The sequence below is a fragment of the Phacochoerus africanus genome, chromosome 11 (genome assembly GCF_016906955.1).
Source record: "Phacochoerus africanus isolate WHEZ1 chromosome 11, ROS_Pafr_v1, whole genome shotgun sequence".
Lineage (NCBI taxonomy): Eukaryota > Metazoa > Chordata > Mammalia > Artiodactyla > Suidae > Phacochoerus > Phacochoerus africanus.
In genome coordinates, this window is record NC_062554.1 from 107,854,477 (window position 1) to 108,098,269 (window position 243,793).

A 243,793-nucleotide genomic window follows, 5' to 3' on the forward strand; every position below is an offset into this window, starting at 1 on the left:
AAATTCAGATGAAAGTAGTGCCAACAGATAAGAATGATGAGACCAAGTTTTTTTGTGCAGTTATGTGTGTGGGTGTGTGTATGTACTATTCCACTTGGGTCTTATAATAATTGAAAAGAGTATTATCACCACTTCCCAAATGAGAAAATAGAGGCTGGCTGAGATGAACAGTTTGCTAAAAGTCAGAAAACCGAAGTCGTTAATTCTGTGCTCTTAAATATTAAATATTGCTGCTCCTACCAAATTATACTTCCTCTCTGATTTTAGATATTCTGCCACTCTTTTCCACTTCAATTTAATTAGCTATTTTTTTGTTAGTTTATAATAGAAAGGTAGGAAAAAAGATACCACAGAGATAAAAGAAAGCCTATACCCTTTAATAGCAGTATTATGATCCTCTGTCATGGCCAAAGATTTCACTACTGCTTCTTTAGGGGACTGGGGGAATGGGGCAGGTGAAAGGGAAATACAGTCCTTAAGATGGATTTGAACAATACCATCCAAACCTTTCCATATCATCATGGTCTCTTTGGGAGACTTGGGCCTCATCCTCTATTTCAAGGGACTTGGGAGTATCCTAGGCCTATGGGATATGCCTACATGTGACAAGTCAGACAAGCCAACAGTCTTCAGACATAGAAAGGTACTTTCCTGTTGGACAAACAGAAGCAATATGGGTACTTACAATGGGTGCTCACATGAGGGCAAGGAGTGGTTGGTTCAGGTCACAAAGGCCTTCTGGTGCTGCATGGTACTGACATAAAAGAAAATAAGAGCAGACTTTGGATACTGATACTGTTCCTCTTCTCCAGGTTCAGAAGATTTCTCACAATCCTCCATCCTACCTTCCTCCATCATTCTCTACCTCTCAGTCTACGTATTCTACCTATTGTTTATGATCTAATGTTATGTGCTTTCAGGCAACTTTAGGAGCATATTCTGGAAGTCAGTACTGAACCCTGTTTTCTATGAATGTTTCATCACAACTATCCTAATGGTTTCCCACGTAATGGATAGAATAGGGAAAGTTCATGAACAAGAAAAAACAAGGGAAAAATCACATTAGTATGTTTCAAAATATGATATTGCACTTAAGACTCCAGAGGATCTTACACAAGCTTTTTTTCTTAATGCATTTGAAGGATTTTTGAATAACATCACATTGCCATCATGTTTTCAAGTTTTGTTTTTCAAAAGTTGAAGTAGCCAAATGTTGAAATCAATAGAGTTTTGTTACACTAAACTTATAATATTTTTGTACTGTAATTTGCTGATTGTATACTCCACTGACCCATCCTAATATATCTGTATTTCAACAAGCCTTTTCACAAAACAAAGTCTTTCTGATAGAAAGTTCCTGTCATTGTGACCAGGGGTAACTGAGATTTATAGGTGAGAGGACCATTTTAATGAGTTTGATTCAGCTTGGAGAGGAATTTCTAGGGCTGCTTAATAGATATCAAAACCTGGATAAAGTTAGTAAAGATATGTTAATCCAACTCGGATGATGTGTTACTAGAATAGACAGTGACAGATGTCCATGAAATGGACAATGTTGAGGGGGAGCTGAGAAATATTTAAATGTGACTGGCTGCTGACAAGCATATATGTTCATTAAGCAGAGCTAAATGTAAGATCCTACACTGGTTGAAAAAGATCTGTATGAGATGTGGGATGTGGCTTAATAGCATCACACATAAATAAAACAACATAATGCTGAAAACTGCTCCTTTGAGTCAACATTAGAGTGACAACACAAATTCAGTGTAATGTTAGAATGATAGATTTATCAGACTAAGAGTTAAGCTGGTTAGTGTTGTAGCTACAGCTGTCAGTGACTAAAGTTTCCTTTACTGTCTTTTTTTTAATGCCCCCTGTTGTTTGAGTTTCCTTAGAGACTCTTTCTTAAGTAGGGTCTGACCTTTGCAGTTCTTTTAGCTGTAATTCACTCTTATTATGTGGGAGCTCTATTGATGTGGTGGTAAGATGTGAGAGAGAGAAACAGTTTTAGTCCTGTGATTAGATCTTAGTATTTTAGGGAACCTGAACTAACTTTCACAAGCACTTCCATAAGCTCCACCTCCCAGTCCTGTCCATAGGTGAGACAGGAAGATCAGGGGTGGCCGGAGTAGGGCATTTCCCTTCTCCTGGTCAGTTAAGCTCTGGGAAATGGTTTATCTTGAGGTCAGGCCTTTGCTAAGGAGGACAGAGAGCTCTAGGTGTATTTCAGAATGATTGCTTTCCTGTCTCCCTGCCAGAAGCCCTAAGGGGCAGGAGTGGTTTCCTCTATTCCTCTGATCTTCACCCTGAGAAACTGATGAGGCTCCAGGAGGTAAAACTTACAAAATGTGAAGTTTATCCACACAGAACCTCCACCTATTTGTCAATGATAGTTTAAGCGTTCCTACCAGTATTATCTCCATCTGCAGGCTTTTGTTCCTGGGCTTCAGCTCCCTTAATGTGTGATTCTCAGTATCTGCCTCTCTAGTTTTTGCAGTAGTGGTTTGCCATGTAACCTCAATTCTCAGATCTAGAAAGAGTTTTTGATTTTTCAGTTTGTTCAGTATTTTTCTTGTTTTGAGAACAAGAGTGATGGCTTCCAAGCTCTTTACATGTCAGGCCAGTAACTGAAGTCCAATGACAGATTTATGTTTTATCTAGAGAGAGAACAGTAGTCCTGATATAGTTTAGCCACATTCAAGGAATGAAGTTCAACTGTAGCAACCCTCACTTGAAAGAACATATCCAAAGAACAGTGAATGGAAAATAAAGCCATGAGCAAATAGGAATTATTAAAAATCTGAAAACTGGTCTGACTCAGCATTAGTACCACACTGGTTTCACCATTCAGAGAATTTATCCATGGTTGGTAAGCTATCCTAATGTCACTGCTTTCTAGATCTAGATGTATAAAGTATATAAACAACACTGACAATTTTTTTGTTACTTACTTCTCTAGTGATTTCTAGAGAAAAACCAGGAATTCTACCATAGAAATGGAAATGTTTGGTAATCTCAGCCACTGTTGGTAGAAATTCAGTAAGTACATTCTTTCTCATAGATAATAATGGTATAACATTTGGTAAAGTAAAAGTACTATGATTCACCTGCCATTGAATTAGTGTCTCAGAAAATACCAAGAAATGCATATTAGATGATTCAAAGTCAATAAAAGTTTTACCACAAAGCAAACATCAGACCCAAGACAACTTTACAGAGTAGTTCTACCACACATTCAAGGAAAAAAAAATAATTTCACTTTTTCACAAAACTCTTGCAACAGGATAGAGAAAGAGAATATACCCAATCTCATTTTATGAGTTCAGCATTTTGATGTTCAAACCTAATAAGAATGGTCAAATAAATAAAAATTATGTAACAACCACACTCTTGAACAGTCATGTAAAATATAAGTAATTAAATAAAAATTTTGGAAATTAGCACAAAGTAATATATAAGTTAATAAATCATGAGTAAGCTAAATTTATCCAAGTGTTGCAATGTTGGTTTAATAATAGAAAATTAACTAATATAATATTTCATATTAAAGGAAGAAAGGCATATGAATACCTTAATAGATACAGAAAAAGTATTTTTAAAAGTTCAATATTCATGTATGATTTAAAATAAATTTTAGTAAATTAGGAAAGCATGAAACTTCATTAATTTTTAAAAAGGCAAACAAAACCACTCAAACAAAAATGTACAGTAAACATCAAATCTAAAGATGTAATGTTGGAAAAAATAAAGATGTAATGTTGAAGATATTTTCTTTATGATCAGGAAAAAGATAAGGATGCCTATTACCATGACTTCTATTCAACCACAGACTGTGGGATTTAGTTAGTTCAACAAAGTAGGGAGAAAAGAAATAAAGGCAATAAGGAAGGATAAGAACCAAAGTCCCATTTTTTGGTAGGTGATATAATTTTCATCTTAATGTAGAAAATCTAAAAGAAATTCTAGAAAAATTAAGACATTTAATTAGAAAGTTTGGCAAGTTTTTGACATAAACATCAATATATAAAAGCCAGTTGTATTTCTACATCAGGAATAGCCATTATAAATCAGTTTTAAATAAGGACATTTTCAGTGGCAACTAAAAATATAAAATACTTAGGGATAATTCTAGCAAAAGGCATGTAAACTTTTATGAAATTATGAAATTTTGCTAAAAATCATTAAGGATGATCTAAACAAGCAGAGAGAAATAACCTGTTCTTATAAAGACTCAGTTTTGCATAGATTAAGCTATAGATTTAGTGACTTCAGGGACTTCCCATAAAAATCCCAAAATGATTTTAGAGGGTACTGTGGAGCTGCAGGGACTGGTAGTTTGTAGGAGGTAGTAGAGGACACAGGGAACTGGGAACGTGCTGGATCAAGTGGATCAAGTTGTAAAATTAGGTAAGAGAGACTTTTTTCATTTGGGAACACATTTCTACATTATATGATTTAATCCCTTAGTGAGGACTCCAGGAGACAATGTTAACACACTGCTAGGACAGTTCTTCGATGTCTGCAAAAACCAGTAGCACTGAATAAGTGAAGTATAAGCACCAGAATTGCCATGGCAGGGAGCAGAGGAAGGGATCAAAATATTCATAGAAGTGGACATTCAAAAATGGATACAGTATATAAGGCCAAAAAACCTATCTACTAACTATATTCTACACAAGGGCTGGGAGGATCCTCCATTTATTTAGAACAATAACGAATATGCTGGTGAGACAGGTACCAGCATCATTGAGAAGCTCTTCTCTTTAAGCGCGGAACTGTCATTACAAAACTGGGATTGCAGATAACGATGGGGGTGATCCCAAAGTACTAGGGACCAGGAGTTGTGGCTTAAACATTAGGACAGAGGGGAGCACAGTTTTCACAAAATATAACAAGTTAGAATGGTAATCATAAGCAGCCATGGAGATATTTAACAGAATACAGTCTTCCAAGAGGCCCAAGAGATGGACACTTTTCTGATCCAGACCCACTGGGCGTAGGCAGAGGCTGGGTGGCTCAGAGATAGTATCCTACAACATTATAGCATCACAGCACTTGGTGGTAATTTTCCTAGTCCTTTCTCAAAGGATATAAAGGCCATTTGCCAGCAGGAAGAGGAAAAATCCAAATACATTGAGGACTGCTGGACATAAGAACTGAGTTGGCCTAAAGTTGCAAATGGTCCCCTTTTCAGGATGAGGCAAGGTAGAAGTGAAGTAATAAAAGGAATTCTGACTCAGGACCAACTCTAAAGTGTGCAGGGGTGGTAATCTCTACCATATACACATTTACTTAACTTCTGTGGCCCCTACAGAAGCTAGACAGATCCTGCTGGGTGACAGTAGGCCACTGCAAACTAACCAAGGCCTACCCCTAGTCATAGTTTCTGTGCTGGATGAGGTATCTTTGCTAAAGCAAATTAACACACCTTTAAGTACATGGTATCTTTAATTCACAATAACATCCATCAATGAGTATTCACCACAAAAGAAATGTTATACAGCCAATAAATAGAATGGCATAAACAACTGATCTCATCCAGCCTCTGCCATTGGTTGCCTTAATGCTAATACAATGGGCTCAAAAATGAAGTAGCTGTGGCTATACCCAAGAAGAAGTGTTCCTACTCACCAAAGCCAATCTGGCTACTGCTGCTACTAGACACTCAGTCTTCTAGCAACAGAAGCCAATCCTAAGCTATCAATTTAGTATATTCCTCAAGGAGAGCCAGCAGCTATTTGGTGGTAAGTTGATTACATTAGACCTGTTGTCCATTGAATTGTGTCCCCAAAAAAGATATACTGAAGTCCTAGAATGTGGTATCTGTGAACATGATCTTGTTTGAAAATAAGGCCTTGAAGATGTATTCAAATAAGTTAAGGTGGAGTATAGTGGACCCTTAATCCAATATGATTGTTATGCTTAAAACAGGAGAAGAAACACAGAGACACAGAAAAGAATGACATGAGAAGACACAGACATGGAGGTAAGATAGGCCTGTGACCACAGAGGCAGAGATGGAAATTATGTAGCTGTAAACTAAAGAATGCAAAGGATTGCTAACAACACAAGAAGCTAGGAGAGAGAGAGAATTGCCCTGACATCACCTTTTTGCTAGACCTCTAGCCTGCAGAATTGTAAGAGAATAACTTTCTGTTATTTTAATCCATCCAGTTTGTGGTCATTCATTACTGTGGCCCTAAAAACTAATACAGGACACTTTACCCTTGGAAAGGGCAGTGATTTACTTTATCTAGGATTGACACATATGATGGGTATAGTTTGCCTTTCCAGGACAACTGAAAGCTTACAGTGATTCACCAACATAGAACACAGAATTCTACCTAACACTGCCTTGGACCAAGGGTCCCTCTTTACAGAAAAGGTGGTTCAGTGGTTGACACGTGTCCATGGGATCCATGGGTCCTATCACAAAATATACTACCCATAATATACTGGCCTAAAAGAGTGGCCTTTTGAAGGTACAGCTGACACATTAACTTGAAGAAGGGATGCCATCCTCCAGGATATATCTCTCCAACCTGTAAGTCCAGCACTCCTGGATCCCAGAGAGCAAGTGTTTTCACTAAGAAAACAGCTAGCGTTTTATTGAATTTTAAATTATGGCTACTGCCCAGTCCCTGAAGACCTCTTACATCAAGTGAACAGCAGACAAAGAAAATGTTTAATTGACTCTGCTCATCATTAGGAGGAGGCAGAGCTGCTACTATACCAGGCACGGAAGAATAAGTTTGGAACATAGGTGATCCATTGTATTATATATTGCCCAATTTTGACAATAAATTGACAAGTTTGGGAGTCATGTCTTGAGAAGGGCATAATCAGAGTCTCAAATCTTTAAGGATGAGGGTCTCGGCCATGGCTTGTGTAAGTCACCTCGACCAGTGGAGGTGCTGGTAAAGGATGAGGAGAATCTAGAAAGGGTGGTAGAGAAGGGGAATTAGAAGTTACACCCTTGAGTAACTTGAGTAATTAGTTACTTGCATAATTTGGCATGATGGGCAGTTAATTCTGCTAGCCTTCCTCTTGTAAATTTCCCCTCAAAATAGAACAAGCAGAATCCTGAAGGATCCTGACTGTAATAGGTACTATAGTGCATGACCTGAATCCACCAAGGCACTCATTCCCCAAGCTACCTGGACTGCTGACTGCTAACAGTTTATAACTGACTGTCTCTGTAAGAATTGCTTTTGGCTGAAGGGAGTTGCCTTACCCCAGTGTTTTATTCCCTTTGCAGAAGCAGTCCAGATGGAACATTTGAAAGATGTGGGGGTTAAGCAGTCTGGCCCATTTAATTTAATTAGGGACATCTCTGAAGAGTCCATGCAACTCCAGAGCTCCTCCTGATATCTACGGAAGCCTCTAATGAAATTGCATCACAGTTAAATGTCTCCCTCTGCTCCATTCTGCTTGTCTCACTCCTTCCCAGGTGCTGATTGCAAGGGCATAAACTCCTGCACCTGAATCCCCATGTGAATCTATTTCTCAGGGAACCCAAGCCAACACAAAGGTTTATTGTGGAATTTGAGAAGCTGATCCTAAGCTTTATATGAAAGAGCAATATTCAAGACAAGTCAAGAAGTTGCTAGAGAAGAAGAACAACTTTTGGGAAATAGGTAGTGGTGTTGGGAGAATCCTACACTATCACAAGTCAAGACTTATAAAGATGCAGGAAATAAGACAGTATAAATTTCCCTACAGAAGCAGATAAATAGCTAATGAAGCAGAATAGAAAAATGGATATAAACTCAAACATACATGAAAACTTGAATCATGAGAGCTCATTGAAAGAAGATAAACTATTGAATAAATATATGGTGAGAATTCACTGTCTCATACTATATGCAAAACTAAAATCCAATTGAATTAATGTCATATATGGAAGACAAAACTCTAAAACTTTTAGGTGGCAACACAGGAGAGTATCTTTTTGACATCCAGATAGAGGAGGATTTTCTAAACAAGAAATTAAACAGCATACCATAAAGGAAGAGGTTAATAAGTTTGACTATAATATTAAGAACTCCTTGTCATCAAAAGTCACCATAAACAAAATTAAAAAGTCATAAACTAGAAAAATATATTTGAAATTCATACAAGTACAAAAGAGTAGTATCTAGAATATATAAAGAAACCCTACAAATCAATTAAAAAACTAAAAGTTCTTTTTCCAAAACAAAAGACATAAGCAAATATCTTTTATGACATAAATACAAATATTTTAAAACATTTTATAATAAAATAAAATTGCCTAAAAGTTTATATCATCCATACATACACAAGTTTAGCCAGGAAAAGTATTTGTTGGTTTTCAGACTCTTAATGTAGACCACTCATGCCTTTTGTTCACCTATGTACATTTCTTTATACTTTTCCAGAGATTTTAATCCTCATGAAAATCTCACCTTAAAAATATTCTTAACCTATTATTTAACCTATTACTTAATAAACAAAAATTGGTTTCATATCAACTATATTTTCAAGCACAATTCTTGAAAACAATTAAAATTCTGCATCATGCTTAAGAAGCACGCATTGGAGTTCCCGTCGTGGAGCAGTGGAAGTGAATCCGACCAGGAACCATGAGGTTGTGGGTTTGATCCCTGGACTTGCTCAGTGAGTTAAGGATCTGGCGTTGCCATGAGCTGTGGTGTAGGTTGCAGATTCGGCTCCCATCTGGCATTGTTGTGGCTCTGGCGTAGGCAGGTGGCTACAGGTCTGATTAGACCCCTAGTCTGGAAACCTCCATATGCCACAGGTATGGCCCTAAAAGGACAAAAGACAAAAAAAAAAAAAAAAAAGCACACATACACTGCACATATACATATACAAACACACAGTAGCAATAGCTGTGAAGATGCATTTTATATTTTATACATTACAAACATTAGAATTTATTTCAAAATTTTCCAGGGGAATTTCTGTTTCAGTATATTTGAAGTACAGTATAAACTGCCCAGGGATTATCAACTAGAAATGGAGTATTTAACTATACCCCTCTCACTTCCTATTAGTCCAGAAATAACAACTATGTTACATATATTATGCTTTTCTTCCTATGCTTAATCTTTGGTGTTATCAGTAATATTTAGTGTCTTTTCCAGCAGGATAGTAATTTTCTATCTCAATTCTCTTCCACAAAATGCTCCAGGCAGCCACTATCAATTCTTCAGGGTTGGCCAAATAAATGAAACTTACTTGCCATCTCTTCTCTAGACCAAGAAGCATGATAAAATACTTCTTTTACCTTTTAGAAACATTCTTTTCTCACAAATAATAAAGAAAATGTATTTTGCCTCATTTATGAGCACCTTTATCTGCAATCTGAAGTACCAATCCCAGCAGAAGGACTTTGAATCAACACTGGTACATATGCCATCTTCTAATGCTGGAAGAGCTTGTTTTTGAAAAGCCAATCTTATTTTTAGTGCTAGTCACTTTAGTCACAGTAACCAAAATTATGTAAACCTTCTAAATAGACTAAATAGTCTAAAAATACAGTAAAACACCAGCCTCCACACCAACCAAGTCACAATATGGGTGTCTGGTCTAAACCCACAAAATGAGAATGATGGGAAGGTCATTTATCAAACTGCTGTGACCATAACACTCCCATCACTGTGTCAAAACAGGGCGATCAAATGGCTATTACTCAAAGTGATTCCATTATCTTTGGGAAAATATTTCATCCCTGCATACCTGTAAATTCTTATCATGCTAGATTTAGGATTTAAATTCAATGATTATTTCAATGATACTTTGGGAAATGGTGGAACTATTTCCAACTTTGTCACTATGTTTTCAGCCTACCTTTAAAAAATATGAATGTGGGCTGAGGAAAAAAGAGTTTATCTCAATCTATTTGTTACCATTTACAGTGCAGCCTTGGGTGTTTTGAATCCTAAATGAACTGCTTTGATTATTAGGAAGAATTGTGAAGATAAGTATATCAAACATTATGACTTTCTCATCTCTTCTTGCAACCCTGGCTAATGGATGTCCCAACACTGATACCTTTAAATTAATGAAGCATATTCAGTAAAATAGAGAAAGAGTGTTTTCCCTTTTGTTGTCACTTGCAACAGTGACAATGATTTTATAGAAAATCAGCAAAGCCAAGCTGCTGCCTTACACCTGCAACATGCCTGCATTTACTTTAAAATATTTCAGTTAGGACAATATGATGTGTGTATATAAGTAATCTTCAGTCTACAGGAGTTATTAACATTTAGGTTTTCTAACCCTGAATTCATACTCCACAGTGGGTTAGTTAGTCTTTGAGAGATCCTATCAGGATTCCATGCTCTAGAAGCAAATTTTAAAAGTACTTTAAATTGCGAGGTCTACATCTCCATTAATGCACATGTTAATTAGAAATGTTTTCATTGATGAAATGAGTGATGATAAAGACATGCAATTAGCAAGGAAGATTAGTGTGGGCACCTCCACTCTTTCAAAAATAGGTATAAGAAATCTAGTAAGCCCAACATTCTAACATTTTTGCAGCAAATAAAGCCTTAGGACCAAAACTCCATATCCCACTACAGCCCCACCCCTCCGCTGCAACCACTTAATGGAGGATTTCGTTGTTTTTACTGATTGAAAAACAAGTGATCTTCTTGTTGCCATTTTTTCTTGCATTTCCCTTTAGATAAAACTTTAAAGCAAGGTGCTTTCAGAGTATAGTAAGGGCAGAGTGTAAAATTATTGCAACATTGTTTAAAGTGTAAAAAAATAAAATGTAAGCAAGATGAATGCTGATCAAATGGAAAATGATCAAGTAAATTATTCATGGAATATTCTACAATAATAAAAACTATTATTAAAGAATAATTAAGCTATACAAAGTGACTTGGGACATGGGGAGATTCTAAAATGTATTAAATGAGGAAAATGACCTGTGGGGAAGAGTATTTAATATCCTATTTTTATAAAGTAAACAATGACAAAAGATGTATAGCATGTGTGTATAAATGTTGTGTGTGTGTATATACATAAAATTAGGAAAGATTTCATAACATGGGGCATAGAATGACAGAGATTGGTGGGGTGGGAAAGTGAGGCAAGCAGAAAATAAAAGCTGGGGAAAGACTACAAGATATATATAACATAAAATGTTATTTTGTATGATATTATATGTGCATATTTATGCTTACAGAAAGTGGAAGAACAGGGTAGATCTATATCTACTGACCTATGGGGATGTCCATGGTATACTAAATAGAAAAAAAAAAAAGTACCTTGTAATGAGTATCTTATGATGCTTTTCAGGATAATGGGAGTAAACCACACCTATACGCAGATATATCTATTGCTATGTATGTTTGCATGAGCAAAAATAGGTACACGAGAAGATCTCCAGGGTCTGATTTTGGGGTGGGACGAATTAATAGGAGGTGGGCTGCTGGGGTGTGTGATTGTTACTTTGTCCATTTTTGAACTGCATTACATTGTTTTACATATTCTGACACAAACGTGTTACTTTTGAAATTTGAAAACATGCAAATTACAGATTATGGATATTTGAATGGTTTTCTAACTTTGTTGAAAAGAAAAAACCTTTTAAAATAAGCTTATTGATTTAAATAATTTATCTTAAACCATTAACTTCATTAACTTCACCAATATATTGAATCGCTATTGGAAACCCTTAACTTAGCTCCCTATTTTAGCCAGAATGCTTAAAATTAACTCATTTGTAGTACTAAAATTTTTAAGCAACTAAAGATGTAAAGCTGTGAAAGTAAAATCCTCACTGCCATTTAATCATGTTCATTGCCATTTCTGCATAAGTGTAGTACTTCTGATTTTGTGTGCTGACTCATGAGAACTATCAAAGATAGCATTCATGGAGCTGTTACTACATACCAGGCATTATGCCTTTTTTTTTTTTTTGAACTAAAATTTACATTCAGTAAAATTTCCCCTTTTAAGCGTATGGTAATTGTAAGGAGTATTCCACGAAACACATACCAAGATGAGAATAAACAAGTATTATGTTGGCAAGTTATTGCTTGTTGATTTTAGTCATTGTAATAGGAGCTTAGTTGTTTCCCAGTGATATCATTTACACTGGACTATATAAACAACCCCATACAGCAGGCAGAATCTGTAGAGCAGACTATTTCAAATAGTTTGCCACGGCAACTCAGAGCTGGCCTGATCTTTTAAATGGTGCCTGTAACCACACATGATCTGTTGTCCCTAGGATTCTGAGTCTTCCTTAAGCGATGGTTGCTTGTGCATGTGGTTATTCAGAGGCAATGAGACGTGGAATATATTTCCTGGTTATTTCCCCAGTTCAAGGAGGTGATCAGTATCACAAAATCTCTTGAAAATTTTTGAAAATATGGAAAAGCAGAAAATAGAAATGAAAATCACCCCAACTCTATTTATTAAGCACATAGGTTTAAGTAGCAGTTGGTAGCAGCTGGGGAGGAAAATTATTGAAAGATAATAGTAATAGCAAGCTGGGTGAGGCTACTGTAAACTGAGTTAAATTTAAGTAAATTTTCTCATATATGCTTCATATGTAGCAATGACACATTAGTAAAAATCAATTTTTGTTTTTTAGGATTCTAACATAAAAAGTAGAAGAAATAAGAATATATAAATAATGTTCAATCTTCTATCTTTATGATTCATATTTTTGTGAAATTAGTGGAATGATTCTACTGAAAACTAACAATATTAATCATGATATGACTTCTAAGGAATTTATTTGATGGAAAGTGAGGTAGAAGGGAATTTAAACAAAACCTTTGTGGCGTTTTCCTTGATGTTGTTTTTGATCTTGTTGTGGCAGGGGTTAGAGTGCAGTTAGGGAAAGCAAAAAATGGTAGAGAAATGGGATTGTGTGATTTAGGGAGAAATAACAGTAATACAGCTCCAGTGATACCTAGGGGTTAGGGCTGGAGGGTGATTTGAGAAAATGTGAACTGAAAGCTAGGGTTTTTTTTATTTTTTGCTTTTTTAATCTAGGGTTACATCTGAAGCTGTATTTATCCCTGCAGAAGATTATCAGTAGAATACAGACACAAACAACACAGAAACTAGTCTTTATTTCAGACCCCTTGTGTGTGTATGTGTAAACTGCCAAGCTGTAAGCACAAATGAGCTTAGAAAAGGCATACCAGCTTCTATCTACCCCAAGCATCATCATTTATCTAGCTCTCCCATAATTAGAATCAGATGTCTGACAACAAGCAATGAGTGAGGCTTTGCTTACCTTAATAAGTGCTTGTAACCTATTTGGCCACTTAAGTGCCACTGGCTCTGTGAATTGAATCGGCAGAGAGAAAGAGAAGTATCAGTGTCAGAATCCACTTTAGGCCTTTAAGCTGATTCCACAATTTATAAAACCATTCATATAAACAAATTCCAATCTCAACTGTTTTTCTACACACCTCAGGTCCATCAAATTGCAACTTTACTACAAATTCTGGTTGATTTACTAAATCAACAGACCAAAACTGTGTAATCATTTGCTTAAAGTGCAAATGATTTGGGAAATTTCACCTAGATGTTTTTATTTGTGTCATGGAAAATTATGCATATTACCATCATTCAACATTTAATCATTAGCCACTTTCTAAACAGTTTGAAATGTCAAGTCAAATCTAAATTCTCTAAATTTTGAAGCGTTTAATTTCACTAAGAATAGCAAAACAGGATGAAATTATTCAAAGCTAACTTCTTAGACTATTGAAAGGAGAATATAAATTGCAACGTTTCCAATAGGTTTGAAATCAGAAGTTAATTTTATTTAACCAGACAAAGCAAATTCTTTTTTTTTTTTTCGTTTAAATGTCGATCTTTTGTTCATGGAATTACAAAATTGTATGCTAGAAAAGACTTAAAGAATTGACACAAATACTTAAAAAATCATTGGTAAAATACAAAATGAATGCATTCTAAATAAGTGATTCTATTCAATTACACATTTAATTGAGATACTTTAGATTCCCAAATATAAGCTTAATTTTTTCTTCCCAAGTTTGGTCACCTTTGATTTAACAAATGCTCCATGCAGGGTTATACCTTTTCACTCTACTGAAATAGATATATTAATAAAATTTTAGTATTATTTTTAATTATATAACACACTCTTATCTTACAATATCTTGTGTTTATGCATCAAGCTGGGAACTATTCACAAAACTTAATTCCTGGTTAAACAGATGGAAGCATTTCTTCAGAGGCATCTGATGTATGGTAACAAGCCTATGACCATTTGATAAATGTACACCAAAAGACTGCAAGATATGTACCCACGTAAGTCCAAGAAAACACAATGGTAGGAGGAATAGAAACTTAAGAAAGTGAAACTAGCTTATGTAAAAATAAGTGACTTTATTGAAGCAGTTTGTGTCACAATCTATTTTAAAGAGGAAACTATTTAGAATGATCATATGTTATGCCAGCCTTCTTTCAAGTTAGTGAACCCAGTTGATAATTTTTTTTTTTAAAAAAAAGGCTTTTTTTCCCCCTTTGTAAATGGCATGACCTGATTTTCCTGTGATTGGGGTCTGCACTGTAAATTTGTTAGTTCATTACTAATTATATTTTGTCAACATTAAAAAAAAAAAAAAGCTTAGTATGATTCCAAAAGTAAACGATTCATTTTTTGGGGGGGAATGGCACCCATGGCATATGGAATTTCCTGGGCCAGGGATCGAATCTGAGCCACAGCTGCAAACTATGCCAAAGTTGTGGCAATGCAGGATCTTTAACCTATTGCACTGAGCTGGGGATCGAACCTGTGCCACTGCAGAGACAACACCAGATCCTTAACGTACAGCACCACAGGGGGAACTCCAAATCATTCATCTTTATATGTCACTGAGGTTTTAAAATTAAACTAGAACAGAAGCTTCTGTTTTGTAAATAAAATGAAATAATTAATATAAGAACAGTAGTGTTTTTAACATCATAGATAGCCTTTTAGAATCAATCTGATGAAGTGTCCAGACTATCCCAGAAAAAAAAGCACATTCAAATTAAATCTGTATACAATTTCTCTGCAAGCTTGTACTTTGATACCAAAGTTTAAAACTTTTGAAGTAAAAGTTGGGACCAAGTTAAAGAATACATGCATACAATAAGGATCTCTGCATAATTATGTTTATTATTGCAAGACTGAGTACAATTTGTCTCAGATTCTTAGTAGCCAGGGGGAAATAGAACCCCTACTTATGATGACTTTCATCAAGAAAATGAAACATAGCTCTTAGGGAAAACAAAATTTTGGCTAGCAAAAAATCATAAGTAGTTTTTCCTGGGACTGTTTTGTAAACTTTACCTTGGAAAATGCATAATCTCAAACTGGATTGTAAATTTCAAGTAATTTCTTATTTTGGTCACTTAATAAAATAAGAGAACATAAGATTAGTGGGAAATAGGCAGCCTATTCGTTGTCTGAATCATAGAGGATATGCGTTCAACTTGCCTGGTTGTTAAACACTTCTATTCTTAGACTACGTTCTCTAAAATTTTACTTCTCCCTCCAAGTTGGGCCTTTTATAGGTGCAATTCAGATATCAGCCCTCTGGAAATCTCTGCTACATCTAGCCTTACAGAAGATAGAAAAAGAAGAAACAGGAGTTCCAGTTGTGGCTCAGTGGAAATGAACCTAACTAGTATCCATGAGGAAGTGGGTTCGATCCCTGGCCCCACTCAGTGGGTAAGGATCCGGTGTTGCTGCGAGGAGTGGTGTAGGTCGCAGATGTGGCTTGGACCTGCTATTGCTGTGGCTGTGGCTGGCAGCTGCAGCTCTGATTTGATTCTTAGCCCTGGAACTTCCATGTGCTGCACCTGCAGCCCTAAAAAAAAAAAAAAAAAAAAAAGCAAAACAAAACAAAAAAAACAGGGAAAAGAAGAAACAACACATATATAAAAAGTCTCCAATGAAGAAAACAAAACAAAAGAGATATTTTAAAAGTCAATAATTAAAGAAAACTTTCCTAAAATTAAGGATATAGATAGATAGATATTTTGAAAGTACATGTGAAAAGGCATACTATATTTTATATACACCTGGGAAAATAGGCTGAGAACGCTGAGAAAAATCTAATGAAATTATTGTTCATTCAAGAAAGTGAGTAAATTCTTTTGACATCTACACAAGTCAAAGTCACCTGTAAGCGAAAGAAAAATCAAATTGTTAAGAATTTTCAATAGCAAAATTTTATGCCTCTGGGATAAACCAAAAAATAAAATTTGAACCAAGTATTTTATATTCAGATGAAGCATTTTCCAAATATAAAGTTAAACTCTTTTTAATATCCCATGAGTAATTCCTGAGGTAGCTACTAGAGAATAATCTTTAGATAACTAAAATGACTGAAGATATATCAATTTAAGGACTGGTGATAAGAATTACCATGTAGTAATATGGCAATAAGGAAAGAAATATATAGTACATAATCTCTAAAACTGAAATTAAAATGAGATAAATGCATCTAAATGGGTAACTAGTTGCTGGCATAATCACACAGAAACTAGTCAAAGTAACTTAAAAGGCAGTTTTTGGCTATACTTCCATAACAGTATATGCTCTAAGGACAAAAATTGCTGGAAAAACTAAAACAATTTTCAGTAATTGTTTTGGTAGTGATGGTATTGCAATTAAAAACTGTGTATAAAGTATAATTCTGTGATATTATAATCCTATTATCCAATGTCTTTCACAAGCAAGTTTTTTTTGGCCAGAAAGAAAGGAAAAATGGATGTCAGAAAGGAGGCCGAATAAATACATTTTAATCCTGAATGTGAAGTATCAATATAAAGCAATGATATTTTCAGCTTGAAAAAAAATCTTTTCTATTTTTTTCAACTAAGTCCCATAAATACTTATGCATCCAGTAGCAATGAGTACTTCCAGCATCTTGAATTTGGTGTTGAAATCTAATTTCCTTCTGAAAGGATCCAGAACTCCTTGGAGAAATGACTAATTGTGAGTTGAGGACAGGAAACATACAGATCATATTGTAAAACTCTTGTCACATCCGATAATAAGGAAGCTAGCAAAGATTACTAGATTTAAGTCAAAGATTTGGAACTCAACTAGCAGAGACTGACAAAGACAAGACAGTAAGAAGATCTATGAGGGAAAAAAACTTTAATAGATTGAAATATATCAAAGAAGTTTAAATCTACGAGTTCCTAATGATACTTAAAAAAAATTGGTCAGCAATTGAAAGACACTAGTGAACCAACTCATTATTTTGAAAACTCATAAAGAGCAACTGGGTAGTTAAAAAGAAGTAGGGGTAAGATTTTCTTTACTGTGGTACTTCAGCAAATAAATGAAAAAGAGATCATAGAATTGGACTATCACTCTCTTGTAACCTAAGTAACGGATCTAGGTATTGAGTTTTTGCTAATATCAAAAAGAAAAAGATAACCAGACATTAGATGTTCCCTAATGGAAGAACAAAGCAGTACCTTAAAAAATAAATAAATAAAGTCTTCTCAGAAAATCAAGCCAGAATCTGGTCAATCCTTCAGATTTAATGACTAATTTACAAAAAAATTCAGAGGAAAGCAGTACTTGAAAACTATACTAGGGGGATGTAATCAGCAAAATCCTACAGTGCAAACAATCACATTTCTTCAGCAAGTAAATTACAGAGGAAAAAAAGATGGGGGCAGAACCAAAAGGTGAAAAGAAATTTAAAGGGAATATATTAACCAATAATTACATGTGGGCCTTGTTTGGATCCTGATTTAAACTAGAAAAATGTGTGACACTAAAGAGATAATTAGGAAGTTGAACAATGACTTAAAATTTGATGATATTCAGGAATTATTAATTTTAAAAAATGCAATCATGACATTGTGTTATATAAAAAGAAAAATAATCATTTTCCTTTAGAGTTACATACTGAAATGTTCATTCACAAAATAATCTGCTGCCTGGAATTTGCCCTCAAAATAATTTGGGAAGGTGGATATGGGAAAGGGTATACAAATCATTTTGTTGAAGCTGGATGATGTCACATGGGAAGTTTATTATATTGTTCTCTATACTTTGGGGAGAAATATTCAAAAATAAAACATTTAAAACAAAAACATGCATTGGCAGCGTTGTCTGTATGGCATTTTCACGCCCTGAAGGCATTTGAAATATTTGCAATATTCTCTGTTAAAGAGTCACTTCTTTTCCCCTGTGTCTGAGAAAAGCAGCCAGAGCTGCATGTGAGACCAGCAAGGGTTAAAAAGAACAGGCAGTTGATACATCTGGGGAGCATTAACTATATTAAGGACAAGCCAGCATGAAAAGGTAACCAGAAGAAGCAGCTGAGTACTCTCTGGTCAAGTCTTGAGGTCATCTGAATTAAGGGACTGTGGTTTACAGTCTAGCATAGGACATGTATCATTTCAGCACTTTGTTTCAAACCCCAGCACAAGAGTTCCTTTGGTTTGGAATTGGATCAAAACTGAGTAGATGTTTTTATCTTCAATAAGCAATTTTAAATGTTTTGTATCACAATACCTTTCAGGAAAGAATAGACAGGATTTACAGTATAGTAACAAAATTTATAGTAACAAAAAATGAATGTCTTTTGGATTTTCTCTATGTTACAAAAATTTCCATTAGATTTATATGTGAATATGATGATAAACACGTCTCTTGATTGCCATATCAATCAAGAATCTACAGTATTTAGTATATGATGGCTCTGTGAAAGTATGGTAGAATTATAGGGGTATTATAATTTCATGGAATAAAAAACTTAGAAATAAAACAAAAATTGTCTAAAATATTGACTCTGCCATTTCTCATCTTCTTGGTTTGGGTAGTCACTGTACTTTTGTTTTCTCATCTGAAAAACAGGATGTTTTTCAATGAGGTTTAAAGATAATGCAGAAGCACTTAGCCCAGAGCTTCAATATGGGGAGGAACTGTCATTTTCACATTTGCTTTCTTATAATCAGCAACTTATGCCACTTACCTTTGAGTAAAGGCATCTTTGAATATTTGACATCTTTCTCCTTATGCAAATATCACTACAAGGTGCTCTCCTAGACTACCAACTCAATGGCTTCTAAAGAAAAACCTGAAACGAGTCAGCACTCACAGATTAATTTTTCTAATATAGTAAAACAATTTTTGTTAAAAATTAGGGGCTTTTTGTATAACAATATGTTATAAAGACTCAAGCACTGGTTTTAATCTTCTAATACTCTGATCACTAATACTAAAAGAGATGCAAAAGTGCAATTGGAGAAAACACAACTCTGCCTTAGTTCCAATGGAAGCAATACTGAATATGCCACACTTCCGCCATTCATAATTTGAGCTGGAACACAGCTTTCCTTCCTGGTCTTTCATCTCTTACAGCTAAAACCAGCAGTGAATAATTAAAAAGTATAAGTCATTTTGATGCAATTATAAAGCATATAACTTCACGCCATGCTTATAACCAGCCACATGTAGACTGTAAATTTCATTTAATTACATGATAAAATGAGTCCATTTCACTTACAATAAAAGGTAAGGACAGCAAGGGTTTTCCATCAACCCTCATGTCATTTTGTGTAGGACCAAAGTTTGTAAAGGTGAGAGAGCTGGAAGTTTAAGTAACAGACCATGAAGTCACTCTACAATACCATAAATCTACTTTCATTCCTGCTAGGTTATCTCTTGACTAGAGGCTGGGACTCTGGGAAATATAATTTTTGCTGTACTCAGCATATTTATTATATAATATATACTCCGAGTCCATTGCAGAAGGATTAAAAGTAGTAAAGTAATGACTGGCCAATGGGGATCTGCTATATAGCATAGGGAATTCTACCCAATATTCTTTGATAATCCATATGGGAAAAGAATCTGAAAAAAAAATGAATGTGGGTATATGTTTAACTGAATCACTTTTTTTTTTGTACAGCAGAAATTATCACAACATTGTAAATCAACTATATTTCAATAGAACTTTAAAAAATGAAAAAAACTGCCTAAAACCTCACCATTCAGAGATAATCACCATTATTACATACTTATGTATCTCTATCCAGATTTTGCATGAACATAATAATACATATAATTTTACAAATACCTTACCAAGTAGGTGTGTTACATAACTTATTTTCCCCATAATAATTTTTTTTAATTTTTTTGATTTTTATTTTTCTATTATAGTTGATTTAAAATGTTCTGTCAATTTCTGCTGTACAGCAAAGTGACCCAAACACATATATATACATTATTTTTCTCACATTATCATCCATCATGTTCCATCACAAGTGACTAGATACAGTTCCCTGTGCTATACAGATCTCATTTCTTATCCGCTCCAAATGCAATAGTTTGCATCTGCTAACCCCAAACTCCCAGTCCATTCCACCCCCTTGGCAACCACAAGTCTGTTCTCCAAGTCCATGAGTTTGTTTCTTTTCTGTAGAGAGGTTCATTTGTCACATTTATTAGATTCCAGATATAAGTGATATCATATGGTACTTGTCTTTCTCTTTCTGATTTACTTAGTATGAGAATCTCTAGTTCCATCCATGTTGCTTCAGATGCACTATTTTGTTCTTTTTTATGTTTGAGTAGTATTCCATTGTGTATATGTAACACATTCTTCTTAATCCATTCATCTGCTGATGGACATTTAGGTTGTTTCCATGTCTTGGCTATTGTTAATAGTGCTGCAATACAGGGGTGCATGTATTTTTTCAATGAAAAAATTTTGTTTTGTCCAGATATATGCCCAGGAGTGGGATTGCTGGCCATATGGTAGTTCTTTAGTTTTCTGAGGTACCCCCAAACTATTTTCCATAGTGGTTGCACCGATTTACATTTCCACCAACAGTGGAGGAGGGTACCCTTTTTCCACACCCTCCCTAGCATTTGTTATTTGTTGACTTTTTAATGATGGCCATTCTGACTGTTATGAGGTGGTACCTCGTAGTAGTTTTGATTTGCATTTCTCTAATAATTAGTGATGTAGAGCATATTTTCATGTGCCTGTTGTCCATATGTATATAGTCTTTGAATGAATGTCTATTCAAGTCTTCTGCCCTCTTTTCAATTGGGTTGTTGTTTTTTTGTTTTTGTTTTTTGCTGTTGATTTGTATAAGTTGTTTGTATAATTTAGATATTAAGCCGTTGGCAGTTGCATCATTTGAAACTGTCTTCTCCAATTCTGTAGGTTGTCTTTTTTTTTTTATGGTTTCCTTTGCTGTTAAAAATCTTGCAAGTTTGATTAGATCCCATTGGTTTAATTTTGCTTGTGTTTCTGTTGCTTTGGAAGACTGACCTGAGAAAACATTTGTAAGGTTGATATTAGAGAATGTTTTGCATATGTTCTCTTCCAGGAGTTTGATGGTATCTTGTCTTACATTTAAGTCTTTGAGCCATTTTGAGTTTATTTTTGTGCACAGTGTGAGGGTGTGTTCCAGTTTCATTGATTTACATGCAGCTGTCCAGTTTTCCCAGCATTACTTGCTGAAAAGACTGTCTTTTCCCCATTTTATATTCTTGCTTCCTTTGTTGAAGATTAATTGGCCATAGACGGTCTGGGTTTACTTCTGGATTCTCTATTCTGTTTTATTGGTCTGTGTGTCTGTTTTGGTACCAGTACCACACCGTCTTGATGACTGTGGCTTTGTAATATTGCCTGAAGTCTGGGAGAATCATGTCTCAGGCTTGGTTTTTGTTCCTCAGAATTGCTTTGGCAATTCTTGGTCTTTTATGGTTCAATATAAATTTTTGGATTTTTTTGTTAAATATTTTCAATATTTAGTATATACATACATTAAAAATTATAATACAGGAGTTCCCGTCATGGTGCAGTGGTTAACGAATTCGACTAGGAACCATGAGGTTGTGGGTGCAGTCCCTGCCCCTGCTCAGTGGGTTAACAATCCGGCGTTGCCGTGAGCTGTGGTGTAGGTTGCAGACGCGGCTCGGATCCCGCGTTGCTGTGGCTCTGGAGTAGGCCAATGGCTACAGCTCCGATTCGACCCCTAGCCTGGGAACCTCCATATGCCGTGGGAGCGGCCCAAAGAAATAGCAAAAAGACAAAAAAAATTATAATACAGCATTCTGTTACATAGAGAACTTACATAACAAATTTCCTGTTGCATATTTGTTTGTGTTTTTTTTTTTCTCTTACAAATGTGTCTTGCATCTAGATCTTTACACTAAGGAAATATGATGTGTGCATATTCCCAGAAGTGGAAAATTCTTAGTATGTTTTAAGTTCTCCTCCCTAGTCACCCAGTCTGTTTTCCTTAACAAAGGTATTTTATTCACTTTCCATGGCAGACTTTTCTATGTTAGCCACGCAGCATGTTAATGGAAAAAGGCCACAGGAGGAGACTGGCAATATGTTCTTCTTTTGTCCACTATCTCTCTTGAACACTCTTTCCGTCAAATGAGAAAAAATTTCCTCAGATATATGATGTGGCCTTTGGTGATCAAGACAGGGCATTGAGAGAAGATGGATGTGATCTGGAACAGTTGGTCCCACAGGTGCATCTAGAACTATCTCTGTGTTTGATAATAAATCCATTTGAACAGTTATTTTTAGAAAGATTTTTAGAAACCAAAAGTTTATCTCAGATATAGTTTACTTCCTTACAAAGCCAACACTGTAATACTTCTATATATAAAATTTGATATATCAAAATATTGTGATGAGTGCTTCGTACACTATGGTTCTTCTTCAGAAGCGTCTTTCTATTTCTATTCTATCAAAGTCAGCCATTTCCCATGAACAAAACCCAAATAAAATGTCCTGTTTCAAATGCAGACTCAGGTTACATTTCTGGTTTCAATGATTATGCATAAAAAATACATTTTTGGTGACTGAAGCTCTGTAATTTTTAGTGACTAACTATAAAGAAAATATTTACAAAGTTTTAGTCAGTGTCTATGTAGCTTATACACACTGATATTCCCCAGGGTCCATGCTGTGCATGTTCTCATTTTATAATATGATGTTAGTACTCCCTACCTCAAGCATCTAATTTAGAAGCATTCTGCACACAAGAGGAGTCAGCTTGTGGCCAAAATTAGAATGAAGCCAACTTTCCCAATAAATGACTCTTATGGTCATCTCTGATCACAGATTGGATTTGTCTGCATTTGATAGAAGATGAATAGTGTCAACCCTAACAAGTGGGGAGGTGGAATAAGACTTGAAAATCCAGAGAATAGAAAATATTAACATAACAATAAGAACAAAAGAAGAAATTCAGAAACACACATGAACAAGGGTGATGTCGATGGAAATGCAATAAAGATCTGGTATCAGAACAGCTGCCTAGATAAATAATATTCTTTATAGAAAAAAAATGTTTTATCTGAATCTTCCCTGTTTTGTTATATCACACCTATGCTCAGGGAAAGTTTGATCAACCACTTGTTGACCATTTGTAAATTATGTTCAAATTGGTTTAAGTATGTCCCATTTGTTAGTTATGTTAAAATTGGCTGCATATGTCCCTCTGACAATTACTGCTAGGTCATAGAAGGAAAGAGGAAAGCATAACTAAAACAAAAACCAAAAAACAAAAGTTCAAAAAAGTAAGCTCCTTTTCCACCCTGATTTGGCAGTGCACTGGTGAACAGCTGGAGACATGGCATGCTTGGCTATGGGAGCATCTGGGTCTACAGGGGCACAGCTAGTAGGAGTTCCATCAGGAGAAGGAGTTAGAGGGAAATGAGGACTTTCATTAGGTCATGTCAGTTACCTGAGAAGGTTCTGCAACAGGGAGCTGCTGGTCACATTGCTGATGATGGCAGCTTTGCTTCTAGCTTAGGTAAGCAGCTACTCATGTCAAAGAAAAGGTTGGAAGAGATTTGATGTACAATGTAGGTAGTTGTGCTTGAAGGAGGGAAGTTGTCTCAATGCAGACATTGTCTCAGGTCCCTGAGTTGAGGGACCCAGGATCAAGCACATGTTGAACCCATTAGTGTGGGAAATCCCAGCTAGCTATGAGACTGGAAGTGGCAGCCCCTATAATTTGACAGGTTAACACCATCCTAGAATCTGCTACTAGCCTAGAAAAGGCCGGTTTTGTAATTGGTACACAATACCATGTTGGCTCAAGAAAGAAGGTAGTTAAGGTCTGAAAGAAGCAGAAGTAGCAACTAGGTTAAAGCATGAGGGAAGGAATTTGAAATCGACAAGTAATTCAGGCAGTGCTCCTAAAATATGCAATGAACTGCAGTACCAAAACCATCAAGATCTACTGTGTCTTCAATCAGCCTTGATGCCAATTTTGGATCTTGAAATCCCCTGGGACCTCCAAGGAGAGAGTCTTATGCTTAGGTGACCACCTGCAGGAAGTAAGGGTGACTATACTGGAAGTCAGTTCAGCACAGCCTAAGAGAAGAAGCAGGGTGGAAATACATCCATGGAGCTTTAGACAGACCAAAACTAAGGCTGAAACACAGCTTGGAAATAGCACTAGCATCACTGTAGCATTACTTTCTTCAAACTAGGTAAAAATTCTAAACAAAATAATTGCAAACATAATCACAATCTATGTAAGAAGGATCATATATCACAACCAAGAAGGTTAATATTTGATAATCAAGAATGTAATTTATCAATTAACAGGAAAAAAAGGAGGAAAAATATAGCTATTTCAATAGAAGCAGAAAAAGCATTTGGTAAAATTCAACACTCATTCATGAAAATGACATAACACTAAAAACAGAAACATCTTCTTTATCTGATAATAGGCATCTCAAAAGAATACAAATGATACGTGTATAAACAAAAGTAATTTCAAAGTTAGAGGTAAAATATTGAAAGTTTTTATCATGGGGTTGGGAATGGGACATGGATGCTTGCTATCACTACTTACTATCTAGGGCAGGCATCATCAACCCAAATGTCTACAAGGGTCATGGCAATAGAGAGAGGTGGGGTCTATGGAATTTCAAAAAGAATATTCTGCCAAAAATCATTCAAATTAAATTACAAAACAAGACCAAACAAAACCAAGAAAAAAACTAAACAAAAATCACTGGTCCAGCCAAACAAAATATCTGCAGGCCAGATTTAGTCTGCAGTCTGCAGTCTGCAAATTGGTGAACTTGGTTAGGGTTATTTTGGGCCCAGCCTTTGAAGATCCTTTCATACAACCAGCTGATAGGACACTAAACATCACAACTTAAGTGAAAACAGTAATCAAGTATATTACTATCTGAAGGAGATTCTATATTTTAACATATGTCAAAGCCTAAGCTAAATTGTATTAATCGGAAAAGAGAGCTGAAAAGGCAAATAACATGATAGAAAGAATAAACAATACTAAGGATATAAATGGAAAGGGAGGCTTGGACTGTGGGGCATCAGAGCAGTGATATAAGGTAATGGTAAAACCACTTGCTTATGAATTATTCCAAGAAATCTCCAGCCACCTCTGACTGAATTTATCACATTGTACAAGTCTACAAGGGAAATGGATAAAAAATGCACTATTGAGTTGACTGTTTCCATCTGTTAAATACTTTCCTATGCTTTACCATTGGAAGTGCTTTGCATATAATCACTGGTGTAGTCTTTGAACTTGAGTTTTCTCTCCTGATGTCTGTTGTCTCCCACAGCAACTAGGAGTGATCCTCTATACCCCAGACTAGTGTACCAGCTTGCTCCTGTGCTCACAGATGCAAACATAGGAAAGCAGAAGGAAGGCTGCCCATTTTGCACAGGAAGAACCATTTCTTGGGTGGTCCATTTTGCACATGTATTAAGAACTAGCGTGACCCAGAACTGCCTCTCTCATTTCTGCAGGGAGAAGATCATGGAATCTTTGGTGCAGTGAATTTCTGAATTTAAACTGACCTTGGCTTTTGTATTTCTTTGGAAAACCTTCTCACAGCTTTGCAAGGGGATGAGCTTTTTGCCTGCTTCCCAGAATGAGGTGGAGATTGCATGCAGATGGCCAAAAGCGTAAACCCAATCTCCTCTGGTGCCTTTGGCACTAGGTGTGGGTTTCCCAGGTCAGCCAGTTAGGCAGATCTAAGAGTTCACCCAGAGTCCTTAGAGGAAATCTCCTCAAAGCAAGATGTATGTCAGTGCAGCCTGACAGAATTGACCACCCGTGCAGAAGTCAGTCTGGGCTGTCACCCACACGCCCAGGGCCAGGCCTAGTGCATGGATGTAACTGTTTTCAGAAATGCCAGTGTTTGCAGGAGTTCTTGACTGTGCTTGTATTTTTGTTCACAACTCTATGTTTTAGATGATGTGACACTTGGATTCTTCAAGTCGTCTTTAGGCTTTCTTGCCCGTCAGATAACTAAGCCCACATCCAAGAGCCTAAGCAGGTGACATCAGGGACAAAGGGGGAGAATTAAAAGCTATTTTCAACAAACTCCAACTTACCTTTGAACTTCATCCTTATAAACCACCTCCAATTGTCTCCAATTCATTAAGATTCCTTTTGCTTCTTCCTGAAAAAAGAGAGGCATAACAGGGAAAAAAAATGTTTTTCTCTTATTGTAAGTTTTTTCAAGAACAATGCCTGGCAATGCTACTTTGGTTAGAGTTTCTGACATGTACAATAGTTTTCAGGAGATTATTACATTCACTATTTTAATTGTTAAGTTGCAGAAACCTTGCCTGGGGGTCAGAGTTCACACACATGCTCTACTTGTTAAAACATGACTCAGGAGTTACCGTTGTGGCGCAGTGGTTAACGAATCCGACTAGGAACCATAAGGTTGCGGGTTCGGTCCCTGCCCTTGCTCAGTGGGTTAACGATCCGGCGTTGCCGTGAGCTGTGGTGTAGGTTGCAGACACGGCTCGGATCCCACGTTGCTGTGGCTCTGGCGTAGGCCGGTGGCTACAGCTCCGATTCAACCCCTAGCCTGGGAACCTCCATATGCCGCGGGAGCGGCCCAAGAAATAGCAACAACAACAACAACAACAAAAAGACAAAAAGACAAAAAAAAAAAAAAAGACTCAGTCTGCAGCTGACCTGTTAGTTGTTCACTATGAATGGTGTCGTTTGTATCAGACTACTCTCACTGGAGTGTGCCTTCAAAACAGCTTTAGTTAACAAGAAATACTGAATTTTTGTTGAAAAATTTAAATTTCTTACATGGGGGCAAATCTAAGCTCAGAGTAGAAAGAAAAGAGACAGATCTGAACAGGCGTAAATGAGATTCATTATGCTGGATATCGTGGACAGAGACCCTGATTTACTTGTTAATTAACAAACCTTGTACCTAAGTAGATCATAACTAGCAGGCCCATAATAAATGGATGTTGAATGACTGGGGAAGAGTTTACTTTTGAAATTAAGGTATGTCATTAAAAAAATGCTGAGGGACAGACGTGGCCCAAAATATGGAGTATTGACCCCAACTTTAAAATTCTCATATTAAGTACTTTATTAAATGGAAACACAATGACCTGAAAAACACCACTGGTTTTAAATCACTAAAATTTTCATGGAAAAAAATACGGCACACCACAGGTTCCATGGGCTTTACCCATCTGGAAGTGTGTATACCTGAAAAGGAGGGAGACTTCACTAGTGAAGACAACCCAACTGTCTTCTAAGAGCCAGGCAGGCATATTGGCAAGACTGGGGAACGTTAGAAGCATGACAAATATTTTCTAAGCAATAGATACTTATCACACCTCCACTTAGCGATTATTTTGCAGTGGAAAAAAATGTTCATCAGCACAGCACTCTTGCACAATTCTGTCTACGTGATTCAGATTAGACTGACCCCAGCCCCAATCACGCAGGCCTGGAAAACCAGAGCCAATTCAAAGACTTTTAATAATATAATCATAAAAGGGATGTATTTATTTTGCTAGAGTTGTGAATATGATAGAATAAAGACTTGAGTTATTTCTCTCCATCTTTACCACCAGGTGGGAAGAGTTTTTTAGAGAATGAAAATAAAAATGCAAGAAGCTCAGAAATGAATACAGTTAGTTTTCTGGTCATATTGTGAGAGCATCTGGATCCAGCTATACCTGACACTGGTATCTGTACTTCCTGTTTAATGGAAAACTTTTTAGGTCCATTGTTTTTCTCCAGAATATTTCTCTCCACTGCTTTTTCTCAGTTCTCATCCAACAAGGTAATATTTTCCTTAAGAAAACATGTACAAGATATTTTTATAATTTACTAATAAATTATCTATGTCTTTGTTAGGCATCCTTAATGCTCTACTTTAAAAGTATCTTTTCCAAGTAGAAAATTATTTGAGACCTTATCACCTCAACAAAATTTTTAAGAAAAAATCTCAAACATCTCAGAATACTGCATACAGTAATTCAGTGAGAGTCTGGTCTCTTTTCACAAGGCGAAAGAGCTATCTGTAAGAATAAAAAAGATTAACCTGCATATAAAGACAGAGTTTTTCTGAATTAACACAGTAGTATAGACACACAAAAATGTGCTTGGCTTATACTCGGCCCCTGTATTTTTAGCCCCTCCCACACAGAGAGTTGGGTCAGGGAAGCTCCATTCTCTCATCTTCCTGAATCCACACTTGTGGCATTTATTTAATTTCTAATTGAAAAGTCACCACTGTCAGTCTGGCAGGCACCTGAGAGAAGCTCAGACCTTCCTTCTTTCCTCAGTGTTATCTTGACAGGTTCCCAGAGGTAAGACTTTCACTTGTCATACCCTGCCTGCCTTTGCACTCTCAACTTCCTTAATCATCCTTACAACTTGGCTGGTTTATACTCCTAGCACTTGGCTACCAGGATTGGGAGCTACTGGGGATCTATCTACTGTTTGTTATCACATCGTTCCTCTTTATCCCCAAAGCTCTACCATTGGAAAATACGGGTTTAGAAGACAATTCAACTGATATGACTTGCCCATAAAAACTGCCCCCAACAGGAGTTCCTGCTGTGGCTCAGGGGTAACAAACCTGACTAGTATCCATGAGGATGCAGGTTTGATCCCTGGTCTTGCTCAGTGGGTCAGGGATCTGGTGTTGCCTTGAGCTGTGGTGTAGGTCACAGACGTGGCTCAGATCCTGTGTTGCTGTGGCTGTGGCATAGGCTGGCAGCTGTAGCTCTGATTCAACCCCTAGCCTGGAAACTTCCATATGCTGCAGGCTTGGCCCTAAAAAGTAAAAGAAAAAAAGATTGCTCCCAATGACCCAACATTGGGCGGTTGGGTCTAAACACAGAATACTCTGGTCCCCTTTCTCTCTTTAAGAATCTTGGCATTTGTCTCAATTCTAGTCAGGCTTGTCCTCATACCAAAAATATTTGAAACAGTCAGATGAGCTACAGAATTAAGCTTCTTGACAAAGGCTTTAAAGCTTAATGGGAGCAAGGTGGCCATACCAGGCAGAATTAAGTGCAGCATATCATAATATAACTTCCCTTGGCCCCCAGAGCCTATAATCAAGCATCTGCCCATGCAAAGTGGAGTCCAGCCAGATCTCAGAGCTTTGTTTCACAGAGGCAACTGTTCCCATATGTGGCGGATGATTCCTGATTTCTTTGGTTTATTTCAAATCTACATTGGTCTATTTGTCTATTCATGACCCATACTACACTGCCTTAATTATTGTAGCTTTATAATATTTTGGCATATGAGAATAAATCCTCTCATCTCATATTTCTTCTTCAAGAAAATCATGGCTCTCTTAAGTCCTTCACATTTCCTTGTAAACTTTACAATCAGCTCACCAAATTTTTAAAAATTGTTGAGTTTAGATTGCAGCATTTCATGGACAATTGATATAAGATTGAGTTTTCCAATCCATTTATATTTTATAACACAATTTAGATTTAGATTTTATTTAATATCTCTTAGTGATTGCAATTTTTGTATATAAGTCTAGCAGCATTTTATTCAGATTACTAGATATTTAATATTATGATGTAATTATAAAAGCATATGCTAAATTTAATTTCCTGACACTTTGTGATGTATAGAAATTGATTTTATTTTTATTTTCCCTTCCTTTATTTCTTTTATTTAATGATTTTTTTTCCATTATAGCTGGTTTACAGTGTTCTGTTAGTTTTCTACTATGCAGCAAGGTGACCCAGTCACACATACACATAAACATTCCTTTTTCTCACATTATCATGCTCCGCCATAAGTGACTAGACATAGTTCCCAGTGCTATACAGCAGGATATCATTGCTTATCCATCCAAAGGCAATAGTTTGCATCTATTATTAACCCCAAATTCCCAATCCATCCCACTCCCTCCCCTTCCCCCTAGGCAACCACAAGTCTATTCTCCAAGTCCATGATTTTCTTTTCTGTGGAAAGATTCATTTGTGCCTTATATTAGATTCCAGATATAAGTGATATCATATGGTATTTGTCTTTCTCTTTCTGACTTACTTCACTCAGGATGAAAGTCTCTATGTTGCTGCATATGGCATTTTTGTTCTTCTTTATGGCTGAGTAGTATTCCATTGTGATATATACCACATCTTCCTAGTCCAGTCATCTGTCGATGGACATTTGGGTTGTTTCTATGTGTTGGCTATTGTGAATAGTGCTGCAATGAACATACAGGTGCATGTGTCTTTTTCAAGAAAAGTTCTGTCTAGACATATGCCCAAGAGTGGGATATCTGGGTCATATGGTAGCTCTATGTATAGTTTTCTAAAGTACCTCCATACTGTTCTCCATACTGGTTGTAGCAATTTACATTCCCACCAACAGTGCAGAAGGATTCCCTTTTCTCCACACTCTCTCCAACATTTGTTATTTGTGGACTTATTAATGATGGCCATTCTGACTGGCATGAGGTGGTACACCTCATAGTAATTTTGATGTGCATTTCTCTAATAATCAGTGATGTTGAGCATTGTTTCAAGTGCTTGTTAGCCACCTGCATATCTGCTTTGGAGAAATGTCTGTTCAGGTCTTCTGCCCATTCTTCAATTGGGTTGTTGGTATCTTTGCTGTTGAGTTCTATAAGTTGTTTGAATATTTTAGAGATTAAGCCCTTGTCAGTTGCATCATTTTCAACTATTTTCTCCCATTATGTAAGTTGTCTTAGAAATTGATTTTAAAATTCTGATTTTTCGTACAGAAATCTTGCAAAACACTCTATAAGTTTCATGGTTTAACTGTGAATTATTTAAAAAATTTTAGATATAATCATAATATTTGCAAATAATAGAAGTTTACTTTCAGGAGTTTCCTTTGAGTCCCAGTGAACTTGACTAGTATCCATGAGGATGCAGGTTTGATCCCTGGTTTTGCTCAGTGGGTTAAGGATCCAGTGTTTCTGTGAACTGTGGTATAGGTTGCAAATGTGGCTCAGATCCCACATTGTTGTAGCTGTGGTGTAAGCCAGCAGCTGCAGCTCTGATTCAACCCCTAGCCTGGGAACTTCCGTATGCTGCAGGTGCGGCCCTAAAAAAAAAGATTTAGGAGTTCCCGGCGTGGTGCAGTGGTTAATGAATCCGACTAGGAACCATGAGGTTGCGGGTTCGGTCCCTGCCCTTGCTCAGTGGGTTAAGGATCCAGCGTTGCCGTGAGCTGTGGTGTAGGTTGCAGACACGGCTCGGATCCTGCATTGCTGTGGCTCTGGCGTAGGCCAATGGCTACAGCTCTGATTCGACCCCTAGCTGGGGAACCTCCATATGCCGCGGGAGCGGCCCAAAGAAATAGCAAAAAGACAAAAAAAAAATTTAGTTTTATATTTTCATTTCAAAACTTTATACAACTTCATGTCTTTTGTGTTGCCTGCTGCATTACTATGAACTTGAGCAACTGTTGAATAGGAGTGATAATATCCTTCCTTGTTCCCAATTTCAAAGGGAATAATCTCATTACCTCATCACTAAATATTTTGTCATTTTGCTTGTTGTAGACATCCATTATTAGATCATTGAATTTCTGTTTTAAACTGGTTTGCTAAGAGCATTTTTTTCATCATAAATGAATGTTGAATTTCATCATGTACATTTTCTGCATCTGTCAAGATTATCATGATTTTGCCCTTCAACTAATTACTGCAGCATGTTACAAAGAGTGGATACCACTCAGTGCTGAGGATTAAAAGTTAAAAAGTTCCATGAGGGACAGGGGCTCAATTTTGTCGAGGAAGGTCGCATTGTTTACTCTAATAGCAGCTATAAATAAGTACAGATAAATCAGAGCATAGGTTCCTCTTGAGAAGAAGAGATACAAAACCAAAAGCAATGGCATTTTAAAATGTTATGAAAGCAAAAAATAAAAATAAAAAATAAAATGTTATTAGAGCCTCAGCATTACTGCAACTCATTAAGCACTTACCACATGCAGTATCTAACTTATCCTCAAAAAACAAAAAACCAATCACTTCCACTAAAGAAAGAGGAAAGTTAAGCTCATCATGGTTAAATAATATGGCCAACGTTATACAGCTAATAAGTGCAGATGATGGGATTCCAAATGGCTCCAAGCCCAAATTCTTAAGTTTCTTTTGCAGAAGACAGCACAACAGAGTGGGTATGGATTTTAGAGTGTTTAGTTTTGATAAACAATATTTTAAAGTGATATTCTTAGAGATGAAATAAAATCAAAAAGTTGTACTTTCGACCACTTTATAGAGATTATTCATGTGAAGAATTATAAAGTCTAAAGTTCTTTTATTCTAGTTACTCTCACATGAGTTTCTTTAAATGAAAGAACTCAATTGTGTGTCTTTAGATCTGTGGGTTGAGCAAAGGGTTGAATGCTTGAATGTCTTGTGGTAAAATGAATTCTTCAGTTCCCTTCATTCCTTCCTACATGAGAACTCTGAATGTTCTTGCAATGTTCCCTAAGACAGTCATCTGTCACTTTTGACACTAAATACTCTAATACTTTGATGATGTTTTATGATAACATCACATTCTTCCATTTTCCTTCAGCATTTCTGTTCTTTTTTGTAGGTTGTTCCATCTGTCTCTTAAATGTTGATTTTCATGTTCAATTTTTGGAAACTCATATCTTGGAATCGTATCTTATATCTTATCTACCTAGTAGCTCATGCTAGAAAAATAAAAGTAAGTTATTTATACACCATTAATACTTAAGTATGCATACAGAATATCAGTATTATTATCAGTATTTTCTTTTTACTAATCAGGCTTGAATTTTAAAAGGCTTTTAAAAATTAAGACAATATTTTAGAGCAATTTTAGGTTTGTAGCAAAATTGAGGGCAAGGTACAGAGACTCTCATATACTCTTTGCCCATTCGCATGTATAGTCACTTTCATTATCAACATTCCTGACAGATTGGTCCATTTGTTACAATGGATGAGCCTACACTGGCAGATACATCATAATCACCCAAAGTCCACAGTTCACATAACGGTCACTCATGGTGTTGAACATTCTATGGATCTGAACAAATATATAATAACATGTATCCATTATTACAGTCATATGTAGAGTATTTTCACTGCTAAAAATCTTCTGTGCTCATCCCTCCAAGCCTGGTGAGCACTGATCTTTTTACTGTCTCCAGAGTTTTGCTTCTTCCAGCATGATATATAGTTGGAATCATACGTACAGTGTATATAGCCTTTTCAGATTGCTCTCTTTCACTTAATAATATACATTTAAGGTTCCTCCATGTCTTTTCAAGGCTTGATAGTGCATTTCTCTTTAGTGCTGGATAATATTCCATTGTCTGAATGTACCACATATATTTATCTGTTGACCTATAGAAAAGCATCTTGATTGTTTCCAATTTTCAACAACTATTTTAAAAAGCTCCCATTAACATCTGTGTGCAGGTTTTTGGGTGGACGTGAGTTTTCAACTCTTTTGGGTAAATACCAAGAAGTGTGATTATTGGATCCTATGGTAGGAATCTGTTTCGTTTTAAAAGAAACTACCAAACTGCCTATGCCATTTTGCAATCCCAGCAGCAATAAATGAGAGTTCCTGCTGCCTTACATCCTCACCAGAATGTGGTATTATCAATGTTTTGGAAACTGGCCATGGTATCTCATAGTTTTAATTTGCGTTTCCCTGTGACATATGATGTGGAGCATCTTTTCATGTGCTTATTTGCCATCTGTACATGTTCTTTGGTGAGGTGTCTGTAGGTGTCTTTGGCCCATTTTCAAATCAAGTTGTTTGTGCTTTTTTATTGTTGAGTTTTAGTAGTTCTTTGTATATTTCGAATACTAGTCCTTCATCAGATGTATTTTTGGCAAAGATTTTCTCCTAGACTGTGGCTGGTCTTCAGGACTATTTCTTTATAGTTTCATTATGTAGAATTCCAACACTGCAGAAAACATGAAGATGAAAACTACAAACAGAAAAAAAGCTTAAAAGTATGAAAAATAATAGTATACATACCCTTAGGGATAATTAAATATGATTTTAGAACATTAAAACATGGAAATGGTAAAGATCAAATAAGAACAATGGTTAACTCTGAGGAGGGAGACAGAAGTAGGATTAGTGAGGAGTGTATAGGGTTTTAAAATTCAGATTAAATATTTTTGATGAAAATTGGTAAAACTTTATATCAAGAATGTTGAATCATGTTCTCTTCCATTATTTTCTGTGTTTGAAATAAAATGTGTTCTATTGTTTGATACCTATGAGGTTGGTGAATCTATTACTTTAGTCTAATCTCTTTTTAGGGTTCAATTCCTTTAGAAAATTCCCTTCCATTCCAAAATTATGGGCATGCTTTTATGATGTTATTTTCACTCCTTTTCTAGGCACATCTTAATTTACAACATGAAACTTCAAATATTTGCTTAAGCAATACCTTCGGATTAGTTCGTTTACAAGGGGAATGTAAACCCATTGCTGCCTTAATGTTTATTGTGTTGAAACAAGTGCTCTCACTTGAAATTGGACTCTTCTAGCTGAGTAAATGAACTCAATAAATGGTCAGTAGCTTGTATGAACATCACTGGTCTAAATATAGGATGTGTTATACCATGTCTAGATTAGATCAACATCACAAAGAAATATGCGCTAAAGAATTTTTTTTTACTTCTTTTGGAAAAGCATATTTGCACTGAGCTCACAGATCAGCGTTTCCCATATGTAGCACATTTAATGTTTCTAAAATTTCAAAAAAATGTTTCCAAAATGATTTGAGGAGTTTCTATTGTGGTTCAGTAGGTTAAGAACATGACTAGTGTCTGAGGACACCGATTTCATCCCTGGCCTTGGCTCAGTAAGTTAAAGATCCAGTGTTGCCACAAACTGCAGCATAGGTCACAGATGTGGCTCAGATCTGGTGGTGCTGTTGCTGTGGTGTAGGCCAGCAGCTGCAGCTCTGATCTGACCCCTAGCTCGGGAAATTCCATAGGCTGCAGGTACAGCCCTAAAGAAAAAAAAAAAAAAGTACAAAATGATTTGCCAAATCGCAAACACCACATTTCTAAATGGTCCTTGGGGAGGACCAAAAACAAAACTTGGACTTTGAGGCTCTTGTTGACTGACGCCTCCAGCTGTACCCCAAAGCAGTTGGAGCAATGATCTGGGAGGAACTTTCCTCCCAACATGAAACAAACCGCTATCACCTACAGAAATCAACTCCTTTAAAAATATTCTTTGAAAGTGAAAGTTTATATAATAAACTGGGGCTTTAAATATTTGCATAGGCCCCAGATGTGAGGAATTGAAGAACTTTTGACCCTGCTCTGTTTCTCAGAGGACAGGCCAGAGTCAGGGCCTCCAAGTTCTGCTAGGTGGAACTTGCTTAGTGGAACTTGCTTTCCCACAGGGACATAAAGAAGAAACTGGTAAGATTTTATGGCTGCACCTGTGGCACATGGAAGTTCCTGGCCAGGCACTGAATCCAAACCACAGCTATGATCTATGCCACAGCTGCAGCAATGCCAGATCCTTTAACCCACTGTGCCGGGCCAGGGAGCAAACCCACCCCTCCATGTGACTGGAGCCACGCAGTCAGATTCTTAACCAATTGAGCCATGGCGGAAACTCTAGAACTGGTAAGACTCTTTTTTTGTTTTTGTTTTTTTGTCTTTTCTAGGGCCACACCCACGGCATATGGAGGTTCCTAGGCTAGGGGTCTAATCAGAGCTTCAGCCTCCAGCCTATGCCGCAGCCACAGCAATGTGGGATCCAAGCCGCGTCTGCAACCTACACCACAGCTCACAGCAACACCGGATCCTTAACCCACTGAGCGAGGCCAGGGATTGAACCTGCAACCTCATGGTTCCTAGTTGGATTCATTAACCACTGAGCCATGACGCGAACTCCAAGAACTGGTAAGACTCTTAATTGACTACATGAAGGAAGTCCTTGAGGTCACTTAGGCTGATTAAATGGGGAGTAAGAGAGAGGCGATAGCTTGAAAGTCAGAAGGATGCCTTTTACTCCACTCCCCATGTTCACATTCATTCCAACATGGATCTGAGATGGCTGATGTGTGGACTTCTAATTCTGTTCGCTCATCATCTAGGTAGGAATAAGTCCTTTTTGAAGTCTCTTTGCTTATTCTTTCAACTCATTCTTTACTTCTTATATTATCTAAATCTTTAAATGTTGACTCTATCAAATATTTGGAGTGCCAAGGCAATTTGGAGATTTGTGATGGGAGAAACTATATTACTTCTTTTGAATTGGGATTGGAAATAAGGACGGGCAAAGACATAACTTTAGGGCACTGAGATAGAGGTTGAGACACTTGGGTACATTATAATGAGGTTCTGGGCCCAGGGTCTCCAAGGACTCTTTTCTAGGGAGGCTGTGCCTGAACTTCTGATAGGAGGTTGTTTTTATCAGGTTCCTACTTGAAGGTCTCTTGATCTCAATGTATGTGTGCAAGGTAAGCTGTGTGAAAAGACCAAAAGCAGCACATGTTCTGATATATCTGGAGTTCTCTGGGGGAAATGTGGGCTTGGAGCTGGAAAACAGAAATGAAGATCAAGCATAAGTGTCAGTCAGCTGACTTGGCAGATGGCAAAGAAATCAAGTGTTGTTTTTTTTTTTCTAAGAGTATCATCAACATGAACTTTGAGAGTAAAAAGAACTAAACCCTGAAGGAATAAAGGACAAGGTTTATGACATTAATCAGAGCTTAGAAGGGAAATATATGAAAACTTGACCACCACCTCACCATAAAAGAAGATAGGATGGAAGGGGGGTGAGGGAAACATGACCTGAGAGGAGGATGGTGGAGACCTGCTTAGGGGATGCATCTGAACGGGACAAGATATACATGAGATGGGACCTGGCCTGGCCTCTGCCAAAGGGATCGCTGCCCATCTTGAGCTGAGCTAATAATTGCCGAGTTGATTACATTTGAGACAACTCTGCACACCTTTCCTTTAGAGGAGTAACTCGGTTACTCTCATGGTTGTCATATAGGGAAGGCTCCCATCTGGAGATGCCCACCTATCACCTGTTTATCTTTTTGAAGGAAGAACTGTCTGTGCCCCAAGACTGTGCACAGTCCTATCTGAACTGCCCCCAACAGAAACTTCCCTATTTCCAATGGCCCAAGACAGCTACAAGCCTTCTTTAAAAAGACGTTGGATCGTTGACGTCAAGAACAGCAGGGAGGTTGGAGGGGGAACACCTTTGTGACTGTACATGGGTGGTACTAAAGAGGGTGATCTCCAAGTGTCCACTTGAGCCAAGAGCGAGATGAAGCTCCGCCCTCCATCCGCGGAGGTTCTTTCATCCTGCCTCCAGACACCCACCCTCTCACCGTGATGCTTAACTCAAGCTCGTAATTCTTTAGACTTATCTACATGGACTGCCTCTGCTGTAAGTAGTTCACTGCATTTAGGTAAAACAAACCTGAGCATTTCTCTCTCCCTCGAGAATACTAGTATGTTTTTTATTCTTTCTCAGGAGTCTATAACTTTCTTCCCCAAAGTAGGTAATGTAAAAAAAAAAAAAAAAAATTCTGCCACATCCAGCTAATTGGTATTTTTAAGAAGTCTTATGATAATTATGAATATAGCCAGACTCTTTTTTTTAAAAGATGATTCTCTTTCTTAAAATATTATCAAGAAATAATTCAGCAATTCTTTCACCACCACCATTTTGCTTCCGCTGGTTCCTTCTTTTTTTCTCTTTCTTTTCTTCCTCCCTCCATCTCTTCCTCTCTTCCTTCCTTCCTCCATCACATTTCTGTTTTTGTTGTTTTTTTTGACTTTTCTTTCAGGTATTTGCTTTTCTTCTAGTCAGCCCTTAGAAACTTCAGTACTGACACTTGGTCTTGGACTTGGCTTGCCTTCTTAATCTTGCCCTGTCTTTCCAACTGGTCCTAATATGTGTCCTCTATCCCAACACTGACTCCTGGCAGACTCCCATTTTTGAGTTGCTGGTGTTTTGTGGCCAGTACATCAGCATAATTTTAGCAAAGGCAGAAAGGGGAAACATTGTGCAATGTTTTATTCTTCCTAATCTCTCCCCCAGGAGAAATAAATCTGGGGAAAATGATGGGGAGGTGCAATGGAAAAGGTCAGCAGAGATTGATGTGCTTCAGAGAAGAGTGAGGATTATACAAACAGCTGGACTGAGCTGGAGAAGTTGGCCCCTGAGTTAACTACGAAGAGCATACAATCCTTTCCTTGAGGCACCCTCCCCAGCCCACTCTCCTCAAGCTGCTACTTGTACTGACTGATAAGAATCAAAAGGATCCACTTAGGAACTCTGTGGCCCTAGTCAATCACATTCTATTACAGGACGCAGCATCAGCCCATACCTACAAAGCCTGAAAATATTTTAATAGCTTCTTACATTTCTTTGGGTGGTAATACATAGTTATTCATGGCTGGTTGATTAATTCTTATTTTAAATAAGTTAGTATAAACTTTGCATCTCATACAGGTATTGTCCACTGCTTCCTTTGTCCCTATACCTTCACCAAAATAACACTGGATATCCTCATCTCTGTAATTATTTCTATCTTCAAGCATATACCACGTCTAATAATAGCCAAATATATAGCAGTTATTATGGGCTAGGAGCTGTTCTAAGTGCATTATGTATATTAAGTCATCGAATACTCATAAGAGCCCTATGAAGAAGGTATTTTTTATCATTCTCATTTTACAGATCAGAAAACTGAGCAGAGAGGTTAAATAACTTCCCAATCCCTTGCCAATAAACAGTGGTGGAGCTGGGATTCAAATTGAGATACTCTAACTCTGAAGTCTAGATTTCCAATCACTAAATCATTAATTGTTTTTATACAGTCATTAGTGCCCAGCACAGCATTAAACAAATGAGTGTATAATAAAAATCTAGGTTTATTATTCTAATTGGAGACGTTAAACCAAGTGATTTAACATGAAAAATATTTTATTTGATACATTTTCCACTCACATTAGGAAACTAAGACTTACAGAGTTTAAGAGCCCTGACTTGCTGGGGCAGGGATTCAAAGTTATCTGCATCCATATTTGTATCTAACCTGCCAAGTGACCTTTTTACTCCACCCGTGGAACTTCAGAATCACTTGGTCCTCTTGGGGCTGCAAGGGCTATACTCTGAGGCTCTCACACAGAGGATATGCAAGAGATCTTACTGGACTCTTCTTGCATGATCAGGGATAAATGTGGAGGGAGACCTATGGTACACATGGCCTGAAATGGCCCTGCCAAAGACTCATTCAATACCTTGACTCTCAAAGGTGGGAGAGTGTGAATTTTGTTCCTGCCCCACCAATAATCCTGTGCTATTAAATCACTTCTCTCCTGCCTAAGAAAAGGGAGAGAAAAGTCACTGCTGGCTCTTCAGTCCCCAGACCTGTTTTCTAAGAACAGGGTGCTAAACTGCCCAAGTTCCTCAGGAAGGCTTGAGCACAGAAGGTGAGATGCTCTCTCTCCTCTCAGTATCCTCCTGTAGACCACGGAGGTAGCATCCATTTCAAATACTCCTTTTGCCTTTTGGCTTTAATCACAAATCTCTCCAGGCCTTGAATTAAAATATAACTTTAAGAAATGTTTTAAATACAGAGCTCGCTGAGAGTCCTCAAAAGATACAGCAGAGAGGGTTTTGGTTTATGAATAAAGGCACAAGGGTTCTAAGCTACCAGTTTCCATGGATTTTTGCAAAGTCATGTCACATAACTATTTCAATGAAACTAAAACTTACCCAGTGTATTGCATGGGGCTTTAAAGAAAATATGAGGTGATGTGTTTAGTTTGTTATCCTTTCACACAAACTCAGGTTTTCCCTCTCTCAATATTCTTTATTGCTTTTAGTAAAATGTTCCACTTTTTCCTTCATCCTATTCTCCTTAGGAAACAATAAAAGGTTAATTCACAATCTTTGGAAAGTAGAGAAAAAATAACTTTGGGGGGTTTTATGAGGTGGCTTTGCAATCCAGGCATAGGGCTCCCGTCTGAGTCTTTGTTTAGAGAGGAGTTTTTCACAGGCTGTTTCTCCACAGATGGCACTTTGGTCACTTTACAGTAACCAAACCTCTCTGGAACAGATTTCTGTGGGGAGACAATCATGTCCTGGCCAAGCAGTTACACTTCTGTTCTTGCCTTTGATTTCAGGGAATAAGACTTGTGTTATAGCTCAGTGTTTACTTTTCAATCTCAGCTTCTTATAGTACCATCACATGCAGTCTAATAATAAAAAGTTAGTTACTGAATTTCGATTATATAAGAGCCAGAAACTATGTAAGCATAAAAAGTTTATCATTCCAATTCTATCACAGATGGGATGCCCTGTCATACTGTTGTTGACTATCTCCTTAGATAGCTTTTTATGTAGTGTTTAGTGTATATATGTGTGTGTGTAGTGTTTATCTATATACATTAAAAGCAGTGTACATATATGTGTGTGTGTGTACATATATATGCATATATACACATATATATAAAACCAACAATATGAACCTCAGAGCTCCAAACCGTGATAGGTGTCTTGGAGATTTTAAATATCTATCTGTGTTTTTTCCAAACATGAAACTATATGGACTATCCTGTTTTGCAGTCTCTTTTTTTTTCTTTTAAGAACACATTACATGATCCCTATCTCGGGTGACTATAAACAAGAGAAGAGACAAATTTTGGTTCATTTATACAACAGAATAGTACTCAGCAAGAAAAATGAATGAACCAGGCATGTATACACATAAACATATGGGATGAATCTCAAAAAACCTTCTTTCTTTAGTAAAAGAAGATTTACTCAGAGTACATATTGTATGAGTTCATTCATATGAAGTTTTAAGCATGCGAAGCTCACCTATGATGAGAAAAATCAGAAAAGTGATTGCCTGGACAAAATGTGAGGCAGGAAGGAAGGAAGGAAGGGGCAAGAGTGAATTTCTGGTGTGATTGTAATGTTCTATCTCTTGAAAGGGAATGGGACGTATCGATATGTCAAAACTCATCTCATGGTTCCTTTAAGATTTGTACATTTCCTTATATGTAAATTTTATATAAGATTAGAATAACAAACATCAAATTCTAGTTAATGTGCATACTAAAGTTTTGGGGTTTTTTGTTTGTTTTTAGTCTTTTTAGGGCCACACCCATGGAATATGGAAGTTCCCAGCTTGGAGCTATAGCTGCTGACCTACACCACAGCCCACAGCAATGTGGGATCCGAGCCACATCTGCAACCTACACCACAGTTCACAGCAATGCTGGGTTCTTAACCCACTGAGCGAGCCCAGGGATTGAACCTGCTTCCACATGGATAACAGTCAGGTTGTTTCCACTGAGCCATGATGGGAACTCTGCATGCTAAAGTATTTGGGGTGAAGTGAACTGATTCTGCATCTTTGAAATGCATTTTAAAAGTTCAGTTGGAAACAGGGATGAATAGGTGAGTTATAAAGCGAGCATAGTAAAATGTTAATTATTGCGCTCGAGTAATAGTTATGTACATGTTCTCTGTACATTCAGCTTTTTTGTAGGTTTCAAATTTTTTTCAAATTAAAATGTTTGTGAGAAGAAAAAAAGCATAAAACATGTTTCCAAGTCAAATATGCTTCCTCATTTTCAAGGACTAAGTCAACGACATCTGTAGAATGGAATACTATTCAGTCACTATTAAACATTTAGACTGTTTAAAGCTGCAGAATAAGCTATATTACAATAATCATCCTTATACTTAGCTCTTTAGACACTTGTCTTATTAGGTCCTTAGGACAAATTCTTATGAGCATAATTGCTATGTCAATGAAGAATTAGGATTTGGGTTCCTGTTTTCATCCAGGATATTTGGGACAATTTTCTCTTACAAAATAAAAGAATTCTACTTCTGCACATTTCCTTATAAGGTTTCCATAAAGATTGAGTTTTTTTTATCTTTGCTAATCAGATTTATATAGTTAGTGAAATATTTTTATGATTTATTTTTTGGCTTTCTTCCTCAGTATGTCAGACAGCATCAAGGAAAAAAGAACTTTAAAAGAGAAGAGAAACTATTTAATGCTCAATGTTGAACTAACAATCTGAATCTCATAGATCCAAAAGGTAATTTGCCACAAGCCTATTTTCATGATTTGAAATGGAGTTAGTGTTTAATGAGAGATTTCTGACTGAAAGCAAAAATCAGTTTCCAGGTTTTCTATCTAGCCTTCTCTCTGTGAACACACAATCAACGTGGATTGAATATAAGACTATAGGAGCTGTTTACCCTTCATACCATAATATCACTATGTTTTGAAAAATCATAACTTGAGTCCTATGTGCTAGCACCTTTGGGTGACCGACAAGCTGTAGAAAAACCCAAAGAATGTGAAGGTTGGATCACTTATATTTAAATGGTGATTAAAAGCCCATGCAATCTGTGCAGCAATTCAGTGTGCCAGAAGAGGCAGCACATAAACAAAACACTCACTGGGCTGCTGGTCCCATCCCGCTCATTGTGGTATGGATTATAGTCCCGTTTTATCCCTCTCTCTTGGCTCTTTCAGCAGCAGATGAAACCACTGAAGCCACTCAGCAGACAAACATGACAGCTCACGAGCCAGAGGACAATTTCTCTTTCCCAGCAGCAGCTCAGGGTCCTTCCCTGGACTTTCCAGATGACCTTTATAGCAGCAGCTGACTTCTTGAATAGTTTTTATTTTAATGGCCTAGAGCAAAATAACAGTGCAACACAGCCTAGTGAAAAGCCTGGGATTCAAACTTTAGTTCTATCTCTTTTTTGGTTTTGACTCCAATTCAAGAGATTTTAAAAAGGCAACAACAGGGGATATGTATGTTTGTTTACTCCTTAAGGAGATTTAACCACTTTCTGAGCAACAGGTGAATCTTACAGTTTCCAAAAATGATACTGTGTCAAACAAGTTCTCTACAGTATTCCAATATCAACTTTCAAATGGGTCAGTTCATTTCATCCCTTTGAAAATCATGTGATACTGTTGAGGTCCTATTGGAATTCCATTCTGCCTTTTTTGATATTGCACTTCCTAGTTTCCCACCTACTGCCCTGAAAATCTCTTTTCTCTCTTTTTTTTTTGGGGGGGGGGCATACCCACGGCATATGGAAGTTGCTAGGCTAGGGGTTGCATCAGAGCTGGAGCTGCCGGCCTACACCACAGCCACAGCAATGCAGGATCTGAGCCATGTCTGTGACCCACACCACAGCTCATGGCAATGCCAGATCCTTATCCCACTGAGGAAGGCCAGGGATTGAACACATGTCCTCATGGACAGTCAAGTTTGTTACCACTGAATCATGAAGGGAACTCCTCTGTCTTTTTTCTCTCGACTGGCTTATTTAATTTACGTCAGACCCTATAAATAGTTGTTACTCAACTTCAGTCTTCAGCTTTATATTCTATCTCTACTTTTTCCTATAAGAGTAAGAGACAAAATCAGTTCCAAAATTTGGATGGATTCCTAAAAGCAGAATCAGAATTTTATAATCTGGTAATACGTATCTAAATTGATACAGCTGTTTGGTATAGCCTGTTGGTTCCTATCACCTGAAGATAGCAGCAATTTTCTTGCATACTTGTCAAACAGGTCCCTCCCATGCCTAGTGTTGGTAGATTGATGGATGAAAAAATGATATCTTATCCAGCCATTCCTATGAATGCTTATGTTCTTTGTTTTTAAATAGTAATAATCATCTTTTTCTTATTTATCTGTAAGAAATTGCCTATATGAATATTACAAATGTTTTCCAGTTTTATTTACATTTTAACTTTCAACATGTTGTTCTTCCTTATGAAGAATATTTATTATAGTCAACTCAACTCAGCATATATTTCCCATAAAGAAATGAATAAACATATGGCCATGTGTTAAAAAAAAAAAACCAAAAACTTAGGAGTTCCCCTTGTGGCTCAGTGGTTAATGAATCCGACTAGGAACCACGAGGTTGCAGGTTCGATCTCTGGCCTCGCTCAGTGGGTTAAGGATCTGGTGGTTGCCGTGAGCTGTGGTGTGGGTCGCAGACGCGGCTCAGATCTGGCGTTGCTGTGGCTCTGGCATAGGCCAGTGGCTACAGCTCCGATTCGACCCCTAGCCTGGGAACCTCCACATGCCGTGGGAGCGGCCCTAGAAATGGCAAAAAGACAAAAAAAAAAAAACTTAAAGGTGAGGGCATAAAATAATTACTGTGAGTATGAGAAGAGTTAACTAGATAAATGTGGAAGCAATGGCAGACAATATCGAGATCCCAGATGTCCACTGAGACCCTAAATTCATACACTAATCTATATGAATTATTTTCAACCAGGTAGAGCCATTAGTCTAGGTATATAGTTACCAACTGTAGACATTTGTGTTGATCTAGGGTACAGTTTTAGGAGGAAAAAGGAAGGATTAGTAAGTGAGGTAATTGAAGATGATTTATATAATAGGTTAGCAAGATGATTTATATAATAGGTTATGAAGTCTGGTATGTACTACTGATTTAGATGCTGTTTAAAATATAGAGCAATACAGGGTAAGTAGCAAAGGACTAGACTGTGACTGAAACAGATTGAAATCAGTTGACCATCACACTAGATAAATATCTTGACTCTTTTTCAGTGTACTGAAATTTTCCATTTCATTGAACTTCCTATTCAGAAATCTTTATATATTTACTGATAAATGACAATCAAGAGAATCAATGACAACAATGGTGAGAGGTAGAAAGTGTGCTGTAACAAGAGGCCAAAATCTCAGAGGATGGCTTTTTACAAAAAATTGGAAGAGCAATAGTTTCTACGTGTGATTGTGTAACTAGGGTCACCATGATATATTTTAGAATGTGGAATGAAATTATATTTGCTGAATCAAAGTTCTGAGGTGAGAGGAAGATTAAGTTAAGGCAAGGAAGGAATGAAGTAGTTAATGGAAGAGGTATATATAAATGTCAAGGACATGATATTTGAAGAAGTAATACCATATATCAAAAGTTGATTTTAAATTATTTTTAATCTCTGAAGTTCAGTTTTGCTTTAATATGATTCATCCAGTTGTGACTTATTTTAACTTGTCACATTTGAGACTCAGTAAGATATTTTATTCTGAAAATTCATGTCTTTATTCTGGTAATTTTCCCTTCATTAATTTTTGTATACGGGATATAGCGTTCTTTCTACTCTTTCTTCATGAAACTCCTTTTAGATCTGAATTGATGCCTCCTAACCTAGTATTTGTATTTATTCATCTCTTTTTTTGTATTTTCTACTGATCAACCCTCCAGTGAAAGGATAAAAAAAAAGATAGTTCATGCAAATAGTAACTAAAAGAGAGCAAAGGTGGCCATATTAGACAAAAATGACTTTAAACCAAAAAAAAAGTTTAAAAAAGAGACAAAAACAAAAAAGAGACAAAGAAGAATATTATATATCTAAAACCTTAAATACAGAAAGAAGATATTACAATTATAAACAACTATGCACCCAAAAATAGATTATCAAAATGTATAAAATAAAAATTGAAAGGACTAAAGGGAGAAATAAGCATTTCTATAATAATAACTGAAGACTTCAATAGTCTCCTCTCAATAATGGATATAACAACCAGACAGAGATAAGTAGGAAAGTAAATGATTTGAGCAACACAAGCCAATTAAATGTAAGAGATATATACCAAACTCTCTATTAACAACAATAGCATGCACATTCTTCTTAAGCCTACGTGGGACATATTCCAAGATAGAACACATATTAGAACACAAATTGAATCTCAATAGATTTTGAAAGAGAGATATCATACAAAGTATCTTCTCCAACTACAAAGGGATGCAGTTAGGAATCAAAAACAGAAGGAAAACTGGAAATTTCACAAATTTGTGGAAATAGAACAGTACACTCTGAAACAACCAAGATGAAACCTCAAAGGAAATTCAAAAATGCAAAGATATGAATAAGAATGAAAGCACAACATACCAAAACTTATAGAATGCAGTGAAAGCAGTACTAAGGGGGAAATTTATAACTATTAATGTTTACATTTTTAAAAAGAAGAAAGATCTTAAGTCAACAACCTATTTTAGATTGTGACATCACACAGTATTTGTCTTTCTCTTTCTGACTTACTTCACTTAGTATGAGAATCTCTAGTTCCAACCATGTTGCCACAAAAGGCATTGTTTTTTCCTTTTTATGGCTGAATAGTATTCCATTGTTTATAGGTACCACATCTTCTTAATCCATTCATCTGTTGATAGACATTTAGGTTGTTTCCATGTCTTAGCTATTGTGAATAGCACTGTGATGAACATAAGGGTACATTATCTTTTTGTATGAATGTTTTGTCCAGATATATGCCCACGAGTGGGATTACTGGATCATATGGTAGTTCTATATTTAGTTTTATGAGCTACCTCCATACTGTTTGCTATGATATCACTTATTTGTGGAATCTAAAATATGGCACAGATGATCCTACCTACAAAACAAAAACAGATCATGGCCAAGGAGAGCAGACTTGTGGTTGCTGGAGTGGGGGAGGTGGTGGGAGTGGGACGGACTGGGAGTTTGGGCTTGGTAGATGCAAACTTACATTTGGAATGGATGGGCAATGGGATCCTACTGTACAGCACAGGTAACTGTGTGTGATCACTTCACTGTACAACAGAAATTGGAGAAGCGTTGTAAGTCAACAATACTTTAAAAAAATCAACAACCTAAATGTACAAACTAAGGTAGTAGGAGGAAAAAAAGAACAAACCAAGCCCAAGTCTAGCAAGAAGGAAGGAAATAATAAAGATAAGAGCAGAGATAAAATAGAAAAACAACAGAGAAAACCAATGAAACCGAAAGTTGGTTCTTCAGAAAGATCAATAACATTGACAAACTTTTGTTAAGCTAAGGGAAAAAAAAGAAAATTCAATGTACTGTAATCAGAAATGCAAATGGGACTGATTCTACAGAAGTAAAAGGCATTATAAGAAATGGAACACCAAAAAATTAGATAACCTTGATGAAATGGACATTTTCCAAGAAACACAAATTCTATCAAGACTGAATCACTAAGAAATAGAAAATCTCAATAGATCTATAACTAGTAAGGAAACTGAGTCAGTAGTCAAAAAGCCTTCCAACGAAGAAAAACCCTAGAACTGATGGCTTCACTGGTGAATTCTACCATTTAAAGAACTAATACCAATCTTTCTTATACTTTTTCCCCAAGAAACTGAAGAGGATGGAACACTTCCCAATTCATTCTATGAGACCAGCATTACCTTGATGACAAAGCCAGTCAGAGACGCTACAAGGAAACTACATAACAATACGCCTTGTGAATACTGATGTTAAAATCCTCAACAAAATTATTGACAATATTCCCCATGCTATACATTACATTTCTGTGATTTATTTATTTTACAACTGGTAGTCTGTACTACCTAATCCTTTTTACTTATTTCACCCATCCTCCTACTCCTCTCTTCTCTGGAAACTACTAGTTTGTTCTCTGTTTCTGTGAGTTGCTTCTGTTTCATTACATTTATTCACGTGTTTTGTTTTTTCGATTCCACATATTAGTGAAGGAAGGTGCTTCGTAAACTATTTATATTCAATAAAGAGACAAAAATCAACCACATTACAACTGGTCTGAACAGTTAACACTATACAAATAAATCCCTTCCTGGTCAATATAATTGAAATAAAATTTTATCGGAAACAAAAAAAATCATCATCAAAATACTTGAAAATTGAATTCAGCAGAATATTAAAAGGATTGTACACCAGGGCCAATTCTATTTTCAAGTACATAAAAAGATGCTCAGTATCAATAATAACCAGGGAAATGTAAATCGTAACCACAATGTGATATCATCTCCACCCATTAATATGGCTACTATCAAAAGCCAGAAAATAAACAGTGTTGGCAAGTATGTGGAGAAACCAGAATATCTGAGCACTGTTTGTGGGAATGTAAAATGGTACAGCTGCTATGAAAAAGAATATAGTGTTTCTTTAAAAAAGTAAACATAGACTTACCATATGATCCAACAATTCAACTTCTGGGCATATACCCAAAAGAACTGAAAGTGTGGTCTCAAAGATATCCAAACACCCATGTACATGGCACCATTATTCATAATAGCTAAAATACAGAAGCCAAAAAAAGTATTTGTTCAGAGATGAATGTAAAAGCAAAATGTTATATATGCCCGTAACAGAATATTATTCAGCTTTAAAAAAGAAGGCAATTCTGGCATATGCTACAACATAGACGAACTTCAAGGACATTATTCTACTTGAAATAAACCAGTCACAAAAAACAAATACTGACTGATTCTACTAAAATGAGATACCTAGAGTAATCAAAATCATAGAGACCTAGAGTTGAATGGTGGTTGCCAAGGGCTGGTTGGAGGCAGGAATGGGAGTTATTCCTTAATGGGCACAGAGTTTCACTTTTGCAAGATGAAAATGTTCTGGAGATGGATAGTGGTGATGGTTGCACAACAATATGAATGTACTTGATATCATGGAATTGTTTACTTTAAAATGGATATGATGGTAAATTTTATATTAAGGGTATTTTGCAACAAAAAAACTAAAAAAACGGTTTCACTAAGAAATGCATATTTTCATTTTTGAAAAGTTTTGCTACATTTTTTCTGGTAATGATATAAGTAGTAGAAGGATGGAGAAGAAGACTTAATACATAAAGCCAGTCCCCCACTATGACAGGAATCATTACTTAGCCCCTCCAATTTTGTTTCATCTAACTTAGAACTCAGCAAAGCAGAGTTATTTAGAAAATTAAATTAAGAAATCCAAATACACTATCTGTCTGGAGAGAGTAAAGTAGCATTTCAGTAACTAGTAGAATTTTTTATTTCACGTATTTAAATAGAATGCTTATTAAATTTTTTCCTTGAGGAATATTCAACACAAGATAATTTCCTATTAATTATTCTTAATGGCTTAAAATGTTGGCATGATTTTAACTGTTATCTTCTGCAGTCCTCAGCAGAGGAACACATTACATAACTTCTCAAAGAAAAATGTCCCTATAGACAACTTTTGGGCTACCGCAAATCTTCAAATCCTCTTGCACAGAAATATGCCAACTCATCTACAAAACAGTACTGTTGTGAGAGTAAAAGGTTAAGAGCTTCATAGGATATGGTTGATCTGAGTTCATTATTAATGGCTGGTCACATGGCCTTTGGCAGGCCAAGTGGTAACATTGGCTTCCAGGAGAGAGGATGTTTTGGAAAATGATAATGTATGCGACTATCTGTTCCAGTCCACCCTGTGTTGGCAGAGCTTCCCATTTTACTGTCTGCTTCCTTTGGTTTGGTTTAACCTATTTTTCAGTATCATCAGTTTAAGTTTTTTCCTGGACTCTGGGAAGAGAGCTTCATTCTTGTTTAAGATCATATGAGATTTTATTGCAAAACCTCAAACCATATTAAATTTGATTATTCTGAAATATGCCATTGACTTTGAGTTCCAAGGATCTGCTTCAATATTGCCTCTCTGTCCAAACTTTTTCTTAAAGGAAGCAGATAACTTTTTAGCATCCAAAATTCCAGACTCAAGTGGGTAGACATTCATGAAGGGGCTGCTATTTAGAGTTCATTTTGTGACCTTAAGATTTCTGTTATTCAGAGATTGGTCTTTGAATACAACACTCCAACCACCAGAATGTAATCTGGAACCATAGGATAGATACCGCAATATTTATTAGACTTTGCAATAATTTCCATTTCCTCATTGCCAAAGCTCATAGAAGTTATGGAGGACAATCCATGAGGGCAATACTGGATTGATCATCTGTCCAATTTTCACTAACTTAATGACAACCTGTACTAGTACCATTAGCATAAAGAAATAAGAATCAGGAGTTCCCGTCGTGGCGCAGTGGTTAACGAATCCGACTAGGAACCATGAGGTGGCGGGTTCGGTCCCCGCCCTTGCTCAGTGGGTTAACGATCCGGCGTTGCCGTGAGCTGTGGTGTAGGTTGCAGACGCGGCTCGGATCCCGCGTTGCTGTGGCTCTGGAGCAGGCCGGTGGCTACAGCTCTGATTCAACCCCTAGCCTGGGAACCTCCATATGCCGCGGGAGCGGCCCAAGAAATAGCAGCAACAACAACAACAACAAAAAAGACAAAAGACAAAAAAAAAAGGAAAAAGAAATAAGAATCATACCTCGATTAAAGCCCAGTCACCTGGAGTTAACGATCTGGGTCCAGAAATAACTCATTTCCCCACAGCTGCCATCTAACTTCATTGTTAGTAATGACAAGGCATTTCCTATCCTCAGTCCCCTTGAGACAACATAAGCATATGTACAGTCACCTCCAGTATGACAAGGCCTAAGAGTGATTGAGCATGACATGCAAGGACTGTCATACACAGACAAGATTCTTTACCTCCATGGAATCTCATGTTCTTCAAATGCGATGGTGCCTATCATTCAAGCTTGTTAAAAAGAGGTGGAATATAGGAGTTCCCGTCGTGGCTCAGTGGTTAATGAATCCGATTAGGAACCATGAGGTTGTGGGTTCGATCCCTGGCCTTGCTCAGTGGGTTAAGGATCCGGCATTGCAAGAGCTGTGGTGTAGGTTGCAGAAGCGACTCAGATCCTGCGTTGCTGTGGCTGTGGCATAGGCTGGCGGCTACAGCTCCGATTTGACCCCTAGCCTGGGAACCTCCACACGTCGCGGAAGTGGCCCTAGAAATGGCAAAAAGAAGAAAAAAAAAGATGGAATAATAAATATGTGATATATGTGTGGGTGTGGGGCATCTCAGCTTGAGTCAGAGACTGACATATATGTTTGGGTGCTCCTGATGAATATGTGGGGTAGGAGCACAAGAAATCCATTGTAATGGGACAATAATGCCTTAAAAAAAAAGACTCTTAAAGAAGCTTCAAGAACAGTGAGCTTGATCCAGTAGGGCAGACTAGGAAACATTACAATTTTCAAATCTCTTAGAATCACTGAGACATAATTCCCACATTGAACTCATATTTAAGAAGCTCACTGAGATGGAGGAGAAATTAAAAATAAACTCTAAATGGCAATAGGACACAAGCTTCTCTGTTGACCCATGTATCTTCTAGAAGGTATGTGTATTCCACTACCAAAATACAGTGCAAATATAAAGCAGACTAATTGTGAGTGCACCTGGAATACTCTTAAGAGTCCCTAAATTACCTGCCAGAGAATTTGGATAGTACTAGGTCCTGTATTAGAGAGGTGAGGGCATTATCAGTGAAATATGGATTATTACTGTTTAATCTGATCTCATTTGTACCCATTAGCAAAAGTCTGGAGTAAGTTTTATTATATATATAGTAGATATGATGTAATACTTTGAACATAGCTCATGGTATTAAAATGTCATTTATAATTAACATAAAGTGTTTCACACATTAACTGAGAATATTCTGCTATGGGACACAAGAAAAACAAATGAGATGTATAAAACTTAAAGGCTATGTTAAGCATGGATAATAAATAAATACTTTCAAGATATAGGTGAGACCTAAAATATGTTCAATATAGATAATAAGTGATTAAATGGCTTCTATGACATGGACAGAAGTCCTTAAACATGTTAAAATAGATAAGCAAGTTATTAATCTATGAGGCATGTTAGACCATAAATAAAGGAAGTAGGGACTGAAGGACCAAAAAGCATCTAACATTTGTGATACACTAATACTTCAGTCACATTAAGCACTTAGTTATTCATGAGACCATGTGTTGATCACCTAGTGTTATCACTCTGGCCTCGCTAGGAAACCAAAGAAATACATATAAAATGTGTACCTGCTCATCAGGCTACTTGGTGAACTACAGCTATGATAAATACCTGTCCCTGTGTCTCTTTGCTAGACCAACTGTGCCTTCAGTTAACTCTGGGCACCTTCTATCTGCTTACCCCTTGCTTAACCTTAATTCTGGTCATGTAACTCCAAGATCAAGAAGGAATGCTAATGCAGTGGGGGAAGAGACAAGCCATGTAAACACTGAGGCCATTGAGCCCTGTGAAAAATGAGGACCTAGGTACTGTGGTCCTTCTGCTCTGCCTGCAATTATATTTAATGTGTTAACTCACCACTTCTTCTTCCTCTTTTTGTGTATTTTAAATTAACTTAGTAAAATGGATGATTTAAACATTTTAATTTAGTCTATGAGCCTCTTTAGGGTAATTTCATGGTAAAGTATACTTGGACATTACTATTGTATCAAGGCAATTTCCCAAATAAAAATTAAGTTTTCTGATGTGCTTATGTATTTACAAAGAGGGATTTAACTAATAAATTAGAGAACGAACTACAAGCAATGAAAATCATCACAAATCATTCTGAGACAGTACCTTTGGGGTTGAAAAAGAGACAATGCGTGTGGTCAAAATGGGGTCAAATATGTTTGTTTTGGTACACGTTGTTGGTCTGTGCTGGTAGAAGGGTCCCGGGAAAAGCTTGGAGTTCTCGTCTGGTTTTAGAAAAGGTTAGTAGCTCCAATACTTTGATTCTATTTCCTATTCACTCAATTCCCCTCAGTTCAAGGCAAGCATTATTTACATGTCTCTAATAGCATATTACAGCAATCTGAAAACATATTAGAATAGACAACGAAGACGAAAATCATTACTATACATTTTTACAATGAGGCCATTCCAGATATTGAATTTATTATTTTTGCAGGCCCCTAGTTGGTATTCTTACCTCTTATCAATAAAATAATTCATTTGGTTTTAAAAATTGAGGTGAAATTCAGATTTTAAAATTAATCACTTAAAAATGTACAATTCAGGAGTTCCCGTCGTGGCACAGTGGTTAACAAATCCGACTGGGAACCATGAGGTTGCGGGTTCGGTCCCTGCCCTTGCTCAGTGAGTTAACAATCCGGCGTTGCCGTGAGCTGTGGTGTAGGTTGCAGACGCGGCTTGGATCCCGCGTTGCTGTGGCTCTGGCGTAGGCCGGTGGCTACAACTCCACTTCGACCCCTAGCCTGGGAACCTCCATATGCCGCGGGACTGGCCCAAGAAATAGCTAAAAAGACCAAAAAAAAAATGTACAATTCAGTGTCATTTAACATAGGCACGATATTGTGCAACCTCCACCTCTATGTAGTCTGAATACATTTTCATCACCTCAAAAAAAAAAAAAAAACCCGTAGTCATTAAGCAATTACTAACTTTTTCCTCTTCCCCTAGCAACTTCACACTGTTTTCTGTCTACAGATTTACCTATTCTTGATACTTAATATAAATGGAATTATATAACATGTAACTTTTTTGTCTAGCTTCTTTCACTTAGCATAATATTTCTGACATTCATCCACATTGAAACATGTATCCATATTTCATTCTTTTTTATGGTTGAATAATATTCTATTGCACACATATACCACAATTTGCCTATATTCATCCATTGCTAGATACTTGGGTTGTTTCCCTTTTTTTTTTTTTTTGGCCATTGTGAATAGTGATGTTATGAATATTCATGTACAAGTATTTGTTTGAGTATCTGCTTTCAAGTTGGGGATATATACTAGGAAAGGAATTGTGAATTCATGTATTAATCCTACATTTAATCTTCTCAAGAAGCACAAAGCTGCCTTCCACAGTGAGGCTAACTTTTTACATCCCCACCAACAATGTACAAGGGTTCCATTTTTTCCCACCTCCTTGCCAACACTTATTCTTCTTTTTCTTAATTATTGCCAGCCGAGTGAGTCTGAGGAGGTACTTTATTATGGTTTTGATTTGAATTTCCCTAATGACTAATGATACTGAATACCTTTCCTGTGTTTGACCATATAAACATTTTTTTGAAGAAGTAATATCTCAAATCGTTTGCTTATCTTAAATTGGGTTGCTTATCTTTTTATTGCATTTTCAATTAAAATATAGTTGATTTACAATGTTCCTTCAATTTCTGCTGTATAGCAAATTGACCTAGCTATACATACATATATGTTCTTTTTTTTTCATACTATCTTCCATCATGTTCTAACCCAAGAAACTGGGCACAGTTCCCTGTGCTGTACAGTAGGACCCCATTCCTTATCCATTCTAAATGTCATAGTTTGCATCTACCAACCCCAAACTCTGTCTTTCCCCTTCTCTTCCTTCTCTCCCCCAGCAAATACAAGTCTGCTTTCCATATCTGTGATCTGTTTCTGTTCTATAGATAGATCATCTGTGCCATATTTTAGACTCCACATATAAGTGATATCATATGGTGTTTGTCTTTCTCTGTCTGGCTTATTTCACTTAGTATGAAAATCTCTAGTTCCATCCATGTTTCTGTTTTTGAGGTATGAGTTTTTAATTTACTCTGGATACTAGGCTGTTACCAGATAATATGATCTGTAATATTTTCTGCCATTCTGTAGGTTGTCTTTTCACTTATTAATGTTCTTTGATCCCCAAACCTTTCATTTTTCTATTTTTAAATCTATTGTTTAAGCTCTTAGTGTCATTTGTAAGAATCCACTGCCAAACTCAAGGTTTAAAATGATTTACCCCTAAATTTTCTCTTAAGGGTTTAACAGTTTTACCACTTATATTCACTGCTTATATATTTGATCATTTTACCACTTATATTTGGGTTGTTTCCTGCATTCTCAATTCTATTCCACTGGCCTGTGTGTCTGTATTTATTCCAGTACCATGTTGTCTTAATTACTGCAGCTTTGTAGCAAGTTTTGAAATTGTGAAATATAATCCTTTCTTTTTCAATATTGTCTTGGTTATTAAGGGCTTCCTAGAGATTACATATTAACTTGAGGATGGGCTTTTCCACTTCTGAACAAAAAAGACTACTGGAATTTTGATAAGGTTTGCTTTGACTTCGCAGGTGGCTTTGTGTATTATTGCCATTTTACCAATATTAATTCTTCCAATACATGAACAAGGAATGTCTGTTTTTTGTGTGTTTTTTGTTTCCTTCAGCAAAGTCATAATTTTCCATGTACAAGACTTTCACTCCTTGGTTACATTTATTCCTCAGAATGTATGCCCTTTGATGCCATTGTAAATGGAATTGCTTTACAATTTTTCAATACTAGTTTATAGAAATACAGCTGATTTTTTGGTTGATCTTTTATGCTGCAATATTATTGAATTCTTTAATTAGCTCTATTGTTCTTTGTGTGGATTCTTTGGGATTTTCTTCATAGGTTCAAGTCATTTACAAATATAGTTTTACTTCTTCCTTTCCAATTTGAATGCCATTTTTTTGTTGTTTTTTTTTTCTTGCCCAATTTCTCTGGCTAGAACATCCAGTACAGTGTTGAATACCAATAGTGAAAGCAGGCATCCTTGTCTTGTTCTTGATCTCCGGAAAAAGTTTTCATCATTAAGTATGATGTCAGCTGTGGGATTTTGGGAAATGTTCTTTGCTGCAGTAAGGAGTTTTCCTTTTATTCCTAGTTCTCTGAGTGCTTTTTTTTTAATCACAAAATGGTATTGAATTGTGTCAAATAATTTTTCCATATCAGAGCCACAGTAACCAAGACAGTGTGGTACTGGTACCAAAACAGACACACAGATCAATGGAACAGAATAGAGAACCCAGGGACAAACCCAGACACCTATGGTCAATTAATCTTCGACAAAGGAGGCAAGAATATAACATGGGGAAAAAAAAAAACAGTCTTTTCAGCAAGTGGTGCTGGGGAAACTGGACAGCCGCATGTAAATCAGTGGAACTGGAACACACCCTCACACCGTGCACAGAAATAAACTCAAAATGGCTTAAAGAGTTAAACATAAGACAAGACACCATCAAACTCCTAGAAGAGAACACAGGCAAAACATTCTCTGATATCAACCTTACAAATGTTTTCTCAGGTCTGTCTCCCAAGGAAACAGAAATAAAAGCAAAAATAAACCAATGGGACCTAATCAAACTGCCAAGATTTTTCACAGCAAAGGAAAAAAGAAAAAGAAAAAAAAAGACAACTTACAGAACAGGAGAAAATGGTTTCAAATGATGCAACTGACAAGGGCTTAATCTCTAAAATATTCAAACAACTTATAGAACTCAACAGCAAAAACTCAACAACCCAATTGAAAAATGGGCAAAAGACCTGAATAGACATTTCTCCAAAGAAGATATACAGGTGGCTAACAAGCGCATGAAAAAATGCTCAGCATCACTGATTATTAGAGAAATGCACATCAAAACTACTATGAGGTGTGCCACCTCACACCAGTCAGAATGGCCATCATTAATAAGTCCACAGATAACAAATGTTGGAGAGGGTGTGGAGAAAAGGGAACCCTCCTGCACTGTTGGTGGGAATGTAAATTGGTTCAACCACTATGGGAAACAGTATGGAATACCTCAGAAAACTAAATATAAAACTACCATATGACTCAGGTATCCCACCCTTGGGCATATATCCAGACAAAACCTTCATTCAAAAAGATACATGTACCCATATGTTCATTGCAGCACTATATCCAAGACATGGAAACAACCTAAATGTTCATTGACAGATGAGTGGATTAAGAAGATGTGGTACATATACACAATGGAATACTACTCAGCCATAAAAAAGAACAAAATAATGCCATTTGTAGCAACATAGGTGGAACTGGAGAGCCTTATACCAAATGAAGTAAGTCAGAAAGAGAAAGACAAATGTCATATGATTTCCACTTATATCTGGAATCTAATATGTGGCACAAATGACCCTTTCCACAGAAAAGAAAAATCATGGACATGGAGAACAGACTTGTGGAGGGAGTAGGAACTGGGAATTTGGAGTTAATAGATACAAACTATTGACTTTGGAATGGATAAGCAATGAGATCCTGCTGTATAGCACTGGGAGTATGTCTGGTCACTTGTGATGGAACATGATAATGTGAGAAAAAAAAATGTATACATGTATGCATGACTGGGTCACCTCATCGTGCAGTAGAAAATTGACTGTAGGAGTTCCCATTGTGGCTCAGTGGTTAACGAATCCGACCAGGAACCATGAGGTTGTGGGTTCGATCCCTGGCCTTGCTCATCGGGTGAAGGATCCGGTGTGGCTGTGGCTGTGGTGTAGGCCAATGGCTACAGCTCCAATTAGACCCCCAGCCTGGGAACTTCCATATACCACAGGAGCAGCCCTAGAAAAGGCAAAAAGACAAGAAAAAAAAAAGAAAGAAAGAAAGAAAATTGACTGTAAATCAGCTATAATGGAAAAAATTTAAAAATCATTATTAAAAAGAAAAAAAATTTCTGTATAATTGAGATGATCATTTAGCTTTTCCTCTTTGTTGTATTAATGTAATATGATTAATTTTCTTATACTGAAATACCTTTGCATTCCTGGAATAAATCCCACTTGATCATGGTGTACAGTCTTTTCAATATGCTGTTGGATTCAGTCTATTAACACAGTTTGAAAACTGTATTTCATTTTGGCATCTAATTCATAAGGACAATTCGTCTATAGTTTCTTTTTTGTGATATCTTTGTCTAGTTTGGTATTAGAATAATGTTGGCCTCTGAGAACAAATTAGGAAGTGCTTCTTTCTCTTCTCTTTTTTGGAAGAATTTGAGAAGGATTGGTGTTAATTCTATAAATGTTTGGTAGAATTGAAGCCAGATAGTCCAGACATTTACTTTGTTGCATTTTTTTGTCTTTTTAGGGCTACAACTGTGGTATATGGGGGTTCCCAGGCTAGGGGTTGAGTCGGAGCTGAAGCCACCAGCCAACACCACAGCCACAGTGATGCCAGATCCAAGCCATGTCTGCAACCTACACCACAGCTCACAGCAATGCTGGATCCTTAATCCACTGAGCAAGGCCAGGGATTGAACCTGTGTCCTCATGATACTAGTTGGGTTCATTAACCACTGATCCATGATGGGAACTCCACAAAATTTTAAGTTATCTTTCAAACTCTTTACTTGTTATCAATCCTTTCAGATTTTTATTTCTTTCCTAAGGAGTAAGTTTTGGTAATTGTACATTTCTATTATTTCTATGCTGTATTGAAAGTCCAGCAAGGAATATCCAACTAACATTGTACAAAAATGTCATTTTGCTTTATATATTTTGAGGCTCTATTGTTGGGCACATATGAGTTTATAATTATTATGTCTTGATGAATTGAACTTTTAATCAATAAATAATATCCTTCTTTATCTCTTGTATCAATTTTTACTTAGTCTATTTTTTTCTGTTATTAGCATAGCCACCAGAGCTTTCTTCTGAGCACTATTTGCATGGAATATATTTTTACATCCTTTCATTTTCAACTTGTGTCACTGGATCTAAAGTGAGTCTCTTGTGGATAGCACATAGTTGGATCACCAACCACAGAAACTATTTTTTAACCCATTATTCCAGTCTCTGTCTTTTAATTGATGAGTTTAATCTATTTTCCTTTAAAGTGATTATAGACAAAAGGACTTTCTTCTGTTAGCTTATTTGTATTGAATATGTCATATATTTTGTGTGATCTAACCTCCAATACTGCCTTCTTTTATGTTAGATCTTTTTTTTCTTAGTCTATTCTTTTGATTTGCTCATTTCTCTTTTTGTGTATTTTTTAGTTATTTTCTTCATTGTTACCCTGGGGGTTACAACTAACTTCCTAAAAGTTAGTCACTACAAAGTTTAATTGAAACAAGTCTCTCCTTTTGGAAATATTGGTTTTTTTGGTTTTCATTATATATTGCCTTTGGATTTATCTATTTTCTTTCACTTAAGGCAATTATTTTTTAATTGGAAATTTCATTCATAATAATAACAATAATAGAAAATTATCAATTAGGAATTATGTTAGACAATAACAAAGATCTGTCTACAATGACTTAAATACATAAGGGCTTACATTTATTTATTTTTTTTGTCTTTTTGTCTTTTTTTAGGGCCACATCCACAGCATATAGAGGTTCCCAGGCTAGGGGTCTAATCAGAGCTGTAGTTGCCAGCCTATGCCACAGCCACAGCAATGCCAGACGCAAGCCGCATCTACAACCTACACGGCGGCTCATGGCAATGCCGGATCCTCAGCCCACTGAGCCAGGCTAGGGATCAAACCACAACCTCATGGTTCCTAGTTGGATTCATTTCTGTTGTGCCACGATGGGAACTCCCAAGGACTTACATTTATTTGTATGTGTGTGTAATGAGAAGTTTCTTTTTCTTTTTCTTTTCTTTTTTTTTTTTTTTGTCTTTCGTCTTTTTTTTTTAGGGCCACACCTGGGGCATATGGAGGTTCCCAGACTAAGGGTCCAATTGAAGCTGTAGCAGCCGGTCTACACCAGGGCCACAGCAATGCCAGATCCAAGCCATGGCTGCAACCTACACCATGGCTCATGGCAACGCTGGATCCTTAACCCACTGAGCGAGGCCAGGGATCAAACCCGTAACCTCATGGTTCCCAGTCAATTTGTTTCCACTGCCCCACGAGGGGACTCTATGAGAAGTTTCTAGCAAGGTTTGCAATATTTTCTGGCGTCATTCAGTAACGCAAAGGTGTAAGAATAAAGGGCTCTGCTCTTCTTTTGACCTTTCCTTCATGACCCATGAGAGTTCCTGCAGCTCCAGTCATGATGACTTTATTCTATGAAAGGAGGTAGAGAAAAAAGAAAAAGAAGAAAAGCATTCCAACTAGCCAAATTAGCCCTTTTAAAGAACTTTTATAAGTTACATCAAACAACTTGAATTTATAGATTATTGGCCAGCCATATCTATAAGATTTGGAAATGTAGTTTTTCTTTTAGCTGGGAACACTAACACCCCAAACAACTGAAGGTTTTTTGTTACTTAAAAAGAGAAGGGCAAAATTAATATCAGTAAGAAAACTGAAACATAATTAGCTGTTAACATATATACAGAAGATATTATGTGCCACACACTATTCTAAATTCCCTATTTATATTAGCTCACTTAACCACAACAACCCTAGAGGATAGGTGATTTTATTATCTCCATTGTACAGATGAGAAAGCTGATTCAAATACAGAATGATAACTTTCTTAACTTCTCAGATTTACTAAACAGGAGAGCCAATTAGAACCTGGTTATCCTTCAGATCTCATTTTCTAAACAATTCTGCTGTATTAAATAGCAAACAGATCCAAAATCTATCCATCTCCTTTGCCTTTTTCCTTTTATAACCATATGTTCACATTTAGATGACACTTTAAATTCAATAGCATAACCAGCCTTTATAGCTGGCTCCCTAACTGACTTCCTACATCTGCAGTCTCCACTGACAGTCTCCATTACCATCAAGGATTGCTCCTCACAATGCCTGAAAGCAACAGGAAACCCATTTTCATAGAAAATGTGCAGGAAGTTTTGATTCACTGGTTCTTCATTGGCTATCTCTTTTGCAGTTGTATCTCTAGTGTCTATCGAGGATTTGATCACTGAAACAGCCTTCCACTGGGCATGCTCACCTCCATTCCCTGGTTCTGATGTTTAGAGAAGTCCGATTTATACAGATTAACTGGTGAGCAGTGGGAAGAAACATTAAATGCATGTCTGAACGTGAAAGAATTCAATTTTTCTAACATATTTTGAAAATCTGTCACATGAAGTGGCTCTTTATTGCTCAGTCAAAATTCCTTGAATTGAAATTCTAAATGAGGTTCAACATCATTACAACTTTATTTTCATGTCCTTCTTTATTTCCAATATATTTACAGTCACCTAGTCATTCCTAGCAAAAGTGAAAAGGTAGAAATGAATAATAACATCCTCCCCCGTCCGACACTTGCCACTTTCCAGCAAGTTATTTCCTGACCCTTTCAAGTCTTACCACTTCAGCTGGTGGCAAAACAACTTTGATAGAAATTACTAGAAAATCATACTTATGGAAAAGTTATTAACAATAGAAAGCAGAATGAATTTTCTTTACAATGAAAGGAATTTACTCTTTCTATATATCCTTATTAAGAAATATGTTTCATTAATTAAGTACTATATACATATTATTTAAATTTAAAACAGTTTCAATTAATTACTGCTGCATAATAAATACCCCCTCAAAAAACTCTGTGGGTTAAAAACATTCATTTGGTCATAATTCTTCAACTTGAGCAGGGCTTAGCAGTGACAGCTCTTCTTGGCTCCCTATAATTTTGACAATGGTAGCTCAGCTGTGACCTAGTTCACATGATTCCAACAGGGGTGGTCAGAAAGGCTTGGGTTAATCACTTCTCTTTTTCTTTTTGTAATATCTCTTTTTCCATGCCTTTCTCTGTCCATGTAGCTTCTGTCGCTTATAGGGTATCAGACCTTTTTATATCACAGCTGGTATCCAAGAGTGTAAAAATTGATGCTGTGAACTTAAGACCTTTGTTCATGAGTCATATAAAATAATTTCTGCCACATTTAGCTGATCAGAGTAAGTCAAAGAGCCAGACTAAAGTCAAAGGGAGGAGAAAGAGACTACACTTTTAATGGGATGGGAGTAATCACTGATAGGCAACTTTGTGCACAATCTACTACACAGGTTTCTGCTTCTGTTTTGCCTCAGACATAGACAAAGTGTTTGCCAACAAAAGTATGGTGTGGAAACTATTATCATTCTTCTTTTATTTTTCTACAGCTACATAGCAGCTTGATTGGAAAACTACATTCTACTCTGTGTTTCTTAAAATTCTAAATATGTGAAATTTTAGTGAATACAATCAGGTGGAAAGGATTCTTTCATGAGTTATGGCTTGTTGTGAGTTAAGTAATGGTCCCTAAAATTATGTGTCCAAACCATAACCCCCAGAATCCATGAATATGACCTTATTTGGAAAAAAAGGCCTTTGCAACTGTAATTAAGTGAAGGATGAGTTCATTTTAGATGAACTTAGTGGGCTCTAAATCTAATAAGTGTCCTTATAAGAAGAGAAGACTCAGACACACAGAGAGAGGAAAACCATGTGCAAACAGAAGCAGAGATTGAAGCTGCCACAAGCCGAAGAATGACTGGAGCCTCCAAAATTAGCTCTGGAACTCTTTAGAGAGTCTCCCCTAGAGTCTTGAGAGGGACGATGGCCCTACTGACACATTTATTTCAAACTTCTGCCTTTAATAACTGTGAGAAAATACACATCCATTGTTTTTAAACCAACCAGTTTTTTGTAATTTGTTATGGAACCCTAGGAAACTAATTCATAGTTCTGTATCAAATTCTTAATGTAAATATTGTGTACTACTATTTTTAAAACTTCCATGCCTAGTTCATCTGATTTCATATGATCTTCACATTGCAAAAGAAAATAAAAGGGCTGAAAGAAATTGCAGTTATTTCAAATTTAGTTAAGAGCTCTTCAACAACAAAATTTAAACTTTAATTCTTGAATTGTATATATTTCCCTCATTTGTTTTGTATCTACAGATATAGTATCCAAATCATCTCATCATTTATTTTGACTGGATACTTATACTGATCAATATATACCCTCAAAATACCTCTTTTTTAAAGAACAACATGGATGGAACTAGAGATTCTCATACAAGTGAAGTCAGAAAGAGAGAGACAAATACCTTATGATATCACTTATATCTGGAATCTAATAAATAGTACAAATGAACCTTTCCACAGAAAAGAACATCATGGACTTGGAGAAAAGACTTATGGTTGCCAAGGGGGAAGGGGAGGGAGTAGGATGGACTGGGAATTTGGAGTTAATAGATGCAAACTATTGCCTTTGGAATGGATAAGCAATAAGATCCTGCTGTGTAGCACTGGGAACTATGTCTGGTCACTTATGATGGAGCATGATAATGTGAGAAAAAAGTATGTGTGACTGGGTCACCTTGCTGTACAGTAGAAAATTGACAGAACACTGTAAACCAGCTATAATGGAAAAAAATTAAAAATCATTATAAAAAAATAAAATTCTGGGGTTAATAGATGCAAAAAAAAATACCTCTTTTTTCCATATAGCATCTTTGTGGTTTGAGATACTTACGACAAGAAATATTTAAAGTTAAATTAAAGTAAAATTTTAATCATTACCGTGGCTAAATCAATGGCTCTCAAGCAATGTCACCTTTATTAGCAGCATCAGCATCACTTGGAAATTTGTTAGACATGCAAATTCTTGAATCCTACCCCTGACCTACTGAATTAGAAGCAATCTGTGTTTGAACAAGTCCTTCGGGCAATTTTGATGCCACTAACATCTGAGAACTGCTGCGGATTTTGCTGCTTGCAAAGTATGTCTATTATCCCACTTATGCTTTCTAGAGTGAGGGAAATAACCACAGAATGAGTTCAGGGACCTATTGGACCCACTATGAGATGAATTTGAGCTAAAATTTCGTTAATAACCTGACCTCCATAACCTCTGATTGGTGGACCATAGCGACATTTTGTGTCTCCCTGAATTAATGTCAGTTCAGAGCCAGTTGTCAAGTAATCTTTAAAAAATCTAATTATTGGAGTTCCCGTCGTGGCGCAGTGGTTAACAAATCCGACTAGGAACCATGACGTTGCGGGTTCGGTCCCTGCCCTTGCTCAGTGGGTTAACTATCTGGCGTTGCCTTGAGCTGTGGTGTAGGTTGCAGACGCAGCTCAGATCCCATGTTGCTGTGGCTCTGGTGTAGGCCAGCAGCTACACCTCCGATTCAACCCCTAGGCTGGGAACCTCCATATGCCGCAGGAGCAGCCCTAGAAATGGCAAAAAGACAAAAAAAAAATCTAATTATTTCCTTTTCCCAATGTACAGTCATCCTGGGGCATGGCATTATATTGGGAATTGAGTGTTGGTTTCTGCTGAATGTTGGTTCAGCTTTGGCTATAGCAACGAGCCATGCTGCCCTTGATTAGAGACTTCAAATCTTTGAGGTATTAATATCTGGTAATTAATTAGATTTCTTATTTGTGGATAAGCTGAAGACATTTTATTCCAATTGATTCCTTCTTCAGCTTTCCTTCCCTTTTTAACCTGCCTAATCTAGCAATCTAGCAAGTGTTTTTACTAAGATGGCTGCCGTCCAACATCTGGGTCTGAAGGGAAACTACAGAAATCCATCAAAACACATTTCCTTGATTCCTGTGGGTTTTTGGGTGGGGAATAAATTTAAACTCTGTGTGAACCTAACGAGGATAAAATAAGCAAGGACAGAAGAAAGAAACATTGGGTTGGGACTGTAGCAAACCAAAACTATTATGTTTGTGCCCTGATACTTTCTTCTATGATGGCCATACTGCTGGGTCCAAAGGAACTGGTCTGCTACACAACCTCTCTAGCACTGCAAATATGGGTATTAATTATGTCATAAATATCCTGTAAGCATCACTGAACTCTTTCTTTTTGCCATTTAGCATAATTAGGAACAGATTTAATCCCATTCACAGGGCATAATATACAAAATAAATTCTCCTTCTTCTTCTCAACCCATGTTCACTACTCAAGGAATGAGACATAGAGCAGAAGTTAACATAAGCTAGAACTAAAAGCGTTGTATGGAAGTGTGATAAATTTACCAGAAAACTCCAGAACAGACTACCAATGATGTGAATTATAGAACTTTATTAGTCTATCAACACTATATTCTCAATCTAGCTGCTCTGCTTCTAAGAACATGTATACAGAAATCACTTACCTGAAGAAAGAAGAGGCTGGAGATAGCAGAATTCATCACTAAGCATTCGGTAAAATACTTACCTAGTCTTTTCCAATCATTAAATGTTAACTGATGTTTAGTAACATATGGTAACAGCCTCCACATCCATAGCAAAAAAGAAGCACTTCATATTTTTTTTATGAATCACATTTTATTGAATCTATGATGCTTTCTATTGTAAATTGCACCATTGTTTTTATATACTACTAGAAGGAAGAAAGTTGCCAATTAAATCATCTTATGCTTTTATTTTATATTTATTCAAAGAGCTCTTTTAGACACATTTAGGCCTAGACTTTTAGCATATATAACTCTCATGCTTCCATTAAAAGAAAAATGTTAGTAAAATAAGTGGCTTAACATTTCTAAAAGTCTTACCATTCAGAGATCAATTTTTCTGAATCAGAGGTGTTGATGTCCATGTTATCCTCTGTAATAGCACCTTGGGAGGCATCAGAAGATGTAATCTGCATCACGTATTAAAAAGAGTGCTCCACTCTTTCTCCAGGCTTTTCTTCCAAGCTCCTGATATGTACGCTTCGAGTTTTGGAGCTGACATTAAAAAGCCTACCAGAAGAAGTCAAAGGAAGATTTTCAAACCATTAGGTCTCACATGACTTTTTAACGAGGCTCAAAATATTTGTTGACTAAAATGTTCAAAGGTACAATTGTCAAGTCATGTCATCAGAAATAATCACAATGAACCTTTCCACAGAAAAGAAAATCATGGACTTAGACTTGTGGTTGCCTGGGGGGGGAGAGGGAGGGAGTGGGATGGATTGGGAGCTTGGGGTTAACGGATGCAAACTATTGCTTTTGGAATGGATTAACAATGAGATCCTGCTGTGTAGCACTGAGAACTATGTCTTGGAGCATGATAATGGGAGAAAAAAGTATATATACATGTATGTGTAACTGGGTCCCCATACTGTACAGTGGAAAAAAATAAAATAAAATAAAATAAAGATAAAAAACAAAGTCACTATACTTTTTGCTGAACTCTTCCTTTACTCTTCCAATGTCAGTCCACAAATTGAAATGAATAGTAGCATACTTTGTTAGTAATGTAGGGCTCCCTACCATTGATTTCATATTTGGTTGGAATTCCGCTTCACTTTCTCTTCTACCTTGTTTCATATTCCTCTGTTTTCCCCCTCAGTGGCAAGGCTTTTGACAGGTGATATATTGTTGAAGTGACAATGTGAATCACTATGCCCAGATTCACTAGCGTGCAGGCAATGACAACTACATCCCAACTGCATCTTGGCTATCAGTAACTGTAAGTGTGTTTAAGATGCCACCAGCCAGATGCTGGAATAACCAAAGGCTGCCAGTTCTAGATATCATATGTTAAAATGTACAGGAAAGTGAATTTGGGAATACATAAATAAAGGCAATTATTTTATCTTGAATATCCTCAAGGGCAGAATCATAGAGATAGATTTAGGTACTTCCATATCCTGGCACCTAATAGTGACCTATATTATTGAGAGATCAGTAAATGTTTGTTGAATACATAAAAGGCTCAACCATGGCCAGCAAAATGCTGATCATGTATATCAACAAAGCATAAACCTTTACATTCATATCCTCAAAATGAAGGTAGTTGCATAGAAGAAAATTATGTTATTAATATATAAAAACAATTTAGTTAAATTTGTCAAAACATCTCACTTATCCTGTGAACTTTTAAGTAAATTTGAAAGGGACAATTTTCTGTGGATGCTCTATGTTAACACTGGAAGAAAAGTCATATATAACAATGCATGCTTAAAAACTATTTGCCACAAGGTGGCTTTCCAAGTCTCTTATGTGAACATTCAGTAGTTCTCTTTACATTCTTTTTTTAAATTTTTTTACTTTTATTTTTTTAAAGTATAGTTGATTTACAATGTTTCTTCAATTTCTGTTACACAGCAACGCAATCCAATCACACACAGTTCCCTGTGCTGTACAGTAAGAATCCACTACCCACTCACTCCAAGTATAACAGTTTGCCTTCACCAACCCCAAACTCCACATCCATCCCACTCCCTCCCCCTTCCCCTCCTCCATGTTAATCACAGGTCTGCTCTCCTTGGCCTTGATCTATTTCTGTTTTGTAGATAGGAGAATTTTATGATTTTTTTTCTTTTGTCCTTTTAAGGGCTGCACCACGGCATATGGAGTTTCCCAGGCTAGGAGTCTAATCGGAGCTGTTTCTGCCAGCCTATGCCAGAGCCACAGCAATGCCAGATCTGAGCCAAGTCTGTGACCTAAATCACAACTCACAGCAATGCTGGCTCTTTAACCCACTGAGCTAGGCCAGGGATCAAACCCACAACCTCATGATTCCTAGTCGGATTAATTTCCGCTGTGCCATGGTGGGAACCCCTATGATGTTTTAGATTCCACAAATAAGTGCTATCATATGGTATTTGTCTTTCTCTTTCTGACTAATTTCACTTAGTATGAGAACCTCCAGTTCTATCCATGTTGCTGCAAGTGGCATTATTTTGTCCTTTTTATGGCTGAGTAGTATTCCATTGCACATATGTACCACATCTTCTTAATCCATTCATCTGTCAATGGACATTTAGGTTGTTTCTATGTTTTGGCTATTGTGAATAGTACTGCAATGAACACAGGGGTGCATGTATCTTTTTGAATTATAGTTTTGTTCAGATATATGCCCAGGAATAGGATTGTTAAATCATATGGTAGTTCTATGTATAATTTTTCCAAGGTACCTCTATACTGTTTTTCATAGTGGTTAAACCAGTTTACATAACCATCATCTGTGAAGGAGGGTACCTCTTTCTCCACACCCTCTCTAGCATTAGTTCTTTGTTAACTTGTAAATGATGGTCATTCTGACTGGTATGAGGTGGTACCTCATTACAGTTTTGTTTTGTTAAGTTTTTTAATTTTTAATGTATTTTTATTTTTATTTATTTATTTATTTTTATTCATGAACTTTCAAACTATATATATATTTTTCCCCCTGCTGTACAGCATGGGGATCAAGTTACTCTTACATGTATACATTTTTTTCCCACCCTTTGTTCTGTTGTACTATGAGTATCTAGACATAGTTCTCAATGCTACTCAGCAGGATTTGATATGCATTTCTCTAATAACTAGTGATGTTGAGCATTTTTTCATGTGCCTGTTGGCCATCCCTATGTCTTCTTTTTTTTAATAATGACTTTTATTTTTTTTAATTATAGCTAGTTTACAGTGTTCTGTCAATTTTCTACTATACAGAAAGGTGACCCAGTCACACATAAACATTCCTTTTTCTCACATTATCATGTTCCGCCATAAATGACCAGTCATATTCCCAGTGCTATACAGCAGGATCTCATTGCTTATCCATTCCAAAGTCAACAGTTTGCCTTTATTAACCCCAAATTCCTAGTCCATCCCACTCTCTCCTCCTCCCCTTTGGTAACCACAAGTCTGTTCTCCATGTCCATGATTTTTCTTTTCTGTGGAAAGGGTCATTTGTGCCACATATTAGATTCCAGATATAAGTGGAAATCATATGACATTTGTCTTTCTCTTTCTGACTTACTTCATTTGGTATAAGACTCTCCAGTTCCACCTATGTTGCTACAAATGGCATTATTTTGTTCTTTTTTATGGCTGAGTAGTATTCCATTGTGTATATGTACCACATCTTCTTAATCCACTCATCTGTCAATGAACATTTAGGTTGTTTCCATGTCTTGGATATAGTGCTGCAATGAACATATGGGTACATGTATCTTTTTGAATGAAGGTTTTGTCTGGATATATGCCCAAGGGTGGGATACCTGAGTCATATGGTAGTTTTATATTTAGTTTTCTGAGGTATTCCATACTGTTTCCCATAGTGGTTGAACCAATTTACATTCCCACCAACAGTGCAGGAGGGTTCCCTTTTCTCCACACCCTCTCCAACATTTGTTATCTGTGGACTTATTAATGATGGCCATTCTGACTGGTGTGAGGTGGCACACCTCATAGTAGTTTTGATGTGCATTTCTCTAATAATCAGTGATGCTGAGCATTTTTTCATGCGCTTGTTAGCCACCTGTATATCTTCTTTGGAGAAATGTCTATTCAGGTCTTTTGCCCATTTTTCAATTGGGTTGTTGACTTTTTGCTGTTGAGTTCTATAAGTTGTTTGAATATTTTAGAGATTAAGCCCTTGTCAGTTGCATCATTTGAAACCATTTTCTCCTGTTCTGTAAGTTGTCTTTTTTTTTCTTTTTCTTTTTTCCTTTGCTGTGAAAAATCTTGGCAGTTTGATTAGGTCCCATTGGTTTATTTTTGCTTTTATTTCTGTTTCCTTGGGAGACAGACCTGAGAAAACATTTGTAAGGTTGATATCAGAGAATGTTTTGCCTGTGTTCTCTTCTAGGAGTTTGATGGTGTCTTGTCTTATGTTTAACTCTTTAAGCCATTTTGAGTTTATTTCTGTGCACGGTGTGAGGGTGTGTTCCAGTTCCACTGATTTACATGCGGCTGTCCAGTTTCCCCAGCACCACTTGCTGAAAAGACTGTTTTTTTTTTCCCCATGTTATATTCTTGCCTCCTTTGTCGAAGATTAATTGACCATAGGTGTCTGGGTTTGTCCCTGGGTTCTCTATTCTGTTCCATTGATCTGTGTGTCTGTTTTGGTACCAGTACCACACTGTCTTGATTACTGTGGCTTTGTAATATTGCCTGAAGTCTGGGAGAGTCATGTCTCAGGCTTGGTTTTTGTTCCTCAAGATTGCTTTGGCAATTCTGGGTTTTTTGTGGTTTCAAATAAATTTTTGGATTGTTTGTTCTAGTTCTGTGAAAAATGTCATGGGTAATTTGATAGGGATTGCTCTGAATCTGTAGATTGCTTTGGGTAGTATGGCCACTTTTACAATATTAATTTTTCCAACCCAAGAGCATGGAATATCTTTCCATTTCTTTGAATCCTCTTTAATTTCCTTGATTAATGTTTTACAGTTCTCAGCATATAAGTCTTTCACCTCCTTGGTTAGGTTTATTCCCAGGTATTTGATTTTTGGGGGGTAAATTTATAAAGGTATTTTGTATTCCTTTTCTAATATTTCATTTTTATATACAGAAATGTGACTATTTCTGAATGTTGATTTTTTATCCTGCTACTTGTTGGTCAGTTCTAGTAATTTTTGGGTTGAGTCCTTAGGGTTTTCAATATATGGTATCATGTCATCTGCATACAGCAGCAATTTTACCTCTTATTTTCCAATTTGGATACCTTTTATCCATCTCTATGTCTTCTATGGAGAAATGTCTATTTAGGACTTCTGCCCACTTTTCTTTCTTTTTTCCTTTGTCTTTTTTCTTTTTAGGGCTGCATCTGCAGCATATGGAGGTTCCCAGGCCAGGGGTTGAGTCAAAGCTGTAGCTGCCAGCCTACACCACAGCCATAGCAACGTGGGATCTGAAATGCATCTGCGACCTAAACCACAGCTCACAGTAATGCCAGATCCTTAACCCACTGAGCGAGGCCAGGGATCAAACCTGCAACCTCATGGTTACTAGTCGGGTTCATTAACCACTGAGCCATGAAGGGAACTCCCCATTTTTCAATTGGGTTGTTTTGTTTTTTTGTTGTTGAGTTATATGAGTTGTTTGTATACTTTGGAGATTAAGCCCTTGTCTATTGCATCGTTGGCAAAGATTTTCTCCCATTCAGTGTGCTGTTTCTTGGTTTTTTAATGGTTTCCTTTGCTGTGAAAAAGCTCCTGAGTTTAATTCGGTCCCACTGATTTATTTTGTTTTTATTGACCTTATTCTAGGAGATGGATCAAACAAGATGTTGCTGCGATTTATGTCAAAGAGAATTCTTCCTACGTTTTCCTCTAGAAGTTTTCAAGTCTCTGGTCTTACATTAAGGTCTTTTTTTAATTATTTTATTTTATTTTTTCCCACTGTACAGCAAGGGGATCAAGTTATCCTTACATGTATACATTACAATTACATTTTTTCCCCACCCTTTGTTCTGTTGCAACATGAGTATCTAGACAAAGTTCTCAATGCTATTCAGCAGGATCTCCTTGTAAATCTATTCTAAGTTGTGTCTGATAAGCCCAAGCTCCCAATCCCTCTCACATTAAGGTCTTTAATCCATTTTGAGTTTACTCTTGTGTATGGTATTAGAGAGTGTTCTGATTTCATTCTTTTACACATAGCTGTCCAGTTTTCCCAGCACCACTTGCTGAAGTGATGATCTTTTTTCCACTGTGTGTTCTTGCCTCCTTTGTCATAGATTAATTGACCATAGGTGCTTGGGTTTATTTCTGGGCTTTCTATACTGCTCCATTGATCTACATTTATGTTTTTGTGCCAGCACCATATTGTTTTGATAACTGTAGCTTGGCAGTATTGTCTGAAGCCAGGGAGCCTGATTCCTCCATTTCTGTTTTTCTTTTTCATTGTTGCTTTAGCTATTCAGGGTCTTTTGTGTTTTCATGCAAATTTTAAAATATTTTGTTCTAGTTCTGTGAAGAATGTCCTTGGTAATTTGATAGAGATTGCACTGAATCTGTAGATTGCCTTGGGTAGAATAGTCATTTTGACAATATTGATTCTTCTAATCCAAGAGCATGATGTATCTTCCCATATGTTTGTGTCATTTTTTATTTCTTTCATTAGCATCTTATAGTTTTCAAAGTATAGATCTTTTGTCTCTTTATGTAGGTTTATTCCTAGATATTTTATTTTTTTGATGCTATGGTAAATGGGACAGTTTCCCTAGTTTCTCTTTTTGATCTTTCATTGTTAGTATATAGAAATGCAACCAAGTTCTGTTATTAATTTTGTAACTTGCAACTTTGCCAAATTCACTGATTAGGTTTAACAGTTTTCTGGTAGTATCTTTAGGATTTTTTAGGTATAGTACCATGTTTTTTTTTTCAAACAGGGATAGTTTTACTTCTTTCCAAATTTGGATTCCTTTTATTTCTTTTCCCTCTCTAATTGCCATTACTAGGACTTACAAAACTATCTTGAATAGTAGTGGTGAAAGTGGACATTCTTGTCCTGTTCCTGATCTTAGTGTAAATATTTTCAGTTTTTCACCACTGAGAATGATGTTAGCTGTGGGGTTTGTCATATATGGCTTTCATTCTTAGTGAGTTAGTCATCTTTATACTCAAATAAACCAATCTTTATCATTGAGTGTTGGGAGAAGTTAAACAAGTTATCCAAACTCTTTGGCCCTTCCTACTCTCAAAGAATTGGTCTCATCATTCACCCTTCTGTGATACATCCAGATTTTTAACTTATTCAAATTGCTATTTTCAAAGAAAACATTCTCAATTAGTGTAATAATCAAGGTACAGTAAGAAGGTAGAATTTGCAGCAGTAATTCCAACAGAAAATTTTTAACATAAAGAACTACTAATTAGTAATGAGATAAAGCACAAAGAGAAGTATTGAAGATGCTAAAAGATAAGCAGGTATAAGGGGAAGCAGGTTGTGCAAGAACACTGAAGAAAGGAACAAACTGGGAAAAGTACACTTGCCCAACCACCAACTAGACTTGCCAGGAAGCTACCCATTGGGGTCCACATCACTAGTCTCCAGCACACTGCTGGCAAGGAAGCTGCCCAAGTCCAAGAAGTACTCAGTCCCCTTCCCAACAAGGTGCATCTCTGCCAGATGCACCACAGATCAAGACGGAAAGTGCCAGCACAAGGAAAAGAAGCTCTTTCCTCTTACAATGTCCCTCCAGCATCCCCTCCTGACAAGTCCTAATGCTAGGACAACTGGCTAGGAGAAATGATTACAGGGTCCATCCCCAGTATCACAAAGCAGAGCAAGAAGGGTGGATTTGGAGCTGAGAGACAGTAAATTGTCAACTAGCATAGTTAACTTATCTCTTTGTTCTCCTACACCTGTTATGAAAACTCTTAACTTTAGAGACATCCAACACCCAGTGTATAAAGACTGATGGGGGAGAATGGGGAAAATCACAGCTTTATAGATCACTCTCACTTCAAATTAATAGTATCTCATTTCACCTGGGCCTTAGAGGCACAGCAATGCTGTCATGTTCATGACCATCTACTTTCCATTCCCTTACAATATCCATTTTTAGATTATTTCCTCATGTGTCTACTCTTTAGCTTTGCCCCTTATTCTTAGTAAATTATTTTGTTGCTTATTTTAAAGAGAATTAAAGAAAACTTCAGAATGAAACTTACTCATTTTTGTGTGCTTACTACGAACATATATGCATCTCATAGCAAACTTTGCTCCTTCCCTTTTGTAAGAGTGGGGTAAATATATTCTTCCTTCATATTTCTTATTCTACCACCTATTCTCTGGACCTCATCCACACTTATACCTATTTTTTATCAGTTTTACCCTTGCTTATTTCCCCCTTACAGCTGTATTTCTAAAACTGTGGTCTTTGCAATACCTACCTCACATTCACTGTGGGTACTTGGTTAAATACAGATTCCAGTGCTACACCTCAAAACTACTAAGTCAGCAGCTCTATAAAGCAGAACTCAAGAGTCTTCTTTTTTTTTTTTTTTTTGGTCTTTTTGCTATTTCTTAGTCCGCTCCCGTGGCATATGGAGGTTCCCAGGCTAGGGGTTGAATCGGAGCTGTAGCCACCGGCCTACGCCAGAGCCACAGCAACGCAGGATCCGAGCCGCATCTGCAACCTACACCGCAGCTCACGGCAACGCCGGATCGTTAACCCACTGAGCAAGGGCAGGGACCGAACCCGCAACCTCACGGTTCCTAGTTGGATTCGTTAACCACTGCGCCACGACGGGAACTCCAGGAGTCTTCTTTATCTGAGTGTCCGTAACAATATTTATGCATGATGAATTTTGAAAACCAGTGATACATGATCTTTTCTGCATGCTCACTTGTTGAAAATAATCTGTGGCTGTATCTTTCTCTGATTTTCATTCCATCTTTCTTTGCCCCTTCACAATGAAGTTCTTTGAAAGCCATGTTCATAGTGGATTGCAGAAGAGACTGGAAATCACCATCTAGCTTTCCTTTCTGAGATACTATGTTTTCCCAGGTCATCATGATATTTTAGTAAATTATTTTGCTGCTTATTTTAAAGAGAATTAAAATTCAAAATATTTCAAAATCTTTTCAATTATTCTGTAACTATATTTCTGTTGACTCTGATCTTTCCCTTACCTTGGCTTTTATTTTTTCTTTCTTAATTTTTTATTTCCTTATCCTATCCCTTAGCCTTCTGCTCAGACTTATTTTCCTATCTTTTAACTACTGATATATTCATGTTCTGTATTGGAAAATTTCTTTCTCTTTCTACACATTTCCTAAGTAATCTCTTAAGCCTCTGTCTTTACCTACCACTTACATAATAATGTAAGCCAAGATCTCTCTCCTAAACTTCATACCAATATTGGACAGTGTCATACTCATATTAAATCCAACTCAATACTGGACAGTTTTACCTGGATACCCACAACCACTGAGTCCAGTTTTAGGCATGGTTTTCTTCATTCAAGCTCCAATCTTTCTTCCTCTACCTTTATGAATAATACTGTAATTCCTTCAGACATTAAAGTAATCATTAATACTTTCCCTCAGCACACACACAAGTCACCACAAGCTATGGCTATCTTAACATCTACTTTTTTTCCCATAGCCACAATTTTATTTTAGGCACTATCACATGAGTTATGCAGAAGCCTGCTAAATTTTCTTGCTCTCCAAGCTTGATCCTATTCTAATACACTTCTAGTTGTCAACAAAGTTTTATTCTAAATATCAATATGATTATGTCCCACCCTCTTTAAAAAATTATGTTTCCATATACCAACAACAAATAGAAGATGAAACTTTTGAAAACATAAATTTGAAATATAATTAAAATATCAAATACCTAAAAGTATTCTGAATGATGTGCAATATCTCTACAGAGAAAAACACTATTTAGAGAAAATAGATAAGACCTAAATAAATTGATGTTTACCACATAAATGGATTGAAAAGTTCAATACTTTATAAATTTGTCATTTCTCCTCAAATCAATCCATATGTTCCTATAATCTAATCAATACTCCAAAGTTATTTTGTGAAATTTTACAAGGTGTTTCTAATATCGTGAAAATGCAAAAATCAAAAGCAGTCAAAGAAATCTTGAATAATATGATGAAATTAGTTGTTTTACTTTGATTCAAGACTTACATAGCTATGACAACAAGACACTGGAGTGTTAGTTAAAGGACAGATAGATATACAAAGACTGTTCTGTGGTGGAAACATTTTTATTCATTCTTGTTCTTAATATTTGTTGTAATTGGTAGGGAATTTTTGTAATTTCTTGGACATTGTTTTATAGAGCAGTCCGTGACCAGTTTTGGTAATTGTTTCAAATGCTCCTGAAAAGTGTATGCCATTGCACTGTATCATTGTTAGATGAAATGTTCTACATATGTCAGTTAATCAAAATGGTTAATCATAGTTTCAGGCATTTATATGATTAGAGTTTTTTTTAAGGTTTATCTATTGGCTATTGAAAGAGAGGTATTTAAGTTCATCACTATATGAATTTATCTTTTCTCTTTTAAATTATATCTATTTTGTTTCTAAAGCTATTAGTTATCAGACACATGCAAATTTTTGATTATTCTTTTTTTGTTGAATTTATCTGTTTAGCAAAATTAAATATCCCTCTTGACTGGAGGAATATTTCTTGCCATAAAGTCCACTTTTTTTTTTTTGGCTTTTTGCTAAAGGAGGAATATTTCTTGCCCTAAAGTCCACTTTTTCTTTTTTTTTTTTTTTTGGCTTTTTGCTATTTCTTGGGCCGCTCCTGCGGCATATGGAGGTTCTCAAGCTAGGGGTCCAATCCAAGCTGTAGCCACCGGCCTACGCCAGAGCCACAGCAACGCGGGATCCGAGCCGCGTCTGCAACCTACACCACAGCTCACGGCAACGCCGGATCCTTAACCCACTGAGCAAGGGCAGGGACCGAACCCGCAACCTCATGGTTCCCAGTCGGATTCGTTAACCACTGCGCCACAACGGGAACTCCCCTAAAGTCTGCTTTATCTGATATAGTAGAGCTAACACAATAAATTTTTTTTTCATCCTGTTGCAATCTTTTTATACCCCTCACATTTAAAATTTGCATTTTGTAAGGAGCATATAGTTTTGAGTTGTTTGCTTATTCGGTCTGAAAATCTTTGCATTTTTTTCTTGCTTCTTCTTCTTATTTTTTCTTTCTTTTCAGGGCCACACTTGTGGCATATGGAAGTTTCTGGGCTAGGGGTCTAATTGGAGCTGCAGCTGCCAGCCTACACACTCCATAGCCACAGAAGTACCAACACGGAATCTGAGCCATATCTGAGACCTACACCACAGCTCATGGCAATGCCAGATTCTTAACCTACTGAGTGAGGCCAGGGATCAAACCTACATCCTCATAGTTACTAGTTGGGTTCTTAACCCATTGAGCCACGATGGGAATTCCTGAAAATCTTCGTCTTTTAATTTGAATATTTAGTACATTAATGATGCAGTTATTAATATTATGCTTTATATCTACCACATTACTATCTCTTTTCTATTTGTACAACTTGTTTTATGTTCCATTAATCAAATATTTTATTATTCTAACCCTCCCCCATTAATGTGAGATATACAGATGTATATATTTTATATCTCTATATATCAAGTATATTAACATATAATATATATTTATACTATACATATATAGATATTTCTACTATCTTTATATATATATATAAAATTTCCCTAAAGATTACAATATTCATCCTCTGCACAACTGACTTATTATCATTTCACACAATAGTAGTTTCTAATTAACCATCCCATGATGAAGTTATGATTTTTTAACTTTGTTTAACCTTCTCTGACTTTTTATGTTATTGTTGCCATGAATTTTAATTCTACATACATGTAAACATTATAATTTATTTTTAACATTATTTTATATTTATACACATATTTACCAATACCATTAACATAATTCCATCTTGAATTTTTGTTTTTCTGTTAGGGATCATTTTCTTTCTATCTGAAGAACTCTTTGTTTCTGTTAATTCAGAAACACTTTATTTCACTTTCAAATTCTGAAGTATATTTTCATTTGGTAGAGAATTCTGGCAGTTATTTTCTTTTACAACTTAAGATGTCATTACCTTATCTTCTGCCTTTCATCATTTATGTCAGGGAATCAGCTGTCCATCTTATTGTTACTGGTTTAAAATAATGTTTTTTGGCATACTTTTAATATAATTTTTTTTCATTTTTAGCAGCTTGACTCTGATGTGCCAAGATGTGGTTGTTGTATTTAACCTGTTTGAACTTTTTACACTTCTTGAATCTATTACTTATTACCTTTGGACAGATGTGGAAAATTCCTGAAAAATTATTCTTTTCAAATATTACCTTTTCCCCATCCTGTCTCCTTCCCTTGTGGAACTACAATTTCTTATACAGTAGACCTTCACTGAGACATCTTCTAAAAAGATGTGCTTTCAGAAAATTAAATGCAACCTAAAGGAAGAAACACAAGGCAAGAAACAGTGGTAGATAAAGGAACTAACAAATATCAGGGTAAATATAAACAAGTATTTATTACCTTAAATATTATTATAATTATTATTTATAACTTGAAGAATATAAAAACAAGTTAGAACTAAAATAGAGAAACATTAGATCTGAGGAAATATGGTAAGCATTTAAGTGCTCTAAGGATTTGTATTTTTAGGTGAGGTATAAACATATTGACTAACATAGGACTTTTGAACACTTAAGACTATGCAATTAATGAAGAGAAATAAAATATAAAAATTTCAAAATATTATTAGAGCATAAGATTTTTAAATAAAACTTAATCCACTAAGAGCTTGAATGGCAGAAAAAAATGGAGTATGGGGGAAATAGGATAAACAAAAATCACAAAAATGGATGATGAATACATTGGTTTAACTGATTTTACAGTTAAATAAAAATTCAGGTAGGATTAACTAAAATGCAGCAATATCCTGTTTAAAAGAGACACAACACATTAACATGCAGAAAGATTACAAGCAAATGGACAGTAAAATATATACTACAAATGCAGTAATAAAAAATGCTCTATTTCAGAGGTCAGCAAAAGTTTTCTGCAGAGGGCCAGATAATAAATATTTTGGGCTGGATGTCCTAACTATGGAATTCTGTCATTAGAGTAAGAAACAATCATATGTAATATGTAAATAAATGAGCATACATATGTTCTTATAAAATTTTATTAACAAAAACAGTCGGCATGAGATATCCAACCAACAGCCCATAGTTTGCTGATTTTGGTCTATTGAAAGATCATAATCATGGGCCTAATAGATATGAAAGGAAGATTTTAATGATAATGGAATAAATTATGATCTCATGGTTTTGTAGGAAAAGTCAATCTCAGAAGCTGAAATAGGTACTCAAAAAAATAGAGAAGGGACTGGACAAAGATCATAGATAACCTGTATCCATCGTTAACCCAACACTTTTTCCCTTTCCCCTCACTCCCACCTTTTACTAGTTCTAGACAAGTTAAAAATTAAGACACAGTCTTTGGAGAGTGATTTCAGATAGCAGAGTTTATGATAATAGAGTTCCCAGAAACTGCAGGATGGAATGTAAATGCTATTATAGTTACATTATTGAAGCAGCCCTTCTAGAGTCACTTTTTCTATGAGAGTGAAATACTACATATGGCACTACTGCTTGTGATAAAATAGTTTTCTGAAATTAACTGCCCTCAGGAGCATTTATGAATAATTATTTAGGAAAAGATTAAATGACACCAATAACCCTTTTTAAAAATTATTATGAGAGAGTAGAGTTGACTTACAATGTTGTGCCAATTTCAATATACAGTCATATATATATATATATATATATATATATATATATATATATATATATGTGTGTGTGTGTGTGTGTGTGTGTACATTCCCTTAAATTATTTTCCATCATGGTCTGTCTCAAGAGACTGGATATAGTTTCCTCTGCTATACAGTAGAAGCTCTTTGCTTAGCCATCCTAAATGTAATAGTTTGCATCTACTAACTCCAAACTCTCATCAATCATCCTTTATACTTAGCATTATAATCATAAATTGTAAAACAGCATGTCAAGCAGTTACTTATTATCGCTTAATTATAATTCTTACCACTAGGTGGCACTCATCCTAAATTGCAGCCACACAGAGGGGTGACAGGTTGCAAACTGACGTGCTCTGGCCCACCTGTGTTTTGATTGGCCCGTCATGTTTTCAAAATTTCATATTACTGGTTAATGCATAAGACGAGAGAATTTCATATTATAAAACCGTATTTCTTGCTTCTCTTGAAAAATAGATCTGACAACATGGGCCTTTACCTGCTGGCAGCTGGCTGACTGACTCAACTGGGCCTTTTCTGTAGAGACAGCATGCGCTCTCACAGCAGGCACTGATTATTTTTCCCATCATATCTGTGGTAATCATTATAGTCCATCTAACCCTTATAGGTATTTAACTGTGATCTTTGCTTTACAGTTGCAACAGAAGGTCTCCAGTGATGGTTGTTTATTTAAAATGTACATATAGGAGTTCCCGTCGTGGCTCAGTGGTTAACCAATCCGACTAGGAACCATGAGGTTGTGGGTTCGGTCCCTGCCCTTGCTCAGTGGGTTAACGATCCGGCGTTGCCGTGAGCTGTGGTGTAGGTTGCAGACGCGGCTCGGATCCCGCGTTGCTGTGGCTCTGGCGTAGGCCGGTGGCTACAGCTCCGATTCGACCCCTAGCCTGGGAACCTCCATATGCCGTGGGAGCCGCCCAAGAAATAGCAACAACAACAACAACAACAACAATAACAACAACAACAAAGATAAAATGTACATATAAATATATATACATATAAAATTTAATACTGAAATATATTTCAGAAATATAGATGTGAATTTAAAAGAAAAGAAATAAGACAGGAATCAAGATTCTATTTCTACATCACAGAATGAATTTTGAATTAATGAAAGTAAAAGGGTTTTACAGCAAAATATGCAGTAAGAGAGTATAAAACAGTTAAAAAATAATAATGTCCAGCAAAGGTCAGCTGACTGGGTATAGCACTGGACTAAGCACTTTCTGTAGATTCACACAAAATTCTCAAAATCATTCTATGAGATGTGTGGTTTCCCTTCCATTATCCGAAATAAGAAAGGTGAGTCCCAAAGTTGAGTAGCTTTTCCAAAGTCATAGACAGTAAGTGGCAGGACTGGGTTTAACCCCAGGTAGGCTTTAAGCAATGCCCAAGCTTTTAGCTTCTACCCTAAGGCTCTTGCTGCAGAGAGATTATTTGGTGATTGGGTTGAGATGTAGTTTGGTCTGCCATTCATAACAAATCTTCCTGAGCCCTCAAATTGATTAGTCCTGACTTTCCCTGTTGAGTGAGAAGATAATTCCTTCAGGGAGACAATAGATTCATGCTTCTCTTTCTTCTCCATTGTGAAGAGGAGCGAAGCATTGATTTCCTCTCAGATAGTGGCATGGTCCAGATAGACTGCAGTCATGCTTGTTCTTCTCTCCCTAGGATTCTCCTCCTCTGAGGACCCCAGCACTCCCAGGGATGCTTACTCTATCAAGAGAGAACCAGAAAATCTGCTTGGTGGAGGCCATCCTTTTTCATAGTTGCTGCCACACGGTGTCACTGTTGAAATGCAGGAATACAGCCACCCAGGTAGGTAGGGTCCTTGCTGCACAGCTGAGCCCCAGGCAGTGCTGTGGCTGGTAACCACTACAGGGAGCCTCAGTGACCTACAAGCACCAATGCCATCCACTGCTCAACAGGTAGCAGTTTCTCCACAAGAAGACGAAACTCTCCTTAGTGTCAGTATCAACTATGGTCATTCTATCCAGGCCTGAGCCCCTCACTTGTCTTATTTAAGAGACTATTTGATTCTATACTTAAAGCTATTTTTACAAGACCCATACTGAATGCCTAGAGTAGATGAATTTGGAAGGATTTCCAGTTAATTGCTCAGAATTACCTCTCCTCCCACCCACCCACTTTAACCGACTTCCAACATGAGAGAACCTCCTCTCCATCTCTGATCCCATGATCATCCCCATTTTTATTCAAGGAAGAGAAACATTTCTTCATGGCAATGCCTAACCTTGTTGCAAAAGCAAGCTACAACCTTAATCCCTGAAAATCTTTCTATGCTCAGAGAATTATTCTGTATGGATTAACTCACTTTGTAGGATTCAAACAGTACATTTTGGTTTCAGAGACTTGGATGTGGACTGACTGTATGAAGCATCCTCAGCAGTTAATGTTAAGAGAATGATGCCCCAAATCCCTCTTGTTAATAAATCACTGGTGTCTTTATTAGGCTGCATGCATTTGAACGACAAATGACATCTAACTAAAGTTTCTAATTCAGTAAAAAAAAAAAAAAAAAAGCCTTTTTTTGGCATTTCACTTTATGCCAATGCTCTTTCTCATGGAATTATTTCTATATCTTTAAGTAGAGATTTGAGATGAAGAGTAAATGAGAAAATGCTGCTGATGGATTTGAGGATCATGACACGATAAGGCCAAAAATAACATTGATAAAATACCCACTTTGTTGTGGACATAAAATAATATAGGTATATAGTCAACTCTCAACTAATCAGTGAAGAGAGTTCACAAATAACCCAAAGTCAAAGCTTAAATAAACTTGCATCATCTTCTACTGCTTCCAAACTGCCTGCCTTTCACCAACGTGTAAGTAGCCTTCTCCAAGGTTTTATTCTGATTTTCCTAAACTATCATGCCTGCTCTGGCCCTCTAAGGGAGCAGAAAGGGTGTTCTGGTGAACATCAATAGCAATAAGTGATAGCCACTGCCTAATTTCTGATTCCTGCTACATAATTATCATAGCTCATTAGGGATCTGATTTACTCTATCCCAGTCTAATTGAGAAGTACCTGTATTCTAGTCCCTAAAAATCTTCCAGGAAGTAGAATTGCACATTATTTCTTGTCAATCAGTCTTAGAGGTAATTAGCCAGGAAATCAATTTAAAAAACAATCAGTACAGTATTGATGAATTTCCCTATGAACTAAGAAACAACATTTCCTGAGAAGTTATTTATATTTAAAGTGGAGGGTATTAAGTAAATAATATTTTTTCATCAGTGATGGAATCCCTTCCAAAGCAAAAAGGAAAAGTTCATAACTACAGACAGGTTACAGATCATGAGATTAAAGCTTCTGACTTTTCCACTTGCATCTAAAGAAACTCATTACATTCAACATTAATCTTCTCATCTGTTAAATGAAAGGCTCCAAGTGATTTGAATTCAATCGAAGAGTTAGATACTGGGGTGGGAAAAAAGCTAAAATCCTGTCTAAGGCACTTTCTATTACCCCATGCTGCATTAGCTAATCAGACACTGTCTTCTAAAACCAATTTCCCCCAAGAAACCAATGATATTCCACATTCTAATTCTAGGATACAGCTTTTAGAATACTTGGCTAGAGCTAAGAAGGAAAGTTGTTGGAATTGTGGCTATTCTCTTGTGGTTTAGAGGCAATCCAAATATCAGTTGTATGTTGTTATATTTCAATTCTCAAAGACTGTGATGGGATCCCATGTTATGGTATGCTTCAAATAAAAACAGAGAGACCTTCTTTCTGAACTGTGGGATGACACACAGTTTTGTGCCACTTCATCAGCATTTGGTTTTTTGACCAGAGCATTTATTACAAAGTGCAGTAAAGCAGAACAGAACCACAGAGAAACATTAGAGCTTTCCCTGCCTTTCTGAGTTAGTGTAGGAGAGGATTTTCCTTCAGAAATAACATGTCTGCCCCAGTGCTCACTATACTCGATGGCTCTATATCTATCTTACTGGATGAATTTCCCATGGGATTTTACAAAGAAAATATCTGAGTTTGGGACTTGGCAAACACATTTTACAGCCTCTTTCACTAAATGTGTTTCCTTCTTTGAATGGAAACTATATTATCAAGTTATCTTTGGTTGCGGGAATTGAGCAGGCAGAGAAATATTCAGATTTAGTTCCAATGAGTTCAAGTTGTGGGACAGGATATGTAAATGAAGATATTCTTGACAACAGGAAAAAATAAATTGAGCAAGCCTAAAATTTTGGAGTTAGAAAACTGAAATAAAGGAATTTATTGTAAGTGGACTTAACTAACATATGCAGACAGGGTTCTAAAAGTCTGTCTCCAGCTTTCCAATCAGTTCCTGTTACCACCCTATTGGTTTGGATTCATCTTGTTGCCACCCTGTTAGCTGCATCTCTTTCTTTCTGTGATCTTGAGATAGTTAAAGTGTCGAGAAGGATTTCAACTTGCCTTTTTATTTGCAATCTTTATTTTCCCTTATTCTTTAAAAAAAAAATCAGTTGGCTGGAACTTCTATTACATAGTTGCCTGAGGTCTTGATGGAATTGGAAAGTTGGAGAATAAATCAAAGCAAGCTGTGCTCTTGTGGTTTTGAATTATTAAACACTTACATTTGACTGGTCACGTGGTATCTTCCCCTAAATGTATATACTACTGATTGAGTGGCAGAGTTTGGTGTCAGTAATTTGGAGGATACTTCATTCTATTAGAAGGCATATTTTAGGCCTAATTCAGTTGAACTTTGCTGATAGGATAGACAATCTAAGTACAAGAGTCAATTATAAAAAAGCTTACACCCATAGAGTACATAAACACTCCAAACCAGAAAAGCAAAGAAAATGATGTTTATAATGCTAATTACTGAACTTCACCAGTCCAGTTCAAGATATATTAAAAAGTTGCTTACACTGGCGATGGATCTTATTTCAATTGTTAAGCTTTCACCTTATTTTCCCCCTAAGGTTGGAGCACCAGTCTTGAAGGAAGAGCCTAGAAAGTCCTAATAACATTATAAAGTGATCCAAGAATAAAAGAACACTAAGATAATTTCTACCCTTTTGAGATCCTAAGGTCACATGCTTTTGGGGTTGAAAAAAGTTCATGAAGCTTTCAAATATAACAGACATAAAACTAAAACAGAAATGGACACAGTGTACTCTAGTTTCTGGGTGAGCTGTAGGTTATAATATTTAAGGCTACAATGGAAAACAAAGGTGAACTCTAACAATCTGCTACGGAAGAAAAATCATTTATCTATTTTCTTGTTGCCATTTTCCAAAAATCTTTTTGTGAATATTCCACAATTTGCATACTTTGCAGATTGGGAAATACAGTGGTTATCCACAGAAGTTAATGAGACCAGCTCAAGATTTCCATTTTTTTCCATAGTGCTTCAAAACCTCTAAGCTAAGTCATCCTCTCTTTGACGTAGCTTTAAACATTGCACCTAGTATCAGATTATTCCATCACAGAGCATTTTGTTAAAACATACTGAAGCAAGTATATAATATGATATTTTCTGTGGTACACTAGTCCCACCTTGCAAATATTCCCACTAGTGATGGTTCATAATCACATTATGTTTGAGTGGTGATTGAGGGAATATCTTAATAGATTAATTAGCTCTCCCATTCTTTTGCATAGTCAGCTCTCCCTAGGCTCTCATTGATTGTTGCTTTTAATCAGATTTCCCTTAACTGACAAGATAAAAGGGATAGGAATCAGAAAAACTGTGAGTCAATAACCAGTGTACTGCTTTATCCCCCAGTATTGATCTGATGAAAAGACAGTTAAATGTGATAGAAATAATCTTTGGGGTTTCATCTTCTCTCCTTAAGCCCAAAGACCAGCTTCAATTTTGGCCCCCAGAGTGCATCTAGGCCTCAAAAACATAGATTCTAATATCCCATACTCTCACAACTTCCTGACCTTCCACGTCTTAGAGGATCTCATCTTTACCTCATGGACTTCTCCCCTTAGATCTTCATCTCCCCTGACCCAAGCTAATGTGTCCTCTCACCAGTAGCTTTATCACCTATGCTGAACCTCATGCTTGCTCTTCTCTCTACCCTCTCATCAGCACTTCAGTTTACCTGCCCTGTATCTTACCACACTCACTCTGCATATTACTTGACCTTTGGATAAAAGACAAGGAACAATCCAATTTTTCTCCTACTCTATCTAGGGGACTGAGCCTGCTGGAGCAAGCCACAGGACCCTGGAAATTGATGAAACCACACTTGGAGGCTCTGGTTTCATAAGCCATGGACACTTCCTATCTACACTTTTGTTGGCTATTTTAAGTTTTCCTTTTCATTCCACGCATTGACTCTTGTAATGCTAAACCATCACTTCTCTGCCATTAAACTCACAATCCAACTTCCAGTCTCCAAACTTAATGCAACTTTCTTAATACTTAATACTTCCTAATGCTACCTTCTACTTAGATTATGCTTAAAACTTTCAGTAGTTTGCTTATTTTTTTCTTTCTGAACTTTCCACTCTATCTAGAAATATATTTTCCACCAGTCCATTTTTACCTTCTTTCATCTAGTCTAAGTTCTCTCTATATGGAGTGACAGACAACCACCCAGTTCTTAAGCCCATGCTCTCCATTCAATCATCCACTGTCTCTCTTTTAAGCGCAACCTCCTCTGGTTTATTGTTTTTTTTACCCCCTTCCCTCTCAAAAAAAAAAAAAAAAAAAACCCACAAAATAAGAACAAATATCTTCCCCTGAATTGTGTTCCTCAAGAGTGACTTTTAAGAAGTTCAGATTAATAAGGGAAGAAAAAAGACCAGTCTAGACTTGTTTATCAAGCATTTGTATTTGATCTGCTAAATTATGGCTCCCACTCTCAGCATTCCACTGAAGTTACTCTTATTGAGGTCCATAATAATATTTTCACCAAATTTGAAAATATTTTTAGTTACTCTCTTACTAGAGCACACCACTTTATATAAATTGTTCATCCCATTCTTTAAAAAATGTGTTCCACCCTTGTTATCCAAGATGCTATTCTCTTACTTCAATTTCTATAAGTGGACAGAAATAAAATAATTCCTAGAATAGGGAAAATAGAGTAAGAATAATTTCTTCTCTTCCTGTTTCTGCAGGTGGAATCTATTTCACATATTATTTAATTTTGGATTCTTAGTTCTGTGCCTTAATCACAAAGAATGAAAATTATGTCATTTTAAACTATCATCAGTATGCTTTTGACTTCCAAGTCTATATTTTCAACTCAATCCCCTTCCTTTCCTGAGATCTGAGCAAATATTTTCACCAATTGGCTGAACTTAATATTTTTTGATAGGAACCTAAATTCAATATTTAAACTAATCTCTTCCCACTACCCTGCATCCCTTCCCCAAGCCCATCTAAGGACTTGTGATATTGTGATTTACAAAAAAAATATATTTGGCCATTCAGATGATCAAAATATATTTCTTAAATATATTTGGTCTTTTTCCACAGTTCCTGGCTCACAGCTCCCTTTCAAAACCATTGGAATTTCCTAAATTTCGAGTGATAAAGTGCTAGGTAAATGAGGTGATTTTTGGAAGGACCTAATGATGGGGGATGGTTTGGTTCAGCAATTTGGAGGATACTTCGATCTATCAGAAGAAGAGAACCAATCACGTGATTAGAAGGTCAGAACTTTCAGTCCCATTCCACCTCCCAACTCTGGAGGTTAAATCCATCATCAATGGTCAATGATTTAATCAATTGTACCTATATAATGAAGCCTCCATAAAACACCAAAAGGACAGAGTTTGAAGAGTTTCTAGGCTGGTGAACATTTGAAGACTGGGGAGAGTGGTATGCCTGGAGGGGACATGGAAGCTCCCCACCTTTTCCCCATGCTTTGCCCTATGCATTTCTTCCATTTAGCTGTTCCTGTGTTATACCATTTAATAAAACAGTGATCTAGGTTAAGTAAAATGTTTCTCTGAGTTCTGTGAAGAAAAATAGCAAATTAAATGAACCCAAGGAGGAAGTTTTAGGAACATAATTTATAGCCAGTCAGTCAGAAACCCAACCTTGCAATTAGTGTCTGAAGTGGGGAAAGTGGGGTGGAAGAGGGGTGGTCTAGAAGGACTGAACTCTTAACCTATGAAATCTGATGTTGCCTCTGGGTAGACAGAGTCAGAATTCAGTTGAATTATACGACATCTAGCTAGTGTCTGAGAATTGTTGGATGTATGGGGAAACCCCCTACTCACACATTGGAAACTGGTCTCAGAACACCAAAAAGAATATTTAATATCCATTGGCTATTCAAGCAGCCACCTGAACTAAAGCTTAGAATCTGGTGTCTCCTTTTAGCTCCCAGTGTTTTATATTATACCCCCAACTTATTGTTATATCTCAAATATTCTGGTCTCTGGAAACTTCTCCATATAAACCTTCAGATTTCAGGCTGCCATCATAACCATCTGGGAGACACAAAAGACAACATACTCTCTCTACCGTTGATTTTGTTCCTTCATATTCATTCTCCACAAAGCTTCCAATTACTCTTCTTAGATGAAGACTGACTATATCATGTTAATATTTATTACCTACCAATTACTGCTTACAGAATAATGCCTGGGCAACTTATTGTGATACTTCTTCATGATCTGACCCATGCCTACTCCTTCATCTATAAATTTCACAACTCCCTGTCTTAAACTTGACACTGCTACAGCCACATGGAATGGATGGTATTTCCCAGATTCTTGAAGTTGTTTCTCTGTTGCCTTTGCTCATGTGATAATTTTTTTCTTTTTCTTTTTCTTTTCTTTCTTTCTCTCTTTTTTTTGAAATGGAAGCTTTAAAAGGGGAGTATCTGGTAGAAATTGTGATTGTGGAAGCTTCCCATAAACAGAGGGAGTTAGAGGTAGATTTCTTCTGATAACCTTTCCTCCTTTTGTCCTCCAAAATTCAATTACATACAAACTCTGTTACTGTTATTCTTTTTCTATAAAATGAAGTTATTCAGCAAAAATTTACCTAACATTTTTTGTCAGAAAAAAAATTCTCCTGGGGGGATATATATATAATTTCTCCCAGTGGGAGATATATATATATATTATAAATATCGGGAGTTCCTGTCGTGGCGCAGTGGTTAACAAATCCGACTAGGAACCATGAGGTTGCAGGTTCGGTCCCTGACCTTGCTCAGTGGGTTAAGGATCCGGCGTTGCCGTGAGCTGTGGTGTAGGTTGCAGACGTGGCTCGGATCCCGTGTTGCTGTGGCTCTGGCGTAGGCCGGTGGCTGTGGCTCCAATTCGACCCCTAGCCTGGGAACCTCCATATGCCGCGGGAGCGGCCCAAGAAATAGCAACAACAACAAAAAGACAAAAAAAAAAAAAAAGAAGAAGAAGGCAAAAAAGGAAATAATAAAGATAAGCATGCAACCAGAAATCATCATACACTTGAGGAAAAACTCTAAAGTAATAGAGCTCTAAATAAAAAGGTAGAAAGTGTATAAATGGAGACATTTGCCTCGCAGAATAGATCAGGAAGATTTTATATACATAAAATCTAAAAGTCAAATAGATATCTACAAAATTTAAAAACTTATCATTAGATTTACCAACAAATACTCTAGAGGTTGATTAACAGTAAAATAAACAAATCTGACAGACAAATTAGTGAGCTGAAAGATCATGCTAAGGAGTTTTCCCTAAATGAATTCCAAATGAACCAAGTGGCAGAAAACATGCAAGAATGGATAAGAGACATAGCATGTACATCCAGAATTTCCAGAATAAGCAAAGTGAACAAAGAAAGGGATTGACACATAAATGAAAGAAAATGAGAGAAGAAAATGTTCTCTGAAAAGGGCTTGGTGCAAGAGTGAAAGAACCTGCTTAAGTGCTAAGCAGAGTAGGTTAAATAAATCATATAGAAAGCTCTACCCTTGGTACACACTAATGTGAAATATAAAAGCATCAATGAAAAATTCTAAAATGTAGAAAAAAGAAAATATAAAACATTACTTATAAAATAATAAGTATTAATTTGCCTAGCAAGAGGACTGTGGCTAATAGAAGATTTCTTATTCTTTTGAAAAGCATGCTAATATTAGGTATGAAATCTCAAAATGGCTGCAATATATTTTAAAACACATAAGCAAAAGGATATATACATATATAGCGAGGGTAATACCAAGAAAATATGGCTAAATGTTTATCTTGGTGGCAGGTACATTGGTATGTCCTATAACCCCAACTTTCCTGTTAGTTTGAATACTAACAGGAAATCTTATTGACTGGCAACTAACAACCAAAAATTATCTATAATCTAAAAGGTGTCAGACTGAAATTAGATACAAGTAACACGAGATACAAGAAGATAATGGGGTGCTATCTTCTAAGTCAGCCCTTAGAAAAAAAATCTTTTGACTTTCCCAGATCAATAAACTACTATTCAAACATAAAGGCAAACTAAGTAATTACAAGTCATAAAATTTACTACCTTCAAATTGCATTTAATATAATCACTAAAGGATATATTATAATAAAATTAAAATTACTAAATACAAGATAAAACTAAGTAAGCATTAAAAATATAGTCAGTCAATTATTCATCTAATCTCCCTCTTTAAAATCCCCTAAAAGACTTAAAAGATATAAACTGGCAAATACAAAGAGAGCATGAAAAGGGGATAGCAATAGAGGAGGAATCTTAATTTCCAGAAAACTGAACATGTATGGATTTTACAATGCAGAAGAAGCCTTAGCCACAAAGCCAGTCAGTGAATGAAGAATGATAGCTGACTTTCCAAGACTGGGAAAGTCTCAGGACTAGGACCTGAAAAGTATAGAGGAAAGTGATGAGGAGGCATACGGCAAAACTGACTTTTTGTAGATAGTACAAAAACTGTATACAACTACCTTCTCCACCCTCCTTCCTGCCTTATGCATGGAAGACTGATAGCTAAGCTCCTCCCATCTTTCATCTCAGACAAGAAACTGGCAGGAGATTCTGAAGATCTCAGTGGTCCTTAGGCTATAACACTACCAATGGTATTTGCTGAAATACATAAAACAGCCAACGAATGAGCAGTCCTCAAGGTAAACCACAGAGCTTCCAATCTGCTTTGGAGAGTCTCACTATGAAAGACTAATGGAAATTAAGCATTTGAGGCATTTGATAAAACTCTCTCGTATGAAAGAAAGATACCAAACTGTCAGGATAAAAAAAAAAAAAAACGGAGTTTTTTGAGGTTTTCTTCAAAACTACTTTCTCTTTAATATCCTCAGGACAATCAGAGAAGATGTTGCATCTATAAAACAAAAGCAGAGTTTTATGGAAAATTAATAACAATTGGAGAACAAAAGGGTTCTTAGAAATACAACATTTTAGGGTTAATGCAAAGATTGAAAAATTAAAATTAAGGAAATTTCCCTAAAAGCATGATCAAAAACCAACAATGAGTGGGAAAATGTGATAGAAAAGATTCAAGAGGTCCAATGTCTTACAGTCCATAAAAAGAGGAGTGAAAAGTGAAAAGGATGAAATTATAATACAGGTAACATATTTCCTGGAGAGATTTTACAAATCAGAATGGCATACAAAGTGTCTAGCATAACAGGTGGACTATTATTTAGCTTATATTTTCTATTCAACTAATACTTTAATTGATAAAAAGACAAAATATTAACTACATTCAATAAGCAAATTTGAATCACTCTTTGAAACAGAGATGTGCCTGTGTTTCAAATCTGAGGATTATGGCATTTCAATGTTTGAACATCAAAAGTTTCAGTAAGCAAATCTTTCAATAAAGTTCAAAAACTACAGCTACAGGCCAAATCCAACTCACAATCTGTTTTCGTACAGCCTGGAGCTAAGAAGGATTTTTACATTCTTAGAGTTACAAAAACCAAAACAAAATTAACATATGACAGGTGACAGAAACCATATGTGGCCCACAAAGCCTGAAATATTTGCTATCTGGGTTTGCTGACTATACTAAGCAAACAGTGAGTTATATGCTGTACCTCTATTATGCTAATCCTCATCTGGAGCATTAAAAAGTTTCTGAAAAACTCTTATCATTAAGAAACTGAGAAATGGAGAGATCTCAAATTTACAGAACAATTTTTGACAAGTGGTATCTTATTCCACAGGGAGTCCCAACTTGAACAATTTGGTACGAGGCTGGTCATTTATATTCATGTAAAAAACCAACCAGAGTTGTAAGATGCCCAGGGGCAGTGGAAAGGGCCACTGAGGAACTAGAGAGAGCACGTCTAACTAAAGACATTCATATTCAGAACACACAAAAAATATGCTGTTTGTATAAATTTGTGTGCTTTGTTCCAAAATCACTGCATTATGAATGAATGTTGGAAAATTTCTGCTGCTTCTGTAATTCTTCTTCCTATTTTCATACCTATCTAAGAAGCAAAATTTTACTTATATCGAGGCAATATCTCTCATAACACATTTGTGAATTTCTTGGCTTAATGTATTTGAAAACAAAGATTTTCTTGAGATGTAGGGGGAAAAAAAGAAATATTATGGCAAAGGAAAAAGGTCCTTGTGGGTTGAAGTCTATAAAGATCTCATGTGATAAACTCACTTCAAGATGACCCCCAACAATTACTTCTTCCTGGTACTCACAACCTATATAATGCTCTCCCCTTGAGAGTTGTACCTACTGACTTGAGTCTAACGACTAGAATACTTCCATTAATTAGTTTAATTGTGACTTCTGTCCGTTAACTGGCTCTTTTCTGAGCCTAAACATGTTTAAGAGGCCCACATGGCAATGAATTGGGGTTGACCTCTGGCCAACCGCCAGCAAAACTAAGGCCTTTAGTACAACAGCCAACAAAGAACTGAATCCCATGGTGAGCACCAAATAAATCTGGAGCAGATAAACCACTGCAGAATATTTAAATTCCATTATTCTGCATCTTGACATAAAAAAATTGAGAGTTTGTTTTTCAAGAAATTTTCCTACAGTTTGCTTTTGTATCATTTTGTGGGAAATTGTGTTGATTCATTATTTGTTTGGTATAGTTAAACTTACTCATCACCCGTAGAATTCAACCCACTGTCTGTGACTTCCCTGACGTTACTATAAACAACACAACTGCCAATACAAAAGCAGTATGCATTCTCTTGGAGTTAAAGTAAGCACTTGTAAGCTTTTTCTTTTCTATATAGATTATAGGAGATTTAATTCTGAAATACAACATGAATTCTTAACTTTTCATCTCTTTTAAGTTACTGATTTAGCTATCCTAATAAATTATCTGGGCTTGGAACCTTGTCCCACCACATACCCTATGGCTATGGGAAAGCTTCTTTGCTTTTCCAAGTCTGCCGTTCCATAAGTAAAATGGAAATCTTGCTCTAATTTGAAAACAGTTATATGGGATTGTGGCATAAAATTCTTGTAAGTGCTCAAAAAAAATTACCATTTCCTTACTTTGTTAAGAGGCAGGTTAGTTTTTATTTCTATAGAACTGTTTTATTTAAAAAACAAATAATAACAGTGTTTTATAAGCCGTTACTTAGAATTCTCATTTAGTTTAAGTGTGGTGATTAGGCAATTCATTATGATGATACTATTATAGAAGATGAGGCAAAGGGGAAAATTCAGGGTTATAAATCTGAAAAATCATTATCTTCAAACTCAGAAAAGATTTAAGATATCACCTGGATATTCCTTACTTTAAAAAAATGTATTTAGTAAATGGAATAGTTATTTCCAAATATATGTTGTGATTTTTATAAGTTGAGTGCTCTTTATTCTCCTTCTCAGAAATATTTCCTCACATTTGCAAAATGTTTCCAAACTTGCCTGATCATGAGGTTCTTCTTAAATTAAAAATAGATATTCAGAGGTGCTTCCCTGGTGAGGCTGATGCATTGGGGGTGGGGAAAAAAACTGTACATTTAACTGTTGCTCCAGGTGGTTCTTATGATAAAGTAAATACGGAAAAAAGTACATCAGCTAACCTACCCATTTTGCTGATTGGGAGAAAGTGTATACATGCAAGTCAACCACTAAAATTACATTTTTCCTAAGTCATAGCATGCTCAAATTCAATAATTTTTTCCTCAGAGTTAGCAGTTGGTTAGCAGCCTAGAGGGCCAAAAAGATAATTACAGTGAAGGTTGAGAAGGTGTTTCTGCCACACAGCCTTTTTGTGGCAAGGTTATATTTCAGCATTAATCTGTATCTTCCAAAGTTCCTTCCCTCTCTGCTTTCTCACTGATACAGTGAGGACCTCTATTCTTCCTTTCCACCTTTCTTCCAGCCAGCAAACATGAAAGCAGAAACAAAGACTGAAAGAACTGGAGCCTTAATCCATTCAGGCTGCTATAACAAAACACCATAGACTGGATGGATTTAAAACAACAGAAATTTCTCTCTCTCAGTTCTGGAGATTAGAAGCCCAAGATCAAGGCCCTGGCAGATTTGATGTCTGGTGAGGGTTGCTTCCTCATAGACAGCCATCTTCTCACTGTAAGCATACATGGCAGAAGGCACTAGGGAGGTATCCAGGGTGTCATACATAATCACATTCATGAGGGCCCCACCCTCATGATGAAAGCAGCTCCCAAAGGCTCCACTTCCTAATGACATCACATCAGGCACAGGTTTCAACAGGAATTTTGGAGAGTTCCCATTGTGGCTCAATGGTAATGAACCTAAGCATCCATGAAGATGTGGGTTCAATCCCTGGCCTCACTCAGTGGGTTAAGGATCTGGCATTGCCATGAGTTGTGGTGTAGGTTGCAGACACAGCTTGGATCCCGCATTGCTGTGGCTGTGGCATAGGCTGGCAGCTACCGCTCTAATTCGACCCTTAGCCTGGGACCTTGCATATGCCGCAGGTATTGTCCTAAAAAGCAAAAAAAGAAACAGGAATTTTGGGGAGGACACACACATTTAATGTATAGCAGAAGTCTACGGCTTCAGTGTCAGACAATAAGGTTGGAAGACAGGTTTGCCAAATCAGAACAACAAAGATGGAACAGAGGAGACAGAAACCAAAAGGGCACATGGAGAAAAGAAGCAGTAGGCTGAGGGACCCAGAACGTATATTCTCATTGTCAATATCAATTCATCCCTCCCCTCTATTCATTAAAATGTTTTATGTAACAATTATCAGTCTGATTGCTCTGTGTCAGTAACATTTGTGTAGACAGTAGGTTCTTGAACAATACAGGTTTGAACTATGCAGATCCTCTTATATGTGGATTTTTTTCATTAAATACATATCAGTACTACACAATCCATAGTTGGTTGAATCCACAGCTATAGACCCTTGGATATGGAGAGATGACTGTAATTATACATGGATATGTGGGGTTTTGACTGTACTGGGATTGGCATCACTAACCCTACATTATTCAAAGGTCAACTGTAAATGCCACTTGTGTGTCTTGACAAAATGTCAGACAGCCCTAAAGGACATTGTACATCTGCCATCACTGTATCTGTCCAGCTACTTGGCAGAAGACCTGGCACATAAAAGATGGTTTGAAAAACCTTAAATGGCTATTCAAAGTGATTCACATCACTAAATGTGAGATAAAAATGTTAGTGATAATCTGTGCCTATCTGGCTCCCAATTTCTATAATCTCCTCTCTCTGACTGACCCCAGTATTATAGTCCTATAAAAATCTAAGCCTTAGTCACAATTCCTTTTCTCTTTTGCTAATAATCTGCTTTGGCAGTAAGTTATTCTTGATCTCAGTTTCATTCTGATTTTCTGTTCCAATTCTTATAATTGGGCTTCTGTCTTACTCTTTGTCCTTTACATTTCTAAGGAATCTTACCATTACTACTCCAGTACCTCTAGAACTAGGTTTATTCATTTTTATAGATTGAATTGTGTACCTATAAAGACACATTGAAGTCATAACCACCGAATGCAACCTTATTGGAAATGGGGTTGCTGCAGAAGTAATTAGATAAGATTAGGTCATACTGGAGTAGGGCAGACCCTTACTCTTATAAGACTAGTGTCCTTATAAGAAAAGGAAGACAACTAAAGACACAAGAAGAATATCATGTGATAACAGAGGCCAAGAATGGAGTGATACAGCTTCAAGCCAAGGAATGCCAAGGAATGTAGCAACCACAAGAAGTTATATAAAGGTAAAGAAGGCTATGCCCTACAGCTTTCATAGGGAGTATAATATTGCTGGCACTTTGGTTTCAGACTCTTAACCTCCAGAACTGTGAGATAATACATTTCTCTTTTATTAAGCCACTTAGTGTGAGGCACTTGGTTATAGGAGCCTTAATAAACTAATGTAGTCTTGTTTCCAAATATTATAGACAATTTCTGAGCATCAGAAATCACTACACCTACCTCACTTACACACATCAGAACACCCATAACTAATGGAATTTGGGTGAAAAGTTCAAATTTGTAGGTATACTAGAAATCTACTGGTCAAAATATCATTTCTTCAACTTCCACATTTTCTGTCCTCCAAGTATGTGACAAATTCCATGGCAAAGAGGTCAAATTCTAAGTCCTAAAAAATATAAAGATACAGTCTAACCATGTATATCTAGCTAGCTAGCTAGCTAGCTATACTTTTACTTTGCTAACTGAACTAAATGCTTGAACCAAAAGATTCAGACTTGCTGAATGGATACAAAAACAAGACCCTTATATTCGCTGCCTAATAGAATTTCACTTCAGATCTAGACATGAACAGATTAAAAGTGATCGGATGGAAAAAGATATTCCATGCAAAAGGAAAACAAAAGAAATTTGGAGTTGCAATTCTTATATCACACAATAGATTTTAAAATAAAGACAGTTACAAGAGACAAAGAAGGATATTACTTAATGATCAAGTGATCAATCCAAGAAGATACTACATAATGATAAAATAATCGATCCAAGAAGAAGATAGGACAAATGTAAATATATATGTACCCAACATAGGAGCACTTCAATATATAAGTCAAATGTTAACAAACATAAAAGGAAAAATTGAAAATAACACAATAATAGTTGGGATCTTTATTTTTTTTTAATTTTTTTTGTCTTTTTGCCTTTTCTTGGGCCGCTCCCATGGCATATGGACTTTTCCAGGCTAGGGGTCTAATCGGAGCTGTAGCTGCCAGCCTATGCCAGAGCCACAGCAACTCAGGATCCGAGCTGCGTCTGCAACCTGCACCACAGCTCACGGCAACACCGGATCGTTAACCCACTGAGCAAGGCCAGGGACCGAACCCGCAACCTCATGGTTCCTAGTCAGATTCGTTAACCACTGCGCCACGACGGGAACTCCTAGTTGGGATCTTTAACATCCCACTTTCATCAATGGACAGATTATTCAGACAGAAAAATCAGTAAGGAAACACAGGCCTTAAATGACACATTAGACCAGATGGACTTACTTGCTATTTATAGAGCATTCCATCCAAAAGCAGCAGAATACACATTATTTTCAAGAGCACATGGAAGATTCTCCACAATAGATCATATGCAGGGCCACAGTGCAACACTGCTAAGTTTAAGAATACTAAAATTGTAACAAGCATCTTTTCTGACCACAATGCCACGAGACTAAAAATCAACTGCAAGAAAAAACCTGCAAAAAACCACAAATACAAGGAGGCTAGACAATATTCAACTACACAATCAACAGCTCACTGAAGAAATCAAAAAGAAATGAAAAAATACCTAGAGACTAGCGAAAAAGAAAACACAATGATCCAAAACCTATGCTATGCAGCAAAAGTAGTTCTAAGAGGAAAGTTTATAGTGATACCAGCTTACTCCAGGAAACAAGAAAAATACAAAATAACAACCTAATCTTACACCTAAAGCAACTAGAAAAATAAAAAAAAAAAAAAAAACTCAAAGTTAGTAGAAGGAAAAAAAGCATAAATATTAGAGCAGAAATAAATGAAATAGAGACTAAAAAAAAATAGAGTTCCCATTGTAGATCAGCAGGTTAAGAACCTGACATAATTTCCGTAAGAATGAGGGTTGGATATCTGGCATTGCTCAGTGGGTTAAGAATCTGACATTGCCACAAGCTGTGGCATAGCTTGCAGATGCAGCTTGGATCTGGTGTCACTGTGGCTGTGGCATAGGCCTGCAGCTGAAGCTCCAACTCAACCCCTAGCCTGGGAACTTCCATATGCTGCTGGTGTGGCCATAAAGACAAACAAACCAACTAACAACAACAACAACAACAGCAAAAAAAAAAAACAGTAAAAAAAGATCAATGAAACTAAAAGCTAGTTCTTTGAAAAGAAAAGCAAAATTGATAAACTCTTAGTCAGACATCAAGAAAAAGATGGAGAGGACCCAAACCGATAAAACCAGAAATGAAAAAGAAGTTACAACTGACACCACAAAAATACAAAGGATTATAAGAGACTACAATAAGCAATTGGAAGCTAGTAAAATAGACAACCTAGAAGAAATGGAAAATTTCTTAGAAAGGTACAATCTCCCCAGACTGAATCAGGAAGAAACAAAAAATATGAACAGACCAATGACCAGTACTTAAATTTAATCAGTAATTTAAAAATTCCCAAAAAGCAAAAGTCCAGGACCAGATGGCTTCACAAGTGAAGTCTACCAAACATTTAGAGAAGAGTTAACGCCTATCTTTCTAAGAATATTCCAAAAATCTACACAGGAAGGAAGAATCTAGAACTCATTCTCTAAGGCCACCATCACCCTGATACCAAAACCAGACAAAGATATCACACAAAAAAGAAAATTACAGGCCAATATCATTGATGAACATAGTGCAAAACACTAGCAAACTGACTCCAACAATACACTAAAAGGATTGTATTATGATCAACTGGGATTTATCCTAGGGATACAAGGATTTTTCAGTATCCACAAATCTATCAATGTGATACACCATGATAACAAACTGAAGAATAAAAACCATATGATCATTTCAATCGATGCAGAAAAAATTTCTGATAAAATTCAACACCCGTTTATGATTAAAATTCTTCAAAAAGTGGGCGAAGAGGAACTTAACTTCAACATAATAAAGGGAATATATGATAAATTCACAGATAATATCATACTCAATGATGAAAAGCTTAAAGCATTTCCTCTAAGATCAGGAACAATACAAGGATGCCCACTCTTGCCACTTTTATTTAACAAAGTTTTGGAAGTCCTAGCCACAGCAATCCTACAAGAAAAAGAAAAGGAATCCAAATTGGAAAAGAAATAAAACTATTATTGTTTGTAGACATGCTGCTATACATAGAAAAGTGTTAAAGACACTGCCAGAAAACAACTAGAGCTTTTCAATGAATTTAGGAAAGTTTCTTGATACAAAATTAATGCACAGAAATCTGTTGTATTTCTATACACTAGCACGGAAATATCAAAAATAGAAATTAAGAAAATAATCACAATAACCATTACATCATAAAGAATAAAATATCTAGGAATAAACCTACCTAAGGAGGCAAAAGACCTGACTCTAAAAACTCTAAGACACTAATAAAAGAAATTGAAGATGACACAAACAGATGGAAAGCTATACCATGTTCCTCATTTGGAAGAATTGATATTATTTAAAAGACCACACTACCCAAGGCATCTATAGGTTCAATGCAATCCCTATCAAATTACTAATGTTATTTTTCACAGAACTGCTGCAAATTTTTTTTAAATTAGTATGGAAATAAAAAAAGACTCTGGGTAGCCAAAACAGTCTTGAGAAAGAACAGAGCTGGACGAATCAGGCTCCCTGACTTCAGATTATACTACAAAGCTACAGTAAACAAACATTATGGTACTGGAGCAAAACAGACATATAGATCACTGGAACAGGATATAAAGCCCAGAAATAAACCCATGCACTATGGTCAATTAATCTACAACCAAGGGGGCAAGAATATACAATGGAGAGAAGACAGCCTCTTCAATACACAGTGCTGAGAAAACTGGACAGCTATACCTAAAAAAATGAAATAGGAACATTCTCTAACACCATATAAGAAATAAACTCGAAATTTATTAAAGACCTAAATGTAAGACTGGATACTATAAAACTTACAGAGGAAAACATAAGCAGCACACTCTTTGACATATATCACAGCAATATTTTTTGTATTCATCTCCTAGAGTACTAGAAATAAAAGCAAAAATAAACAAATGGGACCTAATTAAATATAAGTTAGACTTATAGAAGGTCTATAAGATGAAATGAGAAAGGAATCAAAGTATATTACTACAAAAAAATCCATGAAACACAAAAGAAGGTAGCAAGAGAGGAAAAGAGACAGAATAGCTGAAATACACGGAAAACTATTAACAAATGGCCATACCAAGTCTTCCCCTATCAGGTACTACTTTAAAAATGGAAATAGATCACCAAAAGATATAGATTGATTAGACAGATTAGAAAAAACACAAATAGATCCATCCATATGCTGTCTACAAGAGACTAACTTTAAATCTAAGGGCACACATAGGCTGAACATGAAAGAATGTAAAAAGATTCACCATGCAAATAGTAATCAAAATAGAGGAGGGATGCCCATAGTTAAAACAGACAAATTAGACTTTATGTCAAAAACTGTCACAAGAGTCAAAGATATTTTATAATGATAAAAGGGTCAATTAACCACAGAAATATAACAATTACAAATATATATGCCCCTGACAGAAACCCCAAATATATATAGTAAACAATGACAGAATTGGAGAAATACATAGCAACATGATAACAGTAGGAGACTTCACTAGCTCAGTTTTAATAATGAATAGAACAACCAGACAAAAAAATCAATAAGGGCCAGGAAGACTTGAATACTAATAGATTAATTAGACCTAACAGACACACAGAACATTTCACCCAACAGCAGCAGAATACACATTATTCTTAAGTGTACATGGAACATTCTCCAAGATAGACCACATGTTAGGCCACAAAATAAGTTTTAACAAATTTAAGAAGCCTGTAATCATACCAAGTATCTTTTCTGGCTGCAATGGGATGAAATTAGAAATCAATAGCAAAAGGAAAACTGGAAAATTCACAAATATGCAGAAATTAAACAACACACTCTGAAAGAATAAATTGGGTCAAAAAAGGGGAAAAATAAAATAACTTGAGACAAATAAAAATGAAAAAAACCCCACAACATAACAAAACTTATGGGATGCAGTGAAAGTAGTACTAAGAGAAAAGTTTATGGCAGTAAACACCTATATTAAAAAAAGAAGAACGATTTCAAGTCAATAACCTAACTTTACATCTCAAGTAATCAGAAAAGAAGAGCAAAGTAAGGATAAATTTAGAAGATGGAAGGAAATAATAAAGATTAAAGCAAAAATAACTGAAATAGAGAATAGAAAATAGAAAAAGTCAACAAAACTTAAGAAGTCAAAAGAGAAAGACAAATACCATATGATATCACTTATAACTGGAATCTAATATCCAGCACTTTTACGAACAGCATAATTTTATGGAGGAATGTTACATCAACATGGTGCTTAGGAGCTCCTGCTGTGGTGCAATGGGATTGCCAGCATCTTTAGCAAGCTGGGATGAGGGTACGATCCCCGACTGGCACTGTGGGTTAGGGATCTGGCGTTTGCTGCAGCTCTGGCTTAGTTCACAGCTGCAGTTCAGATCTGATCCCTGGCCTGGTAGCTCCACATGCCACAGGGCAGCCAAAAAAAAAATGGTGCTTCCAGAAGTTAAGAATTCCTAACAATACATTTACTTGAATTCCTTTTTTAACATAGAAAGAACCTCAGGTTATAAAGCTTACAAAAAAACTAAGAAAACCCTGAAAAGTCAAAAAAAGCTATGTGGAAAACTTACTTTGAAAATAATTAATGATTGGAGTCCCATCGTGGCTCAGTGGTTAACGAATCCAACTAGGAACCATGAGGTTGCAGGTTCAATCCCTCGTCTTGCTCAGTGGGTTAAGGATCCGGCATTGCTGTGAGCTGTGGTGTAGGTTGCAGACGCGGCTCAGATCCTGCGTTGCTGTGGCTCTGGCGAAGGCTGGCGGCTACAGCTCTGATTAGACTCCTAGCCTGGGAACCTCCATATGCCACAGGAGCAGCCCTAGAAAAGGCAAAAATATAAAAATAATAATAATAATTAATGATAATGACAAGCATTAATTTCCTGGATATTCTGCCATTATTTTAGCCCTTCCTCACATGTTACCAGTAGAATCTTAAAGAAGTTGCTATTTGCCAACATAAGCATTGTATGAAAACTTTACAAACATAGCTGGGAAGAATAGACCAATGACCTCTGTATGACTCTGTAGCAACTATGCAAGACGGAGGCCTAATTTGATATGTGGATTTGGTGGTTTGACCAGCCTTGACCAACATCAGGTCCACATGTAAGGGGGTGCTGTGGTTTCCTACTCTGGGGCACCAACTCAGTCTCATGTGCCATGAGTCACAGTGGTAGAAGAAAGCCTTCTTCCTGGCTGTCTTGACTCACTTGGGAATAGAAGAGGATGTACATTGGGGTTGTGGTCCTGTGTTACGTGAGGGACCATGGTGAGATAAACAGCTTCACCAAAATGCAACCAAATCCCTCAAATGAGGAGAGAACAGGATGAGAATGACCAAATTCAATGATGTTTTGGGTTGGCAAAATTCTATGAAGTGCTAACATTGGCTCTGTTTTCATGAGTCAGGTTTTACTTAAGTCTTTTCGACTCCTAATAGTTAAAGTGCTGCAGCTGAAGTTGTCTTTTCAAAAAATTCTACAGGAATTTATATTTTGTTTAAGAGTAAATTAACATTTAAAGTCTATCTTGGATCAGATCCAATATCCCAACTTAACCTCAGAACATGTCTCTTTAGACAGTACAGCTATCGCCTTTCTATCAGGTAGTCACTATTTCATTCTTCTCCAGGACTGATGTGTTTTTCTTTTTAAAAATGAAACCATCTGTCCTAGGTTTTTCACTTTTTAATTTATATAGTAGTATTATTTAATGGGCACTAAACTGCAATGTGCATTAGTTATTTTGAAGCCACGCAGGACCCTGCTGGGCCTTCCCAGGGACAGACCCCCACATGACCCTCATGTCTTATTTATAGAAAAACTCTAGCTTCCTAGGCCTTCTCCCAGTTCCAAAGAGAAAATTAAATCAGGTAAGTGAGAAATGAAGAAACAAACAAACAAAACCAGTCAAGCAAGACAAAATAATAATAGTTACCCATAAAACAAAATCAAAGACCTTTAATTCACCCAAAAGGGCTACAGACAATATCCTCAGTCATATCTTTGAGTTATTTTACAAATGCTGAAACCCCCATCAGGCAGAAGGTAACCGCATGCTGACCATCAACAAGTAGACCCTAAACTTGTTGGAACCAGAGGTTGATGATTTAGATTCCCAAAGATTTGTTACTTCACCATTAACCAATCAGAGAATCATTCATAAGTTGATCACACACCCTGTGACTGTCTCCCTCATGTGGTCTTCAAAAACCCTTCCCTTAAAGTCATTAGGGAGTTCAGGTTTTTTTAGCACAAGATACCCATTCTCCTTGTTTGGTGGACTGCAATAAATGCTGCACTTTCCTTCACTACAACCTAGTGTCAGTGGATTGGCTTTACTGCACACTGGGCAAAGAGACCCAAGTTTGGTTTGGTAACAATATGTCTAATTACCAAATTACTAAAAAGACTGTCCCCTTTAGACAAACTCTTAAGATTATTTTAGTTGCAACCTGGTAATAAAGGGAATATAAGAAAAAAATATGTAAATGTCTCTTTTCTTATGACCAAGTACAGGCTTCAGAATTTAAAATGATTTAATCAATTGAGTTAACTTATGACCCTATAGTTTCATGTACCATTTAATCATGGCTACTCTCAAGGTTACTCACACATTACTGCTGCCGTTTCTTATAATGCTTGTCCTCCATCTTACACTTGCTTTCTTACTGCTTTATATCACTTATATCCTTAAAGATCCAAATTATAATGTATCTCTTTAAATATTCTCATATTTTTTGAGACCACTGAGCATATGGGAGGGGGCTGGTCAAGGGCAAGTACAAACACCCAAAACCTTTCTACCATTGTAAAGTTGCCTTGCCTTGATTCAACACCTCGTTGGTTCTTTGAAACCTTTGTTTTCCTAACGTCTAGCAAAGTTGACTCTGACTGTTTCTGCTTAACTTATCAATATTTATGTGGAGGGATAGGCCATCAAAGTTACCTATTCTATTTTCTCAGGTCAGTCTCCCAAAGCAATAGAAATAAGAGCAAAAATAAACCCATGGGACCTAATCAAACTGAAAAGCTTTTGCACAGCAAAGGAAACCAAAAAGAAAACAAAAAGACAACTTACAGAATGGGAGAAAACAGTTTCAAATGATGCAACCGACAAGGGCTTAATCTCTAGAATATATAAACAACTTATACAACTCAACAGCAAAAAAGCCAATCAATCAATGGAAAAATGGGCAAAAGACCTGAATAGACATTTCTCCAAAGAAGATATACAGATGGCCAGCAAACACATGAAAAAATGCTCAACATCGCTGAGTATAAGAGAAATGCAAATCAAAACTACCATGAGATACCACCTCACACCAGTCAGAATGGCCATCATTAAGAAATCCACAAATAACAAGTGCTGGAGGGGCTGTGGCGAAAAGGGAACCCTCCTGCACTGCTGGTGGGAATGTAAACTGGTACAGCCACTATGGAGAACAGTTTGGAGATACCTTAGAAATCTATACATACAACTTCCATATGACCCCACAATCGCACTCTTGGGCATATATCTGGACAAAACTCTACTTAAAGAGACACATGCACCCACATGTTCATTGCAGCACTATTCACAATAGCCAAGACATGGAAACAACCCAAATGTCCATCGACAGATGATTGGATTCGGAAGATGTGGTATATATACACAATGGAATACTACTCAGCCATAAAAAATGACATAATGCCATTTGCAGCAACATGGATGGAACTAGAGACTGTCATCCTGAGTGAAATGAGCCAGAAAGACAAAGACAAATACCATATGATATCACTTATAACTGGAATCTAATATCCAGCACAAATGAACATCTCCTCAGAAAAGAAAATCATGGACTTGGAGAAGAGACTTGTGGCTGCCTGATGGGAGAGGGAGGGAGTGGGAGGGATCGGGAGCTTGGGCTTATCAGACACAACTTAGAATAGATTTACAAGGAGATCCTGCTGAGTAGCATTGAGAACTTTGTCTAGATACTCATGTTGCAACAGAACAAAGGGTGGGGGAAAAATGTAATTGTAATGAATACATGTAAGGATAACCTGACCCCCTTGCTGTACAGTGGGAAAAAAAAAAAAGTTACCTATTCTGTTATTTTCACCACTGACATTCCAAAACATTTTTCTCACAGTGCACAGCACTATTCTAGCCCAAGGCACAAAGAAAAAGACATATAATCTAATTTTAAAATGGGCAAAAAACTTGAATAGGCACTCCACAAGATAATATCCAAAAGATATAAAGACATATGAAAAGGTGCTAAACTCTTTCTTTTGTCATCCACAAAATACAAATTAAATCCACAATATGATAACCTATAGATACATCAGAATGTTTAACATTACCAAAAATCCTCCATTCTATTTTCCAAAGTGGATGCACCATTTTATATACCCACCAATAGTGTTCAAGAGTTCCAATTTCTCCACATGTTGCCAACACTTGTTATTTTGCTAAACATCCTAACTGATGAGAGGTGATATCTCAAAGTGGTTTGATTTGCATTTCTTTGATGACTAGTGACATTAAGCAGCTTTTCATATATCTATTAGCCATTTGTATGTCTTCAAAGAAATGTCTTTTCAAATCCTTTGACCATTTTTAAGTGGGATATTTGGGGGTTTGTTTTTTGTTTGTTTTTTGGTTTTTGCTAAAGAGTTGTAAGTATTCCTTATTTTTTCAGAAAGTAATGCCTTATTAAATGTGTGGTTTGGAAATACTTTCGTCTATTTACAGGTTGCCTCTTCAGTCTTTTGGGTTTTTTTTTTTTTCCTTTTCTGTGCAGAAGCTTGTTGGTTTAACGTAGTCCCATTTATCTATTTTTGCTTCTCTTGTCTGTGTTTCTGGTGTTGTATCCATGAAACCATTGCCAAGACTACTCTTATGAAACTTTTCTGATTTTCTTCTAGGAGTTTTATATTTTTAGGTATTATGTTTCAATCTTTGATCCATTTTGAATTGATTTTTGTGTATATTTTAAGTTTGGGGTCTATTTTCATACTTTTTACATGTGAACATTGTTTTCCTTACACTATGTTCTGAAGAGACTCCTTTCTGCATTGTGTATTCTTGGCAACCTTGTTGATGATCACTTGCCTATATATGTGTGGGTTTGTTTCTGGGCTCTCTATCTGTTCTATCCGTCTATATGTCTGTCTTTATTCCAGTATCATATTGCTTTAACTTTGGTAGCTTCGTAATATATTTTGAAATCAGGAAGCATGTTATCTCTAGGTTTGTTTTTCTTTCTCAAAGTCACTTTGGCTTGCTAGGTCTTTTGGTGTTCCATATAAATTTTATAATTATTTTCTATTTTTTGTAAAAAATTATCCGTAGAATTTTGATAGGAATAGCATTGAATACATAGATTTCCTTTGAGTAGTCTGAATATTTTAATAATATTAAGTTTTCCAACCCATGAACACAAGATGTTTTCCCATTTATTTGGATTTCCTTTAATGTCTTTCATCAATGTATAGTACTATCGAGTATATAAATATTTCACCTCCTAAAGGAGGTCATTTCACCACCTTTCACTTATTTCTAAATATTTTATTGATTTTGATTCTATTGCGAATGAGATTTTTTAATTTCTTTTTTGGGTAGTTCATTGTTGGTGGATGGAAATGCAACTAAATTTTGCATATTGATTTTGTATTCTGAAACTTTCCTGAATTTTTTATTAATTCTAACAGGTTTGTTTGTGCATATAATCTTTAAGATTTTCTATGTATAAGATCATGTCACCTGCAAATAGAGACAATTTTACCTCTTTTTAAATTTGGTTGCCTTTTATTTCTTTTTCTTGACTAATTGCTCTGGCTAGAACTGTCTGTGTTATATGTTGAACGTAAGTGGTAATAGTGGGCACCCTTGCCTTGTTCCTGATCTTAGAAGAAAAGCTTTCAACTTTTCACCCCTGTGTATCATGTTAGCTGTGGGCTTCTCATATTTGGTCTTTATTATGTTGAGGTACATTGGGTCTATACCTAACTTGTTAAGAGTATTTTTTTATCACGAAGAGATGCTGAATGTTGTCAGAAGTTTTTCTGCATCTATTGAGACAATCATATAATTTTTCACTCTTCATTTGTTAATATCATATTGATTGACTTATACATGGTGAGCCATCCTGGCATCCCCGGGATGAATTCCATTTGACCAAGGTGTACAACTCCCTTACTGCACTGTTGAATTCTATTCACTAAATTTTTGTTACAAACTTTTGCATCTACATTCATCAGTGATATGGAGCTGCAATTTTCTTCTCTTGTAATGTCTTTATCTAGTTTTGGTATCAGAGTAACACAGGCCTTGTACAATGAATTTGGAAATGTTGCCTCCTTTTAAATTTTTTGAAGAATTTTGAGAAAGATGGGTGCTAATTCTTCTTTAAATGTTTGGTAAAATTTACCAATGAAGCCACCTGGTCCTGGACTTTCCTTTGTTGGGAAGTTCTTGACTACTGATTCATTTTTCTTACTTGTTATAAGTCTGTTCATATTTTCTAATTCTTTTACCATCTAATCCAGTAATTTCATTTCTGGATATATCCAAAAGAATTGAAATCATATCTACATTGCCATGTTTATTGCATCATGATTCACAATAGTCAAGGTTTAGAAACACCCTGACTTTCCATCAACAGATGAATGGATAAAGAAAATGCATACAACAGGCTATTATTTGGCCTTAAAAGAGAAGAAAATCCTACCATTAGGGACATCATGGATGGACCTAGAAATAAATATTATCTAAACCTCTACATTTTTATCAAAATTCATTTTTCATTATAAATGTCCTTTTATCTAAGTAACAACTGCTTTGACTGAAGCAAAAGCTAAAGTGGTACTCCATGTATTTATTGCCTTTCAAATCCAGCTGGATTATTTGCCTTTCAAATAATGGCATTATCTAGTTCTACCTGCTTAAAGGGTCTTTGATGTAGATCAGTTGTACAAGAGACATCTTTTTACTCTGATATTGCTTCATTTGGTTCAATCATCACTTTTTCTTTACAGTATCTGTCTTTTTTAGATAATACCTAGAGATTTCTGGGATATACAGTTCAGGGCTAAAACCTCTCATGGGCTGCTTCAGCAGCTGTTGGGACCCAGAACCTGAACCTGGGGGAGTGTGAGGCGAGGGCTAAGTGGGACTCTACTTGGGGATGGGGAGAGGGTGACCTGCAGTTGTAGCAAAACCTCTTACCCGCTTGTGGCCCTCTTATGGCACCAATCATCTGAAGGGCAGACACCAAAATCCAGCCTAGTTCGTGGCTCTCACAAGGTTCAGAGGGAGGAGGTAGAGACACAGCATCACCATGGAAAACATTATGCCTGGAAATAAGTCAGTCATACAATAACAAATATTGCATGATTCCAATTAAATGAAGTATTTTTATATAGTCAAACTCATAGATAGAAAGAATAGACTTGGTGGTTGCCAGAGGATGAGGGGTGGATAAAACAGAGAATTTTTCAATGATTATAAAGTTACAGTTGTATACAAGGTTGTTGTTCACTTAATAACCTAAGATGGCATACCTCTTGCTATGTATTCTTACTACCAAAAAAAAAAAAAAAGCAAGAGGGGGTCACAAGAAATCTGTTGGTGGTAATGTATATATTTGTTATCTTGTTTGCAATGATGGCATCACAGATCCATGCATACATCCAAACTCATTAAAGTGTACACATTAAATATTTGCAACTTTTGTATATTGTTTGTCTCAATAAAGTTGAAAACAAAAAAGACGATGAACACAAAACTGAGAATATTAAGTATTGGCAAAGATGTGAATTGTAAATTGACAAAGCCAAAAAACTGTTTGTCAGTGTCTACTAATACTGAATATAGGTATATCCTCTGGCACAGAAATACTATTCTTAGATATATATATCAAAATCAAATGTGTAACTATGCACATCAACAAACAGGTTACAAGAATATTCATAGCGGCATCATTTGTAGTCATCCCTAATTTTAAACAACCCAATGTCAAACAATATTAGAATAAAGAAAATTTGAGATTATATACAAACATGAAAATGAAGAAATTTTATTCACTGTTCTTTAATATGGATCAACCTTACAAACATATTACTTAGTGAAAAGAGGCACACAGGAGTATACACTATGTATGGCCATTTATAACCATTCAAAAGCAGGAAAACTAATTTTGGTGATAAAATTCAGAATAGTGGCTATTTCTATGTAGGTTGCAACTACTAAGAAGGAACACTATACTGCTGGTAAATATCTAAAAATCTTGATCTAGGAGGTGGTAACACAAGTGTATTGACTTTGTTACCAAGATACACATTCAGAATTATCACACTTTTTTGTACACGTTATCTCAACAATTTGTCACACACATCAATTCAGAAAATTTTAAAAATTGTATTTCGTTACTTTTGGCGACAGGGCAGGGAAAGGGGTACTCATATTTAGGGTAAGAATATTAGTTGTAACAGCTACTTATTAGGAACAAATGGTAGGAATCTACGCTGAGATTTAAAATGTGCATATTCTATCCAGAACATTTTCATGTTAGTATCTCTACCCTAGAGAACACTTGGATACAGGTACAAAAAGACACAAACATATGTTGAAGGTAGCAAAGAAGAAGCAAACTACATGTCTGAGAGAAATGGAATCATAGATTAAATCTACTGGTTCTGAGGACTACCAAGCAAATTTTAAAAGAATATGGTAAATTTATACATAGAAATGGAAAGATCTCCAGGATATAATGTCAAATGGGAAAAAAAGTAACATCTACAGATCTATAAATGCGCAGGAACGAGGAGTCATCATATAGGGACCGGTTTGTAGTTACTGCCATTAGCGTAATTTGTGATGTTTAAATTTACAGTGAGGTGTAATTTAGAATTAATAATAGCACTTATAATGTCTTTGGAAGAATATCCAAGGTCAGCAACACCGACTGAGGCACTGACTCTAATAGGCAAACTGAATGCCTGAGCAACCGGAAGCGGAAGGAAAATGTTCATAATGTAACGTATTCCTTCATATATTTGAACAAGGTAACTGTAGCATCTAATGGGGGGAAAAGTTTACTTAAAATATAAACATAATTTGAATTAATAATTAAAGGATGCCAATTTTGTGGGAAAACATATACATACTGTGGGGAAAATATGACAATTAACTGTGACAATTAAGATAGTGGTGTTATGCAATAAGAGCACAGAAAAAGTATCCTAAGTGTCGAGGCCTGAAGAGAAATCAAAGCTGAGGTGACGCCTGAACAGAGAAATCCAATGTCCTACTTTTCATTCCTGGAGAGCTGAGGTGGCCAGGGCCCTGAAATCCAGTCCCATGATTATTTTCCCAGTGCTGTAGCCTAAATCCCCATCAAGAGAATGAAGGAAGGCGGAAGCGGAATCTACGAGGAGGGTTAGGCGCACTCGAGTAAATCGAACTAGCTCTGCGCCCTCAAAGCCAGATTTTTAGATTCCCACTCTTGACTCAGGGCAGGGCAGCCCGCTCCCTCCCGCCTTCCCGCGACCCTTACTGGGTAGTAGATGATTGACAGAGTTATTCACCAATCGCTGACTCTGATACAGGGGCCCAAGCCCCAGCCGGATCTTTGGTCCCTCGGGCAAGATGCGGCCTCTGTGCGTCGACGTCAGCGTGATGACGTCACGGGACGGGTACTCGAGAAGGTCTGGGGGCACCTTTCCACTGGCGGTGGGTTGTGTGTGGTCCGCAGGGCTAGATTCCCGGTCCCGCCCCGCCCAGCTCCGCCCCTCCGCCCGCAAGGACTCCTGCGGGCACAGTCCGGGAGCCGCTGTCGCCCGGCCAGCCTGAGGCGGCCAGCCGGGAACCACCCGATGAGGTAGGCTGGGTTTCTCGTCTCCCTATTTGACAGATTGGAAAACTGAGTCATCTGGGATCAGATGATTTGCCGGGGGCTTACTGAAGACCCGCTATCGGAGGTCCTAGCCAAGCGTTCGGTTCTGTGTGTTGAGCGTCGCCGAAATCAGAGGAGGCGGAGGAGGGGCTAGGCAGGCTCTGTTTATAAAGGATACAAAAGTGAAGTTTCAGATTTCAGAGGCCCTTGTCATCCAGGGTTTGGGCTGGGTTTCGGGGAGTGGATGCAGGTAGTGAGGTCTTCATTCCTTCACCCTGCGGACCCCGAGGAGTCTTTGGTGGGATCCAGCCCAGTGCTGGCCCCGTGGGCCCTCCAGAGTGACCAAGAGTGCAGAATAGTGCGTTGAAACAGAGGAGGTTTGTTACTGACCTCTTTTATTCATTAAGAAAAGCTGTTTTCAAAACAAAATTTAAAAATTAAAGCACAAGTCACGAATGTTCTGGTTCTGGTTTCAGTTCATTGCTTTGCTCACTCGTGGGTATCTGGCCATATTTTGAAATCTCAGGAGCATGCTTATTTTTGGCTTAGGTTTAGAAAGGGATTTTTTTTTCTCTCTCCTCTTTAGTTCAAACATGACTTAACACTATGCAACGTTTCTTATCATTCTCAGGGATAATGGGATTATCATTCTCTTAATGTGCCATTTGTTCACCATGTCATTTGTCTTCTGTTTCACAGATGGAATCACTGAATTCATCACTTGACTTAGTTTGAATAAGTTTAGCAAGGTAATAAAGTAACAGGTCAAACCTCTGACAAATACTGGAGTTAGTTCAATTTGTTCATCTCAGAGTTCTTTGTTCAAAAGGGTTCTGAAAACTAATTTATATATATTTATATATATATATATGAATTATCTATATATAGCCCGTCTACCCATACACTCACAAAACAAAACAACTTATGGTTCTGTTGGCTTTATTTATGGACTCTAATAAAGTGGGGCAGGATTCATGCTCATAAAGTGAAAATGCATATTGTGCAGTATATGCATCCATATATAATATTTTGTATTGTCATGAAGAATTCATTCTCTTTAAATCTTGCTGTCTCAAACATTGACCTTTTAAGACTGCATTATTGCATAAGATTGCATTATTGCATAAAATTGCATTAAAGAAATGAAATTAAACTGCTTCAGGGGACTTTGCCTTATGTTCACAGCAGGATGGTTATTATCATCTGAATTTATTCTTTGGAACAGTTTATCTGATGAGCGCTTCATCTATGCCATGCTTTGTTTTAGATGTGGGGGATTTAATACTGAAAAATGTAAAGATCCCGGCCTCAAAGACCTTCCATTTTGGTGGAGATACTGTAAATATGTAACAGAAATGACAGAGTTAGATAATAATAAATGCTAGGAAAAAATATTACAGAGTAAGGGGCTGGAATGTGTGTGGGGGAAAATTTATATATGGGTAGTCAGGGAAGACTTCCTTGAGGAAGTTTGAATGAGACCTGAATATTAGAATGAGTCAGCCACTGGGAAGAGCTGCTGGAAGTTTCCAAGCACAAGTAGCAGAGCAAAGGAGCTAAAGAAAAAAGGTGTTTGGCATGTTCCAGTGATAGAAGAAAAGCTGTGTGAGTGGAATGAACTGAGGGGAGAGTCAGGTGGGAGGACAGCAGGAGGTGACGACCCTTGAGAGGTGGGCAGGAGTGAGATCTTCTCAGCCCCACATAAGAATTGCCAACAGGCAAGGGGAGATAGGATTTATATATTGTCAAAGCTCTTCATTTTTTTTTTTTTTTAGTGACATTCATAGATGCTGACCTGTTCTCTGCTTCATACTTGTTATGAGATCATTGTAGAAAACCACTGTATTTTTTTTTTTTTTTCACCAGAGGACCTCTTTCCTTAATGGAAAAATGTCTTCTTCCCTCAAGAAGACTTGGTGTTTCTTTCTTGTTTATTGTTACCACCTGCAGGACTCCTAGCTTCTGCTTATCTTCAGCTCCCTGCTTTTATCCTTCCTACTCCCTATCGCAGGTCCCCTCCAGTACTAATGTGTAGACAGTCAGTCCCTGCTCTTTTCCAAGCCAAGCTCTAGGAAACTGCATTGTCAAGTGGATTACTGTTTTCTATTAGAACATTTGTTACTGACCAGGAACTTAATGTTTGCCTTTATTTAGTGTCTACAGTGTACCAAGTACATTCTGATCCTTTAACCTATTGCAGAGATAAATGTTACTCCTTCTTGGAAACTTCCACTTAAGGCCACCCCACTGGTGCTGAGAGCGCCTAAGTTTGAACTTGAGTTAGCCTGCCCCCAAAGCTTCCTCCATGCCATTCCACCTCATTGCTTTCCTGAGTATATAACACCAACTACAAATCTCCACTCTTTGAAATTTGGTATTTTATGAAATAACATTCTGAAGATCATTATTCAGTCCTCTTAATTTAAAAGTGGGGCTGTGGTGGCCCATTGATGTTCATTGCTTTTTAAGACATACCTGGGACTGAATTCCCAAATTCTCACTCTGCGGATACTCAGACTAGTGGTTTTGTTTTGTTTTGTTTTTTGTTTGTTTTTTTTTTCTTCTTCTTCCCCTGATATGCTTGCTTCTGGAAAATACCATCACAAGGGGTCTCTATATATGTATTTCAGCATCATGTATTTTCTGTCCATAAACTCATATAAGGTTAATTTTTAAAAGATGAAACAGCGCTGCTTCGTGGGCTAAAATAACCTTCTGCTTTATTTTACTTCTCTTTTTCAACAGAGATCAGGTATAAACTTTCTGATGAATCTTGGTTTTCTTAGTAGAAAGTGGTTTCAGAATGACTTTAAAATTTAAATTTTCATTGCACAATTTTTGTAAGGGAGTTTACGATTTATTGTTTTTCCAGCTTTAACCATGCTTACAAGTGTGGGAATATTGCTGAACTTTTTAACTGGCTCATAGTTTTGACTGATAAGTGGAATTTCTTCCTATAATTGAGGAAGCTGTTGGGTCAGCTCAGGAATACAACTTCTCTTTCTTAGTAATGTATTATCATTTTAAAAACTGAGTAAAAATCAGTTTCTAAATAATATGGCTGAAAAATGTACTATGTTTCTACAATTTAAAATTACCCATTCTTTATTTCTAAGGTTTGCTTGTTTTATTATTTATAATTGAGATATGGTGGGTGAATAATAGTAAATTAACAAATACCTAAATTTAGTTTCTGGTACCTCCTATAGCTTAATGGAGATTTTCTTTTCCATTGGTCACATCAGAATAATGTTAATGGAATTAGTAACACCTTTCTTGAATGTTGGAAGATATTTAAATTCAGCCAAAAGAGAGCTTTTGCTCCTGAAGCCGTCTCCTGGATATTTTGACCAAATTCTCTATCCTTTAAGATTGCTCATGCAATTGATGTACACCTTCTGAAGGTCCAGGCTGTCATGATTTGGCCTCAGGTCCTTCTGTCATGAATTCAGTGCCCCAAACTGGACTCCTGGCCTTTCCAGCTTTAAGACCATTGCCTGTGTTCTGCCTACAGCTTGGAATGCCTTGTAGATGGACAAATCCAGACCAAGTTTTACCTGTGTTTCTGCATCCATCTGTACTGCTTTCTCCATGAGCTCTTTCCTGAATGTCTTTAATGGAAGCCTCTTTCACTGCACTTTTGGTAGTCTTTCTCTGAGATGCAGTTGACCTATCTTGATATCTTTGGTGATGCGCTGTTTTATACATGGGTGTTCAAATATATGTGAGCTTGAGCTTAAAAAAGACTTAAGAATTCACATTAGACATGCAAGGTTTTTTGTAGATTATAGATCTGTTTAGTTTAGTTTAGCCCTTTAAATATGTAGAGTTTTATTACCTCATCTTTGTGAGAAGCACTGTTATGCTTTTCTTGGCTTTGATTCAACAGAACCTCTTTCCTGTTTCAGTTAAGGGTCTGACTTCTGCAGTTACCAAGGGGTCCCTCGAGGGAAACTCAAATCTTTGGGTTGTAAATATTGAAGGCACATTGTGGCATATAAAAATCAGTGTTCTCTGTGTTTGTGGTTTCAGAAAAATAACAGCAGTTCCACTTTTTTACAGCAGAGATGAGAAAACTGAGGCCGAGAGGCCTAGCCAGGGGACCCAGCAGTGCTGGGACAGGAGCCTGGTCAGTGCTCCTGGTTCAAGGCAGCAGGGCTTGTACAGGCCATCACTGGCTCTGATATCTGGCATCAGAACTTCTGGTAGCCTCTTAGGAGTGTATCAGCATAGCTTAGGCCTTTCTGGATTGTTTTACTAGCTTTGCTAGTGAGTGACCTGGATCTGGAAAATACCTCTTGTTGGGACTCAAGGTCAAGGCAGAATCTTTCACCAAGGATCCTTGACTGAGCTGTTTAAGCCCGTGGGATCTTCCTGGAAAAAATTGGCTGGCATCGAGTTTGGTAGGCTCTTTAGTTTAAAACCTCTTTCTTCTACTCCCCCTTTCATCATAGTTTTCCAGAAAATATCTTTGGACTGGTGGGCATCGTCTGTATTAAGTATGGAGTTTGGAGGAATTTGGGTTAGTACCTGCTAAATTGCAGTAATGACAGGGTTTTGTGTCCCATATTTTCCAGGACAGTATGCTCTTCACACACTGTACATTGTTGCTCACTAGAGCCTGCTCTTCTTTGCTTTCCATTTCAGGAAAATGTATTCTCATAATTCTTTTTTAAATTAATTGATCACTTGCTGAATTAATGACATAGAACCAGAGAATTTCAAGTACGTTTTCCTATTGGTATGGCATGTGAAATTCTTCAAAGATAACACAAGCACCTCTTGAAAAATTAGAAGTTTCTCCAGCTGAGGTGAGAGCACCAGCCAAGACTTGCTTTTGTTATTATTGGTCATAACTGACCCTTGGGGAGGGCTTCCTCTGTGTCAGGTGCTATTTTAAATACCCGGATTTCTCATCTTCAGCACTGATGGCATTTGGGATTGGGTAATTATTTGTGGTGGGGACTGTCTTGTGCATTGTAGTTAGCTGCATCCCTGGCCTGCACCCCCTAGAAGCCAGTGGTACCTCCCTTAGTTGTGACAACTAATTATGTCTCCAGATACTGCCAAATGTCTTGAGGAGAGTAGTGGGCAGAATCCTTCCCACCACAGCCCAAACCACTGCTTTATATAAGTGAATTTATTCCTCACAAAACCCCTCTGAGGTAGGTTATAATATTGTCTTTATTTTATGGAAGGAGAAGCTAAGGCATGGAGAGGTTAAGTAACTTGCCTGAGGTTACACAACCGATAAGCAGTCATACTGGATGTGAAACCAGACAGTGCTGTTTGTGAATCCTGGCCGAGCACTGCCAGCTCAGCCTGGGCACCAGCTGTTGGTGATCCAAAGACCCATGTAAACCAGGGGACAAAACAAAGGCCAGTGGAACCAGGCAGGGTCAAGAATGAGGAGACCGAACTGGGGAGTATTGCCAAAATTACCTGCTTTTCAAGAGAAGCTAGAAATCCAGATTTTACCTATGTGAAAAATGCTTACCTTTTAATACTGGCAATTCATTCATTGTTTACCAAACACTGTGCAAGCCAATAGACTGACAGTATCACCTTTATACAGATAGGATTTGGTCCCAGGCCATCAGTTTGCAGTCTTTTTTGGTGTAGACGTTGCATCAGTGTGACATTTTAGAGAATTGCATGTTCATTTGATGAGGGGAAAGGTATATTCATTGGATGTGTGGAAGACAAAAGTTTCTCTTCTTGGAAGGCTCTGGAATGAGGATAAGTGGGGTGGAGCTTCTCGACTAGAGGTGATTATCTTGCTTTCTTTTAAGAAAAAGAGTGTGAGAATTAAAACTGGCTATCCATCACACCTAGAGATTTTAATGCTCTGCTCCTCAGCACACAGACTCTGAAAGTGCTGTGCTTTTATCTCCTTCAGCAGCATCATTCATAGCTATGTCCTTCATGACCTCTGCTTGTCCTGGTGCTAAAATCCATATCTTATGTGACATTGAAAAAATGTAAATTCTAGAATGCATTGGCTATCTCCTGGAAAAGTGAATCATAACCACACCTCACTTTTTGGCCAGCCAGTAACCACTTGAGTCCATTTTAACTCTCTAGGTAAAGACCAGACTCTCTTCCTGGTTTAGTAGCAGATGCACATCTGTTGGCATTTGCTGCTTTTTCCTCGTTCTCAGGACCCTTGCATCTTTAATGGTGCCTGTGGGCCATCACGCCCTTGCTCTCATGCTGACTTTCCATGGCCTGGGGACCTGTCCCTGTCCTTTAGTCCAGCTGCACCTCCCGCTGCTCCCTTATGTGGGCCCCACCCAGGCTGTGGGCAGCTCCATCACCTGGACACGACATGCTCCTGCTCTTCCTTTGTTTTCATTTAGTCTGCCTTTTCCTTGCAATATGTCACCTTTTTTTTATTTTAATTTTTTTGAAGTCATACGTTTACTCTTAGGCAAGCTTCTTCATCAAGCCTTTTCTGCCCACAAGAACCAAAGTTCAGTCTTTTAGTGTGAGAACTATCTTAGGCTTTGATTTCTAATTATTTGTGTAACCACGCTACCTCCTTTATAAACTGTATTTGACTTGAGATTAGGGAATATATGTCTTTTCCATCTGACTTTTTCCCCACAGCATCTAGCATAGGGCTTTACACAGTTTAGGTACTTAATACATTTTAGCTTATTCATTAGGGTCCAGAAGATTCCCACTCATATAGTGATTTCTAAGTCCTCTTTTCCCGTATATTTGTATAAGTTTATATAGTGTGTTGTTAGAGTGACTTCATTAGGTAGAGTTCAAAATATGTAGGAAAAAGTGATGACCAAATTAATTTGGAGAGATTGGAGATTTTCATTAATTCCATTGTCAATTATAGTAATTAGAAATTAAATATTCTTGGGTTATTTAATATAATACATTGGCTCTCCAGACATCTGTTTAAAACTTGCCTAACTTTACATAGCTTGTACCCAGACACCACACTTTTATACAGTAATATTTGTAAGTCACGAATTTAGCAAACGAATTGAATGTCTAACATGTGACCAGACATTTCGCTAGGTGCTAAGAGTGCAGAGGGGTCTTCCAGGAGCTTTTGGTGTAGTACTGAGAACAAGACATGTGAACAATAAGTGAAACATATATAAAACAAGTGCTGTTAAAGAAAGATAATATGTCAGTGAGGTCCGAGAAGATTTCACTGAAGAAGTGATACTTAAGCTTCCTCGAACAATGAATAGGCTTTTGTTGCTGTTAATTGTTTGGTAGTTGGAGAAAAAGTCACTTCAGGCAGGAGTATTAGGACAAAGACATGGATAGTGCAGCCTCCGTGCATGCAAGGGAACCAGCAATAAGCTAGTATGCCTAGGACTAGAAAATGAAATTTTGAGTAGAGGGAGGAAATGGTTCATTCAGATTTTCATTTTAGAAAAACTAGCATGATACCAGTATGAAGAAAATTTTGGAGGTAAGTAAACCGAATTATTGGAGTAATGTGGATAAATGCTGATTGGGAAAACCATGGAAAAGACTGATGAGAGATATTAGGAGGAATGGCATGGTCACTAGTTAATGATGCAGTGTCTGGAGCGTGGAGCCAGCAGCAGAATCAAATTTAGCACATTATCTTAATAATAAAAACTATAAATAAGATCTCACTAATTATTATTGGTTAATATTTCTTAAACATTTTTGAAATATTTATAGGTAGGGCATATATATTATACATCAATGTTGGTATTTTTAAGTCGTTCTTAAACTGTTCTTCTTGATTTTATAATTGTTTATCCCTTGTTAAATTATTTGAGAGCAGATCATTTGCGAGCAGATTTTTTTGCGACCTGGTATTTTCAAACCTTTATTGAGAACCTTATGAGCTTAAAGAGGTCCTGCTTTAGCAGAGGACATCTCTGCCTCTGTAACATGGCCCCCCATTCTCATTATTAGGCTCTATTTCCGGGGTATATTACCCAGTAGTTGTGTAATTAGTAGTCTTTGTTTATGTGATTCTGTTTTCTGAATCACAAGCTAGGTTGATAGAGTCATCTGATTCATCTGATGCTGATCTCTTAAGGGTCTCTTTTCTTGTGTGGCCGCCTAAAAAGTCTGAAGAAGAAAGAGAAAAGGTTACTGGTGTTTTTAAAATCTTGGTATCAAAATTTGAGATAGACTTTCCTTATTTGTCACCAGGCACCAAGCTTGGTGTCAAAATTTGAGATAGACTTTCCTTATCTGTCACAGGCACCAATCCTTTGGAATGCTTTTAACTATCTGCTTGGAGTTTTACATTTTGTATAAGTTCAATGCTTATTAATTAATAAAACTGACAATTCTTAGTGGCTTTAAATAGCGCTTACCCCATAATTATTTTCTGTTCTACAAATAAATGCACTTTCTTTCTTTTTTATTCTCTCATCTTTTATGGAGAATAGGGAGAACCTTCTACTTTCTGTTCCATCTCATAGCTTTAACTTCTGTCTATATGCTGTTGACTGCCGAATTTCTGTTTCTCTCTCAGACTTCTCCCCTGAACTTCTGACTCATATCCATCCGTGTGCTTTATTTCCACTTAGATATTTATGTGCATCTTATACTTCACGAGTCCAAACTGAACCGATGTTCTTCCTCAAAATGCTCTCTTCTTCCCCCTCTATCTTCTTCATTTCAGTAAATAGCGACACCATCCCTCCATCTCTCTCGGCTGTAAATCTGGCCAGTCCTTTAGTCCCCTCTTTGTCCTATGCTCCAGGCCCAATCCGTCCCCTAATGCTTTACACCCTGTATTTGATACTTAACCAGCTCTCACCACCTCCACCACCACCCTCATCCACTAAGTCACTATGCCCTCTCTCTCCTGAGTTACTGCCATAGTCCCCTAAATGGGCTCCCTGTTTCCATGCTTCTCTCAGCCAGAGAGCCTCGTAAAGCAGAAGCTGCATCACATTTCTCTTCTCCGGAAAAGCTTCCAGTGTCTTCCCATCTCATTCAGAGTTAATGTTTTATAGCGACCTATGAGACCCCACAAGGCCCCCAGGAGTTGTTAACTTCTCTGTTGTCACCTCCTGCTTCTCACCCGCTCTGTCATCCAGCTCCTGCAGAGCTGACAGCTAATGACCCACCTGACCTCCTTCCTGGCCACCTCCACCTCCCCTCAGGCCTTGTCCTTCCTTTTCCCTCTCCCTGCAGTGCTCCTCCTCCTGATGCCTATATGGCACTTCTTCCTTATCTCCTGCTGGTCTTTCTTCCACCTTTACTTTACCTCTGATGACTTGCGTGAGGTCATCCTAACCACACAGTTTAAAATTACAGTTCTCCTTTCTTTATCACCTGTCCCTGTACCCCGGAAGGTAAGCTCTGTGAGAGGAGGAAGTTGGGTTTTTTTTGTTTTATTTTGTTTTGTTTTGTTTTTATTCACTGCCATGGAGTAAATGAAGTAGATGTGGTATATTCTTGGCAAACTTCATATTTTCAAAAATTACCAAAGGCAATTTTTAAATCTTGTTGTACACATCCAGTGGTATACATTTCTTAACAAATGTTTTAGATTTTCTGTATAAATTATGAAAACATCAATACAACTTACCCAGCTATCTTTAACTCTTAGTGTATCTATGTTATATGTCAAAGAAAAGTTTACTACTATTTTTAATATTGGTGTGGCAATAGATCACTTAGAAATTGTTACTGTAAGTATAGGTTTGAGCTTGGGAAATAAACTAGTGTCTGTGAGAGAAGTGACTTAAGAACACCATGACAGACTTGTTTTCTGCTTTAATTTTTCCAAGTGATTGATACTAATTTCTAGATAAATTTGAGTCTTGAAACATTGTCAGAAGGTTAAATTCTGCTTACACTCACACAATTACTTTTATCTTCTGGTATTAACAAAAATTAATAAATGAGATGAAACCACAGGAAATGACATAGAGTTTTAACAGAGAACTTTTAATGTATAGGGGGTGAGGGAGAGAAGGCAGAACACATAACAGCAGAGTGAGCAGACTTAGCAGGATGGAGTATAAAGGCTTTTGTTACCTCCCAACCAAACGGAAGTAATAGAAAATGTGACACTTGGAAGATAAACATTCAGACCAAAACCATGGAATTAATTTACAGAGATATTACTATGAACTTCTAAATTCTTGAAGAAAAATAGAGAAAGAAGGAAGTACAGTTGAAATGTAGGCACCAGTGGCTTAAGTCAGCTGCATACATGAATGAAACACTTGGTGCACCCAAGCCTTGGTGGAAGATCTGTCTTTCCCCAGCTGTCTGGGAAGACTGTGAGTGCTAACCTGTGGAGGAAATGATAGATGAATTCGGCTTTCAAAAGCTTACGTTAAAGTTGGGAGTTCCCGCTGTGGCTCAGCAGGTTATCAACCTGACTAGTATCCATGAGGGTGTGTGTTTGATCCCCAGCCCCCGCTCAGTGAGATAAGCCTCCGATGTTGCCTGAGTGATGTAGGTCGAAGGCGTGGCTCAGATCCTGCATTTCTGTGACTGTGGCGTAGGCCAGCAGCTGCAGCTCTCATTTGACCCCTAGCCTGGGAACTTTCATATGCCACAGGTACAATCCCAAAAAGCAAAAATATAATAAATAAGTAAATAAAAGCTTACAGTAAAGTGATATCTTGTGCACATTTTCACTAAAGACCTGAGCAAAACAGTTGCATAATGTGCACTGTTTTTTCATTTAAGCCCTGTGATGACAACAACAATAACAAAAAGACAATTATTAGGTATTTGGTATTGGCTCAAAATTCAGACAGAATGACTCCTGTCTGCAGTCACAAGCACTTTAGAAGCAGCTAGGTAATATGATAGTTTTATTAGGGGCAGAATGATTTGGATGCCCAGAAATCTTCTACTGTAGGTTTTTCCATTTAGTCTATCAGCGTGTCTCAAACTGCTGTGTACATAGAAATTATTATTCAAGGTTATGTGTACAAAATCTGCATGCATTCTCCTCTATAGAATGATTTAAGAATTCTGTAAGGATGATTCCAGTTCCATAGTCTGCTCTTAAAGGTAGCTCATACTTACAGTAGTTAACTGAATGATTTTTTGCAAAGGAAATTTACCTTTATTCATATTTTTGTATAAACACAGCATATGCACGTAAACAGTATATACATATTATGTTTAAATATATTTATCTGTGTTACAGATACATGTTTATATGTATTGAAACATCTCTATGTCCTTATATTTTTCTGAACTGTTCAGAAGTTGAGTATCTAAGAATAAGGGGAGTTCCCGTCGTGGCGCAGTGGTTAACGAATCCGACTAGGAACCATGAGGTTGCAGGTTCGGTCCCTGCCCTTGCTCAGTGGGTTAACGATCTGGCATTGCCGTGAGCTGTGGTGTAGGTTGCAGACGCGGCTCGGATCCCGCGTTGCTGTGGCTGTGGTGTAGGCCGGTGGCTACAGCTCCGATTCGACCCCTAGCCTGGGAACCTCCACATGCCGTGGGAGCGGCCCAAAGAAATAGCAAAAAGACCAAAAAAAAAAAAAAGTATCTAAGAATAAGGGCATTCTCCAACATACCGAGAATACTAAACTATAATCAGTTTTCCAGTTGTCTTTTGTAGCTTTACGTTTGGGGTTTTTTGTTTTAATTCAGGATTTTTAATTCAGAATTCAGTCATTGTGCATTGCCTTTGATGATTGTGGTTCATGTTTTTTTAAGTTTGAAGAATATCCACATCACTTTCCTATCTTTTGTTCTTTTTTTTTTTTTCTCCACATTGACTTCTCTCCAGATTCCAGGATAACTGTCTTGAATGTTTGTCCCACATACTGTATTTGTCTTATTGTTTCCTTATAGCTGAATTCAGGTTAAACATTTTCGGTGTATCATAATTGATGTTATGTATTGCTCCATTAGAAGGCATGTAAGTCAGCTTGTTCTAGTATTGGTAATACCGTTTGATTACCTGGTACAAGTGGAGACTGTCAGATCTATATACTGTAAAGGTATATTATTCCCAATGAAATTATTAAATAATCTGAGCAGTAACACTTTGAGGCTATGAATATCCTGTTCCCCAACAGTGTTTTAATAATTTTTAGTATCCAGTAAAGATCCTTGCCTGAATCATTTACTCTAACTGGGAATTTCAAACTGTTGATTTTTCTTTCTCTTTTCTTTTCTTTTCTTTTTTTTTTAAATGGCCGCACTTGCAGCATATGGAAGTTCCCAGGCCAGGGGATTGAATTTGAGCTACAGCTGCAACCTATGCCAGCTCCTTTAACCCACTGCACTGGGCTGGGGATTGAACCTGCACCTACGCAGTGGCGGACACCCCCCACCCCCCACAACCCAGAGCCACTGCAGATTCTTAACCCACTGCACCATAGCAGGAACTCCTTGATTTTTTAATTTTATTATTTCTTCTACATTTTCGTTTTTTTTTTTAATTTATTTTTTATTGTTATTTCCCCCAACACACTGGCTTTTTTTTCCCACTGTGCAGCATGGGAACCCAGTTACACATACATGCATACATAAATTTTTTCTCCCATTGTCGTGCTGCATTGTAAGTATCTAGACATAATTCTCAGTGCTACACAGCAGGATCTCATTGTTAATCCATTCCAAAAGCAATAGTTTTCATCATTAACCCCAAGCTCCCAACCCTTCCCACTCCCTCCCCCTCCCCCTTCCCCTCCCCCTGGGAAGCCACAAGTCTTCAACATTTTTAAATCTAACATTTGTGTTCTGTAAAGGAGAACTTTTTTCTACAATATTACTGTGGGCTCATAGAACCTCTTAATTTTTCCAACAGAAATTCAAACATTACAGTTGTTATTCAGTTTTATGTTCAGGTCATCCCAGTCTGGCCCGTGGAAACCCCTGATGACAGCGTACACAATTTTTTTTCAAGATTATGACTTTCTTTGTCTTCTCTTTAAGAAATCTTTGCCTACAAAATGTTTTTTAAAATATTCTCCTACATATTCTTATAACAGCTTTATATTTTTAGTTTTTATGTGTAGGCCTATGATCCATCTTTAATTATTTTTTGCATGGTATGAGTTAGGGTTTGAGATTTTTTTTTTTTTTTCAATTTGGTATCTGCTTGCCCTAGCATCATACTTGCTTTTCCTGTTGAAATGCTTTGACATCTTTTTTGAAAGTAAAATGATCATATAAGTACAGGTCTGTTTCTAGACTCTCCTTTATGTTCCATTGATCTATTTGCTGACCCTTAAGCTGGTGCCACAGTTTTCATTACCAAAGTGTTATACAAAGTCTTTCAGTTAAGTAGTGTTTCTTCCAATTTTGTTCTTTCTCGAGATTGCCCCGGATATTCTCATTTCTTTGCATTTCTGTATACAATTTAGAAGTTGCTTGTCAGTTCCTATCAGGAAACCTTGATGAGATTATGATTGAATGAGTTGAATCCATAGATCAATTTGAGGAAAATTAAAATCTAAACAATGTGAATTCTTCCAATCCATAAACATGGTAATCTGTTTATTTTTATCTCACTTGATTTCTCTCAGCAGTGTTTTGTAGTTTTCAGTGTTGGGACCTTGCATACATTTTAAGTTTACTCCGTAGTGTTTTGTGTTTTTGATGCTATTTTATTTTATTTTTTTCACTTGAGTCAGTTTTTTTTTTTCCCCCCCCACTGTACAGCAAGGGGATCAAGTTATCCTTACATGTATTCATTACAATTACATTTTTTTCCCCACCCTTTGTTCTGTTGCAACATGAGTATCTAGACAAAGTTCTCAATGCTATTCAGCAGGATCTCCTTGTAAATCTAGTCTAAGTTGTGTCTGATAAGCCCAAGCTCCTGATCCCTCCCACTCCCTCCCTCTCCCATCAGGCAGCCACAAGTCTCTTCTCCAAGTCCATGATTTTCTTTTCTGAGGAGATGTTCATTTGTGCTGGATATTAGATTCCAGTTATAAGTGATATCATATGGTATTTGTCTTTGTCTTTCTGGCTCATTTCACTCAGTATGAGATTCTCTAGTTCCATCCATCTTTCTGCAAATGGCATTATGTCATTCTTTTTTATGGCTGAGTAGTATTCCATTGTGTATATATACCACCTCACACCAGTCAGAATGGCCATCATTAATAAATCCACAAATAACAAGTGCTGAAGGGGCTGTGGAGAAAAGGGAACCAGCACTGTTGGTGGGAATGTAAATTGGTATAGCCACTAAGGAGAACAGTTTGGAGATACCTTAGAAATCTATATATAGAACTTCCACATGACCCTGCAATCCCACTCTTGGGCATATATCCGGACAAAACTCTACTTGAAAGAGACACATGCACCCGCATGTTCATTGCAGCACTATTCACAATAGCCAAGACATGGAAACAACCCAAATGTCCATCGACAGATGATTGGATTCGGAAGATGTGATATATATACACAATTGATGCTATTTTAAATACATCCTACCAGCTCCTCATTTCTTCCTACTGCCCAGAATGGAGGGATTGGTACATAGGTGAATTGCAATATTCAACCATTTTTTTGGTTGTTGGGTCAGGGAGTGGGCACGGTTGTTAGCCTTTGGTCTAAAGTAGATTGAAAATAATCCTAAGGCAGCATGATGATGTCTGTACGCACTGCTCTCTGATAGGGGAGAGAAGTGTGGGAGAGTGGGCAGAAGCAAAGCTCCCTTGCAAAAGTGACTTTTGACCTAAAGCTTATTAGGATGATTAAAAGCCATAGAGTTAAGGAGAGTGGCACTGCTGGGAGAAAAATACAAGCAGAGATTCGTGAAAATGTGATTCCTTTAGGGAACTGCTTGTGATTTCTAGTATGGTTGAGGTGGTTCTGGAGAAGTGGGCAGAAGTAGGCCATGTGTTAGGCTAGGCAAGAATAAGAAGTTTGAGCTCTACCTGAAGGTCCCAGAAAACTATTTAATAAATAACTCATTAATTTGCTCCTCTAAAAAAATTTACAGGTGTTGGATGAAAATTATAATAGTTTATCAATAAATTTATTTTTCTTGTGTGCTTTAACTTTTTTGGCCCATTTTTCTACTGAGTCTTAAGGTCTTCTTTATCTGTCTTTCAACACTTTAAGTTTTGCTTCTAATGTTTTTGAGGTAGAGAAACTTGATTTTTTTTGTATTCAGTTGTTTCCCAATGTAGATTTTCTTAGAACTTCATTGTCCTAAAATTATGTTATTTACCTATAATTTCTTCTATATAAACCATGCAAATGATTATGCTTTATTAGCTTCTTAATAAAATCTTCAATATATTTTTACACACAGATTTCTTTCTTTGTTTACTTGAATGACTAATTAATAGTTTCATTCTTTTGCAACTGAATTTTGATATTATTTTTATCATCTATAGTTACTTTATGGTGTACATAAGTTTTTCCTTGCAGAAAAGCTTAGGAAAGTACAAGCCACATGGTAGCTTATCAGTAATGAGTTTTTCTTCACTATTTTTTTTTGGCCACCCCCCAGCATGTGGAAGTTCCTGGGCCAGGGATCGAAACCACACCACAGCAGTGGCCAAAGCCACAGCAGTAACAATGCCAGACTCTTTACCCATTGCACCACCAGGGAACTCCCAAGCATTCATGTTTTTAATATGTTTTAAAAATTGAACTAATTCTTAATATATGGGAAATTTCCTATTATAGTTCATGTTTCTGGCTTCTACTGATAAATAACAGTGTGGCCTCTATATTCATATGTTTGACCCCTGAAAATTGGGCACATATTCCACTCCTGTTAGCCTCTTGTTCCTTGTCTCCTGACACTGATTATCAGTTGACCATTTTCCTTTACCTTACTCCATTTTTTTCTCATTATCACATGTATTTCCCTTTGTCTCTTTCAAAGCCTGGAGAATAATTGACTTGAGAGAGCCACATTTTAAGAAAAGTGGAAGACAGTGGATATCTCTTTGGAACTGAATAGAGTCCATAAAGTTTGAAATTATGCCAGTCCCCCAAAATTCAAAAACGGTGAAAATATGCATAATTTCCAAGCTTTTTAGCCGAAATGTGTGTGTGTGTGTGTGTGTGTTCATGCATGCTTTTGAAATGCAGTGGAAAATTGTAATGTATACACGGAAATATTTGCCTGTCAATTAGGTTTTGTTTTTTGTTTTTTTTTTAATAATTTTTGACTTATTTTTGTAATGTTTCAGGAATACCTTCAATATGTGGGTCCTATTTATGGGAGCTGTTATGAGGCTTTAATGACCTAATGTATGTTAAGTACTCAGCACTGGGCCTGACTCAGTGTAAGGAAGCTATTGATTTTATTATTGTAAGGGTATGCACTCTTACCTAATATAATAACATGTTATTAGGTGGGTAGGTTTATACTTGTGTTCTTTTGTTCTTGTCAGACAATGTTAGGATTAGATCAGCTTTATTTAATAAGCTTTTCTTTTTAATGTTTTGGAACAGTTTATAGGATTTTATCTTTCATTTCAAACTTTGAAATACCTGTCATATTCTCTGACTCCAGTTCTTTGCTTGGTAACTCTTTGTCTGCTCTTTCACTTTGCTTTTTGGCATGGTTCGTTCTGTTCAGGCCATCTAGGTCCTCTTGATGTCATATAGAGAGAGTACTGACTTCCTTAATGATTTTCAAATGTGATTAGTGTAAAGTATCACTTACACTTTGAAAAATCATCTCTCCTATTGTGGAGCTTGGCTCCATCTAAAGAGCTCCTCAGCTTCTTGGCTCTATTCTCATGGTAAAACCTATCCATTCTGCGTGTTTTAACTTTTCGAGAGAAGCTAGGCATCTGGAATTGTATGTGAAAGTTCATTATTTAAAATATTAGCACTACGTTCAGAATTGTTAGAAACAGTGAACAAGACCAAGCAAAACATGTCTGTAAGTCACATCTGCTCCCCAGGCCTTTGGATAAGGTGATGACTAAGTTCTTGCTGAATTAGATATGTTTAATGCTTGTTCTTCTCACACTCTTTGTCTTGAAGAGAGCATGCAGTGTCCTGGCTATGGCCAGAAGTGATATTAAGAAGGCTGAGTGATTGGGTTGAGACTTGGTTTTCCTGCCACCAGTAAGTGTCCAGAAGCCCCTCGGAGAAGTGTCCCCTTCTCCTCGGAGGGACCTTGGGACTTTGGTAAAACTCTAGTGACGGTGGTTCCTGTGCCCTAGCAGCTGCTGTGCACCATCTGGGAAGTATCAGTTAAAGTTTTGCTCAGCTTTGCAAGCAGCATGGGGGCCAGTGCAGTAGTAGCAGCCCAAAGATATAAGCTGTGCTTTCTGGAAGCTACAGGATTTCAGGTTTTTGTCTTTGTTTTTTCTGTGTGCAAAAGATATCATGATTTGGGAAGCTACTGGTGTGGATGAGATAGAATTTTTCTCCAGTTCTAATGTGATTAAGGGAAGAGTATAGGGCAGAGAGCAGCATGTTCAGGCTGAACTGCTGTCATGGCCTTCAGTTAAGCCAACAGTAAGACAAGACCACCTGTGCCTGAGCTGCTCTGGCGACCTGTGGAAAAATAAGAATGGATTTCAAGTTTTTGCTAATTGCAGAATCAGAGCATGCATTGGAGAAATTAATATCCATCAGCCAGCCTATTTTTGGCTGATTATAACCCAGTAACTAAATCTCACCTGGCTCTCCTTTGAGAGGCCGAGGTAAGCCACAGTCCCCCTTTCTAGAAAAATGCAGGTAGTAAGGGAAGTATTTTAGGCTTTGTGAACCATATGGCCTCTGTTGTGACCATTCACCTCTGCTCTCTCAGTGTGAAAGTGTCCATAGCAATGGACACCAACAATAGAAAAGGAGGTAGTATCCTAGTAAAACTCTATGTTCCTAAACAGGCTGCAGGCCATGTTTGACCTACAGGCTACAGTTTGTTGACTCCTGATTTTAGAACATCAATAGCTGTGGTAGACTGGAATCTTTATCAGCAAGTAGCCACTTAATTTCTCTTCTTTGGATGGAGTGTTCATCCCAGCTGCGTGCCCTTTGGGCTTAGCCTTGAGATATACTGTGGCCAATAGAATGTGAGTAGACATGTTGTGTACAGCGATTGCAGCGTGTTTACGTGGTCTAGCTTGTCTCCTGTGCTCTTGCCATTTGCCAAGAAGAGAACATGCCATGGGTAGCCCTGGTCCAAGGGGAAAGACAGACAGGGAGCAGACCAGACCCAACACAGTTTGAAGCCAAGCTCTGCTTGCTGTCCACTGTCTGAAGCCCAGACTAGACTGGCTGAACTTCAGGCAACCTGCAGACCTGTGAACTTGAAAATAAAGGTAGATTGTTTTAAGCCATCGAGTCTTGGGGTGGTTGTGAATACAGCATAACTATAGAATTAGCTGGCCAGTACAGAAGGAGGATAATTACTCATCTAGATAAAGCAATTAAGATAGGAATCTCTCTTTTGAAAAAAACCCAAAACAGCAAAAGAAGATTCTCATCTCCTTCCACAAATTCCAGAAAAAGATAAGGGGATATTTTTCTTCATTTTATAATTCTCCACCCCCCTCCTCCTCACCTCCCTCACCCCCATGCTTCTTCCATAGTTGTAATAAACCCAGCAATTTAGGTTCAGGTTCCTGTGTGTACAGCTAATCAGGACTTAACAACCTCTTTAGAGAGGCATAGTTTTATGTCAAGCCAACCCCAGAAAGGATCTCAGTACTGGATTTTTTTTTTTTTTTTTTTTTTGCCATGCCCGCAGCATGTGAAAGTTCCTGGGCCAGGATTTAGCTCAAGCCACAACAGTGACAAAGAGAACTTGATATTAATATTTTCAAAATTATGTCTGAGAAAATATCCAAGCTCTTCTTCAGAAATAAACAGTGTGGTCTCCTTAAATCAGCGGAGTTTTTTGAGAGCCTGTTCTGTGGTAGTCTCTGGGCTAGATGCGAGGCAGAATTTATTCAATCAATACTTGTTTTGTTCCTGCTACATGCTGCGTACTGAGGTAGTCCCTGGAGATATAGGAATATGTAAATCAAATTCAGGGCCTTCCAGGAGCACTCCAGCTAGCAGGAGAGACAGGCAGGTAAGTGGATAATTAAGGCACAGTGTGGAAAGCTTTCGCCTAAGTGGCGTATTCGTGGTCCTAGGAGAGCTTGGAGGGCATGCACTTGACCCTCCCTGGGGCTTGGAAGGTGGGGAGTATTTCAGGGAAGTCTTCCAGAAGGAATTGAATCTTTCTGAAGGATATGGTTAGGATGAAATCCTATAATTGTAGAGTAGAGAGAGGCTTTAAAAGTGCCTTCCGGAGTTCCCGTCATGGCGCAGTGGTTAACGAATCCGACTAGGAACCATGAGGTTGCAGGTTCGGTCCCTGCCCTTGCTCAGTGGGTTAACGATCCAGCGTTGCCGTGAGCTGTGGTGTAGGTTGCAGACGCGGCTCGGATCCCGCGTTGCTGTGGCTCTGGCGTAGGCCGGTGGCTACAGCTCCGATTCAACCCCTAGCCTGGGAACCTCCATATGCCTCGGGAGTGGCCCAAGAAATAGCAGGCTCTCAAAAAACTCCGCTGATTTAAGGAGACCACAACAACAACAACAACAACAACAACAACAACAAAAAGACAAAAGACACACACACACACAAAAAAAGTGTCTTCCTTTTTACACATTTAAAGGAAGCTCTCTCTCCCTTTTAAGACTTCCCTCTGTCCCAGACACAGATCAGTCTGATTAGAGTGAAGCTGCTCAGAGCAGTTTGTGCCCTGGGTAACTTTATTATTGAAGCTATTGCAAGCAACTGTACACTCTAGCTCATCAGCAGTTAAATACACATGCCTAAAAAATGTTGTAATGATTCTCATTTCCCAAGTCAGGTGTCTAGCATTGTATGATGTCAGTTTTTAATTGGAAATGGCCTCAAGATTTCTAGGGTTGGTGTTTTGCTTTGTTGTCCTTTTTTATTCATGAGGGGTAGGCTCAGCAAAGGAGACATAAGTGACACTAAGAAAATGACCTGATTACCTTGGAAATGGTTTTCTTCCTAAAAACGATCCAGAGTTTGAATTGTGATGAATTTGTTGAATTTTCTTTACAGTTCAGTGGACTTCAATCATTTATATGTCAATAGGTAGTCAAAAAGTGGGTAGCCATGTCGGCTCTACTTAGGCCAAGAAAGAACTTGACCAAGCTTACGTTCTCTAGTCAATCTTCCCTTCCTGTTGCTCAAAGGTAATCACTGAGCCAGCCACTAGAGACATGGATCAGTTTTTTCCTTAAAGGTCTGCACTTATGTTCCTTTAGATTTTCAGAAGTAGGGTTACTAGATCAAGAAGTATGAAGATTTTTTTAAAATTTGAATTTAAATTTTTTCTTTTTACAGCCGTTCCTGTGGCATATGGAAGTTCCCAGGCTAGGGGTCAAATCAGAGCTGCAGCTGCCGACTTACGCCACAGCCACAGCAATTCCAGATCCAAGCCGCGTCTGTGACCTACATACACTGCAGCTTTCAGCAGTGCTGGATCCTTAACCCCATGAGTGAGGCCAGGGATCGAACCTGCATCCTCACAGACACTATGTTGGGTTCTTAACCCACTGAGCCACGATGGGAACTCCTAAATATTTTTAAGTATCATAGTTCATGTAACCAAATTGCTTTCAAACATTTAATGTTTCAAACATTTAATGTTATGGCATTAAAGCACCACGTTGTATGAAAATATGGAAGGGACTTTTGTTCCCATGCGTGGGGAAGGAGAAAAATGAATGTCAAGTGTCGAGTCATAGTGTTCTGGACTCTGACAGGGCCAAATAGGATCATGTTACTTCAGGGAGATTCCAGCAATGTTTCAAAATTGTGTTTCACCCACCTTGAAAGCGTTCTTCTCTCTCTGGACATGGCCAGTCATTGCGGCAGAAAGGAGAGCATGGGAACCATGCTCTGGATCTTAAGATCTGGATGCAGGTAACACACATTGCATTGGCCACATCACATTGGCCAAAGAAAGGCACATGCGTTCAGTAGAGCCAGGGGTATATAATCCTCCCAGAGAGGGGTGGTATATTGGAAGGGAAACTGGAATATTTGTCAAAGAAAATTAATCCATCATACTCTCCATTTGATGACTTTGCCTGATCTGTGAGATCTGATCATTTACCTTATCAGTCTTTTACTTTTATCATAGAAGCACATGCTGGCCTAGCTGGCCTTGGTCCAGCATCTCCACATAGGACTGTGACTGCGGTAATTATCAGTGGGGGTGTTAGCATAATGCTGCACTTTTTGGGGGGTGCATACTTCTTATCCAAGAGGAGCCCCAGAAACATGCATATCCATTAAGAGGTAGTGAAAATGCTAGATTTGTTTTATTAGGTACCTGTGATAGAAAGCAATTCCTCCTTAGGAAACACATTTTTATAGCTTATTTACATGTCCTGAATACATACTGTCTGGGAAGCTATTCAGTAAATGTTTTCCTAGTCCATGGATAATGACACTGACAGAACAGTAGAGATTTTCTCCCTGGCACAGCCAGGAAGCTGGATTGGCTTGTTCACCCAGAAGCTTGCTCCAGGCACAGCACACCTTTTTGTTGTGGTTAATATCCTGTCTTTACCCTTTACTACTTCCTGTAAATTTTCATTCTTCTTTATTGACAGTCCTTTCTGTAACAGTGTTTTTTGGTTTTTGGGGGGGTTCTTGGTAGTACTGATAGATAACAGAATTTCAGAGTTCCGTTTGTGATTCAGTGGGTTAGAAACCCAACTAGTATCCATGAGGATGCAGGTTTGGGGAGTTCCCATTTTGTTTCTGTGGTAACAAACCCGACTGGTAACAATGAGGTTGCGGGTTCAATCCCGGGCCTCACTCAGTGGGTTAAGGATCTGGTGTTGCCATGAGCTGTGGTGTAGGTCGCAGACATGGCTCGGATCTGGCGTGGCTGTGGCTGTGGCTGTGGCCGGCAGCTGTAGCTCTGATTTGACCCATAGATGCAGAACCTCCATATGCAGCAGGTGCGGCCGTAAGAAGAAAATTAAAAAAAGAAAAAAAAAAAGAAAAAAAAAGAAATCGCTTCTCCTTTCACTTTCTGTATGTCTTCCTCAAGACAGAAAAATCTTCCGTTAAAGACACCCGTTGGTCAATGAGAGGAACAGTTGCATGACGTTGGGGTCTTGCTGTGATATCAGGCATACTCTGATTTAACATGGTATCTCTTTTCTTCCCCAAGGATCTCTTCCCTCTAGGGATGGTGAGGTCGGAGAGAGGCTCCTCTAAGCCTCCTGCAGGATGAACCCCCTGCCAGAAGACATGGAGAACACTCTCACGGGGAGTCAGAGCTCGCATGCATCCTTGCGTGATGTCCATTCCATCAACCCCACACAACTCATGGCCAGGATTGAGTCCTATGAAGGAAGGGAAAAGAAAGGCATATCTGATGTCAGGAGGACTTTCTGTTTGTTTGTCACCTTTGACCTCTTATTTGTAACCTTACTGTGGATAATAGAGTTAAATGTAAGTGGGGTTTTTTTTTGTTTTGTTTTTGTTTTGTTTTCCCTGAGCATTATACAAATTGTGTCCAGAGAGGCACCCTCCCCCCCAAAAAAAGAGTTTTCTTATCATTTCTGTCCCATTTTAGTGAATTCCATCCTTTTTCAAATGAGGCAACATAGGACTTCTCCAGCTGATTTGGAACTTTCTTGTTTTGTACTGTTACTGCTTAAAAGAAACCTGGTTAGTTTAAAATTCACTTTGTCTACGATTATGAAAGTTGAATTAATGCTCTCTAAAAGGAGTTGGCAAACTATAGTCTGAGGGCCAAATTCAGCTGGCCTGGTTTTATAAATAAAGTTTTATTGGAACACAGCCCTGCCCATCTGTTTACTGATTGTCTGTGACTGGCTTTTGTGCCAAGTAGTTGAGTTGAGTAGTTCTGACAGAGTCCATCTGGCCTACAAAGACAAAATGTTTTATTCCCTGGCCCTTTTCAGAAAAAAATTACTGAATCTTGCTTCAAAAAATGTAGCTTGCTTCTTGAATATGTTTTAAATGTTGCATCTACTTTCTAGTTTCTACATTCAAGATTTTACACACACTTATTCTCCCCCCGCCCCTTTTTTTAAGGACCAAACCTGCTGCATATGGAAGTTCCCAGGCTAGGGGTCAAATCTGAGCTGCAGCTGCCAGCCACAGCCATAGCCCAGCAACACCAGATCCAAGCCTCATCTGTGACCTACATCACAGTCATGGTAATGCTGGATCCTTAGTCCACTGAGCAAGGCCAGGGATCAAACCCTCATTCTCATGGATACTAGTCGGATTTGTTACCACTGAGCCACAGTGGGAACTCCAACATGCACTTATTCTTTATTTATTTATTTTTTTTGGAAAGAGGTTATTCAGTCATATTCTATCAAAAGGAAGGAAGGAAAAGAAGAAAGAGAGAAGGAAGGAGGGAAGGAAGGAAGGAAGGAAGGAAGGAAGGAAAAGAAATCCTAAAGGCATTTGGAGGTTTGTCTCTCTTTTCTTAGGTTTTTGCAGTTATACTGCCAAATAATTGGCTAGAACTCTATCCGGTAGAAATGTAATGCAAGCTTCATGTGGACTTTTAAGTTCACATTTAATAAAAGTTAAAATAAGCAGATGAAATTCATTTTGATAACATTTTATTTAACCCAATATATTTGTTTTCTCCAAAGCCTCAGCTTTCACTGTTTACATTCCTTGCCAACAAGTAGGTGAACCCTTCCAAAATGCTTCCTCCTGGGCAAAAAAAATTGTTTATTCCCTTTACTTTCACAAGTTCATTTATTTCTAAGAAATATTTGTAAGTCCTGGGTATCAGTAGTTATTAGCTATTATTGATTATTAAGAGGTTGCTCTTTGCTAGGCACAATGCTAGGTGTTTTATAAGAAATTTATTAAAATGGAAAAAATATGAAAAGATACTGAGATTCCTATTGAAAAAATGATTTTCAATTTCACTTTTGAGTAGAGTCAACGTCTTAATCTAAACTCTGGTTAATATTCTGATTCATTACAACAATTTTAATTCTAGATTCTAGAGTCTTAATAATTAGGATCATTGGACTCATTTAATTTCATCATGAATTCTGAAAGAGGAACAAATCTCTTTATGAAAGCAGACATGTACTTAAATTGGAAAATAAGATTTGTCCCAGAATCAAGGTCATATACGACATGAATCTACTGTGAATTTTGAGTTAACAGATTTTCTTCTGTTAATCTAGCACTGTGGATATGCCTTATTTTTGTTTAAAACCGAACAAGCTAGTGATATGACAACAGTATTTTAAAGTATCTCCTTTTATATTTGTTCCATATTTACACATTGAAGATAATATTTAAATTTACGTATATTTTTAAAGGAGTACTCTATTTTCAAAACTAGCAGCTGTGTAATGAGAGCCGAAAAAGAAATGCATCTTTTAACAGAAAAGCATAGCAGCAGTTTTAAGGAAGTGCACTTAAAATTATTGTAGTGACAGCACAAAATCAAGGCATTCATTGGTTTGCCACTAATACGACCACTGAGTGCAGTTAAGTAAGGGAAGCCACGGGATGGGGCTGTGATGGGTCACGAGGTTATACTTCTTACTTCCCTCCTTTCTCCCTGCGTCAAGGAAATTGAAATGGAAGTGAAGTAGGTGGGCTGTGCCCTCTTTTGTTCATCATGTGAGATCTGTGTGCATCTGCATGCAGTGTGTTATAAATGAAGTTATTTCCTAGCAATTAGGAAATCCGTTTTTAACCTCACTTTTCTCCTGACAGCCTGTTTCCCCATTTGTAAAAAGAAAAGAATATATAATCTTTAAGGTAGTATATCATGACTTTCTTATCAAAACTATCAAAAAAAAAAAACAACCCTCAATTTTCTAGTTTATTTGTCTTGAATTGTCAGTCCTGACCTGGGCTTTTCATTACACACTGTAATGCCTTTTCTTTTGTCATCTATCTCTATAAATCTCTAATAATCACTCAGAGTGCATAGTGTCTCTATGCACTCTAAAAATGTGCATATTTTTAGATATCTGCAGATTTACTGAGTGCCAAAACATAGGCTTCTGATTCAGGTGTTGCAAACTCCATGGAAAGCTATATGAGATATAAAGCTGAGGAGATATAATGAATATCTTATATTGCCTTGTAGTGTTGGTCTTTAAAAGAGGAAAGAAATGGCATAAGGGAGATTAGGCCTTCAAAAGAGTGTGAGAACCAGGTGTTCTATACAATTATAACAATGACTAAAATCTTTTGCTTTCATGTATAACTTCCAACTTAACCAGTTTCCCCCCTGGCTTCAGGGAGTTGACTGGTACCAACCCTGCCTGGAGTTTATTTTCCTGGGGTGGCTGATTCCTTTTTGACCAATTGAAAGGAGAGTTCTGGTTCTCCTGGTATACCCTTGAGTAAACTGATTGTTTATCCCTTGTTAAATGCTTTGAGAGCGGATTTTTTTTTTTTTTTTTTTTGAGACCTGGTGGTTTCAAACTGATTTGATAAGAAAGTCATGTTGTCTATTCAAGTTAAAAAATATCTCTTTATAGGAGGAGTTCCCATGATGGTGCAGTGGAAACGAATCCGACTAGGAACCATGAGGTTGTGGGTTCGATCCCTGGCCTTGCTCAGTAGGTTAAGGATCCGGCATTGCCATGAGCTGTGGTGTAGGTCACAGATGCAGCTTGGATCTGATGTTGCTGTAGCTGTGGTATAGGCTGGCAGCCGTAGCTCCATTTAGACACCTAGCCTGGGAACCTCCATGTGCTGTGGGTGCGGCCCTAAAAAGACAGAAAGACCGAAAAAAAAAAATCTCTATATAATATATAGACATGGATCAATAGGTACAGTGCAGAATTTTAAAATGCTGAGAGCAAATAAGACTAGCCAGGGGGACATTTTTACACTTCTGTCATGTGTCATGATAACTACTATCACTAATGTTTGCTAAGAGATCAGGGAGCCTCTTGACCTCCCAAGCCTTATAATAGTGGAGCATGATCAAAAAGTGAGGGGAGCCCTGAATAAATGTGAATTGTCTTCTTTAAAAATACACATTTGTGTGATTGAAGGCTTTATCTTACGAGAGAAAAAAAATAAAAAAACTAGTTTTCATATATAGCATTTTAGTGTGCCAAAATATGAACTACAAAAAAGGCATTGTTCTTCATTACATATTTATATTTGTTAAATGAATGAATTCAGAATCGAAGGAGGAAATGCTCTTTCTATTCATATCATGAGGGTACTTTTCCATATTTTAGCACTTCTGGCTTCTGAGAAGATAGGAGAATGCATACAAAACCTTATTGTATGTTCTCTTGTATTATTTTCACATTTAACTCTCTCCTTATTTTTTCCTCTTACTCTCCTTCCCAGGTGAATGGAGGTATTGAGAACACGTTAGAGAAGGAGGTGGTGCAGTATGACTACTACTCTTCTTATTTTGATATCTTTGTGAGTATTTTCCATCATTTCAGACACAGTGAAACTAGGCAGAGTGTCTCTCAGTAGACCTCAAATCCTATGCCATTCTTTTTTCCTCTTTTGAACATTGTCTTTCCTTTTCCCTTATTCCTGACCCATTCTCTGCTCTCTCTCTTTTTCTAAGAATTTTTCTGGTCATCTCAAGGAAAGAAAAGATTAATGAGAAATAAGGGAGCCCGCAGTGGAACCAGCCATTCTGGTTTTCCTTTATTCTTTAAAAGACTGATCAGAAGCCATTGGCAGACCCTGATCACTAAAACGGAAATTCACATATTTATATAACAACACAGGGGAAATGCCATTCCTTTTCTGTTTTGAGATAGATTTCTGAGTATATTTTTAATAGTGATTGTTTTGTTTTTCCGTAATAGGAGTTTTTGAAAAAGTGCTACTTTGATTATTTTGGGCAGCATTAGTCTGTCGTAGAATTACACAGATGCAGTTATCTGTAGATGAGGCATTCATTTTATTCAAAGGAACACTTGGAGTGTCTTTCTAGGATACACAGTGACTTGGATTGGGTTAGATGCCTATCCGTGCTGTCTATTTCTTTATAGGTGATAGCATAAGTCAGTCACATTCTAACACTGTCTCAGACACAGCACAGACAATGAAAATTCGTAAAGAATCTCCCTCAAATTCATTTTAACTACTTCATTTACTATCTTCAAGCAGCTGCATACACAATAGTTCAGACCCTTTAAAGTCAGAAACACCTGGGTTTGATTCAGAGCACTATTACTAATTGTATATTTTTGAATAGTATTAGGTCTAAACTCCAGTTTCCTCATATGTGAAATAAGATCATCATAGTTCTGAAAAGTAAATGAAATAACACGTGGAAGACAAGACACTTAGCCTAATGATACGTGTGTATGTCCTAGAAGCTCAGAGACCCACCATCGTAATCACTGTTAACCATCATTGTTCCTTTTGGTTGAGAGTATGAGTGATTATATTTTCTAGGGGTTCGTAATCACTGTTAACCATCATTGTTCCTTTTGGTTGAGAGTGTGAGTGATTATATTTTCTAGGGGTTTTTTTCTAGGAAAAGTCTTATCTTGTTTTTCCCACACACACTGCAGAAGTGTGTATGAGGAAAGAGGTGGCATTCCCAGGACAGAGATTAGGGTTCCTTGTCATCACCCCCTTGCAGTCTTAGTAATTGCATTTCTAGCTGTACAGTGTGTTAGAGTTCTATTAAGATTGTGTTGCAAAAGTGACTGGTATGGAGTATCTGCAAAACCAATGATATAATTTAATCCCCTTTTCCAAATGAAGGAATTGAGTCTCACAGTTCAGTGTCTTGACCTATCTTAGGTCACCAAACTTAGTGGCAGAGCATGTTAGACCCCAGAGCTCTTGCTAATTCTTTCTTGTGCGGCTGTTGACGTATAATAACAAAATTGACTTCTCTGTTTCCTTTTATTCCCCTGTTGAATTTATCCTAAACTAGTCTGAGCCAGGAATTGCCAGGAAGCCACGTTAATCCACTGGCCAGATCTCCAAGGGTTGTCTGAACTCTGCTTAGGGAGTTAATATTGCCAGGCAAATAAGTGGGGTCCATTAGCTCAGGTTAGAAAGACTTTCATACCTGGCCTAGGAAATGGACACAGACTCCAGGAAACCTTGGGATTTGGGAGACCCCAAGATAGAGAGATAAAGATATACTTTTGCCAAGTCCTCAATGCACAGACAGAGGTAGGATAAACAGAGAAACTAAACGGTTAGCAGATTATTGGAAAACACATTTTCAATGAAAACAGCAAATTAAAAACTAACAGAACTGCAAACTTCGTTTACGTAAAAGGATCTTAACCGAGGTCATTCAGTCAGTGGTAGCAAAGAAGCGGTTGGCATCCAGGCTTTCAGCAGTTTTGGTTAGAGGAACTTTTGGCAGACCCCTCTATCCTGCGGCATTGCTCAGGAGCCACCTGACTTCTCCCTACTCAGACTAAGCATATTTTCCAAATAAAAATTGGTAAAATTTTATCCTATGTTTATTCCTTAGTAGATGAGAATTTCTAAGACAGCTGTGGCAAAGTGGTTAAGAGTCTGGTCTTTGGAGTCAAGCTGCCTGGGTTCAAATCCTGGCTTCCTTACTCGGAGTTATGTGGCCTTGGACAGTTTTTCTGTCTGTCTTATGTTTGTGCCCAGAGTGGAAAAGTCAACTTTCAAAGCATTTTCTCCAACCTTAAAAGAATATCAGAATATATGTGGACGCAAAAAGAAAGGAAAAATAAACATCTAACTGTATGTTCTTTTGTTGGTAATGGGAAGTTAATTTGAATCCCTTTTTGGTTGGGATTCCATAAATTCTAGAGCAGAGGTCCCACCTGCCAGTCTGTGGCAGTCTTCAGCTAAGTCAGAGTGAATAATGAACACACTTTGGCGGGTTCTTTATTTAAACCAAATGACTTTACTTTTGTATATATTTCTTAAAAGTTATTTCATCTTTTTTTTTCTTTTAATATTAGCTTTTGGCAGTTTTTCGATTTAAAGTGTTAATACTTGCATACGCGGTGTGCAGACTGCGCCACTGGTGGGCCATAGCGGTGAGTATGCCTGGTGAGTGGTTCCTCGGCCCCAGGGCTGATGGCCAGGGTCTGCTCACAACAGGGCTGAGCTGGGGGCAGCTGTGCTTTCCATCTGGGTTGAGTTCCACTTGCTTCTCCTGAGTCCCCCTCCTCCACACCTCAGTAGGTTTAATTCTCTGAGGGCGTCTTTCCAGGAATAATGAGTAACTAGCTTTATTGCTATGGAGACTGTGACAAATGAGGAATCTAGGGGCCCAGGAGTGATCTGATCGTTGGCCAAGCACCAACCCACCCTCTACCTCGTTTTGCAAACGAGAGATGAGCTCGGTCCCTCTGTCCCAAAGCTATTTGGACAGTTTCCTCTGGTTGAAATTTCCTTGGCGACTTTTCAGAACTTGCTCTCTGTATATTTTGATAACTTCCCTCCTCACTATGTGACACCCCCCCCCCACCTCCACTCTAGCCTTAAAGGGAAAAGCTCCCTTTTTATTGTTGCCTTTAGGCTTCTTAAAGGCAGTGGCATTTTTACTCACCTGTTTCCTTGCATCCAGCCCAGAGCTTTGGCACAAGCTATTCACTCTCAATACATATTTTTTTTTTTTGGTCTTTTCTTTTAGGGCCACACCCGAGGCATATGGAAGTTCCCAGGCCAGGGGTAGAATTGGAGCTGCAGCTGCCAGCCTAGCCACAGCCAGATCTGAGCTGCCTCTGTGACCTACACCACAGCTCACAGCAATGCCGGGTCCTTAACCTACTGAGCCGGTGGCCAAGGATCAAACCCGCATCCTCATGGATACTAGTGGAGTTCCTTACTGCCGAGCCACAACGGGAACTCCTCAGTACATATTTATTGATTGAAAGAAAAATTATAAGCAGTTCTGCCTGGATTGTTTTTGTCATTGCCACAGACCTCTGAGCAGCCACTTTGTTGGGGTCTCTAATAAGGCAGGTGTATGGGGGGAGTGGCAAGCTCCTCAGGCCTGGGAGACATGGGCAAGGCCAGCCTGCCATCCTGCTTCTGGAGTATGAGCCCTCAGTCTGTGTCGGGGCCCTGGCTCATCCAGCTGGTCATAGAGTTGTGTTGCTGTCCTAACAGGGAGTCCGCCAGGGGCCATATGTGCCTGTACCATCTCTTCTGAGTAGCCCCAGAATCCCAGGGCTGCCCTCAGACCATCCATCAAGCCCCAAGTCCATGCTTCAGCCAGACTTGACTCCCTTGTCTGATATGCTGTTGCCAATACCCAGTGGCTGTGATGACTGTCCCTTGCCCATTTTCTACAGCTGTCCCTATTGAGAACATTCTATTCAAGTCTCCATAATGTGCGCCAGTATGTGTCAGACCATCTGTCTCAATGTTTATTTCAGAATAGTGGTTGGCATGCAATGAGAGTTTTAAAAAAGTTTCTTCAGTATCTACTTTCAAATTTTCAAAGGAACAGGTCAGAGGTAGCACATCCCTTTTATTGTTGCTGATTCTTGTTTTTAAACATATTTGCAGAGAAGGGCCAGGCAGCTGGAAGGAAAAGTCAGCTGGTACCTGAGGAGCACTTAGTGTCAGCCTGTAAAGTTAATTAGTATCAGAATGTAAGATGCCTCTTCTCCTAAGTAGCTCTCTCTAGGTATTTGTGTTTGTCTGTGTGGTGTGGTTGTGTTGTGTTTTGCTAACAAAACTGACTGCAGCTTTGGTAATACTCACTGAGCATGCTCCTCATCTCCACTCTGTCCCCTGGTCAGGCCTCATAATGCTACAAACCTTAGTGGGAGAGATTAGGCCCAAGTCCTGTGGGATTCTCTCTGGGCTTCCCAGCCCCGGGAGAGCTCTGCCTCTCTATGTCTCTGGTCCCTTCTTCTGCGCTGACAGCATCTCTGCATGTTGTGCCCCCTAGTGGACAAAATTAAGTTTCCCAACACACCAATCTATGGCTGAGGGGAAACCTAAGGCTGCCAGTCAGGCCTTGTGTGCCGCATGGAAGCCCGCTGTGCCCAGTCTGGTGTAGGGGATAGAAGCAGAAGGATGTGGGAAGGAGCCAGGTCGGGAGAGCCTTTTCAGGCTCTGATGGGTCTCTTGCGTGAAACAGGTGCCTCCACAATGTAAAATATCTAATTTGAATGGTGCCGGGTTATGTGTCTTTCAGTTGACGACAGCAGTGACCAGTGCCTTTTTACTAGCAAAAGTGATCCTCTCAAAGGTACGGCCTTCCGCTTTTTCTGTGCCGCCACCGTCTATACAGACGGAGCCTCGTTCTCCAGTGCGAGCTTGTGGTAACTGTTTCCCCTTCTCCGTCCCATTTGTTCTTTCCAGCTTTTCTCTCAAGGGGCTTTCGGCTACGTGCTGCCCATCATCTCCTTCATCCTTGCCTGGATTGAGACGTGGTTCCTGGATTTCAAGGTGTTACCCCAAGAGGCAGAAGAAGAAAACAGTACGTCTCTCTGAGAGTTGGCCTCCTGAGACTGGCCAGGCTGGGAGGAGGGGCGGCAGGCGGCGAGTCTGGCTTTGCATGAGCTCCAGGTGGAGTTAGGCACATGTGTCTCCACCGTACAGCAGTGCAGGAGACCTAGAGTAAGGGGGTGGATGGAAGGACAGGGGAAGGATATGGCTCCTCACTCCAGCCATTAGGCCAGGCTTCCTAGAAAGAAGTGTGAACCCTGGTGGAAAAGATATTCCAGCAGCTACGACTGTAGCCAACACCTCCTCCTCAGACAGGTTGACCTTCTCTCTGTTGATAATGGCTGTGGGGTGCTTAGCATCTTGTGTCCAGTTCTAAATAGAAGTCAGCATTCCCCGAAGTCTCACATCCCTGTCCACACAGCAGGTGGTGCCTTTGAATGGGCCACAGTGTGAAAAGCTGAGTGCCAAATGGGGACTGTTGATGGGGTGGATAGTGGCGATGGAGTTAGGGGAGGAGGTTAGCCGGCCAGAGAAAAGCTCGTCCAGCTCAGGCTCGCCTCGTCCTCCTCTGAGCAGCAGAGTGATAGCTGGCTTTGTGCTGTCGTGGGTCCTGTCAAAGCTCTTAGGATTTCCCTGTGTGGCTTGGAATATGACAGGATGTTAGCTGGGAAATCCAAATGATTGATGGCGCTTTAGGATTAATTATTGGGCTGGCATTCGCCACATGATGGCCTTCATGGAAGCCCACACACCTGCCCCCTGAGAGATGGTAGAACCCAAGCTCAGTGCAGAGACCCAGGCAGTTTCAAGACATGCTATTTTAATTTTTTTTTTTTTTTTTTTAATGAGAGTTGCCAGGTTTATTTCAGGGTTTTTTTGTTGTTGTTTTTTTGTTTTTCTCTTGTTTGCCACACAGGCAGTCAGGCAGTATGTGGGAATTCCTAGGCCAGGGATTGAACCTATACCACGCAGCAGCAACCAGAGCTACTGTGGTGAGAATGCAGGAGCCTCAACCCACTAGGCCATCAGAGAACTCCCAAGACATGCTGTTTTTATGCTCTCAGTCATCTGGCTGGATTTGTCCTGCCCTATTAATAAGGGGGGAAAACATCTTATGTCTTATAGGAAGTCAAACATGATTATAACCTCAAGAAACAGCAAAAGGAAAACTCACCCTGCAAGTGGTTTTATTTTTAAAAAGCTCACTTACAACGAAGAAATCTTTTTTAAAAGACTTATAATTCAAGAGTAGATTTTAAAACACATGAATCAGGCCAAGATCCATCTTCTGTCCTGGGCCTCTGTACCTTTATGAGAATATATTGTGGAAAAGGGACAAAATAAAGCTAATGCAAGTCACCTTTTTAAAAATGCATATAAATATCACACTGAACTTTCTTGAAAGTATATCAACTGCCTTGAGTGCTTATGTGATTAAACCAAATCCAAAGTAACTGGTAAAGCAGAACACATAATTAATGAGAAGAGTTAAAACAGCCTTTATTTTCACTGTAGCTTATTTTACATGTGTACCTGCCAGCTACTGCTTGGCCCAGTGCTCCCTCCAATTTTATCTTATTAATTATTATTATCTTGTTAATTGAGTTAACCAGTTTCAGCCCCAAGCACTCATCGTTGATGGCCTTCTCGTCCGCTGTGAGTGATTTTATGCTTTGTCTGCCATTTCTCTAACCAGATGCAGACTGTAGGCCATTTGTACAAGCTGACAAGGTTTTTGGTTCTGCCTCATGCTTTGGTTTTGATGTTGTTGCTTTATATCTGTAGGGAAGTAGGTATTTCCAAAGGGGAAGATGCTAAACCAGAGAATCTCATGCATAACAGGAAACAATGTTTTAAACCAGTTGGAATCTGTCCTCATAATACTGGTTTATGGTTTCTGAATAAAACTTAGTTTTTGGCTGAAAGATGTTCAAAGTACCCGTTCTTGCTGAGATTTTTAAACAAGTAATAACACCACCACTTTATTGTGGTTGACCTGGCCAGGAAGCCATCAGAACAGACATCATTTCCAGCATCTGAATTTCTTCTCTTCTAGGACTCCTGATAGTTCAAGACGCCTCAGAGAGGGCAGCCCTTATACCTGGTGGGCTTTCTGATGGTCAGTTTTATTCTCCTCCTGAATCTGAAGCAGGTAAAAAATTTGTCATTTGTGTATTTGTCCATCATTCAGAAGCTTGGCACACATACACCCCGCCCTCTCCCAACCCCCTCTTCTTCTCTGTTCACTTAGCAGATATCTGACGTATTTAATATATGGATATAACTAAGACATGGCATTTAATATATGAATATAACTAAGACATGGTCTTGATCTACGGCCCGTGATGGGGCACAGAGGTAGAAATAAATGTAACAGGGGGCCTTGGGCACTGGTATGTGGGCGGGCATAGGGTCTTGATACTCTCTGTTATCTGTCATCCCCTCCCTGGCTTTCCTCCAGGATTCTCACCGCCTGCCCAGTTGCCCAAGTTGGAAATCAGGGCTTCACTGAGGACTCTGTCCCTTTTCCACGGCACAGCCCATCATTCACCATGCCTTTTTGATCTTTTTTAATTCTACTTCCTTGCTTTCCTTTAAATTATACCACTTATTATCATCTCTCGCCTCAATTCAGCATTTCCTGTTTTAGTTTCTGCAACAGCCTTCTGTCTCCCTTCCTCACTTGCTTTTCCCAACCAGCAATCATAAAGCCATGTTAAACGTAACAGTTGCATTATGCTGAGGGTTCCTCAGAAGCTCTCTCTGAGGCAGAGTCTCATTATCCCTATTTTAGAGGAGCAAGTGGAGGTACAGAGAGGTGACATCCTTTGTCTAGCATTACACAGATGGTGAGAAGGTGGAGCTCGAATTTGAACCCCAGCTCCAGCAGTAGAGTCCATGATCATAGCTAATAAGTACACACCGCCTTTCAACATTAATGAAAATGCAGAATTGATGGTGTCATTCCCTTGTCTAAAAGCCTTTGGCGGCACAAAACATTGAGAAAGTCATTGGATCCTTAATCTGGCTGAAAGGACCTCTGTGTCCACCCTTACCCAGTTGTCCAAGCTCTCCTTTCATTATGCTCCTGTGTGCTGTTCTTTGCTTTCTGAAAACACCAGAACCCTTGAAGTCATTGTTTGTCTCGCTTGTTCTACCCTTGACATTACCCTCTGTGGTCTTAGTCTCCACTCACACATTCAATAGTCTTCTTCCAACCTATCCCTGGCTCCCAGCAGTCCTAGGTGGTAGTGGCAGTGAAGCGGGGTTTGCCCTGAGATCTCGCTCCAACAACTCTGTCATGCTGCAATGACTGTACTGCCTTAGACAGCGACTTGGCCTGTTTCTACTATTGGGATATAAACTTGAATTAGAGATGACATTATTTTATTCCCAGCATTACACTAAGTAAATATTTTAAATGCACACACACGCATATACATACAATATAGATTCCAGGCAGAAAGAGCAACAAGATCATCAAAGGCCTAGAAATGGGGCTTAGTGTATTAGGGGAATTCAAAGTAACTTGATATTCTGCACAACTGGTGTTAGATTGAAAAGCAGTATGAAGTACAAAAACATAATCAGATGAAATAAAGATATGAATTAGCAGAAAAGCGATTTCTCAGCCAGCAGAAACTAGAATAAGTATTAACTATTCATTATAAGGATGACTTCACTGAGATTTTTGTAAAGAAGTTCAGGACAACAGGATAATATGATTATGCCTTAGGCATTTTCTATCAAGCAAGTCATTGACTTCCGCCTTTGACTTTACTGCCATCTGGTGGCAGTTGGAAGCATTGCCATCTCATTGAATTATGATACTAAACAAGAACAACACTTTCTTGTTCCACTGGGTGGCTGCATTGTGTAAGATAAAGTCCAGATTAGTAGTGGGAAGAGGAGTGTTCACCGTGACTTCACTTTATTGTATTGTGTGTTCATCGTATGAATGTTTATTTAGGAAAGAATTAAGATGAAAAACTATTCTTGGAATTAATGCACCTCAAAAAGAAGATTTTACTCTAAAGTAAAGCTTTCTTATTAGGGCAGCAGACAAATATTAATCAGTCTTTCAGCTTTTGCCCTGATATAGTATGACTGGCCCCTAGTAAGTAAGAGGGCACGAGGTCTGTGTCTTATTTTCCTGTCTGTCTTTCTCTAGCACTTAATATAGTGCCTGGCACACAGTAAACATAGAATTGTTGGAGGAATGAATGAAGAGAGAAAGAAAGAAATTGGAGGCACCAACAGTTTAAATGTTAGTATTTTTCCTTGTAAAAGAATGACTTCTTGAATTTTGAAATCACAGAAATTTGGGAAATTAGCATAGTTTAGTAGGTGTACTTATGCAGTTTAAAAGAACCAAAGGAAGGGAGTGCCAGAGTCAGTGAGGCCCAGTCACATGCCAAGGTCTGCTGCCTTCCCGGATGCTTTCCTTGGTGCTCTTTTTCCTTCACCATCTTAAATCCCTCCTCTTCATTTTCTTTGTGAAGTTTTTGGAAGCACAAATTTTTAATTTTGATGAGGTGAAGTCTTCCAGAATTCTTTTGTGGATAATATGCCTAGGGTCATATCACTTTTCCTTAAACTTATGTCATGAAGATTTTCTTCATTGTTTTCTTTTAGAAGATTTTATACTTTTAGCTCTTTCAATTTAAGTTTATGGTGCATTTTTAAATAATTTTTGCATATAGAGGGAAGGAACTAAATCCACGGTTTGGATTTCTAATTTTCACATTGCTATTTGTCATAAAAACAATAACCCGTTGAAGGAATTCAGCAAGTTTCTCAAAAGCCAGTTTTTTTGGTTCTCTTCCACTGACCTGTGTTGCTCACCTTGCACCAGAACCGCACTGCCTTGATTCCCGTGATTTTACTTTTATGGAAACTTTGAACTCAGACACTGCAAGGACTTGCTTAAAAGGCCTGCCTTGCCCCCAGGGATCTCAATTTTATAAGTAATAAACCTTGCCATATCCTCCTGGTGTGTGTGTATGATACCATCAGTCTCAACATCCAAATCGAATTTTGCGTCCTCGCTGCCTCCACTGTTTTTGCAGGGTGACCATAACAAAATTATTTTGGCTATTCTAGGTCTTGTGTGTTTTCCTGTCAGTCTCAGGATGAACTTACTCATTTTCGCCCGCAAAGTGTGCTGCATTGAATTTATAGCTCAATTTGAAAAGAATTGATATCATGAGAATGTTGAATCTTCTAATCCATGAACTTGGACTCTCTGTACATTTATTTAGATATTCTTTAATTTTTCTCTACATTGTTTTGTTGTTCTCAGCATGCAAGTTTTGTTCCTCCATTGTTAAAGTAATTCCTAAGTATTTTATTCTTTTTGGTCTCATTGAAAATGTAATTGTTTTCTTACTTTCACTTTCAAATTGTTACTAGTATGTAGAAATACATTTGGTAGTTTGCATATTAAACTTATATTTTGTGGTCTTGCTCTACATGGTTCTAGTTTTGGTTTTGTGTGTGTGTGTGGATTCCATGGAATTTCTACTTGTAGAATAATGTCATCTGGGAGGGAAAAACAAAACAAAACACCTCTTTTCCCTTTTCAGTCTGCTGGATGTCTTTAATTTTGTTTTATTGTTGCACAGTCCAGAACCTCTAATATAATGTTGAAAAGAGGTGGCAAGAGCAGAGATTCATGTCTTGTTCCTGATCTTTGGGCAAAAGCATTCAGGCTTTCAGCATTAAGTGTGATGGTAGCTGTGGGTTTTCACAGATGTCTATTATCAGGTCTTAAGGTTCCATTTTATTCCTAGTGTTTTGGAGTTTCATCATGAATGCCCATTGGATTATTCGAATGATCTTATGCTTCTACTGAAATGATCATGTGTTGTTTGTCCTGCTTATTCAATTTATTTATTCATTCTCCTGCTTATTCATTTAATATAGTATACTCCATTAAGTAATTTATGAATGTGAAATCAGTTGTTTGCATTGGGTCAAATCCCCCTTGGTCACATTGTGTAAACCATTTTGCATGTTTCTGGATTTTACTTGCTAATGTTTTCTCGAGGATTTTTGTACCTGTGCTCAATAATTTTGTACCTATTTGCTTTTGGCTTTGATATCAGGGTAATGCTGGCCTCATAGAACACATTGGGAAGCGTTCCCAGTTCCTCTGTTTTCTGAATGAATCCTTCTTGTGAGGGATCAATATTATTCCTTCTTTAAATGTTTGATAGATGATGCAATGAAACCATCCTGGCCAGGGATTTTTTTGTGGGGAGATTTTAATTACTAATTCAATTCCTTGTTATTTATAGATCTATTCAGATCTTTATTCTTGGGTCAATTTTATCAATATGTGTCTTTCTAGGACTTCATGTATTTCTTCTAAATTATCCAGTTTGTTGACATAAATTATTTATAATATTCCACTCTACTCCTTTTTAGCTTCAGTAACATTAATGATGTTCTTCTTGTCCTTCTTGGTTTAGGTAATTTGTACGTTCTCGCCTTCTTTTTCATTCTAGCTTGAAGTTTGTCAAATTTATTGATATTTTCAAAGGACTGACCTTTGTTTTCATTGATGTTTCTCTCTTGCTATTCCGTTTTCCATTTCAATTATTTCCATTCCAGTTTTTATTATTTCCTTTATTTTGCTTGGGTTGAATTTAACTTACTTTTGTTTTTCAGCACTGATTTTACACCTTCCCTACTGATTATAGGCATTTAAAGCCATAAATGTTATAGCAACTGTTATAGCAAATGTTAAAGCCTGGCAATGTTATAGCAACATCTTATAAATTTTGATGTGTTTTCATGCATTCCTTGGTTTTCAGCAGTTTGCCTATGATGTATCTCCTTGCGGATTTCTTTGTATATATCTCTCAATCAGAATTAGATATGTAGATTAATTAAGGGAGTTTGGGCCATTACTTCTTGAAACGTTTTTACTTGTTTTTAAAAATTTCCTCTTCTCTTTCTCTGAGGTTGCTATTACATGTACATTGGTATGCTTGATGTTATCTTAGGTCTCTGAATTTTTTTTCAGTTTTTCTTCAGTCTTTTTCTCTGTTATTCAGATTAAATAACTTCTATTCCTCTATCTTCAAGTTTATGATTCTGTCTTCTGTCAACTCAAATATTCTCTTAATACTATCTATTTTTTAGTTCAGTTATTATACTTTTTACTCCAGATTTTTAAAATCCTTTTTTTTTTTTTTATTTCTGTCTCCCTCTTGAGAATCTCAATTTGTTGGTTTATTGTTGTCACACTCTTCTTTAATTCTTTAAACATGATTTTCTGTAGTTTTTTGAACATATGTATAATAGTTGCTTTGAAATCTTTGTTAACAAAATATTAGACACACTCAGAGACAATTTGTATTAGGTCATAATATTGCTTTCTTTTTTGCCTAATAATGGTCAAACTCTTCTGATTCTTTCCCTCTCTTGTAATTTTTTTTTACTGAAAAATATTTTGTTGAAAATACATTGTAGCAAGTCTAGATTCTGAATTTGCTGCAAAAGGTTCCTGTTATTGCTATTTGTTTGCTTATAAAATCGTGTGGTTAAATCTGTGAAATTATGTCCCCTGTGGTATGTGGTTGCTGCTGTGTCTTCTGAGTTGGTTTTTTTTTTTCTTTGTTTATTTGTTTGTTTTAATTCTTTTATTTTTAAACATGACTTCCTAGGGATCACCCTGGTGTCTGCATAGTTTGGTGGTAACCAGTAATTGGAACAGCCTTTGTGGTCAGTCTCCTTGATTAAGACTTTCATCCTTGGCCAAATGGATATTTCTGTTTATGGGATAGCACATTTAAATATCAGGTCTTTTTGAGTCTTCAGCTTGTACTTGTTGCTGAATTTTTTCACATCTCCTCTTCATATGCTTACAGACTCATGGTCACCCAGGCTAGTGTGGGTTCTTTTGGGTTTCCGTTGAGCATGCATACAGCTTTAGCCAAGCATATGTTTGTTGCAGCCATGACCGAAACCTCAAACCAGCAGAGGCTCTGGCTTTATGCTCACATACCTCTAAGTTTGTCATTTCCCCATTGTGTCACTTCTCACCCCAAATTAAATGAGCTCCTTCAGCTGTGTAAGTGTGCTTCCAGTCTTCATGGCCCACCATACTTTAGAACCTTCATGCCATGGAGCTGGGTGATAGGAGATGGGGGAGAAATGGGAGCAGCTACAGGAAAGAGTAGCATTGTTGTTCCTTGAATTCTGCAGTGTTTCAAGTATAAACACTTTTCACATAGTTGCAGGGCTTTGGTCATCTCACCAACACTCCATCATTTGTTTTGTTCATCTCTGGTTTTATAGTTGCTTTTCAAGGAGACTCCTCACTTGACACTCGCCAGAATGCCTTGCCACCTTCCACTTTTAAATTATGAAAAGCATACGCATCATTATGTTTTAATCTAAAATTTGGCTTTATTTACGGCTTCCAAATAGTTGCAGGCCATGTCATCTCATTGTGGTTTTTGAATGCCTAACGATGGAGCGTGAACCTGGAAACAGAAAGAATTGGTATCACCATTTTCCTTAGATTCTTTTCAAAGTGAGATGGCAGTTACACCACCCTGGTGTCTCTAAGATTTGTAACAGTTTAGTAAGTGAAGCCTCCCAACCCATCGTATCTTTATCTATTTGTTTTACCACAGACTTAACCTGAACTACATGATATTTATGAGGTTGAGATGTGGGACAGTCTTTTTTTGAGGTTCTCAGGCATTCGTTCTTCCGTGCCGGATTTGTTCTTGGCTGTAATCTAGGCAGACATTCTCAGAGAACAAGTGCTCTTTCAAAGTGTCTGATCTTGACAAGGGTAAAGCAACAGTGAGGCAGGTTGCTTTTGTAGGTGACTAGATAACATCTTAACCTGCTCCCTTTGTCTCCTCACCACTCCTTTCTTTAGTTCCCTCCCTGATAATGGGAGTAATGCATAATTCTTATGTAAATGAGAAAAGAACCAAAATAAAAGATAACTCTTCTTCAGACTATTTAGCAACGTTAATATTGACAGTTTAGTTTGTTTTCGGTCTACTTTTGTGTTTGTAATTTATAGAATTGTGGCCATACTTCTCTACATTATGCATACCCTGTTTTAAAAATTTTAGAGATTTTCCTCATGGCACAGCAAGCTAAGGATCTGGCATTGTCAGCAGCTTGGGTCACTGCTGTGGCTCAGGTTTAGTCCCTGGTGGCTTGGGTCACTACTGTGGCTTGGATTCAATCCCTGACCCAGGAACTTCCACATGCCACAGGTATAGCCCCCCCCCCCCAAAAAAAATTGTAAAGTCACGTCAAGTTTATTGTAGAAATTTTGGAATATCCAGAAATGTATTTATGTCACCCAGTCGTTTTTTTTTTTTCCTAGTCTTACTGATTTGTACATGTATATTAAGTTTATTTTTATCAAATATGATCTTACAGTGTATTTTTCATCATATAGTTACTTTACTTTATAGCATAGGCATTTCCCACGTTGTTACATATAAACAAAGTTTTTAAATGGATGGTAAAATATTTCATGGATATGTAAAAATTACTTCGCCTTTACTCTCAGACTTTTCCTTCTCATTTTTAGAGGGAAAATCTTCATAACGGAAAAAAAGTATAATTTTCTCAGGGATATATTCTAAAGATATCATCCTAAAGTGGAATGACTGGGTCAAATTCAAGCATAATGGAAGACTCGTGTTACATCGACCCAGGATGGTTTTCACAGCGGTCGCTGGCAGCAGCGCTCAATGGTGGCCACCAGCTTGGCCTTGACTTTAGGAAGCCCTTGCCACTCTCTCACTCACTGAGTGCAGCCACTTTTCAAAATATGTAGGTTAAATTGTTTATACCCAAAGATATTTGCACTTGAAAAACAGATACACTTTTCAGCAAAGAAGTAGAGGAGGAGGAGTTCTTGGTGTCTATATGAGTATTTTTAGAAGAACATACATGAAGTCCATTTTGACACATTCGTGCAAGTGCTTGGTCCTATCTTAAAGGCTTTCCTCCTATAAGAAATAACGTAAAAGTGTTTTTCAGTTTCACTAACCTAAATCTTGTGTGGATTAAACATATACCTTTCATTGAAAATTTATGCATGTGTGTTACAGTTTTAAAGAAATTGTTACTGTGATCAAATGTAGGACTTTTTCTCTTTCCTCCCCACTTCCATCTAGGATCAGAAAATGAAGCTGAAGAAAAGCAGGACAGTGAAAAACCACTTTTAGAACTATGAGTAAGACTCCGGTCAAAGTAAGTCTTTGAAAAATGAACCTGTAACAACAAAGTAGCTAAATATGGAAACTTTCTCTGAGTAGATTCAAAGTAAAATTCAAAAATTGAGTGTGATTATATAGTTATATTTCTCCTTTTTACATGAATTTTCAGACACATTTTATAATGTAAGATTTCTGAACGTTTTCTAGGTGTTAATTTGCAAAGGATGAAAAATTCCTCAGAGTCCCACATTTCTAAGGAAGGATGAGCTAGTTCATTTTGTTGACTTAGCTAGAATGTCTCCTTGATTACAACGCTACCTTCTGACTGTGATAAGGGGAACAGCCTCATGACATTGGTCCTGTATCGTCCCCATTTACATCTGAGGCAAATGGGACTAGAGGGTGAGTGGCTGGTCCAAGGTGGCACAGCTGGCAGGGGCAGAGCTGGGACTCAGGCCACCCCGTCTGGTACCAGGATCGCTCTGGCCCTGCAGCCGAGTGTCGACTGTCTCCGGGGTGTTTTGGAGTTTCTGCGATGAAAGACGTGATCCATTCACAGCGATAGGGCTTATGTGCCTCCAGGTGGGGCACACTGTTAAACGCCTTCAAATCATCACAGGAAAGCATTTCAACCTCAGAAATACAAGCCCATAAACATATTGTAGGTTGCAACAGCAGGAACTCTGCCTAATTATTTCAGCCAGAAGGAAAAGGAGAGTAGATCTTAAAAGAAAAAGAAATTATTATAACTATGTATAGTGAGGGATGTTAACTAAACTTTTCGTGGTGACCACTTCACAATATATACAAATATTATGTTGTGTAACTGAAACAAGTATATGTCAATATATCTTAATAAAAATAATAATAAATTTTAAAAAACAGAGTTCCCTGGTGGCACAGCGGGGATAAGGATCTGGTGTTATCACTGTAGTGGCTCAGGTCGCTGCTCTTGCACGAATTTGATCCCTGGCTTTGGAACTTCCACATACTGCAGGTGTAATTAAAAACAAAAATAAAATAAAAAGAAAGGAATGGTAGTGGGCAGATTTGAATAGCTGGGCAGCCAGCACAGGGGAGACCGCATCAGGAGCAGCCATGGCCGGGCAGTTGGACGCCAGGGCTGCAAGAGTGGATTGCAACACGGTTCAGCCCCTTTTTCTACAACAGTGTTCCAGACAGAAGACAAAAATGTGGGCAGGTGAGTAGTAGATCCTTTTCTCACATACTTTAAAATAAATTATTATGTGGCCTCACCTGTGCCCTTTCAAATGTCTATAATACAGCTTTTGTTTAGCACGTAGACTTTGTTATAAAGACATAAGGCGAAAGGTAGTTTTTTGCCTTTGTATACTACATCTTGAATATTTCTGTGTTCTCTCTTTCTCTAGGTGTGAAAAACTTTCATTGAAAGACACCTGAAGGAGAAAAGGGACCATTGAAAGGTGAAATGGTGACATCCACTACTGACATGATTGAACGGCTAGTAAAGAATTTATTTATTGTAATACCTCACAGACATTGTATCATATCCACATACATTTGATAGCCTGCCTGTGGCTGGTAAGATAATGTCATGATCCATCCTGTTTTCAATGAGACTGAGTCTGATCTGTTAATGAATAGTTGCAGAACGTCTCGTGCTGTATTCTTAATCAAAAGACTTCTAATATATTGGAATAACACTTTTTAGTAAGCAAAATATCTTTTTATTTTGATTTTTTTTGTCATGTCTCAGATTTGTTTTGTATTGCTTTTTTTAACACCCTACATTTCCCTTGTGTTTTTTAACTCATGCACATGCACTATTTGTACAATTTTAAAAGGTAATAAAATCCAACATGTCAAAATGGTTAGTTTCATTTTTTGTGGTTTGCATTATGTATTTGGCCCAAAGTGTTAGAATTACAAAAGGGGAGCATGAGGGATTGTGAATCCATGTAGAAGGTCACCAGAAATAGTATCTTTCTCTTAGAGGTATGATCTCAAACAGTCTGAGTACTCTCACTTTGAACCCACTCTTTGAAATCAATTGTCGTCACTTTCCCTTGTATTTAGATAGATTGAATTAAAATGAACTCAGTTATATTTTGAGCCTTTTTTTTTTTTTTTTTTCCTGGCAGGAATGGTTAACATAATGCTTCCAGGAAAGCCACATGGCTGTTAGTTTTCTCTCATTACTCAGTGTATCATTCAAGAAAAATTCAGCTGTGCGTAGTGGTTTAATGGTGCTGATTGGGGTGGAAACTGATCGTTTGTGGGGATCGAATCAGCTCCATCCGTGTTTGTTCTAAGAATGGGCCATATGACAGAAATGCAGTGGAGGCTGACTGGGAGGCTGGGGCCTAACCAGGGAGAGCTTCTTACTTGGAGAAAGAGGGAGGAAAAGCCCCAGGGTCTGGCCTTGGACTAAAACCTCCAGAATCCAGTGGTGGAGTTCCCATTGAGGCTCCATAGGTTAAGAACCTGACATAGTGTCTGTGAGGATGTGAATCCAATCCCTGGCTTCACTCAGTAGGTTAAGGATCCAGCATTACCACAAGCTGCAGCATAAGCCAGGCACATGCAGCTCGGATCCAGTGTTGCTGTGGCTGTGGTGTAGGCTGGCAGCTGCAGCTCCAATTTGGCCTCTAGCCTGGGAACTTCCATGTGCCACAGGTGCAGTGTAAAAAGAAAAGAAAAAAAAAAAAAGAATTCTAATAGTTTATTCACAGTGAGAATGTCCTGTCTCAGAAGTGGATGGGAGTCTATACCATGAGCTGGACATCAGTGTGTTACTTTAACCTAAGAAGAGCTCTCCCCTGATGCTGGGCTGGACCAGTGGGATGCGGCCCATCCTCCCAGGAGGGCCAGGCCCCTGGATGTGGGCTCTCAGAGCAGAGGCCAGAAGGCGTGCAGTGTGTGTGCACTTGAATGTGCCCTGAGGTCAGATGTGAGAGCTAGAGCCTGGACCTCAGCAATGGAGCTGTGCTTCCCTCTGGGACTGGACAGATGGGGTCCGGGAGGGGGAACCCACTCTGGCCCCTGCTGGCTGGGGTGGGGGTGGGACATGTGCTCTTCCTGCTCACGTGCTGACCAGCCTCTGCTATTTACCCTCACACTTTCATCCGGTTGACTGTTCTCTATGAAGCCTGCTCAGGTTGACTCTGAGGTCGTTTTGTCCCTGTAGGAGGACTTGTGTGATCTGTACATGACATTCGATTGCACAGTTGAGCCCAGGGCCTCTGTGTCTCTGTTCTTGTGAGGGATAAGTCACATCACGGTTGCCCACATCTGCAGTCTGTCCTTGTCACTGGGCTCAGGGGAAGGAGACTTGTGTCACCCCATCTACCCTGAGAAATGAAACCAAGAAGGAGCCTCCTGAGTCAGTCACACATGATGGAAGAGCACAGGTGGCTGATGGAAGGTCGGGGTTATCTTAGTGCTACAAGGAGTCGTGTCTGCTGTTTCCCTCAGAGCAGGGTCATGAGCGTGGATGAAGGTGCAGCATCTGAATGTCCTGCGTGTAAGGTTCCCACTCATGTGGGAACTAATTGGAGGGCCTTGTGTGTGTGAACAGCCGGAGCCCTGACCCCCAGTCTAGAGTATGTGTGGTGGCTCTCAAATGTGTGTGCAGAGGGATATCTTTCTATCCATTAGTTGTGCCCCTTTGAAGGTGAACAAAATTGGTGGTGGTTTAACTGTTCTTATTTCTTTATGACACCCTGGCTCCCTCTAGCAGAACCCCAACCAGTAAGGGCCTGTTTGACATTGAGCATTTTCCACGAATCAACCACATTTGACAGACACTTTAACAAAAGAAGCCTGAGAAAATGAAACATTATCAGCCACAGCAGCACCCCCCTGCCCCCACCACCTCTGCCTTTCCCCTTCTCTGCACCTCCCAGGCCAGGGCAGCCCAGGGCAAGATGGGGAAGGGAGTTGCTAAGGAGACCTTGCAGTGACCCAGGCAGTGAAATCAGCTGCACAAAACTTTCAGAAAATTCTTTACAACTCCTTGGAGAATGTCCTAAGGAAAAAAAGCAGTATATGCTTATTTCCTTGTGGTTTATTTTGTTTTTGTTTTTCCAAGTAGAAAGTGAGTCAAGGGAAAGTCACATGATACTAGGTAACAAAATATGGGGTTCTGAGTTCAGAGACACCTGGCTTTAAGTGACTATTATTTATGCAGTGGTGACCATGAGCAGAATACTTAACCTCTGCAATCTGTAAACTGTGGACTCTAATTGTACCTTTATCTAAGTGATCTCAGAGGATAGTGGGATATCTGCTGAAAGATTGAAACTGAGTCCTTGTTCCATCCGCATCTAATCTGTCTGTGGGGAAATGAGATTAGAGATGATTCTCAGTGCTTCTCTGTATGTGTGGAATCTACTGTTTCTACAGTAGAGCTGCCAGCAGTAGAAGCGAATGTTGAAGATTGTGGACCAAGCATCATTCACTCATCTAATCCGCATGGTCCGGGAGACAGGGCACTGTGACTTCACTGCACAGATGAGGAAATGACAGCACAGGGTTCACATAGCTGCCTGAGGTCCCACAGATACTATTATAGACCCAGGGCTCAAACCCGGGCCCTTGGGGGTCAGAGTCTGAGAGTCTGTGTGCTTAACCCTCCACCCGATGCCCCTGTGGTGTGGGTGGTGTTCTCATGGGTTAATGTGAGGATCAGGAATCAGAGCTTATGAGGCACGAGTACGGGTCTGAGCACACCCAGTGTAAGTCACGCTGGGTGTTACACTGTCACCATAGGAACATCCCAAACCAATGAGTCTGGTTCCAGTGACCTTTGGAAGAGAAGGAACCCTGCACCTTCATTTGGCCGTAGCTCCCCTTGGAGCCAGTGCCCCAAAGAAAGCACCGTGCCCACCGTCTCGGGAAAGATTAGAAACGTGGTGTGGACCATTATCACGAGCAAGGTGAATCTGATGGCTCGGTTGTCCCGCTCTTTCTACCTCGGTTCGATTTCATGCAATTAAGGTACACATAGACAAAAGTGGAGGTTGGATATCTTTTTAATTGATTGTGCCTATCATGAAAAATCAAAGGACAGAATTCAAGCGGCAAAGCTGGGGCTCCAGGGTGTGTACAGGGAAGCTCAGGGCCGTGGTCTGGTGGAAGCCCTGAGGGAGGAGACGAGGAACCATGTGCTGTGCTGTGTGTGCTCAGGAGGTGAAAGATTTAGTGGCTGGAGGAGCTGATGACACTGAGGGACAGTGGTGGGAAAGGCTCCCGTGGACCAGCCCTCAGCCCTGCCCTGAGTCACGGCAGGATTCCTTGTTATACAGTACAGTGGTCTGTTTGGCCATTGGATTGAAAAATCCTTACACTATAATGACCTAATAGAAAGCTGTACACATTCTCTGAAAGAAGCCAAACCCAGAAAGGAAGCCCTGCTAGATCCTCAGCAGACACTTGTAGAGACAATGATGCGGAAGCGAAGTTGAGCCCTTGGTGGCTTCATCTGTCAGGAGGTCTTCCCACTGCTGCAGACTGTTCTCCGAAACAGACAGGAGATGATGCTGGCGAAGTAGAGGGTACTCTTGAGGAGGAGGAGGAGGTAGGTGTAGTAGGCAGAGGTGTTCTCGAGCTGCAGCTGCAGGGTATCTAAGAGAAGTCATTTGATTAGTTATTTGTTCTGTTGAAAGGCTAGGTCATAGTGATGGTGTGTGTGTGTGTCACCATTATTTACTTCTCATGCCCCCACTCTACCAAACCCCAAAGAAACAATGACCAACACCCAGACCAACACCAGGACAACTCAGAATCTCACTTGAAGTTCAAGTCAATGAACAACCTCAGCTAAATTCACTGAGAACCTTCCAAAACACTACAAAGGAAGGTTATGTCTTTAATGAAGGAGTCTGATGGGAAAAAATACTTGTGATAATTAACATTTAGTCAATTGTTGCCCCCACTATGTCTCTGAGTAATAATAATGTAATATTCATTAGCCACTAATATCCTGAGAGCTTTGCATGCATGAGTCTAATCTTATTTTGTTTTTTGGTTTTGGTTCTTGCTTTTTTTCATGGCATATGAAGGTTCCCAGGCTAGGGGTCGAATTGGTGCTATAGCCACCAGCCTATACCACAGTCACAGCAACACCAGATCTGAGCCACGTCTGTGACCTATACCACAGCTCACAGCAACGCTGGATCCCTAACCCACTGAGCGAGGCCAGGGATCGAACCTGCATCCTCATGGATCCCAGTCAGATTCATTCCCACTGCCCCATGACAGGAACTCCTTATTTTGTTTTTAAAGTAACCTAGGGGATTACTATTTGCAACCCCATTTGACAAATAAACTGAGGACAGAGAGCAGTAATTTTCCTGATGTCATACATTTAGAAAGCACCGGAAAGCACATTGTAACCCAGCAACATGACTAAAGAACACATTCTTAGCTATTCTGTAAGCCAGCATCTCCAGGGGCAATAAATACCCCAAATAGCAAAGTTAAGCAAAAATAACAACTTGAATGCTGATGTGAATGCCTCTGAGCCCTTATTGTGCATCAGTGAGACTCTGAAGAAGAGTACAATCCATGGAAATCTCTCTTCACAGTGCCGTAGGTAGAGGGTTTTAGTATAGAGAGTGTTGTGCAAAGTGGAAGAGAGTGATTAATCCAAATTCCCTGAATCTTTAGGAGCTCATGCCTCAGTCGCCTGTCTGTCTTGAATGTCTCTCATTGTGGCCGAGATGTTATAGGATAACTGCACTTACTCTGCTTTGACATTTTATAAGAAACGTGGTGATGTCAAGAAATAATTACCAAAGAACGATGGCGGGCCTGACTTAGTTTCTTAGTGAATCAAAAACTTGAGTCTGTTCTGGAAACTTCCCTTTTCCATGCTTCGTCTTCATAAAGTCAGAACTCGAAAATCATTAGCACTTGGTGTGGAAGGGATCAGGAGGTGATTGCTCATAAGCCACTGCCCTTGATCAGGGAAGGTCTTTACTGAGTTCCAGGCCCCCCGATACTGGGCCTGAAGGAAGGATCAGCAGGACCAGAGCCAGTGCTTCTCAATTCATTTAGAATTCCCCATGCATGAGGAAAGGGCCACCACCTAGTGCTGATTCTGTGTCAGCTAAATGGATACCTTATACTAGATAATCCACAATCCACATATGTGACCTTTATCTCTTCCAGAACTAGTTGGGTGTGATTAATCTCAATTGGCAGATGAGAACCTTATTGCTCAGAAACGTCAGGAGTTTACCCATATTCATGCAGCTAATAATAAACGATGGGTTAAAGTGCGGTCTGTGGTAGTTGGAAGCCCATGCACTCACAGCCCTGCCCATGTGTCCATCATGTCTCGGGCCTTGGCTTTGGGATTCGTGCTCTATGTCTATATCTTAGAGGAGGGTTAGAGAATTGAGTAAGTGTATGAGCACCGATGCAGAAGGCAGGATTGAATCTCCAAATCCACCTGTGTGTCTTAATATAATTGACTTTATTTTTAGCTCAATGCCCTCATTGCAAACTGAAGGGAAAATATTGTACCATCTCATAGGCATATTATAAGAAGTAAACAGAATATGCATGCACAACAAGCACAACACCTACTGTTTATAAAGTTCTCCATGCAGTTCATGTGGTAGTTACTGGCAAGGACCAAAACTTTAAACTTGTCTAGAAACAACTTCACATTTCCCAAGCTGCACAATGAGTGAATTTCACTGTTGAAATAATTTAGAGCTTAGCACCTCTTATTTGGAGTCATCTCATACCCAATTCAGTATTTAATGTATTAAGATCACTCTTAGGAAATAATGCTCAGACTTAAAATATTACCCAGTCTTATCTGCAGCATCCTGACACTCCAATTTTCTACCTTAAACTATTACTTATTTTCTACCTTAACTTTATCCAGAGGAAAAATGTGCTCTAGCATGACATAAAGGCAAACACATATAAAACTTACTGCTTTCATCTTTCTGACAAACTTTTTTGGAATCAGTAACGGTGACTTCTAGAAGAAAGGAGAGGAGATATTAGTCAATTGTTCATACCAATTAATGGACAGGTTTATATGTATACATATCATGTGTGTATCTATATCTATGCCTGTGTTAATACATGTGTGTATATAATATAAAATCTGCCAGCACACCAAAGGGATACTAATGAAAGGTAGGAACCCTATAAATTAGGAATAATTGATTTTTCTACCATTACCAGGGAAGTTCAAAAGGAAATTTAATGAGAAGGAATACAAGTGTTGTAGGATGTTGTAAAGGCAAACATGCAAATACTTACCACTGTGATCTTTCTTACAAGCTTTTTCAGAATCAATACCAGTGGCTTCTAGAAGAAATGGGAACAAATATTAATCAATTGTCCCTGCCCAGGAGTTCCCGTAGTGGCTCAGTGGTAATGACCCTGACTACTACCCATGGGGATGCAGGTTCGATGCCTGGCCTCACTCACTGGGTTAAGGATTCAGTGTTGCCGTGAGCTGTGGTGTACGCTGCAGACACTGCTCGGATGCTGTGTTGCTGTGGCTGTGGCAAAAGCAGGCAGCTGTAGCTCTCATTCGACCCCTAGCTTGGGAACTTCCATGTGCAGCAGGTACACCGCACTCTCAAAAAAGAGCAAAAAAAAAAAAAAAATTGTCCATGCCTTTATTTCACAGTATGTGTGTATTTATCTGTACATACATGTGTCTCTCTGAGGGTATACATATATGTAGATATATGTGTATAATCTACAGAGAGAAATCAAGAACCCCACAATTCCTGATAATTGGTCTTTTTGACTTTAGGCCAAAGAAGTTCAAAAGGTAAATAGGTCAGAAAGAAAAAAAAAAAAGAAGACTGAAGCATGATATAAAAGCAAACATATGCAGAAACTTACTGCTTCCATCGTTCAAACAGTCATTTGGAGGCTCAGTAGTAGTGACAACTGAGGTGACAACTACAAGAAATGAGAGCAAGGATTAGTCAATTATTCATGCCCATTATTTGACTTGTTCATATATGTTTATATCTTTGGATGTGTGTACACACACGCACACATATTTATTGCCATTAGAATCCCTTGGATACCTTTGTTTAGATGTTGCGTCACACAAAACACATTATGAATTGTAATGTAAATGTCATAGGATAATCATCATAACGAAACTTAATAATACTCGTTTTTTTCTTGATCACTAGAAAAATTAAAGCCCAATAGTACACTTGAGGCCATGATTATATTAAACTGCCCTTTGCAAACTGGATTCCCCTTTATTTCTGCAAAAGTAGAAATGTAGGGGTGTTTTTTGTTATCTTACTTTTAATTAGTTTTAGGAAATGCTATAAATAGGTACAATGAATTTACAAATAAATACATCAGTGTCGTGTTTTCAAAACAAGCATTTTCACTGGTGTTATTGCATTAAGTCTTCATCACTGCTCCAGGCAAGTGTTCAGATCTGATTTCATCACTGGGCCAACTGAGGATCAGAAAAGACAAGTCTTATTTCAGAAATTCAGACCAGTACACAACAAAAGTCTCTACACAGTTTGTTATGCACTTGTTTCCCATGCTGAAAAGGGGCTGCTTAACCACAGGCAGAAGCACAAACTGATTCCCTCTGATGGGCACCTTTGCTCTGTCAATACTCAGGACATGAAGTACTGAGTCTAGTGAGTTACACTCAGCACTGCCAGGGCTAAGGCACACCCAGCCCCCCCCTGCCCACACTGAGTGGGTGTGTACAGCCTCTGCACCCAGGGCTCCTTTGGGACATCATGCCGGAATCACGTGACCCTGAGTCAACAGGAAAAGGGTGTATTCTCTTTACTGTAGTGCCAGCTCCTGGAACAGGAATTCACCCCAGGGTGTTCATCCCCATGTCCGCTCCAGACTTGGCACGGGCTAGGGCTGCCATAAAAGTTTCTTGAGAGATGAATGGGAGTAAGTCTGTACACTTCAGACTCACCCAATCTTACCTACAGAATTTTACCTTAAGGTGTTACATCAAATACAAAATCTCAAACCTAAGACCATGATAAAATCACAGCAGTCAAATTATTCTTTTTAATAAGCTGAAATCTGACTCCCTCTTCAGAACACCATTTTTTTTTTTAGGGCCACACCCTTGGCATATGGAGGTTCCCAGGCTAGGGGTCTAATCGGAGCTGTAGCTTCTGGCCTACACCACAGCCAGAGCAATGCGGGATCTGAGCCACATCTGCAACCTACATACAGCACAGCTCACTGCAATGCCAGGTCCTTAACCCACTGAGCGGGGCCAGGGATCAAACTTGCATCCTCATGGATACTAATCGGGTGGTTCGTTAACCACTGAGCCACTACGGGAACTCCCAGAACACCGTTTTGTCATTTAATAACTCTTTGTTTCTGAGTTATGCTTTCAGGAAGGCGGGACTGAAGTGAGAGTGGCTTTGCTTATTAAGTCAACATCCCTGAAAGAAGCATAATGGTTCCTAATTCCTCATCAACTTAGTCATCTAGAGTGGCATCACCTCTTCTGCATTTGTTTTATGCTAAGTTGCTAGATGCTTTCGTGTATGTCCTCTCATTTCAGCCATGCAACAACCCTAAGAAACATCACAAAGACATTTAAGATTTCGGAAGATGAAAATGACACTGAGAAAGGTTAAACATTTTTTTTTCTTTTTTCTGTGTCAAAGTCTACCCCATTTAATTCTATGCAGAAATAGGATATTTATGCCACCTTTAAATGAAACATAATACTATAAAGACTTAGACTTGTTTTTTTCATTAATGCTTGACAGAAAAGGGATTTTTTTTTCAAACATTGTTCTTGGAGGTTATATTTATATGTACATACCTTCATTCACTGAAGGAAAAATAATCTCTTGATCAACTCCCCCTCTATTTTTCTCGTGTTTGACGACACACTTGTGTTCTTTATCCATGGCTGTTTTGCTCACAGTCAACCAGCTGAATTTCATGTATGTGTTAGTCGTCCTCATGGTATTTCCCTGCTGGGATTCCAGGACTTTGTTGCCATTCTTTTCTTTCCAGTAAACCTTAATAACATTAGGGAAAAATTTCTCCAGAAGACAAAGGTATGTTCCAGCATTATGGAGCTTTATCTCAGCAATCGAAGGAAGAAACACTGTGGGCTTGGGGGAAACGTCTGAAGCAAGGTTTATATCTGTAGAGGAAAACAAAACAGTAATGAAAAAGAGTTATTTGGAAAAAAAAAGAGAGAGAGAGAGAGAAACATGAACATTGTGTGGTTTGGAAAAACCTAGTGAGTAGTAAGAGGAAGAAAGGCTTCCATTGAGTCCGTGCTCACCATGGATTTCAGCCCCGCTAGTTTGTCAGGTGCTTCTCATTGTTCTTATTTTCGAGGGGAGGAGAAGTTCAAGACTTTGTGTAACTTGCCCAGAGTCACAGCTAATAAGCAGCAAAGCGAGATTACACTTTGGCCTTCGTATTTTCTCCATATGCAGGGATGGGGTATGACTTTTAACTGCCCCATAGCAAGGCTTCTAACATTCATGAGCACATTTTAATTTCTTTTAATCTCTTTTGTTCTCTCATGGTGGAGTCTGTTTGAAAGAGGATGGGTGGGTGGTGGGGTCAGGATGGAGGAGGAGGTCAGGGAAATTTGACGGCTTCTCTGCAAGTGAGAATCTTTGATGGCTTCTAAACTACCTCCCTTTCTGATCCTGTGTTTTGTAACTTATGCTCTCTTTGGCCACATAACACATTCTCTTGTCCTGAAACTCTGTGGAAGCTCATTCTTCATTTAACTGGTTCTGAAATGAACAGTAAATATTTTAATTCTCCTTTTAGTACATGTCAGGAGGAACTTTGTCATATTTTTAAACAATCACCTTTGCAATGGGAATGAGCATCCATGCGAACTTGATGACCTATAAAGATGAACTTTTAGCTCTAAATGTGGGCCTGTTCTGAAGTGAGGGCATTCCCCTTATTTCTAATTTTATCTAACCTTTCAACTTTACATCTGAACCACTCCAGATTTTTGAGTAGAGCGAGAAATTATTTGTGATGTCTTGAATGTAGAAACAAAATGGCAATATTTTCAAAACCTCTATTAAAAATGTATTATTAATCCCAAACTCCTAATTTGGAAGTAACAGATACACACCACTGTATATAAAATAGGTAAAGAATAAGGATCAACCATATAACACGGGAACTATATTCCGTACCCATAATGGGAGAGAATCTAAAAAAGAATTTGTGCATGTGTACGGATATATGTATATGACTGAATCACTTTGCTCTATACCTGAAACTAACATAACGTCACCTATACTTCAATAAAAATGTATTATTTTCAGTAATGCTCTTCTACTAAACTTAGCAAGCAATACACCTATCAGAATATTGCCTCTCTTCGGAAAATGTTCATCAGAAGCACATCTTATTTTGGAATTTCACTTGAAGTTTTAGCTTGAGTAAGAATACTCCCTATTTTGACTCTCAGTGTCTCCACCATAATTTGAATCTACCCTATAAATCTGCTGAACTGCTTGAGAGGTCCACTTGTTACTTTTTTCACCTGCTGAATAAAGTATATGTACTTAGAGCAATATTAAAAGCTATGGTTGGAGTTCCCATCGTGGCTCAGTGGTTAACAAATGTGACTAAGAACCATGAGCTTGCGGGTTCAATCCCTGGCCTTGCTCAGCGGATTAAGGATCCGGCGTTGCCATGAGCGGTGGTGTAGGTCGCAGACACGGCTCGGATCCTGCGTTGCTGTGTCTCTGGCATAGGCCGGTGGCTACAGCTCCGATTCGACCCCTAGCCTGGAAACCTCCATATGCCATGGGATCGGCCCAAGAAATGGCAAAAAGACCAAAAAAAAAACAAAACAAAAAACAACAAAAAAAGGCTATGGTTCCTGAGTTTCTTGCAGATATAATGTCAAAATATATAACAAACCATCACATGTGTACAGAGGCATATCACTTGCATTCTGGAATGTTAACTTGATTATACATTTGTGGCTAATCTAAAAGGAAAATGATAAACTTTGGAACCCTACCCACTTTGATTTCCAAATGAAACACAAATACCTTATTAATATTCTCGTTAAGCTAGTGTGGAGTAGCTTTAATCATTAATGAGGTAATATTTTAAGAAGAGAAAAATTCAACTTCTCATTTAAGAAGAAAAAAAAAATTCTGGTCAGTTTCTTCCAGTGCAGCAAAATTCCTAATTTTTCTCCTAAATCAGTACACCGAGAGTGGTGAATTTTTATGCATGCTATGCATATAGTTGGGTTATAATGTGTTTGAATTTTAGACGTCTTGCTTTTTGTGCAAGTGGTACTTTACTGGTTGTAATAGCAAGACACTGTATTTCTCCAACCATGCTTTTTACTATGGTGATTTACGTGTTCCCCTTTTTTCCTTCTCATTTTTCTCCTGCCTATCGAATAATTAGAGTCAGTTCACATTTAAATAAGAATTTCAAACTCATGATGTTTCCATCTATATTTAAGTGACCTTACTTCTTGAATATTGTCTCAGCCTGCCTCCAAAAGCTAAAGTAATAAGAAATGGGATTTACTGATGTTCTATAGTCATTTCCGATAAGATTTTTATTTGCACTGCTGTTCGGGATGGGATGACAATGAATCATGTGCGTTTTGCCAGTTGTTGGGAGAAAGGAGTAGGGTGTTTATCTCAAACTACAGAGAAGAGAAATTAAGAAAATGATTTCTCAAGTAAGAGGCGATCCTCAAGAAAAGAAACTTGAACCGACAACTTTTATCAGCATAAGGACATAATATGATAATGCTGCAGGAATAATGAAACCATGAAATTGACATGGTCCTCAAGATATTTTAAGAGCCGGCCTGAGTCTGTGTGTGTGTGCATGTGTGTGTTCTAAATGAAGAATTTCAGTCTTCTTATAAGCAGGGATGAGAATCAACCTTTTACAAGGCGGTTTTGATTCCACGTACAGTGACCAATAGCTACAAAACTGGTGTTTATATGCTGAGACCAAGGATGGAGCTGTTCGATTGTAATTCTAAAAAGCATCTGTCCGTTCTTCATTACTGAAGGAAAATTAGAAAAAAAGTTACTTACCATAGGGAGCTACTATGAGCTCCAGTGCCTTTCCAAATATCTTCTTCCAGTTTATCACACTGGTTAAAGCTCCTACAAAAAACCCAGCTTCTCCTAGGTTCACAACATGAGTAACAGTTAGAAAACTTTGCTGGCAGTTTTATCTTCTGGGTTCCTTTGAAAGTCCTTGAATATAGCTTTCATGGCATCTGATGTTTTAAGTTTTCTTCAGATTGATGGGCCAAAATGTCTGTTTTCCACAGAGAAGCAGTCTTTGAAAACACCGATAAAAGATGACAGCATAAAAGCAGGAAAAGAAGAGTTCAGCACCAACTGGTTAACCACCTGCTTTTCTAAATTACCAGGAAGAGTATTCAAAGAATGAAGATTTTTATTTCCAGGTGTTCAGCTCTGTAAAACGGCTCAGGGTTTGCATCAAAGGGAAGAACCTTCTGTTCTCACAAACACCAGGGCTGCTCTGTTAGCCACTTGGAAACGCATTTCTGAAAGGAGGAAGCTCTTCAGGAACTGAAAATGCAAATATGCCAGCACAAGTGTACTTGAGAAATGTGAACAGAATTCTCCATTCAGTGGACAGTTCTTTACCACGGCAACCCCAAGGGTGAAAATAAGTTCTTACATGACGTATCATTTTTCCTAGAATTGAAGAAGAAATGTGTAGAATCTCTCTCTTTTGACATAACAGATTCCTCATTTAAACTAAACCTGAAAACAATATCCATTTCTCTGATATGCTGAACGAAGAAGCCTCTGGAATGCAGTTTTGTAATCTGAAACCACTTATCTTGAATCAGGGGAAAAGGAATGGCCAGAGACAGCTGAGGGCTCCTCTGAGGACAGATGAGCTGCCCATCTGCCAGGACCCAGAGAGGACAGGCCCTGCATCTCCCCAGCTCCACTCCAGATCCACCCAGTCCTGGCCTAAGTCCCAGGGACCATCATTGCCTTTTCTCCTGAGATGGGAAAGTAAGAGGAGTTTAAGGTGGGCACCTGTCCATTCCCAGCAGCTCTCAGCCCCCAACACAATGGGTGAGAGACCTGGATGAAATTCATATTTACAAGGGTTTTTTTAATTGAGAATTGTAAGCTACTAGTAGTTGGGGCTGTCATGTAGACTTTGCATCTATTGTAGGTGTGAACAATCTCACTCATTCCTTTCTGATAGCTTGTCCTCCGTTTCTCGTTATTCCAAGACCATGAGCCAAATTATCAAAACTTCAAGATACAAGAGGATTTATGTAGTAAAATGTAAAAGAGTAAATAAACAGTTATAAACTCTTTCAATACATTTACAAGGTAATACAAAACTATATCATGGAAACAGGATTGAATTTTACTAAAGGCTTATAAGAAAACTTGCATAAATGGAGACATTATATTCATGAGGGAAAAACTCAATATATACACACTCTTATCCTGGAGTTCCCACTGTGGCTCAGCAGGTTAGTGAACCCCACTAGTATCCATGAGGATGGAGGTTTGACCCTTGGCCTGACTCGGTCAGTTAAGGATCCAGAATTGTGAGCTGTGGTGTAGGTCCCAGAAGTGGCTTGGATCTGACATTGCTGTGGCTGTGGAATAGGCTGGCAGCTGCAGCTCTGATTTGCCCCCTGGCCTGGGAACTCCCGTACATCACGGGTATGGCCCTAAAAAGCAAAGTAAAAATGAAAATAAATAAATAAATCAACACACTCATCCTTCCTAAAGTCAGGTATATAAATGGACTGTAAGTCCAATCACAGTTAAGATAACATTTTATTTTTTTTGTTCCGTGACATAAGGATTGGGGATGAGCATTTTATGTTGATTTTAGTTTGATATGAAGAATACATATGAACTAATTAAAAATTATTTCTTAAAAAGTGATGAATGGGCATTTGGCATAGTAGATCTTGGCCCTCATTGCAAAGCTGCTGTCATAATATGATAACGGTGCAAGAATATTAAAATACAAATGAAACACAAATCCTCCAGAAAGTGTCCCAAGCTTGTGTTAGTGTAAAATATATTAAAACATTTTAAATTGTGGGGACATGTATGATTATTTTAAAACTAGATTTGAACTATTGATTACCGTCAGGATTACAAAAATAGCTCTCTATCAAGGACCACATAAAGGAAGTTTCTATTTAAACAGTGTAGCGATGTGAGCTAGAAAGAGCAGGTAGGAGACGACTTGGGTCCTTGGGTAGAGAAGCTTGAAATGGGAAGAAGGTAGGAGACATTTTGCTTAGTATTTAATTTTTAAGAAGGAGAAATGTGGACAACTTTCACTTTTTATAACCTTTTCAGATAAACAGTTTTTAAAAGAATAAATGATGAGGACTTACTGAAAGTTTTAGGGAGGGAAGTGACATGATCAGATATGTGCTTTAGGAAGATAATGTAAGAGCAAAAAGGTGGGTTGGTCAGGGATCAATCCTGCTGAAGCACATATGCCTCAAGAGATGGTCCCCATAAACCACTGAGAGGCATCTGAAGACCCAGGTTATTGCAGTGACAGTGCCGCTGGATGGAAGGGCTGGTGCAGTAAATATTAACAGACTTGGGAGAGTTTCTCAAGAATTCACAGGTGATAAATGAGATTTTACCTTGAAGGGGTGGAAACTGAGGCAAAAGACTTTTTTAAATTGAAGTATAGTTGCTTTGCAGTCTTGCGTTAGTTTCAGGTGTACAGCACAGTGACTCACTAATTCTGTATCTATATATTCAGATTCTTTTCCATTAGGTTATTGTAAGATATTGAGTATAGTTCAACAGGCTATACCAAAATCCTTGATTATTTTACATATAGTGGTATGTATATGTTAATCCCATACTCCCAATTTATCCCTCCCCCACTTTCATCTTTGGTAACCATAACATTGTTTTCTATGTGCATGAGTCTGTTTATGTTTTGTAAATAAGTACACTTGTATTAATATTTTAGAGTTGACGTGTAAGTGATAATATGTCGTATTTGTCTTTGTCTGACTTACTTCACCCAATACGATAAACTCTGGGTCCATACATGCTGTTGCAAATGCAATATTTCATACATTTTAATGTCTGAGATAGATAGATAGATAGATAGATAGATAGAATGATAGATATGTTTCTATATATATCACAGCTACTCTATCTATTCATCTATTAATGGACACGTAGGTTGTTTCCACATCTTGGCTATTGTAAATAATGCGGCAATAAACATAGGGGTGAAGATACCTTTCAAATTTGTGTTTTTATTTTCTTCAGATAAATGCTCAGTACTGGAAGTTCTTGTTTGTATGATACCTCTGTGTTCAGTTTTTTTGTTTGTTTGTTTGTTTGTTTAAGAATCCTCATACTGTTTTCCAAACTGAATGCACTAATTTACATTTCCACTAACAGTATAGGGGGGTTCACTTTTCTTTTTTGTTGTTGTTGTTGTTGTTGTTATTGTTTCTTTTTTTGGGGGGGTTCACATTTCTTAATGCCCTTTCCAGCATTTACTATTTGTAGATTTTTTTTTAAATTGATGATGATATGGTGGGAAGTGTTTTCTCTCTTTGATTTTTTTTTTGGATTATTTTGAGATGGAGAGATGTTAACTCTTTGTAGAAATATTGTTTAATTCATTTGAGGAACTGTCTGATCCTTGACTTTTGTTTTCTGGGAGGTCTTTGATTGCTAATACAGTTTTATTTCTAATAGTTTTTTCATTTTTTTCTATTTCTTCCTGATCCAGTTGAAAGATTCTACATTTCTAGGAATTTATCCATTTTTCTGGGTTTTCCATCTTCTCAGCATGTAATTAATTCTTATTATCATTTGTATTTTGGGGGGGTGACTTGTAACTTCTGTTTCCTGTCTAATATTATATCTTTGAGATCTCTCTCTTTTTTTGATGAGTTTACCTAATGGTTTACCAATTTGTTTGTCTTTTCATATAATCAGCTTTCAGTTTCATTGATTTTTTTATACTGTGTTTTTAGTCTCTATTTTATTTATATCTGCTCCGATCTTTATTATTTCTTTCCTTCTACTTACTTTTGCTTTTGTTTGTTCTTTTTTTCTAATTCCTTTAGATGCAACCTTAGGCTGTTTGGGATTTTTCTTGTTTCTTGAGGTAGGTTTGTAAGACTATAAACTTCACCTTATAACTGTTTTGCTGTATACTTTAGATTTTTTATTGCTTTTCTACTTTCATTGTTTTTAAGTTTTGAATTTTTTTCTTTTTTCTTTTAAGGGCTGCACTGGAGGCATATGGAAGTTACCAGGCTGAGTCAAATCAGAGTTGCAGCTGGCAGCCTATACCCAGCTGCAGCGATGCCAGATCTGAGCCACATCTGATACCTACATCACAGCTCATAGCAAGGCCAGATCCTTAACCGACTGAGCAAGGCCAGGGATTGAACCCACATCCTCATGGATACTAGTCAGGTTTGTTACCACTGAGCCACAATGGGAACCTCCACAGTCTTCAGGTATTTTTGATTTCTTCTTATTTTTTCAATCACCCAGGGGCAGTTTCATAGCACTCACTTTAGCCTACCTGCGTTTGTGTTTGTTGTGCATACACAGTGACTCCACCTCCAGCTGTGCCCTTAGAGAAACTGGCCCAAATATGCAGACACCTAGAGTAGAAAAAGAGAGAGAAGAAAATGGCTGTGTGAGCATATGGAAATGTAGTCATCACCAAATGGCAATGAAAAAGGGTGGGTGTAATGATGGATTAATCAGTAACTGGGGAGAAATTGGATCTCCACATTAAGATGGCCACTTTATACCCATACACAAAAATGAAGATCAAAGACATCAATGTACAGAACAAAGTCTTAACACCATTGGAAAAATATAAATGCAAAAATATTTATGCTTCAGGCTTTCTTAAAGCTGCAAATAATTAAAACATCTGGTTGCTGGTACAGAGGGACACGTTAGGGATGGTGCATTTACTATACAATTTCTTCTCGCCTGCCGTCCCATGAGAAGGAATTGAAGCTTTGACTTGTGGCTGTGGGATCATCCAGGAGAAATGTGATGACTTGGGACAGGAGGGGCTCTGGGTTAAGAGGAAGCCCATGAACACCATTCTAGAATGCTTCCCTCTGTCAGGCTGGGATCTGGCTCATTTCAGAGGGAGACATGTCACTGTATCTGTTACCTCTAGGACAGCAGTTCTTAACAATCAGTTGGAAGAAGAATCAGCTGTGGAGCTTATGGAAAAATGCATATTTTTAGCCTTCATTCCAAGATTCTGATTCCCATGCGACACACTATATGCACTCTACCCAATATCCTATATGGGAAAAGAGTTGTTTAAAAATAGATATGTGTACGTGCATAAATGAATCACTTTTTTGCACAGCAGAAATTATCAAAACATTTGTAAATCAACTATACTTCAATAAAACTTCAAAAAAAAAAAAAAGTACTGAACACTAATGGCTGTGGGCTGAGCTTCAAAAGAATCTAAGCAGAAGACAATGGTTGGCATACCCAAAACAATCATTCTTTGCTATACTTTCACTGTGTCAGTCATTCCCTGGTTGGTTATTTGAGGAAAGTATCAGTGTGACCAAAAGATAAATCAGATACCAGCTTGAGGTTCAGGCAGTCCAAAGTTTTTTCATTCCATCATTTCTCATTCTTCATATTCCTGAGGAATGAAGAACTTCCATCCCCAGCCATTTTCTCTGGATAATGATTAGAGAAATGATTCAATATTATCTATAGCCTTTCCATTTGTTCTCCCAAAATCTCCTCCAACAGAGCAACCCTAGGAGAACTGTCTGTTCTAAAGTGAAAATAACATGGCCTCCATCAGCTGCTAGGAGACCTGAGACCATGGTGCCTGCCAGGCTGTTTGCCTAAGGCCTGGAGATGAAGTTCTGTTTTTAAGAAAAAACCAGGACTGTTGAGGGGAGGGATGAGGTGACAGTGGGTTATAAAGGTTGTGGGATGGGCAGTGAGCCAGGATTTCTCTTTGCTCAGAGTCATGAGAATTGAGGGCAGGAAGTGAGGCAGGGGCTGATCTAACCTGTGTATTAGGTCTGTTTTTGACTGTCATAACCAAAATTTCCAGTGTGGTGGAAAGGAAGTATGAACCAACGTGCTTGTCCCAGAGAGCACAGTAGTATGTGCCGGAGTCACGTTCTTCCAGATAGTGCATGGTGAATGTATACCTCTTGCTTGTGCCTGCATGAACACGGTATTTCTCTGGACTATCTCCTGATTCCAACGTAAATTTTGAGTAGTAGACGTCGTAGTAGAAAAGGCGTTGGGGTGCTGTCCCCTCCTTTTTTGTGTACACATGGATATAGTTGGTGTTTTGTGTAAGAGCACAAGTAAATGAGACAGCTGTTCCAGGAGCCCTAGTGACTGACATCTTGTCCCCTTCCATGTTGGAAGATACCTGAGTGACTGCAATGGGAAAAGCAACAAAAAATAATAATAGTAATAATAATAATAATAATAATAGTATGACCCCTCTGCCAAAAAATACAGGAAAATCCCATGAGCATCTAAGCAACATACTTACCAGGAGCCAGGAAAACGAGAAGTACCCCCGGGAACCGCATCATGCTGGTGGCACTGAGTTACACTGGGGTTCGGAATAAATGTGACAGGCAGGGAAGTGAGCATCTCTCTTAAAGACCACCAAGCTGATGCCACAGGGGGTGGGTGCTGGGGGAGCCCTGGGGAGGAGCCCTGCCCCTCTGAACCAACCCATTTCTTGAGAGCCCCCCTGTGGCAGGCTGGGCTCAGGCTCTCTCCAGAAGAAGGGAAGCCAGGGGCACTGGGAGCTCAGAACTGCAAGCAGAGGGGCCAGATGGGGTGGGAATTAGATCTGGAGATTCAGCTTGCCTGTTGTCTGGTGGAGTGAGCGGTCCTGAACTGGGCTAAGCTCCCTGCAGTTCCGCAGCTCAGTGTTCATGCTGTTGCCATGGTCCTGTCCAGCAATACACCATCTTATATCATCTCCCTGCTCCACCTTCCTCTTTACATCTGTAGGTAAACTTTGAGGCAGTCAACACTAAACCCAATAAGCATTAATCCTGCTTTATTACAAGAAATTAAGATCAGATATATTGATCAGAATACAACTCTCCTCAAAGGGAAATGTGTGTGTGTGTGTGTGCGCGCGCAACTCCAGATCAATTTGATAGAGCAATTTCTTCATTATAAAGAAAGGGCCTTCACATAGGGTTGTCAGATGTAATGAACAAAAACAACAACAACAACAAACCCACATAGGCTATACGATACTTGGGGCGTACTTACACCAGAAAAATATATGATATTTATCTGCAGTTCAGGGAAGTGGAAATCAAAACAGCAATGAGATACCATCTCATTCCTGTCAGAACGGTTATTATCAACAAGACTGGAAACAAGTGTAGGTGAGGATGTGGAGAAAAGGGAACACTTGTGCGTCACCGGTGGCGATGTAAATTGGTGTAAATTGGTGCGGTGGCTATCGAAAACAGTATGGGATTTCCTTAAAAAAGTGTAAGCAAGAAGGGCCCTGTGAGGCTCCTGGTCACACAAGCCTTTCTGCGTCCTGCGTTTCTGCTTTTTCGGGAATAAGCCTCAGCCTCCAGGAACCTTCCCAGAGCTCCAAAGGGCAGTTGCTAAGCAGGGAAGGGAAGGGATGCAGACACCTGGGGGGAGCAGTCAAGAGAAAAATGGTGCAGCCTCAGGGCAGGGTCCTGGTCCCTCCTCAAGAAATATGCATAACAGTATCTCTGAGCCTTTCTGCCAAACTAAAACCCCCAACAGAGGGAAGAACTACTTGATGAAGCATTCTTCACTCCAGGAAGAAGAAGAACCACCAGAACCAGTCCTGGGGCCACTAAACACCAGCTTTGGAAGACAATGCAAGCTTGCCTCTTCCCTGATCCTTATCTTGGGGCCCATTTTCCCGCTCCCCAAACTATAAAACCACCTGCTAATCTCTCCCAAAGGGGGCACAGTCTTTAAGGCATTAGCCAGCCTGCTGTGGCCCCCTTTGCCTGGCAAAGCAATAAAGCTACCTTTTTCTCCTTTGCCCCAAACGCTATCTCTATTCAGCAGCAATGGCAGACAGAGGCCGAGTTTCAGCCACAAAAGTAAAAGTGGAACTACCATATGATCCAGCAATTCTGGGTATTTATCTGAAGAAAATGAAAACATTAATTCAAAAAAAAAAAATCTGCACCCCTTCAAGGTTCATTGCTGCCTTATTTGCAATAGTCAAAACATGGAAATAACCTAAGTGTCTATCAGTGCTGAATGGATGAAGTAGTGGTGGTTTATACTGCAACACAATATCACTCAGACACAAAAAAGTGTGGAATCCTGCCATTTGCAACAACATGGGTGGACCTTAAGAGTGAGAAAAAAAAAAAGAAAAAACAGGACAGAGAATGACAATTACCCTATAATTTCTTACAGGTGGAACATAGTTTTTCAATTTAAAAATGTAAAATAAAGCTCCTAGATTGGTGGTTGCCAGAGGCAAATCCTGGGAGACAGGAAAACACTTAGTTTGCTTGCTTCAATAAATTGAATTTGGTCTTTTTAGAGCCGAACCCACGGCTTATGAAGGTTCCCAGGATAGGGGTCGAAGCAGAGCTGGAGCCACCTGTCTATACCACAGCCACAGCAACATGGGATCCAAGCCACCTCTTCAACCTACACCACGGCTCACGGCAATGCTGGATCCTCAACCCACCGAGCAAGGCCAGGGAGCAAACCCGCGTCCTCATGGATGCTAGTCAGATTCATTTCTGCTGAGCCACGAGGAGAAATCCTGAATTTGTAAGAGAGAAATCATTTTTTAAGAATTAGACAAAATGAAAAATAAAGAACATGAACAGTTCCTGCAAAAAGGAGTAATAAACCTCATTTTTTACCCAGGAATAGCAACAATAAACCTCTTTAAAGGTGTTCAAACCCACGATGACTAAGTGTTTCCAGTATGAGGCGTAAATCCAACAGAAATGTGTGCTCAGAGTACCAGGACACGAACACGATCGTGTTTGTGGCAACGCTATTAAAATTTCCCGAAAAGGGACAAAGATCCATGTCGTTTAATAAGCCAAAGAAAAAAACATATGGTGTATGCATGACCTATGTAGCTGCATGACTTAATAAACTACAGCAACATAAGTAAATGTAGAAACAAAATATTACAAATGAGCTAAAAGGGAATACACACCGTGTGATTCTATTTGTGAGACCAAAAAAAATGAACTCAAATTTACTTGGGCATTCTGTATTTTATTCAGCAGACTTCCCCTCAGGAAGTAGATATATCTTTGATTTACTTGGATTCTGAGATGGACGGATGGATGGATAGGTGATCAAACAGGATGAGTAAAGTCATGGTGGAATTTAAGTGATATACAGACAGATTTTCACCCACTGCCTGTATCAATGTGCTTGGATATATGCGTAAACATGTTCAGAGAGGGGTGTAGAAAATGCCCCCCTGGGTCATTATTTTGGCATCTCTCTTTCAGCTGATTCATTTTCTAGGGTCCTAACAGAGAGCTGGGGAGAGAGGAAAGGACAGGACTCCAGCTGGCCTCCAACCTCCCCTCCCAATGCCTCAGGGACCACCTGTGCCGAGGATACAAGGGTCCCACTGGAGCAGCTCTGAAAGCAGAGTACTCCAGGTGGTTCTACAGGAAGCAAGCACGGGTGCCTTGGACCCAGGGAAATACTTGCCGGGACAGAAGCCTCGTGGTTTAAAAATAACAGTGGAGAAAACTGCCATCACACTAGTGGAAAGGAAATTCTAAAACAAAAAAGTAATAAGAAAAAAAGATATTCCACCAGAATGCAAGAAGAACTATACACCACAGTTATGACGAGGGCAAAATGAGCACTGAACATATTCAGGGAACACAGAGTTCCCAAAGAAAGAGAAAGATGAGGATGCGGGGAAAGAACCTGGAAGAAAAGAAGAAAAAAGAAAGAAAAAGAAGAATAAGAGAAAAAGTCATAATTTTCATGCCTTGGGCTTAGTGTTGGTAGCAGTCATTACAATGTTTACATTTTTATAAATTTATGTGTATACTGTTTGATATCAAGACTTCAGCATAAAGGAACTGCAAATCTAATTTTTAAAGAGTTTAGTAAAAAAGAAAAATACATGGTCTATAATTTGAATTGCTTTTCTCTAAACACCACCTCTCTTTTGTCATCCAGTGAAAAAGCTTGGGAGCAGTAACAAGGCAGAAGTCACGAGCCTTGCTAGAATAAGTATTCCATTTCTTACTAAACATCCCAGTGCTCCGTTGAGAAAGGGCTGAATCTAGGATGCGGCAGGAGAGGTAAGAAGACAAACCCATGTCATCCTGCCTTGGCTGAAAACAAAAAAATCTGTCAGAGACCACTGAGGTCATGTCAAAGGACACAGAGGCCAGCTTGCAGTGGCTCCCGCTGGCCATGGAGAGGACAACGTCAACCAAAGAATAGCACCCACACAAAAATTTAAAAACACGTAAAAAAAAAAAAAAAACCCACACAAATTCATTGGTAATACTTAAAAAAAAACAAAACAAAAAAACAAAAAAAAGGGACCTGTGGAGGTTGCTAAGGCATTATCTCATTATGGTTCAAGAGAAATTTCAAAAAATCAAACCTTTGTCTCGCCATTTCGGTGCAAACTGTATCTCAAGATACCACAGAACTCCAGCAGGAACGTTCTTTTTTTATGGGAGTGTCACAACCCATAAATGCAGGGGAAATATTACCATCAGCAAATTACCATTACCCAGCCCCTAACGATGTGTGGATGTAGACGGCCCTCATCACTGCTTTACAGCTCTGTCTCCTGCCCTGCCTTGCTTTCTCTCTCTGCTACTCTGCTTCTCCATCTCCCCACTGCTTTCCCCACCACCCTGTCTGCAGAGCGCTCTGTCTCTCCATCGCTAGGTGCACAGATCTCTGTTTCCTACGGCTGTCCACTCCTCTGTGCTTCTCTGTCTTTCCTTCCAGTTCGGTCTCCTTCGCCTTCTCTATTTCTCTTTACCTCCCCTCCTTCTCTCTCCCCGTCTCTATTTCTATCTCTTTATAGCTCTCCACCTGTCTGTCTCTACCACCCATCCTTCTTTACCGAATTCTCCATTTATACCTCTCTTACCTGCATTATTTCCTGTCTCTAGGTCTATCTCTCTTTTCATTGTCTTCCATGGGCATAAAACTACTTTAAGTTATCTGTTATTCCAATGTCTGTGATAGCTCAGGATTGAGCTCTGTGTACTTGGTGTTCTCATATCGAGATGTTGAGATCCTCCTTGCTCTCCACATGTCGGGTATTTTTGGGTTGTATCCTGCACATTTTGAATATTATGTTATGGGCTGTAGGCAGTGTTTCAATACCATGAAGAATGCTCAGTGTTGTTTTTGTTAGCAGGGAATTGACTCAGTTAGGGAATGCGAGTTCCCACTTATCTTTTAAATATATATATATAATTCCATATTTATGTTTTTATTTCCCCAATACTTTTTATTATTTTTTTTTCTACTGTACAGCATGGTGACCCAGTTAACAAATACATGTACGCATTCTTGTTTCTCACATTATCATGCTCCATCATAAGTGACTAGACATAGTTCCCAGTGCTGTACAGTGAAGTAAGTCAGAAAGAGAAAGGCAAATACCATATGATATCACTTCCATCTGGAATCTAATATATGGCCCAAATGAACCTTTCCTCAGAAAAGAAAACCATGGACTTGGAGAATAGACTTGTGGTTGCCAAGGGGGAGGGGGAGAGAGTGGGATGGCTTGGGAGCTTGGGGTTAATAGACGCAGACTTGCCCACTTGGCTTTGCTGGGCAGTTCTGCAGTTTTCAAAGCATTTGTGGTTCTATTCCCACAGCACCTTGTGCACCACCTAGTGGCCAGTCTGAGATCAGTTTGCAAAGTGCTTAGGGTCAGATTTATGCATGTGCAGCTAAGGGGTGAACCTAGTTGTCAAACACCGTCAAGTGAGATTTGTTCCTTAATCCCCTCTCTCTGCAATCTCTGCAACACTTTCCCACTCACAGGAATTCTCCCTCCAGTGGTCTGAGGAGGTGAGTGGGCTTCACACTTGCTGTGCTGGGCGTTTCCTGCAGCGCTGTCTGCATTTAACACCAAGCAGGGAGAGGAGAAAGAGAAAACCCAAGCCACCAAGATTCTCCATGTGCTCTTGGGACCACAGGTTCCCTCCCATGTGTGAGAGATGGCCCCCTTCCCTCAGAATTAGTCTCCCATGCAGCCACCTCTGATGTCACAGACACTGTGATTGCCTGGTGTGGGGGGTGGCGGGGTGGGGAGGGATGGGAAGGGACAAAAGAAACACAAACAAAAACAGAACAGCAGGGCTCTCTGACCCCTTTCCCTCAATCTGCACCTGGTGTACAGATGGACTTCAGGCTGTATTTGAGTCCATACCTGGGGGGGGGGGTGGGGGGGAGATAAAACTCACCGTTGGTTCTGCAGGGCTCAATTCATGGTTTCCTTTTCCAGTCTGCTTGCTGCCATTTATTTTACAGAGTGCTCGGATTCAGGGGTTAGAGTTGCATTCACCGAGAGGCAGGGAGCCAAATGTGCTCACTACACATTTTCCAGACTGCACTCACTCCTTGTAATGTGACCCCTTAGCTCCTCAATCAAGAGGGGCCAGTTTCCCCCCATGAGTTAGGGGGTTCCAGTTCCAGATCTAGACCCTGCCAGCTAAAACATGCTGCTCACCATCTGGCTCTACTAGGACTGAGTCATCAGCACTGCAGACACTGACGTTTAACACACCCCGAAAGCAATTCAGGGTGGACGTCAGGAATGGGGCACTCTGTGCTCTGGAAAAGCTAGTAAGATAAGCTTTTAGATAGTTAGATATTTTCAGGAAAAAAAAATTATGACAGCTTAACTCAAAATCACCTTAAAATGATGCTCAAACGGGGGAGAAAGTAACCTGCACCAGGGTGAGAAGACAATGTCAGAACTAGACAGTGTCCAAGATGCCAAACTTGACTCATATGATCATTATAGTCTTTTCTTTTCTTTTCTTTTCTTTTCTTTTCTTTTCTTTTCTTTTCTTTTCTTTTCTTTTCTTTTCTTTTCTTTTATGGCTGCACCTGTGACATATGGAAGTTCTCGGGCTAGGGGTCGAATTGGAGCTGCAGCCGCCAGCCTACACCACAGCCACAGCAACACCAGATCTGAGCTGCATCTGCAGCCTCTACCATAGCTTGTGGCATTGCCGGATCCTTAAACTAACTGGGCGAGACCAGGGATCAAACCCTCATTCTCATGGACACCATGTCTGGTTCTTAACCAGCTGAGACGCAACAGGAACTCTGATATAGTGTTGTCTTAATTTCTTGGACTTCTGCATGGAATTAAATGTTTTCTATTATGAGAATGAACCTATGCAGTTTTTAGAATTCGATCCAGTGGTTGAGTTTGTGTCTCATTACCAACCTCCAGTACTTTTGTTAACCTTGGTGGGTTTCTCCTCTCTAAGACTCTGACTGGATGGCCCTCAGTAAATTTATTGTAGAACAAAGAAATTATAGTTCTGTTCAGGCCACTATTGCTATGACTCGATGGGATGCCCTCACTTAGCTGATCCATAAACCTGCTCTGACACTGACCATAAATATGAATCTTCCTTAACTGCTACTTAAGCTCAACCAGAAAAAAAGAGTTTAATTTAGTCAAAACCCATAAACTTGCCACGTTATTAGGAGGAAACGTCCCCCAATTATGGGGTGGATTTATATGGTCAACACCAGGCTACGGTCATTTAAGTTGAAAAGGTCCCTTATGTTGGCAACAGTTAAACTATGCTAAGGATAATCAGCCTGATAACAGTAGATAATGGGGCTTGGCGCCTTGTGAAAAATGCCAATACATCATTATCCTTAGAGAGAGCAATACAGCTAGAGGCTAGATCACAAAACTGGAGATACGCTGAGTTGCTCCTAATGGAACTCAATGGATTTGAGGAACTAATGAAGGAACTTGGCTTCTTCCAGGAGGCACTGGAAGACGTGCCATAGGATTCCCGTGGACTCAAGGCCACGTTCATGGTATCAATTTAGGTATCAACCCAACAAATTGACCATCGGTATAAACCCAGTGGCCCAAGTGATCTGTATTTCAATGGTATGACACTTAGCCATTTTTGCACCTTCAGTAGCAGTGCAGGATGTAACCAGCCATATTGAAGCTTTATCAGAATTCATTCATTAGGCCATAAATGACAATACTTAGGCTATTATTCTACTGAATTCTGAGACCTCTGTGATGAGAAAAGTGGTATTACAAAAATCAAATGTTCCTCGATATCCTTACCATGTCTCAGGAGGCACCTGTGCCATCATTATTCAGACTGAATGCAGCTTTTTCACACCAGATAAATCCTTTAAGAGAACACATTTCATGACCCACATGAAAAATCAGGTTTCTTCCTTAAGTGATTAACTCTCCCAGTCCTGATGGCCCCTTAAAAAAAAGGAAAGAGGGAGTTCCCGTCGTGGTGCAGTGGTTAACGAATCCGACTAGGAACCATGAGGTTGCGGGTTCAGTCCCTGCCCTTGCTCAGTGGGTTAAGGGTCCGGGGTTGCCGTGAGCTGTGGTGTAGGTTGCAGACGTGGCTCGGATCCCTCGTTGCTGTGGGTCTGGCGTAGGCCGGTGGCTACAGCTCTGATTCGATCCCTATCCTGGGAACCTCCATATGCCGCGGGAGCGGCCCAAGAAATAGCAAAAAAAGACAAAAAAAAAATGGAAAGAAAAAAAGAAACTGATTCGATGCTAGAAGCTCTTGGCTTAAACATTTGGTTCACCCTACTAGCTATATGACCTATATTCTGCCTATTTGACAAGATTTGTTGCATCACCATATGTGTGACTGAACCCCTGATAAAATAATGATGACTAGGAGACTTAAAAGGATTAAGCTAATAATATAGTTCTTTATGAGATCAATGATTGTAATAGCGTACCTCTAGATGTGGGAAAAAGCAACCAAAGGGCATCTTTTCCTGGACCATATAACACACTAGTAAGACAGGTGACCTAGAGATTTTTGGCTACTGTTAATAGGGTCTAGTCCAGAAATACCACTGATTGGCCTATCCATGAAATCCTGACCTGACCTAGCAATGAGCCTTCCTGGCACCATTGGACAAAATGATCGTGAAGTGACCCCCAACCCTTGGTGCAATGCATGACCATGAGGGGGCACTGCCAACGAAAGAATGTCATTCACCTTCTGGCTCTGCTAAGGACTGAGTCATTAGCAATTGCAGTCCCTGATCTTTAGCACATCTTACCTCCTGAAGAGTTAAGGGTGGAGATGAGGAATGAGGGATGCCATGCTCTGGGAAAACCGGCAGAACAGAACATAGGGAGTTGGATATTTTCAGGAAAAAAATTTTGAACCCAAATTCTTGCATCTTCGCATATGCAGTAAAGCACTAAAGCCAGTCATTAAGATGTAGTTCTTGTGACTAGCAAAAACTCAGATGCGTGCTTGATTGCATGTAGCCCTTCACCAAAATCTCATAGATACTGACTTCTCCTTGTACCACCTCAAAGCAGTTTTCCTGAGCTCCGGAGGGCACGGCTCCCAGGCTCTGGTCCTGAGTAAGACATTGAATAACTCAACTCACAGCTCTCACGTTGTGGGTTTTTTTTTGGGGCGGGGGGAGGGTTGTTTGTTTGTTTTTTCCCCAGTGACAAGCTCAAGAGGCCTAATGCACTTCTGCTGGCTGTCCTGGACACCTACTGTTGTCATGAGAACAAGTCCCAGCTAGTCAGTGTGTGACTTGAATGTGCTGTGAGGTCAGACTGTGAGAGCTAAAGGGTTCATCTCAGCAGTAGAGCTGTGCTTCCCTCTGAGACTGGACAGATGGGGTCCAGGGCCTGGATGCTCCCTCTGGACCCTGCTGGGTGGGGTGGGGTGGGGTGGGACACCTGCTCTTCATATGCACATTGCTGAGCACGCCTCTGCTAGTTTACCCTCACCCTTTTATCTGATGTTAGAATCTTCCATTAAGCTTGGCTCAGGTTGACTCAAGTCCTTTGGACCCTTAGGGGAAACTTATGTGACTCAGTATGTGACATTTGATGACACAGTTGAGCCCAGAGCCTCTGTGTCTCTGTTCCTGTGAGGGCTAAGTCACATCACGGTTGCCCACATCTGCAGTCTGTCCTTGTCACTGGGCTCAGGGGAAGGAGACTTGTGTCACCCCATCTACCCTGAGAAATGAAACCAAGAAGGAGCCTCCTGAGTCAGTCACACATGATGGAAGAGCACAGGTGGCTGATGGAAGGCCGGGGTTATCTTAGTGCTACAAGGAGTCGTGTCTGCTCTTTCCCTCAGAGCAGGGTCATGAGTGTGGATGAAGGTGCAGCATCTGAACATCCTGGGTGTAAGGTTCCCACTCACGTGGGAACTAATCAGAGGACCTTTGTGTATGAACAGTGGGAGCCCTGACCCCCAGTCTAGGGTATGTGTGGTAGTTCCCACATGTGCCTGCAGTGGTGGTGGGGGGCGGGGGGCGGGGGGCGGGGTATGTTCTCCATTAGCTGTGGCCCTTTGAGCGTGAGCAAAGTTGGTTGTGGTTTAACTGTTCTCATTTCCTTCTGACACCCCAGCTCCCCCTTCCACAGCGCCAACCAGTGGTGGCCAGTTGGACTTTGGGCATTTTCCACGAATCAACCACATTTGACAGACACTTTAACAAAAGAAGCCTGAGAAAATGAAACACCATCATCCCCAGCAGCCCAGGAGTGCCCTCCTGCCCTCTCCCCCACCCCACCTCTGCCTCTCCCTCTCTGCACCTCCCAGGCCAGGGAAGCCCAGGGTGAGTTGGGGAAGGAAGTTGCTAAGAAGTTGGAAAGCACAGGAGACCCTGCCTAGCAGGGCCCTGGCAGGGAAATCAGCTGCACAAAACTTTCAGAGATCTGTAAGTTTCTCCCTTTGGCTTCCCCACTTGCCAAATTCATAAAGAGTTTTAAGACTTTAGGCCAGGCCTTTGCCCTAAAGACATTTGATCAAATGCATGAGAATCAAGGAGTCCATCTAAATTTGATTTTATCTTTCTTGTATGTGGTTGCTCTCATTTTCTTTCCAAAAGGAATCTTCTACTTCCCTTTTCTACTTCTTTTCGTATCTGCTCAAATCCCAGCTCTGTATCTTATCAGTTGTTTCACTATGGCGACCTTCTTATCCCCTTCTCCAGTTTTCCAATTGTAAAACATAGATAATTGCAAATATGCCTCATAGGCTACTTGTGAGAATTAAATAAGTTAACAGGCACTTAGGACTGGCTATTATTACTTCATGAGGATGTTAGTCATTAAGTTTGTAAATTGAAATTGCTCATAAAATCTCCCTTCGGGAGACAGGGCACTGTGACGTCATTGCACAGCTGAGGAAATGATGGTACAGGGTTCACATAGCTGCCTGAGGTCCCACAGATACTAATATTGACCCAGGGCTCAAACCCGGGCCCTCGGGGGTCAGAGTCTGAGAGTCTGTGTGCTTAACCCTCCACCCGATGCCCCTGTGGTGTGGGTGGTGTTCTCATGGGTTAATGTGAGGATCAGGAATCAGAGCTTATGAGACATGAGTACGGGTCTGAGCACACCCAGTGTAAGTCACGCTGGGTGTTACACTGTCACCATAGGAACATCCCAAACCAATGAGTCTGGTTCCAGTGACCTTTGGAAGAGAAGGACCCCTGCACCTTCATTTGGCCGTAGCTCCCCTTGGAGCCAGTGCCCCAAAGAAAGCACCGTGCCCACCGTCTCGGGAAAGATTAGAAACGTGGTGTGGACCATTATCACGAGCAAGGTGAATCTGATGGCTCGGTTGTCCCGCTCTTTCTACCTTGGTTAGATTTCATGCAATTAAGGTACACATAGACAAAAGTGGAGGTTGGATATCTTTTTATGTGATTATGCCTATTATGAAAATCAGAGAAGAGAATTGAAGCAGCAAAGCTGGGGGCTCCAGATGTGTACAGGGAAGGTCAGGGCTGTGATCTGGGTGGAGCCCTGAGGGAGGGGACGGGGAGCTGTGCGCTGTGCTGTGTGTGCTCGCGAGGCAAGAGGACTCAGGCAGCTGGAGGAGCTGATGACACTGAGGGACAGTGGTGGGAAAGGCTCCCGTGGACCAGCCCTCAGCCCTGCCCCGAGTCATGGCAGAATTCCTTGTTATGCAGTGCAAGGGTCTGTTTGCCCAGTGGTTTCAAAAAGCCTACGCAATGTTGACATAATAGAAAGCTGTACACATTCTCTGAAAGAAGCCAAACCCAGAAAGGAAGCCCTGCTAGATCCTCAGCAGACACTTGTAGAGACAATGATGCGGAAGCGAAGTTGAGCCCTTGGTGGCCTCATCTGTCAGGAGGTCTTCCCACTGCTGCAGACTGTTCTCCGAAACAGACAGGAGATGATGCTGGCGAAGTAGAGGGTACTCTTGAGGAGGAGGAGGAGGTAGGTGTAGTAGGCAGAGGTGTTCTCGAGCTGCAGCTGCAGTGAATCTGAGAGAAGTCATTTTGATGAGTTATCTGTTCTGTTGAAAGGCTAGGTGATAGTGATGGGGAGGGGTCGCAATTATTTACTCCTCATGCCCCACATTACTAAGCCCCAAAGCAAACTACTACCACCTCGACCAACCCAATCAGGACAACTCAGAATCCAGTTCAAAATTCAAGTCTTCAAAACAACTTCAGCTAAATTCAATAGAACCTTCTTGAAAATTCAATTCTAAATTCAATAGAACCTTCTTGAAAAGTAAGGTCGTGTTTTTAACGAATGAGTCCAGTTGCAAAAAACCACTTGTGTGTGAGAAGTTGCTTTTAGCATTTTCTTTACCCTTTCCACATGTTTAAGAAATAATAATAGGTAGTATTCACTAACCACTAACCAGTGCCACATACTCTTAGAATGTTGCAGGCAAAACATGAATCTTAATTTCTACAATAATGAATGAGATTTTTTTTTGGTCCTTTTTTTGTCGTCGTTGTTGTTGTTGCTATTTCTTGGGCCGCTCCCGCGGCATATGAAGGTTCCCAGGCTAGGGGTTGAATCGGAGCTGCAGCCACCGGCCTACGCCAGAGCCACAGCAATGCGGGATCCGAGCCGCGTCTGCAACCTACACCACAGCTCACGGCAACGCCGGATCGTTAACCCACTGAGCAAGGGCAGGGACCGAACCCGCAACCTCATGGTTCCTATTCGGATTCGTTAAACCACTGCACCATGACGGGAACTCCTGAATGAGATTTTTATTCTCGGTCCCATTTAACAAATAAACTGAGGACAGAGAGGAGGAATTGGCCCGATGTCACACACTTAGAAAGTGTGAGATACCACATTTCAATCCAGCATCCCAGCAATATGACTTTAAAAACACATTCTTAGCTTCCCCGCAGTCCTGCATCCCCGAGTGCAATACATACCCTGGACATCAAAAGTTAAATAAATAAAAAATGTAATTGGTGATTTGGAAGCACTTGAGCCATACACGTACTTCAGTGAGACTCTTGAGAAAGGTACGATTCATGAAATCTCCTGGTGTTGTTCACAGTGGGGTGGGAGCTTTTAATCAAGACAGCATTGTACACAATGGAAGAAAATTAATCCAAAATCCCTAGAACTTTAGGAGCTCATGCCTCAGTCACCTCTGTGTCTTGAATGTCTCTCATTGTGGCTGTGATGTTATAAGATGATTGCATTTACTCTCCTTTGAAATTTTATAAGAAACATATGTTTTCAAGAAATAATTCCAATAGTGATGGTGGGGCAGGTGTGGCTCCTGAATGAACGAACCACAAGGTTGAGTCTGTTCTCCCGGAAATGTCCCTTTTCCATGCTTCGTCTTCATAGAGTCAGAACTCCGGGATCATTAGCACTTGGTGTGGAATGGGATCAGGAGGTGATGTGCTCAGAACCCACTGCCCGTGGTCAGATGGTCACTGAGTTCCAGGCCCCCCGATACTGGGTCTGGAGGAAGGATCAGCAGGACCAGAGCCAGTGCTTCTCAGTTCGCTTAGAACGTCCCACACAGGCAGAAAGGGCCACCACCTAGTACTGACTCTGTGCCGGCAAAATGGATACCTTATTCTAGACAATTCATGATATACACATGTGAGCTTTTCTTCAAGAACAGACTTAAGTGTCTTTGTTCCCTGTTCTACCAGTATTGCTCAGAAATAGAAGTAATTTACCCATTTTCATGCAGGGAACAATAAGGGAACTGAGTTTGAAGTCCAGCCTGTGATAGTCAGAAGCTCGTATACTTACAACCCCACCCATGTGTTCCTCTTGTCTCGAGGCCATAGCATTGGGATTTCCAGCTCTGTATCAATGTCTTGATACAGACAATTGAGGAGAAATTCAAATGGCCCAGGCTGAAACCCCATATCTGGCTGTGTGGCTTGGTACCAGGGACTTAATTTTGGTTCATTGCCCTAATTTTTAAAATGGGGCAAAATTATATACATCTTCATAGGAGTATTATGAAAATCACACTGATGACATATAAGAAACACAGTACAAGGCTTTTGCATATAATGAAGAGCTTCACATACAGCGAAGCTCTCAGTAAGTGTCAATTTAGCTCACTAGCTGCTAGCAGTGTCCAAAGACTGAAGGAAATCCAGAGGCGACTTGGTATCATTTTTGCTCGGTCATTTGAAACCCAAGCCACCAAAATGAAGGCAGCTCGTTGATGAAATAATTCAGAGTCTGTCACTGCAACTCTGATTTACCGTCATCTCATGTGTATTTATTGTGTTAAGATTACTGCTAGGAAATGATGGATCGACTTTAAAATATTACCAGTCTATTCTTAAATATGCAGACATTCTTGCTTTTTACCTTAAACCAGGAATATTTAAAAGTTATGTTTATCCAGAGGAAGGCAGTGCTCTAGCATGACATAAAGACAGGCATGTATGAAACTTACTGCTTTCATCTTTCAGACAAGCTTTTGTAGAATTAGTGACTTCTAGAAGAAAGGAGAGCAAGCATTAGTCAATTGTTCATACCAATTTATTCGACAGTATGATATATATGTGTGTGTGTGTGTGTGTATATGTACACAACACACATATATGTCAAATCTGCCCACAGAGATGGGAGATACACTCATTAAATGTGTGAGCTCTACCGTTCCAGAAATAATTGCTTTTTTCCTACCACCAAATGGGAAAGTTTTAAAGGTAATTTGATCATGAGGAAGAACAATGCTAGGAGATGACATGAAGGCAAATATATGCAAAAACTTACCACTTTCATTTCTTACACAGGCCTTTCTAGAATCACTATCAGACACTTCTAGAAGAAATGAGAGCAAGTATTAATTAATTGCCTGTGGCTATTTTAATTTTATTTATTTATTTATTTGTTGCTTTTTAGGGCCACACCCATGGCATTTGGAAGTTCCCAAGCTAGAGGTTAAATCAGAGCTACTGCTGCCAGCCTACACCACAGCCACAGCAATGTGGCCTCCGAGCCACATCTGCGACCTACACACAGCTCATGGCAACGCTGGATCCTTAACCCACAGAGCGAGGCCAGAGATCAAACCTGCAACCTGATGGTTTCTAGTTGGGTTTGTTTCCACTGAGCCACAGTGGGAACTCTCCTCACGCCTATTATTGAGATTGTGTATATATGTATATATGTGTGTATAAGTATGAGCCGGTATGCACACAACTGGCTGACAGAGAGGCAGTAGCTAGTCATTAAAACTATGAAAATGGTTAGACTCACTATTCTAGATAATTAGTCTTTTCCACTTTATCTTTTTTTTTTTTTTTTTTGGTCTTTTTAGGGCCATGGAGGTTCCCAGGCTAGGGGTCTAATTGGAGCCGTTGCCACCGGCCTATGCCACAGCCACATCAACACCGGATCCGAGCTGCGTCTGTGACCTACACCACAGCTCACGGCAATGCTGGATCCTTGACCTGCTGAGTGAGGCCAGGGATTGAACCCCAACCTCATGGTTCCTAGGCAGATTCGTTTCTGCTGTGCCAAGACGGGAACTCCGTCTTTTCCACTTTAAGCCAGAGAAGTTCATAAGTTAATTGATCAGGAGGGAAAAAAATGACTAAAGCATAACATAAAAGCAAGCATGTACAAAAACTTACTACTTTCATCCTTCAAGCAATCATTTGGAGAATCAGTAGGCATGACAGCTGAGGAGACAACTACAAGAAATGAGAGCAAGTATTAGTCAGTTTTCATGCCCCTTCTTTGATAGTGTGCATAGATATTCATGAGTGTAACACATATGGATGTAGGCATGTGTGTAACACATATATATCATACATATAGTACGATCTGCCAGCAGAGAGACAATCATTAACAATAGGAGCGCCACAACTGCAGGAAACTTCATCCGATTCAATGTAGTTCAGTAGATCTAATCTACGTATTGTTTTCAGCACATGAAAATGATGAAGTTCCTCAAAGGTACATTTCTGTTCTTTTTTCTTAAATCACAACTAGAGGTAAATATTCAAGACCATCTTGTTTTCCTTCTGGGTTCATAGCTCCTGGCACAGTGCCTGTTGAAAAGTAGGTATTTGAGAAATACTTTGCAGAAAGATCAACAGAAAGAGCGGCTGCTCTAGAGTCTTCAGCACACACGTTGGAGATGAAGAGTTGCTAACAAATCAAATTCATCCAGTCCCAGAACCTACCACAGACTCTCACATTCCAAGGAGTCTGGTTCAGGCAGCTTCCCATCTAAGCAAAGGAAAGCAGCCATACCCTTCCAAATCACACATCTGCAGCACCCCACCTCCTGCACATGATTTTCTGCAGTTGTGTTTGCGGGCGTAATGAACACAGTATCAATAAGGCTAAGAGCTCCGGAGTGAATGGATCTGGGCCAGGCACTCCCTTAAGTCCTTCACACGCTCTGTCTTCTCTACTCCCCAGTGACCCTGGAGGGGGTTGTATATTGAGGGACTGCATGTTACCAAGGAGGAGTAAGGGGTGGAGGGTAAATAACGTTCATACCAGTGATGGCAGAGCCAGCATCAAACACTCCGTTGTAGGGGATTAAATGAGATAGATCACGTGGAAAGTGCTTTGTCAAATAACCCATAGAAAGAGAGAGAAAGAGTAATCTATAAAGAGAGAACATAATTCCACCACAGTGGATACTAAAAACATCTTATTTTCCAGATAGCTTAATTATTCTTAGCAGTAATCTTTTTATTATAGGAGCTCAGCACTTCAGTGCCATTCCTGGGTTAGAAAATTCCAGATATAGAAAAACAGGCCAAATCGCATTTATGGCTCTCTGACTCTTTGAAGCCTGAGGTGAGAGCTGTATTTATCTGCAGTGTAAAAAAGTAAAAAAGGCAAGCATACAAAGACAAGATTTTCTTTTTAAGATAAGGAATTGTTGGAGGCAGGAAAAATCAGAGCCATAATGGTTGTTTAATGTTTATCCTTTTTCTTCTGGATGTGTTCTTGTCAGTGTAGATGTGGTTCTGCTATGTCATTTTATGCCCTTGATCAGATCTTTTTTCAGTATAATCTAAAAATTGAGTTTGAGATCTAAAAACTTTGCAGTAAATGCCAAGAATGAAATGGTGTTTTGATGTTAAAATATCAAGAACTGATCCTAATGTGTCTTAAAAATCTGTTTGGCTTATAGTAACCATATTCATTAAAAGATAAATAAATCTCTTATTACTATGAATAGATTGAGGTAGAAACAATAAAGTGAAAATTCTGCGTTGTCAATGGTTGTGCATCCTAAGATGTCTTTCTTAGTCAGGATTGGTCAAAAACTTGGACCAGATTAGTTTTCTCTTGCTTCAAAAGTCACTTCCTGATTTGTGCTTCCATATCACATTCTTAGCTTTTATGGAAAACAGAAAACTTCTGGAGTTCCCGTGATGGCTCAGCGGTAAGGAAACCAACTAGTATGCATGAGAATGCAGGTTCGATCCCTGGCCTCACTCAGTGGGTTAAGGATCAGGCTTGCCATGAGCTGTGGTGTAGGTCACAGACGGCTCAGATCCCGCATCACTGTGGCAGTGGCATAGGCCAGCAGCCATAGCTCCGATTTGACCCCTGGCCTGGGAACTGCCACATGCCTCGGGTGTCACCAGAAAAAGTAAATAAATAAATAAGTAAACAAACACATCCACTAATGCTTTGGAAAGCAAGTGTTTTCACTGACATAATTGCATTAGCTCTTCACCTCAGCCCGAAGACAAAGCCAAGGCAAGCATTCAAATCTTATTTGATCATTGGACAAACTAAAGATCGGAGAAGATAAAGACTTATTTCAGAAATTCGCACTGATACACAGCAAAGTCTCTGCACATTTGTTACACGCTTGTTTCCCATACTTAAAAAGTGCATCTTAACACAAGGAGAAGCAAAAATGACTCTTTTTTTTTTTTGTCCTTTCTAGAGCGTATGGAGGTTCCCAGGCTGGGGAGGGGTCTAATTGGAGCTGTAGCCGCCAGCCTACACCACAGCCACAGCAACGCAGGATCCAAGCCACATATGAGACCTACACCACAGCTCACTGCAATGCCAGGTCCTTAACCCACTGAGCGAGGCCAGGGATTGAACCCCCAACCTCATGGTTCCTGGTCAGATTCATTAACTACTGAGCCACAACGGGAACTCCGAAAATGACTCCTTTTGATGGGCATCCTGGGGGCTTTCCTCTGTTAATTTAATACTCAGGACACCAAGTACTGAGTCTAGCGAGTTACAGTCACCACTGCCAGGGCCAAGGCACACCCAGCCCCCTGCCCTCCCTGAGTGGATGTGTACAGCCTCTGCACCCAGGGGCTCCTTTGGGACATCATGCCGGAATCGGGTGACCCTGAGTCAACAGGAAAAGAATGTATTCTCTTTACTGTAGTGCCAGCTCCTGGGACAGGAATTCACCCCAGGACGTGTTCATCCCCACGTCCCCTCCAGAACTGGCACGTGCTAAGGCTGCAATAAACGTTTCTTGAGAGGCATTCACCAATGGCAAGGAATACATTCATTATGTAGAATGGGGGTAAGCCTTACCCAATCTTACTTGCAAAATTTTACCTTAAGCTGGTATATAAAGTACAAAGGTCAAAAACCTAAGACCATAATAAAACCGCAGTGGTCAAATTACTCTACTTTTTATTGAGCGGTAATCTGACTCTCATCGGAACACAGTTTTGTAATTTAATACTCCTTTCTGAGTTATACTTTGAATAGAGCAAGATTGAAGTGAGTGTGGCTTTCCTTATTGAACAGACCCTTCCTGCAAGAAGTATAGTGGTTCTTATTTCCTCATCAACCAAGATCATCTATAATGGCATCTGCTTTTGCACATTGGTTGTGTGCTAATTTGCTAGATGTTTTCATGCATGTCCTTTCATTTCAGCCATATAACAACCCTAAGAAACATCACTGTGACTTTAATATTGTGGAAGATGAAACTGAGGCTGAGAAAGATTAAGTACATTTTATTTTCTTTTTGATGTTTCAAAGAATATCCTATTTTAGTTCTATGGGGAAATAACAGGACATTCATGCTACAATTAAATGAAACATCATTTTACAAAGACTTACTTGTTTATCACTAATGCTTAACAGAAAAGGTGGGATATTTTCCTTGAAACAGTGTTCTGGGAGATTACATATATATTTATATTCACATACCTTCATTAATTGAAGGAAAAAGAATCTCCTGAACAGGTTCTACTCTGTTTTTCTCATGTTTGACGAAACATATGTGTTCTTTACCCATGGACTCTTCACTCACAGTCAGCCAGCTGAATTTCATGTATGTGTCATCAGTCTTCACGGTGTTTCCTTGCATGGATTCCAGAACTGTGTTGTCATTCTTTTCTTTCCAATAAACCTGAATAACATTAGGGAAAAACTTCTCCAGAAGACAAAGGTATGTTCCAACCTTAGAGTGCTCTATCTCAGCAATTGAAGGAAGGAAAACTGTGGGCTTGGGGGTCATGTCTGTAGCAAGATTTCTGTCTGTGGGGGGGAAGTGAAACAATAATGAAAAAGAATTATTCGAGTAACATGAACATTGTGTGGTTTGGAAAAACTTAGCGAGTAGTAAGAGGAAGAAACCCTGCCATTGAGTTAGTGCTCACCATGGAGTTCAGCCACAGTAGAATATTAGTGCTTCTTATTGTTCTTATTTTCAAGGGGAAAAGAAGTTCAGTACTTTGTGTCACTTGCCCAGTGTCACAGCTAATAAGTAGCAAAGTTGGATTACGCCTTGGCCTTCGTATTTTCTCCATATGTAGGGATGGGTTATGACTTTTTTTTTTTTTTTTTGGTCTTTTTGTCATTTAGGGCCGCACTAGCGGCACATGGAGGTTCCCAGGCTAGGGGTTGAATCAGAGCTGCAGCCGCTGGCCTATACCACAGCCACAGCAATGCGGGATCTGAGCCTCATCTGCAGCCTACACCATAGCTCACGGCAACACCAGATCCTTAACCCACTGAGCAAGGCCAGGGATTGAACCCATGTCCTCATGGATGCTAGTCAGGTTTGCCAACCACCGAGCCATGACGGGAACTCTGGGGTATGACTTTGCCCCATAGCAAGGCTTCCAGCATTCATGAACACATTTATTTTTTAATCTCTTTTGTTCTCTAAAGGTGGAGTCTGTTTGAAAGTGGATGGGTGGGTGGTGGGATCAGGGATGGAGGAGGAGGTCAGGGGAATTTGATGGCTTCTCTATAGGTGAGAATCTTTGATGGCTTCTAAACTACCTCCCTTTCTGATCCTGTGTTTTATAACTTATGCTCTCTTTGGCCACATAACACATTCTCTTGTTCTGCAACTCTGTGGAAGCTCATTCTTCATTTAACTGGTTCTGAAATGAGCCATAATTATTTCTGTCCTCATACAAGTAAATATCAGGAGGAACTTTATCATATTTTTAAACAGCCACTTTTTGTAATGGGAAAAATATCCATGCGAAGTTGACAATTTGTGATGTTGAACTTTTAGCTCTAAATGTGGGTCCTACGGCCAGTTCTGAAGTGATACAATTCTTATAGATTTCTAATTTTATACAGCAGCTCAATTTCCCGTCTGAACCACTCCAGACTTTTGACTAGAGGAGTAAATCATTTACAGCATCTTGAATTTAGAAACTAAATAGCAAACTTTCCAAAACTTCTATTAAAAATGTGTAATTTTCTGATATGTTTTACATAAACTTTATCAAGTAAAGTGCTTATCAGACTTTTGTTTCACTTTAGAAAATGTTCACCAAAAGCACATTTTATTCTGGAATTTCACTTGAAGTTTAAGCATGACCAACATGCACTGTACTTTGTCTCTCATTGTCTTCCCCAAATTGGAATCTACCTTATAGGCTGCTGAACTGTTTAGAGCTCCAGTATTTACTTTGTTTTCCCTGCTGAATAAAGTGTATATATTTAAAGAAAGGTCAAATGCATGCTTCCTGAGACATATGGTCTTGCAGACATAATGTCAAAATATAAAAGAAAACATTACAGTTTATAAAGAAATGTCGTGTGAAGGCTGGAATGTTACTTGATTATCCATTTATAGCTAATCCAATGGTTGAAATTATAAGTGTTAGAACATTTCCAAATTGATTTTCTTTTCCTTTTTTTTTTTTTGCCTTTTCTAGGGCCACTCCCACGGCATGTGGAGGTTCCCAGGCTAGGGGTCTAATCGGAGCTGTAGCCACTGGCCTACACCACAGCCACGGCAACTCGGGATCCAAGCCAGTCTGCGACCTCCACCACAGCTCATGGCAATGCCGGATCCTCAGCCCACTGAGCAAGGCCAGGGATTGAACCCCCAACCTCATGGGTCCTAGTTGGATTCGTTAACCACTGAGCCACGAGGGGAACTCCTCCAACTTGATTTTTTAATGAGACACAAATACCATATTAATATTCTCTTTGGGCTAGTTTGGAATTTGTTTAATCATTGGGTGGGCCATTTCTTAAGAAAAGAAGAATTGGACTTATTTAAAAGGAAAAGAAAAAAATCCTTGAGAATTTTTGCCTCTGTAGCAAAGTTTCTGAGTTCTCTACTAAATCCATATGCAAACAGTGGTGATTTTTTTACTTATGCTGTAAATATAATTAGGTCATAATGTGCTTGACTTTATACATCTCACTTCAGTGTAAATAGTATTTTATGGATTATAATAGTAAGACACTATATTTCTCCAACCATATACTTAATGCTTATATTGAGTTAGAGTTCTGTATTTTTTCTTCTCATTTTCTTTTATAAATTAAATAAGTAATGCTATTTCATATTTAAATAAGAAAATCATATTATGACTTTAATCTCTATATTGAATTGCCTTTACATCTCAGTCATTGAATGTATGCATTAAAACTTTCTGGTAAATATGATTATGAAGCCAGAACTTACTGAATATATTTTAGAGCCAATAAATGTTGATGTTAGAGGTGATACCAATTAAATTAAAAGATTCGGCTTTAAAGCACATAGAACAACAAATATAAAAACAAACACATTTTAATATCATTTTTCTTGTCAAGTAGACTAAAGTCCTACCAATGCTGTGTGACTGTGAGTGGAACATAAGAGAACTTTCCATTTGAGTGGTTAGAAGTAAAGCTGTATCCTCTGAGGAATATCCGTTCTGTCAATATTTTTGGCTGCAAATAGCTCTCCTCTGAGACACAGTTTTCCCTTTCATTTGAATAGAGTGTAGATTCACCTATCCAACACTTTTGATGTGTTAGACAACATGCCAAGTAAACTCTTCACACTATTTCAATTTATTCTTATATGACCCGTGCTGGATACCTACTGTTATCCCATTTCACAGATTAGGAGACTGAGGCCCAAAAGGAATCAACCAAGTTCTCAGCAGCAGTAAATTATGGACCCAGAGTTCCAGGTCAGCCTGACTCCAAAGCCCGGTTTTTTGAAAACAACTTTTCACCATCAGAAAAGGACACGTATCGATTGACAAAACTCACCTGTCATAACGCACGTCAGCCTTAAGCCCAACACTTTCATGATGATTATAGGAGTTATCCATGAGCCCTCTTACATAAGCCCACATGCACACAAACCCAAATCCTACTATATCTGCACCATGTTGTCTCTGCTTTCCTTTACTCTAGGCATTTGTTTTAAAACCTCTCCTAAACTTCGACATCTAATCCCCATTCCCATTCCCATTTTTCCAAACATTTTTAACTATAATTCAAATTTGTTTCTTGCCTGCCCCCATCACCTTGAAAAGGCTGCATTCCTCATACCTACCTACGACGAAAAGTTTTGTTCCAGCACCGAAGATTTTGTTGTATGAAGTCCACAGTGATTCAACCCATATCAAAAACTTTAGACTAATTTAGCTTCTCTGAGTTCTTAAAATCCTAATGGAACTATGATGACTTGTGATTCAAGAGACCAGGGTTATGTTTCGGGCTCATTTTGCTCCTACCAAGTTCTGTGGTTGAGCAAATCAAGTAAATTAAAGATTTCAGGGCTTGTTTATTTGAAAACATAATGTTAGTGTAAGTTATTTCAACATCCCTATCAGTGCTGAATTGAGACCAATATGAAACAAGATCTGAAAAAGCAATTTTATTAAAAATCCTATGCAAAAGAGATTATAATAATAACTATGATTATTATCATTAGCATTATTATTAGCGATTTGTTTGAGCTGTTTTTGTTGCTCCAATATGATATTTTAATATCATGGGACCAAAGTTTGCCCTTACTAATGGAAATTTAGTACTTGGAGGTTGAAACTAGATCTGTGGCAATCAACCATGAAGACCCTTCCTTCATTTGCATTCCACTGTGCTCCAATATGCCTGGAATTCTCAAAGCCATCATCACAGGAAATATGCTTTTCACACACACAATTAAAGGCAATTTTATCTAGTTTTACCTGCTGCATTTCCAGGGTTAAGAAAATCAAAGGGAACACTGGCTAAAACCTAATGAAGGCAGTCCACATACAGAATTGCTCCACTTGTGTTGTTCAAAACAAATGGCTTTCCCCTGCCCCCATCCACAGCACAATCTATTGGCATTCCAAGTTTTTACTGGAAAGTTCACCCTCAGAGTGATTTCTCTCCAGCTCATGGACAGAGGTCAGCTTGCAGCTCCTGGCAGTGGGCCTTCAAGGAAGAATGACTGAAAAAAAAAAATGGCAGGATACCTGATCCTCAAATCCTATTACAGTCATGTTGGACCTCGAAAACCTTACCTGCTTGACCCTGTCTGCTGAGGGTCACCATCTGTGAATAATAAATGTCGGTGCCCATGGCATTGATGGCCTGAGAGTGTAAAAGGGTTTGTTTAAAGACCACTTCTTCTGTTTTATAAGATGATATTGAAGACAGTATCCTATCTTCACTTCCTTCCTAAACTTTCTGCACTGAAATCCTTTTCTAATGTTATGGTGTGAAAACACACCATCTTTGAAACTTTGGTGTGCTCATTTTACCAGTTAATAAAAAGTATGTACAACACCCCATTTTCATTTTTCTCTTCTTTTATATATTTATTTTTTCCCAAATATAACTTTAATAATTTTTCAACAATAAAGTGCTTATTCTTCTATCTAATTGCTATTATTTACTTTTTAAATTGAGATAGAACTGACACATAACTCTTCTACGTTTGAGCATGAAATTTTACCCTGTGCTTCCTGCTAGATCATCACAGGCCTTTTGCCTTCTGTTTTCCTTAGTGACTTTTATTTTTATTTCATGTTCTGCCTGTATGTGTGTTTTCTATCTTAGGTCTTAAATAGATCTTGGAAACAAGCAGTTTAAATAAATGATGAAGAGTCTGCACATTATATATTGTTTCTTATTCTGCCCCAAGGGTGGATATTTTAATACGGTCCAACTCCACTATGACATAAGGAACTGGAAATTATGTTTGACAGTTGCAGTTCTGTGAGATAGAAGCAAAACATTCAGAAATCAAACAGAACTGTGCCTGTTTTTATAATTGTGCTTATTCTTTCAATACTTATATAAATATACAAAAATTGGCCATGCTAACATTACACAGAGATGATGCTCGGCAAAACCACATTAAGTAAAAATGTGATCAAGAGTCAAAGAACTGACACCACCCTGACTGGGCAGCTCCGTCTGTTCTTGTCTCGCTTCAGCTACATTGGAGAGTTTGATTATATCTTTCCTCACCATGTTGCCTAAATCCTCTCAATCTCCTCTCTTAAAAGATTTTCATGTATAAAGTAAGTCTTTGCCAAGACTGTAATAGTTAATCATTCCTTAATTACCAAAGAGGAAAAAAAAAAAAAGGAACAATAGATTTGACTGTTTAAGACATGTATATTCACCATATTTTACAAGTATTTTGTGATTTATATGTTTTGAGATGGGCCCATCTGGAATGATTCTAAAGTAACTTCTTTCCAGAATCCAGTTGTCATTTCCTAGGCCAGATACGTTGTTGCAGAGTATGAATTCTTAGTGATGTTATCTTGAGCTATTCACTGCTGAAAAACTGCTCCTTTTTGATTTAAAAATATCCTTCTTATCTCTAGGGCACTGAAGTAAAATCCTGTGCTGCTCATCAGAGAATTCTGTTCAGTTTGGTATTTCTGCAGTATTTGGTTTGGTATTTTCCACTCCCATCATGAGTGCAAATGCAGCTGTGAGTCACACAATTCAATAATGCAATGAAGTGCAACTGCTATAGTTTTTAACAGCTTTAACATTTGTAGCTAATTTGATATCAATACAGAAAGGAAATTGTGGGCAATGGAGTCATTCTTGAGAGACACCCTAAGATTCATATTTTGAGTACTTAATAAATGCATAAACAATATGACTTACAGAGACTTTTAGGGGGAAGAGGTCATTTCAGAACCATGATTAGAATTAGAAACATTGTTTTCACACATGAGTAGTAATACACGTTATGAGTTATTACTAATTAGGAAATCAAATAATCCATTTAAAAGATCAGGCTACAGAAGGGTAAATATTCAGAATATAAGAAGTTAGACTTAATATTTCTAACATTACATAAGGGTCCAGATTATTCACTTTGTTTTATAGAGAAGAGAAAATTAGGAAAAGTGTTTCCCACTTAATAGATTGTTTACAGGGATAGGAACTTGAAACAGTAACTTATACCAACATAATGACATACCATGATAATATTGTAAGAATATTGAAGTATAAATGAAACATAGTCCTCAAAATATTTTAATACGTAACCTGTTTTGTTTTTTATTTTGTTTTGTTTTATTTTATTTTATTTTTGTCTTTTAAGGCCACATCCACGGTATATGGAGGTTTCCAGGCTAGTGGTTGAATCAGAGCTGCAGCCACTGGTCTACATCACAGCCACAGCAACTCAGGACCCAAGCTGCATCTGTGACCTGCATACACACAGGCAATGCTGGATCCTTAACCCACTGAGCAAGGCCAGGGATTGAACCTGCATCCTCATGGATGCTAGTCAAATTTGTTTCCGCTGAGCCATGACAGGAACTCTATTAGCCTGAGGTGTGTGTGTGTGTGTGTGTGTGTGTGTGTGTGTGTGTGTGTGTGTGTTCTAAGATGAATTTCAATGGCTTACAAGCAGGGAAGTAAATAGTTTTATTTCCATATACAGTGACTAGTAGCTGCAAAATTGCCATTCATATGCTGAGGTCAAGAATGTGGCAGTCAGATAAGGGGGATCCTAAATTGTTTTTATAAAAATCATCTGTCAGTTTTTCACTGCTAAAGGAAGACTGAAAAAAAAGTTACTTACCAGGGGGAGTTTCTATGAGTTTACTCCCTTCTCCAAATATCTTGATCCAGCCTGAGTTATCACTGCTTAGAGCGCCTACAAAAATTCCATCTTTCTCATAACTTCATGAGGTGACCAGCAGTTTAAAACCTTCGTTCTGGTTAGTTGATCTCCTGGGTTCTTTTGAAAGTCCTTGAAAGTAGATGCCATGGTGTCTGATATTTTCTAAGTTTTCCTGTGATAAATGGACCCAAATATCAGTTTTCCACAGAAAAATAGTCATTGAAAATACTGAAAGAAAGATGAAAGTCTAAAAGCAGGAAAAGAACTGATTGACACCAACTGTTAACTGCCTGCTTTTCTAAATTTCCAGGAATAGTATTCAAAGAATTAAGACTTTTATTTCCAGGTGTTCAGCTCTTCTGAAACGGCTCAGAGTTGCTTTCAAGGAAAGGCCTTTCTGTTCTCACAATCACCATGGCTGCTCTGTTAGCGATTTGGGGATGTATTTCTGAAAAGAGGAAGCTCTTCAGTAACTGAAAATACAAATACTCCAACACAAGTATAAATGAGAAATGTGAACAAAGTTCTCCATTTATTGGGCAACACTATTCTTTTTCAAATTGAAGTATAGTTGATTTACAATCTTGTGTTAGTTTTTGGTGTATAACAAAGTGATTCAGTTATACGTATATATACATTTTATTTTTCATATTCTTTTTCACTGTGGTTCATTATAGGATATTGACTACAGCTCTCTGTGTTATACAGTAAGACATGATTGTTTATCTATTTTATACATAGTAGTTTGTATTTGCTAATCCCATACTCTTCATTTAGTCCCCCATCCCCTTTTATAACCATAAGTTTGTTTTCTATGTCAGTGAGTCTGTTTCTGTTTCATAAATCAGTGATATCATATGGTATTTGTCTTTCTCACTTACTTTACTTAGTATGATGATCTCTAGATTCTATCCATGTTGCCTCAAGTGACACTATTTCATTCTTTTTTGGCTGAGTAGTATTACATTGTGTATATATACCACATCTTTATTTACTCCTCTGTCTATGGACATTTAGTTTGCTTCCATGTCTTGGTTATTGTAAATAGTACTGCTATGAACATTGGGGTGTATGAATCTTTTTGAATTATAGTTTTCCCCAGATATATACCCAGGAGTAGGATTGCTGCATCATAGGCAACTCTATTTTTAGTGTTTTAAGGAACTCCCATACAGTTTTTCACAGTGGTTGCACCGATTTACATTCCCACCAACAGTGTACGAGGGTTCCTTTTTCTCCACACCCTCTTCAGCATTTACTGTTTGTAGATTTTTTTGATGATGGCCATTCTGACTGGTGTGAGATGATACCTCCTTGTTGTTTTGCATTTCTCTGTTGTGGCAGGCAACACGACTCTTTACTAAAGTAATGCAAAGTGAGAAAATAAGTTCTAAGCTGACATCATTTTTGTAGACTAAAAAAGAAAAATTGTAGAATTCTATTTTCTTTGAAATATAGATTCCTTATTTGAACTAAAATTTGAAAACAAAATCTGGTTCTCTGATATGGCGAAAGAAGAACTGTCTTCTAGGCTATTACATAATCTTAAACCAGTCATCTTGGATTAGGAGAGAAGGAAATTACTAGAAGCAGCTGAGGGGTCCTCTGAGGACAGATGAGCTGTCCATCTGCCAGGACCCAGATAGGGGTCCCTGTGTCCACTCCAGAGCCATTCTGCCATTGTTAACTCCCCCTACTGCACCAAGCAAGCCTTCCCTATAGAGATAAATCTATGTGATGGATCCTACTGGTACACATGAAAGCTGTTAAAATAAAACTGTAATTCTTAACTTCAATAGTGTTTACACTTACCAAAACAGTGATACTTATTAGCTTGTATTATCTAAATGACGGCACTTTGAGGCAGGAAACAAGTCCCCACAGGGGTAGGGATGGAACTTGAGGCTGCTCAGGGAGTAGAGTTGAAACTTAGACTTATTTCTGTACAACCAAGACCACACAGTGTGCTACTGAAGGGAACATGAAGTCATTCAGTACTGCATATAATTCCAAATCTGCCCATGATTTTCTTGATGTATGTCCATCTAACACTCAGTGTCCCTAACTGTGAGAATGTAGTAAAAACATCCACATCTCAGCATCAGTATGAAGAGATGCATAGCACAACCTGGGCATAACACAGGAGGTCAGTAGATCCCATGACCTTCTTCTCCTTCCTCCCTCTCTGTCTCCTGGAAGAAGCAGGCAGATCACAAAGCTACTATCGGGGGCATAGTGTGGACTGGGGGGTACACCCTTTTCATGCGCTTAGTTCCCTGACTTGAATGCTATCACTGGCATCTCCTGACAGGAGAACTCCCCATCATGAGGACCTACAGGGTCTCAGCCCTGCCCCCCAGCACACACTCTGTGTGATGGAGCTTCATGGTCAAGGCTGTGGAGCAGCCACACCCACCCTTGTCTTTCAGAGAGAGCCCCACCCACCTCACAGCAAACATGGGCAAGGAAGGTGCTGGGTGCAAATGTTCTATTTTTCCTGTGCCAAAGTGATAGGGAAAATTCATGTCTAAATAGTTGGATTCAAGAATTTATAAAGATCTATTACTGTTCTACTCTGTCACTCTGCCTTTAATTAACATGACCCAGGGCATCAACAGAATACACAGCCAGGCCTTTCCCTGCTGAATACCTCACTTGAGAGAGACTGGCTAGAATTCTCCCCAAAGCAAATGACAATCAGAGTAAAAAAAACTTGGAGCCTTTTCTTAAGGAAAACAGTTTAGGATTCTGGCAGTGATTACCCTGAAAATGAGATCACCCAAGAATGATAAACTCTAGGTCTCTAAATATTTCTCAGTAGGATGTTCATGCAGAAAAGATCTAGTCTGTCACCCTAGAGGTTGAAACTACAATTAAGTGGCATAATTCCAAGAGAGAGAAGTTTTTGGCACTGTTGAATTCTGTTTTAGAGATGAGAAAACTGATACCTAGAAGTGTGGTGATCTTGCTCAAGCTCACAGAGCTAGCTCATCAGGGCAAAGCAGGAGCCAGCGAGGGTGGGGAGAGTAGGGTTCCCAGTAGGGCGGTGTCAAGGTTCACAGCACAGGCATTGGGCTGTCTCTTCTTGGGGACTGTGGACAATGCAATTGTATAAGGACGTGAGTGATGAGCTAATTTCTCCTGTTGGCCACACCCCTCACTGTCCCCAGTTCACAGAATTCTCTCCCCTGTGGAGCCAGGCACTGGGATGGATGCAAGAAGAGGAAAGAGTTTGATTAGGACAATGGAGAGGATGAAGTAAAGGAACAACACAAACCCAGAGCTGAAGTAAGTGTCTGCCCCATCTCTTCTCACACTTACCAGGGGATCTTAGCCTTGAATTAAGCCTCCACTAGAGGGTAGATTGTGGGGCTCTTCCAGAAGCAGAGGAGGTCTGAATGACACATCTCTAAGTTCAAAATCGAAGCTCAGAGATGTAGACAATGAGCTAAGGAATCTGTGGGACCGATATTTTTCAGAATCATAGACTTTCCTCATATTAATCATTTTATTGTTGCTATTAAGCTGTACATAAACCTTGAATTTTCAGTTGAAAAGGATTTCTATTCAGCTCAGACCTCAAAGAGCTTTTATTTCTCCCCCACATATAGCAGGTGAGGGATTTCCTGTTCAGGGCTGGAGAATAAGTGACACAGCTCTTTCTTTTCTCTTCTTTTCTTTTCAAGAAGTAGAACAGGTTTCATAAGAAGGTAGTGGACATAGTGATACCTGATTTGTATGATTTTGCTTGAATGCAGAAATCAGAGTCGTAATTTTCACAGTGCAACCACATCATTTTATAGAAGAGAGAATGTCGATTCTCTACCCCAAATTCCACGTATAGCGACGTTCAAGGAATGTGGGGCAGAGGGCTCCATGGCTCATCCCCAGAGAGATGAGTCATCCCCATAGTCATCCACTATGATGACCATTGTCTAACAACATGAGTTTGAGTGCCAGGCATGCCAGTGGATGAGGACACTGAGATATTACCAGTATTGTTTCCTGGGCTTCTAACTTCTGGCTTCTCCCCTGCAAAATGATAACAAGGGGTAAGGCAGCAACTCAGAGACTGAAATCATGAGTTCACTTCCAGGCTCCTCTTTCAAGCATTTTGTGCCAAATCTCCAGAGAGTCCTTCCCCCTTGAAATCATTTGCACAGCACTTCATGCGTGCATTCCTCAAGGGAGATGGGCAGATTCTTATATTGCCAGTCTCTTCCAGCACTGTCCAACAGGAATAAATGTGAGTCAATTCATGCCACAACTTTAAAATGTTTTGGCTTCTTGGGGAGGAGGGAGGGAGTGGGATGAACAGGGAGTTTGGGGTTCATAGATGCAAAGTATAACATTTAGAATGGGTAGGCAATGATATCCTGCTGTACAGCACAGGGAACTCTATCCAATCACTTGTGATAGAACATGATGGAAGACAGTATGAGAAGAAGAAAGTAAATGTGTGTGTATGGCTGCATCACTTTGCTGTACAGCAGAATTTGACAGAACATTGTAAATCAACTATAATTAAAAAAAATTAGGAGTTCCCATTGTAGATCAGCAGAAACAAACCTGACTAGTATCCTTGAGGATACAGGTTTGATCCATGGCCTTGCACAGTGGGTTAAGATTCCAGTGTTGCTGCAAGCTGTGGTATAGGTCGCTGATGTAGCTCAAATCTGGCATTGCTGTGGCATACACTGGCAGCTGCAGCTCCGATTTGACCCCTAGCCTGGGAACTTCCATATGCCATGGGTATGATCCTAAAATGAATAAAGATAATTTAAAAATTAAATGTTTTGTGAGTTCCTGTCATGGCTCAGTGGTTAACGAATCTGACTAGGAACCATGAGGTTGTGGGTTTGATCCTTGGCCTTGCTCAGTGGGTTAAGGATCTGGCATTCCTGTGAACTGTGGTGTAGGTCGCAGACACGGCTTGGATCCCGCGTTGCTGTGGCTCTGGCGTAGGCTGGAGGCTACAGCTCCGATTCGACCCCTAGCCTGGGAACCTCCACATGCCGCGGGAGCGGCCCTAAAAAAGGCAAAAAGACAAAAAAAAAAACTAAATGTTTTGGCTTCTGCATTAGAAAGGGGGACAAAGACAATTAAAATTAATATTAGGACTATTTTTACTTAGTCCAAGATAGCCATAATACCATTGCAACAAGCAGTCAATATGAAAATAGTTAAGGAGATAGTCCTTTTTTTTTTTTTTTTTTTGCTTCTGTCTTCAAAATATAGTTTGTGTTGTATACATACAGCTCGTCTCAGCTTCAACTCTCGGACTAACTACATGTCAAGGGCTCAATAGCCACATGTGACTAATGGCTGGTAGATTGAGCAGCTCAGATTCTCCTCCAAATGCTGGAGAAACGCTGAGCAGGATATTCTTTCAAAAGGTCCCTTCGGGAGTTCCCGTTGTGGCTTGGTGGTTAACGAATCCGACTAGGGACCATGAGGTTGCAGGTTCAATCCCTGGCCCTGTGGTGTAGGTCGCAGACGAGGCTCGGATCCCTCATTGCTGTGGCTCTGGTGTAGGCCGGAGGCTACATCTCGGATTAGACCCCTAGCCTGGGAACTTCCATATGCCTTAGGAGTGGCCCTAGAAAAGGCAAAAAAAAAAAAAAAAAAGACAAAAGATGAAAGGTCCCTTTGGACAGGACATCTCCCTCCCTGGGTTGGATCCAGCACCCATTCAAATTTGTCTGCAGAGGACCCATAGAAAGGGAGTCCCTCAGGGCCAGGATATTGAGGGATGATTGCAAGGTGATCCAAGAGACACAGAGGCGGTGGCAGTTGCCAGGTCTGGGCCAATCAATGGGCGCCTGTGCTTTTTGTGCTGGGTCCCAGACTGCGAGCAGGGCTGTGGGAATCCCAGGCAGCACAGTAATACAGGCCCTCATCACCCTTCTCCAGCTTCATCAAGGATAGGGTACAGCTTTTGTCATCATTGCCCTTCTTAGCGGTGACCTTATTGCCTTGCAGGACGGAATCCCACTGCACATCCCGCTTCGACGTGGCCAGATAGAGGAGCCTCTCAGGGACCTGGCCCTCCAGCTGGCGATACCAATGGATGTAGCTGACGGACGTACTGACCCGGCAGGGCATGGTGACAGAGTTCCCCACATGCGACACTATCACGGGCAGCTGTACCAGCCTGATCTCTTGGTGGCCTGCAAAAGAGATGGCAGTAATGAGGGCAGGCTGAGCCCATGGCCTCCCAGTGCACCCCACCTGCTCAGAAGGGGCTGACACTTACCAGGAACCAGGAGGGCCCAGAGGAGGGCCAGGCAGCCCAGCATGGCTCTGGGTCCTGCCCAGGTGGAGGAGCACATGGTGATGGGGGCTCAAATTGCCCAGAAGCTCCACACCTGAGCAGGTGATGGAGGCCAGGTCAGGGCCAGAGCTGCTGCTTCTCTAGGGTGCAAGGAGGCAACTGGGGAAAGAAATGAGGGAAGCAGGGAGGGTGGGACCAGGAGGGCGGAGACAGAAGTCTGACCGCAGGGGGAAGAGGGGAGTGGTCAACGTGAAAGTTCTGAGAAATGCTGAAGAATGTCGGTGGAATGATAACAGCAATACAGCCATCCTTGGCTGGGCACCGACTACATTTTAGCAGTGTGCTAATTGATTTTTGTTCATTATTTTATTAAATCCTGAAAATAACCCTGGGGGATAAATATTATCCTTGGTTTAGAACTGGGGAAAGCTGGAGCTGTATTTTTGTTTGTTTGTTTGTTTGTTTTTAGGGCCTCATCCACAACACATGGAAGTTTCCAGAGCACGCACTACCGGACCCAGCGCCTGAGTTCCAATTCTGTAGCACAAACTAAAAGTCACTGTGCTTAACTGTAACCAAGATTCAAGACTCAGGTGTTCCAAAATGAAGGCTTTTGGGTGGTGCTGAGGTGATGCGATGTGGGCCAAGTATGAAGTTTATAGAATACTTGCTGAAAGACTGTTCTGAGTCTATCATTTATACTATCTGTAGATGTCTGGTGCAGCTATGGTAAAATGTTAAGTGGAAAAGAAGGTGACCATTGAAGTGACATCGACATAGAAAAACAACAGTGGAAAGAAAAATAAGTAGTGTCAGGCGGAGGCTCTGGGCTGCATCAGTGGCACGTAACGTGCTTCGGCCCCTGCTTTCTGCAAGTGTTCAGACAAAGCAAAAACATGGGCATGTGGGAGTTCCCGTTATGTCTCAGTGGTTAACGAATCCAACTAGGAATCATGAGGTTTTGGGTTCGATCCCTGGCCTTGCTCAGTGGGTTAAGGATCTGGCATTGCCGTGAGCTGTGGTGTAGGTTGCAGACGAGGTTCGGATCCCGCATTGCTGTGTCTCTGGTGTAGGCTGGTGGCTACAGCTCTAATTCGACCCCTACCCTGGGAACCTCCGTATGCCATGGCAGCGGTTGGGGAAATGGCAAAAAGACCAAAAAAAAAAAAAAAAAAGGGCATGTGATAGTCAATCCTTTTCCAAATGCTAAAGCATTTAAAATAAATTCTTCTGTGGCCTTACCCATGGTTCTTTACATATCTAAACACAGCCCATATTCAGTACACAGTTTTCTTTATAAACACATGTGGCAAATGTAGCATTTTGCCTTTAACGCTACATCTCAAATATTTCCCTGTTTTTTCTTTTTCTATATGAAAAACCTTCATTGAAAATTACCAGAAGGAAAAAAAGGACCAGAGAGAGGGTCTCCTTATTGAAAGTTGAGTGGCGACATCAACGCTGATGTTACTGAATGGCTAATAAAGAATGTCTTGATGGTGATACCTCGCAGATGTTGTACCATAACCACATACACTGGTAGCCTACCTGTGGCTGGTAAGATAATGTCAAGACCCATCCTGTTTTCAGTGAGGCTGAGGCTGATTTGTTGATGAATATTTGTAGAAATCAAGTCTGGTGCCTTATTCCTAATCAAAAGATTTCTTAATATACAGGAATAACACATTTTAATAGGTAAAATATGTATTGTGGGTGTTTTGATTTTTGTTTTTGCTTGTTTTGGGCCATACCTGCACATGTGGAAGTTCCAGGGCCAGGGATTAAACTTGTGCCACAGCAGTGACATGAGCCACATCAGTGACAACACCAGATCCTTAACTGCTGTGCCGTCAGGTAACTCCCAATAGAAGATATTTTTATTTTGATTTACAGAATTAAGTTTTTTGTGTCATGTCTCAGATTTCTTTTGTATTTTTTTAAGACCCTACTTTTCCTTTGTGGGTCTTAAACTCATGCATTTAATCTTTGTATAATTTTAAAAAGTAACAAATTCCAACATATCAATTGTTATGTTCAACTAATTGTTAAAATTAGTCTAATTTTTCTTGTTTTGAATTAGGTACTTGGCCTAAAGTGTTGGAATTACAAAAGGAAGACATGAGGGATTGTTGAATACATATGAAATGTTATCAGAAATAGTATCTTTCTCTTAGGAGTTATGGTCTAAAATTGCCTGAATGTGCTTCTTTTAACCTGTACTATGAAATCATTGCTATCATTTTCCCTTTGTGTTTAGCTAGTTTGAATTAAAATAAACTCAACTATAAGGTGAGCTATTTTATTCAAGCAGGAAAATTCATCATAGAGCAGCATGTCAGTTATCTTCATTATTCAGTGTGTCACACAAGAAATACTCAATTGTGTGTGGTGCTAGTGCTGCTGGTTGGGGTGGAAACTGGCCATTTGTGTGGATCAAATCAACTCTAATCGTGCTTGTTTTAAGAATGGGCCACATGACAGAAATGCAGCTGGAGGTTCACTGCGAGGCTGGGGGCCCAAACTCAAGCTCTGCCAGGGTGAGTTTCTTACTTGGAAAAAGAGGGAGGAAAAGTCTCAGGGTCTGTCCTTGGACTAAATCCTCCAGATTTCAGTTGTGTCCTCACAGTGAGAATGTCCTGTTGCAGGAGTGGATGGGAGTCTATACCATGAGCTGGATGTCAGTGTGTTACTTTAACCTAAGAAGAGCTCTCCCCCGATGCTGGGCTGGACCAGTGGGATGCGGCCCATCCTCCCAGGAGGGCCAGGCCCCTGGATGTGGGCTCTCAGAGCAGAGGCCAGAAGGAGTGCAGTGTGTGACTTGAATGTGCCCTGAAGTCAGATGTGAGAGCTAGAGCCTGGACCTCAGCAATGGAGTTGTGCTTCCCTCTGGGACTGGACAGATGGGGTCCGGGAGGGGGAACCCACTCTGGCCCCTGCTGGCTGGGGTGGGGGTGGGACATGTGCTCTTCCTGCTCACGTGCTGACCAGCCTCTGCTATTTACCCTCACACTTTCACCTGGTTGACTGTTCTTTATGAAGCCTGCTCAGGTTGACTCTGAGGTCATTTTGTCCCTGTAGGAGGACTTGTGTGATCTGTACATGACATTCGATTGCACAGTTGAGCCCAGGGCCTCCGTGTCTCTGTTCTTGTGAGGGATAAGTCACATCACGGTTGCCCACATCTGCAGTCTGTCCTTGTCACTGGGCTCAGGGGAAGGAGACTTGTGTCACCCCATCTACCCTGAGAAATGAAACCAAGAAGGAGCCTCCTGAGTCAGTCACACATGATGGAAGAGCACAGCTGGCTGATGGAAGGTCGGGGTTATCTTAGTGCTACAAGGAGTCGTGTCTGCTGTTTCCCTCAGAGCAGGGTCATGAGCGTGGATGAAGGTGCAGCATCTGAACGTCCTGCGTGTAAGGTTCCCACTCATGTGGGAACTAATTGGAGGGCCTTTGTGTGTGTGAACAGTGGGAGCCCTGACCCCCAGTCTAGGGTATGTGTGGTAGCTCTCACATGCGTTCTTCCATTAGCTGTGGCCCTTTGAACATGAGCAAGGTTGGTTGTGGTTTAACTGTTCTTATTTCCTTCTGACACCCCAGCTCCCCCTTCCACAGCACCAACCAGTGGTGGCCAGTTTGACTTTAAGTAGTTTTGCACAAATCAACCACATTTGACAGAACACTTTAACAAAAGAAGCCTGAGAAAATGAAACACTATCAGCCACAGCAGCGCCCTCCTGCCCTCCCCAAACCCACCTCTGCCTCTCCCCTCTCTGCACCTTCCAGGCCAGGGCAGCCCAGGGCAAGCTGGGGAAGGAAGTTGCTAAGAAGCTGGAAATCACAGGAGACCCTGCCTGGCAGGGCCCTGGCAGTGAAATCAGCTGCACAAAACTTTCAGGGATTTGCAAATTTCCCATCTTGCCTTCTGTGCTTTCCCAATGCAGAAATAGTTCCATATCACAGATGATGGCCAAATTTTAGATTTCATTTTTCTTGTATCATGCTGCTGTTATTTTGTTTCCTGAGAGGAAACTAGCTGGTTTGCCAAAGAAGCTGTTTGATAGACACTAGAGCTGATTATGAACAAAGAAACAAACAGCTTTCCTGATTTTAAATGAGACATTGTTTTACTTCAAAACATAAAAGATTTACCTTTGAAAGGATACAATATAGAAAATGGGAAAATATGAATACTTTTTTTTTTCTCCTTCTACCATGAACTGATCATTTTTTTTTATGCCCAAGCCTATTGAAATACACAGAAACACAAACAAATGAGGGTCCTCTCCTACCTACTGGAATTATTACTCAACTTAAAAAGTCATTAAAGGACATGAACAAACACTTCACCAGAAAGAAAAAGGAAGTTGTAAATCTGGGATACACTCACAGAATAAGGCAGGATTTCCACAGTGCTGACAGCTAAGCAAGGAGCCATGGTGATTCCAGAGTGCAGACATGAGAAGGCAGACACACCCACCACTCCTTAAGAAAATTCTCACTGACTCCTTGGAGAAGGATTTTAAGAAAGAAGTAGTGCATGCTTTGTTTTTTTGTGGCTTGCTTTGTTTTTGTTTTTCCCAGTAGACAGTAAGCCAAGGGAAAGCCATGTGATACTAGGTCACAAAATATGGGCTGTGAGTTCAGAGAGACCTGGCTTTAAATGATGATTATTTATGAAATAATGAGCATGAACAGATGGCTTAACCTCTCCAATCTACAAACAGTGGAATCTAATTATATCTTTCTCCAAGGGGTCTTAGAAGATAATGGGATTCTCTGCTGAAAGGTAGAAACTGAGTCCTTCCATCTGCATCTAACCTGTCTGTGGGGAAATGAGATTAGCTATGATCTCGGTGCTTCTCTGTGTGTGTGGAATCTACTGCTTTACAGTAGAGCTGTCAAGAGTAGAAGCTAAGTTTGAGGATGTGTATGGACCAAGCATCATTAACTCATCTAATCCACATGGTCCAGGACACAGGACCCCCCGCACAGGGCACTGTGAATTCATCACACAGATAGCTGCCCGACGTACACAGATACTAACATAGACCCAGGGCTCAAACCCAGGCCCTTTTGGGTCAGAGTCTGAGAGTCTGTGTGCTTAAGCCTCCACCTAGTGTTCCTGTGGGGTACATGCTGTTTTCAGGAGCATCAGGAGTGAGCTTATGAGACACTAGTACAGATTGAAGCACACACAGTGTAAGTCACGCTGGGTGTTACACTGTCACCATAGGAATGTCCCAAAAAATGAGTCTGATTCCAGTGACCTTTGGAAGAGAAAGAACCATGCACCTTCATTTGGCTGTAGCTCCCCTTGGAGCCAGTGCCCCAAAGAAAGCACCGTGCCCACCATCTCAGGAAAAAGACTTAGAAATGTGGCGTGGACCATTATCACAACCGAGGCCGAATTTGATCCCTCAGTTGTCATGCTCTTTCTACCTTGGTTCGATTTCATGCAATTAAAATACACACAGACAAAAGTGGAGTTTGGATATCTTTTTAATTGATCGTGCCTATTATGAAAATCAAAGAACAGAATTGAAGCAGCAAAGCTGGGGGCTCCAGATGTGTACAGGGAAGGTCAGGGCTATGGTCTGGGTGGAACCCTGAGGGAGGAGACGGGGAGCTGTGCGCTGTGCTGTGTGTGCTCGCGAGGCAAGAGGACTCAGGCAGCTGGAGGAGCTGATGACACTGAGGGACAGTGGTGGGAAAGGCTCCCATGGACCAGCCCTCAGCCCTGCCCCGAGTCATGGCAGAATTCCTTGTTAGACAGTGCAAGGGTCTGTTTGCTCAGTGGTTTGAAAAATCCTTACACAATGCTGACCTAATAGAAAGCTGTACACATTCTCTGAAAGAAGCCAAACCCAGAAAGGAAGTGCTGCTAGATCCTCAGCAGACACTTGTAGAGATGATGATGAAGGAAAGTTGAGCCCTTGGTGGCATCATCTGTCAGGACCTCTTCCAGGTGCTACAGACTGTTGTTTCTCGAAACAGACAGTAGGTGATGATGGCGAAGTAGAGGGCGCTCTTGAGGAGTAGAAGGAGGTAGGTGTAATAGGCAGAGGTGTTTGTGAGCTGCAGCTGCATTGTACCTAGGAGAAGTCACATTAATTAGTTTCAACAGTTCTTTTAGGTTAAGGCATAATGATGGAAGACATGTTACAGTTAGGAGCATGTGAGCCATTACACGTTGTGCATGCAATGAAATTCCCACAGAGAATACAGTCCATGGATTTTTGGTGGTTTTCACACTGGGGTGGGGGTGGGTTTTTTTTAAAAAAGGCATTATATAAAATGGAAGAAAGTGGTTAATCCAAATCTTTTGAAACTTTAGGAGCTCATGCCTCAGTCACCTGTCTTTTCTTGAATGCCTCTTATTTTGGCTATGATGTTATAGGATCATTGCACCTATTTTCCCCTAAAGTTTTGCAAGAATTATAAAATATCAAGCAAAAAAATAACAATTAAGATGGATAAGGCTGGCTACTCAATGGATCACAAGGCTGAGTCTCTTCCCATGGAAATTTCCCTTTTCCATGCTTCATCTTCACAGAGTCCAAACTCCAGAATAATTAACACTTGGTATGGAAAAAGGGATCAGGAGGTGATGTGTTCCTGACTCACTGCCCTTTGTCAGCTAAGGTGTTAGCTGAGTTCCAGGACCCCAATACTGAGCATTAAGGAAGGATCAGCAGGGCCAGAGCCAGTGCCTCTCAATTCACTTAGAATCTTCCACACAGGAAGAAAGAGGCACCACTGAGTACTGATTCTGTGCCAGCTAAATGGATACCCTATGGGAGACATTCCACATTTGAGACCTTATGTCTTCAATAACTGAGGTAGGTTCCTGACTGGCAGATGAGGAAAAGTATTGCTCAAAAAAATGTAAGTAATTTATCCACATTTATGCAACAATAATAAAAGAACTGAGGTTAACACAATATTGTAAATCAACTATACTTCTATATTTTAAAAAAAACTAAAGAAAAAGAACTGGGTTAAAGTTCAGTCTGTGATAATCAGAAACCCAAGCAGTTATACGCCCACCCTTATGTCCATCATGTCTCGAGAGCCTTAGATTTGGGATTTCTTGCTTTATATCTATATCTTAGAGGAGGAATAGAGAACTGAGAAAGTGTGTGAAACACTGATTCAGATGCACTGGACTGAATCCCCAGATCCAACTGTGTGACTTGGTATAAGGGACTTAATTAATTGTAGTTCATTGCCCTCATCTGTATGGTGTGTGTTTGGAGGGGTGGGTAGAATATTGTACCACCTCATATAGGAGTACTATGAGAAGTAAACAGAATATGCACGCACAGCACAGCAAACACTTTCTGTATGTGAAACTCTAGTATCAGTTCCTATTATTATCTGCTATCAATCACCAAAGACACAAAAATCCACAACTTGATATCACCTTTTGTCAGTCATTAGAAACACAAGCCACACAAATGAATGAAGCCAGTATTGAAATAATTCAGAGTCTATCACTGTACCTCTCACTTACAGTCATCTCATACTCAACCCAACATTTACTGTGTTAAGATCACTCCCAGAAAAGATGGATGGACTTAAGATATCACCATCTATTCTGTAACATCCAGAAAATCTTGTTTTTCTACCTTCAGCCATGAAGTTCAAAAGTCAGGTTTATGCATGATAGAAAAATGCTATAGCATGACATAAAGGCAAAGATATATAAAAACTTACCACTTGTATCTTTCAGGCAAACATCTGTAGTGACCTCTACGAGAAATAAAAGCAAGTATTAATGAATTCTCTGTATCTATTATTTGGCAATATGTGTCTCTGGTATATAGGTACACACAGATTGACAGGGAGAATCTTCTAAGAGAAAAGAGAAACATTAAAAATAAGAGCCCTACAAATCCAGGAATAGATGGTTTGAGCCAATATAATTCAGTAGATCTAATTCACATATTGTTTTCTGCACATAAAGATGTTGAAGTTCATAGAGGGTATACCTTTGTTCTTTTTTTTCCCCCACACTCACAGCATATGGAAGTTTTCAAGCCAGGGATCAAATCCAAGCTACAGCTGTGACCCACAGCTTCAGCAACGCCTGATCCTTAACCCACTGAACCAGGCCAGGGATCGATCCCCATGCTTGAAGCACAGACGGCGCCAAATCCTTATCCCACTGTGCAGCGGTGGGAACTGTTATTGTTGTTTTGTTGTTGCTGTTGTTCTTCTTCTTCTTTTAAATCATGACTCAAGGGTAATATGCAAGACCGTCTTGTTTTCTTTCTGGATTTACAGCTCGGTGCTGTGTCTACCCCAATTAAAGTGTTCAAGAAATACTTGTCAAAGAGAAAAATAATCAGTAAAAGTGTGTGCTCTACATCTTCACTACCCATTGCTAACATCGAGGGATGTTCCCAAAAGAAATTCATCAAGTCCTAGAATCCACAACAGAGTCTCATGTTTGAAGGGGTCTGGCTTATGTAAATTCCCCATCTAGTCAAAATAAAACAGCCATACCTTTCCAAATCATGCATATCTTCGATATCCCCAACTCATGTATGTGATTTTCTGTAGTTGTGGTGTTTGTGAGCATATGGATAAAAATATTAATAGGCTAATAGCTTTTGAGTGAATATGGTTGGGCCAGGCACTAGCTTAACTGCTTAACATGAATTATCTCCTTTAACTCCCCAGAGACCCTGGAGTGAGTTGTATGTTGGGGAGAATGCATATTACAAAGGATGAGTAAAGATTAGAGGGTAAGAACTTGCCAGGAGTCACAGCAGTGATGGCAGTCAGCATCAAAGGAACATTGCGGGGGATTAAAAGAGATGAAATATTTATTATGGTAGCTCAGCATTTCAGTGCAATGCTTTCCAGGATAGAAAGATAGACCAAATCATATTTCTAGTTATCTGACTATATAAAACCTAAGGTGAGTGCTGTATTTATCTACAATGAAAAAAAAAAAGGCAAACATTCACACAAAGACAAAATGTCTTTTAAAAATAATAGACTATTTGATGGAGGAAAGTAGAGACAACAGTGGTTGTTTTGGCTTATCTTTTTTCTCCTAGATGTGTTCTTGTCTACATGGTATGGTTTGAGTATGGCATTTTATGCTCTGTAGGAGATCTGTTTTTGGTTTTCTCTAAAAAATGGGTTTAAGATACAGGCATCTCTCACTTTTCAAAAATTTGCTCTATGCCACTTCGCTTTTACAAAAGACCTACATTAATACCTGTTTTTCATAACGGAAAGACATCTGGAGAGAGTTTGCACTTTTATTTAAAAAAGGCTAAAAGCAAACATTGCATGTAGTGTTGGTTCTGCACCCAGGCTTTATAGAGACAACGTGGACCCCCAGCAGCAAGAGCGGCATGGCCGAGGAACCACACTCAGCATCCCAGCATCACACTGCCATAGCATCAGGCTGCCAGAATACTGTGTCTGTGAGGAGCGTCTGTGTCTTAGCTCTATTTACTCTGTGCACCTGTTGGTAAGATGTGTCCAAGATGACTGCATCTTCACTCTATGCCTTCAGCTCAGGAAAGATTTTAAATCTACTCTCAGGCAAGGAGGAAGGCTGTAGCTGTATAGACTTTCAAGTCAATCCCTAGAATGAAAATCTTAGTACACTCATGTTAGATGTTAAAATATACTTAAGAACTGACTTTCATAGGTCTTACAGACCCCTTTCTTTTCCTTCCAGTGAATGCATTCATTATAAGATAAAGAAGAATACCTTGTTACCACGCATGGATTGAGGTCAAAACAAAAGTAACAATTTTTATTCCTAAAATCTGTGAGTGTCCTAAATTGTCTTTCTCCATCAAAGCTGTTCAAAACCTTGTGCTGGATTAGGTTGAGGTCCTCCAAAATCGCTTTACTGATTTGTGCTTCCATGTCATATTTTTATCTTTCATCTTAACAACAAACAAAAACTTCTAAGAAACAACTGCTGGGGCTGAAATAAAAGTTTCTTGAGAGGTATTGACTGATGGCAGGAAATGCATTCATTATGCAGCATGGGAGTAAGTCTGTACATTTTAGATTCATCCAATCTTTAATTACAAAAATTTACATTAAGGTGGCATATAAAGTACAAACCTTAAAAACCTAAGACATAATAAAACCATGGTAATCAAATTATTCTACTTTTTATTGAACTGTAGTCTGGCTCCCTCATATGAACATTATTTTGTCATTTAATAACTCATTGTTACTGGGTTATACTAGGAGTAAAGTGAGGCTGAAGTGAGAGTGACTTTGCTTGCTTAGTAGAACCTTCCTGAAAGATGTATAATTATTTTTATTACTGATACAGTAAGAGCATCAAAAATAAAATCTCTTTTTGTCATTTTTTTAGTGCTAAATTTTTAAGTACTTTGACATACATTGTTTCATTTAATCTATACAACAACCCTAAAATCCATCATTGTGACCTTTATTTTTTATTTTTTTTTGTCTTTTGTCTTTTTTGTTGTTGTTGTTGTTGTTGCTATTTCTTGGGCCCCTCCCGCGGCATATGGGGGTTCCCAGTCTAGGGGTTGAATCGGAGCTGTAGCCACCGGCCTACGCCAGAGCCACAGCAACGCGGGATCCGAGCCGCGTCTGCAACCTACACCACAGCTCACGGCAACGCCGGATCGTTAACCCACTGAGCAAGGGCAGGGACCGAACCCGCAACCTCATGGTTCCCAGTCGGATTCGTTAACCACTGCACCACGACAGGAACTCCCTCTTTATATTTTAGATAATAAAATGAGTTGAGGAGTTCATGCCGTGGCTCAGTGGTTAACAGATCCGACTAGGAACCATGAGGTTGTGGGTTCGATCCCTGGCCTTGCACAGTGGGTTAAGGGTCTGGCGTTGCCGTGAGCTGCGGTGTAGGTTGCAGACGAGGCTCGGATCTGGCATTGCTGTGGCTCTGGCATAGACCAGCAGCTACAGCTCCGATTGGACCCCTAGCCTGGGAACCTCCATGTGCTGAGGGAGCAGCCCTAGAAAAGGCAAAAAGACAAAATAAATAAATAAATAAATATATAAATAAACAAATAAAATGAGTTGAAAATGGTTTAGTAAATGTTTTTCTTTTTTTATGTTTCAAAGGCAATATAATTTTAATTCTATGGGGAAATAGTAGGATATTTATGCCACCATTAAATGTAAAAAAAATTAAGAATGATTTATATTTGTTTTTCATTAATACTTGACAGAAAGGGTGGGGGTATTTTCTTTTAAAAAAGACAAAACAAGAGTTCTGGGAGATTATGTTAAATTTATAATCACATACCTTTGTTCATTGAAGGAAAAAGAATCTCTTGATCAGTTCCTCTTTTGTTATTCTCATGTTTGACGATACATATGTGTTCTTTGTCTGCAGACTTTTGAGTCACCGTCAGCCAGCTGAATTTCATGTACGTGTCGTTAGTCTGGATGACATCTCCCTGCTGGGATTCCAGAACCGTATTGCCATTCTTTTCTTTCCAATATACCTTAATAGCATCAGGGAAAAATTTCTCAAGAAGACAAAGATGTGTCCCAGTGTTATGGAGGTTTATTTCAGCAATCGAAGGAAGAAATATAGTGGGCTTAGGGGACATGTCTGCAGCAAGATTTCTATCTGTAGGGGGAAATGGAATAGAATTGAAAAGAATTATTAGAGAAGCATAAATATTGTGTGGTTTGGAACAACCTAGGGTATAGTGAAAGGAAGCAAAGTTGCCGTTGAAATAGTTCTCACCACGGCCTTTCATCCACAGTAGGTGGTGAGGTTCTTATTATAGTTCTCATTTTCAACAGGAAGAGATGTTGGAGAGGTGATATAACTTTCCCAGAGTCACAGCTGTTCAGGAGCAGAGGCTGGCTCACACCTTAGCTTTGCTTCTTGTCCATTTGCTGAGTTGGAATATGGCTTAAAACTGCCCTGTATCTATACTTGCAGCATTCATGAACACGTCACTTTTCTTAAACCTCTTTTGTTTTATCATAGCCGAAGCTGTTTTAAGGTGGATGAGAGTGGTGGCGGGGATGGGGGTGGGGCAGAAGACCAGGCAACTTTGATGGTTTCTTTACAGGTCAGAATCTTTGGTCGCTTCTAAACTACTTCCCTTTCCTATCTCATCATGTTTTGTAATTTATGCTCTCTTTTCCACATATGTTCTGCAGCTCTGTGGAAGCTCACTCTTCATTTAACTGATTCTGAAAGGCACCATATTTAATTCCTATATAAATAAATGTCAGGAAAGGAATATCATTTTTTAAACAACATGCAGTTGCTTGTATTAATGGGAATCTACATCCATCTTCACTTGACAATCTATCAAGTTGAAATTCAGCTTCCAATGGGAGTCCATGCCCAGTTCTGAAGTGAAGAATTTCTCTTCGTTGATTTCTTATTTTGTACAACTTCTCAATTCCACGTCTGAAATGCACTGGATTTTTCAGGAGGGCAATATTAAAGCTGTACTTCCAGCTTATAGTGCCTTGAATTTAGAAGTGAAATATCAATATTTCCGATATTTCTATTAAAATATATTATTTTCAGAAATGCTCTTAAATATATCTTACCAAGTAATGTACTTACAAGAGTTTGTTTTGTTTTAGAAAATGTTCATCAAGAACACATTTTATTTTGGAATTTCATTTGAAGTTGAAACATGACTAAAAACTCACTAAAAACTCAGTATATATATATGCGTGTGTGTGTGTGTGTGTGTATGTGTATGTGTATATATATATATGTATATATATGTGTGTGTGTGTGTTTTTTGTATGGTCTTTTTAGGGCTGCATCTCCAGCATATGGAAGTTCCCAGGCTAGGGGTGGAATCAGAGCTACAGCCAGTCTACACCACAGCTACAGCAACACAGGATCCAAGCTGCATCTGTGACCTACTTCGCAGCTCATGGCACCACCGGATCCTTAACCCAGGGATCAAACCCACGTCCTCATGGCTACTAGTTGGGTTCGTTAACCACAGAGCCATGACAAGAATTCCTAAAAACTCACCATATTTGGGCTATCCTGTTAGGCTGCTGTACTGCTTGTGAGCTCAACTATTTCTTTGTTTACACATGCTGAATAAAGTGTATATATAATTATTTTATTTTTAAATTTTATTTTTAATTTTATTTCACTTTTTTTTTTTTTTTTTTTTTTTTTTTTTTTTTTTTTTTTAGGGCTGCACCCAGGGCATATGGAAGTTCCCAAGCTCGGGGTCAAATAGGTTGAATTGAAGATTCAGCTGCCAGCCTAAGCCACAACAGCCACAGCAACTTGGAATCCGAGCCGCATCTGCGACTACACCACTGCTCATGGCCATGCCAGATCCTTTGATCCACTGAATGGCACAAACCCACATTCTCAGGATACTAGCCAGGTTCTTTTTTGCTGTGCCACAGCAGGAACTCCCTAGTTTAATGTTAAAAGTTATGGTTCCTGAGTTTTCTTGCAGACATAACATCAAAGGATGTCACTTGAATGCTGGAATGTTACTTGACTATATATTTATTGTTAACCTAGTGATTGAAATTATAAATGTTAGAATCCATTCCAATTAAATTTTCAACTGAAACGTTAATGCTTTACTGATACGTTTTTTGTTAGTTTGTATTTACTTTAATAATTCAATGGGAAATTTCTTAAGAGAGAACTATGTTTCTCCTTTGAGCAAAAAAAAAAAAAAAAAAGGGAAAAATATTCTTGAGAATTTCTGCCTATGCAGCAAATTTCCTGACTTTTATACTAAATCAGGGAGCAAACAAACAAACAATGTTGATTTTTTACTCATATTGTAAATATAATTACGTTACAATGTGCTTATTTTAATTTTATACAGCTCCCTTTTAGTGCAAGTAGTATTTTATTCATAATAATAATGACAGTTAATATTTCTCCAACTGTATATGTATTTTGTTGATCTCGATTTATATGTTCTACTTTTTTTCTTGTCACATTTTAATAAAATAAATACAGATCATTTATATTTAAATAAGATTTTTAATTTATTTTTTCTAACTATGTTTAAGTGACCTTACATCTTGACCATTTTCTTTATGAATTTATTTTTTTTCTGATAAAGATGAAGCCAAAGTTACTGGCTATAAATTTGAGAACCAATAAATATTGACGTAGAAATGATATCAACTAAGATAAGGGATTAAGATTTATTTTTTTGTTCTATGTCATAAAGTATTCATAAGCTATGTTTCAGAACATAGAACAACAACAGAAATTTTAAAAACACACATTTTAACCTCACTTTTCTTGCTAAGTGAGATAAAAGTCCGCTAAGGAGAACAAAATACATCTAAATTCAATCTTTTTGCACGAGGGGGCAGTGATAACACTTTTCATTTGAACAGTTAGAAATGCAACTGTATACATTGGAGAATATCTGTTTTGTCACTGTTATAGACTTCAAATAACTCTCTGTACTGCATACAATTCTCTTTTAGTAGGTGTAGGTACATCTATCCAGGACCCATCACATTTTAGCCATTATGCCAATTCAAACTATCTCATTCAACTCCAATACAACCACTGCTGGATCCATACTGTTATCCCATTTTATGGATTAGGAAACTGAGGCCAGAGAATCTTTAAGTCCACATAAGCAGTGATAAGTGATAAGACATAAGTGATGGACCTGGAGCTCCAGGTCAGCCTGACTCCAAAGCCCAGGCTCCTTGACAACACACTTTCCCCATTAGAAGAGCAAATGTATCAACTCACAAAACTTACCTATAGTAACACACTTCAGCCTTGGGCCAAACACATACATATGAGCACTTTCTGTAAGTTCACATGCACACAAATGAACTCCTATTACAGTGTTTACACTAGTATCTTTGCTGTCCTTTACTATAAGTATTTGCTTTAAAATTCTTCTAAGTTTTCTAGATACCATCATATTCCTGCTGTTTTTTCTAAATATCCTTAACCATTATTCCAAAGTAATTGTTTCTTCCCTCCTTCTAAAAACTTTCTTAAAAATATTGCATTCTTCTGATACCTACCCGTAACAGCAAGTTTTGTTCCATCCCCGAAGACTTTTACGTAATAAGGCCACAGTGATTCAATCTATATCAAAAACTTTACACAAATTTAGCTCCTCTGATTTCTTTAGATCCTGCTGGAAGTATAACAGCCTCTGATTCAAGAAACCAGGGTTCTGTTTCTGGCTCATTTTGCTCCTAACAAGTTCTATGGCTAAACAAATCAAGTAAGCCCAAGCCTTATTTATTTGAAAGCAATGATCTTAATGTAAATCAGTTTAACATCCCTACCAATGCTGAAGTGAGACCAAAAGAAAACAAGATTTGAAAAGTGATTTGATTTATAATAGTATGGAAATAAGAGATTATAGTAATAATTATTATCATCATGACTATTAGAAATTTGTGTTGATTATGTGGTCCAATGTGATATTTTAATCTCATGAGACCAAAACATGCTCCATTTTATCATTTAATAAAAAATATGTACTCCACTACATATTTTCCTACTTTCTTTGTTCCTTTTTATTGACTTCTTTTTATTGAGCTAGACCCTGACACATATAACGCTCCTACTTTTGAGCATAAAATCTGATCCCATGCTCCTTGCTAGATCATCATGGCCTTTTTTGTTCTTTTCCCTTTGTGACTTTGATCTTCTATTTTTATTATGTGTTCTGCCTGTATGTGTGTTTTCTGTTTCAGGTCTTCTCAAATAGGCTTTGGAAGCAAGAAGTTTGAATAGATGACAAATCGTTTGTGCATTATAGATTGCTACCTTTTACGCCCTGAGGATTGATAATTTAGTAAGGTCTAACTATGATATGACATGAGAAATAGGAGAATATGTTTGCAAATCCTAGATCTATGATATAGATGAAAAACATACAAAATTCAGACTAAAAGTGCCAGGACATAAGATGAGGCTTTCTTTTCCCCAAATTATCCCTCATAAAAAAGGGTTTGACTATGTTTCAGTCCTTGTGCAAACTGTCTTTTTTTTTTTTTTGTCTTTTTGCCTTTTCTAGGGCCACTCCTATGGCATATGGAGGTTCCCAGGCTAGGGGTCGAATTGGAGCTGTAGCCACTGGCCTACACCAGAGCCACAGCAACATGGGATCTGAGCCGCGTCTGCAACCTACACCACAGCTCATGGCAACGCTGGATCCTTAACCTACTGAGCAAGGCCAGGGATGGAACCCGCAACCTCATGGTTCCTAGTCGGATTCGTTAACCACTGAGCCACAAGGGGAACTCCCAAACTGTCATATTAAAAGATGCTCTTCTAATACTCTGCTTTGATAAAAAGTGTATGCAGACAATGTGTCAACATGAAATGAAAGCAGATAAAGCTGGTTTTGGAGTATTCATATTATTTAGTAAATATTACTTGGGATTGAATCTCTACAATTTTGCTTACCTTGCATGAGTATAGAAAAACAGAATAAATTCTATGAATGCTTTCCTTTTATTTCATAAATGGGTAATTTTTTCTTTGAGTAAAATATACAATGGTATCATCATATGACGATCACAAAATAGTGAGGCTCTGAGATGACTTAGAAAGTTGCTCTAAGGTAGATGTTTTAAATGCCTTTTTAGGGTCTCAACAAAATTTTTTACAAACTACGTGGGCAAAAAAAGCAGTATTTCTCAACTGATATTTGTATTAATGTAATATTTAACTTTATAAGTTTAATATAAATAAATCAAATATTGCAGTTGGATATTTGACCTTTCTCTCTGTCCATATAATTGTATATGTTCAAGTTGCAATAATAATAATAGTAATAACTTTTTTTTTACTTACAGATAGTGCAACTGGAAAATGAGAGGTCACTATATTCAGGCTAATAATATTTAAGATAATGTTTATTACATCTTAACTATTTTTAGAAGCAGGTAACCATTACATAGAAACTGAGCAAATTTTTAAGTAGTGACAATTTGTTCTAAAATGACCTAAGACTAGATGGTAATTAATACATTTAAAAGTACTCCTGATATCATAAAGAATTCCAATGGGTAAATGAATAATAATTTGAATTCTGGAGAAGGAATTGACTTTTTTTAAATCATCAGCCATGTTCCGACAGTTGTGGTATGTAATTTTCATTTTTAATTTCTTTTGTCACAACATCCATTTGAGATGGTTATTACACAGATGTAATAAATGAATGGAAATATATCAAACTGTTAACAGTGATAAGTTCAATATAAAAATTTAATTTTTCCAACTATTTTGCATAATGTGAATATTTTTTTAAAGTATAAATAACCAGTGAATCAAAATTTATTTGCTAAAGAGTGATCATACAGATGGTGATGGACCCAGGATCAAAGTCCTGATGTTCTATATTATTCACTTTAGGAATTATTTTGCACTGCTGTTAAAGATGAGATGAAAATCAATAATATAGATTTTTCTGGATTTGGGGAGAAAAGAGGACAGCGTTTATCTAAAACCACAGAAAAGAGATAAATAAGAAAAGCGTTTCTCCCTTAGAAGCCCATCTACAAGAAAAGCATTTTGAACCAACAACTTAACAGTAATGGATTACAGACATGGTCCTCAAAACACTTTAATTACTGTTTTTTGATAAGTCAAATTTCTAAAAGTAGCATTTCAACTGCGTACAAGCAGGGAAGTGAAAAGGCCATTTACAAGATAGTTTTGTTTCCAGGTACAATGACCAGTAGGTGCAAAATTACTCTCCATATGCTGAGGCCAGGAATGTGGCACTCAGATAAAAGGGATCCTAGACTATTTTTTCAAAAAACATCTATCACATTTTCATTACTAAGTTAAAATAGAAAAAAAAATGTTACTTACCAGGGGGAGTTACTATGAGCTTAGTCCCTTCTCCAAATATCTTGATCCAGCGTGAGCTATCACACTGGTTAAAGCTCCTATAAAAACCTTAGCCTTCTCCTAGCTTCATAACATGACTAGCAGTTTTAAACCTTTCTTCTGGTAATTTTATCTCCTGGGTTCTTTTGAAAGTCCTTGAATATAGGCTTCATGGCATCTGATATTTAATTTTCCTCAGGTCCATCCATTTAAATGGACCAAAGTGTCTTTCTACCACAAAGGAGTAATCATTGAAAAGTAGTGGTAGGAAATGGGAATCATAAAAGCAGAAAAAGCAAAGATCAGTGCCAGCTGGTCAACTAACACGTTTCTAAATTACCAGGAAAAGTATTCAGAGAAATAAGGCTTTTTTTTTTTTTTTTTTAAATTTCCAGGTATTCCGTTGTGTTGACACTGCTCAAAGACTGCATCAAAGAGCAGGCTTTTCTGTTCTCACAAACACCAGTCCTGCTCCATTAGTGTTTGGGGGATATATTTCTGAGAGGAGGAAACTCTTCAGTAACTGAAAATGTAACTATGTCAAGATATACTGAGAAATGTGAAAAGTTTTGCTTTTTTCATAAAGCCATTTTTACACTGAGCAACAGGAGTTTTACAAAGGCAAAGTCAAAGGAGAAAATAAGTTCTAGGATAACTTATTTTTTTCCTAGGATAAAATAAGAATTTATTGGCCAGTGGGGACCTGCTATATAGCCCAGGAAACTCTACCCAATATTCTGTGATAACCTATATGGGAAAAGAATCTGAAAAAAGAATGAGTGTGGGTATATGTATACCTGAATCACCTCGTTGTATACCGGAAATTATCACAACATTGTAAATAAACGATACTACCAAAAAACTTTAAAAAAATGAAAACAAAGAATTGGTGGATTCCTTATTTCAAGTAGGAAACTAGTTGGGTCGTTAGTTGTAGGCGAACTTGGAAAGGGAAGAGGAGATGCCTTTATTTAATACCTAATGTTTCACAAGGAGAATGTTTACCTTTTACAGTATTTCAAATAAGCTTTTTTTTAAAAAAATAAGAATTAATGATGAGGTCTTACTGAAGGTTTTAGGAAGGAAAGCAACATGATCAGATCTGTGCTTTAGGAAGATAATGTAAGAGCAGAAAGATGGGTTGGTCAGGGGAGCAATCCTAGCGGAGCAGACACATTTCAGAGACGGTTGCCATAAGCCACCGAGAGGCATCCGAAGACCCAGGTTATTGTAGTGACAGTGGGGCTGGATGGAAGGGCGGGTGCAGTAAATATTAACAGCCATGTCAGGATCTCTAAAGAATTCACATGTGATAAATCAAATTACATTAAGGAGGTTGAACGTGAAGAAAAAGATCAGATTCACATTCTACCACTTCCACTCCTGGCGATGTGTCTTTCAGTACATCTCAGAGCATCAGTTTCCTCATCTTTAAAAGAGAGGTGATAATATCTCTTTCTCAGCACGTTTCTAAAGTTAGCATGAGCTAATGTGTCTAGAAGCGATGATACAGTCGTTTGGGAACAGAGAATTCACTTTCTTGGAAGAATGGAAAAATCTGAGTGCTGCGTAGGACCAATAAATCAATAATTTTGCTTATAAGCCTGCTTTATGTAACACATGCAAACTTACCACGTTCGGAGGTGACCAACCAAGGCAACTTAAATTCTACTTCAGTGTGAGGAATGAATTCATAAAAATACAAATGAGAAGCAAGTGAAGTAAAGAACAAGTTTCAAATAAATTGCTTGAAGTTTTGCCCCCACTTTTTCAGGTGTGATAATGATTTCACAGCTGACCACCAACAACTGAATTTGGCCGATAATCAAAAGTTATGAATCTCATATTATAATTATTGTTAGGATTAAGTGGTTATTACCCTGCACGTGTCAGCTGGAAAATATGAGTTTCTACACTTGCACTAAGTCAGATTTGGGGGGTGGTGTTGGGAGTTCTCTGCCTTGGATCTAAGAGGTTTGGTGTGAGGCTCTGTCTTTTTTGTGGTGGTGGTTGTCTTTTGGGGGCTGCACTCACAGCACAAGGAGGTTCTCAGGCTAGGGACTGATTCGGAGCTGTACCTACCAGCCTACACCATAGCCAGAGCAACACAGGATCTGAGACACATCTGAAAACCTACACCACAGCTCGCAGCAGTGCCGGATCCTTAACCACTGAGTGAGGCCAGGGATTGAACCTGCATCCTCCTGGATACTAGGCAGATTCGTTTCTGCTGAGCCATGACAGGAACTCCTGGGGCTCTGTCTTGACAGCCAATTCCATTCTCAGACAGCATGCCACAGGGTCTGGTATGGGTTGTGGTTTACTTCGACCAGATGAACCCAAAGTTCCCAGGGTCTCCTGTCTTCTCCTTTCAGGTCTCATATCATGGGAGACTCCTCAAGAACTGTCACATCCTCTCATTTCTTTTTTCCTCAATCTCATAGAAAACCAAAGATATGGAAAGTCAAGAAAACATCATCTTTTGACAAAATATCCTTGTCATGGTGTTAAATCACAGAACTTTGTCCTTTACTGAAAAAGGAAAGTTTGGGGGGAAATAAAGTGATGAGACCTCCTTGTCAACCCAGGTTCCAAGTCAGCGGTGGCATAGATTTAAAAAATAAGAGTCAGAGAAATAGAGTGGGGATCAGGGGGCTACCACCTTCGAGAGGCAATAGCAACCCTCTGAGCCAGGTCATGATTTTTATTTGCTATTTTCTACTTCATTGTACCTACAGAATCACGTATGTCATTTACAATGTTACTGATCAAAGCTACAGATATGCAAGGCACAGACCCTTTGCATTCATAGATGCTATAAATGATTAACTCTCCAGAGAAAGATTATATTGTTTATGCTTAAGGCTATTATGCCCTTTCCTCCAACTCTCTTAGGGTTCTGGTCATGAGAACAAGGATCTCAATGGCTTTCCATCAGCAACATCTGGAGTATTTGGCAACTTGCTTTCAAGCAGCCACTCGTACAATGTACATTTCCCATCTCACTCCCTTTCCCCCAGGGATCTGGGAAAGTCTTATATATTTTTCAAGCCTAGATTAGCATCATTTTTCAAGCGCCGTCTAGTTTCTTTGATTCACTATGGTCTGTATACATGCATATCTGGCAAGCCTCCAACAATAAAGGAATGGGATTAGAGTCAATCATTTTATCCTGGCTACCTCTTAGAAATACAAGAAGTGACGTATTTTAGCTATATTGTAAGGGTATAGATTTTGTTGCTATTACTGTTCTTCATGTCATTTTTCAAGTCTGGCCACTAAAAACTGCGAAAAACAGGTCAGGGCTGCCAAACTTGGGACAAAGTGCACAACCATCCAGTTAGGGTTGATCCCAGATCCCAGATGGAAGAGCAGGAAAGTTAGGTCTTGTTTGGGCAGGTTCTTAGGTAAATGGCAAAGAATTTACATGAAGAAACCAGCCTCCATGCTTGATGTATGTAATAGGAAAACTATTCCAATTATTGAGGATTTCAGAACAGATAGGAAGCTGCAGAAATGGATAGGAGTAAGTATCCATCAGGGCTGGTGGTGGGGAACAGGGAGGTAGGAATTCCCACTGTCACGCAGCAGGTTTAAGGATTCAGCACTCTCTCTGTGTTGATTCAATCCACGGCCCCATGCATTGGGTTAAGGATCAAGTGTTGCCAGTACTGTGGTGTAGGTCACAGCTGCAACTCAGGTTCGATCCCTGGCCCAGGAACTTCCATACGCCAAGGGTGCAGCAAAAAACAACCACCACCAAAAAAAAAAAAAAAAAAAAATCCAAAAAACAAGGAGGTAGATGAAGCTGGGAATTCATCCACTGCTGACTTTTTCCCTTCTAAAAGGTACATAACTTTCATCCAAGTCAGATCTGATTGGGTTCTTGGGACATCACTTATGAAGGCATGCCATCATTGTTATAGCTCCCTTTGAGAAAAATGCAATTGTGATGAAAGGAGTTCAATGTGAACCCCTAGAGCGGCAGGAGAAAGCACTAGTCTGAGAATCTGAAATGCAGGTGTGCCCTACATCCATGGTTAACCAGCTTTGCAAAAGTCACTTGCCATCTCTGGGGCCCCAGCTTCCTCATCTGAAGTGTGGGCACTGGACTAAATTTGTCCCAAGAGCCCTTACTGTTCTCACAACTATGAACCCATAATTAAAAGAATTAGGGAGTCTGTTGTGGTTGCCCAAGTGTGAGAGGAGTTGGGGGTTAAGTAAGAGAGAAAGTTTTCTTACAGGTGCCTTCTGACTCTATGACACTGTGAGATCCTAGCAGGCACAGTAGTAGGTGGCTTCATCAGACTTGACAACGTTATTGATCACCAGGTAAAAGATCCCCTCGTCCTTCGTAACTGTCTCCAACCTGGAGTTAGGCTCATCTAGCTGGTAACTGTTGGTTGAGCCATAAAGGATTCATTTCAGGGGTTCCCCTTCTTTCTGTTGATACCAGTGCACAATGGCATTCTTGAGAGGAACCCCAGACAGCTTGCAACTTATCTGCACTATTCTGTCTAGTCTTCGGGTAGAGCTGAGTTGATCCTGAGAAATTCTCATTTTGGTTTCTCCATCTGAAAAGCAAGGAAGGCAACCAAAGGCACTTACAATTTTGACTCTGGACACACACACAATGAAAATTCAAGAAAGGAGAAAAGTCAACCTACAAACCCAAGCCAAAGACACAAGGAAAATCCACATGGTTCGCACTATTAGTGATGGGTAAAAGTAGGGTGTGAATACGGAGAGAACAAGAGGTGCAGTGGCAGCCCTGGTTCTGTGGAGGCAGGGATGGGGGAGGAAGGTTTGCTTTAGAACCAATGAAAGTTTTTCTCAAGATCTGTTGTAGTGTTACTTTTATCATGTTCCTGGTATAAAGAAGCTTTCAGATGCCTGACAACCTCATCAAAAACACTTATAAGTTAATGTTAATATCACCTGGGGAGCAATGTTCTCTCATTTTTCTTGTCTTGTCTTTCTTTTTGTTTTTGTTTCTGTTTTTGCTATTTAGGGCCGCACCTTCGGCCTATGGAGGTTCCCAGGTTGATTCGGAGCTGCAGCGGCTGGCCTATGCCACAGCAACAGCAACACAGGATCTGAGCCACATCTGCAACCTACACCACAGCTCATGGATTCTTAACCCACTGAGCAGGGCCAGGGATGGAACCTGCATCCTCATGGATCCTAGTCAGGTTCATTAACTGCTGAGCCATGATGGGAACTCCCTCTTACTTTTCCTTGCTTCAAATACACTTATCCTTGGGCTCATTTTCACTCCCTAAGTTATAGATTTCTCACCACATTTTCTGAGCATGTGGGTTGCTATATGTGGCTGTCATGAGAATTAGAAGGAAAATTTTGTATATAGTAATAAATGAGGTAAAAACCCAACATCGTTTTGCAGAAGTTTGTATATTATACAGATCATTAGTTTGCAGAAAATTCAGAGCTGGGTAAATAGTAACCATTACTGTAGTTATTTGCCTAGGATACTAGGCACTGAAAAAAATTTCCCTTGGTTTGTTACCCTATCTTTTCCTAGACACAATTCTTAATTTTTCAGCATTAAAGCTATATGCTGTACTGTTGCTTGGAGGACAATGTAAGATGTGATTTTAAAGAGGTCCTATGTTCCTCTTTCAGTTGCAATGGCTCAATGAAGTGGTTTAATCATAGTAGGAAAGGACACTGACTTGTTGCACACTGTGCTGAAACTTGCCTATGTGAACGTCCTTCCGCCCTCAGCCACCTATGTGGTTGTTGGCGCCATGCCCACCTAAAATGGAGAAAACAGAAATAAAGGATTCCACAACTCTCTAGATCGTGTTATCAGTAAGGGGCTGCACAGGAATTTGAAACCAGTCCTACGTCATTAAAAAGGACTTGCATCTCCCATCACCCATTCATTCATTCATTCGTTCCAAGCCAACACATTACATTGAAGCACTGGATTATGGCTTCCTTCCCAGGAGGCTTCTACAGATGGTGAAGCAGAGACAATCTGGGGAACTTGCAAAAGCCAGCCTATGCCCCAGAGGTGAGAATGGACGATAAAGTGACTTAACTGGAAGAAGCCTCACATGTGGGCTCCTTGAACTTGCTCAGACCTTGCTCAGGACACATGTGCATGAGGAAAGCCCTCTGCGGGAGGTAGAAAGGAGGAGGTGGGTGTTTGCACAGGTGCAATGACATGGGAGGGTTTTTGCTCAATGGCAGTGGCGTCATTCCCCATAGTGTATTCCAGCAAGCACAGTAGTACAGACCTGTATCTTCCTCGGTAACTCCGTGTATCCTGAGGTTCACCAATGAATTGCTCAGCCATTTTCTTGCTTCATATTTTTCCTCACTAATCCCTTGCTCGTAGACAATATTTTCATTTGAGGAAATATACAGAATTCGTTTTAGGGGCTGGTTGGGCTTCTGCCGGTACCAGTGTGTGTATACGTTCCTCTTTAACGTATCTGTTTTTATTTGGCATTCAAGAAATGCTGTATTTCCCCTTTTCTTGGTAATGGATGCTACGGGGTGTGTTGTTAGGATATCTCCACTTGTGTCTGCAAGAAAAGCAAGAGGAAAAATTAGTGAAATTTTGATGTTCATTACATAGTATACTTTTGTTCTCTATTCATGAAAAGCATGGGGACTGTTGTTTACATTGTCTTCCTGACAAATTCAGGGCAATGGCGAAATTTGTCAGCCTGGTTTGAATGACCATGTGGGTATTGTCCTCCTGAAAGATTTGATGTGATTGTCCATGATCTGTCCCTTGGAATGAATGAGATACCCCTTGGGTAGAGCCACTCACATGTCCAGACGGAGGCCACCACAAAGACCTGGGGCAGGAGCCACATGCTGCCAGCTCTTGTCAGGAGAGGTGATTGAGTAATGAGACGAGTGCAGAGCAAACTGGAGGGCTGATTCAGTGAGAGGAAGTGGTGCTCAAACACACCAGGTAAGACTATAGACTTCAGGGCAAGCGCTCAGAATAATTCTCAAAACATCCTGCAGAAATCAGTCTGCTAATTCATCAGCAGATTTCTCTCATTACTGAGTGATTTTTACCAACCAATGGTGTTGGTGTAAGGGAGCCTTCCTTGTTAAAGGACTAAAGTCCTTTGCTGGTCTAACAGAGATAATGAGAGTGAGAGAGAGCAGGGGAGGCAAGAGGGGGAGGAGGGAGGGAGAGGCTTAAGGTCCACACATGATAAGCTTCACGGGTAACTTCTAATCTACTGTCACTGACCCTCATTACACTGTATCAGGCGATCACACATGTAAGCTAAAGAGAGAGGTTACTTGAGTATGACCCTACTCTTACTTTAGATAAGCCAACTAAAGAAGATATTTCACATTCTCTTCTTTTTGACTGTGACCATTAAATGGGAACCTTAGAGATGCTGTGCCCTAGGAGTGCCTTAATATACCTTAACAACAAAAGCTAGTCACTTATGATGGAACATGATAATGTGAGAAAAAAGAATCTATACATGTGTATGTAACTGGGTCACCATGCTGTACAGAGAAAATTGACAGAACACTGTAAACCAGCTATAATGGAAAAAAAAAAATAAAGAACATTATATAAAAAATAAATAAAGGAGTTCCCGTCGTGGTGCAGTGGTTAACGAATCCGACTGGGAACCATGAGGTTGCGAGTTCGGTCCCTGCCCTTGCTCAGTGGGTTAACGATCCGGCGTTGCCGTGAGCTGTGGTGTAGGTTGCAGACGCGGCTCGGATCCCGCGTTGCTGTGGCTCTGGCGTAGGCCGGGGCTACAGCTCCGATTCGACCCCTAGCCTGGGAACCTCCATGTGCCGCGGGAGCGGCCCAAGAAATAGCAGCAACAACAACAACAACAACAACAACAACAAAAGACAAAAATAAATAAATAAATAAATAAATAAAAATTTAAACAATAAAAAACAAAAGCCATTGTTATTTGCTATTATAAAATGAGCATATACTCGATATGGATCATAATGAAAAGAAACAGAAGAGAAGTCAATTGCTTTTTGTCATATCACATGGAGACAACTGCTTGTCCTGGTTCACAGTTGATGCATTCTCTTAACAGGTTTGGATGTGATGTCACATTTTTGATTAAATTTATCTCAAGTATTCTAAAAGGTTTTAGTTATAGTTGTTGCAATTTTAAGTGCTACTATTTTTTAAATTTCTAATTGTTAACTGCCCATATAGAGGATTACCATATATTTTGCATCTCTCTACTTTATAGCTGTTAGAATACTGCATTTTGTGCATGTTCCATGATTTATCCAACTAATCTCCTGTGTTTGGATATTTATATAATTTCTAATGTTTTGCAGCTTACACAGTGAAAAACCTCAAGCATATGAATCTTTATATAATTGAAGTTGTTCCTTCAGGATGAATTCCTAAAAGTGTTTTTTGCTAGTTTGAAGGGTAAATATATATGAAGTTTCAGAATATATATATATACATATATATACTTTCAAATTCCCCTACAGAAAGTAGTATTTTACATTCTTACCAGCAATGTATAATCGTGCCCTTTGCCTTTCTCAGCCTAATCAACCAAATGCATTGTCAGAGTTAGATTCTTTCCAGCCTCATGGGTGAGAAATGGTATCTCAATATGGTATTAATTTACATTTACCTTATGGTAAGTAAAGTTGAACATATTTTAAAAGACTTAAGAGCTCTTTTTTGTATCTCTCCTCATGAATTTGCTTTTCATGTATTCTTGTCACTTCCCATAGGATATTTTTAAAGTTTTTCTTCCATTTTTGAAATATTTTCCGTTTTACGGATAATAGTCCTTCATCTGCTGAACAGGCTAGAAATATTTTCTAATGGTTCATCATTCATCCTTTGATTTAACTTATGTTTCTTTTCACTAATCAGGCTTTGTTTTAGTTTTGATGTGATAAATTGTATCAATTTTTTTTATTGCATCTTGAATTTTAGTAATAGTTACAGACTCATTCCCTAAACCCATGTTGCATAGCAGGGGCTTGAAATTTTTTTTTCTTATGGTGGGTCAGATAACAAATGTTTCAAGGTTTGTGTGCCATAAAGAATCTCTTTTCATTACTTGCCTCTACCTTTCCACCTCAAAAGCAGTCACAGACAATATGTCAATATATAAGCATGGCTGAATTCCAGAGGGGTCAGGAGTAGAAGTCCTATTAGGAGGTATCCTAAAAAAAGATGCCCTAAAGGAAAATAATTATTTTGCATTTCTTTATGTTATTTCGAAAAATGAGAAACTTCTATTCTGGATTTTGTTTGATTTTTTGCATTGCTTTTATGTTGTTTTATATTTTGTTTTTATGTTTTCCTATTGTTTTATATTTTGAAAGTCAGTTCAGCCATGGAATTCCTATTCCAGGAAGACAACACTTCAATCCAGACAGCATAGAATAGTAATTGATTAGTTTTAGCAATAATTTAGTGAATGGGAGTTTGTTTCTCTTCATGTGGGAGCCGCAGACTAGATGCCATTTCTACTGCCTGTGTTTGAGAGACAAGAAAACACCATGATTTACAGACACAGACGCTGAAGTCAGAAAGCAGCCCTCCACTCCCATTCAGTAACTGTGACAATGAAGGAAAGTACATATCCATGCCTCTGTTTCCTCATCTATAAAGTGTGATCAATGTCAACGGATTGTCCCAAGCTTGGGAAACTGATACTCAAAGGATTTAGAACCATGTCCGAGAAAGAGCAACATCTCTGAATAAATGGCCTCTGTGATGCTCATCAGCCTCTCAGCAGACTCCCAGGGAAAAAGATCCTGAGAGGAATATCCACCTCTTGTCTGATCACCTAATGCCCCCAGGAGATCAGAGGCCTTGCCAAAGGAAGTGCGCTGGCCAGGCTGTTCCACAAACCCTCAGTGACAGTGAACATGAACCCCCGTCCTGGAAGACGGTACAAGAACCCCATCCCACCTTCATCCCAGTATGGCCTGAGAGTGTTGATGAAACATGGGATTTGGGGTTTAAAAAGTCATTTTATCTTGCTAAGCCTCAAATTACTAGCATTTACGCGGAAACAAAATGAACATTACATGACAACCACGTTGTGATGATTACATAAGATGTAATATCAGCAGCATGTTTCCTGGCACTGGATGATTTCCTCTTTGAGTCTGAGACGTGTAACTTTCAAGTAATCTCTGGATTGCAAAAAAAAAAAAAAAAAAAAAGTACAAAACTCGATTTCTGTAATGAGAGGCTCAGGCAGGGCTCCCAGCTGTGCAGCCTCTGCGGTTGCCCATATGAGGATGTGGGTGGCACCTACCTAGAGATGGTTCTTGTGTTCTTGAGGATGTTATCTAAGAAATTCTACTGCTGTGGATAAAACCAGCTTGCACAGTAATATGTGGCCTCATCTTCTTGCTCCAAGAAATTTATTTTCAAGGTGGCCGTGGAAGTGGAAGCAATTTTTCTTGCCTCAAGTTTGTTTTTCTTCCCTCCTAAGTGGCTTAGAGTAAAGACTGTTACATGGTATATGAGATGTTCCATACCCTGATCTGATTTATGCCGGTACCAGTGAATGTATGTGTCGTTAAAATTTTCAGAGGACACCTTACAAGCTATGAGGGCACTCTTCTGTCTTGCTGCAGTAATTGATATTTCAGGTTGCTCCAACACTAACATCCCAAGGCCAACTGCAAGCAAAAAAGAGAAATTCTCATAAACAATTGACATGTAAACAGGCAACAGTAAAGAGCTTCTTTAGTCTTTCCTGTAGACTCATTGGGGGTGGGGGCAACTCACCAGCCCAGAAAAAGGAGAAGACGACTGCTTCCAGAAGTGCCATTGTATCACCAGACTGGATCCCAGCGAGGAGGTAAGAAAGTGAGGGCTCTGTTGATAGGAGGTCTCAGGCCAATGGCAAGAGAACTAGGCTGGCTCTGGTGTCTCAGGAGAAGCGGTGAATAGCATGGGGTGGGTCTCTGTGTTTCTTCATGATCTGTTACAGATGTGAGCACTTCTGGTTTCATGGGTGTTTCCTGTCTCTGAGTGCTGAGCAGAAGGGGTAACAGGGCTCACAATCTAGAAAGAAAAGCCTGAGATGAATGCACACATCTAGATCTGGGGCAGGAATAGTTCTCATCTCCATACAACCAGTTCCTTAAATTCTATGCTGTAGTAACATTGCTTCAGAAATATAAGGACACCCCTGCTGGGTTCAGCCCTGATGTCTATCTTTCTGTGACCTGCTGGCGATCCTGGACTTGGGTATGAAATCTGACCTTTATTTTTCTGTAAGACTCCAAAAAAATTAGATGCTGGAACGTTGCTTTGACATTATTTAATATGCCATGTGCGCAAGCACTGGATATATATTTTTTTGGTGTTTTTTTTTTTTTTAATTAACTGAGATGGAAACTACAACTCAGAGAAATCACCCTGTGTTTATAATCAGGTACCTTCACAAAAGAACTGGACTGCAATTGCTAGTGGTTGCCTGAGACAGAGCAAGCTATGGAAATCAGCTTCTCATTCTGGACCTGATAACAGTCTCATGAACATGGTAACGGTGGAGCATGGCAATGCCCTCTCTCAACCTGTACCTTGCCCACATATACAAGCCTCTCAATATTGAGATGAGGGACAGTGGTACAGTCTGTGTGCCCTCGTTCTCCAGACAAGATTTTAATTCCTAGTGATATAGTGTCAAATAAAGCTTTGAAAGCACACCTCCTGGGATCGGTTGGAAGGTAACGGGCAAGCAAGATCCAAGAGGACTTCTGGAGAGCTCAGGAAGCTGCAGAAGAGGAGAGGCTGAGGCTGGAAGCTCGGGTGAGGGCCTGGCGTGTGGTTGCTACTGTTGGCAAGGATGTGGTTGGGCACGGACCCAGGGAGGGGATCTTGTATGGATTGTCTCCACAGTTCTAGTACTGTGAGTTCCAGCCAGCACAGTAGTAAATGCCTACATCTTCTTTTTCTATGAAATTTACCGTAAGGGTTGAAGTGAACGTTTGAGAATTTTTCCTTGCCACAACTTTGTTGCTCTTTCCACCTATTTGGTTTTGAGCTGGTGCTGTTACCGAGGTCACGTAAATCAGATGCTCCAAAGCCTGATTTGTTCTCTGCCGGTACCAGTGAACAGCTTCTGTTGGAAAATTCGTGCTCTCTATCTTGCAATTTATGTCGACACTTTTCTTTACTTCTGTGGACACAGATATCTGGGACTGCTCCACTCTGGATAAGCTAAGTCCAACTGCAAGTAAAAGAAGAGAATTTCCAATGAAGTTCTGATAATGTAAGAAACATCAAAGAATTCCTTTGTTCACTCATCTAGACTTGAAAGAGTCAAGGAATAACTCACGAGCCCAGAAGGAGAGGAAGGTAAATGCTTCCAGCACTGACATTCTGTCTGCCTGCCGGACTGTATAAACTCAAGGAGAAAGAACGTGGGACCTGGTGGCTGGGTGCCCCAAGTCAGTGGAAAGAGGGCATGGCCTGAAATGTGAGGGGAAGGAAGTGGTGGGTCTAGCGGGTCCTTGGGCTTTTAGTGCTAGCTGCAGGCTGCTCAGGTCTGAGCTTCCTGTTTTCTGTGGGGCTTGTGCTTGCTCTGCTGCTTTCCAGATAAGGCTAGTGGTCTCTGGAGGGCTATTTGGCATGAATGTGAGGGGGCCCTGGAAGCATCTTCATTTCTGTGGAAACTGGAATGGTTTATACTCACCTAGGCACTATTTTATTTCTAAGCTATGGTATTGTAAGATATTGCGTGTTTAATAAACACTGAAATTTCTTAAAATTTAATCCCTTTTTAATGAAAAAATGGTGATTTCAAGTTAAAGACAAACAGGGAAGCATTAAAAAAACCCTTGACCCCAAAAGTAAAACATTGACTTTTATAGTAGAAAATATTTAATGAGCATTTTCTTTCTATTTGTTAGGTTCTTTTTCCTAAATGTTTTTCGTCTCACACTAATTGCAGGATATTGATGTTGCTAGTTCTCACCTGATCAGGAAAATGAGGTTCAGAAGAGTGATGTGACTCAACGAAAATCACCCAACTCATGGGTGGCACGTGCTGGTAAAATGCTCATTGAAGAAATTCAGAAAAATAGTGTAAAGATGATAATAAAATGCCTGTGATCATATTACCAAGACCAACAACTCTTATCATTCTAATGTTTTAAGTGCTGAATTGCTTTTTTGCACATATATGGCTATTAACACAATGTTGTGGTGTATAAATATAAGTTATTCAAAGTCTCTTGTTTGGAGAATTTATTCTATTTACATTTAAAGTAGTTATTGATTCATGTGTACTTATTGCTATTTCATTAGTTGTTTCACAGAGTTTTTGTGGTTCATTTTTGTTCTTCAGTTCTCTTCTTTTTGATTTAATTACTGTATTTAGTGTTATGTTTGGATTCCTTTCTCCCGTGTGTGTATCTATTATAGATTTTTGCTTTGTGGTTACCATGAGGTTTATGTATAGCAATCTGTATATAGAATATTTTAAGTTGCTTATCTCTTAAGTTCAAACACATTGTAACAACTTTGTATTTTTCCTCCACACCTCCACGTTTACTATTTTTGACATCGTCTTACCTCTTTAGTTGCTCATACTTTAACTGTTTATTATGAATATAGATGATTTGACTACTTTTAACCTTCCTGCTAGCTTTACATGGGCTTTATCACTTTTACTGTACTTCTACTGTACATTTCATCAATGAGATTTTTCCTTTCTTAATGTTAATATTTTTAGCTGTGGTCTTTTCTACTTAGAGAAGTTCCTGTATCATTTCTAGTAAACTTAGTTTGATGGAGCCAAGCTCTTCCTTTTTTTTTTCTGGTCTATAAAACTTTTGATATCTCCATCAAATCTAAATGAAAACCTTCTTGGGGAGGCTCTCCAAGATCAGCAGGTGAATCTGATCCAGGCTCCTTTCAAATTACTCTGGTGCCCCTGATTTTGTGTACATCTGTTATGAGTAGAGTCTCTATTTCCCACAGCTCTTTGGCTCTCCCCAAGCTAAGCCCTGTTGGCTTTCAAAGGCAAAGTTTCTGGGGTTCCTCTTTACATCTCCAAGGAGCACAGGGCTGGGGAACCCAATGTGAGGCTTGGTACTCTCACTCCTCGTGGAGAACCACTGCAGCTGTAATTATCCTCCCATTTGTGGACCATCCACCCAGGAGTATGGGTCTTGCCCATGCTTCATCTTGGCCCTTTCTATCCACTTGTTGTTCCCCCTTTATACTTAAGTTGTAGAAGGTCTTTTCTGCTAGTCTTTAGATCTTTCTCATCAATAGTTACTCTGAAAATAGTTGAAATTTTGGTGTGCCTGTGGGAGGAGGTGAGCTCAAGGTCTTCATACTCTACCATTCTTTTCTGATAATTTTTTTGAGGGGGTCTTTTCAGGGTTGCGTCCAAGGCATATAGAAGTTCCCAGGCTAGGGGTCAAATCAGAGTTGTAGCTGCCAGCCTACACCATAGCCACAACAATGTGGGACCTGAGCCATGTCTGCGACCTACATCACAGTTCACAGCAACGCTGGATCCTTAACCCACTGTACGAGGCCACTCGTCCTCATGGTTGTCTTTCCTTAGGGCTAGGAAACTTCATAGAATCCACTTTTTTTTTTGTCTTTTTCTAGGGCCGCACCCGCAACATGGGATCTGAGCCGCATCTGTGACCTACACCACAGCTCACGGCAACACCGGATCCATAACCCCCTGAGTAAGACCAGGGATCGAACTCACAACCTCATGGTTCCTAGTTGGATTCGTTAACCACTGAGCCATGATGGGAACTCCAAATTCACTTATTTAAAACACTATTTCTTGTCTACATGACTCTGATGAACTTATTACCTTCTAAATCTGGCCATCCCATAGCACATAAGGCTCTTTTTTACTAATTAAAAAGAGACACACCTTTATGCAGAATTAGAAAAAGGCGCTCTTTTGAGGATGATTTATACCTGATCCTGGAGAAAGAGGGGGTGGGCATGGGAAGGAGTACCCAGGTCCTAGGACCCTTGAGCAAGACACATTGGTAGAACATGCTACCAATGTATGTGTGTGTGGTATGGGAGCATCATTGTATATAACTATACATTACAAGCATATTGTATCTCCTCCTCATTCTGATATTGGAAGAAGGCATTTAAATATTAAGTCATCCTTAGTATTTAAAATAGTCTCACTCATTTTAGAGCAGTCTGTTACAGGTTAGTTTAGTCCCTTTGGGTACATTCTTTATCTTATTTGCTTCTCTTTCTTCCTTCCTCTCATTCATTAGATGGCATCACTACAGATAAGTGGAGTATGAATTCTTGCAGACATCCTCCTGCCCTCCTTTCTCTCACCAGCTTCTAGCTCTTTGCCCTGCTGGTCTCTGGGATTTGGTCTCTTCCTCTGAAATGGCTGGTACAATAAGCAGAGCTTAACCTACCAATCTTGATTGTACATGTTGTACCCCTTTAACTCACACAAACTTGTATATCAATTATATCTCAATAAACCTAGGAAGAGTAGATAAAAATAAAGGAAGCAAAAAGTGAGTTTGTTCTGGGCACATCCACCATCTCCTCCCACGGGTAGTAAATCTCATAGTTCAGTCTTAATAAAAAAAAGGGCTGCAGGAGACACAACTTATGTAGGAGAATAAAAATATTCTGGCTACAAATTTCCAAAATATTATCCTCACTGCACCTTATAATTGTTTAAGTCCAGGCTATGAAATTTTGATCCATCTTTATCAACCCCATCTATGATACTTCTTGATAAAACAAATCCACAAAACACATTAGAAGATTTTCTTAGGCTTTTGCCCTCAGAGGGGAAGGGTTCTAGGGCAGATGGTACAGAAATAGAACTCTTCAAGATGTGCCCCAAGGTGACATGCTAGCCATGACCTCTTGAGTGAGTACACATTGTGTCCTGACCAGGGCTGGGTGGTAGGTTTAGGGCAACCTATATTTTCTCACAAATGCCAAAGCATATTCTTATAAAGTTAATAAACACTAAGGGTATTCAAAGTGTCCCACTAGTGCAATTGAAACAGCACTCGTTGTGCTGTTTGAAATTGATATTGGACTGTTTGTTTGGAATGATTACTGCCTCTCTCTAAGCATCAATTCCTTCTTCCATGAAACACACTTATTTGCAGTGTTTTTATGATAATCACATGAGCTTCTGAACACATATGATATGTAGCACATTATCTGGCAGCCAGTAGGAGCTAAATGGATATGAATTCCATTATGTTCATTGTTGGTACCTTTAGCCTGAGCTTTTCAAAATTAGTGAAAATCTCTGGGAAATGAAATCATACTCCTTGCCTTCTCTTCTCTCTGAGATAATTGGGCCATTTCAACGTACATAGTCTCTAAACTAGAACTCACGTCAATAGGAAATGATGTCAAACCAGACATTTGAAGGCACAGTTACTAACAACTGAAGGGGTACAATTGATAGCCATCAGACTCTCTTCCTCTTCTCTTTGATGTGAGGCATCGACCTGAGAAGCACAGGAAGTGCTGCAGGCTGAGGCTGAGGTTCTAGCCAGGGCTGAGGTCTGGATTCTGGACCGAGGTTGCTCCACGTTGGGAAGGATGTGGTCACAGTCATGATAAGGGAAGTGTGTGCTCATTTTCTTGGCTCGAATGATACTGTAGGTTCCCAGGGACCATTATATTAGGCCTCCGTGTCCTTTTCTTCTTATATGAATATAGTATTCCATGGTTGTCATTCTTTGATTATAACTGATCTTGAACAGGTTTTTTTTTTTTTTCCAAATAAATGTCTGACCCTCAAAAGCCTGATTTAGTGTCAGCACTGTTTGTGTATAAAAAGTTATACCTGAATACCCTGAAGTGAAAATGCATGCTTTCTGCCATTGAAGTAAATATTTTTGTTTGTTTCAGTTGTATCTGTCAAACTTTAACCATAAACAAAAGGATAGCAATTCCAACAAAAAGTAAAATCATCAAGAAATATAACATTGCTTTTTTGGGTGACATAGGTAATTCTATTTTTATCCCAAATATAGTTATAGTATTATATTATCTTCAGGTAGACAACATAGTGATTCAATATTTTAATAGACTATACTCCATTTAAAGTTATTACAAAAAATAACCCTATTTTGCTGTGGCTTACTTATTCTATACATAGTAGTCTGTATCTCTTAAACCCAACCCCCTGTCTTGTCTCTCCCCACGTCCCTTTCCACACTGGTAACTAGTTTTTTCTCTATATCTGTGAGCCTGTTACTATTCTGTTATTCACATTATTTTGTTTTATTTTTCAGATTACACATATGAGTGATAACATAAAATACTGGTTTTCCTGTCTCACTTATTTCACTGGAAATTAATTAAAAAAAAAAATCCCTCACCGGATCTGAGAAATAGAGGTTGCCTTGAGTTGTGGTGTAGGTGGCATATGCAGCTCAGATTCCACGTTGCTGTGGCTGTGGTGTAGGCTGGCAGCTGTAGCTCTGATTCGACCCCTATGTGCCACGGGTATGGCCCTCAAAAGAAAAAAAAAAAGAAGAAAGAAAGAAAGAAAAAAGAAATTAATAAAGTTGTCCACTAGTATAATCCGTAGGGGATAGCCTCCCGAGGCAGAAAGCATAAAGAGAGGATCTCGAGGAGAAAACAGAAGACCTTCGGCAGAATCCACCCTCTTTAACTCCTCAGTTTCCCCTCATCTCCTTTGACTGGTTGAGAAATTCACGCCCCAAAGAGGGCAATCACAGAGTCCAAGTGGGAAATCTATTTTCTGCTTGCTCTCCAGGTGAAGATCGCCTGAGGGTGATTTTCTAGCAACCTTCCATGAAAGGTCCTGGAAGATCACGTTCTCAGGCAATAAAGGTGCCAAACAACCTTGCAGGAAGAAACCTCTCCTGTGCCATGAATTGTGCAATTCGGCTTGATATGGTCTAATCATTGCATCTACATCTGGACAAAACAGAAATAAAGGAAGTAAGAACATCATAACACAGTGTTAATAGGGAGACTGCATATTTTGGGCACCATCTGTACTATTTAGTGTCAAACTATTTAGGGAAAAAAACATTCAAGCCCAATAAGCCACCCTGAGCATTAACACTGTGTCTCCTTTTCCAGACAGAATCAGTTAGAATTAGGAGAGAAAAATAAGATTTCATTTTATAAAGAAGCAAAAGTTAGTAGAGAAGAGGGGAGAGAAAGTGGTCAAGACAGAGCCTGGGGAGCAGTTTTCTCCAGGTTACTTGAGATGCTACTTCTTGGGTTTAAGGCCTCAGTTGTGTCCACCGAATAAAACATAACTCTCAACTTTTAGGTTGTACATATTTTTTCAGTCAACAGGTATGGTGACCAGTGACAAAGGGACCAGAAGGCAGACATCCTTTGCCTGAACCCTTCAAGGACCCAGAACCCTGATACCAGCAGAGACCTGTTGTGCCCATCCACCTCCTGGGAGAATCCAGATGAATTTGAGTCAGTCTCCCCTGGTGCTAGGATCTCCCATTATTGGTTGATGATCCTAAGTTTTATTCAGTGCTGTTAACTTCTCTCTGAAGGAATAGCTTATCGAAACTTAGTTTCATATTCGTTTTGTCATGGCAGAACAACAATTTGTAAACCATCAGCTGACCTAGATGTAACCAGCATTCCTAAGACACTTACAACTCTGAGATGTATTTAATTTGGGGACTATCATTTCTCTGGGGAATGGCAGCCCAGCAGCAGAAAAGGGGCTCTAAAGAAGTGACCTCCAGCTTTGACAGAGCGTAAGAGATTTACAATTTCTGCTGTGCACTTTGCCTGGCTCAGAATGTCAATCAAACATTTACTGTTGGATAAATGAAATCTTAAGCCAGAAAATAAACTACTCTCTAAACTCCAATCCAAAGTCGCCTTGGACTTGGACTCAATCAATAGCAGAGTTTATAAGCTTTGTGTAAACTCAACTATCACCATTACAGGCCATGCACTTGATAAATTTATGGCGGCAGTCAGCCCTGCTTGTGGTTAGATCATTATGCGTTTGTTACATTTTAGCCTCTAGGAAAATGAATAGCATTTAATCTGATATCCATTATTTTAATCAAAGGAGATAAGTGGATCAGAAAAAACACTAATGTAATGCAAATTGACTCTTACAAATGAAGGCACAGAGAATGTGGTGTATATATCTTGGCAGAAAATAAAAGTAGTGGAGGTTGATTCAGATGAATAAACATGAGTGCCTTGGGAAAGCCCCCTGCGAAAAGAGTAGGTCCCTGCACACTTTAGCCTGGTTATTTGCACAAACTTATGCAAAGTCTCCTCCTTGAGAAAATGTAGGATTTGGCAATTTCGCACAGAGTCATGCACATAAAAGTTTATCTTGAAAACTGCACAAATGCATACAGGTGGTAACTGTGGTTTCCTAACTCACAATAGTGAATGAAAACCCAATGAACAATTATTGAATGGCATGGCGCTAATGTCTGCCGCTGTGCACTTCCCAGAGGGCACAAGAGTAGGTGGCCAAGTTTTCTTCCCCTACACTGTGAATGGTGAGGGTCAAGGTGGACGTTTGGTTACCTTGTCTGCCTCAACCTTGTTCAATGCAATGCCCGATTCCATCTTGACAGTGTTTTCAGATCAAGTGTGCCCCAGATGCTGCATGGTTTAATTAGGTCTTTCTTGATATCAGTATACAGACATAGAAGAAATTGTTACACCAGATACCACGCGTTCCAGGCGGGCTGTTTTTGACAGCTTTCTGGTCCTGGAGAGTTGAGGTTGATCTAGATGACCTACACCCACCACACACACTGAGGGGAAAAGAGGAGGTGGGTAAATTAACGCCAAACTTGGATTTTTTTTTTTTATGACAAAATTGGAGAGCATGTGTCAAAAGCCAGAGGAAAGCAACTTACAAGCCCCAAAGACCACCAGAGTTAACACTTGGAACAGTGACATCATGTCTGCATGAACCATGCTTTCCTCCAGGACAGCCTGGAACCACTGCTGAGAATAGTCTCAAACCGTTGCGGCTGGGATGAGACAACCAAGTCAAACTTTACATTTGGCTCCCTTGCCTTGTTGTGAATGAGCATCCTCGCCAACTCGTAGCACATCCTCTCCATGTGAAGACAGTACTGCAAGGTCCTCCAGCTTAGCACAGACCACACAGTACCCATGGCCACCTGAGAACTCCAACCTGATTCATTTTTCCGAATGATATTCCTGAGTCTCCCAATATGTGCAAGGCGCTATGCCAAGTTCTTTGGGTGCAATAAAGATGCTACGCTAGGACACCTAACCATGAGAGCTATCTAGTGGGGAGATGGTGTGACTTAATGCTACAAACTCAGTATTTATTCTCTCTTTTCTCCCACTGCATTTCACAGAAGGAATCCTCAATAACCCCAGAGAGTTGTCTGGCCAGAGTTGGTGGAAAGAAAGGAGGGTGATCTGGGCTGTGTTATGCCTTGCGGATCCACAGAGAGCTGTAACCAGCTGGAGAGACTTTGTTTCATCAGTCTGCTTACATCTCCTCTGTTGCCCACACATGTATAGCATAGAGCAGTACCGACCACCTTCAGCGTCTGAAGACTCCATTTCACTTTGTCAGCTTCCATTTAAACTTCAGGTTTATGTATGTCTTCCCATCAGCTTCCTGAACAATGTATCTCTACCAAACCCTAGCTTTTCTCCTATGAAAAGGATTTCCCCTTTCTGTATTCCTGCATTTCCTTTCAGTCTGTTTTTCTTTCTCTCACCCAAGACATTTAATCATTTAGGATATTTTTAAGAAATGAAGGGCTTAGTTGCTGGCTCCTCAGAAGGCTTAATTTCTTCTTCTTTTTTTTTTTTTGTCTTTTGTCTTCTTTGTTGTTGTTGTTGTTGCTATTTCTTGGGCCGCTCCCGCGGCATATGGAGGTTCCCAGGCTAGGGGTCGAATCGGAGCTGTAGCCACCGGCCCACGCCAGAGCCACAGCAATGCGGGATCCGAGCCGCGTCTGCAACCTACACCACAGCTCACGGCAACGCCGGATCGTTAACCCACTGAGCAAGGGCAGGGACCGAACCCGCAACCTCATGGTTCCTAGTCGGATTCGTTAACCACTGCGCCACGACGGGAACTCCTCTTCTTCTTCTTTTTTTTGACTGTACCCACAGCATGCAGAAGTTCCTGGGTGAGGGATCAAACCCACATCACAGCAGTGACCCTAGCCACTGTGGTGACAATGCCAGATCCTTAACCCACTGTGCCACAAGGGAACTCCCCAGAAGGCTTAATTTTAAAGGGACAGTTTCTGGCAGATTCAGAGGGAAAGGAGGGGGGACTGCTGGTTCAGATCAACTCCACATAGCTGCCAGCCTTCCAGACTCCCTGTCATGGGAACATTCTGGTCATGGAGCTGTGCCTGGGAGCCCAGTTCCTCAGACAGACAACAGTGTACTCCGCTAAACCGTGGAGA

At 38.9% G+C, this 243,793-nt stretch overlaps 1 protein-coding gene, 2 long non-coding RNA genes, 1 pseudogene and 4 gene segments (V, D, J or C); 1 reads left to right on the forward strand and 7 right to left on the reverse strand.

Moving 5' to 3' along the window:
• Positions 1-65,220: 65,220 nt before the first annotated feature.
• Positions 65,221-109,500, reverse strand: LOC125110856 (uncharacterized). The gene is made up of 3 exons (XR_007130751.1): positions 109,299-109,500; positions 107,215-107,342; positions 65,221-65,429 (listed from the first exon to the last, which is right to left on the reverse strand). It is a non-coding gene; the product is annotated as an uncharacterized LOC125110856 (long non-coding RNA).
• Positions 109,501-109,645: 145 nt separating this feature from the next.
• Positions 109,646-153,249, forward strand: STARD3NL (STARD3 N-terminal like). The gene is made up of 9 exons (XM_047752508.1): positions 109,646-109,867; positions 131,992-132,275; positions 136,158-136,235; positions 138,743-138,820; positions 140,938-140,991; positions 141,105-141,222; positions 143,248-143,343; positions 151,358-151,433; positions 152,791-153,249. Exons 2-8 carry the CDS (start codon positions 132,051-132,053, stop codon positions 151,414-151,416), a joined length of 708 nt encoding a protein of 235 aa, XP_047608464.1. The 5' UTR covers positions 109,646-109,867; positions 131,992-132,050; the 3' UTR covers positions 151,417-151,433; positions 152,791-153,249.
• A 3,147-nt stretch (positions 153,250-156,396) lies between these two features.
• Positions 156,397-172,211, reverse strand: LOC125112005 (T cell receptor gamma constant 2-like). The segment is given in 8 exon segments: positions 156,397-157,006; positions 159,333-159,380; positions 159,668-159,715; positions 160,265-160,324; positions 162,213-162,542; positions 165,463-165,513; positions 171,532-171,849; positions 171,968-172,211. Coding segments are annotated over 8 exon segments (1,038 nt in total).
• On the reverse strand, positions 166,002-170,056 carry LOC125112007 (uncharacterized). Its single transcript, XR_007131012.1, has 2 exons — positions 169,979-170,056; positions 166,002-166,098 (listed from the first exon to the last, which is right to left on the reverse strand). It is a non-coding gene; the product is annotated as an uncharacterized LOC125112007 (long non-coding RNA).
• Positions 172,212-183,350: 11,139 nt separating the features above from the next.
• LOC125112000 (T cell receptor gamma constant 2-like) lies at positions 183,351-204,685 on the reverse strand. The segment is given in 9 exon segments: positions 183,351-183,960; positions 186,390-186,431; positions 186,713-186,760; positions 187,576-187,635; positions 191,111-191,440; positions 194,712-194,758; positions 203,687-203,690; positions 204,119-204,418; positions 204,505-204,685. Coding segments are annotated over 9 exon segments (1,047 nt in total).
• A 5,321-nt stretch (positions 204,686-210,006) lies between these two features.
• LOC125112006 (uncharacterized) lies at positions 210,007-229,246 on the reverse strand (annotated as a pseudogene). The gene is made up of 7 exons (XR_007131011.1): positions 229,176-229,246; positions 228,634-228,924; positions 226,637-226,944; positions 222,353-222,392; positions 215,813-216,142; positions 212,242-212,277; positions 210,007-210,617 (listed from the first exon to the last, which is right to left on the reverse strand). The product of XR_007131011.1 is annotated as an uncharacterized LOC125112006 (transcript).
• LOC125112002 (probable non-functional T cell receptor gamma variable 10) lies at positions 216,290-234,865 on the reverse strand. The segment is given in 4 exon segments: positions 216,290-217,004; positions 219,541-219,582; positions 234,271-234,585; positions 234,694-234,865. Coding segments are annotated over 4 exon segments (705 nt in total).
• LOC125112003 (T-cell receptor gamma chain V region V108B-like) lies at positions 232,637-233,373 on the reverse strand. The segment is given in 2 exon segments: positions 232,637-233,026; positions 233,136-233,373. Coding segments are annotated over 2 exon segments (369 nt in total).
• Positions 234,866-243,793: the final 8,928 nt, after the last annotated feature.

Excerpts from the sequence above, each read along its gene's own strand:
- STARD3NL (XM_047752508.1), top strand. The coding sequence starts at position 132,051 with ATGAACCCCCTGCCAGAAGACATGGAGAACACTCTCACGGGGAGTCAG. Across the intron at positions 132,276-136,157 it reads TGTGGATAATAGAGTTAAAT|GTGAATGGAGGTATTGAGAA; the intron begins GTAAGTGGGGTT and ends TCTCCTTCCCAG. Across the intron at positions 143,344-151,357 it reads TCCTCCTGAATCTGAAGCAG|GATCAGAAAATGAAGCTGAA; the intron begins GTAAAAAATTTG and ends ACTTCCATCTAG.